Here is a 288,358-nt window from a genome sequence, read left to right as displayed (position 1 = left end):
CTGGATGGTTTGACTTCAAGATACTATAGATCTTTGAAAGAATGGTTAGTACAGCCTTTAAAGGAAATTTGCAATGAAATTTTGAAAGGGAAAAAGGCACCAGAGTCGTGGAAGGATGCTTATATTATACTTATACCGAAAACAGAGTCTGAGAAAACACAGCTTAAGAACTACCGCCCCATATCTTTGCTCAATGTGGATTATAAAATTTTTGCTGATATTATGGCTAAAAGACTAAAAAAGGTACTAGTAGAAGAAATCCATAAAGATCAAGCGGGCTTTCTCCCGGGGAGACACTTGTCTGACAATACGAGAAATATAATTAACATTTTAGAAAAATTACAAGTGAAGATTAACACCAAAGGAGTTTTGATATTTGTGGACGCGGTGAAAGCCTTTGATAATATTTCTTGGAGTTTCATGAAGAAAAATTTACAGGGAATGGGGGTAGGCCAAGGTTTTGAAAACGGTATAGGTGCAATTTATTCAGAACAAAAAGCTAAATTAATTGTGAATAATGTAGTCACAGAAGAGTTTAAGATTGAGAAAGGAACACAACAGGGGTGCCCAATCTCCCCATTGCTTTTTATTTCAGTCCTGGAGGTTTTGCTAAATATGATTAGAAAGGACCAATTGGTTAAAGATATACAAGTTGGAGCTAAACAGTACAAATTGAAAGCATTTGCTGATGATTTGGTATTACAGGATCCAGAATCTAGTACTAAAAGAGTATTGGAATTGATTCAAGAGTTTGGTCAGGTTGCGGGATTTAAGTTGAATAAGCTGAAAACTAAGGTTCTAGAGAAAAATCTAACAGTGATTGAAAGAGAGAGGTTTCAGAAGGAGACCGGATTAACATTGGTTAAGAAAGTGAAATACCTAGGGGTTAACATGACTGCTAAGAATGTGAACTTATTTAAAGATAATTACGAAAAATGTTGGACAGAAGTGAAAAAGGATTTAGAAATATGGTCAAATTTGAAGTTATCATTGCTAGGCCGAATTGCTGTGATAAAGATGAATGTATTGCCAAGGATGTTGTTTTTGTTTCAAACACTGCAAATTTTGGACAAAATGGATTGTTTCAAGAAGTGGCAGAGAGATATTTCTAGATTTGTCTGGCAGGGCAAGAAGCCTCGAATAAAATTTAAGATACTAACTGATGCTAAAGAAAGAGGTGGATTTGCCCTGCCAGACCTTAAGCTTTATTATGAATCAGCTGCATTTTGTTGGCTGAAAGAATGGCTGCTTCTTGAAAACACGGACATTTTGGACTTAGAAGGTTTTAATAATGTCTTTGGATGGCATGCATACTTGTGGTATGACAAGGTCAAAGCACATAAAGCGTTTAAAAATCATATTGTCAGGAAAGCACTGTTTAATGTCTGGATAAGATATAAGGATTTGCTTGAAAACAAAACTCCAAGGTGGTTGTCACCAATGGAAGCAAAGGCTCAGAAAAAGCTCAATATGGAGGCCAAATGGCCGAAATATTGGGAAATTTTGGAACAAGAAGGAGACAGATTAAAACTGCAGAGTTTTGAAAAACTAAAAAACAAAGTGCGAGATTGGCTTCATTATTACCAAATAATGGAGGCTTACAATTTGGATAAGAAAATTGGCTCTCAGGTGGAAAAATCAAAATTGGAAATAGAACTGTTAGACCCTAAAACTAAGAATTTGTCAAGCATGTATAACTTGCTGTTGAAATGGAACACTCAGGATAAAATGGTAAAATCAGCTATGATTAAATGGGCACAAGATGTTGGACATAACATTATGATGGCTGACTGGGAACAGTTATGGACCACAGGTATGAAGTTTACGGCATGTAATGCCTTAAGAGAGAATATAATGAAAATGATCTACAGGTGGTACATGACGCCAGTCAAGCTTGCAAAAATTTATCATTTGCCCGAAAATAAATGTTGGAAGTGTAAAGAGATTGAAGGTACATTCTTTCACCTTTGGTGGACATGCCCAAGGATTAAGACTTTCTGGGAGATGATTTATAATGAAATGAAAAAGGTATTTAAATATACCTTTCAGAAGAAACCAGAGGCCTTTCTCCTGGGCATGGTCGGCCAATTGGTGTTAAAGAAGGATAGAACTTTCTTTATGTATGCCACAACAGCAGCAAGAATACTTATTGCAAAGTACTGGAAGACACAAGATTTACCCACCCGGGAAGAATGGCAGATGAAGGTGATGGACTATATGGAACTGGCGGAAATGACTGGCAGAATCCGAGACCAAGGAGAAGAGTTGGTGGAAGAAGATTGGAAGAAATTTAAAGTTTATTTACAGAAACATTGTAAAATTAAGGAATGTTAGAAGGATGTTGGAATGAAGTTATGTGGTTTTAGCAGAAATGATATAAAGGATTAAGTAAAAATGGATAGTTAATTGGTCAAAGAAGAGTGTGTAAAATTACAGTATGCTAAGATAAATTATTAGGATAAAAACAAAGATGGAAAGGATTTGCTGAAATATCTAATTGAACTAGAATACAAAAAAGGGAGGTGTGAGGAGCTCAAGGAAATAAGCAAATGAAAAATAAGTTATGAGAAGGTTTGATTTGTTTTTTTCTTTTTCTTTTTTCTTTCTTTCTTAATTGTTTGTATTTTTCTGGGGTTTTTTATTTTTTGCTTGTTTGTATTCATAGTGATGTATTGTCTTGTTTTTTTCTTGCTTAATTTAGTGTTTTCTCTTTGTAATTCTTAAAACTGGAATAAATATTATTTTTAAAAAAATTAAGGTAGTGGTCCAGTGATTTTACCTGCATTTGTACTCTTATTTTGCCTTAGTAATTTTTGTGGGGCATCTGGAGGGTTCCTGGCTTTTGTTTTGCTTTAGTTAGAGTGAGGTCTCGTGTGGCTGTAGGTCGCTCCAGCACTGCCAACAGCACTGTTCTCCCAGCCTCCTCACCAATCCAGTGAGCCTCTTGGGCTCGGGTGGCGGTTAGGCATTGGAATGTATTATTGGTGTATGAAAGGGCAAGGTGTGGGTATTCCGTTAAAGGAATCCGGCAGTCGTGGATCCTGTCCGATGCCCTGTGTGGCGGGGGGCCATGGCATGACCCTCGGTGACATCAGGGGAGAGCTTATAGTTGTATTTGCATCAACAGGCTCCCCCTACTGGTGGTTAACCCCTCATCAGACTCACCCCTCTCCAAGTGGGTGGAGTCAAATTTGCTGTGGTCCAATGCCTAAGCCAATACCTTCTCACATGCTGTTATCAATAAAGTTGTGGCCTTTTCTTAACCTAATATACTGTGCCCACGTGTCTTCATTACCCAAGTGGGGATCGGGTCCTCAAATCACAACACAAATCTTTCTGCAGAAGCTCTTGCGTATGCTCATTGAGTCTCCGGACTTGGACAGCATAATGATGATACGAAAACACTCACTTGCTGAACAAGAACACTGAATACATGGAGTAGGCTTTGCTATCAAAAACGATCTTGTGAAGCTCTTGACAAAAGTCCCTACCGGCATTAATGAACAACTTTCAATAAAACTCACCAAAAACCAACAGGCTACTATTCTAAGTGCTTATGCGCCAACACGGGATGTTGATGAAGACATTAAAGATAAATTTTACTATCTGCTGGATATCATCCTATCAGAGACACCTAAGGAGGATAATGGGACGCGGGTGGCGCTGTGGGTTAAACCACAGAGCCTAGGACTTGCTGATCAGAAGGTCGGCGGTTCGAATCCCTGCAACGGGGTGAGCTCCCGTTGCTTGGTCCCTGCTCGTGCCAACCTAGCAGCTCAAAAGGACGTCAAAGTGCAAGTATCACTTTCGGCGGGAAGGTAAACAGCGTTTCCGTGCACTGCTCTGGTTCGCCAGAAGCGGCTTAGTCATGCTGGCCACCTGACCCAGAAGCTGTATGCCGGCTCCCTCAGCCAATAAAGCAAGATGAGTGCTGCAACCCCAGAGTCGGTCACGACTGGACCTAATGGTCAGGGGTCCTCTTTACCCTTTAAGGAGGATAATATTATCCTCCTGGGTGATTTTAATGCAAGGCTTGGGCAAGATTTCGATCTGTGGCCTGGGACTATTGTGAAAGAAGGAATTGGCAACAGCAACCAGAACAGAATCTTTCTTTTGACTATATGTGTAGTGCACAACCTTGTTATTACCAACACACACTTTCGACAAATATATATATATATACATATATGCAGGTTTTGGTGTCCTCGGGTGTCTTCCCGTGTAAAAGTTGGGGTGTCTAGGCGACGTTTCGACGAGGTCTCACTCGTCATCTTCAGGCTGGTGCTTTCGGCTTCTTGTTACTGGAACAGAGCAGGATCTCAGTGTTTGAGATCCTGCTCTGTTCCAGTAACAAGAAGCCGAAAGCACCAGCCTGAAGATGACGAGTGAGACCTCGTCGAAACGTCGCCTAGACACGTCGCCTAAACGTCGTCGAAACGTCGCCTAGACACCCCAACTTTTACACGGGAAGACACCCGAGGACACCAAAACCTGCATTCCTGTACCCGTGAAAATCTACGAAAGCATATACATATATATATATATATGCAGGTTTTGGTGTCCTCGGGTGTCTTCCCGTGTAAAAGACACCCGAGGACACCAAAACCTGCATTCCTGTACCCGTGAAAATCTACGAAAGCATATATATATATATATATATATATATATATATATATATATATATGCTTTCGTAGATTTTCACGGGTACAGGAATGCAGGTTTTGGTGTCCTCGGGTGTCTTCCCGTGTAAAAGTTGGGGTGTCTAGGCGACGTTTCGACGAGGTCTCATCTTGCCTGAAGATGACGAGTGAGACCTCGTCGAAACGTCGCCTAGACACCCCAACTTTTACACGGGAAGACACCCGAGGACACCAAAACCTGCATATATATATATATATATACACACACACACACACAGTCGTACCTTGGATTCCGAATGCCCTGGAACTCAGACATTTTGGCTCCAACAATGACGCAAACCCAAAAGTGATTGTTAAGGTTTGTGAACGTTCTTTTGGAACCCATACGTTTGATGGGGCTTCCATGGCTTCTGATTAGGCAGCAGTAGCTTCTTGCAGCCAATCAGAAGCCACAATTTGGTTTTCAAACATTTTGGGAAGTTGAACGGACATCCGGAACAGATTCCATTCAACTTCCAAGATATGACTGTAAATTTAAATCATGAAGGCACCCTCAGTCAAACCACTGGCACCTCTTAGACAATGCAATTGTCCAGGCTGAAGATTGCCATGATGTGCTCCTTACCAGAGCTATGATGAGTGCCGACGACTGCTGGACAGATCACTGATTAATACGGTCCGCAATGGCTATCAAGATTATGTTCAGTTTCTGTTAATTGATTCTCATGAAAACTTGCAGATTCTGGCTTCACACAATTAACTCAAGGCAGTGTCAATTTACTCTTGGCAGAAAGCCAAGGTCTGCTTGACCTAGAAACTACTCACTCCGATTGGTTAACGACCAGCACTCAACTCTGTTATCTAGGAATGCTAGTACGTTTGGGGTGTGGTGTGTTAGGAGTAGGAGTGCTGTGTAAGGTTGAGAGAGAGTGAAAGGATTTATTTTACTTTGTTTTGTATGCAGAAACTCTGCTGGTTTCTTTTTCCTTTTAATAAATCCTGTAAATAGTTATTCTGAGTCTAGCTGACTAGTCATTTCCACCTCAACTAGCTTCTTCGCTGTGCAGGAAAACTCTGCTACATTTGGGCTAAAGCCATTAGAGCTATGCCTGACACTTCAAAGTTCCAAGAGATTATACCTCAACGCAGGCTTCCAGGAAGGAAACCAAGGCGCAAAATAAACACTGAAGCCCTTCAAGATCCCATTAAGTGGGATTGCTTCCAAAGTACTCTTTTTTAAAAAAATCATTTAATCATTTTTTCTTTTTCTTTTTTTTAAAATAATTTTTATTGAATGAATTTATGTTTAAAAAAACAATACAGCCATACTACCACAAAATATAATTAAGAAATAAAAATTACATACATCGATATTTAGTTTGTTACTTTTTATTTACCGTCTTATTTCCTCCCAAACATTGCATACAACAACACACATATGTGCAGACACCCCCACCCCCACACCCGCAAAGAAAATGATAATAATGAAAGTAAATATTTTTCCCCTTTTATCTTCCAAAATCTTTTCTTCAACTTTGACTTCCTGTCAAGTCCCTTTGCATATGTTTTATCTTACATTTGAATGTACACAAAACAACAAACCTTTCTATATAATTTTTCTAATACATTCTGAAAACATAATAAATCCTTAATTGTAGTCCACTTCCTTTTATTTCCTTTATCACTCGAATGCTAGCACAGAGTCAATACTATTATTGTATTTTTGAACATATTTTTTATAAACATCCCATTTTTTTCGCTAATTTTTCCTCTGAGTTTACTAGTCAGTTGAGCCGTCTCCACCAATTCCTATAATTTGATTTGCCAATCTGTTATTTTTGGAGCCTCGTGGTCTTTCCATCCCTTGGCTACAAGTATACGAGCCGCTGCGGTTGCATACAAAAATACCTCTCTTAGATTTTTTGGGATCTCTTTATCTAAAATACTTAATAGAAATGCCTCCGGTTTTTGGGTAAAAGTTTTCTTTTTCTTTTTTAAAAATAATTTTTATTGAATGATTTTATGTTTAAAAAAACAATACAGCCATACTACCCCATCATCTTTTTTAATTCATCATATATTTTCCCCCCAAAAATCTTAATCTTTCCACACGTCCACCACATGTGGATCATGTCACCGTTATTTCCTCCACATCTCCAACAAGCATTCGCCAAATTATTATACATTCTTGATAATCTGCAAGGAGTGAGGTACCACCTATGAGCCATAGTCTCTCTTATATAGCTGGCTGTAAATTTCAAATTTACCTTCCATAAGTTTTCCCAATCTTTTAGCATAATTGGACGGCCCACATCTTGGGCCCACTTTATCATTGAAGCCTTAACCTCCTCATCCATTACTTCGTAGTCTAAAAGAAGTCTATACATTTTTGCAATTATTTTAGTTTTACTATTCACTAATTCTCTTTCAAATCTTGAAAGCTCCTTTTCAAAACCTATCTGCTTATCCTGTCTGAACATTTCATTCACCTGGAAGTAATCTAGCCAACTAGAAAAGTGATCTTTTATTTTCTCATAACTTATCAATATTAGTTGACCCTCCTCCTCCCTTAATATTGTGTTATACGTTATCCAGTTCTCTTTGATGTTGTTGGTTTTTTTAACAGCGATTGCTTCTAATGGAGAGTTCTATCTTGGGGTTTTCAGTTCCAAATATCTTTTGTATTTTTCCCACACCTTATATATAGCATTTCTTATTATATGATTTGAAAAACTCTGATGCGCCTTTATTTCCCCATAATTAAGATAGCCATGCCATCCAAAACGTGTGTCATGACCTTCTACATCTAAAGTATCCCAATTTTTTAATAAACACCAATCTTTCAACCAGAGAAGACATGAGGCTTCGTAATATAGCTTCAAATCTGGTAACCCGAAGCCACCTCTTTCTACAGTATCTATTAATATCTTATGCTTTATTCTTGGTCTTTTACCCTTCCACAAAAGTTTAGAGATTTCTTTTTGCCACTTGTCAATACTGCTGGTCTTTCCTATAATTCGAATCGTTTAGAATAAAAAGAGTAGCTTTGGTAAGACGATCATTTTAATTACCGAAATATGGCCCAGGAATGATAAGTTTAGGCTTGTCCATGTCTCCAACTGTCTTTTGATATCTTTCCAACAATTAATCTAATTATCTTCATACAAGTTAATATTCTTTGGTGTTATCCATAATCCTAAATACTTGATTTTGGGGTAGATTTTAATTTGTATTATTTTTTCTAATTCTGCTTTTTCATCCGGCGACAAATTTTTAACTAATAGTTTTGTCTTGTTTAAATTCAGTTTAAACCCCACAACTTTACCATAAGCATATATTATTTCCAATGCCTTTGTTAAACTCTGTTTTGGTTGCTCCGTAGTTATAATTAGATCGTCAGCAAATGGCCTCATTTTGTAACTTCTGTTTCCCAGCATAATCCCTTTTATTTCTTTTTCCTCCCTAATTCGTTTACATAAAACTTCCAATGTTAGTATGAAAATTAAGGGGGATAGTGGGCAACCTTGTCTGACCCCTTTACTGATTTCACACTCCTGTGATAAATTGCCATTTATTATAATTTTAGGTTTTTGTTTTGAATATATTGCTTCAATCCCTTTTATATACTGTATACCAAAGTATTCTAGAGTCAAATGTGAGGCAATTTGCTGACAGCTGTAGCTTGGCCAAAATTGGGTCATGCTGTTAACAGGACAAGGATCCCAAGCATACCAGAAAATCTATCACAGAATGGCTGGAAAAGAACAGAATCAATGACCTAGTCAAAGTCCAGACCTCAGCCCAATTGAAATGCTGCACAAGACCTTGAGATAGATGTGCATAAACAGATGCCAGCTGTTAAGTTGTGGGCGAACATATCAGACGACACAGCGATTCTTCCAAAGCAGCTCTTAATTTGTAAGCTGGAACAGAACTGAATTGAGGAGCTCAGTCAGCCTGCTTATATAGAGCTCCAGAACAACGTAACTGTTGCAACTTTGAGTCTGCGGACACCAAGACGTCATCAAAATACGGTACCACACTCGGAAGCCCTTGAAGGAGACGCTCCATAAGGCTTTGGAAGATGCCAGGAGCCACACTCACCCCAAACTGCAAACGGCGGCAACGGAATGCCCCTCGGTGGGTGATGATTGTCTGTGGCATCATCGATGGGCAGTTGTTAGTAGGCTTGGGCAAGGTCCAGCTTAGCACGACCTTACCCTCACCCAAGGAATGCAGCAGGTGTTGAACAACTTGAACCGGGTAAGCGTGCTGCTGAAGTGCCTTGTTGATCGTGCACTTGTAATCAGCGCAGATTCTCACCGATCCGTCTGTCTTGACAGGTGTGACGATGGGGGTTTCCCACTTGGCATGGTCAACTGGCTCCAAAACTCCTTGGGCGATCACCTTGTCCAGTTGTTCGTCCACCTTAGCCTTGAGAGCAAAGGGAACCCGGCGTGGCTTTAGCTTGATGGGGGCAACTTGTGGATCAAGGCTAAAGGAGATGGGCGTACCTGTATATTGCCCCAAAGTGCCATCAAAAACCTCGGCAAAGTCTTTGACCAGACCCTCAGTCTCTGAGTTAGAGATGCAGTTGATGCCAGTGACTTCCAGGCCGAGGGCATCAAACCAGTCTAGCCTTAGGAGGCTTGGCCACTGCCCTTCGACCACCACCAGTCGGAGCAGGCCCGAAAAATCCTTGAAGGCGATCCGGAACCGGCCAACACCTACCACGGGAATGTCGTTACCCTGGTAGTCTCTCAGGTGTACACAGTGAGAGTCGAGTTGCCTTTTGGACACTGGGTACCAGTCTTTTGATGGTGCTCCAAGACACGATGGACAGGGCAGACCCTGTGTCGATCTCCATGTCACATGGAGCTCCTTCAATGAGCACCGTGACGTTCAGCTTGCGTCGCGTAGGCAAGTCGGTTTGGCCAATCGTGGTTCCAGACGGGCAGCGGCAGTTGGTGAGAGCGAAGCAGCTTTCCTTGGCAGACTGGAGTAAAGGCTTGGACTTGCGAGTCGGTGAAGGGGCGTGTCAGACGGAGCTGATCGGCAGACCTTACTGATGTGGCCCCTTCTGGAACATGTCCGACAGATGGCGTCTCTGAATCGACACTTGGCACGGGAATGGTTGCCTCTGCAGCCAGCACATTCCGATTGGCCTTTGGACTTCTGTTGGAACTTCCTGCACTCCCGCTTTGTCTGGTGCACGTCATCGTCTTCACTGTAGGATGCCTCATCACTGCTGGCCTCTTCGTGATGCACTGGAACTGGCTTCCTAGCAAGACGCGGGCTGCTGGCCTTGTGGATCTCCTGGGCGGAGCGTTCAGCAGCTTCCGAGGCCACAGCCTCCTCAATGGCTTTCTGCAACGTGAGGTCTGGCTTGGTGAGGAGACGCCGTTGCAGATGGATGTCCCGGACCTCGCAGACGATTCGATCCATCAGGGCATCGTCTAAGTCTTGGAACTCGCAGTGCATTGCAGCCTGTTGGAGGGCGGTGGTGTAGTTGTTGATTGATTCCCCCTCTGCCTGGTTCCGGTGGTAAAACGCATGGCGAGCAGCAATCTTGGATAGCTTTGGTGCGTAGTGGTTGATGAGCTTCTCTTGGATCGTGTCCCATGGTGTTGCCTGGACTGCTTCAGGCGCAACCAATGCTCGGGCCAGCTCAAACACCTCAGGCGGTGGTAGAGGCACAAGTGAAGCCATGATTCTGATGCCGGCGTGAAGGGCGATGGATGGAACACAGTGCTCAAGCCAGAACAGTCAGCTCTGAATTGGTTCTGTTCAGTGATTTCGCTCAGTGATTTCGCTCAGTGATTCAGCTCAGTGATTCAGCTCAATTCAGAGGATGTGCTCGGATGTCCATCAATCCCACCTTTGTCGCCAGTGTTAAGTTGTGGGTGAACATATCAGACAACACAGCGATTCTTCCAAAGCAGCTCTTTATTTGTAAGCTGGAACAGAACTGAATTGAGGAGCTCAGTCAGCCTGCTTATATAGAGCTCCAGAACAACGTAACTGTTGCAACTTTCTAAAACTATCCAATCACTGAACGTCACTTTTGATCCTTCATTTGCATACAAACTATCCAATCACTGAACGTCACTTTCAATCCTTCATTTGCATAACTATCTACAGTATCTCCCTGCTCGCCCAGGGTGAGAACTTCAGTACATAACACCAGCAAACTTCAATGAACTGAAGTGATGTGAGACTGATAAAGTCCTAAGAAAATGATAGCTTCTTATTGTTGCTAAATGTGGTTCTTATTATTAAAAGCTATTTAATAATAAGATGTACTTAGTTTTTCACACATGGCTTTTCCATATTGTCTTTATTTCTGTTAGTAAATGGCACGGTGTAATGTGTCATGTGTTGCTGTTCATCTGAGGGTGTGGGTGTGTGTATAATCACATTTTTAAATGTGGAATTGTTCCCAATGTAGTAAACATTCATATACATTTGTTTTGGGGTGCCTCATAGGAATCATAGAATAATAGAGTTGGAGTGAACCACAAGGGTCATCTATGCCAACCCGCTTGAAGCCGAATCACTCCTTTTTGAGAGCAGATGCGCCTCATGCCTTCCTCCACAGACATCCTATTGGGAGAAAGCCTGCTAATGGCTGCTATACATTGCAGCGTTCTGGATGCTAGGTTGTCATCCACACAGATCAAGACTTTCTCTGTTGTGATTCCAGAACAAATGGTATTTCTCCTCTGCTGGAATATTCTTTCCTTGCTTTTGGGTGCAGGTGAAAACATTTTTGCCTAGTTTTTGAGTAAGCTAAAACTGTGACCCTCTTTCAATCTCCTTTAAGCATTTATATGAGTTATAATTCTCATATCTTCAGACCAGTCTCTGAATCACTTTATACAAAGTGAGAAAAGAGTTTCCCAGACAGATGCACCCTTGACCATGTCCTAAGTAGCCACAGGGTTTCATCCTTATGTCTCAAACTTGGTTTTAGTAATGTATTTCTGATTTATGCTTCAACATCTAAAGCAACATCACACTCTGGGAAGCAATGAGAACATAAGATGGATCCTGTTGATCAAGCCAAAGCTCTCTGTATTCCATCATCAAGTTTCTTGCAGTGTCCATCCAAATTAGCAGCCATCACCACATCCTGCGCAGGCAGATTCCATGGTTTGTGTCCAGAGTTTATGTTTCAGAGTTACCTAGTGGTTTACCATGCTCTGGAAAATGGCACCATCAAAGTCTCACTGCACGATGATATACTCATTACATTTGCTGCGTACTCACTACACGTTTAAACCCAACCCCCTTCTCTTGCCACAATCCATGAAACTACCGTATTTTTCGCTCTATAGGACACAGTTTTTCCCCTCCAAAAATGAAGGGGAAATTTGTGTGCATCCTATGGAGCGAATGCAGGGTCCAGTATGGTTTCACCAGGTGCCTGGTGAGACCAGAGGGATATTGCCTGACAACAAACCCTAACTATTGGATTATTTTGCCCCATCTTTTTGTGCCTGCCAAACAGCTGTGTCATGCTTATGATAATGTTTTATTCTCTTGTTAGTTATGCTGTTTTAAATGTGTATTTTATATTTGACTTCACTTAGCAGTGGTTTTTAAAGAAATGTTTAAGGTGGTTTTTTTGTTTGTTACCTTTGTTTGTGGAGTGTGTATTCTGTAATTGACCTCCTTTGTAATTTTTTCTTTTGAAATCTTTGGGATAATTTAGTTTTTTTTATTATCTTAGTTAATTATGTTGCTTTGACTGTATACTCTACATTTGACTTTCTTCAGATTGTTTTATTGATGTTTTAATGTGCTTTAAACCGCTTTGAGATTTTTCTTAAAATATAAAGAGGTATAGAAATTAAATAAATAAATAAATAAATAATTCCAAATAAGGAAAAGGAATCCAGTTTCCCAACATTTGAGAGACTTTCCACCTCTATGGAGACACGTCCCTTTCTTCTGTGGTTGAAAGAGACTCTGACAGGTGTGCCATCTGTATGAAGAAACCAAGCAATGTGAAAAAGAGAGAAGGCCTAGGGAGCCCGCTGCTCGAAGTTGTGGCCATCAGTAATCTAGCAGAAAGTATGGACACAGACCTACAAAAGCATTCATATTGCACAAAAGGTAAAGGACCTCTGGATGGTTAAGTCCAGTCAAAGGCTGGGGTTGCAGCGCTTTTCAGGCCAAGGGAGCTGGCGTTTGTCCACAAACAGCTTTCCCGGTCATGTGGCCAGCATGACTAAACCGCTGTAGGGGTGCAAATATCCAGAGTGTGGGGGTCAGGTGGGATTGCTATGAGGAATTATGAAATATGGAGCAAGCCATTGTGTCCGCGATGAAAGCATTGCATTGACTCGGTTTAATTCATTGACAATAATTTCTGATCGAATCCCACAAGTCTCTGCATCTCTGCTTTCTCTACACCTGACAGGCACGTATAAGCATTCTAAAACACAGGCCAGTTGCTGCACCAGGCAACCTCAGTACATAAAGAATAAGTTACTTTTTGTAGTTTAATCTTTAGATCTTAAGGGCCAGGAAGAGGGTTCACAAGATGGCAAATACTACCCATCCTTCCTCTCCTGTTTATTGCTGTTTATGACCTCCGGAGTTTCCTCAAAGCATTCCTCTAGTCCTGTTTTATTTACTCTCAGATATAGTAGTCCCGTTTTATAATACTCTCAGTAGTCTTTGTAGTTAACAGGATTTCTTCTGATCTGACTTTGTCCCATGTGGGTTTTTTTGAAATGCTCAGAGGAAATCTGATTGGTTCTTTCGAACACTGTGTAAAAAGTTCTTTTGTGAATAAGACGACCTGGGCCGAGGAGTGGACAGGAAATATTATACACACCCCTCCCAGAGTCTTTCTGGTCAAGTCTTATGTGTATTCTATTAATCAGAGTCCAATCTTTCCTTTGCTTTGGGAACGCTACAGCCGCATCTGGTGCAACGGGACACCGTGATGAGTGCCAGAGTGCATGGAAGCACTGCTTACCTTCCTGCCACAGTGGTACTATTTATCTACTTGCACTGGTGTGTTTTCGAACTGCTATGTTGGTAGAAGCTGGGACAGAGCAACGGCAGCTCAACCACTGACCTTCAGATCAGCAAGCCCAAGAGGTTCAGTAGTTTAGACTACACAACAATATATTGGCAAGACGTGTTTATCAGAGCTCTGCATATTCCCTTTCAATTACATGACGGAGGTTTGCTTTGCTGGCTTCTCCCCCCCCCCTTTTGTTCTTGTTAAAATTCCTGTTATCGAAGGCAAGGTTGTTTTATTTACGTGTTCCGGCAACCCCAGGAATTTGCACTATAGAAGTTAGTGTCGTAAATTAGTTTCAACTCCTTTTTCCCTGTCGGCTATATCTTCACATTTTTAAAGCTTATTTAACTTCAAAACCTTTTAATCTCCTAAAATTCTTTAAAATTCCTTTGACCCCCATATTTTAAACAAACTGAAAGAGAGGGGAAATTGCTGTTGCCAAAGAGACTATGTTATAAAAACGCCCCATTCTTTCCTACTGCAGTGTTTATCATTGCAGGGGATTTTAGCGCACCTACAGAAGTCAATGATGTTAATTTGTACACCCATTACAATCAGATTCTCAAACCAGATATATACAGTACTTAGCCGGAGGTACCTCCCATCTGTCTAAAGATCATAGATTTAATAATTCAGGGCTTTGTTTAGCTCAATTTGTAAAGCGGAGGGGCTTGCTAATATTAAATGAAATGATAGAGGGAGATTGGCCCAGGGAATATACCCACTTTACATATATGGAGGCAGTGTTTTGCATATTTTGCATATAAGCTTGTCATGGAGTTTGAGTTGGGCCATAATATGGAAAGCGGTCATTTACCTCTAACAATGGTACAAGTAGGCCCAGTATTTAACAATTCTACCCCCAAAACTCAAAGCGCCAAAATTCTAACAGGCTTTTTACATACAAAAGGTGGCAATCACATACCATCAGCACTGTTTAAAGCTAATACCCTAGCACAGTTATTGTATGGGCTCAGATTTGGACAGGCCCTCACCTTGGATCTACAGAAGCTGTTCAACCTAAGTTCCTAAGGCAATTTTTTTCTGTTCCATCCTGTGTTCCAAATGCTTCATTGCACTTAGAGGCTAGTCTCCCCTCAGTTGAATTACAGGTTTGGTGTAGGACATTTAATTATTGGCTTTGCCTAAATTTAAACCCCACTGGTCTACTACCCTTAGTATTGCAAGATTGTCATGAGAGTGCTTGGACTATAATTGTCAAACAAAAGCTTTATTTTTCTGGTTTATCATCACAACAGTTATTAACACTGGGCTTCAGTAAAGTTCGAATCCCCGCGGCGGGGTGCACTCCCGTCGTTCGGTCCCAGCGCCTGCCAACCTAGCAGTTCGAAAGCACCTCCGGGTGCAAGTAGATAAATAGGGACTGCTTACCAGCGGGAAGGTAAACGGCATTCCGTGTGCTGCGCTGGCTCGCCAGATGCGCTTGTCACGCTGGCCACATGACCCAGAAGTGTCTGCGGACAGCGCTGGCACCCGGCCTATAGAGTGAGATGAGCGCACAACCCTAGAGTCTGGCAAGACTGGCCCGAACGGGCAGGGGTACCTTTACCTTTACCTCAGTAAAGTAAATAATTAAATTAGACAGCACCTAATTGAGCGACAGAATAATTTGGCCACAATAAGGCAATTTTGTCCATGGTATGATTATTTTCTACCTAGTCATTTTGACACTTGGCCACCCTATTTGCAAAATTTAACAATTCCAAAATACAGACGTGCTTTCACTTTCGCAAGCTTGAATAAACTGCCTTCAGCTGTACTTGAGGGTCAATTTCAGAAAATTCCACTGGAAAAACAATGATGTTCATGTGGAGATGGCACTATTGAGTCAGTGGCTCATGAGCTTCTGGTTGCACTCTTTATAAAGATTTGAGGAGTGAGGGTATTAACCCCTCTTCTATTGTCCATGCTGGGTTGCTCAACCATTGCTACTGTGTCCTTTCTTCCAGCGGATCAAGATGACCAGGTGGCAGCAAAATCTGCAAGGTTTTTAGAGGGGGCAATTAGAATAAGATCTATTATTTGATTATTGATCTAAACCTCCAAAATGTATTTTGTATAGTTAAGTTTTTACCTCTATCTTCAGTACATTTTATTTTATTGTATTCCTATAGCTAATGGCTGATGCAAATAAAGATTCTTCTGATCTGAACTTCTCAGGTTTTATGAGGATTTATAAAGGGGCGCTGCATCATCACTCCAAATGTCACCAGGAAATGATCTATCTGACAATGGGCTCAGCACAAACCCCGCTATCAATGCATTTCTGTTTTGCCTTCCCACTCCCTTGCAGAAACCTGAACCAGGGTATGCCTTATTTACTGAGACAGTCTCATGGTTGCCACAGAAGCCATGATTCCTGAGCTGCCCCAGAACCTATAGGGTTTATGATCAAGAGCCATGAGTTACCATATTTTTCGCTCTATAGGGCGCACCTAGTTTTTAGGGCCAGAAATAAAGGGGGGGGGAATTCCCGCTGGCTGTCTTGGCTTCCTCTTTAGCCATGTGCAATCTCTCCAGGGAGAGGTTGTGAGCGGCTTCATTTTTAGCCGTGGGGCTAGGGCGGGGAAGGCCGAGCTTCCCCTGACCCCAGCCCCCAGAACAGGTCCAGGAGAGGCGGCAAGATTGCGCGCAACCTCTCCTCTACTCCCGGAGCTTGCGGGGCTGGGGACGGGGGCTTCCCCTGACCCCAGCCCCCAGAACAGGCTGCGTTCCGCAAGCCTTCGGAGCGCGGCGGGAACTCCCGCTGGGCTCCGAAGGCTTGCAGATAGCTGCCTGAAGCCTGGAGAGCGAGAGGGGTCGGTGCACACTGACCCCTCTCACTCTCCAGGCTTCAGTGAAAGCCTGCATTCGCTCCATAGGACGCACATAAATTTCCCCTTCATTTTTGGAGGGGAAAAGTGTGTCCTATAGAGTGAAAAATACGGTACTTCCCTCCCTTGGGACAGTGAATTCTCAAACTTATTGTGAAAGTGAACAGAGAGGGAGAGATTTCTTGGCAGCGATGGGAGACTGAGAATTGGAGGGATTGTTCTGTGGTATTCCGGCAGAGGATAAAGGTGTAGGGTAACTTCTGATTTTGTTTGAAATGTATTGTTATGAATAGATTGTAGACTTCCGGTTTTTGCCGCCATGGTGAACAATGGTTCTCACCATAGCGGACCAATTAAGGATAATTTGAGAGTAATTATTATTGCAAACCCCCCCCCCAGTTTGTGGGGGGAGCGCCCTCACTTGCCGATCACCCAGCAGCTGCCTCCTGCTCCTACGGAATGCACTGCGTGCATTGGAAACTCTCCGACGTGGTTCACCCATCACAGAGATTCTTCTGTTTTTTAAGATATATACAAATTCAGGATTAAGAAACAGGCAAGTTTTGGAAGAAGGAGACAAGTTAACCTGCTGCTGAATGAATCAGCCATCGAGTGCCAAGGTCTCAAACTGGAGAAGATTTTAATCGTAATTGGATTGGTATGTGGTGGAGAGAGGCCTTCGTTTTCTCTTTATATATTCACCATGCTGTTTTATAATGTGGCATCTCTTCACCAAAGCAAAAAAACTAGTTAATAATGTATTGCAATTATTAATGGACTGCAAGAGGGAATCAACAAGAACTTTATAATGCTTATGGATTAATGAAAAGAATGGAACTGTGTGGAACATATTGGGATGTTCTGTGGCAATACCCTCCCACGGAGGATTCTAACTTTGATTTATTATGGTGTTGATGAGATATCAGCTTGTTATCAGATGGAAAATTATTGAAAGAAAATGCTGGAGGTCTGCCCAGAGTAATGGCCAGACGCCAGACCACTTTCGGTTTTGAGAAAAGCAAGGTGGTGAAAGGTCACTACGCAGTAAAATTGAGTCCTTGGAGCAGGGGGGAAATGCTGGAAATGATTGATTGCAACAAGAAAGGAAGGTTGAACTTTTTTTTAAAAAAAAAAAAAAACATTCCACACAGAAAGTTACCAGATATAAACTCCTCTTGCAAATTAAAGGATATGGAACAGTTAAATACGAATGAAAGTCAGTACATCAGTGGCTGTTAAAAGGATCAACATAGGAGCTGTATTATTTGGGCTAAATTGGACTGGAGCAGCAAAAAGGAATCAACATCTCCTAAAAATCTCCTAAAATCAGAACATGGGAAGTCAAGCAAAATGTTTAATTTGAAATCTGCCAATTGGCTTTTTAAATTGGATTATGACTTGGTGTTGTATTAATGTGGTCTATATTGGATTGTTATTAATGAAAAATTAATAAAAAATTATTATATTAAAAAATGAAATGTATTGTTGTGGACTGCTGCAGGCTATGGTGGATGATGGGGATTGGTCGCCCTGAGTGACCCGATTGCTCCAAATAGGCAGGAAGGGAGCTTGGGCAAAGCACCTTCTCTAAAAAGGAAGACTGAAATTAGCGGAGCTCCAACCGGGGCTTTTGTTTAACCAATAAATCTTAAATAATTAACTGCTGGAGCCGTCTTAGGGGGGGACCCAAGCCTTACATTCTTGATCCTCCATTTCTACTAATATTTTATAAAGGTAAAGATAAAGGGACCCCTGACCATGAGGTCCAGTCGTGACCGACTCTGGGGTTGCGGCGTTCATCTCGCTTTATTGGCCTAGGGAGCCAGCGTACAGCTTCCGGGTCATGTGGCCAGCATGACTAAGCCACTTCTGGAGAACCAGAGCAGCGCACGGAAATGCCATTTACCTTCCCTCCGGAGCGGTACCTATTTATCTACTTGCACTTTGACGTGCTTTCGAACTGCTAGGTTGGCAGGAGCAGGGATCAAGCAACGGGAGCTCACCCGCGTTGCGGGGATTTGAACCGCCGACCTTCTGATCAGCAAGTCCTAGGCTCTGTGGTTTAACCCACAGCGCCACCCACATCCCTTAGTGAAATATTTTATAAATTTCACTGATTTCCCCTTTTATAACTGTATTTTCTTCTTTATCGCCTATTTTTATAGAGGAGTCTCTATCCTTCTCCATTATCTGTTCACAGACCAGAAATGCTGCAACACATGGCTCTTGACTATAAAACCTCTAGGTCCTGGTCTCCATGGCAACCATGAGACCATCTCAGTAAATTAAAGGCCCAACACATAAGACAGAACAAGGGAGTGGGAGGGCAGAAATCCATTAGTAGGGAAGTTTGCGCTGAGCCCATTGTCTGAGATGGATAATTCGATAGTGAAATTCGAAGTGATGATGCAGTGCCCCTCTATAAGGCGGGGGGATCCATTAAGGTGGTCTGTTCCCAGAGACTTATGGTATCTGGTGGATTCCTGAATATTCAGGAATTTTCAAGTTGGCATGCTCACCACTTCTGTCGAAGTCTTACTATAGAATCATGAAATAAGGTAGGCACTTGACAGGTTGGCTCTTAAGTGTCATCTTCAACACTGAAGCAAACAGGGCTCCCTCATATTCTCAGGAGTGTCAGGCGATGAAGCAGAACAGTGCCTGGAAGGGACTCAGCAGCTTGCAAGGCAACATCTCTCTCTGGAAGGCCTGTGGTTTTTATCTGCCTTTTAGAAGACAGGAGTGCCTGGCTTCCTGTGGTCCATGGGGTCACAAAGAGTCAGGCACGACTAAACAACAAAGTGATTTTAATGAGTTTTAATCAGCTTTAACTCTTCAAGAGATTCATGAATTGACTAGTGAAGATAAGATACATGCGCTTTTTATGTTTTCTGGTTCTGTTTGGCTTTTACAAGCCATGGATATTTGCTCTTAATGAGTCTATGACTGAATCGCAGACAGAGTGTTGCGAGTACAATTCCTATCTTTATTCCTTAGTCAAGAACTGGTTTCGTGTGACGCAATATGTTATTGTGCATTATGAATGTTCTTGTAGGTGTGACTCCATATTTTATGCTTGATTACAAATGGCCACAACTTCCCAGAAGCAGCCTCCCCAAGCCTTCTCTCTTTTTCACAATGCTTGGTTTGTTCATACAGATGGCACACCCACATCAGTCTCTTTAAACCTCCACATAAAGGGACGTGTCTACATAGTGGTGGAAATTAGCCTATGAAAAAGTAGAGCACCAGACAAAACTTTGCTACTCTCAGAGAGAGGTGACCAAAGTCAAGGCAATTTAGGCTTACCAGGAATGTAAGTAAAAGGTTTTGTTCATAGAATCATAAACTGTAGAGTTGGAAGGGGCCCAACGGGTCGTCTAGTCAACCCCCTGCAATCTCAACAAACGATCCTTGCTTAGTTTTGCAAATGTGCTAGTAGTTGTGTTATTTGTCAGTTCCTGTGCACGGATCAGCAGAGAGAGAGAGAGAAATGCTGTCTTGTCTGTATGTGTGTATAAAAACCAGTTGTATGAAAATCTTAGCCTGTTGCCACATTGTCAACTTAAAACACAGCTAGGATGTTCTCTATTTGCGGAGATGAAATTAAGCACTTACAGCTTTTCAGAAACAGTGGTATCTCGGGTTAAGTACTTAATTCGTTCCGAAGGTCCGTTCTTAACCTGAAGCACCACATTAGCTAATGGGGCCTCCTGCTGCTGCCGTGCCACCAGAGCCCGATTTCTGTTCTTATCCTGAAGCAAATTTCTTAACCTGAAGCACTATTTCTGGGTTAGCGGAGTGTGTAACCTGAAGCGTATGTACCGTATTTTTCGTCCCATAGGACGCTCCGTCCCATAGGATGCACCTAGTTTTTTATTTCCCCCCCAAAAGCAGGTCGGGGAAACCGAACCAGGTCGAGGAACAGCGGGATGGCGGCGCTGCGCCTCCCTGCTGTCCCCCGAGCTTGTGGGACTGGCCGATGTCTGCCCGGCACGAGGGGCACTCTGCTTCAGGGCGCCCCGCCCACCGGACAGACATCCGCAGCATGGGGAGCCCTGCGGGGAACTCCTGCAGGGCTCCCCACGCTGCGGATGTCTGTCCGGTGCGCGGGGCACTCTGCTTCAGGGTGCCCTGTGCGCCGGGCGGCAGGCTGCTATCCGCAGTGTGGGGAGCCCTGTGGGGAACTCCTGCAGGGCTCCCGATGCTGCGGATGTCTGCCCGGCGCAAGGGCACTCTGCTTCAGGGTGCCCTGCCCGCCGGGCGGCAGGCTGCTATCCGCAGTGTGGGGAGCCCTGCAGGGAACTCCGACAGTGCTGCCTAGGCTGCGGATGTGTTCCCGAAGCGCCGGGCACTCTGCTTTCAGGGCGCCCAATGCTCCGAGAAGCAGGCTGCTATCCGCAGCCTAGACATCCCTGTGGAAACTCCCGCAGGGCTGCCTAGGCTGCGGATGTCTTCCTGAAGCCTAGAGAGTGAGAGGGGTCGGTGCGCACCAACCCCTCTCGCTCTCCAAGCTTCAGCGAATGCCTGCATTCGCCCCATAGGATGCACCCAAATTTCCCCTTCATTTTTGGAGGGGGAAAAGTGCGTCCTATAGGGCAAAAAGTACGGTAACCTGAAGCATATGTAATCCGAGGTACCACTGTATTATAACACTGAGAAGCAGAAATTTAATTCCTCCCTATAACACAGCTATTATTGGAATCAAAACAGCTGTGTTTTAAAGCCCCCACCCCACCCTTATCAATTTTGTGTCTTTTCCCATACTTTTTTGTTGAAAGATGTAGTGAAGGTAGAGTAAAATAAAAAATATGCAATTCAACTATGTAAAGGTAATGGGTTTTCAGATGACTTAGTAATTTGTAGACAAAAATGCAATGGCCGTGTATTGTGGCATGGTCCTCAATAACCCAACCGGAAAGAAGTTCTAGAAGCAGTTAAAACAGGGTTTGGCCATCGGCATCTGTTCTTCTCTGGCAGCAGTGCCGCTATTCCATTTCACATCCCCAGAAAGAGGCACTTTGCAGTGAATTCCAAAATGCTGCCACCCATCAGCTCACTATTTCCCCCACCCTCCCTCTTGTTTGGTGTTGTGTTCGCTCCACATAATTTAAGTCGAGTGGATAGCCTCAGTACAAGAAACAACTGTGTAGCAGAGATCACTTTTACTTTGGGGGCACAAAGACACACACTGTCTCTGCTACAAGAAGTCTTCACTCTCTGAGCCCAGAGAGCGTTTCAACGTATAAAGTTTTTGCTGAGGAAAAGTGCACACAGAAAGTGCAAAGTCCACTTGCTCAAAAAAGTCCTGCAACTGCCAGAGTTCCCTCTGTGTAGACGTCTTGCAATGTGTCTAACTTCCTTCAGATAAGCTCTTCACAAATCCGACACATTTTCCCAAGATCATTCCAACAGTATCCATGTCTCCAATGCCCCACAACAGTGAATGCTGAAACTTGAGTTCTTTATCTATCCTGGGATATGTGTTAGTTTGCCCAGCAACACAAAGAAGACAGTCACAAGATGCATGCAGCTGCACTTTTAGGAGGTGGGGAACCATTTCTGCTGACTCAAAGAGAAGTGACCCTTTCTCACTTTCCTTAATACTTCAGCAGTGGACTGAAACCAGCTTGCTTTACAAGAAATAAATGGAGTCATACACTTGTCATTTTGTATCTACTTGGCAAGTTACAGTGGGGAAAACTAGGAAAATATTACATAGCAGGAGATTTCATGTAATCATGAATGCTTCTGGAATGGCACTTCAAACTGATATACTGCATTTTTTGTTCTCCAGGTAAACAGCCGTTGAAAATACCATCAAAACCAAAGAAGGTTTAACTGGATTTGTTTCCTTCATTGGCATACACGTGGGGCTTCATATCAGGAAACCATGAGCTTCTTTACTCAAATGCTGGGAAACTGGATTAGTTTTACTTACTTAGAAGAATACCTGAGCTCAGTGGCTCACTCTTGGTGGTTGCGTATGCATCTGATTTTGCTTTGTTCAATCATTATAATGACGTATTTGTTTATCTGTGCTCTCTCATTTTTGCTATATGTCTACAAGAAGAGGAATAACCAGCAAGAAACTGATTTTGATACCAAATGTTGGAAAAAGCCAAAGCAAGTTACGGCTCAAGTTTTAGATATATTTGGAAAGATATGGCATGGTGAGTAAATGTTTCATTCATACCAATTATTCAGCTACTATACTTTCATAGGACTGAGCATCAGAATTTCAGATTTGAGGCCCTGGAACAATAGTTACCACTACTGGCTTTAACTGTGAGGTGGGTACACAGCAAATTTAATGAGTATATCATCATGTATTGAGACTTTGCGGGTGCAATTTTGTACTATTGACTACAGTGGTGCCTCGCAAGATGAAATTAATCCGTTCCGCGAGTCTCTTCGTCTAGCGAGCCCATTGACGGCTTAGCGGATTAGCGCTATTAGCGCTTTTAGCGGCTTTTAGCGGCTTAGCGGCTTAGCGGATAAGTAGATAAGCAGATAAGCGGCTTAGCGGCTTAGAAAAAGGGGGGGAGGGAAAAAAACCCGCAGGAACTCGCAATACATTTTCCTCTTGCGAAGCAAGCCCATAGGAAATTCATTTTGCGAAGCACCTCCAAAACGGAAAACCCTTTCGTCTAGCGGGTTTTCCGTCTTGCGAGGCATTCGTCTTGTGGGGCACCACTGTATTTCTTCCTTATCGCTGGACTTTTCAAGGAGACAGTGAGAGAGTGCTTTACAATAATTGATCATGCCATATATCGGTTTCCAGGTAAGTTATTAAATTTAACTCATTCTTTTTTACATAAAATATGTGAAATATGATATAAAATAAAGCTATAAGATATAAAACAATGCTATAAAATATAAAACAGTGTATCAGAAGCAGGTGAAAAACAACGCATGAAATATCACCAAGTGTCCTCACAAAAAAGGAAGTTGGAAACCGCAGGCTTGCTTTTGGCTTCTTCTTCTTTTTTTACTCTAGTAATTGCAAGACAATTCCTGTGCTTCCATGCAGAAATTCCATGCTTTCTTGTACAACTTGTCTACATTCTTCCTCAGGGATCTAAGAACTGAAGGAATCTGGATAAGGTGACATCTGATTTCTATGTTGTAACTGCAGGCTCTCATATAATAATTGCTGCTGACTTTAATACTAGAATATTACTAGGTTTAGGAAAATACGTCTCAAAGTTGAAAATATCCTCAAGTACAAAGAGTTTTGCAAAATTCAGTCATTAGTAAAGATGGATATTCTTTACTGGAAAGAACAACGCAAAGTATGGGAATCTGCTTGGGAGCATCTGCATTAGCAAACCACCTGTGCAAAATCCTCTGTATTCAAACACCACTGGGTGGCAGCTGGGATGGGGTGGGAGCTACAGCTAAGGAAAAGGGCAGAAGCCCAAGTGAAGTCCCAAAGACATGTCGGTGGCTTTCATAGCATGTCCAACCAATCACCAAATCTGCACACAGATCCCAGAAAACATGGCCCCACCCAAACACATGGCCAATCAAGCACTCCCCCACACAGCTTATATGCCCCCATGTGACACTGCAATCAAACACATGTGGCACCCTTGTTGTAGTGTTCATGGCCCTCCACTGCCACTCCCCCCACATCATCTTCCTCTGATGACACCACAGAAAGGTCATGGAAGGAAGGAAAGAAGGACCAAGCCCAATGTGGCCCAGTTGCAGGGGTATTCCACTGGTTAATTAATGCAGCATATGCTGAACTATTTAAAATTTTAAAAGATGATGCTGTCAAGGTGCTACACTCAGTATGCCAGCAAGTTTGGAAAACTCAGCAGTGGCCAGAGGATTGGAGAAGATCAGTCTACATCCCAATCCCAAAGAAGGGCAGTGCCAAAGAATGCTCCAACTACCACACAATTGCACTCATTTCACACGCTAGCAAGGTTATGCTTAAAATTCTAGAAGGAAGGCTCAAGCAGTATGTGGACCGAGAACTCCCAGAAGTGCATGCTGGATTTAGAAGAGGCAGTGGAACCAGAGACCAAATTGCAAATATGTTCTGGATTATGGAGAAAGCTAGAGTAGAAAGATTTCTACTTCTGCTTCATTGACTATGCAAAAGCCTTTGACTGTGTCGACCACAGCAAACCATGGCAAGTTCTTAAAGAAATGGGAGTGCCTGATCACCTCATCTGTCTCCTGAGAAATCTCTATGTGGGACAAGAAGCTACAGTTAGAACTGGATATGGAACAACTGATTGGTTCAAAATTGGGAAAGGAGTATGGCAAGGCTGTATATTGTCTCCCTGCTTATTTAACTTGTATGCAGAATCCATCATGCGAAAGGCTGGGCTGGATGAATCCCAAGCCGGAATTAACATCGCCAGAAGAAATATCAACAACCTCAGATATGCAGATGACACAACCTTGATGGCAGAAAGTGAGGAGGAATTAAAAAATCTTTTAATGAGGGTGAAAGAGGAGAGCGCAAAATATGGTTTGAAGTGCAACATCAAAAAAATGAAGATCATGGCCACTGGTCCCATCACCTCCTGGCAAATAGAAGGGGAAGAAATGGAGGCAGTGAGAGATTTTACTTTCTTGGGCTCCATGATCACTGCAGATGGTGACAGCAGCAATGAAATTAAAAGAAAAAAAATTTTCTTCTTGGGAGAAAAGCAATGACAAACCTAGACAGCATCTTAAAAAGCAGAGACATCACCTTGCCAACAAAGGTCCGTATAGTTAAAGCTATGGTTTTTCCAGTAGTGATGTATGGAAGTGAGAGCTGGACCATAAGGAAGGCTGATTGCTGAAGAATTGATGCTTTTGAATTATGGTGCTAGAGGAGACTCTTGAGAGTCCCATGGACTGCAAGAAGATCAAACCTATCCATTCTTAAGGAAATCAGCCCTGAGTGCTCACTGGAAGGACAGATCCTGAAGCTGAGGCTCCAATACTTTGGCCACCTCATGAGAAGAGAAGACTCCCTGGGAAAGACCCTGGTGTTGGGAAAGATGGAGGGCACAAGGAGAAGGGGACAACAGAGGACGAGATGGTTGGATAGTGTTCTTGAAGCTACTAGCTACTATTTCTGGGTTAGCGGAGTCTGTAACCTGAAGCGTATGTAACCTGAAGCGTATGTAACCTGAGGTACCACTGTACTGTATCCAAAAGCTCTGCAGCCTAAAGGGATTGAAGTTTTGGGTGGTGCAGCAAACACTATGGACTGTATTTTTATCATAATGCAAACCTTAATGTACTACAAACTTCACTTGAGGAACCCATGTCTAAAAAGGTGGCCACCTCAGCACTCAACCCCACTCTCACCATACCGTCAGAACATCTGAGCAAAAGAGGAATTAGCATAAAGTCCCCCTCCATGAAATCCTAGTTGAAATGGATTGGCAGAGAGCTATGATTGTGATCCATAATAGTGCAATATGTTTGGAATAATGACACTTGTATTGTATCCACACTATTTCCTAAATAAGTTTCACAAAAAACGCATTCTTCTATTTGGGACTTATTTTGTCAGGGTGGAAAACGGCTTATGATGCGGCCAGGTTGAAAGATTTCAATAAAGCTGAATCTGTGGAAATTTTGAAGAAAGGCCATTCACTGGGCATTTCCCCTGGTGGAGCTAGAGAAGGAAACTTCAGTAATGACTACAACATCATGTGGGGTAACCGCACAGGTTTCGCTCAGATAGCTTTGGAGGCAAAAGTGGTGAATGATCTTTGTGCAATTTGCATTGACTTCACGATTATCCTAGGTAAGACGTAATGTGTTGACATCCTTGATCTAGCATCCTAAGTAGTTGAGGATGGCAAATCCCCTATTTGGGGGTCAGATGATATCTGGAGCTCCAAGTATTTCCCACCCCTGCTTTTTTTTTTTTTTAAAGCTATTATAATCACTTACATTTAAAAAGAAAAATAGCTTTTTTCTTTTTCAATTCTTGAAAATCTGGGGGACAGCATGTGCAATTTGAAGTCAATTACATCAGGCTTGTCATTGCAATACCAGATGCGGAGCATTATTCCTAGTCCTTAACCAAAATAAAGGTGGAGCAGGTGGGGTGAGTACCTTGGTTGATCAAGAAATCTGCTTTCAGGCAATAAACATATTAATAATATATAATTTTTAAAAAACAGAATACCTGCTAGTAGAGTTTATTCAGTGTACACGGATCTGCAAAAGCTGTGCTGCCTGTCTCAGGACTGAGTGAACATGTCCTTGCTAAGTTTTTTATTAGATTTTAAAGATAGCTATAATCTATAAAAGTGGTAGGAACCCCAACATGGAGGGGAACTGAGCAGGGGAAAAACCATATTCTGCAGTCTATTTTACAACTTTTGACCTTTTTGAAGAGCTGAAAGGATATGTTGCTCTTTTTTTTCCCAAAAGTCTCATTTAACTATTTAACTCTTCCTCTCTGGGATGGATTGGCTGGAATTGCTAAAAACTCAGAATGCCAACTAATTTCAAATTTGATATGGGGTGGCTTTCTTTCAGACTCTTTTCCCTTTCAAACATAGGGCTGACAAGATAGTTATATGAGAAAACACGACTTCTCTACCTTCCCATATATGGAGGATTTCCAGTGGAACTGAGGACATATTTTGGAGAACCCATCCCATATGATCCAAATATAACAGCTGCAGAGCTGGCTGAAAAAGTAAGTTAGCTCTACACCTGGAAGTATAAAAGCAGAATATTGTTTTCCTGTTGGTATCTCTCTTTCAGTTGTATAAATTGTATTCTGCCTATTGACTTGCTCATTCTATACAACCAGAGATACGGTTTATTATATTGACTTTTGTTCATTATGTTCATCAGTCAGCTTTCCCTCTCCGTAACTTGCTGAGACCACGAAAAACCTATGCATTTTATGTAGTGCTGCTCATGCAATAGGACTTCTTCTGTCAACCATGTGCCCCAGAATCTGCCCCAGAGGGTTCCTCCAAGCCCCCTCCCCAGTAGTGAACCCAGTAAGCACTGTATGCTCTTAAGCCTCAGTAAAACAGAAATATACTCAGAGATCTGTAGCGATTTCATGCTCTTTATTGCAGCTTGTAAAACAGTGATTTAATTGCCCCCCCCCCACCTCAGGATTTTATAAACATTATTTACACAATGAGTCCCATCTGATTGGCTGATTGTGCTTCCATCCTGGAGCCTGATTGGTCTTTTCCTGCAGGCCAATCCGTTGTTGCATTCTACAATGTTTGTGTGATTTACTGCAATTCTGCAAGTGAATGCAACTCCATTCTACTCTCCTATTTTTACCCATGCCCTCCTGTGCTCTTTTCAGGCAAGGAACCAGGGGGTGACTGTTTTTTCTCACTAGTCCTGTCAGCCATTGCCATTCTAAGAAAACGAGGGAGGTGTTCATAGTGAGTTCAGGCATCTCTTTTTCTGGAAAAATAGCACTGAGCATAGTGAAATATAACTCAATAGCATTTCTGCCGTTTTCCTCACATAGCTGGAGGTAAGAACCATGCAGGAAAACTGATATGTACAAAGCAGCCCAAGGCACTTATGTTTGGTTGTATCTCTGCCATTCTCATACAGTGCTCTTGGTAAAAAAAACATAAAGACAGTGGGCTGGATTCACAGAGTGATGAACAGTTTCCTAGTGGGGTTTCCTGGCCCTGGCTGCTCTTGCCCAACCCTCCATGCTGAAAAAGTCACTCTTGAGGATTGAGGGACAAGGACTGTCATATTGCGCATCTGTAACTGGAAAAAAAATGGATTCTTTATTCTACTGTTTCTGATTCCTTTAGCTTTTTCCTCACAGATATGAATAACGGTGAATATCCATTTTGCAAATATATTGATATAACACAATATTCCTTTGTTCTTCTTTCAACAGACAAAGACTGCAATTGAAAATCTTCGGGATAAACACCAAAAAAGGCCAGGAAATATATTAAGAGCTCTTTCAGAACGATTTGATAAACATTACAAAGCTGACTAGTCCATATAGTGTATGTCCAAACAGTGTAATGTTTATGATCATGCATCTGTAATAGAAAACTTTCATTATTATGTAATTAAAGCCAAGTTAAGATACACAGAATTGTGCTGGATTGTATATTAATTATTGTGAAGGGTCATTAGCTCATTAGCTCAGCCCTTGGTGTACATGCTGAAGAGCCTAAGTGCCTTCTTGTCCTATCCTGCAAAACTCCCAGAATCCCCCTTTTGGAGACTTACACTGGTAGCACCAGAATCAAAGAGTGTAACAGGAAGGCAAGTGTTTAATTGAACCTTGAAATAATGCTATATCTGAAAGAGTAATGTCTACAAATCTTCTGTATCAAAACAGTGACACTTCTTTTATGTTTATAAAAGGCTGTTCCAAGATCTGAGCCCTGTAACACAAAACTTTCTGCAGAAGCTCTTGTGTATGCTCATTGAGTCTCAGGACATGGACAGCATAATGATGATACTAAAACACTCACTTCCTGAACACGAACATTGAATACATGGAGTAGGCTTTGCTATCAAAAACAATATTGTGAAGCTCTTATCAAAAGTCCCTACCGGTATTAATGAACGACTTTCCACTCTTTGAATAAAACTCACCAAAAACAAAAATGCTACTATTCTAAGTGCTTATGCACCAACACGAGATGTTGATGAAGACATTAAAAATATATTTTACTATCTGCTGGATATCATCCTATCAGAGACCCCTAAGGAGGAAGTTGGGCAAGATTTCAATCTGTGGCCTGGGACTATTGGGAAAGAAGGAGTTGGCAACAGCAACCAGAACAAGAATCTTTCTTTTGACTCTATGTGTAGTGCACAACCTTGTTATTACCAACACACACTTTCAACAAATATATATATATATACACAGTTGTACCTTGGATTCTGAATGCCCTGGAACTTGGACATTTTGGCTCCAACAATGGCGCAAACCCGAAAGTGATTGTTCCGGTTTGTGAACATTATTTTGGAACCCAAACGTCTGACGGGGCTTCCATGGCTTCTTATTGGCAGCAGTAGCTTCTTGCAGCCAATCAGAAGCCACGATTTGGTTTTCAACCATTTTGGGAAGTTGAACGGACATCCGGAACCGATTCCGTTCAACTTCCAAGGTCCGACTGTAAATTTAAATCATGGAGGCACCCTCAGTCGAACCACTGGCACCTCTTAGACAATGCAATTGTCCAGGCTGAAGATTGCCATGATGTGCTCCTTACCAGAGCTATGATGAGTGCCAACGACTGCTGGACAGATCACTGCTTAATACAGTCCGCAATGGCTATCAAGATTATACCTCAACGCAGGCTTCAAGGAAGGAAACCAAGGCGCAAAATAAACACTGAAGCCCTTCAAGATCCCATTAAGTGGGATTGCTTCCAAACTACTCTTTAGGACCATCTACTTTCGGAGTTCCCTGATAACATTGAGGAACACTGGACCAAAATAAAAACATCCATTGTTGCAGCCCATGAACACCTGGTGGATAAAAAAATGCTCAAGAGATCCAGCACTTAGCCAACACTCAAGATGCACAGAGTTTCATTAAAGCCACAAAGACCATCTATGGGCCAATAAATCATGGCATGCCCCCTATGCTCAACAGGCAGTACCACACTTCTAAAAGATAAAAAAGCTATTGCACTGTGATGGAAAGAACATTACCAACATCTCCTTAACCACAACTCTCTGTAGCTTCTGAAGTCCTCTCACAAATTCCGCAAAAACAAATTAGAGATGAAAAACAACAAAGTCAGCGAACCTGATGGGATACCTGCCTGTATATGGCATTTATTGACCTGTCTAAGGCCTTCAACACTGTAAATCGTAATGCCCTGTGGACTGTCCTTCTGAAAATTAGTTGCCCAGATAACATCATTCGGTTCCTCCGTGATAATATGACAGCAACAATCGCAGATAACAATGGCTCTCAAAGTGAACCATTCACAGTGCGATCAGGTGTTAAACAGGGTTGTGTTATCGCCCCAACTCTATTCATTCTATTTAATGCCATGATCCAACACTTTGTCGAAGGGAAACTCCCCACCAGAGTAGAAATTATATATCTAACAGATGGAAAGCTCTTTAATTTGAGTAGGCTGAAAGCAAAGAGTAAGGTTACCGTAACTTCCATCAAAGAGCTTCAGTATGCTGATGACAACGTAGTGTGTGCACACTCAGAGGATGACCTCCAAACCATCCTAAATATCTTCACAGAAGCTTACGAAATGCTTGACATATTATGCAACTTCCCAAAAATCAAAGTGATGCATCAACAAGCACAAAACAAGCCCCCTAGAGTGCCACAAGTCCAACTCAATGGTGTAATATTGGAAAGTGTTGCTCACTTCTCCTACCTGGGCAGTTATCTTTCCACAAGGGCTGACATCCAGTGTCGCCTGAGCTCTGCAAGTGCAGCTTTCTCCCGTGCAGAGTGTTTGAGGACCTTCGCAGGGAAACCAAAATGCTTGTTTACAAAGCTATTGTACTACCAGCCTTACTGTATGCTTGTGAAACATGAAGCACTTATAAACACCATCTCCAGCTCCTCAAAAGATTCCATCAATGGTGTCTTCCGCCTCAGCCGGATGTTGGGCATTTAGTGTCACCACTCCCATACTGTGGAACACCTTTTCAGCAGAGATTTGGCAGGGGTCCTTGCTTTTCTCTTTCAGGAGTCTCTTGGAGACTTTTATGACAATAGCCTAATGCAGTTTAAAAACGTTTTTAAACGGCCACTGTGAGAACAGCATGCTGGACTAGATGGGTCACTGGCTGGATACAGCAAGTTCTTCTTTTGCTCTTAAGAGGCCTCTGCTCCTTGGTTTCATAATATAAGATGCTTTTTCATGAATACTGAAGACTAGACAATGCTTCCTGAAGCATTGGCCTGATCCAACAAGCTCTTCTTACACTCTTTAGAGGCCTTGAAAGAAAAGAAACTTTCAATCTCCCTCTGCTTCATAGTTTAATAATAGAAGATGCTTTTTCATGACTATTGAAGATTGCTTCCTGAAATGAGCAGAGAAAACTTTTGATGGCTAGTAGTTATCAACCTAATAACTAATGACTTCCCGGTCGACTGCAGATAATGGCGGACGATGGAGACCACTCGTCCTGAACAGCCCGCTTGCTGCGAGGAGATGGGAAGGGAGCACGGGTAAAGCACCTTCTCAAAAAAAGTCTGAAGGAAAAGTTTGGGTTCCGAAGGGTCCAGCAGTGTCAAAGGATGTTCTCTGGAAGCTCCCAAAGCTTTGCAGGGAGCCATGGGAGCTCCCAGATTGAGCACAGACACACAGCACCATCAAGACCCACAGCAAACTGCCTCAAGAGTGGAGTCAAGCAATGACTCCTTCAAAATAAAAGAAATTTGACAATGTAAAGACTTTTAAATTATCAAAAATAAAATAATTGGATCCACACTAGGGTGGTAAAGAGGAGATCCACCCACCCCCTCTCCAAACGCAGGTATTGAACTACATGGAAAAAATCTGCTGGGACTGATACAAGAACGGAAAAAAATACTGCTAATAGTTTTTTTAGAAGCATTCCAGTCTATGAACTGAGCTAAAACTGTGATTTGCTTAAGTACTGGATGCATAACTTTTATGCTTTATAAATATTTTCCAGCAAGCGAGCCAAACTGCAAAGAACTTGAAATATTGGGGAGGGAAAGAGAAGAAATTGCAACGTGGACTTTGTGGGTTGCTGTTTTTAATATCTTAAGGATTGTTTTTTGTTTCCTTTATTCCTTTTTATGAACTAAAGGAGACAGACACTGTGGACTTGGATTTAATTTGGTTTTAAAATGTTAAAATAATATCTGGAAAGGCTCTGGCATTTTAAAAAAAACATCAAAATGGATGGTTATTTTCTTTATTTTTATATTATTTGGGTCTGACGGACACTAAACATAGTCTGGAGGCAATGTAATTTTCTTTTCTTTTTTTATATGTGTAATGGTTCTAGGGGTTGCTCGTGCGTAAGTCGTCGCCACACCTGGCTGGGTTGCCTGAGTGAACCCTATTCTGTCCGGACAGCCACTCACCTTGCGATGGGGGTGGGTCTGACCTTTGCATCCTGAGCCCGTCTTTTGTCCAGCCGTGCCGTCAGGACAGATACATGCTGTTCCAAGTCTCGGTTCCTCTCTACCAGACTCTGCATTGTAGCTGGTTGCTCCGTCTCTCCGGCTGTCCCTGTTCGGCTCATCGTGCTGCCCCTCTGGGGCTGCGCACAAGCAACGTAAGGGACTGACGGATTGCTGTAATGGTTCTAGGGGTTGCTCGTGCGTAAGTCGTCGCCACACCTGGCTGAGTTACCTGGGTGAACCCTATTCTGTCCGGACAGCCACTCACCCGTGGCTGTCTCAGTCGCTGGCAGAATCCGTCAGTGGGCATTTCTCGAACTTCTTCCAGCCAAGAAGCTCTTTGACGCCTAGTCTCCACCTACTCTCCCTGCGCGGAAGCCTTCTGCGCAGGGAGGGTGTGGGCAACGGAGGACCCGTGCTCTCCCCGCTGGTCTCCGGCGAGGAGTCATGGAGCCACCTCGCCGATTCCTCCATCTGCCCCCCTTCTCCACTGGTGCTACGCTGATTTCCTTCCCCAAAAGATGGGCTGCTTCTCTCCCTCCTGGGATGCTCTCCGTAATCCCTCTGGAGCCCTCCCTCTCCCTCTGGCTCCGATGGCAGTTCCCTGACAATATGAATCATAGAATCATAGAGTTGGAAGAGACCACAAGGGCCATCGAGTCCAACCCCCTGCCAAGCAGGAAACACCATCAGAGCACTCCTGACATATGGTTGTCAAGCCTCTGCTTAAAGAGGTGCTATTTTTCCGGAAAAAGAGGTGCCTGAACTCACTATGAATACCTCCCTCGTTCTCTTAGAATGGCAAGGGCTGACAGGGCTAGTGCCAAAAAACAGCCGCCCCCTGGTTCCATGCCTGAAAACAGCACAGCAGGGCATGGGTAAAAATAGCAGAATAGCATGGAGTCGCATTTACGTGCAGAGTTGCAATAAATCACACAACATCAGAAGTTCTTCAGTAATAGTTTTACTGAGGCTTAAGAGCGTACAGTGCTTATTGGGTTTTCCACTGGGGGAGGGGGTTGGAGGAACCCTCCGAGGCAGATTCTGGGGCACCTGGTGGGGAGAAGAAGTCCTATTGCATGAGCAGAACTTTGTGCAGCACTACATAAAATGCATAGGTTTTTTGTGGTCTCAACAAGTTCCAGAGAGGGAAAGTTGAGTGGTGAACATAATGCACAAAAGACTATATAATGAACCCTATCTCTGGTCGTATAGAATGAGCAAGTCAGTAGGCAGAATACAATTTAGAACTGAAAGAGAGGGAAACCAAAAGGAAAACAATATTCTGCTTTTATACTTCCAGGTGTAGTTAACTACTTTGGACAGTAGTGTACACTTGACATTAGCTACCATACATATCTATCCCATTCCTTCTTATGAAATACTGTGTGTTGATTTGTTTCCCCATAAACCAGCTTCAAATCAACCCCGACTGAAAGAAACAAATATCCAACTGTGTTTTAAGTTGACAGTGTGGAAACAGGCTAAGACAGGGGTCCTCAAACTACATCTGTGGGCCGGATCCGGCCTGCCAGGGTCCTAAACCCGGCTCGCCCGGGGTCGGGAGGGGATTGCGGAGGAGAGAGGTGCCCCACACGCCCTGGACCCCATGCGCCCCATCTCCCGCTTGTAGCCTCCTTGCCCGCCTGTGAGCGTGCCGCCGGGGCATCCCGGGCCTCTCCCTGTCCATCCGCCCGTCTCCCCGCCCCGGAGGCCGGCAGTGCGTAGTCACCGGCTGCCCCTGCCTGCCAGCCTGCCTCGGCCTCCACCGCCCCCCCCCCACTGCACTGAGATGGCTGCAGCCACTGGCTGACGCGAGGGCCTTGCTCGTGCTGCAGCGTGATGCGCCACCTTCCGGGGTGCCCGCCTCACATCCCCAGGGCCTGGTGCCAGCTCTGATCCCCTGATCTGGTGTGCCTGCAGGGCTACAACATGGAGCTTGTGATGCACCAGGCGACGGTGGTGATCGGGCGCAACTCGTCACCGGGCACTATGAACGTCAACATGGGCCACTACAGCCCCGCAGTGAGTCGGGAGTCATGGGGACAGGCAACACTCGAGCAGGCCGCGCTGTGGGGATCGGGTGTAGGGAGACATGTGGGCAGGCTGGTGTGTGGGAATTTGGGGGTGGAGGACAGGAGTGCAAGCTGGGAGGGGTGGCGGTTAGGGAGACACGCAGGCAAGTTGGGTCGTGAGGATGGGGCTTAAGGAGACATGGGTGCAGGCTGGGTTGTGGGGATCTGGGTTAGGGAAGCACATGCATAGGCTGGGTCATGTGGAAGGGGGTTAGGGAGACGTGTATAAGCTGGGTTGTGGGGATGGGTGTGTGCAGGCAGACACATGTATAGGCTGGGTTGTGGGGATGGGGTCATGGAAGGCCTGCATGTAGGCTGGGCCATGGGGTGAGGGTGATCCATGTGTAGGCTGGGTTGTAGGGATGAGCATTAGCGATATTGACCACCTCATTAACCAAAAGCAGGCATGTACTTCCCATTGAAATACTTATAAGTTTATGTTGATTAAAATCATTCTTCATCTTAAATATTGTATTTCCCCCCTGTTTTTTGTGCACTACAAATAAAATATGTGCAGTGTGGATAGGAACATATTTTTTTCAAACTATAGTCCAGCCCCCAACAGTGTCTGAGGGACAGTGAACCAGCCTGAGGACCCCTGGGCTAAGATGTTCATACAACTAATTTTTACACATGCACACAGACAAGACAGCATTTCTCTCTCTCTCTCTGCTGACCCATGCACAGGAACTAAGCAAGGATTGTTTGTTGAGATTGCAGGGGGTTGACTAGACGACCCTTTGGGCCCCTTCCAACTCTACATTTTATGATTCTATGAACAAAACCTTTTACTTACATTCCTGGTAAGCCTAAATTGCCTTTATTTCAGTCACTTCTCTGTGGGAGCAGCAGAAGTCTTGTCTGGTGCACTTTTTTGTAGGCTAATTTCCACCAGTATGGAGACACGTCCCTTTATGTGGAGGTTTAAAGAGACTGTGATGGGTGTGCCATCTGTATGAAGAAACCAAGCATTGTGAAAAAGAGAGAAGGCTTGGGGAGGCTGCTTCTGGGAAGTTGTGGCCATTTGTAATCAAACATAAAATATGGAGTCACACCTACAAGAAGATTCATAATGCACAATAACATATTTGGTCACAGAAAACCAGTTCTTGAGTAAGGAGTAACGGTAGGAATAGTACTTGAAGTACTCTGTCTATGATTCAGTCATTAGAACAAAGATCCATGGCTTGTAAAAGCCAAACAGAACTGCAAAACATAAAAAGCACATGTAACTTATGTTCACTAGCCGCTTAATGAATCACTTGAAGAAGAGTTAAAGCCCATTAAAAGCCATTAAAACCACTTAAAAGCTACTAAAATGCAGATAAAAACCACAGGCAGATAAAAAAACCCTGGTATTGTGTATACCCCCTGGTGGCCAAGGTGAGAACTTCAAAACATGAGATCCCTGTGAAGAGGGATTTGTTCATTTTTCCACATTTATTTAATATTAAACATGGGGAGTAAAAGGCAAATAGAACCGAAAAACAAAAAACCAGAACTTCCGGAGGCGGTGCGAACGGTAATGGCTGCCCTCTTCTAACCAGGAGAGGGTAGCTCCGCTGAAAACGGGTCGTCCGCTACGGCGAAGCGGAGACCCACATCGGAAAACCGCAGGCGGCAGAAGCCTGCGGTCTTGGGACCCGGCAGGCGCCAGGAGCTGCCCCAAAAACGTTGAAGGAACCCCGTAAGGGGCTCCGGATCGCGGAGGGGGTAGCGGCGCTGAGGGTCGTTCCGCAATCAACGGAGCGAAGCCGCGTAGCTGTTGCCGGTGAGCGCTGACCTTTCTTCTTGGAATTTTTGTTTCGGAAAGCAACAACCCGTGAGTAATAATAGACTTTGTACAATTTGGAACTTTAAAGCACTGAATTCGGCTGAAAGCGGAGTGACGAAAAACAGGAAGTCCGTCTTCCGCTCTCATTGAACATCAAAGCAAAGAGCTGGAGGAGTGGAGGTAAAGAGAGATCTTTTAACCTAACTGATCTGAGCACCCATTGAACTTTATTTTAAGTGGAATAAGGACTCTAAGTGTTGGACTTCATGCTTTTTAGCTGTATGGTGATACCTTTCTTCTATTGGAGCTACATTTTAAGTAAAAAACCCAGGTGCTGGAGCTGCCTGAGTAACTGAGCTGTCAGTTTGCAGTTGGCAGACTTGGATACTTTGAATCTGAACTTTGAAACAATCTGAGAGAGTCTGAACTTGTTACTTTGAAGCATTTGGATTACCAGCATGCACTATTTGAAACACTGTTGCTGCTAAATATTAAACTCTAACTCTGCTGGAATTTTTTACTGAAGGTCCCTGGATTCTGAAATTTGACTTTATTAATTTTACTGGAACTGATCTCTTCCCTAGAAACATTTTAAACTCCCCCTAGAGGGTTTGGGACTTACAGCAGTGACTTTTATTTCACTTTCCTTTTCCCGGCCCTCTGTTTGACTGTTACCATCTGGGCCGTTGCTTTCTCATGGGAACAACTCAGCTTGACCTTGACTTTTAGATAACTTTGGAATGAGTGGCGCAAGAAGGAGAGGAAGAGCTAGACAAACAACTTTGACATCTTTAACCACAGCCTCACAGACACGTAGATCATCTGTGCCTACTTTGCCTTCTGAGGAAGAAGCTGCTTCTCTGCCATGGGCAGGGGAGGGAGAAACTGAGGAATTACAGGTGGAAGATATGGCCTCAGGGGCAAGCACCTCTATTTTAGAGAGAATCTTTGAAAAATTGGAATCTCTGGACAATAAAGTGGAATCTTTGGATAAAAAGGCTGATGAGCAAACATATAAAATTGACCAGAACACAGAATGTCTAAATAGATTAACTGGACAAGTAGCACAGAATACACAAGCAATTGGAGAATTGAAGGAGGCTGCAGGAGAAAATCGGAAATTGGCTGAGGAGACCAGCCAAAAACTTGAAAATTTAGAACAAGAGGTAAGACCACTCTGCAAACAAGTAGGTGAACACCAGATTTATCTTTCTATGATAGAACTGCGGAACAGGGAGACCAACTTAAGGATAAGGGCGATACCAGAAGTGGAAGAAGGCAACTTAGCTGAGTTTCTGACTAAAGAATTTTCCAAATTTTGGAACTTAGAGGAAAAGGACTTTAAAATTGTATCAGCTTTTAGACTTGGATGACTTATAAAGAAAGAGAAGCCCAGAGACTGTTTGATAATACTGAGGTCAAAGGAGGAAAGGGACAAGATTCTGGGCCTACACTACGGAAAGTCACTGGACATTTCGGACAAAAGAATTGAGATTTACAGGGACATTCCTAAACAACTGTTGGATCTTAGATCTAACTATTTGGAGCTGACAAGATTGTTAAGGAACAATTCAATCATCTTTAGGTGGGAATTCCCCCAAGGATTATCTTTTGCCTTTAGAGGGAAGAAGATTAAAATCAGAACATTGGAAGACAGAGATAAATTTTTGAACGCATACGGAGGGGACCTTCACAAAGGAATTGATCTACTTCCAGGGCCTGAAACACCAGAGGCACCTGCACCCTTGGATCCAGAAGATCCAGCGAATAAGGTACCACCCCTTGAAAAGTAACCAGATTTATTCAGGATGTCTCTGCAACTCTTGAGTTGGAACATTAATGGTTGTAACATCCTGGAAAAAAGGAGGAAAATTTTTCACATATTAAAAAAAGAACAATTGGACATTATTTGCTTACAAGAAACACATGTGACTAGGCTCCATAGAAAAGTGTTAATAAATAAAAGACTTGGTCAAGAATTTATATCTTCGGACAGAGTAAAGAAACAAGGGGTGGTGATATATGCAAAAGAGAGCCTGTCACCTAAATTTTTATTTAAAGATGAACATGGAAGAATTCTAGCAATTGAGATACAACATCAAGGAGAAAAGATTTTAATATTAGGAATTTATGCACAAAATGACGGAAAATCGGAATTTTACAAGAAGTTGCATGAGATTATGCTGGACTATCTGGACTATAACAACATCATTATGATGGGAGATATGAATGGGGTCGTATCGACTAACATGGATAAGTCACAAAACCAAAATGTTACAAAAGACGGCAGACTACCAAAGATCTTTTTTGAAATGACAGACAATATGGACTGGATTGACATTTGGAGGACCAAGAACCCCCTGGGAAGAGAGGGAACATTCTTCTCTGAAGCCCAGCTGACTTGGACAAGAATCGACCAAATATGGATAACTAGAGGTCTGGCACCCAAGGTTAGAAAAGTGGAAATCTGCCCAAAGACCTGCTCCGACCATAATGCATTGAAGATGGACATGACACTACTGCCAACCGGTTCCTTTAGATGGAAGATGAATGACAATTTGTTTAGAGATCAGGAGATTATTAAGAAGGCCCAAAAAGCTTTGAAGGATTATTTTGAGATAAATATGAACACTACGGTGGAAAAAAGAACTATCTGGGACGCAAGCAAAGCTGTGATGAGGGGGTTCTTGATACAACAGAACGCTGTAAAGAAAAGGACACAAAATGGAAGAAAAGACAAGATCCTGCAGAAAATCAAAGAACTGGAGAAGAAGTTAAGATCGAACCCGAAGTCACAGCCGATTCTGAGAGAAATTAAACTTCACCAAGCACAATATTCTAAATTGATAAACCAGGAGATAGAGTGGAAGATCAAACTAATGAAACAAAAAACTTTTGAATCGGCAAATAAATGTGGGAAACTGCTAGCTTGGCAGTTGAAGAAGAGACAAAAACTAAACACAGTCACAAATCTAGAAATTGAAGGAAGAAACATTCAGAACCCCGCGGAGATTAGAAAGTGCTTCCAGTGATATTTCAAAAAATTATATACTCAAGGGCCGCAAGACGAGGTTGAGATTAAACAATTTTTGGAAAGAAATGGATTAACAAAGTTGTCACAAAAAAACAGAACAATCCTGAATAATAAAATAACACGACAAGAGATTGAACAAGCCATTCAGAACATGCAATTGGGCAAATCTCCAGGGCCAGACGGTTTGACCTCCAAGTATTACAAGACATTAAAAGACTACTTGATCCAACCAATGATGGAGGTCTGCAACGAAATTATGGAGGGGAAGAGGGCGCCGGAATCGTGGAAGGAAGCTTTTATCACATTGATACCAAAACTGGAAACTGAAAAGACACAACTTAAGAACTACCGTCCCATTTCCCTTTTAAATGTGGATTACAAAATATTTGCAGATGTTTTGGCAAGCAGATTTAAAAGAGTTTTAAATGAGGTAATCCATAAAGACCAAGCAGGCTTTCTTCCAGGTAGACATATGTTTGCTAATACAAGGAACATTATTGACATTTTGGAACTTTTGCAAACAGACATAAATACAAAAGCAGTGCTAATTTTTATAGATGCGGAGAAGGCCTTTGATAATATTTCTTGGAAATTTATGAAGGGAAACTTAAAAGAAATGGGAGTGGGACGGGGGTTTGAGAACGGGATTGACGCAATATATTCAGAACAAAAGGCCAAATTGATAGTTAACAATGTGGTTACAGAAGAGTTCAAAATTGAAAAAGGAACACGACAAGGCTGCCCGATTTCCCCTCTGTTACTTATTTCGGTTCTGGAGGTGCTCTTGAACATGATCAGAGGGGACCGGTTGGTGGAAGGGATTCAGGTCGGAGCGAAACAATACAAACTTAAAGCTTTTGCAGATGACCTAGTTTTGACCCTGCAGGAGCCAGAATCTAGTACGAAAAGAGTATTACAACTGATTCAGGACTTTGGTCGGGTGGCGGGATTTAAATTAAATAAACAGAAAACTAAGGTGTTGGGGAAAAATTTGACAGATACAGAGTCAGAACGGTTTCAGAGAGAAACAGAACTAACTGTGGTTTAAAAAGTAAAGTACCTAGGGGTAAATATAACAGCAAAAAATCTGAGTCTATTTAAGGATAACTATGAAAAATGTTGGTCTGAAATTAAGAGAGACTTGGACAGTTGGACAAAACTGAAGCTTTTTTTGTTAGGCCGAATTGCTGCTATTAAGATGAATGTATTGCCAAAAATGTTGTTTTTGTTTCAAACACTACAGATTGTGGACAAGACGGAGTGCTTCTGGAAGTGGCAGAAAGATATTTCTAAATTTGTCTGGCAGGGCAAAAAGCCCAGAATTAAGTTTAAGATATTAACAGACGCGAAAGAAAGAGGGGGCTTTGCCCTGCCAGACTTAAAGTTGTACTATGAAGCCGCAGCTTTCTGCTGGCTAAAAGACTGGCTACTTCTCGAGGACACTGACGTACTGGATTTGGAAGGTTTCAACAATGCTTTTGGTTGGCATGCATACTTATGGCACGACAAAGTTAAGATCAATAAGGCCTTTAAGAACCATATTGTTAGGAAAGCAGTATTTAATGTCTGGACAAAATACAAAGACTTACTGGAAAACAAGACTCCGAGGTGGCTTTCGCCTCTGGAAGCTAAGGCCCGAAAAAGACCCAATATGGAGGCCAAAATGGCCAAAATATTGGGAAATATTAGAAAAAGATGGAGACGATTGGAAATTGCAGAGTTTGGAGAAAATGAAGGATAAAGTGCGAGACTGGTTACATTACGCTCAGATTAAAGAAGTTTTTAAAAATGACAAAAAGTTAGGGTTCCAGGTGGAGAAATCAAAATTAGAAACAGAATTGTTAGAACCAACGACTAAGGTACTATCTAGAATGTATAACTTGCTGTTAAAATGGAATACACAAGACGAAATGGTTAAATCGGCTATGATAAAGTGGGCACAGGACATTGGGCATAACATCATGTTTGAGGACTGGGAAAGGTTATGGACCACTGGGTTGAACTTTACCGCATGTAATGCTCTGAAGGAAAATGTAATGAAAATGATATATAGATGGTACATGACGCCAGTTAAACTTGCCAAAATATACCATTCGTCTGATAATAAATGTTGGAAATGTAAAGAAAATGAAGGAACATTCTTTCACCTCTGGTGGACATGCCCTAAGGTGAAGGCCTTCTGGGAAATGATATATAATGAACTGAAAAAGGTATTTAAGTATACCTTCACTAAGAAACCAGAGGCCTTCCTCCTGGGTATTGTCGGCCAGAAGGTGTTAAAGAAGGATCGAACATTTTTTATGTATGCAACAACGGCAGCAAGGATACTCATTGCTAAAAACTGGAAAACTCAAGATCTACCCACACTGGAAGAGTGGCAGATGCAGCTGATGGACTATATGCAACTGGCCGAGATGACTGGCAGAATCCGAGACCTGGGAGAAGAGAGGATTGAAGAAGATTGGAAGAAATTTAAGATGTATTTACAAAAACATTGTAACTTGGTTGAATGTTAAGAAGGATGCTAGATTATAAAAAATTGGCCACCACTAAACTAGATTTGAATTCGATGATAAGTGAGTGTCAGGGAACTGCCATCGGAGAGACAGGTGGTGGACAGGCTCCAGGAGAATAGGAGAGAATCTGCAGCAGAAGAGGGAACCAGCAGGGGGAGTGCAGGAGTCACAGCGGAGGGGAGGCTCTGGGATGCTTCCAGTGAGAGTAGTGGAGAGGTAACGGGACCCCCGTTGGGAACTCCCACCCTTCGCCGGAAACTGTCACGCAGAGAGTCACGAAAGCGCATGTCTGTCAAACAGCTTTTATGTTGGCGTAAATTCCGTAGACGCCCACTGTCAGATTCTACCAGCGACTGACGGAGTCATGCTTTGGGGGCTCCGTTAGTGCATCGGTTTGGATGACCAAACCGATGCACTGACAGTCTTTGAAAGCAGTATCTGACAGTCTTTGAAAGCAGCTTGTGCAAGCAGAAGGCATCATGAGCGAACCAGCCGGAACCGGAGGAGCAGGAGCTGGAGCTGGAGCAGGTCCAAGCCTGGAACAAAGGTACAGGGAGTTGGAGGTCCAGCTAGCACTGCAAACGGCGAGGCTCGAGGAGAGGAGGGCTCAAGATGCAGATAAGGGGAAGACCACCCCACTTGCCAGACGGGTGCCTGGACTGGTGCAGAAATTTGGGGGGGATCCCCGGAACTATCAAGCCTTTAGGACAGAGATGCAATATGCTCTCAATCTACTGTTTGATGACTTCCCCAACGAGAACTCTAGAGTGGCGTACGTGATTGGCCATCTAGAGGGAGGGGCGAGGGACTGGGTTCGGCCCCTGATGGCAGCCAATAATGAAATTTTAAAGGACACAATGAAGTTTTTCCGCGCCATGGACTTGATGTTTTCCAGCGAGATCGAGCAGGGAGTGGTGCGCAGGCAGTTAATGGCGTGTAAACAGGGGAGCCGATCTGTACGTGAGTACTGGACTGAGTTCACCATGCTGATTCATAGACTTGGGTGGGACCTTGCTAGTGAACCTATTCAAATGCTGTTTGAAGAAGGTCTCTCTCCGGCAGTGAAAGATGAACTTTCCCGGGCGCCTAGGGCGGAGTCTATGGATCAGCTGACTAAATCAGCGCTGTCCATTGGGGCACGCCAGGAAGCTAGAGCTATGGAAAAGCGGGAAGGAAAGGGGGAACGTTGGAAGGACTTCCGCATTCCAGAGATTCCGGAGCAGCCTTTCCCGCCAGCAGAGCCGATGGAACTTGGAACAGCGCGCGCGCGCGCAGTTTCAAACACCAGTGAAGGGCGGAAGAAGGAGGGAAAGAGCGGCAAGAGATGCTATCTCTGCCAACAGCCAGGTCACTTTGCCAGAGTCTGTCCGCAAAGGAAGGAATGGCAAGGGATGGCGGGAACTGTTGGGGGGAAGGAGGAAGAAGAAATCACAGAGCAAGTAAAAGCCAACGCCTGGTTGCCAACATCAGGGCACAGCAGCCAGGCCAGGGAGTAATGAATGTGCCCACGCCGGAACCTCCAAGACCAGCGCTTGTGATAGAGGTGTTGCTGGAACTGGCAAACGGACACCCACTGAAGATAAAAGCGCTATTGGATTCAGGTAGCTCATGTAATTTCATGAGCAAAGAGTTTGCAGCTGCACACCAGATACAGACTATCCCATTGAGTAAGCCTTTGCAGGTTACCACAATTGATGGGAGGGAGCTGTTGGGAGGAGAAGTGAGCCAACAGACTGTACCAATGATAATGAGGGTGGCACGACACACTGAACTGATAGCGTTTAACGTAGCCACCTTGGGAGGAGCTCCTATTATCTTGGGTATGAGCTGGCTGGCGCTACACGATCCGCTAGTAGGCTGGCATCAGAGAGTGGTTTCCTTTGGATCAGCACATTGCCTAGAACACTGCAAGGAGGGAGAGGCTCAGGCAGGCGCCAGGGCCACTCTAGCAGGGATGGAAGTGATGGACAAGGGGAGGGTGCCACCACAATACGCTGACTTGCTTGACGTATTCAGCGAAAAAGAAGCAGATAAACTGCCCCCGCACAGACCCTTTGATTGTCAAATTACCTTACTCCCAGGAGCACAATTGCCAGTGGGCAAGCTGTATGCAATGTCAGACAGTGAGATGCAGGAGTTAAGGGAGTTCATTGACAAGAATCTCAAGCAAGGTTTCATCAGAGAGTCACGAGCGGTGGGGGGCAGCCCAGTGTTCTTTGTGGACAAAAAAAACACGGGCAAGCCCAGGCTTGTATGTGATTTCGGGGCCCTAAATGCAGTGTCAGAACCAGTGACTTTCCCTATGCCTAGAATTGATGACATCCTAACACAGGTGAGAAAAGGGAAAATTTTTACCAAGCTGGACCTTAGGGGGGCATATAACTTGATACGTGTGAGAAAGGGGGATGAGTGGAAGACCACTATGTTCACCCCCTTGGGGGCCTTTGAGTACCTCGTTATGCCTTTCGGATTACAAGCGGGCTCCGCCTGCTTTCAATCATTCATGAATCACTTCCTGGGGCCACTGCTCTACAAGAACTGCGTAGCGTTCTTAGATGACGTCCTGGTGTACTCAGACAATGAGGAGCAGCATGTGCGAGATGTAAGAGAGGTACTGAGCAAGCTGCGAGAAAACCGGCTGTGGGTGAAACTGGAGAAGTGTCAGTTTCATACCAAGGAGGTGGAATTCCTGGGGTACCGGTTGTCTGACAAGGGATTGGCCATGGATCCCAGCAAGGTTCAAGCGGTACTGGAATGGAAAACACCAAAGACCAAGAAGGACGTGCAAAGGTTCCTGGGCTTCGGAAACTTCTATAGGAAGTTCATCAAAAACTTTGCCCATTTAACAGCGCCCATCACGGATTGTCTTAGTAGCAAAAAGAAATTTGTTTGGACCGGAGAAGCGCAGCAAGCGTTCGAACGCTTAAAGCAGGCGTTTGCGTCGGAAGAGCAACTTTTGCACGTGGATCTACAACAACCAATGAGAGTGGAGACTGACGTGTCAGACCGAGCAGTGGGGGCCGTTCTTCTCCAGCCGGGAAAAGATACGTCTGAATGGAGACCGTGTGCATTCTTCTCACGGAAGTTGAACCAATCAGAGAGGAACTACACAGTGTACGACCGAGAACTGCTCGCCATTCATGAAGCATTCCGGAAATGGCGGCACTTGCTGATTGGGGCGCAGCACAAGGTTCAAGTCCGAACTGACCACAAAAATCTGGAATACTGGAGAACAGCCCGAGTGCTGAACCAGAGACAAGTGAGATGGGCCCAGGAGTTCTCCAAATTCCACTTTGAGATTCGTTACGTGCCCGGCTCCGAGAACGTGAGGGCGGACGCTCTTTCCAGGAAACCTGAGTACTTAGAGGGGGAGGGAGCGCCTGAGGCAAGGCATGTAATCCCTGAAGACCGCTGGGTGTGTGGGGCGGCATTGGTGGGGCAGAGGGAACTGATAGAGGGTACGGAGAACGATGAATACGCCCAAGAGAAACTCAGAGAGCTCCGGAGGACAGAGGAGAACACAGGGGGGTTCGAAGAAAAGAACGGGGCGTTGTATTACAAAGGGGCACTGTACATACCCGACGGGGAACTGAGGGGCAGAGTACTCAAGCAGTTGCATGACAGCCCCACAGCGGGACATTTTGGACAGCACAAAACCATGTGGTTGGTTACCAGGGAGTTTTGGTGGCCCAAGGTGAGGGAGGACGTACGGGAATATGTCAGGGGTTGCGACAGGTGCCAGCGAGCGAAAGGAGAGAGGGTGGCGCCAACGGGGCTATTACAACCCTTACCCACGCCCGAAAGGCCATGGGAGGCAGTATCCATAGATTTTATGATGGACCTGCCAAAATCCAAAGGCAAAACAGCTGTCATGGTGGTGGTAGATCAATTAACCAAGATGTGTCATTTTATAGCTTGTTCACATGCAGTCACAGCGGAGGAAACCGCCAAGTTGTTTGTAGAACATATTTTCAAGTTGCATGGCGCCCCCTTGAGGGTTTTGAGCGACAGAGGGAAACAATTTACTTCCAGGTTCTGGAGGAAACTTATGAGCTTACTGCACGTAGAACTCAATTTCTCAACTGCCCGGCACCCAGAAACCAATGGGCAAGCGGAAAGGGCAAATGGGGTTTTACAACAATACCTGAGGTGTTATGTAAAAGACAGAGAAAATGATTGGGTGGATAAGTTACCTCTAGCAGAATTTGCCTACAACAACGCGGAGAACGTGTCCACAGGGATGAGTCCCTTCCTGGCAAATTATGGGTGTCACCCCCGGGCATTCCCAGGAGAGGGAGGGGAGAGGTGGAGCGTGCCGGCGGCGGAATATTTTTTTGAAGAGATGGAGGCGATCCACCGTCAGCTTCAACTTAACTTAGAGAAAGCCAAGGAAGAATATAAGAAGCAAGCAGACAGAAATAGGAGGGAAGGTGAAACTATAAGGGTGGGGGACCGGGTGTGGTTGTCCACCCAAGGGCTACCGTTCAAGGGCGGGAGTAAGAAATTGAGGCCCAAAAGATTGGGACCCTTTGAGGTCATACAGCAGGTCAACCCAGTGGCATTCAAACTCAGGCTGCCCAGTCACATGAAATTACACCCAGTATTTCACAGGTCATTACTGTCGCCGTACCGAGAGGGACGTGAGTGGGGGGAGCGTGAGAGAGAGGCCACCCAAACGCCCGTGATAGAAGAGAGAGAGCGCGACATGAACGTGGCAGGAATCATTGATTCCAGGTGGAAGGGGAATCAGGTGGAATATCTGGTAGAATGGGAGGGGGAAGCAGAGTCGGAAAACACTTGGGTACCAGCAGAGGTAGTCAATGACGAGGTTTTAATAGAAACATTTCATCAGCGTTTCCCAAGAAAACCGCAACCCGTGGCTCGATTTAGAAGGGAACACTTTGGGACCACCGATGAGGAAGGAGAGTTTGAAGGGTTCCCAGAGTCAGGGGTGGGTGAAGAAGCCGACTCCGACGAAGAAGAGGAAGACGGGGAGAGAGACGGTACGCCGTGGCTAGAAGTGTTAGAATCCTCGGACGACGAGGAGAGTTCCTTCAGGGGCTTTCCGCCCTCACCGCCAGTGGGAGAGGAGGTGGGAGGGGGTGAAGGGGGCCCTGGGGGGGAGGTGGATGTCAGGGAACTGCCATCGGAGAGACAGGTGGTGGACAGGCTCCAGGAGAATAGGAGAGAATCTGCAGCAGAAGAGGGAACCAGCAGGGGGAGTGCAGGAGTCACAGCGGAGGGGAGGCTCTGGGATGCTTCCAGTGAGAGTAGTGGAGAGGTAACGGGACCCCCGTTGGGAACGCCCACCCTTCGCCGGAAACTGTCACGCAGAGAGTCTCGAAAGCGCATGTCTGTCAAAGAGCTTTTATGTTGGCGTAAATTCCGTAGACGCCCACTGTCAGATTCTACCAGCGACTGACGGAGTCATGCTTTGGGGGCTCCGTTAGTGCATCGGTTTGGATGACCAGCCAAACCCCAGAGGGATCAAGCTTTTACGCACAAGCAGCTCATTATCCCATCACAGTGAGATTAAAGAAAACATAATTTTTTTGGAGAATTGCTAGATTATATTTAAATGAGTGGATATAAGACCGTAAATAAGTCGATAATTTGCTTGGAAAAACCTTTTACGATGAAAATGGGAGCGGGAGACGTGAGGGAGTCCAAAGAATTGATGAAACTACGTTGCGTTGGAAGTAAGATTGTTTATTATTTGTGTATTTGTATTCAAAAACTTTAATAAATATTTATTTTAAAAAAAGAAAAACAAAAAACCATAGGTTTCTGATGTTCCCTACATTTTTGCACATTTATTTAATATTAAAACAAGTAATAATGATACATTACAAACAAAATCAAAAGTTGCACTACAACATTGTCCACTGCCATAATACCGCAGAACAATTACTCCAATTCTCAATCTCCCATCACTGGCAAGGAATCTCTCTCTCTCTCTCTCTGCTCAATTTAACAATAAATTTGAGAATTCACTTTCCCAAAGGGAGAGAAGCAACACATGGCTCTTAAAAATAAAAAATAAAAATATTTATGATTTCCAGGTTTATACACTTCAATAATTTTACAGTCATTCTGGATTCTGGTAGGTAGCTGTCTTGGTCTGATGCAGTAGACCCCCTTCTCTGCTTCCAGGTGTCCTGCCATGGCCCCCACTGAGTGAGGGAACGCCCTGCTGCCACAGCAACCACCCCCTCCTCCAGTACCGGGTGTCAACTGCGGCCACCGCTTTGGGCCCCAGAGCTACGCCAAGTGGCTCGGCCCCAGAAATGACTGCCACGGCATCCCCTCACAGGGCGCTGGACGGTGCGGGGAGGATGCTGGAGCCGCTGATAAAGTAAGAGTTCTTCAGTGAGGAGAATGCACCCAATTGGCAGGGGCTGCTTGTGCCAGTCCTGAAGAAGGTGACGTAGGGGCGCTGGGTGTATGGGGGGGGAGGGATCCAGAAATGCTGGCCTGGGGGTGGGAGGAGAGAAGCTGCTGGCTCCTCAGAGAGAGAACTTTTGCCTTCCTTTCCTCCTCCCCCCCCCCACTTGAACTCTCTCTTCACGCACCCCTCGTGCTGCTCCCTCCAATGCCAATGGGTAGATCACTGCCAGTTTTTTATTGTTGGTAGTAGATTGCAGCCTGGTCTATTGCTTTCATTTCATGGATCAGTGGCCTCGTTAGCTAGTAAGATTCGTGTTAAATTGCTATTTTAGGGGTTGTTTTTAATTGTCTGGAACGGATTAATCCATTTTGCATTACCTTTTCTGGGAAACCACGCCTTGGTTTTGGAACGCTTTGGTTTTGGAACAGACTTCCGAAATGGATTAAGTTTGAGAACCAAGGTACCACTGTATATCTATTTGGTTTTAATTACATAATGATTAAATTTTCCTATTACAGAACTATGGTTTGTTTTATATGGACTAGTTAGCTTTGTCATCCTTATGAAATCATTCTGAAAGAGCTCTTAATATATTTCCTGGCATTTTTTGGTGTCTATCCCAAAGATTTTCAAGTGCAGTCTTGGTCTGTTGAAAGAACAAAAACAAAGGAATACATTATGTTATAGCTAAAGGAATAGCAAAAAAGCTAAAGGAGTCAGAGCCAGTAGCATTAAAAATCCCAGACAGGTGCACCAATGACCATGCCATAAGTAGCAACAGGGTTTCATCCTTGGGAACTAAACTTGGCTTTAGTAGTATATTTTTGATTTATGCTTCAACTCTTAAAGCAACATCAACATACCCTCCAAAGTTTCTCAGATGAAAATAAGCATGTCAAAAATAATAACAATAATAATTTTATACTTTATACCCCACCCATCAGACTCAGTTGCCCCAGCCACTCTGGGTGGCTTACAACATATATGAAAACATTAAACGTTTAAAAAAAACCTCTGTATACAGGGCTGCTTTGAGATGTGTTCTAAAGGTTGTATAGTTGCTTAACTCCTTTGCTCAGGAGTCACATACCTCAATACCCTCCAACATTTCTCAAATGAAAATAGGAACATCTTAAGGAAAAGTGTGACAGCTGTCAAACTCTTCCGTACCTCAACAGGCTCTCTCGCGGAACACTCCCAGGTCCGGGGGGGGGGGGGGTGGCACTTCAGCTCCCAAAATTAATTCTTTGTCTGCAGGCTCCCCTGCTTCCAGTAAAGTTTCATATAATGCCAAACCATGAAATTTAAGTCTTTTACAGAAAGAAGAAAGATTCTCTCGACCTTAGTTAGCAGGTCCTTTGCTTTAGATTGTTTACAGAGAGGGAAGGCTGACTTCCTGTTTGGACCTTCCCCGATCGTGCCTAATTCATAAAAAGGAATTTTTCTTTAAAGTTCTAATTTCCGTACTACTCACGGGTTGTTACTTTAGAGTCCAATTGCTCACAAGAAGAAGTCAGCGCTCTCCGACCACAGCTGTGCGACTTCACTCCGCGGGAGAAGCAGTCGACTCTCAGCACTGCGCCGCTCACCCCGTACCGTTCCGGAGCCTTTAAAAAGGCTCCTTTGCAGCTTGGGGGGGCGCAAAAGGTGCCCGCCAAGTCCCCACGCTCACAGGCTTCCACGCCTGTGATTTTTAAGGGTCCCCGCTTTGCCGCAGCGGCAAGACCCGATCCCGCGGAGCCGATCCCTCCGGAGCTCGGAGGGAGTCTGCCATTAGTCGGTGGCGCCAACCCGGAAGTCCATAACAAAATTCAAAATTCAAGCCTGTTCCTAAACAATACATTTGGCACCCTATCTCTCTCATATTCCCTTTCAGTCTTCTTCCACTTATTTTGCTTTCTTGTTTCTTTAAAGATGTAAGGAAATATTTATGTAAGGGGAAACAATGCTCCTCTCAGCAAGGGTCAAATTACCCCATGGTGTCACATAATCTTGGTCAGATGCCTCCATCAGCAATCTAAGCCACCCTATTCTATGCCCCCTGGAGCTTCCTGATAAGGCCCGAGGGCAGCTCCACATAAAACACATTACAGTAGTGCAGACTATATTTCTGGGAACCTGGCCCTACAGTTGGTCTATTTTATGATCCATCAAGGGGACCAAAGCTGATTCAGTTCTAAATTTAGGTCTGAACATAGATTTTAATGGATCTAGATTACCAGTTTCACCCAGAAACACCTGCAGCTGCTCCACAACCACCCTCTCCACCTACTATAGTTGTTGCTCTCTCTTAGGTCTAGAGAGGGCTTCTTGAGGAGTCAACACACTGCTGCCTCTTTAAGGGCAGCATCCAGCACTACACAATGCAAAGACCCATTTACCTTACCTCTGGGGCACTCATTCATACCATCCCAGCTAGCTTTCATAAGCCAGGATGCCTTATTAAATTTAGCCCATATTTCTCCAACAATACAATATTACTTTAAGCTGCCATTGCTTCTTCCAGAGAATTCTGGGAGCTGTCGTATAAGGGTGCTGAGAGTTGGTAGGAGACCCCCTATTTTCCCCACAGAGCTACACTTCCCAGAGATCCCTGTGAAGAGGGATTTGTTCATTTTTTGCACATTTATTTAATATTAAAACAAATCACAACGATACATTTCAAACACAATCAAAAATTACACTACAACATTATACACTGCCATAATATCACAGAACAATCACTCCAATCCTCAATCTCCCATCACTGGCAAGGAATCTCTTCCTTTCAGCTCACTTTCACAATAAGTTTGAGAATTCACTGTCTAAAGGGAGGGAGGTAATCTGTAGGTGCTGGGTCAGCTCAGACTTCATGGCCTCCGTGGCAACCATGAGACTCTCTCAGTAAATTAAAGGCCCAACAGAAGTGACAGAACATACCCTAGTTCAGGTCTTTCCAGGGGAGGGGGGAGACAGAAATTCATTAGTAGGGAGGTTTGTGCTGAGCCCATTTTCTGAGATGGATAATTCAATGGTGAAATTTGAAGTGATGATGCAGTTCCCCTCTATAAGGCGGGGGGATCCATTAAGGCGGTCAGTTCCCAGAGACTTATGGCATCTGGTGGATTCCTGAATACTCTCAGGAATTTTCAAGTTGGCATGCTCACCACCTCTGTCAAAATCTTGCTATAGAATCGTGAAATAAGGTAGGCACTTGACAGCTTGGCTCTTAAGTGTCATCCTCAACACTCTCAAGTCCCTTCCTCAACACTGAAGCAAACAGGGCTCCCTCATATTCTCAGGAGTGTCAGGTGATGAAGTAGAACAGTGCCTGGAAGGGACTTAGCAGCTTGCAAGGCAACATTTCTCTCTGGAAGGCCTGTGGTTTTTAATCTGCTTTTTAGTAGGTTTTAAGCAGGGTTTTTTATATATAAATTATTATTATTATTTTTCCAACACAAATATACAATTTTATCAAAATTTCCACAAATTTGGTTCTTTTTGGACTTCCTTCAGCTTCTCTGGCAATCATCCATATTTACCTCTCAATTACACATTTCTCTGTTTATATTGCCATTAAACTTCCCTCCCACTCCTGTTCCTTTTTAACAATATATCTCAACTTTCACAGTGCTTCTTGAAACCCCGCCAGTGTTGTTTGCACATCACATATTCTTTTCAGATATTCAACAAATTTCCCCCAGTCCTCGATGAACTTTTGGTCTCGAAGATATCTAATTTTTCCGGTTAGTCTGTCCAGTTCTGAATAGTCAGTCAGCTTCAGTCTCCATTCTTCTATTGTCGGTATTTCCTCTTGTTTCCATTTATGGGCCAGTAGAGTTCTTGCTGCTGTGACTGCATATTGAAAACATTTACAGTCTTTTCTTCTTATTTCATTCCCTGTAATTCCTAAAAGAAAGGTCTCTGGTTTCTTTACAAATGTATATTTTAACATCTTTTTCATTTCATTATAGATCATCTCCCAGAAGCCCTTCGCTTCCTTACACTCCCACCGCATGTGATAAAACGTACCTTTTTTTCTTTACATTTCCAACACTTATTACACGTCTTATACATTTTTGCTAACTTTACCGGTGTAATATACCATCTGTAAAACATTTTCATAACATTTTCTTTAAGTGCCGTACAAGCAGTAAATCTTAAATTCTCTTTCCACAGTCTTTCCCAATCCTCAAACTGAATAGTATAACCGAAATCTCTGGCCCATTGTATCATTACCGATTTAACTTCTTCATCTTTGGTATTCCATTCCAACAATATTTTATACATTTTTGACAAAATTTTACAATTATTATTTATCACGTCTGTCTGGAACTTTGAATCTTTTTCTGCATAACCACTTTCTTTAATGTCTTTTTTAAACATTTCATTAACCTGAAAATAGTGCAACCAATCATATACATATTCTTTGACTTGTTCATATGGCTTTAATTTCCATTTTCCTCCTTCTTTGGTTATCAATTCACCATAAGTAATCCAATTACCTCTCATATTTATTTTCTTTACACTCATAACCTCTAATGGAGACAACCAGTATGGAACTTTTGGTTCTAATAGATTTTTATACCTATCCCATATTTCAATTAATGAACTCCAGAATATGTGGTTCCCAAAGCCTTTATGGATTTTCTTCTTTTCACACCATAGATACGCATGCCATCCAAATCTGTTATCAAATCCTTCTAAGTCTAATAACTCTTTATTCTCTAATTTTATCCATTCTCTCAACCAGCAAAGACATGCTGCTTCGTAGTACAGTTTCAAGTCTGGCAGGGTGAAGCCTCCTCTTTCCTTTACATCTGTTAATAACTTAAATTTAATTCTCGGCTTCTTGCCCTGCCAGATATACCTTGAAAGCACTCTTTGCCACTCACTGAAAATTGCTACCCCCTTTAATATGGGGATAGTTTGTTTGTTTTTTTAAAAAAAATAATTTTTATTAATTTTACTACATAAACAAAAAAAACAGACAAACATAACACGACTTCCCCAAACCTCCCCTTCACTGCATCCTTGTTTTAAAATTTTTTAGCAATCCTTCATCCCTTTTTATATTTAATTCTCTTTAAAGTTTTTTAAATTTCAATTTTTACAGCTGTCCAATCCCTTGACATCTTAACATTCCGAAATTTTACAACAATTTTTAAGATAGATTTTGAATTTTTTCCAGTCTTCTTCCACTGTCTCTCTCCTCTGGTCACGGATTCTGCCGGTCATCTCTGCCAGTCCCATAAATTCAGTCACCTTGGTCTGCCATTCTTCCAGAGTAGGTAATTCTTTAGTCTTCCAATACTTCGCCAAAAGAATTCTTGCTGCTGTTGTTGCGTACATAAAAAATGTTCTATCTTTCTTTGGAACCATTTGGCCTACCATGCCCAAGAGAAAAGCCTCCGGTTTCTTTACAAATGTCCACTTAAGGATTTTCTTAATTTCATTATAGATCATTTCCCAGTAGGCCTTAATCTTCGGGCAGGTCCACCAAAGATGATAAAAAGTTCCTTCGCATTCATTACACTTCCAACAATTGTTATTGGGCAAATGATATATCTTTGCAAGCTTGACTGGGGTCATGTACCAATATATGGGGATAGTTTGAAATAAAAATAACATCTTTGGAAGGACACTCATTTTTATCGTAGATATTCTACCCCAAAAAGATAATTTCATTCTTCCCCACACCTCTAGATCTTTCTTTATTCCATTCCAGACCGGTATATAGTTGTTCTGAAACAAGTCAATATTTTTGGGAGTTAACCAGATTCCTAAATATTTGACCTTTTTCACCACCTCTCTCTCTGTTCTTTGTTGCATTATTTCTATTATACTTTGATCCATATTTTTTGTAATTATTTTGGTTTTCTTCTTGTTTAATCTGAACCCTGCCACACTTCCAAATTTCTCAATCTCATCCAAGACTTCTTTTACACTTTCTAATGGTTCTTCAATCGTAATTACCAGATCATCTGCAAAGGCTTTTACTTTATATTCATTCTGACCAACTGTTACCCCTTTTATTAGTTCATTTTGTCTCATTGACCTCAGGAAAACCTCTAGGACCATTATAAATAGTAATGGCGAGAGTGGACATCCCTGTCTAGTTCCTTTTGTTATTTTTATGTCTTCTGTAGTCACTAGACATCCCTGTCTAGTTCCTTTTGTTATTTTTATGTCTTCTGTAGTCACATTATTTACAATTAGCTTTGCCTTCTGCTCTGTATAAATTGCCTTTATCCCATTAAATAACTCAGTCCCCACATCCTTAAACTCTAAATTCTTCAACATAGGGTCCCAAGCAATATTATCAAAGGCCTTTTCTGCATCAACAAACATTAATATGGCTTGTTTCTCATTCTTAGCAGTCAGATATTCCAAAATATTAATTACATTTCTTATATTATCTTTCATCTGCCTGCCTGGAAGGAAACCTGCTTGATCTTCATGAATAATTTCTTTCAATATTTTTTTTCAGCCTATTCGCTAAAATCCCTGCAAATATTTTATAGTCTGTATTGAGCAGTGAAATAGGCCTATAATTTTTCCCTTGTGTTAAATCTGAGTCTTGTTTAGGGATCAATGTAATGAATGCTTCTTTCCATGTTTCTGGGATGTCTCTTTCCTTTAAAATATTGTTCATAACTTCTTTCAATGGTTGCATTAAAACCTCTCTCATTTCTTTATAGTAGCCTGCTATAAATCCATCTGGTCCTGGGGCTTTCCCTCTTTTCAGTTCCTTTATAGCTTCTTTTATCTCCTCATTTCCTATTGGGGCATTCAGTTGGTCTTTCTTTTCTGTCGGGATCTTTTGCACCTTTTTTTCTTTCAAAAATCATTCTATTTTCCTCATGTTGTTTCTTTCTTTGTTTCTATATAAATGTCTGTAAAAATCCAAGAACCATTTTCTGATTCTCTTCGGGTTATCAATCTCTTCTCCGTTTACAGTGATTTTATTGATCGTATTTTGCTCCTTTCTCTTTTCAATTTGCCACGCAAGCCATTTGCCAGATTTATTCGCAAATTCAAAAATTTTTTGTCTTAGTCTTTTGATATTCAGTTCTATTTCTTTATTTATAATCATTGCAAATTGTGTTTGCAAAGTCTTGATCTCCTGTTTTATTTTTGAGTTATTTGGTTTTTTGATAAGTTTTTGTTCATTATCCATTATCTGCTTTAAAATTTCTTTTTTCCCTTTTTCTCTATGCTTATTCTTCAGTGAATTCTGTTGAATAAAAAAAACCTCTCAACACTGCCTTGCTTGTGTCCCATACTACACTCATCTTCGTACCTTTGTTACTGTTCTCCACAAAGTTAGTTTCTTTTGTGCTTTTTCTATAATTTTTTGATCATCTAAGAGGCAATCATTAATTCTCCATCTGAAAGTTCTTTCCTCAAATCCTTTCAGTTCCATTTTTATTGGATTGTGGTCTGAGATTATTCTTGGTTGAATCTCAATTTGTAGAATTCTTGGGGTCAATTCGTTCAAAACCCATATTTGATCTATTCTTGATATTGACTGATTAGGTTCAGAGAAATAAGTGAACTGTTTGTCCAATGGGTGTCTGAGTCTCCAAATATATATCAAGTTATGGTTTTTGACCATTGAAAAGTCTTAGGAAATTTTCCTTCTTTGCTTGTTCCGTCTCTTAGTCTATCCATCTCCAATGAAACCACCGCATTCATATCTCTCATTACTATAATTTTCTGATCCATATATTCAAATAGTTTTTCTTCTAGCATTTTGTAAAAATCAGTCTTATTTCCATTAGGTGCATAGATCCTGACAATTATCAAACTTTTGCCCTGCCATTTGATCTGTACTGCTATAATTCTTCCTTCTTCATCTTTGAAGATTTGTTGTGCTTCAATTTTACTTTGGATGTATAAAACTACCCCTCTTTTTTTCTCTTTATCTGATGATATAAATTTGTTTCCTAATCTTTTGTTAATCAAAATTTTCCTGTGTTTCTTTGTGACATGTGTCTCTTGTAAACATATAATGTCCAGTTTTTTTCTTTTTTAAGAATTGTTCGACTTTATTCCATTTTTTGCCCTCATTCATCCCATTAATGTTCCAATTCCATAGTTTTAGTGCCATATTGATTTCCAATTAAATAAATTTTATTTATTTTTTAACTCTTTTATAATTTATCCGTTTCTTCTTCTTCCTTTTCTTCTTCATCTTCAAAATTATATCCAATTGTCAACTCTTTCCACAATTTATCTAGGTGTCCAATATCCGGAGGTAAAGTTCGTAAATGCAGAAAAAAGTTACTGATTTCTATAACTGAAGAGGCACTTGTCACTTTCAGATGTCATGTCTCTCCCCCCCCCCCCAAAAAAGGAAAACTTGAAAAACAAAATGTAATGTCTCATTCCCACCACTAGGGTTGTATGTAATTTACCACTTTAAAAGTTCCAATTGAATTGAATAGGTTTTAAGCTGTTTTAATGAGTTTTAATTGGTTTTAACTCTTCTTCAAGTGATTCATGAAGTGACTAGGGAAGATCAGAAACCTGTGGGTTTTTTTGTTTTTCGGTTCTATTTGCCTTTTACTTCCCATGGATATTTGTTGAGTGGGATCAATTCCAATCTGTTACCTCCGAGGATGTGGACAGGCTGCTTGGACGAGTGAAACCAACCACCTGTCTCCTGGATCCTTGCCCATCCTGGCTTATAAAAGCTAGCCAGGAAGGTCTGAGCGATGGGCTTCGTGGGGTGGTGAATGCTTCCCTCCGTGAGGGAGCCTTCCCAGACCCGCTGAAAGAGGCGGTTATTAAACCGCTTCTTAAAAAACCATCTTTAAATGCGGCCACGATGGCCAACTATTGCCCAGTCTCAAATCTTCCATTCTTGGGCAAGTTGATTGAGCGAGCAGTTGCTGAACAACTCCAGGCACGCCTGGAAGAAGTGGACCATTTGGATCCCTTCCAGTCGGGATTCAGGCCTCATCATGGGACTGAAACTGCCTTGGTCACACTGGTTGATGATCTCCGGCAGGCTAGGGACAAAGGTGAGAGCTGTTTCCTAGTTTTGCTGGATCTCTCAGCGGCGTTCGATACCATCGATCCTAACATCCTTCTGGACCGTCTTGAGGGGCTGGGAGCTGGGGGCACTGTCATACAGTGGTTCCGCTCCTTCCTCCTGGGCCGTGTTCAGAAAGTGGTGGTGGGGGATGAGTGTTCAGACCCCTGGGCTCTCATTTGTGGGGTGCCTCAGGGTTCTGTCCTCTCCCCCATGCTTTTCAACATTTACATGCAGCCGCTGGGAGAGATCATCAGGAGGTTTGGGCTGGGCGTTCATCAGTATGCGGATGATACCCAGCTCTACCTCTCTTTTAAATCAGAACCAGTGAAGGTGGTGAAGATCCTGTGTGAGTGTCTAGAGGCGGTTGGAGGATGGATGGCGGCTAACAGATTGAGGTTGAATCCAGACAAGACAGAAGTACTGTTTTTGGGGGACAGGAGGCGGGCAGGTGTGGAGGATTCCCTGGTCCTGAATGGGGTAACTGTGCCCCTGAAGGACCAGGTGCGCAGCCTGGGAGTCATTTTGAACTCACAGCTGTTCATGGAGGCACAGGTCAAACCTGTGTCCAGGGCAGCTGTTTACCAGCTCCATCTGGTACGTAGGCTGAGACCCTATCTGCCTGCGGACTGTCTCGCCAGAGTGGTGCATGCTCTGGTTATCTCCCGTTTCCGAGCACAATTCAAAGTGTTGGTGCTGACCTTTAAAGCCCTAAACGGCCTCGGTCCAGTATACCTGAAGGAGCGTCTCCTCCCCCATCGTTCTGCCCAGACGCTGAGGTCCAGTGCCGTGGGCCTTCTGGCTGTTACCTCATTGCGAGAAGCAAAGCTACAGGGAACCAGGCAGAGGGCCTTCTCGGTAGTGGCGTCCGCCCTGTGGAACGCCCTTCCAGCAGATGTCAAAGCGATAAACAACTACCTGACATTCAGAAGACATCTTAAGGCATTTTTGGTTTCTATGGAAGCCACCCAGAGTGGCTGGGGAGGCCCAGCCAGATGGGCGGGGTATAAATAATATGTTGTTGTTGTTGTTGTTGTTGTTGTTGTTGTTGTTGTTGTTGTTGTTTTTAATGTCTCTGTGATCCTTTGATATCAAAGCATGTCAACCTGGAACTTTTTTGCTCCTGATCAAACAATGCATACTGCAGGGGCAACTCGTGAAGAAGCTTTTTGACAAGCTGCCTGCAGTAAAATCGGCATGGCAGGATTTAATTTCAGTGATCAAACAGATGGTATTGGAGATCTCAGAAAATGCCTGGAGCACAAGTGACTGGCCCAGTTTATTGGAGTAGAACTGATTACTGAGGATGATTACTTGAGATTCAGTATTCAAACCCAGTAGCATTAATGAAATCCTCATTTGCTGTAGAATTAAAGAGTCACATGCCAATGAAAGAGCTTTCACTTATGCACTAGGATTCAATATTGCAACAGAACATGTTGTTAAGGTTATGTATTACACAACCTACATATTGTACCTGACTGGGCTTACCAGGAATGTAAGTAAAATGTAGGCTTACCAGGAATGTAAGTAAAAACTTTTGTTCATAGAATCCTAAAGTGAAGAGTTCGGAGAGGACCCAGGGGTCGTCTAGTTAACCCCTTGCAATGCAGGAATCTCCACAAACAATCCCTGCTTACATTTGCAAATGTGCTAGTACTTGTGTTATTTGTCAGTTTCTGTGATAGCATCTCTCCATTTGTGCGTGCTTGTGCATACATGTATGATCTTTTTTAAAAATAATAATAATTGCATTTTCAAAAACAGGAACAGAGAGCATGTTTAAGAGACATATTGTAATGGCAACCACATGTTTAAGGTCCCATTTGGCCTTTTTATATCTGGGTTTCTAACCTTGCCCTAGTGTGTGTGGGGGGGTGTCAGTTCGTTCTCTCTCTCTCTCTCTCTCTCTCCAGTAAAAAACTGAAGGAGAAAACAGTCTAAAATTGAGAGTATATGGCTATGGGGAAACTTGGGGGATGATGGGAATCCAGACTCCATTGCTGAATTCACTCACTCATGGAATTAACAACCTGGCAAAAAGTCCTTTTTGAAAATAAAAATGGATAACTAGCAGAAAATGCCTTTTACAAATATAAAAGAATTGTCACTCTTTCAAGTGTAACATTATTTCATGTTTCAATTAAACACCCACCCTCCCATTACACACTTTGATTCTGACTCTAGCAGTGTAAGTCCTCAAAAAGGGGCATTCTGGGAGTCTTGCAGGATAGGGCAAGAAAGGACTTGCACCTCTTCGAAAACTTCTGCATAGACAGGAGGTGCTGAGCTACTGAGCTAGCAATCCTTCCAAATAAGTCATACACAATCCAGTACAATTCTCTGTGTGTTTGTTTGGTTTTAATTACATAATTATTAAATTTTCCAATTACAGAACTATGGTTTGTTTTATATGGACTAGTTAGCTTTGTCATCCTTATCAAATCGTTCTGAAAGAGCTCTTAATATACTTCCTGGCATTTTTTGGTGTCTATCCCGAAGATTTTCAAGTGCAGTCTTGGTCTGTTGAAAAAACAAAAACAAAGGAATACATTATGTTATAGCTAAAGGAATAGGAAAAAGCTAAAGGAGTCAGACCCAGTAGCATTTAAAAAATCCCATTTTTTCCAGCTAAAGAAGCACAATATGTAATTTCTTTCTGGGATCAGGGCAGATAAGGATTTTTAGCTAATTGTGGGAGGAAACCATCTCTCCAGATCCTAAGGCATATGCAACTGGCTCCCCAGCAAAGGATAGGGAGGAAATTACTGTCTCCTTGCATATTGAACCTTGAGCATGAACCCATAATGCTCACCCAGACCCTGCTTTGCAGTGTTCAGCCAAAATGCATGTACCAGGCCTAAGAGGAACTATGCGAGTCCTACTAGGCATACTGCCTTGGCAGGTCCCTAAAGGGCACCCTTAACACAATAATGCCTCAGTAAAGCTGATCTTTCTCTCCACAACTTTCTCATCTGTACAGATTTAACACGGTAGGAGCAAACAAACCACACCACTGTCAAATGACGATGACTGCATCCCAACAATGTGAAATAAAAGGAAGGAACCACAGGACAACCAAGGATTCAACCCACACACACCCGCAAAAATAAATTACTTCTCCGCCCCTTCAAACAAGCAACCAAAAGCCGGAACTAGATGTGGGGAGGGAGAGGGTGAAGCAAGAATGAAAGCAGAAAGTTCTTGGGGGAGACGAGAGCAACCATGAATATTAAGGGTCTGGAAAGGAAACCTTATGAGCAACAGTGAAAGAAGCTGGGTATTTTCAGCCTGAAAAAGAGGGGACTGAGAAGAGTTATGACAGCCATTTCAAATATCTTAAGGGTTGTCACATGGAAGATGGAGTAAGCTTATTTTCACCTGCTCTGCTGGGTAGGACTCAAACCAATGCCTTATAATCATCATCATCATCATCATTTTTTTAATTTATACTCCACCCATATGACAGGGTTCCATAGCCACTCTTCAAGTTGCAAGTAAGGAAATTCCAACTCAACATCAGGAAGAGCTTTCTGACAGTGAGAGCTGTTTTGACAGTTCAACAGTCTCCCCTGAGAGGTTGTGAAGGTGTTTAATAATAATAACAATAATAATAATTTATTTGTATCCTGCCATCCATGGCCAAAGCTGGGCTCAGAGCGGCTCACATCATATAAGACAATATGCATAAAACCAAGCGATCAATAAATTAAGATACATCCCACATTTAATTCAAACAAATTAAAATTAAAACTGGACAAGTGGAAATCTTCAGGGTAGATTTGAAAGCGGTTACCAACTGCTTCCACTGATATTATAAGCACCTTTGAGTGGGCTGGTAACCTCCTTCATGCTTTTTCCCCCAAAGATCTTTATTGAAACTTAACATATACACATAATAACCAAAATTCCCAATGATTCCCTCACATAAAATATAATATCTAAATTACAACAGCTGCATAACCCACCCTCTACTTCCCTCCACAGCAATTCCACTTCTTTATATTTCTTTCTACTTTTTTCCCCTTGCATTGTATAATAAATTATTTTTGTTAAATTCTGATTTTTCCTTCTGTCTTTATTGGTTTTGTTATTGCTTACATTTTTTATTCTAAGCCTATTAGCATGTCATTTTTAGAACAATATTTTGACATACAATCTTCAAAATACTTCCACTCCATTCTTAACTTTTGATTTTAATGACATCTTATAACTGAAGTTAATTTTGCCAATTCTATATACTCACTTAATTTACAAATACACTCTTCCTTTGTTGGTGTGTCCTGAGATTTCCTTCTAGTGGCAATCACTACCCTGGCAGCTGTTGTTGCATATATTTTTTTTCATATGTGGTATGTCTTTGCCCACCAACCCTAACAGATAAGCTTCAGGATTTTTTTATCAAGGGTTTTTTAAGCATTTCCTTAAGTTCCTCATGTATTATTCCCCAAAACTTCTTTATTTTCTTGCAACCCCACCACACATGAATTATCGTTCCAGGTTCTTTGTTACATTTCCAACAAAGGTTGGATTTTAATTATAAATTTTGGCGAGTTTAACTTGTGTTAAATACCACCTGTAAAACATTTAAACAAAATTTTCCTTTATCGTATAGCAAGTGGTAAAGCGGATATTCTCGCGCCAGAGTTTCTCCCATTGTTCTAAATATACAGTGTGGCCGATATCTTTTACCCATTTGCCCATTGTTTCTTTTACCTCTTCATCCATCAAATCATAGTCCAATAATAGAGTGTAAATTTTTGATAATAATTTCCTATTGTTTTGTAATATAATGGTGCTAAATAGCAATTGTTCTTTGGCGAAACCTTTTCTTTGATCTGCCTTAAACACACTTTTTAATTGTATATATCGCCAATTATCCATCCCATATTGTTTTAATTCTACATAGGTTTTTAATTTTAACTTTCCTTGGTCTTCCTCCAGTATTTGTCTATATGTTGCCCAGTTCGGATTCATATTGAGTTTTTTAACTGCATGGGCTTCTAATGGAGAGATCCATATAGGAACTTGTGGCTCTAATAGCGGTTTATATTCATTCCAAACTTTCAACAATGAATTTCTGAGTATATGATTTTTGAAGCCATTATGTACCTTAACCTTCTTGTACGCTAGGTAGGCATGCCATCCATACCTATTGTCAAAACCTTCTAGATTTAAAATACTAGTGTTTTCCAATATAATCCATTCTTTTAGCCACGCCAGACATTCTGCTTCATAGTATAATTTTAAATTCGGTAATGCCAGTCCTCCTCCCTCCCTTTTATCTGTTAATAGTTTATACTTTATGCATGGTTTTTTGGTTTGCCATATGAATTTTGTTAGATATTTTCTCCATTCATCAAAACAATTTTCTTTAATTATTATTGGTATTGTTCGGAACAAATATATCATTTTGGGTAAAACATTCATCTTAATTATAGATATTCTCCCCATTAATGTCAGCTTTAATCTACTCCAGGTTTCTAGATCTCTTCTAATTTCCTTCCAGGCTTTTTCATAATTGTTTCCAAATAGATTAATATTTTTCATTGTCAATTCTATACCTAAATGTTTTGCTTTTGTTTTGTAACAATTTCCAAACCTAATTTCTCCTGTAATTCGTTCTTTTCTAATTCCTGTATGTTTTTTACCATAAGTTTTGTTTTTGACATATTTATCTTGAAGCCTGCTACTTTCCCGAACTCACTAATTATTCTCAATGCTTTCATTAAACTGCTTTCTGACTCCTCGGTTGTTGTTGTTGTTTTTAATAATTTTTATTAACAGGCCAATCACATCACATTATTCAAATCACATTGGTTCCAAATTGTACAGCCAAATTTTAAATTTTTAGAGGTACCCATATATCAAGCTCCGCACGAGTCCAAAATTCCGAATAAGTCCAGACATCACTTATTTTACTGCATTAGTTAATCAGTTCTATCCTGTTCAATCCGGATAGTCCTTTGTTACTTTTTTTCCCCATCTTGTTGTAGTCGTACATTCCTTTCTTTGCGATCTCTGATGATTCTCACAAGCAGGCTGAAAGCTGGCATCTCTGTGTGGGTTCTCTTCGGAAGCTGTATCAGCCCAGGACAACCTCTGTTCGATACTTCCGTAAATAAAATTATTCTTCGGTTTGTCCTTTATTTTTCCAGGCTAGCGAAATAAATCAAGTAGATCAGGGGGCTCTGTCAGGTCAAACTTTCAATTCTGTCACTCCTCCTCTTCCAGCATTCCTGATTCTCCTCCCCCGTCTTTCTCCGGCAGTCTTTCTCCGGCAGCCTGTGTTGGCGAGACGCCATTTTTTAACTGCGTCATAAAAATTCCTCACCGTTCACCAATCTTCTCTCCTTTTGTATTCCACATTCCCACACAGTTTTTTTTTAAAATCCTGCTTATGATTCTTAAAAAAAGCGACGATCTTGTTTCTTTCTGGGGTGGAGGGTTATTTTGTCACATCATATAAAGAAGAAAAAAGGTTTTTTCCTCCACCCCCCCCCCCTCGTTCCAACACACAGTCTCTTGGTGGTGACACATCAAAAGATTTACTTATCCGTCCGTCGCTCCCGATCACAGAGATCCATTACTCAGCAGCCTTATTGTCGAGCTTTGCTTGATATATGTGCTTCAGCCTCATTTCCAATCATCTGTTTCCAATTATAATTCCGAGCTGAAGCAATTCCGAGCTGTTCCAATTATAATTCCGAGCTGAAGCACGCGCTAATTGGAATCGGCATCAGGAAGAGCTGACTTCACCGAGGGCTCGTGCCAAGTGTTCAGCACCCCCATCTCTCGGATCAGGGGGTGCCTTGTGAACACCACTGGCAAGACAGGATCCCACCACATCCTGGGGGAAAGGGAAGGCTGCCTACTTCCCATAGCAGCCCCTAAATTACCTCGTGTGGGTCAGAGAGATGTTATTGTCGGCCATCTTCCAATGCGCCACCTGGTGGCCCTCCTGACTCCTCGGTTGTTAATATAATATCATCCGCAAAAGCTTTAATTTTGAAAACATCCTTGCCTAATGTAATTCCCTTTATCTCTTTTTCTTATTTTTCATGCTTGTTCTTATACAAGGAGAAAATGAGTCAGACAGAACCCTGACCAAAGGCCTGGCGGAACAGCTCCGTCTTGCAGACCCTGCAGAAAGTTGTCAAATCCCACAGGGCCCTAGTCTCTAGTGAGAGAGCGTTCCACCAGGCCAGAGCCACGGCCAAAAAGACCCTGGCTCTGGTCAAGGCCAGTCTGATCTCCCTGGGGCCCGGAATCTTTAGGATGTTGTTATTTGCAGACCGCAAGGTCCTCCGTGGGGCATACCAAGAGAAGCGGTCCCATAGGTACAAGGTTAAGCAGAGGCTGGATGGCCATCTGTCATGGATGCTTTAGTTGATATTCCTTCATTGCAGAGGAGTAGATTAGATGACCCTTGGGTCCCTTTCAACTCTAAGATTCTATGATTCTATATCTAAAAATTTGTTGGGGGTTCAAAGTTCAAAGTTGGTAGCTCAGAGGGCATTTAATTAGTCTCAACAAGTTAAGCAGAGGAAAAGCTGAGTGATCAATATAATGCACAAAAATATATATAATGAAGCCTAGCTCTGGGTCATACAGAATGAGAAGCCAGTATGCAGAACACAATTTAGAACTGAGAAAGTGAAAAAACAATAGGAAAGATTATTCTGTTTTATATTTCCTGGTACTTACTTTTTCAGCCAGCTCTGTGGCAGTTATATTTGGATCATATGGGATGGGTTCTCCAATATATGTCCTCAATTTCACTGGAAACCCTCCATATACAGGAAGGAGTAAACATCGAGTTTTCTCATATACCCATCTTGCCAACCCTGTGTATGAAAGGGAAAAGATTCTGAAAGAATGTGACCCCATATCAAATGGATGAGACAAAGAAGCTTTGAATTGGCCAACAAACTCGGCAGGATGTTAACCTGGTTAATAAAGAAAAGGCAAAAAGATAAAATTATAGGTAAAATAATAGATCAAGGGGAAGAGATAGTAGACCCAGAAAAAATAAAACAGTGCTTTGTAAATTATTATAAAAAACTGTACAAATCAGAAGATAAAGATGAGAATAAAATAAATGATTATCTACAACAAAACAAATTACTGGTAATATTAGAATAGGAACATAGATATTTAAATTCAACTATCAAAATAGAAGAAATACTACAAGTAATGAAAAACAAACAAAAGTTGGGGAATCTCCGGGCCCAGATTGAATTTCAATTAGTTACTGTGATGGTTATGGGTGGGTTACTCGTGTGTAAACTGCCTCCACTTCAGTTAGATCGTTCGCTCAACCATGTTAAGGGTTAGAGCTCGCCCTCCGTGACCTGTTAGTCACTTGCAGAATCCGTCAGTGGGCGTTTCTTAAATCTCTTCCAGCATAAAAGCTGTTTGAACCCAAGTCTCCACCTATGTTCCCTGCGCGGAACGCATCTGCGCAGGTAAGGGGACGGCAAGGGCGTGCCAGCGCTCTCTCCGCTGGTCTCAGTTGAAGGGTCTCGGAGCCCTGACACCGATTCCTCCATCTCCCTCTCCTCTCTATTGGTGTCACGCTGAATTCCTTCCCCCCGACCGGTTCCCTCTCCGGCATCGCTCTGGAGCCCTGCCTCCACTTTTCTCTCTGATGTCAGTTCCCTGACAGTTACTATTAAAAAAACTAGAAGAGGCCATACTTCCAACCCTGAAAAAGATTATGAGAAATATATTAGAGAATGGGAAGACACTGGAGTCATGGAAAAAAGCCTTAAAAACCTTGATCCCGAAACAAGGAGCAGATCTGATGAATACCAAAAACTATAGACCAATTTCATTACTAAATTTAGATTACAAAATTTTTACAGGGATACTTGCAAACAGATTAAAAAAAATATTAAATAGACGAATTAACGAAGACCGGGCTGGCTTCCTCCCGGGAAGACAAATATATAACGTAACAATACAAGAACAATTATCAGTTTATTAGAATATTTGGGGGTAGGTGGGAATCAAAGATCAGCAATGATGTTAGTGGACGCTGAAAATGCATTTGATCATGTATCATTGGATTTCTTGTTGAACACCATTGATGCAATGAAATTAGGAAATAAAATATATTGCGGAATCAAGGCAATATATGATAACCAGAAAGCAAAATTAATCATAAATAATGAACTAACGAAAACATTTAACATTGAATAAGGGAATAGACAAGGCTGTCCATTCTCACCACTTTTATTTATCACCATATTAGAAACATTAGTAACAGCTATAAGGAAAAAAACAAAAATAAAAGGTATTTATTTGGGCAACAGATTTTATAAACTCAAAGCCTCTGCAGATTACATCATCATAACCATTGAGAACCCAATAGAGAGCATATTAGAAACACTGACAAAAATGGATGAATTCAGGAAAGTCTCGGCTTTAAACTAAACAAAGACAAAACAAAATTATTCGTGAAAAACATGTGTGAAGAAGAAAAAAGAGGATTGTAAACTAAAACAGGATTAAAAATAACAAATAAGGTGAAATACCTAGGCTCTGGATCACAACAAAAAATATAAACCTCTACAATTACAATTATGTAAAAAAAATGGAAAGAAATAAAAAAAGATTTGGAGATTTGGGGGAGGTTAAATCTGTCACTGTGGGGCAGGATGTCAATAATTAAAATGACAGTGCTACCAAAGATGTTATTCCAATTCCAAACATTACCAACAATCAGTGGAGTTAAATGTTTTAAGGAGTGTCAAAAAGATCTGGCAAAATTCATTTGGCAGGGTAAAAAACCTGGAATAAAATTACTAAGAGATTAGAGACAGAGGTGGATTTGCAGTTCCAAAAGTAAAAGGAGTGATACTAAAGTGGGTGCAAGATCTGGGTTATCCTATAGAATTACAAAAATGAGAAGAGCTGTGGAGAAAGAATCTAAGATTCACAGCATGTTACGTAATTAAAGAAAAGTTTATGAAAATGCAATTTAGATGGTATTTAACCCCTTCAAAATTAGCCAAAATGACTAAAAATTATGATAATAAATGTTGGAGATGCAAATTATATGAGGGAACCTTTTTCCATATGTGCCCAGGAATCAAAAAATATGGGACACGACCTATGAGGAATTAACAAAAATATTAAAATTTACATTACAAAAAACCTCGGAAGCATTCTTACTAGGGATCTTAACTAATAACATTCCAAAAGAAAGCAAGAGAATATTCCTCTACACAGTGACTGCATCTAGACTGCTAGTAGCTAAGTATTGGAAGAGTGAATTTATCCCATCAAGAGAGGAATGGCAGTACTTGGAACTCACGAAAATGACGGCATCAATAAGAAACAAATCAGCAGACATAGTCAAAAAAGAATGGGAATGTTTCAACAATTATTTAATGAAACAAGGTTATACTACTAAGACTTGGTTGTATCTTGAATAACTCCGCAAATAGTGACATACTGTTTCCTCTTACCAAGATGAGGATAAAATATTAAATACAAGGGGGAAAGTAAGCTATTGCAAATTGACATCATAATGAGGCAGAAGGAAGCCAACATCAGTAACAAATAAGTAAAGAGATTCAACCCATACTGAAGGTCACTATATATAAGAAATACTATTATAGGGTTGAATTATAGCAAATAGAATTTTTTTAAGAAAGAGGTCTTAAGGTAGTCTAAGTTATTATTTCGATAGAGTTAAACTTTGCTTAATTTTTGTTCATTTATTTTTCTTTTCTTTTTTATATCCTTTTCTATTCTATGTACGTTCATATGTATGCTTTCCCCTTTTCTTTTTTCTTTTTTCCCCCAGGCAGGTTATTAAAGTATTTATTTGTTAACTATAGTTACAGGTAGGTAGCCGTGTTGATCTGCTGTAGTCGAAACAGCTGTCTGAAGAAGTGTGCATGCACACGAAAGCTCATACCAATAATTAACTTAGTTGGTCTCTAAGGTGCTACTGGAAGGAATTTTTTATTTTTTTGTATTTGTTAACAATGTATTTATAAATGTTTTTTTGGGGGGGATTTCTATAAAAATATTCTGAAAGAATGCGACGCCATATCAAATTTGAAATTAGTTGGCATTTTGAGAGTTGGTAGGAAATAGATATTCATTTTTTAAAAAACACCATTGTATATTATTAAAATGTATTTTGCCTGAAATTAGATATCTTGATCAACCAAGGAACATAATAAATTTAACTCACTTATCTTTCCAAAGGTCCTGAATGCTTCAGAATCATTTTGTGCAAATATAGGGATGATGGGCTAAAAGAATAAAATAGGAAATAAACAATAACAGAAAGGTGAGAACTAGTTAATTACTTCCCCCCAACCATTCCACCTTAATTTTTGTTAAAGACTAGAAGGAATGATTCACACCTGGCATTATAATGACAAGCCAGACATGATTGGCTTCAGAATTCCTGACAGATCTATTCAAATATCTCAAATGAAGAAAATTCACAAGCTGTCCCCCAGATTTTGAGGAATTGAAGAGAGTAGGAAGAAAAAAGTTGTTTTTCTTATTAAACATTTATTTCAGTAGCTTTTTTAAAAAGCAGGAGTGGGGAATCCATGGCTCTCCAGATATCATTTCACTCCATCCTCGGCCATGGAGGATGCTAAATCAAGGATGTCAACACAGTATGTCATATACAGGATAATTGTGAGGACAATGCAAATTGCCCAAAGATCACTCACCACTTTTGCCTCCAAAGCTAGCCGAGCGAAACCTGTGTGGTTACCCCACATTAAGCTGTAGTCAGTACTAAAATTTGCTTCTCTACCTCCACCAGGGGCAATGCCCAGTAAATGGCCTTTCTTCAGAATTTCCACACATTCAGCTTTCTTGAAATCTCTCAATAAGAGCACATCACAAAACATCTTTGGCCCTAGAAGAAAGCCCCAAATAGAAAAATGCATTTTATATAGCTCTCATTTAGGAAATAGTGTGGATACTATACAAGTGTCTTCATTCCAAAGATTACTGATCAACTAGGATTTCATGGAAGGGGGACTTTATGCTAGTTCCCCTTTTGCTCACATGTTCTGGCTCATAGAGTGACGCTGAGTGCTAAGGTGACCACCTTTTGGAGAAGTGTTCCTCAAGTCAAGTCTCTAGTACAATAGGTTGATATTCAAGTTTGCATCGTGATAAAAATACAGCCCAGGAATCACCAAACTCGGCCCTCCAGCAGTTTTGGGACTACAACTCCCAGTGGTCAGTTTCAATGGGCGTTGTAGTCCCAAAACAGCTGGAAGGCTGAGTTTGGGGGTGCCTGATACAGCCCATAGTGCCTTGCCGGACAATCTTCAATCTCTATATGCTGCTTGGGTTTTGGATACAGTGGGCATTCACACATAGACAGATACAGAGAGAGAGAGAACAGAGAGGAACCCATGCTGGTGGAAACCTGTCGGCACCAGCAGAAGCCCATCTTTTCAGCCAGACAGGAGGTTAGATGCTGCATTAATTTACCCAATGGAATGCACCTCTCTGTGCTAGTGGGCCTGTTTGGGCTCTGACCTCACTTCTTTTGCTTTATTTTTAAAATTGACCTATGTGTGGTGTCATAGTTTCCTGGTGTGGCTGCTGTGTGCATGCAGAGGAAGATGATGTGGGGGGAGTTGCAGTCAAGGTTCCATGAACACTGTGTAGAAAGGATGCCACAAGTGTTTGCTTGCAGTGTCACATGGGGGCATAAAAGCTGTGCGTGAGAGTGCTTGATTGTCCATGTGTTTGGGGGAGGCATACTTCCTGGGATCACTGCACATTGCTTAATAGATTGGAGTTGCCGTGAAAGCCATGGGCATGTACATGTGTTTCTGCCCTTTTCCTTAGCTGTAGCTCCCATCCCATCCCAGTTGCCATGAAGTGTGTATGAATACAGTGAATTTTTCACAGGAAGCTTGCTAGTGAACATACTCTAACGTAGTTTCCCCTACTTTGAATTGTTCTTCAGGATAAGACACATCCATCTTTATTAATGACTGATTTTTGCAATACTCATTGTACCTGAGGAAATCAGTTGCCATTGTTTTTGCATTGTTCTTCCCAGTAAGACACATCCATCTTTATTAATGACTGATTTTTGAGCCCAACAGGACCAAACTGGGTCTGCCCTAACAGCCCATGACCTAGCTGACCTACTGTTGGAGCTCTGGGCACTGATCAGTGTAAATTTCTTGTTGTTTCCTGTAGCTGTCTTTTCGTCTCCTGGTTACCCTGAAGTTACTTAGGCCTAGAAAAGACAGAGGGTCCTCAACTGAGCCTTCCAGAACAAAGTTGGATCCAGAAGCCCTTCAAACGGCAAACCCGTTCCTTCAAGGGGAGTGCAAACCTATCCAGAACAAGCAACTGACCAATTTGTTGGACATTGCAAGATCCAAGCTCAACTTCTTTTTCCTCATCCATTTCACCACTGCGTCCAGGCAATGGCCCACGGAATGCACAGATTCTCCTGATTCAGATGCGATGGAGAAAGAGGGCTGAGTGTCATCAGCATACTGATGGTACATCTCCCCAAAACTTCTATTGCCTACTCCCTGCAGCATCACATAGCATAGTGCTACTCCCTGGAATCGGTCCTAAAGATAGGATTGGAACCATGGTAATACAGTGCCCCCAATTCCCATTCCTTAGAGACAGTCCAGGACAATGCCATAATCAATGGCATCAAATGCCTACAAGAGATCACGAAAAAAGAACAAGGTCACATGCCCCTTGTCCCACTTTCTTCGAATTCTGGCGTCAGGAGTTGCTGTTGGAACCGAAGTCCAGTTGAATATGATGCTGAGGGTGCCAGTGGTTTGGGAGTGATATCCAGGATCAAATTGTATGCAAAGCATTGTACAGCTGATGTTATGTCCCATGTATTTTCTCCCATGTTGGTAGCTGTAGCCCTGTGGGCTGAGGTGTTTAGGAACAAAACGGTGAGATTCTGTTGTGACAACCTGGCAGTGCTTTGCATTATCAACTTACAGCCCTCCCATTCGCCTTGGTGCATACATTGTTTTGCACTGCTTGGACTTCAGCATCCTATTCACAGAATAACTGGATAGCTGATGCTGTCTGTCGGTTCCAGAAGAGGTGGTTCCGCAAGCTGGCACTGGGTGTTGTGCACAACCTGATGAGGATGCCAAGCAAACCTTGGCAATTGATACCTCAACTGGACATTTCTTCTACTCTGGCCCCCTGTACCAGGCAGCCATATTTGCCTAATCACCAGGAGTTCAGAGACATCAGGACCACCTCTATGGCCCATCCACTTTAGGACCAAGAGCAGAACAGACCAGATAAATGTAAGCCCATAATACCAGATGCTCTATTGTTGCTGCTGTCCCTGTGTTCTTTCGCTTTGGAAACTCAGCTGTTTCCTGCTGTTTCATTGGTTGCCTTTCGTGGGGCTTTGGGCCTACGAGTTACTTTCTATGTCTAGGGCAGGCCTTGTTGTTCGAGGATGTCCAGTTCGCAGATGGGTTGGTACGCATTCTCCTAAGGCAGTCCAAGATGGGCCAGAAGGCTTTGGCTCCAAGGTCATGAACGAGAGTTGCCATGATGTACCTTTATGCCCTGTGATAGCACTTGCAGCCTATCTGGCCACGCGGCCTGTGTGTGGGTCACCTTTTCTTCTCCCAGGATCAATTTGAAGTTTGGACAGTTCTCTGCCCAATTAGCCATAGCTTGTGATCCAGTTCAGTTTGGTTTGCATTCCTTTCGCATAGGTACAGCCACAGCTGCAGCTCTCATGGGCATCCCACCAGATCTGGGACATTGGAAGATGGCAATCTGATGCATTCAAACTTTATATTCACTTTTAAGCAAAGTGCTATATCTAACGTACTCCTCCCCCCTTTTTGATGGATCTGGCCAGTTGCCAGGAGCTGTCAGAGTCATACTGAGTGGCCAGTCCATTTCATTCTGGGCTCATCCGTGTGCTATTTCATCCATTGTTTGAACCCAGCTGAGAATCTGCCAGGGCAAATTGTCACTGGGAAATGAAGAGAGGCTTGCTTTCAGAGGATTCCCCCAACTGGATAGAAATAGGTGCCGAAAGATCACCACTGGGTTGCTTACATTCCCCATGGTCATATCCATCAAGATCTTCTTCTATCAGTACAATGGAGTCCACCCTTCAGAGGAAGCCTGAAATCTTTTCTTTGCTGGCCTGCAATGAGCTCTATTTGAGCTCTTTTTTTGTGTGTTCTTAGGAGGAGGTGAACTACCTGGCATTGATCTCTTCCAGTGGCTGTTAGTTCAGGCAGGAAACATAATACAAGAGAGAGTGGAGTAAATAATTATGGTGGTATTTAGTGAGGGGCACTCTTTGATCACCTTACATTGTCTTGTGTTGGGTCATTGGGGATGGCATTTGGGCTTTGCATGCACATTGGGCTGAACACTGACCTGGTTGACATTCACATTGGTTTGTGCTCATCAAGTCATGTGCCCACAATTCTAGGAACAAGGAGGACATATTTCTTCCAGTCCTTTACTCTGAGGGAATGTTGCCTGTAAACATGGCCAAGAAAGTGGAGTAACCTGTTTCCTCCTGCCTAACTGTATATTGATTTGGCTAGTTTAATTTAATTTACAGATCCTTTAGGCTGTTATATAACCTTTTGTCCACAATATTTCATTTCATTTTCACTTCAATACTATGCCCTGAGTCTTCCTTAAGGCGTAGTTTGTGTTGGGAAACACCCTGGGATCCTCGGATGAAGGACAGTATACAAATTTAAGAAAGACAGAAATGAATTGGAAATAATTATTCATCCTACATTCTGTCTTACTTGCAGGGACTTGGTGAGAAAGAACCTATCCACTAATTTCCTGTTTCACCTGTTGCTGCTATTTTATTTACCTGTGGTTTTTTGCCAGATACACTGTTTTGTATTCTACAGCATTGTTTTATATTTAATAGCATTGTTTCATGTCATATTTGGCACATGTTTTATGCAAAAAAGCACAATTTTAATTTAAATAATTTACCTGGAAGATTATACAATAAGTGATGAACTACTGAATGGCACAGTCTCCCTTTCTCTTCATAAGCTTTGCACACAAAGAAGCAATAGCCGCGAAGCCAAATTGAGTGATGAAAAATAACAATCCCTGGTCCTTTAGGGAGATGTTCCAAGCCAATAACTTCATAACCTGAATATAATACAAATGGCAACAAATAAATATTATGTTGTTGAAAGGTAAATAAAATATCACAATATTTTATTGGAAGAAAACAGTGTGTTTCAGAAGGGGGGAAATGAAATTAAGATCAGTTACAAAGCTCTGCTATGTGTTCCAGCATTCTGGATGCCAGGAGAGCATCCATGAGGGAGGAACAGGACTTTCTCTGTGGTGGTCGCAAAACTAGAGGGGCAGGAGGGGACTTCTCCTCTCCTGGAATATTCATTCCTTGCTTCCTTTTGGATACAGATGGAAACATTTTTGCCCAGTCTTTGAGTTATTTTGCTCTTTTAATCTACTTTATGTGTGTTTGACCCTTTGAGATGATTTAACATGATATCAAACTAAATGTTTTGGAGACTTTTATTTATTTATTTGAAGGGCAGTATTACCCTTCTGTACAGAGCGCTACTTTGGGGAAGAGCTATCTTAGACCAGGAGCACATTTCTTCCCCATCCCTAAGAGCTCCAACCAGACATCTTCAGACCATCTTCTGAATCACTATATACCAAGTAAGAAAGCTGTTTTCCAGACAGATGCACCATTGACCATGTTATAAGTAGCTACAGGGTTTCATCATTGAGGCCCAGGCTTAGTTTTAGTAGTGTATTTCTGATTTATGCTTCAACTCCTAAAGCAACATCAACATACCCTCCTACATTTCACAAATGAAAATAAGCATATCAAATAATACTAATACTAATACTAATACTAATAATAATAATGATAATAATAATATAACAATAATAATTGTATTCTTTATACCCCACCCATCAGACTGGGTTGCCTCAGCCACTCTGGGTGGCTTACAACATATATAAAAACATTAAATATTAAAAAACTTTTGTATACTTGGCTGCCTTTGCTCATGTGTCGCCTAAGTCCCTATCCTCTGACATTTCTCTGATGAAAATAGAAACATCCTGAGGAAAAGCAGGGCATTCCAGGATCAAATCAGAAACTCTGCCAGGATGGCGTCTGTAAATCCGGGACTCTCCCTGGAGAACAGGAATACTTGGGGTGATTTTAGCAGTCATCTGGGAGGATATAAGAATAATCCTGTTGATGGGGCCAAAGGCCTCTATAGCCCACTGTCCTGTTTCCCACAGTGTCCATCTAAAGTAGTAGCCATCAACACAACTTGTGCTGGCAAATACCATAGTTTATGTTTCAGAGCTGCCTTGTGGTTTATCATGCTCAGGAAAATTGCACGCTCAAGGTCTCACTATACAATGTTATATTAATTACATTGGCTGTGTACCCACAACACATTTAAAGACAATCCCTTTCTCTTGCGACAATCCATGAAGCTATTTTTAAAGGGCTTTGCTCTTTGCAGCTCTGTGAAGTGTAAGCAACATTCTCCAGGTTTCGGGGGGGGGGGGGTTAAATATGATTAATATGTATGGTGTTTATGCAGCCACCAACTCACCCTTTCTTCTGTAATACGTCTTGATTTTGTACGTACCTCATAAAATATTTTGTTTTTCCTTAGGATGGCTTATTACATATATAAATATCCATGCCTTTGTTTTGATCCTTACAAAGCCAACCAAAACTTGTAGCTCTTATGACACTGAGGTGGGTTCAGAGCTACACTCCTGATGCACTGTGGCAACCATTGTTCCAGTGTTTCAAGTCTGAAATTCTGGTGCTCAGTCCTATGAAAGTATAGAAGCTGATAAGACTGAATTATTGGTATGAAAGAAACCTTTACTCACCATGCCATATCTTTCCATATATATTGAAACAGCGATACATAATGTGCCTTGTCTTGTCCCAAAATTTGCTATAAATATCATTTTCTTGCTGGTTATTCATCTTCTTGTAGATATATAACAGAAATGAGACAGCACAGCAAAATATATATAAAAATAACCAGTAAGAATAAAGCAAAATGGGAATGATAAATAACCACAGAGGGTGAACCACAGAGTTCAGGCATTCTTCCAAATAAGTAACACTAATCCAGTTTTCCAGCATTTGAGTAAACCAGCTCATTGTTTCCTGATCTGAAGCAAGTGTATGCCAAGAGATGAGAAGAGCTGAAGTGTATGCCAATGAAATAAATATATCAAGTGAAATTCGCCTCAGTTGTGATGGTATCTTTCCCCCCACTGTTTACCTGTAAAACAGAAAATGCAGTACATCAGTTTGAACTGTCAACCCAGAGCATTCATGATTACATGAAATCTAGTTTTCCTCACTGTAACTAGCCAAGCAGTCATCCCCCCCCCCCGAGCATTCATCGCTGAGATCTACAAAATTAGTAATGTACGACCATCATGTTCTTTGTTGTAAAGCAAGCTGGTTTCATTTCATGGCTGAAGTGTTAAGGAAAGTGGAAAAGGAGTTACTTTTCCATGAGTCAGCAGAAATGGCAGTTGCAGGACTTCGTTAGCCCCTAGACTTTGCACTTGCTATGTGGAGTTTGTCTCAGCAATTACTTTATAATCTGAAATGGCCTCTTGTCTTCAGAGAGTGAAGACTTCTTCTAACAACTGCAAAGAACGTGTATATATAGTGTGTGTCTTTTTGCCCCTGAAGTAAAAGCTCTCTCTGCTACACGGTTGTTTCCTACATTGAACCTAACCGCTTGACTGAACTTCTTTGGCGCAAACACAACACCCAGCAAGGAGGGTGGGGAGAATGGGGAGCTGAAGTTTGGAAGCATTTTGGGATACACTGCAAAGTGGGATTGCAGCTCTGCTGCCAGATAGTAGCAGATGCTGAAGGCCAAACTCTGTTATCACTGCCTCTAGACATTCTTTCCACTTCGGTTATTGGGAACCATGCCACAACACCCAGCCATAGCTGTCAACCTTTTCCTTTTTTTAAGGGAAATTCTCGTATTCCAAATAGGATTCCTTGCAAGAAAAGGGAAAAGTTGACAGCTATGCACCCAGCCATCACATTTTTGTCTTCAAATTACTAAGTCATCTGAAGACCCATTGGCTTTACATAGCTGAATTGCATATTTCTGATTCTACTCTATTTTCACTACATCTTGCAATTAAATAGTATATAGAATAGACCCCAAAAATTGGGTGGTTTTTTTGGGAGAGGGAGACCTGAAATCACAGCTGTTTTGATTCCAATAAGACTTTTGTGCCTATAATAGCCACACGATACGGAATAATTAAATTTCTGTTTCTCAGAGTTGTAATATCTGAAAAAGCTGTAAGTGATTAATTTCCTCTTCCCACATAGCTATGCAAAGGTAAGTGTCACTGTTGGGGTTTATCTTAGATATCTCACTGCTTCCACCAAGATTTTGGTGAGTCTTACGTCAGACTGGATCCTTTCCACACGCCCTTGTCAGGAATTAGGAAGACCTCATCCCTGGTATTAGAAGAATGATAAATTGCAGATGGGGTACTGTTGTGACTAAAACAAACGGTTTTTATCTTGTGTGTATTTGAGGCTACATCCAATGCTCTCCCACTGCTTTTTTGGAGAGTAGTGTACATATGGCATTAGCCACCATCCATCTCTATCCTGTTCTGTCTTCTGAAATACTGTGTTGATTAGTTTTCTCCTAAACCAGTCTCAACCCTGGTTGAAATTTTCATACTACTCCTAAAATGTGACTTCCTAAAATCCTGTGGTGAGGCCAGGAAAGCTTGTTGAATCTCCAGCGGTGCCTTATACAAGCTCCACTTTGGGGCAGTGTGAGCTCTGAAGAGTTTGGGCTGTCACAATTTGGATAATGGGCCATGGCACTAGAGGGAGAGATCAGCTCATTGCCACACAGCCTCTAAGACTCTCACCAGAGTGACAAAACTTCCCAAATTAAATCCAAATAAGAAGACAGAATTCAAAGAATTAGTGGGGTATCTTTGGAAAAGAGTCTGGGAGTGAAAAAAGGGAGTCCACTCTGGATCTGGTAAAATCTGGGGAGCAAAGAAATGGGTACAATTAAATGGGTACAGTTTAAACAACTCAAATTACAATTGTGGAATGTAAACAATGATACTCCCCTTTTAGTACAGTGCTACCTCGGGTTACATACGCTTCAGGTTACATACTCTGCTAACCCAGAAATAGCAACCTCGTACTATCAAATAGCGGGGGCTTTCAAAAATTTGGGTGCCAAAGGAAATAAGATTTTAATCACAAACCAGACTTGTGAGTGTGGCCAGGAGGACTGGATAATTGGTTTCCTGTGTCCTGTTCTGTTTCTCCATATGGGAAGATATTTTGCGTGTGGTTGTGTTTTCCAAAGTCATCCTTGGGCAATGCTGTGCTGATAAGGCGGTTTAGGGATTAACTCGGGAGCTTTGTTGCCCAATAATTGAACTAACAAGACTTAATGGATTCAGATGGTTTCCAGAGAGTGGTAGGGAATGCTTTATCCCATGTTGATGGCCTTTCAGCTGATTCCCTGGTGGCCCGCTGGAATGTGGAGTTAACCAGGGCTATTGACTGTTTGGCTCTGAAGTGCCCTCTCCGATTGCATGGAGCCCAGACAGGCCCGTGGTTTTCCACGGATCTGAGTGCAATGAAACAATCATTGAGATGGCTAGAGCACCAGTGGCAGATAACTCATAATGATGCTGACCGGACACGGGCTAGAGCTCAATGTCGAGCCTACCAAGTGGTGGTAGGGATGGCGAAGAAGACTTTCTTCACTGCCTCTATTGCATCTGCAGAAAACAGCAGCAGGAGACTTTTTCAGGTGGTTCGCAATTTAGTGGAACCACCTGCTACATCGGGGCCCAGAATGGGCCACATGATCTCCTGCAATGATTTTGCAAAGTTTTTTTGCAGATAAAGTCAGTCAGATTCGGGAAGAGGTAGACTCCAATGTGGGAGCAGGGCTGGGGCGGGAGAGTGCTAGAGTCCTGTCTAGTCAAGTTACGTGGGATCAATTCCAATCTGTTACCTCCGAGGATGTGGACAGTCTGCTTGGAAGAGTGAAACCAACCACCTGTCTCCTTGATCCTTGCCCATCCTGGTTTATAAAAGCTAGTTGGGAAGGGCTGGGCGATGGGCTTTGCGGGGTGGTGAATGCTTCTCTCTGTGAGGGAGCCTTCCCAGACCCGCTGAAAGAGGCGGTTATTAAACCGCTTCTTAAAAAACCATCTTTAGATGGTGCCAATATGGCCAACTATCGCCCAGTCTCAAATCTTCCATTCTTGGGCAAGGTTATTGAGTGAGTGGTTGCTGAACAACTCCAGGCACGCCTGGAAGAAGTGGACCATTTGGATCCCTTCCAGTCGGGATTCAGGCCTCATCATGGGACTGAAACTGCCTTGGTTGCACTGGTCGATGATTTCTGGCTGGCTAGGGACAAAGGTGACAGCTGGTTCCTAGTTCTACTGGATCTCTCAGCGGCTTTTGACACCATAACTTCCTTCTGGATCGTCTAGTGGGGCTGGGAGCTGGGGGGCACTGTTATACAGTGGTTTCGCTCCTTCCTCCTGGGCCGTGTTCAGAAAGTGGTGTTGGGGGATGAGTGTTCAGACCCCTGGGCTCTCACTTGTGGGGTGCCTCAGGGTTCTGTCCTCTCCTCCATGCATTTCAACAACTACATGCAGCCACTGGGAGAGATCATCAGGGGGTTTGGGCTGGGTATTCATCAGTATGCAGTTTATACCCAGCTCTACCTCTGGAGGCAGTTGGAGAATGGATGGCGGCTAACAGATTGAGGTTGAATCCTGACAAGACAGTACTGTTTTGGGGGGACAGGAGGCCGGCAGGTGTGGAAGACTCCCTGGTCCTGCATGGGGTAACGGTGCCCCTGAAGGACCAGGTGCGCACACTTGGGAGTCATTCTGGACTCACAGCTGTCCATGGAGGCACAGGTCAATTTGGTGTCCAGGGCAGGCTGAGACGCTACCTGCCCGTAGACTGTCTCGCCAGAGTGGTGCATACTCTGGTTATCTCTCGCTTAGACTACTGCAATGTGCTCTATATGGGGCTACCTTTGAAGGTAACCTGGAAACTACAATTAATCCAGAATGTGGCAACTAGACTGGTGACTGGGAGCGGCTGCCGAGACCGTATAACACCGGTCTTGAAAGACCTGCACTGGCTCCCAGTACGTTTCCGAGCACAATACAAAGTAAAAAAATTCCTTCCAGTAGCACCTTAAAGACCAACTGAGTTAGTTCTAGGTATGAGCTTTCGTGTGCATGCACACTTCTAAGCTCATACCTAGAACTAACTCAGTTGGTCTTTAAGGTGCTACTGGAAGGAATTTTTTTATTTTGTTTTGACCATGACAGACCAACACGGCTACCTATCTGTAACAATACAAAGTGTTGGTGCTGACCTTTAAAGCCCTAAACGGCCTCGGTCCAGTATACCTGAAGGAGCGTCTCCACCTCCATCGTTCTGCCCAGACACTGAGGTCCAGCGCCGAGGGCCTTCTGGCGGTTCCCTCACTGCGAGAAGCCAAGTTACAGGGAACCAGGCAGAGGGCCTTCTCGGTAGTGGCGTCCACCCTGTGGAAAACCCTCCCTTCAGATGTGAAGGAAATAAGCATCTACCTTATCTTTAAAAGACATCTGAAGGCAGCCCTGTTCAGGGAAGTTTTTAATATTTAACGCTGTACTGTTTTAACACTTGATTGGGAGCCGCCCAGAATGGCTGGGGAAACTCAGCCAGATGGGCGGGGTATAAATAATAAATTATTATTATTATTATTATTCTAGATATGAGGAGGGGGAAATGGTAAACCTTATTCCCAAATATTTACAAAAGTGAGTGTCTAAGGATTTTAGCAGGTCCCGAGTAAATCCAGCAGAGTTGAAGTAGAGTATTTAATTGATAACAAATTGCATGCTTAAAAAGATGTGGGTTACATGGAGTAGTAGAAAAGCAAACGAACCAGGAAAAGTGTGGAGGGAAGTCATATGGTATATGTATACAGGCTGTATTTGGTACGTAGTTGTAACAGGGGGGGAGGGGGTTAAACATGCTCTCTGTTCCTGTTTTTGAAAATGCATTTTTTTTAAAAAAAAAAGATCATACTTGGTTTTTATGCATGAATGCACAAACACGCGCAAATGGAGAGATGCTATCACAGAAACTGACAAATAACACAAGTACTAGCACATTTGCAAAAGTAAGCAGGGATTGTTTGTTGAGATTCCTGCATTGCAAGGGGTTAACTAGACGACCCCTGGGTCCCCTCCGACCTCTACACTTTAGGATTCTAAAGTGTTTCAGAAAGAGACAGGGTTAACATTGGTTAAGAAAGTGAAATATCTAGGGGTTAATATGACTGCTAAGAATGTGAACTTATTTAAAGATAACTATGAAAAATGCTGGATGGAAGTGAAAAGGGACTTAGAAATATGGTCAAATTTGAAGTTATCATTGCTAGGCCGAATTGCTGTGATAAAAATGAATGGATTGTTTCAAGAAGTGGCAGAAAGATATTTCTAGATTTGTCTGGCAGGGCAAGAAGCCCTGAATAAAATTTAAGATATTAACTGATGTTAAAGAAAGAGGTGGATTTGCCCTGCCAGACTTTAAGCTTTATTATGAATCAGCCACATTTTGTTGGCTGAAGGAATGGCTGCTTCTTGAAAACACTGACGTACTGGATTTGGAAGGGTTCAATAATCATTTGGTTGGCATGCATATTTGTGGTATGATAAGGTCAAAGCACATAAAGCGTTTAAAAACCATATTGTCAGGAAAGCACTGTTTAATGTCTGGATAAGATATAAGGACTTGCTTGAAAATAAAACTCCAAGGTGGTTGTCACCAATGGAAGCAAAGGCTCAGGAAAAGCTCAATATGGAGGCCAAATGGCCGAAATATTGGGAAATATTGGAACAAGAAGGAGACAGATTAAAGCTGCAGAGTTTTGAAAAACTAAAAAACAAAGTACGGGATTGGCTTCATTATTATCAAATAATGGAGGCTTATAATTTGGATAAGAAAATTGGTTTTCAGGTGGAGAAATCAAAATTGGAAACAGAACTGTTAGATCCTAAAACTAAGAACTTGTCAAGAATGTATAACTTGCTGTTGAAATGGAACACTCAGGATGAAACGGTAAAATCAGCTATGATTAAATGGGCACAAGATGTTGGACATAATATTATGATGGCTGACTGGGAACAGTTATGGACCACAGGTATGAAATTTATGGCATGTAATGCCTTAAGAGAGAATATAATGAAAATGATATACAGGTGGTACATGACACCAGTCAAGTTTGTAAAAATTTATCATTTGCCCGATAACAAATGTTGGAAATGTAAAGAGACTGAAGGTACATTCTTTCACCTTTGGTGGACATGCCCAAGGATTAAGACTTTCTGGGAGATGATTTATAATGAAATGAAAAAGGTATTTAAATATACTTTTCTGAAGAAACCAGAGGCCTTTCTCCTGGGCATGGTCAGCCAATTGGTGCCAAAGAAGGATAGAACTTTCTTTATGTATGCTACAACAGCAGCAAGAATACTCATCGCGAAGTATTGGAAGACACAAGATTTACCCACCCGGGAAGAATGGCAGATGAAGTTGATGGACTATATGGAACTGGCGGAAATGATTGGCAGAATCCGAGACCAAGGTGAAGAGTTGGTGGAAGAAGATTGGAAAAAAATTAAAGTTTATCTACAGAAACATTGCAAAATTAAGAAATGTTAGAAGGATGTTGGAATGAAGTAATGTGGTTTTAGCAGAAATGATATAAAGGATTAGGTAAAAATGGATTTGTTAATTGGTGAAAGACGAGAATGTAAAATTACAGTATATTAAGATAAGTTAATAGGATAAAAACAAAGCTGGAAAGGATTTGCTGAAATATCTAATTGAACTAGAATACAAAAAAGGGAGGTGTGAGGAGGTCAAGGAAATAAGCAAAGGAAAGAAAGTTATGTAAAGGTTTGATTTGTTTTTTTTTTTCTTAATTGTTTGTATTTTTCTGTGGGTTTTTTTGGCTGTTTGTATCTATTGTGATGTATTGTTTTGTTTTTTCTTGCTTAATTTAGTGTTTTCTTTTTGTAACCTTTAAAACTGGAATAAATATTATATAAAAAATAAAAAATAAAAACAAAAGTTTTTACTTACATTCCTGGTAAGCCTAAATTGCCTTTAATTCAGTCACCTCTATGGAGAAGCACCTGAAATCCTGTCTGCTGCACTTTTTCGATGTCTGATTTCCAGCCGTACTGAAACACGTCTCTTTATGTAGTGGTGTCAAGAAACTGTGAAAGGTGTGCCATCTGTATGAAGAAACTAAGCATTGTGAAAAAGGCTTAGGGCACCGGCTGCTTGGAAGTTGTGGCCATTTGTAATCAAACATGAAATATGGAGTCACACTTACAATAACATTGGCACGTGACTCTTTAATTCAACAGCAAATGAGGATTTCATTAACGCTACTGGGTTAGAATACTGAACCTCAAGTAATCATCCTCAGTAATCAGTTCTACTCCAATAAACTGGGCCAGTCACTTGTGCTCCAGGCATTTTCTGAGATCTCCAATACCATCTGTTTGATCACTGTAATTAAATCCTGCCATACTGATTTTACTGCAGGCAGCTTGTCAAAAAGCTTCTTCAGGAGTTGCCCCTGCAGTATGCATTGCTTGATCAGGAGCAAAAAAGTTCCAGGTTGACATGCTTTGACATCAAAGGGTCTCTGGTATTCGGTACATGTTCAGTATTGTCAGGTGGAGGCGAAAGAAGTTCAGCATGCATTTGTCAGTTGTCAGAGCAATGTTTGCATACACATATGATGGTCTGTTTTACTCTCTTTTCGAGAAGAGAGGTATTCCTTGTAACAGAGTAGTAGTATTTTCCTACATTAAGCAGGATTTGTCAACGGGGGAGAAATAATGTGATGCAGTCATGGACACATTAAAAACAAATATCCATGCGAAAAGGCAAACAGAACCAAAAAACAAGAAACCCCACACGTTTCTGATTTTCCCTAATGGATTTCTGCCTTCCCACTCCCTTGCAGAGACCTGAACAAGCCATGTTCTGTCTCTTGTGTTGGGCCTGTCTGGTGTACTTTTTCGTAGGCTAAATTTGAGCTGTATTGAGAAACATCTCTTTACATGGTGGTTTCAAGAAACTGTGATAGGTGTGCCATCTGTATGAAGAGACCAAGCACTGTGAAAAAGAGAGAAGGTTTAGGGAGCCAGCTGCTTGGAAGTTGTGGTCATTTGTAATCAAACATGAAATATGGAGTCACACCTACAATAGCATTCATATGGCACAATAATATATTGGGACACAGAGTAAAGATAGAAATTGTGACAAGTGCGTTTGCTCCCTTTGATGGTAGCTTCTCTCCAAGCCAGGTACAATATGTATGTTGTGTAATACATACGGGGGAGAAATAATGTGATGTAGTCACGGACACATTAAAAACAAATATCCATGAGAAAAGGTAAACAGAACCAAAAAACACAGCTTCTGCCAACCTAGCACTTTGAAAGCATACCAGCGCAAGTAGATAAATAGGTACCACTGTGGTGGGAAGGTAAATGGCATTTCCATATGCTCTGGTTTCTGTCACGGTGTTCCATTGCGCCAAAACTGGTTTAATCTTGCTGGCCGCATGACCTGGAAAGCTCTGTGGACAAATGCCAGCTCCCTCGGCCTGAAAAGTGAGATGAGAGCCACAACCCCAGAGTCGCCTTTGACTGGACTTAACTGCCCAGGGATCATTACCTTCTTTTCTTTTTTACAACCCTCAAAATACCACAAATTGCAAAAGGAGCCAAATAAATTCCCTACGCTAAGTTGTTCACACATTTATAAAGATACAGGTATTGACAAACTACCCCCTCTAAGTAAAAGAGTTTTAGTTTTCACTTTTGCTAGAATGAAACTGCAGTCACATCTCTTCCAGACTGCTTTTCCATTTGATTGCTTCTGTGCTTTAAAATAATTTGTCGTTTGTAGACAGCATTCATTCCATCTTCAGCTAGATCTCCCATCTTGGCTTCATTTGCTTTACAATCTTAGGGTTTTTTAAAATGTGCCAAACATATCATTGTGGTGACCATAACATAGGTTTAAGGTGCCATTTGACTCTTATCTGAGCTTTTATATCTACATTTCTGATCTTGTCCACTGAATTGCTGTGGTGGCAGCCACCATTTGAGCATGTATGATGTCCTTTAATCTCTCTTCTCCAATGAAAAACTGAAGGAGAAGACAGCCTACAGTATACAATAGATTTAAAAACAAACCCAAAAGCACGTCTTAGTGGGACACTTGGATTGTTGGAAATATCCAGACAGATCAGGCTGAATTATGTTTTACCACTCAAGAGCAGCAGTGGTAGAGGTGAATCCTATATATTTTAATCTGATTTTCCTGTACATTTCCACCAAGATTCTTTCACTTACCAGTTTCTAACTGATTTGACAATTCTTCTCAGTTACATAGAGAATGAAATATATGGTTGTAACAGAGGATGTCTTTCACTTAACTATATAGCCCCCCCCCCCCGCAATTCTGTATCTACTAAAAGGGACGCGGGTGGCACTGTGGTCTAAACCACTGAGCCTAGGGATTGCCGATCAGAAGGTCGGTGGTTCGAATCCCTGCAATAGGGTGAGCTCCTCTTGCTCGGTCCCAGCTCCTGCCAACCTAGCAGATCGAAAGCACGTCAAAGTGCAAGTAGATAAATAGGTACCGCTCTGGCAGGAAGGTAAATGGTGTTTCCGTGTGCTGCTCTGGTTACACCAGAAGCGGCTTAATCATGCTGGCCACAAGACCCGGAAAAACTGTTTGTGGACAAACGTCAGCTCCCTCGGCCAGTAAAGTAAGATGAACACTGCAACCCCAGAGTCGTTCACGACTGGACTGTTAGGGGTCCTTTACCTTTACCTTTTTTTAACTACTAAAAAGAAAGCAGTTGGGACTTATTTGTGGAGGTGGAAGGGCTTGAGGATGAAGACTAGAAGACATCAGGCCCAGTCACTTTAGACACTAGAAAGGTAGTAAACAATGTGGTCCAAACAAACATTAATGGTAATCAAAACTGGAAGTTCAAACATTAAATTCCTCTTTTGAGAAGTGCCTCTCCCATGGAGAAACAGGAGAACTGCACCCAGCCACAGGGAAATTAGAGGGTGACCGAAATCCAGACTCCATTGCTGGATTCACTCCCCCGTGGGACTAAATAACCTAGGATAAGTCCTGTTTGGAAATAAGAACAGATAAGAAGCAGAACATGCCTTTTGCAAACACAAAATAAATGTCACTGTTTTAATACAGCAGATTTTTAGGCATTACTCTTTCAGGTGTAACATTATTTTGGGTTTCAATTAAACACCCATCCTCCCATTATACTCTTTGATTCTGGCTCTACCAGTGTAATTCCCAAAAGGGGGCATTCTGGGAGTCTTGCAGGATAGGTCAAGACAGCACTTGTATGTCTTTCAAACCTAGGACCTTCTGCATACAAAGCAGGTGCTGAACTAGCCACCCTTCCGAATAATTCATACACAATCTAGCACAATTGTATGTACATTACCTTAGCTTTAATTGCATAATTATTAGTTTTCTATTGTGGACACATAGTCAAAATGCTACAACTGTTTTATATGAACTAGTTACAGATTACAAAGGAATTTCAGAAATAGACTGGAAAGAGAAGCTGCTGAATTGCAACTTATCACCAAACTTAAAACTATGGAGAGACCTGGTTTGAACAAAGACATTGGATTCTTATCTCATTATACATGACAAAGCCATTTTTCACCTTCTCACCCCTTGCTTTTTCCTGTTAGACCTATTGCAGTCGTTAAGAGTCGTCAACAGGCTCATCGCAGCTATCTGCCAACCACCCATTCCCACCACCCTTCTGAGTAATACCCCTCCCCACCTTCTCACTATATAGAAAGGTCCGGTGACTTCTGTTTCAGTGTATCTGAAGAAGTGTGCATGCACACGAAAGCTCATACCTAGAACTAACTCAGTTGGTCTTTAAGGTGCTACTGGAAGGAATTTTTTTATTTTGTTTTTATATGAACTAGTTAGCTTTGTCATGCTTATCAAATCGTTCTGAAAGAGCTCTTAACATATTTCCTGGAATTTTTTTGTGTCTATCCCGAAGATTTTCAAGTGCAGTCTTGGTCTGTTGAAAAAATAAAAACAAAGGAATACATTATGTCACAGCTAAAGGAACAAGAAAAAGCTAAAGAAGTCAGAACCAGTAGCATTTTTTAAAAAATCCATTTTTTTCCAGCTAAAGAAGCACAATATGTAATTTCTTTCTGGGATCAGAAGTAAGGGCAGATAAGGATTTTTAGCTAATTGTGGGAGGAAACCATCTCTCCAGATCCTAAGGCATATGCAACTGGCTCCCCAGCAAAGGATAGGGAGGAAATTACTGTCTCCTTGCATATTGAACCTTGAGTATGAAACCCAGAATGCTCACTCAGACCCTGCTCTGCAGTGTTCAGCCAAAATGCATGTACCAGGCCTAAGAGGACCTATGTTAGTCCTACCAGGCATACCACCATGGCAGGTCCTCCAAGGGCATCCTTAACACAATAATGCCTCAGTAAAGCTAATCTTTCTCTCCACAACTTTCTCACCTGTGGTAGGAGCAAACAAACCACACCACTGTCCAATGACAATGTAATGCATCTTAACAATGTGAAATAAAGAAGGGAACCACAGGATAACCAAAGGATCAACCCCTGCACACCCACCAAAGTAAACTACTGCTCCTTCAAACAGGCAACCAAAAGCTGAAACTAGATGTGGGGAGGGAGGGGGTTCAGCAAGAATGAAAGCATAAAGTGCTTGGGGAGAACCAGCCATAAAAAACCATGTTCCAAAACTCCTTCCCTTTAGCCATCAGACCCCCACAGGCTCCTTCCCTTAACCCCCTTCCTTTGGAAGTCCACTTCCCAAGACTTCCTTGAGAAAGGGGGGAAGTTCGACACCCCCTGCAGGAACACCTAAGATATTGTCACACAATATAATACCCTAGAGTACCCTAGAAATGGCCTCTGTGTTTGAAATGTCTTCTGTAAAACAGCATCTCATTTAAGAGGTTGATGGTGCACAAGCCATAACTATATAGATGCACAGGAGGTAGAGCTCCAGAAACCCACTAAAGGGCAAGAAACTACAAGAAGGAAGCACCAGGAAGGAATGATTCATGGCTTCAATTGTCTCTACACAAATGCACAGAGTATGGGAAACAAGCAAGATGAATTGGAGCTTTTACTACAGGATGGCAAATATGACCTGGTAGGCATTGATGAAGCCTTGTTTGATGAGTCTCATGACTGGAATGTAGGAATTTAGGGGTATAACCTATTCAAAAGGAATGAACTAAACAGGAAGGGCTTTATATTGAATGGATGTGTAAACTTGTACAAAAATTCATGATCTGTAGCATGGAAAGCAGATTGAGAGTATATAGGTAAAAATTGTAGGAGACAGAACTACAGTAACCCTTACTGTGGGTGTCTGCTATAGCCACCAAGACAGACTGAAGACTTGGATATTGCCTTCTTAGAGCAGATTAACAAACATTTAAAAAGGAGAGATATAGTGCAGGCTACTCCCCATTTGCATGGGGGTTACATTCTGAAGAACCACACATTTAAGTGAAATCATGTACAGTGGTACCTCCGTTTGCAGATGGGATCCATTCCGGAGCTCTGGTTGGGTTTCCACAACCGGAGGTGCCTGTTCTGCGCACACGTGATAGAGCGCTTCAGCGCATGTGCACAGTGCGACAGAGCGCTACTGCGCATGCACACGGGGCGAAAACCAGGAAATATCCTTCCGTGTTTGCCATGTGCATATCCCGAAGGATACGTAATAAGAGGGGCACATAGGTAGAGGTACCACTGTATAATCGAAACACCATTAAAAGAGCCTGCAAACTCCCTGTGGCATTTGCCCATTCCTTGTGATTAGGGATGGAACAGGAGGGATGGAAATGGCTAATGTAGACTGACTAATGAGAAAGCTCAGAGGCAGAGCCTACCGGGTTTTGAGGCTCAGGCCAGGGGTTTACCATGGGGAGATGGAGGAGTGAGGGTCAGACATAGGCATAGTGGTTGTGACAGAGTGAAAGACACGGATAGAAGTGAGAGAGAAGAGTGTGACAGTGTGAGATGGTGCCACATCTAGTTCAGGGCACGCATTTGAGAAACCGTTCTGACTATATTTAAAACTTGTTTGTTCTTCAATAAACTTTAATCTTCGTTGTTGACTTTACAACCTGACTGAGACTCAGTATTTCACCAGAAGATACCTGGTTGGTGGCAGTGGAAGAATAAAGCAGTGGTGTACAGGTCAATAGTCCGTGAAACGACCAGAGGCTCTGTACGATTGCCACACTCCCCCTTCCGCACCCACTGAGTGGTGAACATAATGCACAAAAGTATATATAATGAAGCCTAGCACTGGCTGTATAGATTGAGGAAGTCAGTGTGCAGAATACGATTTAGAACTGAAAAAGGAGATAAACATTAGGGAAAAATTCTTATGTTTTTGTATTTCCAAGTATAGAGTTCACTTACTTTTTCAGCCAGCTCTGTGGCAGTTATATTTGGATCATATGGGATGGGTTCTCCAACATATGTCCTCAGTTTCACTGGAAGTCCTCCATAAGTGGGAAGGAGTACACGTCGAGTTTTCTCATACAGCCATTTTGTCAGCCCTGTAAAAGAAAGTGACTGCATATCAAATTGGACCTTAGTTAGCATTCTGTTAAGCAATTGCAATCCATCCATCCCAAGGAGGAAGAGTTAAATAATATGAGTACTTGGGGAAAGACATGCAACATATTCAATCAGCTCTTCTCATCTCTTGGCAATTGGGATCATAAGTTGTACAACAGACTGCAAAATATGGTTTGTTTCCTGATCTGTTCCTGTCTATGCTGGGCTTCCTACCCCTCTTATAGATTACTGCTTTGTTTTAAATCTAATAGAAAACTAAACAAAGGCATATTTACTCAGTACTGAGGCAGGCAGCACAGATAAACTCTGTTAGTAGGTAGGAAATAGATAATTGGTTTTTTTTTTAAAAAAAAATAGTCTATTATTAAAATGTATATTGCCTGAAATTGGATCTCTTGCTCAACCAAGAATGACCGCTCCCCACTTAAAACGGGGGGCGCCCTTTGCGTGGACGCGTGCAGCCCCTGGATCTGGAGTGGCCCCAACAGCATAGGCTTGGCTTTGCCTTCCCCCAGGTGGGATACCTGGAGGTCTCCGCCTACCTCAGTCAGTTGTCCAATCCCACCTGGGGGAAGTGTTGCCAAGGAGACCAGGCCAGGTACGGGAGGGATTACCTGCCCACACAATAGAGGGAGGATCTTACCTGGGAATCCTCACTTGGCTCCAGAGCTTCTCCCACCCTACCCACCCTCAGTTAATGTCTTATTTTGCAGGTTAACTTTTCTTCACAGGTTTTGCAGGTTAATTTTTCTTCACAGGTATGCGGGCGCTGCTACGTTAAGGTCGCTGTTAAAGGGCCAGAAAGGAATTTCCCTGCATTGGCAGGTTTCACCTTTCCCATAGCAAAACGTCACAACTTTGGCAGTATCAGGCCTTGGGCGGAATCCTTAAGTCCATCTTCCTCTTTGCGGCGGCGATACCAGGGTTCCCCGTTAAAGGGGTTTCTGAAGGGAGGCTTTGACCGTACGCCGAAAGGTCATCATTGCTCTCCCCTGCGGCAGCGGCGTAGCAGGGGTGGCTATCTCTGCTTGAACATATGTTCTCCAGAGCCGGCCCATCCCCCCCACACACACACTGGATAACCCTGATGCTCCCTAGGTCCCCGGCTGGGGACTAGGGAGGGAGAACGCCCAATGCCTGAGCCAAGGTCTACCCACATTTGAAATTTAATAAAGTTGTGGCCAATTTAATCCCATAGCACGTTGTCTTGAGTCGTTATTCCACATGACGGGGGGACCGCGCGGGATCTGGGGACTCCGCCTGTCCACGCAAACATAAGATATTTAACTCACTTGTCTTTCCCAAGCTCCTGTATGCTTCACAACTGTTTTGTGTAAAAATTGGGATGATGGGCTAGAAGAATGAAAGATGAAACAAAAATGAAAGAAAGGCGAGAACTGGATACAGTGGTGCCCCGCAAGACGAATGCCTCGCAAGACGGAAAACCCGCTAGACGAAAGGGTTTTCCGTTTTGGAGGCGCTTCGCAAAACGAATTTCCCTATGGGCTTGCTTCGCAAGAAGAAAGCCCATAGGGAAATCTCCGGGGACCTCTTTTAAATGCTAGCGGTGGGGAGCAAAGCCTTTTCCCCCCCTCCGGCCTTCAGAAGAGGTCCAGGAAGGCCGGCGGGGGCCGAAAGGCTTTGCTCCCCACCGCCAGCATTTTAAAAGCAGTCCGGGATAGCAGGGAAGCGCTTCCCGCTATCCCGGATGGCTTTTGAAGGCAGGCAGGGGGGAGCAAAGACTTTTGCCCCCCGCCCGCCTTCAGAAGAGGTCCTGGACCTCTTCTGAAGGCGGGCGGGGGGCAAAAGTCTTTGCTCTCCCCCCCCCCCGCCGCCTGCCTTCCCGGGAGAGCGGAGAAACGCAGCGCTGCGTTTCTCCGCTCTCCCGGGAAGGCAGGCAGGGGGGACAAAGACTTTCGCCCCCCACCGGCCTTCAGAAGAGGTCCAGGACCTCTTCTGAAGGCCGGTGGGGGGCGAAAGTCTTTGTCCCCCCTGCCTGCCTTCCGGGGGCTTTTAAATCGCCCCGGGACAGCGGAAAATTCCTCCGCTGTCTGGGGTGATCTTAAAATGCTGGCGGGCGGCAGCGCTGCCGCCCGCCAGCATTTTAAAATCACCCCGGGGCAGCGGAGGAATTTTCCGCTGTCCCGGGGCGATTTAAAAGCCCCCGGGAAGGCAGGCAGGGGGGACAAAGACTTTCGCCCCCCACCGGCCTTCAGAAGAGGTCGGGGGACAGACTGTCCCCGGACCTGGTCTGAAGGCGGTTTCCATAGGAACGCATTAATTGATTTTTAATGCATTCCTATGGGAAACCGTGCTTCGCAAGACGAAAAACTCGCAAGACGAAAAGACTTGCGGAACGAATTAATTTCGTCTTGCGAGGCACCACTGTAATTACTTCGTCCTGACCACCCCACCTTTATTTTTGTTAAGGACAAAGAAGAATGCTTCACATCTGGGATTATTAGGAGAAGCAAGTCATAGATTATGCAATTGGCTTCAAAATATCTTTTCAAATATCTCAGATGAAGAAACTTCACCAGTTGTTGCCCAGATTTTCAGGAACTGAAGAGAGAGAAAAGGGGGCAAAGGCCATTTTTCTTTTTATACGTTATTGATTTCAGTACCTTTTTTAAAAAGCAGGGGTGGGGAAACCATGGCTCTCCAGATAACATTTGACCCTGAAACAGGATATTTGCCATCCTTAGCTATGGAGGATGCTAAATCAAGGATGTCAACACATTACGTCATATCCAGGATAATTGTGAGGACAATGCAAATTGCCCAAAGATCACTCACCACTTTTGCCTCCAAAGCTAGCCGAGCGAAACCTGTACGGTTACCCCACATTAAGCTGTAGTCATTACTAAAGTTTGCTTCTGTAGCTCCACCAGGTGCTATGCCCAATAAATGGGCTTTCTTCAGAATTTCCACACATTCAGCTTTCTTGAAATCTTTCAAGTATATCAAATCAAAACATACTTTCTTCCCTGAAAAAGAAAGCCCCAAATAGAAAAATGCATTTTATATGGCTCTTATTGAGGAAATAGCGTGGATACTATACATGTGTCGTTATTCCAAAGATATTGCTCTATTGCGGATCAACTAGGATTTCATGGAATGGGAACTTTATGCTAGTTCCTCTTTTGTTCACAGCCTTTTTTGGGAAAGCACACAGAATGAGGTTGAGTGCTGAGGTGACCACCTTTTGGACAAGTGATCCTCAAGTCAAGTCTCTAGTACAATAGATGGATATTCAAGTTTGCATCATGATAAAAATACAGCCCATGGTGTCTTGCTGGACAATCTTCAATCTTCAATCCCTATAGGCTGCATGGGTTTTGGATACAGTGGACATTCACACATAGACAGATAGATGATAGATAGATAGATGATAGATAGATAGATAGATAGATAGATAGATAGATAGATAGATGATAGATAGATAGATGATAGATAGATAGATAGATAGATAGATAGATAGATAGATCATAGATAGATAGATAGATAGATAGATAGATAGATAGATAGATAGATGATAGATAGATGATAGAACACAGAGAGGAACCCATGCTGGTGGAAACCTGCCTCCACCAGCAGAAGCCCATCTTTTCACCCAGACAGGAGGTCAGATGCTCCATTAATTTACCCAGTGAAATGCCCCTCAACAGAACTCTCTGTGCTACTGGGCGTGTTTGGGCTCTCACCTCACTTCTTTTGCTTTATTTTTAAAATTGACCTATGTGTGGTGTCATAGTTTCCTAGTGTGGCTGCTGTTTGCATGCAGGGGAAGATGATGTGGGGGGTTTGGCAGTGGAGCTTCCATGAACACTGTGTAGAAAGGATGCCACAAGTGTTTGCTTGCAGTGTCACATGGGGGCATAAAAGCTGTGCGTGAGAGTGCTTGATTGTCCATGTGTTTGGGGGAGGCATACTTCCTGGGATCACTGCACATTGCTTAATAGGTTGGAGTTGCTGTGAAAGCCATGGGCATGTACGTGTGTTTCTGCCCTTTTCCTTAGCTGTAGCTCCCATCCTATCCCAGTTACCACGAAGTGTGTATGAATACAGTGAATTTTTCACAGGAAGCTTGCTAGTGAACATACTCTAAAGTAGTTTCCCCTACTTTGAATTGTTCTTCAGGATAAGACACATCCATCTTTATTAATGACTGATTTTTGCAATACTCATTGTACCTGGGGAAATCATCAAGTTGGACACCTAATCCTTGTCCTATTCTGGCATTAAAGTCAGCAGGAATTATTATATGGGAGCTTGTAGTCACAGCATAGATATCAGATAGCAAATTATCCAGATTACCCCAATTGTTCGATTCCCTGAAGAGGAATGTAGACAATACGAGAAAGCACAATATTTCTGCATGGAAACACAGGAATTACCTTGCGATTACTAGGGTATAAATGTCATTCTCATTTATGTTTTGAGGTCAGATAACATTTACCTGCAATCTGTGATCAAGGGCCAAAACATCCAAACCTACATGCTTTATTGGAAACAGCCTGATTCAAATAAGATGCCTGAAACATTATTGGGAGAAGAGATTGAGGCTGTAAATGGCCCAAAGCAACACTGCGCTTTTCACTTCCTTTTAAAATTCTAGATTGACACAGCCCATTTGGATTCTATATTTCCAAGATCTTAATGCACGAATTTGAATGGACTTCAGAACTGATCCACTCCAACGTTATAGAATGCACTTCATCAGAACTTCAAAGCAACCAACAATATGGATTAGTAGTGTAGAATTTTTGCGTGGACAGGCGGAGTCCCCAGATCCCGCGCGGTCCCTCCCGTCATGTGGAATAACGACTCAAGACAACGTGCTATGGGATTAAATTGGCCACAACTTTATTAAATTTCAAATGTGGGTAGACCTTGGCTCAGGCATTGGGCGTTCTCCCTCCCCAGTCCCCAGCCGAGGACCTAGGGAGCATCAGGGTTATCCAGTGTGGGGGGGGGATGGGCCGGCTCTGGAGAACATATGTTCAAGCAGAGATAGCCACCCCTGCTACGCCGCTGCCGCAGGGGAGAGCAATGACGACCTTTCGGCGTACGGTCAAAGCCTCCCTTCAGAAACCCCTTTAACGGGGAACCCTGGTATCGCCGCCGCAAAGAGGAAGATGGACTTAAGGATTCCGCCCAAGGCCTGATACTGCCAAAGTTGTGACGTTTTGCTATGGGAAAGGTGAAACCTGCCAATGCAGGGAAATTCCTTTCCGGCCCTTTAACAGCGACCTTAACGTAGCAGTGCCCGCATACCTGTGAAGAAAAATTAACCTGCAAAACCTGTGAAGAAAAGTTAACCTGCAAAATAAGACATTAACTGAGGGTGGGTAGGGTGGGAGAAGCTCTGGAGCCAAGTGAGGATTCCCAGGTAAGATCCTCCCTCTATTGTGTGGGCAGGTAATCTCTCCCCTACCTGGCCTGGTCTCCTTGGCAACGCTTCCCCCAGGTGGGATTGGACAACTGACTGAGGTAGGCGGAGACCTCCAGGTATCCCACCTGGGGGAAGGCAAAGCCAAGCCTATGCTGTTGGAGCCGCTCCAGATCTAGGGGCTGCGCGCGTCCACGCAAAGGGCGCCCCCTGTTTTAGGCGGGGAGCGGTCATTGTGGGTGATGATACCAAACCGCAGGAATAACTTAGTACTGGGGGCTGAACAATGCAGAGCTTCTGGACATAAAGTTTATAGGTCAAAATAATATTGGCAGAGCCATGCTGATGAGTTGTTCAGTCTCTTTTTGGGGTTTTGGAGTGTTTATCTCCTTTTCGCGGTGGACCCAACAGGTCCAGACTCGGTCTGCCCTAACAGCCCATGACCTAGCTGACCTATTGTTGGAGCTCTGGGCACTGATCAGTGTAGATGTCTTGTCTCCTGTAGCTGTCTTTTCATCTCCTGATTACGGCACTGTTTTATGTCAAAATTTGCACACGTTTTTATGTAAAAAAGCACAATTTTAATTTAAATAATTTACCTGGAACCCCATAAAGGGCATGATCAATTACTGTATGGCACGGTCTCCCTTTCTCTAGATAAACTTTTTCCACAAAGTAGGAATAGCCAAGGAGAAAAACTGAGTGATGAAAAATAACAATCCCTGGTCCTTTAGGGAGATGTTCCAAGCCAATAATTTCATAACCTGAAAATAATACAAATGGCAACAAATAAATATTACGTTGTTGAAAGGTAAATAAAATATCACAATATTTTATTGGAAGAAAACAGTGTGTTTCGGAAGGGGGGAAATGAAATTAAGATCAAGTACAAAGCTCTGTGTTCCAGCATTCTGGATGCCAGGAGAGCATCCAAGAGGAACAGGACTTTCTCTGTGGTGGTCACAGAACTAATGGGGGCAGGAGGGAACTTCTCCTCTCCTGGAATATTCATTCCTTGCTTCCTTTTGGACGCAGATGGAAACATTTTTGCCCAGTCTTTGATTGAACTATTTTGCTCTTCTAATCTACTTTAAGCTTTATGTGTGTTTGAGCCTTTAACATGATATCATACTAAATGTTTTAGAGACTTTTTATTTATGTGAAGGACAGTATTACCCTTCTATACAGAGCACTTCTTTGGGGAAGAGCTATCCAGGACCAGGAGCACATTTCTTCCACATCCCTAGGAGCGCCAACATCAGGCATCTTTAGACCATCTTCTGAATTACTATATACAAAGTGAGAAAGCTGTTTCCCAGACAGATGCACCATTGACCATGTCATAAGTAGCTACAGGGTTTCATCCTTGGGACCCAAACTTTCTCAAATTGAAATTCTCATTTCTCAAATGAAAATAGGAACACCCTAAGGAAAAGCGGGGCATTCCAGGATCCAATCAGAAACCCTACCAGGATGGTGTGTGTAAATCCGGGACTGTCCCTGGAGAACAGGAATACTTGGAGGGTTTTTAGCAGTCTTCTGGGAGGATATAAGAAGAATCCTGTTGATGAGGCCAAAGGCCTCTATAGCCCACCGTCCTGTTTCTCGCAATGTCCATCTAAAGGAGTACTTAAATCATACCAACTTCTATGAAAAAATGGAAAGGTTTTGCTCAAGTGGCTATAAATACCAAAGTGTTAAGTACCGTGCATACACAATTGTACATTTGGACACTTCCAAAAGCATATATTTTATTGAACAAAATATGACACTTAACAGATAGAAGACATGGGTTGATTTCCACTAAAATATTTTAATCAATAATCTAAAATTATAATTTTCATGTACGTGGGTTTCATTTAATATAACTAAGATCCCCATTGTAATATGAAGTATTAGCATATGATATTCAGTGGAAAAACAAAATTCAAAATTCAAGCCTGTTCCTAAATAATACAATTGGCACCCTATCTCTCTCATATTCCCTTTCAGTCTTCTTCCACTTATTTTGCTTTCTTGTTTCTTTAAAGATGTAAGGAAATATTTATGTAAGGGGAAACAATGCTCCTCTCAGTGAGGGTCAAATTACCCCATGGTGTCACATAATCTTGGTCAGATGCCTCCATCAGCAATCTAAGCCACCCTATTCTATGGCCCCTGGAGCTTCCTGATAAGGCCCGAGGGCAGCTCCACATAAAACACATTACAGGAGCGCAGACTATATTTCAAACCTGGCCCTACAGTTGGTCTATTTTATGATCCATCAAGGGGACCAAAGCTGATTCAGTTCTAAATTTAGGTCTGAACATAGATTTTAATGGATCTAGATTACCAGTTTCACCCAGAAACACCTGCAGCTGCTCCACAACCACCCTCTCCACCTACTATAGTTGTTGCTCTCTCTTAGGTCTAGAGAGGGCTTCTTGAGGAGTCAACACACTGCTGCCTCTTTAAGAGCAGCATCCAGCACTACACAATGCAAAGTCCCATTTACCTTACCTCTGGAGCATTCATTCATCCCATCCCAGCTAGCTAGCCCATATTTTCAACAATACAATATTACTTTAAGCTGCCATTGCTTCTTCCAGAGAATTCTGGGAGCTGTGGTATAAGGGTGCTGAGAGTTGTTAGGAGACTCCCTATTTTCCCCACAGAGCTACACTTCTCAGAGATCCCTGTGATGAGGTATTTGTTCATTTTTTGCACATTTATTTAATATTAAAACAAATTACAATGATACATTTCAAACACAATTAAAAATTACACTACAACATTGTACACTGCCATAATATCACAGAACAATCACTCCAATCCTCAATCTCCCATCACTGGCAAGGAATCTCTTCCTTTCAGCTCACTTTCACAATAAGTTTGAGAATTCACTGTCTAAAGGGAGGGAGATAATCTGTAGGTGCTGGGTCAGCTCAGACTTCATGGCCTCTGCGGCAACCATGAGACTATCTCAGTAAATTAACGGCCCAACAGAAGTGACAGAACATACCCTAGTTCAGGTCTTTCCAGGGGAGGGGGAAGACAGAAATTCATTAGTAGGGAGGTTTGTGCTGAGCCCATTGTCTGAGATGGATAATTCGATGGTGAAATTTGAAGTGATGATGCAGTGCCCCTCTATAAGGCGGGGGGATCCATTAAGGCGGTCAGTTCCCAGAGACTTATGGTATCTGATGGATTCCTGAATACTCTCAGGAATTTTCAAGTTGGCATGCTCACCACTTCTGTCAAAGTCTTGATATGGAATTGGGAATTAAGGTAGGCACTTGACAGGTTGGCTCTTAAGTGTCATCCTCAACACTGAAGCAAACAGGGCACCCTCATATTCTCAGGAGTGTCAGGCGATGAAGTAGGACAGTGCCTGGAAAGGACTCAGCAGCTTGCAAGGCAACATCTCTCTCAAAGGCCTGTGGTTTTTATCTGCCTTTTAGTAGGTTTTAAGCTGTTTTAATGAGTTTTAATTGATTTTAACTCTTCTTCAAGTGATTCATGAAGTGACTAGGGAAGATCAGAAACCTATGTTTTTTTGTTCTATTTTCCTTTTACTTCCCATGGATATTTGTTTTTAATGTCTCTGTGATCCTTTGATGTCAAAGCATGTCAACCTGGAAATTTTTGCTCCTGATCAAGCAACCAGCTGCCTGCAGTAAAATCGGCATGGCAGAATTTAATTTCAGTGATCAAAAAGATGGTATTGGAGATCTCAGAAAATGCCTGGAGCACAAGTGACTGGTCAGGTTTATTGGAGTAGACTTGGTTTCTGAGGATGATTACTTGAGGTTCAGTATTCTAACCCAGTAGCGTTAATGAAATCCTCATTTGCTGTTGAATTAAAGAGTCACATGCCAATGTAAGAGCTTTCACTTATGCACTAGGATTCAATATTGCAACAGAACATGTTGTTAAGGTTGTGTAATACACAACATACATATTTTACCTGGCTTGGAGAGAAGCTACCATCAAAGGGAGCAAACGCACTTGTCACAATTTCTATCTTTACTCTGTGTACCCAATATATTATTGTGCCATATGAATGCTATTGTAGGTGTGACTCCATATTTCATGTTTGATTACAAATGACCACAACTTCCAAGCAGCTGGCTCCCTAAACCTTCTCTCTTTTTCACAGTGCTTGGTCTCTTCATACAGATGGCACACCTATCACAGTTTCTTGAAACCACCATGTAAAGAGATGTTTCTCAATACAGCTCAAATTTAGCCTACGAAAAAGTACACCAGACAGGCCCAACACAAGAGACAGAACATGGCTTGTTCAGGTCTCTGCAAGGGAGTGGGAAGGCAGAAATCCATTAGGGAAAATCAGAAACGTGTGGGGTTTCTTGTTTTTTGGTTCTGTTTGCCTTTTCGCATGGATATTTGTTTTTATGTGTCCATGACTGCATCACATTATTTCTCCCCCGTTGACAAATCCTGCTTAATGTAGGAAAATACTACTTCTCTGTTACAAGGAATACCTCTCCTCTCGAAAAGAGAGTAAAACAGACCATCATATGTGTATGCAAACATTGCTCTGACAACTGACAAATGCATGCTGAACTTCTTTCGCCTCCACCTGACAATACTGAACATGTACCGAATACCAGAGACCCTTTGATGTCAAAGCATGTCAACCTGGAACTTTTTTGCTCCTGATCAAGCAATGCATACTGCAGGGGCAACTCCTGAAGAAGCTTTTCAACCAGCTGCCTGCAGTAAAATCAGCATGGCAGGATGGGAGATAGCTACCTTTACTCTGTGACCCAATATGTTATTGTGCCATATGAATGCTATTGTAGGTGTGACTCCATATTTCATGTTTGATTACAAATGACTACAACTTCCAAGCAGCCGGGGCCCTAAGCCTTTTTCACAATGCTTAGTTTCTTCATACAGATGGCACACCTTTCACAGTTTCTTGACATCACCACATAAAGAGACGTGTTTCAATACGGTTGGAAATCAGACATCGAAAAAGTGCAGCAGACAGGATTTCAGGTGCTTCTCCATAGAGGTGACTGAATTAAAGGCAATTTAGGCTTACCAGGAATGTAAGTAAAAACTTTTGTTCATAGAATCCTAAAGTTTAGAGTTCAGAGGGGACCCAGGGGTCGTCTTGTTAACCCCGTGCAATGCAGGAATCTCAACAAACATCCCTGGTTAGTTTTGTAAAAGTTCTAATGTTCTTAATGTTCTAATGTTCTTAAGTATGCTTAAATGTTCTAATGTTCTTAAGTATTCTTAAGTATGTAGGCGCAAACAGCTTGAGGCAGCCTTACCTGAGACCGCAGATTCATCCGAAAGACTGAGAAGCTCCTTTTAACACCAGTGCAACTCCTCCCTAGCAGTGCTTTTCCTATTGTGAAGAGCCTCCACTTCAGGCCTCCCCCAGAATGCCCCATTGGGGGGACTTCTGCTGGGTGGTGCTGAGAAACCAGAGGCACTTAGCCCACCCATAGAAAAGTAAGCTCTTTGCTGCTTGGGTGCTGCTGGCCTCATTGGCATGAATGTAACCAAGCAGTCAAGATAGGACACTCCTGGCCTTGTCAACCATCTGTATAATGGTGCTAATACTCTGAGGATCTTGAAGGAAGATAAGGTGGATATCTGCAACTAAGAAATGTCCCCTCCAGCAGATACACCAGCCCCAAGAACGGGCAGGGCGGGTTCATTTGTGATCCAAATCTCTCCCTCAGTAAGTACCATTTATTTATTTATTTATTACCGTTTATTTACATTTGTTTGTTTGTTTGTTTGTTAGATTTGTTAGTTGCTTTATCTTTTTTTAAAAAAAAATTATTACTTTTAAAGCTTACAAAAAAGAAAAGGAAAAAAGAAGACAAAAGAAAAAAAAGAACAAAAAAGAGAAAAAACAATACAATACATAAATAATACAAAACACAACCTTAACACATTAAACTAACACAATAAACTAAACCAAACCAAACAAAAACAATTTAAAAACATACATCACACCTTTTCCATATTCTATCTTTCATTCCCTTGTATCATTGACCTCCTCTCACCTCCCTCTTTGTATTCCACTTCCATTAATTGTTTCAGCAGTTCCTTTCCATCTTTCTCTATTTTCTATCATATAAAATGTCTTAACATATTTTTAATCTTATTTCCATTAAAATTAGTATACTTATTTAAGCTTAACTCCTTATAGCATTTCAGCTAAAGCCATAAAATTTCCTTCCAACATTTTTCTATCACTCATTAATTTTACAATATTTCTATATATAGACTTTAAATTTCCAATCTTCTTCCACCTTCTCCTTTCCTCAGTCTCGGACTCTACCAGCCACTTCCGTCAACTCCATGCAGTCCATCAACCTGGAGATCTTATGTCCGAGCCTCTTAACTCTTTTCCACGTCCCTTCTGCCAGTCTTCTTCATATTCTTTGATGTTAAAGAGCAGATCTCGGGGAAACTCCAATCCAACGATACTTTTATTCCTTCTCGACAGGTCAGCCAGATTTCCATAATTAAAACTAGGATCCATAAAGTATTTCCGGGCATGTTTCAAAATTCCTCCAAATCCAAAGGCCCCCAGAACTCCAATCTCCTCCTGACCCAAGTCTATATTCCAAAAGTCAGTTAATCCCTGCATAGAGTTTCCTGCTTGGCAGGGGGTTGGACTCGATGGCCCTTGTGGTCTCTTCCAACTCTATGATTCTATGATTCTATGATTCTAGAGGGATCTTTCCAACTTTCCTTTTCTAGTCCAGGCCAGGCTCCGATCTTCACAATCTGACTTTTTCTAGTCTCAATCATAAAGGGCCTCAACTTGTAGTCCTCAATTTGCCTCTGTAAGGCTAAGGCTCCCCCTTGTATTACTTTAGGTTTGACAACAGCAACTTTCTCCTTTTCCTTTTCCACAATTTGTCCTGTTGAAATAGATTCCTTTGCCAAATCCTGAATAATTTTTGTATTAGTGCTCACTTTTGGTTCCAAAATGTCAATTTTAGTAGTCATAGCATCCATCTTTTTATGAAGCTGTTCCAACAAGTGGCTTATCTTAGAAAATGCAGTCCATAAGGCTTCTCCTGTCGACATTCTTGAATATCCAAGGTCAATCTCTAGTTCTCACAGTTCTTATCAAGCAGCTGGAGATTTCCCAGCTCCACTCTTGTAACAGTTTCAAAAGCTCCCTCTAGAGGGGAACAGTCTCCACTTGTATCAATCTTTTCCAACACAGATGAAAAAGTAAAGATAGTTTCAATTTTCAGATACTTTTCCTCCCTTTTAAACGCAGAAGCGGACAATGGAAACAATATATTTCTCTTATTTAACTAACTGTCAACATCCGTTCTCTTCACTGTCAATGAACTCTCCCGAAACGTCAATCACTGGGAGCCCGTTCCCAGGTTCAGAGCAGTGGTAATTTAATTTTAATCACTCTCTCCTGCAGGATACACAGTCCAAAATTTCCCCCCTCTTCTGCTTCCAAGGGGGGTCTAATAATTTCAACTGATGGAATTTAATCCTTTGCATAAGGCTTTCCGAGACCTTAACTTGTAAGCTCTTTGCTTCAGTCTATTTACAAAAGGGGAAGGCGGACTTCCTGTTTTGAACCTTCCCCGTTCGATGCCAAATTAAGATATTTAAAGATCCAATTTTCCATTTTACTCACGGGGTTGTTGTTTAAAATCCAATTGTCCACAAGAAAAAGTCAGCGCTCTCCGGCAACAGCAATGCGGCTTCACTCCATGAAAGAACCGGTCTATTCAAACCACCGTGCCGCTCACCCCACGTCGCTCTGGATCCACAAAACAGGGTTTCCCCGTGAGTAGGGGAGGCGCAAAAGGTGCCAGCCGAATCCCAGGTTCACAAGCTTCTTCCGCCTGTGATTTCAATGGGTCTCCGCCTTCGCCGTGGCGGTTCAGACCCAACTTTCCACGGAGCAAGTTCCTCCCGATCGGAAGAGCTCAGCCATTGCTGGGGGCACCAACCCGGAAGCCTGTTAGTTGCTTTATCTTGCCCAAGGCAACCCTAAGCGACTTACATTGGCCCAATGTGCATAAACATTCATGCCAAACTATTGGCATGAAAGAAACCACTAGCCCAGGTTCAGATAACATGACAAATTGGACTTTCAATACCTGCTGCATGCTATTGCCCTATAATTTGTTTTTATGGTTTAATGCGATATATAAACCAAGCTATTAATTTCTGTGCCCTCAAGAAAAAATGAGGCTTTTAAACCTCCTACACATTTACCTGGGAGTAAGCTTCCTTTTGCACAGGAGGACTTGCTCCTGAGTAGGGCTGGGTGGTGTTGGGTTTTGAACATCGAGGTTTGGTGTTAAACCCACTTTGACACCTTCTCATCTGGGAAGGTGGAGCACCTTAATGGAGCCCCCACCCCACTGCTGGCTCAGCTCCTGCAATCAGTGGTGGGTTGGGGGCTGTGTAAAACTGCTTGGGTGAGGTGAGGGCAACAGTCTCAGCCAAGCAGTTTAAAGAGGCAGAGGAAGGAGCAACTGTTTCACCTATGCAGCTTGTTTTTCCCTTGGCCAGTATGAGAGCAGACAATGAGGTTTCACTCATCCTTCTGAGTCCCTCTGCCTCCAGCACCCGGCTGCAGCTTGTTTCTCCCTTGGCGCTGGTAGCAGAAGGACTCAGAATGTGGCGGTTTCACCAGCAATATACTGCTGAGTGAAACTGTCATCATAGTCTGCCCCTCATACCAGACCCGGGCGGTGTATTGGTACATTGCCTAGGCCTACATGTGAGTAAATAGCAGAAGTCAGCACTGTGAATGTGTAAGGCCATGGCACCCTGGTGTGACTTGAAGATGCCCCAGAAAAACTAAGAGACATATTGTAGTGGCAACTGTTGCAGGAAACCCCCCCCCCCCAATCATTCAGTTTGTACAAACTCCACACACACTCACACTCACACACTACATACGCTATGCTTCTGTTATAAATTCATAGAAAAGCAACCATACATCGGATTTGCACTCTTCCACTTTTATTTTACTCCATGAAGGAAGGACTACAAAATGGGGAAGGTTTGATACAGGCCACCATAATCCCTTGAGCATACCAGCACATACACAGGAGCCCAGCCCAGTTGCTATGCCAACCCTGATGGTCCTAGACAGAAGACCATCAAGATCACAAAGAACTTGCATATGGGAGTGGATTCAGCACGGACTGGAACAAAGAACAATAATCAGCTCTTCCCTCTGGGGGCAGGAAACTGCAAACTCCCCTCTGTCACCTGGAAAGTACTCATGGGGAGGGGGAAAGGGGGAACCAGCCAGGTGACAGGACACTCAGGACAACCACTCCCTCAACCCCTCCTTTCTGTGATGTATGTATGATGTTTCTGGGGGTGGTCTTGATCTACAGGGTGGCAATTTCAAAAATCTTTATAAGACCTTGCACACCATTTTTATGGGTCCTTCCTCTCTCCTGCAAGTGAGGGGAGCACCCTGTTGCAACAGTTCAATAAAGGCCAAGCCTACAGGCTGCTGTTTTGCTCCAAGTTATCCTGGCTGGTGTCTTTGTTTTTGTCCAAGGGAGCCCTCGGATTTTCCCGTTAACACAACCACATGTTTAAGGTCCCATTTGGCCTTTTTATATCTGGGTTTCTAACCTTGCCCTAGTGAGGGGGCGTGTCAGTTCGTTCTCTCTCTCTCTCTCTCTCTCTCTCTCTCTCTCCAGTAAAAAACTGAAGGAGAAAACAGTCTAAAATTGAGAGTATATGGCCATGGGGAAACTTGGGGGATGGTGGGAATCCAGACTCCATTGCTGAATTCACTCACTTGTGGAATTAACAACCTGGCATAAAGTTTATGAAATACAGAAAAAAGAGATGAAGACAGAAATAGAAAAATACAGTATTTCATAAACTTAATAAAAATATTATAAAAAAAAACAAAACAAAAAAAACAACCTGGCATAAAGTCCTTTTTGGAAATAAAAATGGATAACTAGCAGAAAATGCCTTTTACAAATACAAAAGAATTGTCACTGTTTTAATGCAGCTGATTTATAGGGATTACTCTTTCAAGTGTAACATTATTTCATGTTTCCCATTACACACTTTGATTCTGACTCTAGCAGTGTAAGTCCTCAAAAAGGGGCATTCTGGGAGTCTTGCAGGATAGGGCAAGAAAGGACTTGCACCTCTTCGAAAACTTCTGCATAGACAGGAGGTGCTGAGCTACTGAGCTAGCAATCCTTCCAAATAAGTCATACACAATCCAGTACAATTCTCTGTATGTTTATTTGGTTTTAATTACATAATTATTAAATTTTCCAATTACAGAACTATGGTTTGTTTTATATGGACTAGTTAGTTTTGTCATCCTTATCAAATCGTTCTGAAAGAGCTCTTAATATACTTCCTGGCATTTTTTGGTGTCTATCCCGAAGATTTTCAAGTGCAGTCTTGGTCTGTTGAAAAAACAAAAACAAAGGAATACATTATGTTATAGCTAAAGGAATAGGAAAAAGCTAAAGGAGTCAGACCCAGTAGCATTTAAAAAATCCCATTTTTTCCAGCTAAAGAAGCACAATATGTAATTTCTTTCTGGGATCAGAAGTAAGGGCAGATAAGGATTTTTAGCTAATTGTGGGAGGAAACCATCTCTCCAGATCCTAAGGAATATGCAACTGGCTCCCCAGCAAAGGATAGGGAGGAAATTACTGTCTCCTTGCATATTGAACCTTGAGCATGAACCCATAATGCTCACCCAGACCCTGCTCTGCAGTGTTCAGCCAAAATGCATGTACCAGGCCTAAGAGGAACTATGCGAGTCCTACTAGGCATACTGCCTTGGCAGGTCCCTAAAGGGCACCCTTAACACAATAATGCCTCAGTAAAGCTGATCTTTCTCTCCACAACTTTCTCATCTGTACAGATTTAACGCGGTAGGAGCAAACAAACCACACCACTGTCAAATGACAATGACTGCATCCTAACAATGTGAAATAAAAGGAAGGAACCACAGGACAACCAAGGATTCAACCCCCACACACCCGCAAAAATAAATTACTTCTCCGCCCCTTCAAACAAGCAACCAAAAGCCGGAACTAGATGTGGGGAGGGAGAGGGTGAAGCAAGAATGAAAGCAGAAAGTTCTTGGGGGAGACGAGAGCAACCATGAATATTAAGGGTCTGGAAAGGAAACCTTATGAGCAAGAGTGAAAGAAGCTGGGTATTTTCAGCCTGAAAAAGAGGGGACTGAGAAGAGTTATGACAGCCATTTCAAATATCTTAAGGGTTGTCACATGGAAGATGGAGTAAGCTTATTTTCACCTGCTCTGCTGGGTAGGACTCAAACCAATGCCTTATAATCATCATCATCATCATCATCATCATTTTTTTAATTTATACTCCACCCATATGACAGGGTTCCATAGCCACTCTTCAAGTTGCAAGTAAGGAAATTCCAACTCAACATCAGGAAGAGCTTTCTGACAGTGAGAGCTGTTTTGACAGTTCAACAGTCTCCCCTGAGAGGTTGTGAAGGTGTTTAATAATAATAACAATAATAATAATTTATTTGTATCCTGCCATCCATGGCCAAAGCTGGGCTCAGAGCGGCTCACATTATATAAGACAATATGCATAAAACCAAGCGATCAATAAATTAAGATACATCCCACAATTAATTCAAACAAATTAAAATTAAAACTGGACAAGTGGAAATCTTCAGGGTAAAATTGAAAGCGGTTACCAACTGTAACCACTGATTTCCACTGATATTATAAGCACCTTTGAGTGGGCTGGGAACCTCCTTCATGCTCCCCCCCCCCAAAGATCTTTATTGAAACTTAACATATACACATAATAACCAAAATTCCCAATGATTCCCTCACATAAAATATAATATCTAAATTACAACAGATGCATAATTATACACTTAATTATAAAACCCACCACCCACCCTCTACTTCACTCCACAGCAATTCCACTTCTTTATATTTCTTTCTACCTTTTTTTCCTTGCATTGTAGAATAAATTATTTTTGTTAAATTCTGATTTTTCCTTCTTTCTTTATTGGTTTTGTTATTGCTTACATTTTTATTCTAGCCTATTAGCATGTCATTTTTAGAACAATATTTTGACATACAATCTTCAAAATACTTCCACTCCATTCTTAACTTTTGATTTGAATGATATCTTATAATTGAAGTTAATTTTGCCAATTCTATATACTCACTTAATCCACTCTTCCTTTGTTGGTGTGTCCTGAGATTTCCATTTAGTGGCAATCACTACCCTGGCAGCTGTTGTTGCATAGAATTTTTTATTTTTTCATATGTGGTATGTCTTTGCCTACCACTCCTAACAGATAAGCTTCAGGATTTTTTATCAAGGGTTTTTTAAGCATTTCCTTAAGTTCCGCATGTATTAGTCCCCAAAACTTCTTTATTTCCTTGCAACCCCACCACATATGAATTATCGTCCCAGGTTCTTTGTTACATTTCCAACAAAGGTTGGATTTTAATTATAAATTAAATACCACCTGTAAAACATTTAAACAAAATTTTTCCTTTATCGTATAGCAGGTGGTAAAGCGGACATTCTCACACAAGAGTTTCTCCCATTGTTCTAAATATATAGTGTGGCTGATATCTTTTACCCATTTGGCCATTGTTCCTTTTACCTCTTCATCCATCAAATCATAGTCCAATAATAGAGTGTAAATTTTCAATAATTATTTCCTATTGTTTTGTAATATAATGGTGCTAAATAGCAATTTAATTGTTCTTTGGCGAAACCTTTTCTTTGATCTGCATTAAACACACTTTTTAATTGTATATATTGTCAATTATCCATCCCATATTGTTTTAATTCTTCATATGTTTTTAATTTTAACTTTCCTTGGTCTTCTTCCAGTATTTGTATATATGTTGCCCAGTTCGGATTCATACTGAGTTTTTTAACTGCATGGGCTTCTAATGGAGAGATCCATAAAGGGACTTGTGGCTCTAATACCTGTTTATATTTATTCCAAACTTTCAACAACAAATTTCTGCGTATATGATTTTTGAAGCCATTATGTGCCATTATGTATAATTTTAAATTCGCTAATGCGAGTCCTCCTCTCTCCCTTTTATCTGTTAATAGTTTATACTTTATGCGTGGTTTTTCGGTTTGCCATATGAATTTTGTTAGATATTTTCTCCATTCATCAAAACAATTTTCTTTAATTATTATTGGTATTGTTTGGAACATATATATCATTTTGGGTAAATCATTCATTTTAATTATAGATATTCTCCCCATTAATGTCAGCTTTAATCTACTCCAGGTTTCTAGATCTCTTCTAATTTCCTTCCAGGCTTTTTCATAATTGTTTCCAAATAGATTAATATTTTTCATCGTCATTTCTATACCTAAATATTTTGCTTTTGTTTTGTAACAATTTCCAAACCTAATTTCCTCTGTAATTTGTTCTTTTCTAATTCCTGTATGTTTTTTACCATAAGTTTTGTTTTTGACATATTTATCTTGAAGCCTGCTACTTTCCCGAACTCATTCATTATCCTCAATGCTTTCATTAAACTGCTTTCTGACTCCTCGGTTGTTAATATAATATCGTCCGCAAAAGCTTTAATTTTGAAAACATCCTTGCCTAATGTAATTCCCTTTATCTCTTTTTCTTTATTTTTCATGCTTGTTCTTATACAAGGAGAAAATGAGTCAGACGGAACCCTGACCAAAGGCCTGACAGAACAGCTCCGTCTTGCAGGCCCTGCAGAAAGATGTCAAATCCCGCAGGGCTCTAGTCACTTGTGAGAGAGCGTTCCACCAGGCCGGGGCCACGGCCAAAAAGGCCCTGGCTCTGGTCGAGGCCAGTCTGATCTCCCTGGGGCCCAAAATCTTTAGGATGTTGCTATTTGCAGACCGCAAGGTCCTCCGTGGGGCATACCAAGAGAGGCGGTCCCATAGGTACAAGGTTAAGCAGAGGCTGGATGGCCATCTGTCATGGATGCTTTAGTTAATATTCCTTCATTGCAGAGGAGTAGACTAGATGACCCTTGGGTCCCTTTCAACTCTAAGATTCTATGATTCTATATCTAAAAATGTGTTGGGGATTCAAAGTTGGTAGCTCAGAGGGCATTTAATTAGTCTCAACAAGTTAAGCAGAGGAAAAGCTGATATCAATATAATGCACAAAATCAATATAATGCACAAAAATATATATTCTAAAGCCTAGCTCTGGGTCATACAGAATGAGAAGCCATTTTTCACCTTCTCACCCCTTGCTTTTTCCTGTTAGACCTATTGCAGTCGTTAAGAGTCGTCAACAGGCTCATCGCAGCTATCTGCCAATCACCCATTCCCACCACCCTTCTGAGTAATACCCCTCCCCACCTTCTCACTATATAGAAAGGTCCGGTGACTTCTGTTTCAGTGTATCTGAAGAAGTGTGCATGCACACGAAAGCTCATACCTAGAACTAACTCAGTTGGTCTTTAAGGTGCTACTGGAAGGAATTTTTTTATTTTGTTTTGACCATGACAGACCAACACGGCTACCTATCTGTAAGCATAAAAGCTGTTTGAACCCAAGTCTCCGCCAATGTTCCCTGCGCGGAACGCATCTGCGCAGGTAAGGGGACGGCAAGGGCGTGCCAGCGCTCTCTCCGCTGGTCTCGGTTGAAGGGTCTCGGAGCCCTGACACCGATTCCTCCATCTCCCTCTCCTCTCTATTGGTGTCACGCTGAATTCCTTCCCCCCGACTGGTTCCCTCTCCGGCATCGCTCTGGAGCCCTGCCTCCGCTTTTCTCTCTGATGTCAGTTCCCTGACAGTTACTATTAAAAAAACTAGAAGAGGCCATACTTCCAACCCTGGCCAACAAACTCGGCAGGATGTTAACCTGGTTAATAAAGAAAAGGCAAAAAGATAAAATTATAGGTAAAATAATAGATCAAGGGGAAGAGATAGTAGACCCAGAAAAAATAAAACAGTGCTTTGTAAATTATTATAAAAAACTGTACAAATCAGAAGATAAAGATGAGAATAAAATAAATGATTATCTACAACAAAACAAATTACTGGTAATATTAGAAGAGGAACATAGATATTTAAATTCAACTATCAAAATAGAAGAAATACTACAAGTAATAAAAAAAAAAAAAAGTTGGGGAATCTCTGGGCCAAGATTGAATTTCAATTAGTTACAATTAAAAAAACTTTAGAAGAGGCCATACTTCCAACCCTGAAAAAGATTATGAGCAATATATTAGAGAATGGGAAGATACCAGAGTCATGGAAAGAAGCCTTAAAAACCTTGATCCCGAAACAAGGAGCAGATCTGATGAATACCAAAAACTATAGACCAATTTCATTACTAAATTTGGATTACAAATTTTTTACAGGAATACTTGCAAACAGATTAAAAAATATATTAAATAGACTAATTAACGAAGACCGGGCTGGCTTCCTCCCGGGAAGACAAATATATACCGTAACAATACAAGAACAATTATCAGTTTATTAGAATATTTGGGGGTAAGTGGGAATAAAAGATCAGCAATGATGTTAGTGGACACTGAAAATGCATTTGATCATGTATCATTGGATTTCTTGTTGAACACCATTGATGCAATGAAATTAGGAAATAAAATATATTGCGGAATCAAGGCAATATATGATAACCAGAAAGCAAAATTAATCATAAATAATGAACTAACGAAAACATTTAACATTGAATAAGGGAATAGACAAGGCTGTCCATTCTCACCACTTTTATTTATCACCATATTAGAAACATTAGTAACAGCTATAAGGAAAGAACCAAAAATAAAAGGTATTTATTTGGGCAACAGATTTTATAAACTCAAAGCCTTTGCAGATTACATCATCATAACCACCGAGAACCCAATAGAGAGCATATTAGAAACACTGATAAAAATGGATGAATTCAGGAGTCTCAGCTTTAAACTAAACAAAGAAAAAACAAAATTATTAGTGAAAAACATGTGTGAAGAAGAAAAAAGAGGATTGTAAACTAGAACAGCATTAAAAATAACAAATAAGGTGAAATACCTAGGCATCTGGATCACAACAAAAAATATAAACCTCTACAATTACAATTATGTAAAAAAATGGAAAGAAATAAAAAAAGATTTGGAGATTTGGGGGAGGTTAAATCTGTCACTGTGGGGCAAGATGTCCATAATTAAAATGACAGTGCTACCAAAGATGTTATTCCAATTCCAAACATTACCAATAATCAGTGGAGTTAAATGTTTTAAAGAGTGGCAAAATTCATTTGGCAGGGTAAAAAACCTGGAATAAAATTACTAAGAGATTAGAGACAGACGTGGATTTGCAGTTCCAAAAGTAAAAGGAGTGATACTAAAGTAGGTGCAAGATCTGGGTTATCCTATAGAATCACAAAAATGGGAAGACCTGTGGAGAAAGAATCTAAGATTCACAGCATGTTACGTAATTAAAGAAAAGTTTATGAAAATGCAATTTAGACTGTATTTAACCCCTTCAAAATTAGCCAAAATGACTAAAAATTATGATAATAAATTTTGGAGATGCAAATTATATGAGGGAACCTTTTTCCATATGTGTCCAGGAATCAAAAAATATGGGACACGACCTACGAGGAATTAACAAAAATATCAAAATTTACATTACAAAAAACCTCAGAAGCATTCTTACTAGGGATCTTAACAAATAACATTCCAAAAGAAAGCAAGAGAATATTCCTCTACACAGTGACTGCATCTAGACTGCTAGTAGCTAAGTATTGGAAGAGTGAATTTATCCCATCAAGAGAGGAATGGCAGTTAAAACTCTGCGAGTACTTGGAACTCACGAAAATGACGGAATCAATAAGAAACAAATCAGCAGACAAAGTCAAAAAAGAATGGGAATGTTTCCACAATTATTTAATGAAACAAGGTTATACTACTAAGACTTGGTTGTGTCTTGAATAACTCTGCAAATAGTGACATACTGTTTCCTCATACCAAGATTTGGATAAAATATTAAATACAAGGGGGAAAGTAAGCTACTGCAAATTGAAATCATAATGAGGCAGAAGGAAGGCAACATCAGTAACAAATAAGTAAAGAGATTCAACCCATACTGAAGGTCACTATATATAAGAAATACTATTATAGGGTTGAATTATAGCAAATAGAATTTTTTTAGGAAAGAGGTCTTAAGGCAGTCTAAGTTATTATTTCGATAGAGTTAAACTTTGCTTAATTTTTGTTCGTTTATTTTTCTTTCTTTTTTTATATCCTTTTCTATTCTATGTACGTTCATATGTATGCTTTCCCCTTTTTCCCTTTTCTTTTTTCTTTTTTTTCCAGGCAGGTTATTAAAGTATTTATTTGTTAACTATAGTTACAGGTAGGTAGCCGTGTTGATCTGCTGTATTTGTTAACTATGTATTTAAATGTTTTTTGGGGGGGGGATTTCTATAAAAATATTCTGAAAGAATGAGACCCCATATTAAATTTGAAATTAGTTGGCATTTTGAGAGTAGGTAGGAAATAGATATTCATTTTTTAAAAAACACCATTGTATATTATTAAAATATATTTTGCCTGAAATTAGATATCTTGATCAACCAAGGAACATAATAAATTTAACTCACTTGTATTTCCAAAGGTCCTGAATGCTTCAGAATCATTTTGTGCAAATATAGGGATGATGGGCTAAAAGAATAAAATAGGAAATAAACAATAACAGAAAGGTTAATTACTAGTTAATTACTTCCCCCCAACCGTTAATTTTTGTTAAAGACCAGAAGGAATGATTCACATTTGGCATTATAATGACAAGCCAGACGTGATTGGCTTCAGAATTCCTGACAGATCTATTCAAATATCTCAGATGAAGAAAATTCACAAGCTGTCCCCCAGATTTTGAGGAATTGAAGAGAGTAAGAAGAAAAAAGTTGTTTTTCTTATTAAACGTTATTGATTTCAGTAGCTTTTTTTAAAAGCAGGGGTGGGAAATACTTGGAACTCCAGATATCATTTGACCCTGAAACAGGATATTTTCCATCCTCGGCCATGGAGGATGCTAAATCAAGGATGTCAACACAGTATGTCATATCCAGGACATACACAATTAGTGAGGACAATGCAAATTGCCCAAAGATCACTCACCACTTTTGCCTCCAAAGCTAGCCGAGCAAAACCTGTGTGGTTACCCCACATTAAACTGTAGTCTTTACTAAAATATGCTTCTCTAGCTCCACCAGGGGCAATGCCCAGTAAATGGCCTTTCTTCAGAATTTCCACACATTCAGCTTTCTTGAAATCTCTCAATAAGAGCACATCACAAAGGATCTTTGTCCCTAAAAGAAAGCCCCAAATAGAAAAATGCATTTTATATAGCTCTCATTTAGGAAATAGTGTGAATACTATACAAGTGTCTTTATTCCAAAGATTACTGATCAACTAGGATTTCATGGAATGGGGACTTTATGCTAGTTCCCCTTTTGCTCACATGTTCTGGCTCATAGAGTGAGGCTGAGTGCTGAGGTGACCACCTTTTGGAGAAATGTTCCTCAAGTCAAGTCTCTAGTACAATAGGTTGATATTCAAGTTTGCATCATGATAAAAATATAGTCCAGGAATCACCAAACTCGGCCCTCCAGCGGTGTTGGGACTACAACTCCCAGTGGTCAGGGATGATGGGCATTGTAGTCCCAAAACAGCTGGAGGGCCGAGTTTGGGGGTGCCTGATACACCCCATATTGCCTTGACGGACAATCTTCAATCTTCAATCCCTATTTGATGCTTGGGTTTTGGATACAGTGGACATTCACACATAGACAGACAGACAGACAGACAGACAGAGAGAGAGAGAGAGAGAGAGAACAGAGAGGAACCTAGGCTGGTGGAAACCTGCCTCCACCAACAGAAGCCCATCTTTTCACCCAGACGGGGGTTAGATGCTCCATTAATTTACCCAGTGGAATGCCCCCCAACATAACTCTCTGTGCTACTGGGCCTGTTTGGGCTCTCACCTCACTTCTTTTGCTATATTTTTAAAATTGACCTATGTGTGGTGTCATAGTTTCCTAGTGTGGCTGCTGTTTGCATGCAGGGGAAGATGATGTGGGGGGGTTGGCAGTGGAGGTTCCATGAACACTGTGTGGAAAGGATGCCACAAGTGTTTGCTTGCAGTGTCACGTGGGGGCATAAAAGCTGTGCGTGAGAGTGCTTGATTGTCCATGTGTTTGGGGGAGGCATACTTCCTGGGATCACTGCACATTGCTTAATAGGTTGGAGTTGCTGTGAAAGCCATGGGCATGTACGTGTGCTTCTGCCCTTTTCCTTAGCTGTAGCCCCACCGCATCCCAGTTGCCACGAAGTGTGTTTGAATACAGTGAATTTTTCACAGGAAGCTTGCTAGTGAACATACTCCCGTGTAGTTTCCCATATTTTGCATTGTTCTTCCCCAGTAAGACACTTCCATCTTTATTAATGACTGATTTTTGGGCCCAACAGGACCAGACTGGGTCTGCCCTAACAGCCCATGACCTAGCTGACCTACTGTTGGAGCTCTGGGGACTGATCAGTGTAAATGTCTTGTTGTTTCCTGTAGCTGTCTTTTCGTCTCCTGATTACCCTGAAATTACGGTGTAGCACCCTGCTTGTGGTTAACGCTTAGCTGGAATGAAATATTCAACGCAGCAATAGAGAAATTAAAATAATAATTTATTTGTCAGACAAATAAATGATAGGCACAGTGGTATATGGTTACCAAAGCTCTGCCCACCCCAGCCCTGATGGCCAGCACTTATATTTCCTCAGCCCAGCCCCCTTGCTCCTCCTTTGGCTGCCTCTGTCCAATCAGCCTGGTTGAAATTCCTATTGGCTGTTTGCTAGAACCAATCATAAAAGATACACCCATTTCCTATTACCTTTTATGGGAGACAAAGAGCTATATTTCCTTCTATCCATAAATGGCAGACAAGTAGCCATATATCTTACATTTGCCTCGACAAGGCACCTTAATTACCAAATCACCTTTTGCCCCTGTTGCCCCTGCATTCCAAAACAAATGGCTAAAACAGATGGCTCATGGTATTAAATTCTATCTAAACAGAGATCTTGGGTTCACATTCTCACACACCATCAATGAAATAAGAATCTAACGTAAGAATCTAACATTTCTTACTTTCTAAATCCTTTGCATAATTATATTAAGCCAACAAATCTCATACATAACATAGATAGTTTTTTAGAAGAAAAGGCCTTTGCAAAGTAAAGAGGAACTCAGTAAAAAACAGCTTCAAAAGAAGCCTCTTCAGTTTACACCCCCCCTTTCCCAGCCAGCTGCTTTTCCCATTAGCTCTTCCCAAAATTTATTGCCCTTAGGAAAATATGACTAGAGTCTGATGAGAGGCACATGGTATTATTTTCTGTTAAACAATAAATCTTACTATTTACCAACTCTTAATTAGTGTTTTTGCAGCTTGATTGTATTCTGTAATTTGTAGGGTCAGTGTAACATTTGCTCCCAGCCTGTATTTCCCTTTTACAACTTTGAGAAACTTGTCTCCTGTTACTGCTATAAATCAGGGGGGCCCTTGAGCAGGAAGATAAACAACTGCCAGAGTACTTAGCCAGCTGGTTTCTGCCTGGCATGAAACATACAAACATTTGCAAATATATCTTTAAGCTCATTTTAAAATACAGGCCTTGATCAGATGCCTCAATGGTACTTAGGCCTAGAAAAGACAGAGGGTCCTCAACTGAGCCTTCCAGAACAAAGTTGGATCCAGAAGCCCTTCAAACGGCAAACCCGCTCCTTCAAGGGGAGTGCAAACCTATCCAGAACAAGCAACTGACCAATTTGTCGGACATTGCAAGATCCAAGCTCAACTTCTTTTTCCTCATCCATTTCACCACTGCGTCCAGGCAATGGCTCACAGAATGCACAGGTTCTCCTGATTCAGATGTGATGGAGAAAGAGAGCTGAGTGTCATCAGCATACTGATGGTACCTCTCCCCAAAACTTCTTCTTTTTTAAAAAATAATTTTTATTAATTTTCATAAACAAAAACACACAAAAAAAACATACACAAACAACACATGACTTCCCCATACCTCCCCTTCACTGCACCCTTGTTTCCAATTTTTTAGCAATCCTTCATTCCATTTTTATATTTAACTTCCCTCAGGTTTTCTTAACTTAAACATTTACAGCTGTAATTCTCTATTTCTTACCCCTTGACATTTTATCAGTCTGAAATTTTACAGCAGTTCTTAAGATATATTTTGAATTTTTCCCAGTCCTCTTCCACTGTCTCTCTCCTCTGATCACGGATTCTGCCGGTCATCTCTGCCAGTCCCATAAATTCAGTCACCTTCGTCTGCCATTCTTCCAGAGTAGGTAATTCTTGCATCTTCCAATACTTTGCCAAAAGGATTCTTGCTGCTGTAGTTGCATACATAAAAAATGTCCTATCTTTCTTTGGTACCAATTGGCCGACCATGCCCAAGAGAAAAGCCTCCGGTTTCTTTGCAAATGTCCACTTAAGGATTTTCTTAATTTCATTATAGATCATTTCCCAGTAGGCCTTAATCTTTGGGCAGATCCACCAAAGGTGGTAGAAAGTTCCTTCACATTCGTTACATTTCCAGCATTTATTATTGGGCAAATGGTATATCTTTGCAAGCTTGACTGGGGTCATGTACCACCTATAGATCATTTTCATTATGTTTTCTTTCAAGGCACTACATGCCGTAAATTTAAGGCCTGTGGTCCATAACTGTTCCCAGTCAGCAAACATAATATCATGACCTAAGTCTTGTGCCCATTTGATCATAGCTGATTTAACCGTTTCATCCTGTGTATTCCATTTCAGCAACAAGTTGTACATTTTAGACAGATTCTTAGTATTGGTCTCTAACAATTCTGTTTCCAATTTTGACCTCTCCTTCTGAAATCCTAGTTTCCTGTCCTGCTTAAAAGTCTCATTTATCTGATAATAATGTAACCAGTCTCGAACCTTGGATTTTAGTTTCTCAAAGCTCTGTAATTTAACCTTTTCACCATCATATTCTATAATTTCACAATATTTTGGCCAATTAGAATCCATGTTAAGTTTTTTCACCGCTCTAGCTTCCATTGGTGACAACCATCTGGGTGTTTTACTTTCCAACAAATCCTTATATCGATTCCAAACATTATACAAAGCTTTCCTGACAATATGATTTTTAAAGCCTTTATAAACCTTTGCCTTGTCATACCATAAATATGCATGCCAGCCAAAATTATTATCATACCCTTCCAGGTCTAAAATGTCTGTATCCTCAAGAAGTAGCCATTGCTTCAACCAGCAGAAAGCTGCTGCTTCATAGTAAAGTCTTAAGTCCGGCAGAGCAAAACCCCCCCTATCTTTTGCATCAGTCAAAATCTTAAATTTTATTCTGGGCTTTTTGCCCTGCCAGACAAATTTGGATATATCTTTCTGCCACTTCTTGAAACAGTCCATCCTATCCAGAATTTGTAATGTCTGAAATAAAAACAACAATCTCGGCAATACATTCATCTTGATAACAGCAATTCGGCCTAACAAGGAGAGTCTCAACCGTCCTAGACCATATGTCAAGATCTTTCTTAACTTCCGACCAACATTTCTCATAATTATCTTTAAATAAATTCACATTCTTAGATGTTAAATTCACCCCCAGATATTTCACTTTTTTTGTTATTTCCAAACCAGTTTCCCTTTGGAAACTATCTTTTTCCCCCGTCATTAAGTTTTTTTCCAGCACCTTTGTCTTCTGTTTATTTAATTTAAAACCTGCCACTTGACCAAATATTTCAATTATTTCTAAAACTCTTTTTGTACTGGCTTCTGGCCTTTGCAGAGTCAAAACCAGGTCATCTGCAAATGCTCTTAACTTATAATGTTTAGCTCCGAGCTGTATTCCTTCAACCAGCTGGTCCCTTCTAATCATATTCAATAACACCTCCAGGACCAATATAAACAATAGAGGGGATAATGGGCATCCCTGTCGTGTCCCTTTTTCTATTGGGATCTCATCCATAACTACACCATTCACGATTAATTTAGCTTTTTGCTCAGAGTATATTGCACCTATACCGTTTTCAAAGTTTTGGCCTACCCCCATCCCTTGGAGATTCCTCTTCATAAAGCTCCAAGAAATATTGTCGAAGGCTTTCTCCGCATCCACAAAAATCAAAACTGCTTTTCTATTTATGTCAGTCTCCAATAGTTCCAAAATGTCTATAATGTTCCTCACATTGTCTGACATATGTCTCCCTGGGAGAAAGCCTGTTTGGTCCTTATGAATCTCCTCTAGCAACACTTTTTTAAATCTTTTTGCTAAAATGTCTGCAAAAAATTTATAATCCACATTTAAGAGTGATATAGGGCGGTAGTTCTTAACTTGATGTTTCTCAGTTTCTGTCTTCGGTATAAGTGAGATGAATGCTTCTTTCCACAATTCGGGAGCCTTTTTCCCCTCCAAGATTTGGTTACAAACTTCTTTCAATGGTTGTATTAGCCATTCCTTCATTGCTTTATAGTATCTCGCAGTCAGCCCGTCTGGTCCTGGTGATTTTCCCAATTGCATATCCTGAATGGCACCCTCTATTTCCTGGTTCGTGATTTTCTCATTTAAAATCCTTTTGTTTTTTTCCGAAATCTTTGACAGTCCATATTTTTTAATAAATTCTTCTATCTCTTGTTCATTTTTTGGCCCTTGTGCATACAGTTTCTTAAAAAAACTTTGAAAGCAATTACTAATTTCATTTGGTTTATTGATAGATTTTCCATCTACCTCGAGAGATGTCACAGTATTCAACTTTTGTCTCTTTTTCAATTGCCATGACAGCAGTTTCCCACATTTATCTGCTGATTCAAAAGTCTTTTGCCTCATTTGTTTTATTTTCCATTCTATTTCTTGGTTCATCAGTTCCATATATTGGGTCTGGTAATACTTTATTTCTCTTAAAATCTCCTGAGATTTAGGTTTTGATCTCAGTTTCTTCTCTCCTTCTTTCATTTGTTTCCAAATTTTTTCCTTCTTCTCATTCTGTTGTTTCCTCTTTATAGAATTCTGCTGGATTAGAAAACCACGCATCACAGCCTTGCTTGCATCCCATATTATTCTTCTTTCCACATCTGTTCTTAGGTTTATCTCGAAGTAGTCTTTCAGTGTCTTTTGGGCCTTTTTATAAATTGCTTCATCTCTAAATAGGGTGTCATTCATTCTCCATCTGAAGGTTCCAGCTGTTGTCAATTTCATTTCCATCTTTACTGCATTGTGGTCAGAGCAAGTTTTTGGGCAGATTTCTGTTTTTTTAACCCTTGGTGCCAGATTACTAGAAATCCATATTTGGTCAATCCTGGTCCATGTCATTTTTGCTTCAGAGAAAAAGGTCCCAGCTCTTTCCAGAGGGTTCCTTGTTCTCCAAATGTCAATCAAGTCCATAGTGTCAGTCAGTTCGAAAAAAGTCTTTGGTAGTCTCCCATCCTTGGAAATTACTTGTCTTTGCGCTTTATCCATGTTTGTGGAGACAACTCCGTTCATATCACCCATCATTATGATTTTAAAGTCCATAAAGTCCATTAAGGTCTCATGCAACTTCTTGAAGAACTCAGCCTTCCCCTCATTAGGTGCATAAATTCCTACAATCAAAATTTTTTCTCCTTGGGTTTGAATTTCCACTGCCAGAAATCTTCCTTGTTCATCCTTAAAAATCATTTTTGGTTCCAATTTTTCCTTAACATAAATCACCACCCCTCTTTTCTTAACTTTATCTGAAGAAATAAATTCCAGTCCTAATCTCTTATTTGTCAGAAGTTTTCTGTGTATCCTGGCAATATGAGTTTCTTGCAAACATATTATGTCTAAATATTCTTTCTTTAATATATGAAACACTTGAGCCCTTTTTCGGGGATGGTTAAGACCATTGCAGTTCCAACTCAGAAGTTGCAGAGACATTTTTGTTACTGGGTATCTTTTCCACCGACTGCTCCAAGTTCTTGTTCCTGATCGGTCGGTGCTGGATTCAATCCAAATGATAAGTTTGCAATATCCGGTATTTCCCTCTCACTCACAGTTCCTTTCTGAAAGTCCTCAAAGTTTCTTTCCAAAAAGTGTTCTTTATCTTGAATTGTTTTTATTTTGATTTTCTTCCCTTTAAAGTTAAAGGACAACCCTTGTGGGAACTCCCACCTGAATGGAATGTTGTTTTGTTTCAATATATCCACTAAATCTTTGAATTGGGTCCTCACCTCCAAAAAATATTTAGGAATATCTTTAAAAATCTGTATTTGGGAGTTCTTAATAATCAAAGCCTTTTGGAAATGTAGGTTCAATATTTTGTCTCTTTCTTCCTTGGATCTCAACGTGATTAAACAATCCCTCGGTTTCTTGCCTTGCTTCCTGCCAATCCGGAAAGCTGTAGTTATTACAAATTCATCTTCTTCTCCTTCTAGCTCATCAGTCCAAAATTCTTGAAACTTGTCTGTGAGAAATTCCCCAAGATTGTCCTCTTCCTCCTCTGGTACCAATCTCAGTTTCAGATTCTTACCTTTCCTCTCCAATTCCATAAGGGCCAAAGTTGCATCATGTTCGTGTACCTTCTTTGCAATAGGCGCAAATTTTCCCTTAGTTTCCTCGGCAGTGCTCTTGGCGATCTCAGCTATTTTCCTTGTTTCCGTACTTTCTTGAATTAAACGATTTATAGAGTCTGTATTAGATGATATTGTCGTTGTGTTCAAGTCCAGTCTTGTTGTCAATTCTGTCAGTTTCTTAGAGTTCTCTGTAGATTGCTTAGTAAGTGCTTCTAAAGATTTATTTATTCTGAGCAGTGCCTGTGTCATAGAATCCATTGATGCTGTTGTTACTTTTTCCTGTGCAGCTGCTGCTCCTGATATGGAGCTTCTTTTTTGAGCCTGCTTTTGAGCCTGTTTTGTTTTGCTTCTTGTTGATATTTCATCCAGTGGAGTGCTCATAACTCAAGGTCGTTCACACAGGAAAATTGCAAGTGGAAAATCCCACTTTCTTTACCTCAATGCAACTGTCTCTCTTTTAGTCCTCTAGAGGGAGAGATTGTATCCAGGCAGGAGTAACAAAACTTCTATTGCCTACTCCCTGCAGCATCCCATAACATAGTGCTACTCCCTGGAATCGGTCCTAAAGATAGGATTGGAACCATGGCAATACAGTGCCCCCAATTCCCATTCCTTAGAGACAGTCCAGGACAATGCCATAATCAATGGCATCAAATGCCTACAAGAGATCACGAAAAAAGAACAAGGTCACATGCCCCTTGTCCCACTTTCTTCAAATTCTGGCATCAGGAGTTGCTGTTGGAATCAAACTGCAGTTGAATATGATGCTGAGGGTGGCAGTGGTTTAGGAGTGATATCCAGGGTCAAATTGTATGCAAAGCATTGTACTTGGTAGGGGTATTATTATGCTGATGAGTTGGGGGGGAGCGTCATCACCTCCCCCAAATGATGAGGGGTAGTTTGTTAAAGGATTCCGGGGGGTGTTGCCTCGTCCAAAACCTATGGAGGCTAGGGCCTAAAGCACGCTCCCGAGCGGTGACCCCTCGGGGAGCGCCTAGGGATGTGCATCTCGGGGGCTCTCCGTTGGTGTTCAATCCCTTCCGGTTTTATCCCGGATAGTCTGATAGGTCCAATGGCTAAAGCCAATACTGCTCTTACCTGTAACCAATAAAGTTGTGGCCATTTGTTGCCCATAAACCTTAAATTCTGGTGTCCTGTGTCTTTATTTTATTCCAACTGGTGGGGGGCGGGAATCGCCACGCAAGCTGGCACTGGGTGTTGTGCACAACCTGATGAGGATGCCAAGCAAACCTTGGCAATTGATACCTCAACTGGACATTTCTTCTACTCTGGCCCCCTGTACCAGGCAGCCATATTTGCCTAATCACCAGGAGTTCAGAGACATCAGGACCACCTCTATGGCCCATCCACTTTAGGACCAAGAGCAGAACAGACCAGATAAATGTAAGCCCATAATACCAGGTGCTCTATTGTTGCTGCTGTCCCTGTGTTCTTTCACTTTGGAAACTCAGCTGTTTCCTGCTGTTTCATTGGTTGCCTTTCGTGGGGCTTTGGGCCTACGAGTTACTTTCTATGTCTAGGGCAGGCCTTGTTGTTCGAGGATGTCCAGTTCGCAGATGGGTTGGTACGCATTCTCCTAAGGCAGTCCAAGATGGGCCAGAAGGCTTTGGCTCCAAGGTCATGATCGAGAGTTGCCATGATGTACCTTTATGCCCTGTGATAGCACTTGCAGCCTATCCGGCCACACGGCCTGTGTGTGGGTCACCTTTTCCTCTCCCAGGATCAATTTGAAGTTTGGACAGTTCTCTGCCCAATTAGCCATAGCTTGTGATCCAGTTCAGTTTGGTTTGCATTCCTTTCGCATAGGTACAGCCACAGCTGCAGCTCTCATGGGCATCCCACCAGATCTGGGACATTGGAAGATGGCAATCTGATGCATTCAAACTTTATATTCACTTTTAAGCAAAGTGCTATATCTAACGTACTGGTTTGTGCTAGTCAAGTCATGTGCCCACGATTCTAGGAACAAGGAGGAAATATTTCTTCCAGTCCTTTACTCTGAGGGAATATTGTCTGTAAACATGGCCATAAAAGTGGAGTGACCTGTTTCCTCCTGCCTAACTGTATATTGATTTGGCTAGTTTAATTTAATTTACAGATCCTTTAGGCTGTTATATAACCTTTTGTCCACAATATTTCATTTCATTTTCACTTCAATACTATGCCCTGAGTCTTCCTTAAGGTGTAGTTTGTGTTGGAAAAACACCCTGGGATCCTCGGATGAAGGACAGTATACAAATTTAAGAAAGACAGAAATGAATTGGAAACAATTATTCATCCTACATTCTGTCTTACTTGCAGGGACTTGGTGAGAAAGAACCTATCCACTAATTTCCTGTTTCACCTGTTGCTGCTATTTTATTTACCTGTGGTTTTTTGCCAGATACACTGTTTTGTATTCTACAGCATTGTTTTATATTTAATAGCATTGTTTCATGTCATATTTGGCACATGTTTTAAGCAAAAAAGCACAATTTTAATTTAAATAATTTACCTGGAAGATTATACAAGAAGTGATGAACTACTGTATGGCACAGTCTTCCTTTCTCTTTATAAGCTTTGCCCACAAAGAAGCAATAGCCGCGAAGCCAAATTGAGTGATGAAAAATAACAATCCCTGGTCCTTTAGGGAGATGTTCCAAGCCAATAACTTCATAACCTGAATATAATACAAATGGCAACAAATAAATATTATGTTGTTGAAAGGTAAATAAAATATCACAATATTTTATTGGAAGAAAACAGTGTGTTTCAGAAGGGGGGAAATGAAATTAAGATCAGTTACAAAGCTCTGCTATGTGTTCCAGCATTCTGGATGCCAGGAGAGCATCCATGAGGGAGGAACAGGACTTTCTCTGTGGTGGTCGCAAAACTAGAGGGGCAGGAGGGGACTTCTCCTCTCCTGGAATATTCATTCCTTGCTTCCTTTTGGATACAGATGGAAACATTTTTGCCCAGTCTTTGAGTTATTTTGCTCTTTTAATCTACTTTATGTGTGTTTGACCCTTTGAGATGATTTAACATGATATCAAACTAAATGTTTTGGAGACTTTTATTTATTTATTTGAAGGGCAGTATTACCCTTCTGTACAGAGCGCTACTTTGGGGAAGAGCTATCTTAGACCAGGAGCACATTTCTTCCCCATCCCTAAGAGCTCCAACCAGACATCTTCAGACCATCTTCTGAATCACTATATACCAAGTAAGAAAGCTGTTTTCCAGACAGATGCACCATTGACCATGTTATAAGTAGCTACAGGGTTTCATCATTGAGGCCCAGGCTTAGTTTTAGTAGTGTATTTCTGATTTATGCTTCAACTCCTAAAGCAACATCAACATACCCTCCTACATTTCACAAATGAAAATAAGCATATCAAATACTACTACTACTAATAATAATAATAATAATAATAATAATAATATAACAATAATAATTGTATTCTTTATACCCCACCCATCAGACTGGGTTGCCTCAGCCACTCTGGGTGGCTTACAACATATATAAAAACATTAAATGTTAAAAAATCTTTTGTATACTTGGCTGCCTTCGCTCATGTGTCGCCTAACTCCCTATCCTCTGACATTTCTCTGATGAAAATAGAAACATCCTGAGGAAAAGCAGGGCATTCCAGGATCAAATCAGAAACCCTGCCAGGATGGCGTCTGTAAATCCGGGACTCTCCCTGGAGAACAGGAATACTTGGAGAGTTTTTAGCAGTCTTCTGGGAGGATATAAGAAGAATCCTGTTGATGAGGCCAAAGGCCTCTATAGCCCACTGTCCTGTTTCCCACAGTGTCCATCTAAAGTAGTAGCCATCAACACAACTTGTGCTGGCAAATACCATAGTTTATGTTTCAGAGCTGCCTTGTGGTTTATCATGCTCAGGAAAATTGCACGCTCAAGGTCTCACTATACAATGTTATATTAATTACATTGGCTGTGTACCCACAACACATTTAAAGACAATCCCTTTCTCTTGCGACAATCCATGAAGCTATTTTTAAAGGGCTTTGCTAATTGCAGCTCTGTGAAGTGCAAGCAACATTCTCCAGGTTTCGGGGGGGGTTAAATATGATTAATATGTATGGTGTTTATGCAGCCACCAACTTACCCTTTCTTCTGTAATACGTCTTGATTTTGTATGTACCTCATAAAATATTTTGTTTTTCCTTACGATGGCTTATTACATATATAAATATCCATGCCTTTGTTTTGATCCTTACAAAGCCAACCAAAACTTGTAGCTCTTATGACACTGAGGTGGGTTCAGAGCTACACTCCTGATGCACTGTGGCAACCATTGTTCCAGTGTTTCAAGTCTGAAATTCTGGTGCTCAGTCCTATGAAAGTATAGGAGCTGATAAGACTGAATTATTGGTATGAAAGAAACCTTTACTCACCATGCCATATCTTTCCATATATATTGAAACAGCGATACATAATGTGCCTTGTCTTGTCCCAAAATTTGCTATAAATATCATTTTCTTGCTGGTTATTCATCTTCTTGTAGATATATAACAGAAATGAGACAGCACAGCAATATATATATATAAATAACCAGTAAGAATAAAGCAAAATGGGAATGATAAATAACCACAGAGGGTGAACCACAGAGTTCAGGCATTCTTCCAAATAAGTAACACAAATCCAGTTTTCCAGCATTTGAGTAAACCAGCTCATTGTTTCCTGATCTGAAGCAAGTGTATGCCAAGAGATGAGAAGAGCTGAAGTGTATGCCAATGAAACAAATATATCAAGTGAAATTTGCCTCAGTTGTGATGGTATCTTTCCCCCCACTGTCTACCTGTAAAACAGAAAATGCAGTACATCAGTTTGAACTGTTAACCCAGAGCATTCATGATTACATGAAATCTAGTTTTCCTCACTGTAACTAGCCAAGCAGTCATATCCCCCCACCCCCCCAGCATTCATCGCTGACATCTACAAAATAAGTAATGTACGACCATCATGTTCTTTGTTGTAAAGCAAGCTGGTTTCATTTCATGGCTGAAGTGTTAAGGAAAGTGGAAAAGGAGTTACTTCTCCATGAGTCAGCAGAAATGGCAGTTGCAGGACTTCGTTAGCCACTAGACTTTGCACTTGCTGTGTGGAGTTTGTGTCAGCACTTACCGTATTTTTAGCCCTATGGGATGCACCGGCCCATAGGACGCACCTAGATTTGGGGAGGGGGAATAAAGGGGGGAATTATTTCCCCCCCCAGGCGTGGGGCTGGGGTGGGGGAAGCCCAAGCTTCCCCCGACCCCAGCTCCCAGAACAGGAAGCTCTCCGCAAGCCCGAGCTTCCCCCGACCCCAGCCCCCAGAACGGGACCCAGAGGCATGCCGAAGCTGCGTGCAGCTTTGGCATCGCTCTGGGAGCTTGTGGGGCTGGGGGAGGGGGAAGCCCTCTGCCAGCCTCCAAACAGGTCGGGAGACAGCGGGATGGCACGCTGTGCCTCCCCGCTGTCCCCCGAGTTTGCAAGGCTAGCGACGGGGAGGAGCTACACGGTTGTTTCCTACATTGAACCTAACCGCTTGACTGAACTTCTTTGGCGCAAACACAACACCCAACAAGGAGGGTGGGGAGAATGGGGAGCGGAAGTTTGGAAGCATTTTGGGATACACTGCAAAGTGGGATTGCAGCTCTGCTGCCAGGTAATAGCAGATGCTGAAGGCCAAACTCTGTTATCACTGCCTCTAGACAATCTTTCCACTTCGATTATTGGGAACCATGCCACAACACCCAGCCATAGCTGTCAAGGTTTCCCTTTTTTTAAGGGAAATTCCCGTATTCCAAATAGGATTCCTCGCAAGAAAAGGGAAAAATTGACAGCTATGCACCCAGCCATCACATTTTTGTCTTCAAATTACTAAGTCATCTGAAGACCCATTGGCTTTACATAGCTGAATTGCATATTTCTGATTCTACTCTATTTTCACTACATCTTGCAATTAAATAGTATATAGAATAGACCCAAAAAATGTGGGTGGTTTTTTTGGGAGTGGGATGCCTGAAATCACAGCTGTTTTGATTCCAATAAGACTTTTGTGCCTATAATAGCCACACGATACGGAATAATTAAATTTCTGTTTCTCAGAGTTGTAATATCTGAAAAAGCTGTAAGTGATTAATTTCCTCTTCCCACATAGCTATGCAAAGGTAAGTGTCACTGTTGGGGTTTATCTTAGATATCTCACTGCTTCCACCAAGATTTTGGTGAGTCTTACGTCAGACTGGATCCTTTCCACACGCCCTTGTCAGGAATTAGGAAGACCTCATCTCTGGTATTAGAAGAATGATAAATTGCAGATGGGGTACTGTTGTGACTAAAACAAACGGTTTTTATCTTGTGTGTATTTGAGGCTACATCCAATGCTCTCCCACTGCTTTTTTGGAGAGCAGTGTACATATGGCATTAGCCACCATCCATCTCTATCCTGTTCTGTCTTCTGAAATACTGTGTTGATTAGTTTTCTCCTAAACCAGTCTCAACCCTGGTTGAAATTTTCATACTACTCCTAAAATGTGACTTCCTAAAATCCTGTGGTGAGGCCAGGAAAGCTTGTTGAATCTCCAGCGGTGCCTTATACAAGCTCCACTTTGGGGCAGTGTGAGCTCTGAAGAGTTTCGGCTGTCACAATTTGGATAATGGGCCATGGCACTAGAGGGAGAGATCAGCTCATTGCCACACAGCCTCTAAGACTCTCACCAGAGTGACAAAACTTCCCAAATTAAATCCAAATAAGAAGACAGAATTCAAAGAATTAGTGGGGTATCTTTGGAAAAGAGTCTGGGAGTGAAAAAAGGGAGTCCACTCCGGATCTGGTAAAATCTGGGGAGAAAAATTGGACTGCAAAGAAATGGGTACAATTAAATGGGTACAGTTTAAACAAATTACAATTGTGGAATGTAAACAATGATACTCCCCTTTTAGTACAGTGCTACCTCGGGTTACATACGCTTCGGGTTACATACTCCGCTAACCCAGAAATTGTACCTCGGGTTAAGAACTTTGCTTCAGGATGAGAACAGAAATCGTGTGGCAGCGGCGCAGCAGCCCCATTAGCTAAAGTGGTGCTTCAGGTTAAGAACAGTTTCATGTTAAGAACGGACCTCTGGAATGAATTAAGTACTTAAGCTGAGGTACCACTGTATTTGAAACCCAACCTCCAAATGAAAGATAACAGTGGATCTAAATGTACTACCAAAGTATACAAATTAAAACCGATTAAACAAGACGGAAAGAAAGAAATAGCAACCTCGTACTATCAAATAGTGGGGGCTTTCAAAAATTTGGGTGCCAAAGGAAATAAGATTTTAATCACAAACCAGACTTGTGAGTGTGGCCAGGAGGACTGGATAATCGGTTTCCTGTGTCCTGTTCTGTTTCTCCATATGGGAAGATATTTTGCGTGCGGTTGTGTTTTCCAAAATCGTCCTTGGGCACTGCTGTGCTGATACAGCGGTTTAGGGATTAACTCGGGAGCTTTGTTGCCCAATAACTGAACTAACAAGACTTAATGGATTCAGATGGTTTCCAGAGAGTGGTAGGGAATGCTTTATCCCATGTTGATGGCCTTTCAGCTGATTCCCTGGTGGCCCGCTGGAATGCGGAGTTAACCAGGTGTGATGGGATGATGAGCTGCTTGTGCGTAAAAGCTTAGTCCCTCAGAGTTTGGGCATGGTTCTCAAACTCTGTCCTTTGCGGAGCCCTTAAACATGACTCTCTTAATCGCTGGCAGACTCCCTGAGCCATCCCTTCGACTCACTTTCTCTCTGATCTCCCTCTCTCCCCCTGCTGGTACCTTCCTCCGCTGCTGAGTCTCTCCTAGCTTCCGAGAGCCCCTCCACCACCTGCCTTTCCAATGGCAGTTCCCAGACACCAGGGCTATTGACTATTTGGCTCTGAAGTGCCCTCTCCAATTGCATGGAGCCCAGACAGGCCCATGGTTTTCCACAGATCTGAGGGCAATGAAACAATCATTGAGACGGCTAGAGCACCGGTGGCGGATAACTCATTCTGATGCTGACTGAACACGGGTTAGAGCTCAATGTCGAGCCTACCAAGTGGTGGTAGTGACGGCGAAGACTTTCTTCACTGCCTCTATTGCATCTGCAGAAAACAGCAGCAGGAGACTTTTTCAGGTGGTTCGCAATTTAGCAGAACCACCTGCTACATCGGGGCCCAGTACAGGCCACATGATCTCCTGCAATGATTTTTTGCAGATAAAGTCACTCAGATTTGGGAAGAGGTAGACTCTACCATGGGAGCAGGGCCGGGGCGGGGCAGGAGAGTGCTAGAGTCCTGTCTAGTCAAGTTATGTGGGATCAATTCCAATCTGTTACCTCCGAGGATGTGGACAGGCTGCTTGGACGAGTGAAATCAACCACTTGTCTCCTTGATCCTTATAAAAGCTAGTTGGGAAGCGCTGAGCGATGGGCTTTGCGGGGTGGTGAATGCTTCTCTATGTGAGGAAGCCTTCCCAGACCTGCTGAAAGAGGCGGTTATCAAACCACTTCTTAAAAAAACATATTTAGATGGCCAACTATCGCCCAGTCTCAAATCTTCCATTCTTGGGCAAGGTGATTGAGTGGGTGGTTGCTGAACAGCTCCAGGCACGCCTGGAAGAAGCAGACCATTTGGATCCCTACCAGTCGGGATTCAGGCCTCATCATGGGACTGAAACTGCCTTGGTTGCACTGGTCGATTATCTCTGGCGGGCTAGGGACAAAGGTGAGAGCTGTTTCCTAGTTCTACTGGATCTCTCAGTGGCTTTTGACACCATCAACGATAACATCCTTCTGGAGCGTCTAGAGGGGCTGGGAGCTGGGGGAACTGTTATACAGTGGTTTCGCTCCTTCCTCCTGGACCGTGTTCAGAAAGTGGTGGGGGGGGATGAGTGTTCAGACCCCTGGGCTTTCACTTATGGGGTGCCTCAGGGTTCTGTCCTCTCCCCCATGCTTTTCAACATCTACATGCAGCCGCTGGGAGTGATCATCAGGGGGTTTGGGCTGGGTGTTCATCAGTATGCGGATGATACCCAGCTCTAACTCTCTTTCAAACTGGAACCAGTGAAGGCAGGGTAGGTCCTGTGTGAGTGTCTGGAGGCGGTTGGAGGATGGATGGCGGCTAACAGATTGAGGTTGAATCCTGACAAGACAGAAGTACTGTTTTGGGGGGACAGGAGGCCGGCAGGTGTGGAAGACTCCCTGGTCCTGCATGGGGTAACTGTGCCACTGAAGGACCAGGTGCGCACACTTGGGAGTCATTCTGGACTCACAGCTGTCCATGGAGGCACAGGTCAATTTGCTGTCCAGGGCAGGCTGAGACCCTACCTGCCCGTAGACTGTCTCGCCAGAGTGGTGCATGCTCTGGTTATCTCTCGCTTGGACTACTGCAATGCACTCTATGTGGGTCTACCTTTGAAGGTGACCTGGGAGCCTACAATTAATCCAGAATGTGGCACCTAGACTGGTGAATGGGAGCGGCCGCCGAGACCATATAACACTTGAAAGACCTACACTAGCTCCCAGTACGTTTCCGAGCACAATTCAAAGTGTTGATGCTGACCTTTAAAGCCCTAAACGGCCTCGGTCCAGTATATCTGAAGGAGCGTCTCCAGCCCCATCATTCTGCCTGGACACTGAGGTCCAGCGCCGAAGGCCTTCTAGCAGCTCCCTCACTGTGAGAAGCCAAGTTACAGGGAACCAGGCAGAGGGCCTTCTCGGTAGTGGCGCCCGCCCTGTGGAACGCCCTCCCACCAGATGTCAAAGAGAAAAATAACTACCAAACTTTTAGAAGACATCTAAAGACAGCCCTGCTTAGGGAAGCTTTTAATGTTTAATAGGTTATTGTATTTTAGTGTTTTGTTGGAAGCCGCCCAGGGTGGCTGGGGGGACCCAGCCAGATGGGCGGGGTATAAATAATAAATTATTATTATTATTATTATTATTATTATTATTATTATTATTATTATTATAGATATGAGGAAGGGGAGACGGTAAACCTTATTCCCAGATATTTACAAAAGTGAGTGTCTAAGGATTTTAGCAGGTCCCGAGTAAATCCAGCAGAGCTGAAATAGAGTATTTAATTGATAACAAATTGCATGCTTAAAAAGATGTGGGTTACATGGAGTAGTAGAAAAGCAAACGAACCAGGAAAAGTGTGGAAGGGAAGTCATATGGTATATGTATACAGGCTGTATTTGGTACGAAGTTGTAACAGGGGGAGGGGAGGGGGTTAAACATGCTCTCTGTTTCCGTTTTTGAAAATGCATTTATTATTATTTTTTAAAAAAGATCATACATGGTTTTTATGCATGAATGCACAAACACGCGCAAAGGGAGAGATGCTATCACAGAAACTGACAAATAACACAAGTACTAGCACATTTGCAAAAGTACGCAGGGATCGTTTGTTGAGATTCCTGCATTGCACGGGGTTAACTAGATGACCCCTGGGTCCCCTCCAAACTCTACACTTTAGGATTCTATGAACAAAAGTTTTTACTTACATTCCTGGTAAGCCTAAATTGCCTTTAATTCAGTCACCTCTATGGAGAAGCACCTGAAATCCTGTCTGCTGCACTTTTTCGATGTCTGATTTCCAACCGTATTGAAACACGTCTCTTTATGTGGTGATGTCAAGAAACTGTGAAAGGTGTGCCATCTGTATGAAGAAACTAAGCATTGTGAAAAAGGCTTAGGGCCCCGGCTGCTTGGAAGTTGTAGTCATTTGTAATCAAACATGAAATATGGAGTCACACTTACAATAACATTCATATGGCACAATAACATATTGGGTCACAGAGTAAAGGAAGGAATTGTGACAAGTGGTACAATATGTATGTTGTGTAATACATAACCTTAACAACATGTTCTGTTGCAATATTGAATCCTAGTGCATAAGTGAAAGCTCTTTCATTGGCACATGACTCTTTAATTCTACAGCAAATGAGGATTTCATTAATGCTACTGGGTTAGAATACTGAACCTCAAGTAATCATCCTCAGTAATCAGTTCTACTCCAATAAATTGGGCCAGTCACTTGTGCTCCAGGCATTTTCTGAGATCTCCAATACCATCTGTTTGATCACTGAAATTAAATCCTGCCATGCTGATTTTACTGCATGCAGCTGGTTGAAAAGCTTCTTCACGAGTTGCCCCTGCAGTATGCATTGCTTGATCAGGAGCAAAAACGTTCCAGGTTGACATGCTTTGACATCAAAGGGTCTCTGGTATTCGGTACATGTTCAGTATTGTCAGGTGGAGGCGAAAGAAGTTCAGCATGCATTTGTCAATTGTCAGCAATGTTTGCATACACATATGATGGTCTGTTTTACTCTCTTTGCAGAGGAGAGGTATTCCTTGAAACAGAGAAGTAGTATTTTCCTGCATTAAGCGGGATTTGTCAACAGGGGAGAAATAATGTGATGTGGTCATGGACACATTAAAAACAAATATCCATGGGAAAAAGCATACAGAACCAAAAAACCCCACATGTTTCTGATCTTCCCTAATGGATTTAGGCCTTCCCACTCCCTTGCAGAGACCTGAACAAGGTATGTTCTGGCTCTTGTGTTGGGCCTTTAATTTACTGAGACAGTCTCATGGTTACCACAGAGGGCATGAAGTCTGAGCTGACCCAGGACATACAGGTTTTATGGTTTGTTCATCTGTATGAAGAAACCAAGCATTGTGAGGAAGACAGAGGGCTCAGTGACATAATGTATGGAGTCACACCTGTATTAGGATTCATATTTCAGAATAGCATATTGCCGAAAATCACTCACCCCCAGTGGCGTAGCGTGGGGGGTGCAGGGGGGGCCGGCCGCACCGGGCGCAACATCTGGGGGTTAGGGAAATCCACGGGTTAGGGGGCGCAAATCCACGGGTTAGGGGGCGCAAATCCATGGGTTAGGGGGCGCAAATTACTTGCCTTGCCCCGGGTGCTGATAACCCACGCTACGCCACTGCTCACCCCCCAGAACGCAGCGCGAGCCCGAGATTGGAAGCGGCAACTGTAAGCGACGCAAGTGGTTGTGTGCTGCGTTCTGGTGGGTGAGCGTGGCACACAACCTTTCGCATCGCAGCCGCCCGATTGCCATCATTAGCTTTCCTGATTCTGCTGCGGCAGCCAAAAGACAGCTGCCCTTGTCACAGCAAGAGGGAGCCTGATTGGTGGCCACTTGCAGCGATCGGGCAGCAATGTACAACTAAAGGAATAAGATTATTAAGTGATGGTGTCCTACATGGACTCACAGCAGTGATAGGAGGTGGTGGCAGTAGTGGCAGCAGCCTGTGAAGCCTTTTGGTGACATCAGGAGGTGGCAGCAGTAGTAGTGGCAGCCTGCAAGGCGTCATGGCGGCCATAGAAAGTGGTGGCAGTAATGGCAGGCTGCTGCTACTGCCACGCCAATTTTGCTACTGCCACAAAGCCTTGCAGGCCACCACTACTGCCACCAAAGGCAGCCTCACAGGCTGCCCCCTCTTCTGCTGCTGTTGCCCACTGCCATGGCAAGGCTTAACGTGCTGCTCATTATTTTGCCACTGCTTCCAGGCTGCTGTTGCTTCTGTCCACTCCCCCCACCCCCCGCTGTTGGTGATTCTGCCACCTAGAAGGCCTGCAGACAGTCTGGCAGTCCCAGATTATTTGTATTCACAATGACTCATCATTGTATAATAATAGTAATAATAATAATAATAATAATAATAATAATAATAATAATAATAGTTATTTATTTATTTATTTATACCCCGCCCATCTGGCTGAGTTTCCCCAGCCACTCTGGGCAGCTCCCAATCAAATGTTAAAAACAGTACAGCATTAAATATTAAAAACTTCCCTAAACAGGGCTGCCTTCAGATGTCTTTTAAAGGGAAGATAGCTGCTTATTTCCTTCACATCTGAAGGGAGGGTGTCCCACATGGTGGGCGCCACTACCGAGAAGGCCCTCTGTCTGGTTCCCTGTAACCCCACTTCTCGCAATGAGGGAACCGCCAGAAGGCCCTTGGCGCTGGATCTCAGTGTCCGGGCTGAACAATGGGGGTGGAGACGCTCCTTCAGGTATACAGGACCGAGGCCGTTTAGGGCTTTAAAGGTCAGCACCAACACTTTGAATTGTGCTCGGAAACATACTGGGAGCCAATGCAGATCTCTCAGGACCGGTATTATGTGGTTCCAGAGGCCACTCCCAGTCACCAGTCTAGGTGCCACATTCTGGATTAATTGCAGTTTCCAGGTCACCTTCAAAGGTAGTCCCACGTAGAGTGCATTGCAGTAGTCCAAGCGGGAGATAACGAGAGCATGCACCACTCTGGTGAGACAGTCTGGGGGCAGGTAGGGTCTTAGTCTGTGTACAAGGTGGAGCTGGTAGACAGCCGCCCTGGGCACAGAATTAACCTGCGCCTCCATGGACAGCTGTGAGTCCAAAATTACTCCCAGGCTGCACACCTGGTCCTTCAGGGGCACAGTTACCCCATGCAGGACCAGGGAATCCCCCACACCCGCCCGTCCCCTGTCCCCCAAAAACAGTATTTCTGTCTTGTTATGGATGATGGTGTCAAAGGCTGCAGAACTAGGAAATAGCTCTCACCTTTGTCCCTAGCCCGCCGGAGATCATCAACCAGCGCAACCAAGGCAGTTTCAGTCCCATGATGAGGCCTGAATCCTGATTGGAAGGGATCCAAATGGTCCGCATTCTCCAGGCGTGCTTGGAGTTGTTCAGCAACCACCCACTCAATCACCTTGCCTAAGAATGGTAGATTTGAGACTGGGCGATAGTTGGCCATGTTGGCCGGGTCTAAAGATGTTTTTTAAGAAGCGGTTTAATGACCGCCTCTTTCAGCGGGTCTGGAAAGGCTCCCTCACAGAGCGAAGCATTCACCACCCCGCAGAGCCCATCGCCCAGTCCCTCCTGGCTCGCTTTTATTAGCCAGGATGGGCAAGGATCAAGGAGACAGGTGGTCAGTTTCACTTGTCCAAGCAGCCTGTCCACATCCTTGGAGGTAACAGATTGGAATTGATCCCATGTAACAAGACTAGACCGAACTCTAGCACAATCATTGCAGGAGATCTTGGGGTCCCTACCAGGCCCCAGTGGTGCAGGTGGTTCCGATAGATTGCGAACCACCTGAAAAAGTCTCCTGCTGCTGTTTTCTGCAGATGCAATAGAGGCGGCGAAGAAGGCCCTCTTTGCCGTTGTCATTGCCACTTGGTAAGCTCAACGTTGAGCTCTAGCCCATGTCCAGTCTGATTCAAAATGAGTTATCCGCCACCGGCGCTCTAGCCATCTCAACTATTGTTTCATCGCCCTCAGCTCCGGGGGAAACCACGGGGCTGTCCGGGCTCCATGCAATCGGAGAGAACACTTCGGAGCCAGACAGTCAACAGCCCTGGTTAACTCCGCATTCCAGCGGGCCACCAGGGAATCAGCTGAAAGGCCATCAACTTGGGATAAAACATCCCCTACCACTCTCTGGAAGCCAATTGGATCCATTAAGTAGCGGGGACGGACCATCCAAATCGGTCCCACCTCCCTGCAGAGGGGAAGGGTCACTGAGAAGTCCAGTTGCACCAGGAAGTGATCTGACCATGGCACTTCTTTTGTTTCGCTTTTAGTTAGTGTCAGATCACCAACATCCGTAGAGGTAAACACCAAGTCTAAGGCGTGTCCGCGGCTATGAGTTGGGCCAAACTTATTCAGGGACAGCCCCATAGAGGCCATGCTTTCCACGAAGTCTCAAGCAGCCCTTTGTAAGGTCGTGTCCACATGGATGTTAAAATCCCCCAGGACAACCAAACTAAGTGTCTCCAGGAGCATATCCACCACGACCTGAAGCAGCTCAGGCAGGGAATCCTTGGGGAAGTCAATACATCAACAGGAATCCTGTACTGCCCCTATTGCCCAACTTCCAGAACATGCACTCAGAAAACTGGGTCTTCCCAATAGGATGCCTGGTGCAAACTAATGACTTCCTAAAAATAACTGCAACCCCCCTCCCTGCCCACATGACCTGTGTTGCTGTGTGTAAGAGAAACCTGGTGGGCAAGCAGTGGCAAGGACAGGCCCATCTGCTTCATCCAACCAGGTCTCAGTCACACATACCAGGTCAAATCCTCCATCCACAATCAGATCGTGGATGGCAGTGGTTTTATTCATCATTGACCTGGCATTGCACAGCAACACTGGCATTGCAACAACAACAGGTCATGTGGGTTTCCCTTGCTGATTCCAGTATCCTTCCGGTCAGGACCAGACCTGGAGGCAGGGATAGTCCTCAAACAACAACTAAGCCTGCCTCCTCGGTAATGATATGGTCTGGTCTTAGCATAACTCCTCCTCCTGCCAATGATCACTGAGATCAGGTATTCCAATACATTTCCCCCCCCCTGTGGAACTTTGGACTGTCCTGAATACCACCATTTGATAGCCACGCCCCAAACCAAAAGTCTCATTTGGATGCATTTTGGCTTGCCTACTGCTGAAAGTGACCTTGAGGTGATTGATGATATCATCATTTATCAGTTTTAGACCCTTAAGAAGTAGCCCTCTGCGTAGTTCCTTCCTTATTTCAGATATCGTGATATATCAATATATTGCCATGTTTAGCTGGTGATATATTGCGATATTGAAAACCAGTTATCTCCCAGCACTAGTGGGAGACCAAGGTTCAAACCCCCACTCAGCCATGAAGTTACCTGGGTGTTACTGTCCTATGCATGCCTAAACATAAGTCCCACTGTGCTCCCTGTATGACCTGCTTTGCTATGCCTGCCATTGTAGGGATGCGGGTGTCGCTGTGGTCTAAACCACTTAGCCACTTGGGCTTCCTGATTGGAAGGACAGCAGTTCGATTCTGCGCAACGGAGTGAACTCCAGATGTTCTGTCCCAGCTTCTGCCAACCTAGCACTTTGAAAGCATACCAGCGCAAGTAGATACCACTGTGGTGGGAAGGTAAATGGCATTTCCATGCACTCTGGTTTCTGTCACGGTGTTCCATTACGCCAAAACTGGTTTAATCTTGCTGGCCACATGACCTGGAAAGCTCTGTGGACAAATGCCAGCTCCCTCGGCCTGAAAAGCGAGATGAGAGCCACAACCCCATAGTCGCCTTTGACTGGACTTAACTGCCCAGGGATCATTACCTTCTTTTCTTTTTTACAACCCTCAAAATACCACAAATTGCAAAAGGAGCCAAATAAATTTTCTACGCTAAGTTGTTCACACATTTATAAAGATACAGGTATTGACAAACTACCCCCTCTAAGTAAAAGAGTTTTAGTTTTTACTTTTGCTAGAATAAAACTGCAGTCACATCTCTTCCAGACTGCTTTTCCACATTTCTGATCTTGTCCACTGAATTGCTGTGGTGGCAGCCACCATTTGAGCATTTGACAATTCTTCTCAGTTACATAGAGAATGAAATATATGGTTGTAACAGAGGATGGCTTTCACTTAACAATACAGCCTCCCCCTGCAATTCTGTAACTACTAAAAGGGACACGGGCGGCACTGTGGTCTAAACCACTGAGCCTAGAGCTTGCCAATCAGAAGGTCGTGGTTCAAATCCCCATGATGGGGTGAGCTCCTGTTGCTCGGTCCCAGCTCCTGCCAACCTAGCAGATCAAAAGTATGTCAAAGTGCAAGTAGATAAATAGGTACCACTCTGGCAGGAAGGTAAATGGTGTTTCCGTGTGCTGCTCTGGTTACACCAGAAGCAGCTTAGTTATGCTGGCCACATGACCCAGAAAAACTGTCTGTGGACAAACGTCAGCTCCCTCGGCCAGTAAAGTAAGATGAACACCGCAACCCCAGAGTCGTTCACGACTGGACTGTTAGGGGTCCTTTACCTTTACCTTTTTTTAACTACTAAAAAGAAAGCAGTTGGGACTTATTTGTGGAGGTGGAAGGGCTTGAGGATGAAGACTGGAAGACATCAGGCCCAGTCACTTCAGACACTAGAAAGGTAGTAAACAATGTGGTCCAAACAAACATTAATGGTGATCAAAACTGGAAGTTCAAACATTAAATTCCTCTTTTGGGAAGTGCCTCTCCCATGGAGAAACAGGAGAACTGCACCCAGCCACAGGGAAATTAGAGGGTGACAGAAATCCAGACTCCATTGCTGGATTCACTCCCCCGTGGGACTAAATAACCTAGGACAAAGTCCTGTTTGGAAATAAGAACAGATAAGAAGCAGAACATGCCTTTTGCAAACACAAAATAAATGTCACTGTTTTAATACAGCAGATTTTTAGGCATTACTCTTTCAGGTGTAACATTATTTTGGGTTTCAATTAAACACCCATCCTCCCATTATACTCTTTGATTCTGGCTCTACCAGTGTAATTCCCAAAAGGGGGCATTCTGGGAGTCTTGCAGGATAGGTCAAGACAGCACTTGTATGTCTTTCAAACCTAGGACCTTCTGCATGCAAAGCAGGTGCTGAACTAGCCACCCTTCCGAATAATTCATACACAATCTAGCACAATTGTATGTACATTACCTTAGCTTTAATTGCATAATTATTAGTTTTCTATTGTGGACACATAGTCAAAATACTACAACTGTTTTATATGGACTAGTTAGCTTTGTCATGCTTATCAAATCGTTCTGAAAGAGCTCTTAACATATTTCCTGGAATTTTTTGGTGTCTATCCCGAAGATTTTCAAATGCAGTCTTCGTCTGTTGAAAAAACAAAAACAAAGGAATACATTATTTCACAGCTAAAGGAACAAGAAAAAGCTAAAGAAGTCAGAACCAGTAGCATTTTTTAAAAAATCCATTTTTTTCCAGCTAAAGAAGCACAATATGTAATTTCTTTCTGGGATCAGAAGTAAGGGCAGATAAGGATTTTTAGCTAATTGTGGTAGGAAACCATCTCTCCAGATCCTAAGGCATATGCAACTGTCTCCCCAGCAAAGGAGAGGGAGGAAATTACTGTCTCCTTGCATATTGAACCTTGAGTATTAAACCCAGAATGCTCACCCAGACCCTGCTCTGCAGTGTTCAGCCAAAATGCATGTACCAGGCCTAAGAGGACCTATGTTAGTCCTACCAGGCATACCACCATGGCAGGTCCTCCAAGGGCATCCTTAACACAATAATGCCTCAGTAAAGCTAATCTTTCTCTCCACAACTTTCTCACCTGTGGTAGGAGCAAACAAACCACACCACTGTCCAATGACAATGTAATGCATCTTAACAATGTGAAATAAAGAAGGGAGCCACAGGATAACCAAAGGATCAACCCCTGCACACCCACCAAAGTAAACTACTGCTCCTTCAAACAGGCAACCAAAAGCTGAAACTAGATGTGGGGAGGGAGGGAGGGGGTTCAGCAAGAATGAAAGCATAATGCGCTTGGGGAGAACCAGCCATAAAAAACCATGTTCCAAAACTCCTTCCCTTTAGCCATCAGACCCCCACATGCTCCTTCCCTTAACCCCCTTCCTTTGGAAGTCCACTTCCCAAGACTTCCTTGGGAAAGGGGGGGAGTGCGACACCCCCTGCAGGAACACCTAAGATATTGTCACACAATATAATACCCTAGAGTACCCTAGAAATGGCATCTGTGTTTGAAATGTCTTCTGTAAAACAGCATCTCATTTAAGAGGTTGATGGTGCACAAGCCATAACTATATACATGCACAGGAGGTAGAGCTCCAGAAACCCACTAAAGGGCAAGAAACTACAAGAAGGAAGCACCAGGAAGGAATGATTCATGGCTTCAATTGTCTCTACACAAATGCACAGAGTATGGGAAACAAGCAAGATGAATTGGAGCTTTTACTACAGGATGGCAAATATGACCTGGTAAGCATTAATGAAGCCTTGTGTGATGAGTCTCATGACTGGAATGTAGGAATTTAGGGGTATAACCTATTCAAAAGGAATGAACTAAACAGGAAGGGCTTTATACTGAATGGATGTGCAAACTTGTGCAAAAATCTATGATCTGTAGCATGGAAAGCAGATTGAGAGTATATGGGTAAAAATTGTAGGAGACAAAACTACAGTAACCCTTACTGTGGGTGTCTGCTATAGCCACCAAGACAGCCTGAAGACTTGGATGATGCCTTCTTAGAGCAGATTAACAAACATTTAAAAAGGAGAGATATAGTGCAGGCTACTCCCCATTTGCATGGGGGTTACATTCTGAAGAACCACACATTTAAGTGAAATCATGTACAGTGGTACCTCCATTTGCAGATGGGATCCATTCCGGAGCTCTGGTTGGGTTTCCACAACCGGAGGTGCCTGTTCTGCGCACACGTGATAGAGCGCTTCAGCGCATGTGCACAGTGCGACAGAGCGCTACTGCGCATGCACACGGGGCGAAAACCAGGAAATATCCTTCCGGGTTTGCCATGTGTGTATCCCGAAGGATACGTAATAAGAGGGGCACATAGGTAGAGGTACCACTGTATAATCGAAACACCATTAAAAGAACCTGCAAACTCCCTGTGGCATTTGCCCATTCCTTGTGATTAGGGATGGAACAGGAGGGATGGAAATGGCTAATGTAGACTGACTAATGAGAAAGCTCAGAGGCGGAGCCTACCGGGTTTTGAGGCTCAGGCCAGGGGTTTACCATGGGGAGATGGAGGAGTGAGGGTCAGACATAGGCATAGTGGTTGTGACAGAGTGAAAGACACGGATAGAAGTGAGAGAGAAGAGTGTGACAGTGTGAGATGGTGCCACATCTAGTTAAGGGCGCGCATTTGAGAAACCGTTCTGAATATATTTAAAACTTGTTTGTTCTTCAATAAACTTTAATCTTCGTTGTTGACTTTACAACCTGACTGAGACTCAGTATTTCACCAGAAGATACCTGGGTGGCAGCAGAAGAATAAAGCAGTGGTGTACAGGTCAATAGTCCGTGAAACGACCAGAGGCTCTGTATGATTGCCACACTCCCCCTTCCGCACCCACTCCAAAAATGTGACATTTTGGGGTCATTTCTGGGTTTGGTGCAATGCATGGTTGCACACATATTGAAACTCAGCCTCAACAAGTTTAAGAATCAATAAGTTAAGGAAAGGGAATGCTGAGTGGTGAACATAATGCACAAAAGTATATATAATGAAGCCTAGCTCTGGCTGTATAGATTGAGGAACTCAGTATTTCACCAGAAGATACCTGGGTGGCAGCGGAAGAATAAAGCAGTGGTGTACAGGTCAATAGTCCGTGAAACGACCAGAGGCTCTGTACGATTGCCACATTCCCCCTTCCGCACCCACTGAGTGGTGAACATAATGCACAAAAGTATATATAATGAAGCCTAGCACTGGCTGTATAGATTGAGGAAGTCAGTGTGCAGAATACGATTTAGAACTGAAAAAGGAGATAAACATTAGGGAAAAATTCTTATGTTTTTGTATTTCCAAGTATAGAGTTCACTTACTTTTTCAGCCAGCTCTGTGGCAGTTATATTTGGATCATATGGGATGGGTTCTCCAACATATGTCCTCAGTTTCACTGGAAGTCCTCCATAAGTGGGAAGGAGTACACGTCGAGTTTTCTCATACAGCCATTTTGTGAGCCCTGTAAAAGAAAGTGACTGCATATCAAATTGGACCTTAGTTAGCATTCTGTTAAGCAGTTGCAATCAATCCATCCCAAGGAGGAAGAGTTAAATAATATGAGTACTTGGGGAAAGACATGCAACATATTCAATCAGCTCTTCTCATCTCTTGGCAATTGGGATCATAAGTTGTACAACAGACTGCAAAATATGGTTTGTTTCCTGATCTGTTCCTGTCTATGTTGGGCTTCCTACCCCTCTTATAGATTACAGCTTTGTTTTAAATCTAATAGAAAACTAAACAAAGGCATATTTACTCAATACTGAGGCAGGCAGCACAGATAAGTGTCCATGGAATAAACTCTGCTAGTAAGTAGGAAAAAGATAATTGGTTTTTTAATAAAGCATAGTCTATTATTAAAATGTATATTGCCTGAAACTGGATCTCTTGCTCAACCAAGAAATGTAAGATATTTAACTCACTTGTCTTTCCGAAGCTCCTGTATGTTTCACAACTGTTTTGTGTAAATATTGGGATGATGGGCTAGAAGAATGAAAGATGAAACAAAAATGAAAGAAAGACAAGAACTGGATAATTACTTCGTCCTGACCACCCCACCTTTATTTTTGTTAAGGACAAAGAAGAATGCTTCACATCTGGGATTATTAGGAGAAGCAAGTCATAAATTATGCAATAGGCTTCAAAATATCTATTCAAATATCTCAGATGAAGAAACTTCACCAGTTGTTGCCCAGATTTTCAGGAACTGAAGAGAGAAAAAAGGGGGCAAAGGCCATTTTTCTTATTATACGTTATTGATTTCAGTAGCTTTTTTAAAAAGCAGGGGTGGGGAATCCATGGCTCTCCAGATATCATTTGACCCCCAAACAGGATATTTGCCATCCTCAACTACTTAGGATGCTAGATCAAGGATGTCAACACATTACGTCATATCCAGGATAATTGTGAGGACAATGCAAATTGCCCAAACATCACTCACCACTTTCGCCTCCAAAGCTATCCGAGCGAAACCTGTGCGGTTACCCCACATTAAGCTGTAGTCAGTACTAAAGCTTGCTTCTCTAGCTCCACCAGGTGCAATGCCCAGTAAATGGCCTTTCTTCAGAATTTCCACACATTCAGCATTTGTGAAATCTCTCAATAAGATAACATCATAAAACATCTTCAGCCCTAAAAAAGTAAGCCCCAAACAGAAAAACGCATTTTACATAACTCTTATTGAGGAAATAGTGTGGATACTATACAAGTGTCATTATTCCAAAGATATCGCTCTATTATGGATCAGCTAGGATTTCATGGAAGGGGGACTTTATGCTAGTTCTCCTTTTGCTCACATGTTCTGGCAATAGCCTTTTTTTTTGGAAAGCACACAGAGTGAGATTGCGTGCTGAGGTGAACACATTTTGGGCAAGTGTTCCTCAAGTTAAATCTGTAGTACAACAGATTGATATTCTAGTTTGCATCATGATAAAAATACAGCCCATAGTGCCTTGCTGGATAATACAAGTCTTCAATCCCTATAGGCTGCATGGGTTTTGGATACAGTGGACATTCACACATAGACAGACAGACAGACAGACAGACGGAACAGAGAGGAACCTGCTGGTGGAAACCTGCCTCCACCAGCAGCAGCCCATCTTTTCACCCAGACAGGGGGTTAGATGCTCCATTCATTTACCCAGTGGAATGCCCCCCAGCAGAGCTCTCTGTGCTACTGGGCCTGTTTGGGCTCTGACCTCACTTCTTTTGCTTTATTTTTAAAATTGACCTATGTTTCCTGGGGTGGCTGCTGTTTGATAATGGCGGGGGCAGTGGAGGACCATGAACACTGTGCAGCAAGGATGCCACATGTGTTTGCTTGCAGTGTCACATGGGGGCATAAAAGCTGTGCGTGGGAGAGCTTGATTGACCATTTTTTAATGGGTTGGAGTTGCTATGAAAGCCATGGACATGTATGTGGGCTTCTGCTCTTTTCCTTAGCTGTAGCTCCCACCCCATCCCAAGTGGTGTATGAATACAGTGAACTTTTTCACAGGTGGTTTACTAGTGAACAGGCTCCGAAACAGGATTTCATTCTTTGTATTGTTTTTCACAGTAAGACATATCCATCTTTATTAGTGATTGATTGAGGGGATCATCAACTTGGGGACCCAGGTTTTTTTACACCTTGTTCTATTCTGACATTAAAGGCAGCAGCAATTATTATATGAGAACCTGTAGACGTAGTGGAGAAATCCAATGACACATATCCAGATTCCCCCCATTTTTTGATCCCTGAGGAAGAATGTAGACAATTGTATAAGAAAGCATGAAATTTCTTTATGGAAGCCTTGAGATTACTGGGGTAAAAAATGGCATTCTTGTAGACGTTTTGAGGTCAGTTAATGTTCACCTGCAATCACAGTTTAGGCCAATATCTCTATTAAACTGTGATTACAAACTCTTTGCCAATATATTGACACGCAGGCTTAAAGAAGCCATCAGAGAAATCATTCATCCACACCAGACAGTTTCTCCCAGGAAGACAAATTTCGGGAAATACCAGAAACATTGTCGATATTTTGGAATATCTAGAAACTAAAAGTGATAAAAAGGCAGCCTTGTTATTACTTGATGCGGAGAAGGCCTTTGACAATGTTTCCTGGTATTTTATGAAAAAACAGATAGAAATAAAGGGACTAGGAGTAAAATTTAGAAATGGAATTGAAGCAATATACCACCAACAAAGAGCTAGGCTTCTAATAACATAATAACATAATATAAATCTAGGCAAGAAAATATAGACAATATAAGCAATATAATGAGAATGATTGGTAGTTTTACATTTTAATTTGTTATTTAATTGTAATATATTGTATTTTTCGTTTCTTTCTTTTTTCCTTTTTTTTTACCTTTTTCTTTACTTGTATTGCTTTTGCTTTGTATGATTGTTATCTATGTATATATGTATGTGTGGGATATTAATAAAGATTTATTTTTTTAAATTTTAAAAGTTCACCTGCAATCTGTGATCAAGGGCTAAAAGACCTGGATCTACATGCCTTACTGCAGGGATTGCCAGATGCGGCCCCCAGGCTCGTAAATCCGGCCCACAGACCCTGCCACCTGCTTGGTCAGTCCCCGCACACTACAAATGCCTCGCCGCATGGGGGCTGGCTTCCATGGTTCTGGCATGGCTTCTCGGCGGGCGGCGATGCTGGTACGGCTTTGGATTGGCTGCTGGAAGTTCCTGCAGCCAATTCGAAGCCTTGCCACTCGCAGCTGAGGTAAACCCGGTGCAGCCGTGGACAGAGAGGCCGGCGGGCGGGCGGGAGGTCTTGGCCGTGCCATGGGCATCGTGATGGGTGCGTTGCGGGGCATCAGTTGGAGCTTGGCACACCAAGGTACAGTGGTACCTCAGGTTAAGAACTTAATTCGTTCTGGAGGTCTATTCTTAACCTAAAACTGTTCTTAATCTGAAGCACCACTTTAGCTAATGGGGCCTCCTGCTGCCCCTGTGCCGCCGCTGCATGATTTCTGTTCTCATCCTGAAGCAAAGTTCTTAACCTGAGGTACTACTTCCAGGTTAGCAGAGTCTGTAACCTGAAGCGTATGTAACCTGAAGCGTATGTAACCTGAAGCGTATGTAACCCAAGGTACCACTGTATAACCTGATAAGATTTATTCAAAAACCTCAGAAAATTATAGATTGCATTTCCTCATAACATCAAAGCAACTCCTTAAAGTACTGACGAAGATAATATGGAATAATAATGTAGAATTGTGGTGGGTGATGATACTAGCCCCAAGGAATGATTTTGTACTGGGAATGTGCTGCTACTGAAATGTACTGCAAATGTGTTGCAACTGAAATTATTCAACCCCCATTGCAAATTCATTTGGAGGATGTAGACCAAGCATAGGCAAACTCGGCCCTCCCAAAGTTTTCAGACTACAGTTCCCATCATCCCTGACCACTGGTCCTGTTAGCTAGGGATGATGGGAGTTGTAGTCCTAAAACATCTGGAGGGCCAAGCTTGCCTATGCCTGATGTAGACCTTTGCAGTATGAAGTTTAGAGGCCAATATAATATTCACAGAGCCATGGTCGGCCTTGCATTGGGTCATCTGGCTTGACATTCACATCGGTTTGTGCTCGTCAAGTCACGTGCCCAAGATTCTAGGAACAAGGAGGACATATTCCTTCCAGTCCTTTCCTCTGAGGCAATGTTGCCTGTAAACATGGCCAGGAAAGTGGAGTAACCTGTTTTCTCCTGCCTAACGGTAGTTTGATTTGGCTAGTTTAATTTGATTTAAAGATCCTTTAGACCGTTATACTTAATAAATACTGTATGACATTTTCTTCATAATACTGTGCCCTGAGTCTTCCTTATGGTGTGTTTTCTGTTAAAAAATGCTCTGAAGAAAGAAATGAATTGGAAATAATTATTCATCCTTCGCTCAATCTGTTTAATTTCAGGGACTTGGTGAGAAATAACCTTCCCCTCCACTAACTTACTTTTTCACCTGCTGCTGCTATTTTATTTATCTGTGTTTTTTTTCCTGCTTGCCTGATACACTGTTTTATATATTAGAGCATTGTTTTATGTCATATTTAACACATGTTTAATGTAAGAATACATAATTTAAATATAAATAAATTACCTGGGATCCCATACAGGGCATGATCAATTACTGAATGGCACAGTCTCCCTTTCTCTGTAAAAACGTTTGTCAGAAATAAGGTATAGCCGACAAGAACAATTGAGTGATGATAAATAACAATTCCTGGTCCTTTAGGGAGATGTTCCATGCCATAAATTTCATAACCTGAAAATAAAATGAAACAAATAATATTACTTTGTTGAAAGGTAAATATCAAAAAATTTTACTGGAGAAAATCAATGTGGTTCAAAAAACTGAAATTTAGGTAAAAAGCTCTCCTATATCCTTCAGCTTTCTAGATACTGGCTGTCATCCACACGTAACAGGACTTTCTCTGTGGTCCTCCCAGAATTAATGGCGGGAAGGGGAATTTCTCCTCTCATGGAATGTTCCTTCCATGCTTTCTTCCAGGCGCAGTCTTTGATTGAGCTATTTTCTGTTTTAATCTACTTTTAGCTTTATGCATTATTATGATAAATGTTTTGGAGATTTTTAAATTTTATTTTAAGGGTAGTATTACCCTTCCGCACAGGACTGCTTTGGGAAAGAGCTATCCAAGGCCTGGAGTACATTTAAGAGCTCCAACTTCAGGCATCTTGAGACCATTTTCGGAATCACTTACCAAGCTGCTTCCGTGACAGATGCACCCCTAATCATGTCATAAGTCGTTACAGGGTCTCATGCTTATGGCCCAGACTTGGTTTTAGTAGTGTATTTTGGATTTGTACATCAACTCCTAAAGAAATCAAAGTCCTCTAGGAAGCATTCAGAATATAGGAAGAGCCCTGCTGATCAGGCCAAAGGCCTCTATAGTCCACCATCCTGTTTCCCGCAGTGTCCCTCTAAAGAGTAGCCATCACCACATCCTGTGCTGGCAAATTCCAACGTTTATGTTTCAGAGCTACCTTGTGGTTTATCATGCTCAATAAAATCACTCCCACAAAGTCCCACTATACAATGTTATATTAATCACATTGGCTGTGTACCCAGTGCACACTTAAAGCCAATCCCTCTCCCTTTCCACAATCCATGAAACTATTTTCAAAGGGTTTGCTAATTGTATCTCTGTGAGGTGTAAACAACATTCTCCAGGTTTCTTTTGGAGAGGAGGCATGCTTTAAATGTGATTAAATGTATGGTGTTTATGCAGCCACCAACTGACCCTTCTGTAATATGTCTTGATTTCATACCTCATAAAAAGTTTTTTTCCTTTATCATTGTTTATTACATATATAAATACCCATGCCTGTGTTTTGATCCTTATGGCAACTATTGTTCCAGTGCTTCAAACCTGAAATTCTGATGCTCAGTCATATGAAACTATACTGGCTCATAAATTGGAATTATTGGTATGAAAGGAACATATACTCACCATGCCATATCTTTCCAACTAGCTCTACAAATCGAGCCAAAGCATGCCTTGGCTTGTCCCAAAATTTGCTATAAAAATCATTTCCTTGGTGGTTATTCATCTTCTTGTAAGCATTGAACAAAAATGAGATAACACAGCCAACAAAATAAAAATATAACCAATATGAATAAATCAAAATTGGAAGCAGGAATAACCACAGAGGGTGAACCACAAAGCTCAGGTATTCTTCCAAATAAGTAAAACTAATCCAGCTCATGGTTTCCTGATCTGAAGCACAAAGCGTATGCCAATGAAACAAATGAATCAAGTGAGTTTTTCCTCAGTTTTGATGCTTCCCCCCCCACTGTTTACCTGGAAAACAGAAAATGCAGTACATCAGTGTGAACTGTCACCCCAGAGCATTCATAGTTACATGAAATCACATGCTATTTAATATTTTCTTAGTTTTTCCCACAGTAACTAGCCAAGTAGACATATTGTTTTTCCAACATTCATTGTGGGGGTGTACAAAATTAGTAATGCATGATCATCATTTATTTGTTTGTAAAGCAGGCTGGTTTCATTTCACAGCTGAAGTGTTAAGGTCTTCTGGACTGAGAGCTCTGGCACTTGCAGAACTTTGTTAGCCACTGGAATTTGCACTTGCTGTGTAGAGTTTGCCTCAGCAAGTACAGTGGTACTTCGGGTTACAGACGCTTCAGGTTACACTCTGCTAACCCAGAAATAGTACCTCGGGTTAAGAACTTTACTTCAGGATGAGAACAGAAATAGCACCACGGCGCCACAGCGACAGCAGGAGGCCCCATTAGCTAAAGTTAAGAACAGTTTCAGGTTAAGAACGGACCTCCAGAACAAATTAAGTTCTTAACCTGAGGTACCACTGTACTTAATAAGCCGAAACGCTCTCTTGTCTTCAGAGAGTGAAGACTTCTTGTAACAACTGCAAAGAATGTGTGTATATATAGTGTGTGTCTTTTTGCCCCCGAAGTAAGAGCTCTCTCTGCTACACAGTTGTTTCCTACATTGAACCTAACTGCTTGACTGAACTTCTGCAGCGCTCAACACTCAACAAGGAGGGTGGGGAGAATGGGGAGCTGAAGTTTGGAATCATTTTGGGATACACTACAAAGTGCCTCTTTCTGGGGATGTCATGGGGGATTGCCAGGTGAGAGCCAATGCTGTTGGATTCCACCTCTGGAAACCAAACCCTACCTAATATCACTGCCTCTAGAACTTCTTTCCACATGGGTAATGGGGGACCATGCCATAATACTCATTCACCGTGTATTTATCTACAAATTACTAAATCACCTAAAAACCTGTTAGCGTCCCATACAGTCATAACTTGTGTTAAAGTCGCTTCAAGCTGAGCATTTTCAGGTTGTGTTCCGCGGTGACCTGGAAGTAACGGAACGGGTTACTTCCGGGTTTCGCCGCTCGCGCATGCGCAGACGCTCAAGATGACGTCACACGCACGCGCAGAAGCAGCAAATCACAGCCTGCGGAGACGTGGGTTGCGTTCTGCTCAGGATGCGAACGGGGCTCCAGAACGGATCCCGTTCGCATCCAGAGGTACCACTGTAGCTGAATTGCATATTTCTGATTCCCCTCTATTTTCACTACATCTTACAACTAAATAGTATGATAAAATTGGCAAAGGGGGAAGGCTGTGTCATGTGACAAAGGTATTTGAGAGCAGAAGCCGTAAAGGAAGAAGATAAGGAGTCTAGAAATGTTGTGAAATGCTGAAAAGCTGCAGAATCATTTAGCATGCTGAATCACTGTGACTTATCTTGAGGATGACTCATTCTATGTATAAATATTGTATCTGCTTGCAGGCAGACTCAGTGTCTGTGTGTGTGTGTGTGTGTGTGTGTGTGAGAGAGAGAGAGAGAGAGAGAGAGAGAGAGTGTGTGTGTCTCAGTGTGTGTGGTGGATCCTGTGCTCTGCCAAGCCTGTGCTCAATGGAAACTCTGTGTATGCTCTGAAGCTAGTTTAATCTTCTGTTCATTATGCTGTTATTTGCAAATAAGTTTATTTTAACTCAGTAAAGCTTTTATTCTTTTACTGAAGAAGACTCTGCATTATTACGTAAATTTCTGCTTCTCAGTGTTATAAAATTCAAAAACCATAAGAGCTCAAGCTCCTCTCTTTGCGCAGCTATGAAAAACCAAATTTCACCTTACAGGAACTGAGAATTAACACAACTAATAGCACATTTGCAATCTATGAACTTTTTTTTTTTTACTTACATTCCTGGTAAGTTTAAATTGCCTTGGCTTCAGTCACCATTCTGTAGAAGCACCAGAAGTCCTGTCAGGTGCACTTTTTCATAAGCTAATTTCCAGGTGTAATGAGGCACGTCCGTTTCTGTAGTGGCTTGAAGAGACTGTGATGGGTGGTGCCATTTGTATGAAGAAATGAAGCATTGTGAAAATGAGGGAAGGCTTAGGGAGCTGGCTGCTTGGAGGTTGTGGCCATTTGTAATCAAACATGAAATAGGGAGTCACACCTACAATAGCATTCCTATGGCACAATAACATATTGGGTCACAGAGTAAAGGAAGGAATTGTGACAAGTGTGTTCTCTCCCTTTCATGGTAGTCTCTCCCTTCCAGTCTGTGAAAGCACCTGAATCCTGTCTGCTGCACTTTTTCGATGTCTGATTTCCAACCGTATTGAAACACGTCTCTTTATGTGGTGATGTCAAGAAACTGTGAAAGGTGTGCCATCTGTATGAAGAAACTAAGCATTGTGAAAAAGGCTTAGTGCGCCAGCTGCTTGGAAGTTGTGGACATTTGTAATAAAACATTAAATATGGAGTCACACTTACAATAACATTCATATGGCACAATAACATATTGGGTCACAGAGTAAAGGAAGGAATTGTGAAAAGTGGTACAATATGTATGTTGTGTAATACACAACCTGAACAACATGTTCTGTTGCAATATTGAATCCTAGTGCATAAGTGAAAGCTCTTTCATTGGCATGTGACTCTTTAATTCTACAGCAAATGAGGATTTTGTTAACACTACTGGGTTTGAATACCAAATCTCAAGTAATCATCCTCAGAAATCAAGTCTACTCCAATAAATTGGGCCAGTCACTTGTGCTCCAGGCATTTTCTGAGATCTCCAATACCATCTGTTTGATCACTGATATTAAATCCTGCCATGCTGATTTTACTGCAGGCAGCTGGTTGAAAAGCTTCTTCAGGGGTTGCCCCTGCAGTATGCATTGCTTGATCAGGAGCAAAAAAGTTCCAGGTTGACATGCTTTGACATCAAAGGGTCTCTGGTATTCGGTACATGTTCAGTATTGTCAGGTGGAGGCGAAGGAAGTCCAGCATGCATTTGTCAATTGTCAGAGCAATGTTTGCATACACATATGATGGTCTGTTTTACTCTCTTTTCAAGAGGAGTGGTATTCCTTGTAACAGAGTAGTAGTATTTTCCTGTATTAAGTGTGATTTGTCAACAGGGGAGAAATAATGTGATAGCTTGCCTTGTTTAATTTGTTTGACATGACTAGTTTATTCTAATTTTCTCTTTTGCAATCTTCTAATGATTATTATTATTCACTCCCCCCCTTACAATCCTTTATCACCAGCTTTTCAAGATTTCTGAGCATTAATAAAGCATCTCACCTTCCTTATCCGCAAAAATGCTGTGTCATGCAGTACTTTGTCTGTGATTCAGTCACAAACACATTAAAAACAAATATCCATGGGATATAAAAGGCAAATAGAACTGGAACAATCTTCCCTAGTCACTTCATGAATCACTTGAAGAAGAGTTAAAACCAATTAAAACTCATTAAAATCACTTAAAACCTACTAAAAGGCAGATAAAAACCACAGGCTTTCCAGAGAAAAATTGTTAATTTGTGGGTTGACATAGCAGACGACACAGCTATTTCTCCAAAGCAGCTGTTTATTTTGTACGCTGGAACAGAACTAAGCTAAGGAGCTCAGTCAGCCTGCTTATATAGAACTCCAGAACAATGTAACTGTCGCCATTTTCTAAAACTATCCAATCACTGAACGTCACTTTTCGATCCTTCATTTGCATACAAAACTATCCAATCACTGAACGTCACTTTTCGATCCTTCATTTGCATAACTATCTACAGTATCCCCCTGCTGGCCCAGGGTGAGAACTTCAGTAATTAACACCCCTCCCCACTGAGATAAGGCGTTAGTTACAATCGTAATGGTTTCCTTATATACAGCACTACACGTAATGGTTCAATTAGGCACAAAAGCATATCAGTTACATTTCCCATACTTAGACCAACAGTGATACATGTCCAACAACATAGTCCTTTAAATAAGTTGGGCGCTTGGAAACTCTGCCAGACCGCCGGGGACTGGTAGCCAAGTCCGGGGGGCCACACAATTCTTGCTGAGGCTGTGGTGCGACCCTAGGTGGCGTTGAAACCAAATCCCCTGGATCCGCTGCTGTGGGTGGAGCCTCCGCAAGTGGAGTGGTTTGAGTCTGTGGTAAGTCTGGCAGACCCTCTGAAGCGGCTTGGTTCGGCTCCACGCTAGCAGTTTGCGATGGAGGTGTAGGTGGAGCCTCGCCATCTGTAAGTGTCTGTTCTGGAGCCACGAGCGCAGTTGAGGGCACCACGGTAGTGTCCAAGTCCCCAACCCTGCGCCTAAGCTGGTCTATGTGCCGGCGCCACAAGGGTCTGTCTTCGAGTGCCACCTGATACGAGCGAGGTCCAGTGACTCCCACTACTGTGGCTGGCACCCAAGGAATGTCCCCCACATAGTTCCGGGCAAAGCCCTGGTTTCCTGGAACAAATGACCGTAGCACGTTGGGACAGCCTGGGGGTTTGGCCACGGCAAAGTCCGGGTGCAGCCGGTCGAGCGGTGACCTGAGGCGGCGGCCCATAAGCAGTTCAGCAGGACTCCGCCCTGTGGTCGCATGAGGGGTGATGTGTTGCACGAACAAGTATTTGGCGACCCGCTCGTGCCAGTCTCCCCTCCCGTCCAGGTGCGCCTGTGCCTCTTTTGCCGAGCGCACCATTCTCTCCACTTGCCCGTTGCTGGATGGATGAAAGGGTGCCGTTAGGGCATGGTGGATGCCCAGTCCCAAAAGATACCGCTCAAAAGTGCCTGACGTGAACTGTGGTCCGTTGTTGGAGACAAGGACATCAGGACACCCATGCATCGCAAACAGGCCTCACAGCACCCGGATGATGGCCTCAGTAGTGGTGGAGGGCATCAGGGCCACCTCCAGCCATTTGGAATAGGCGTCCACCACTACCATAAAGGTCCGGCCGTGAAAGGGGCAGGCCAGATCGATGTGCACCCTCGACCAGGGTGTCTTTGGCATCTCCCAGGTGTGTCCCTTAGCTGCCGGTGGTGCAGGCCTCGATTCTTGGCATGCTTGACAGGCAGACACCCAGGCACTGATGGCATCGTCCATGTTAGGCCACCAGACGTAACACTGAGCCAACGCCTTCATTTTGACAATTCCCAGGTGGCCAATGTGCAGAGCCTCCAAGATGCGTTGACGGAGACTTTGGGGAATCACGACGCGGTCTCCCCACAGCAGACAGCCGCCATGAGCCAAGAGTTCATGTTGTCTGGTTGCGAAGGGCTGGAACTCTGATGCAAAAGGCCCTTGTGGCCATCCCCCTCCACACCCAGTTAAGCACACGGCTGATGGTGCGATCATGGGCAGATGTGGATGCCACAGTGGCAGCTGATACAGGCGCTGCCGGAAGATCCTTAATCAGGAGGAGCGATGAAGTAGGAGCCAGGTCTTCCACAAACGCTGGAAGAAGGCAATGGCTGAGGGCGTCGGCATGGCCCATCGATTTCCCCGGGCGATGGACGAGCGGGTAGTGGTAGGCAGCCAGGAAAACAGTCCATCGCAGCATGCGCGGCGAGAGGACCGGTGGAGTTGGACGATCACCGGCAAGGAGGCCCAGGAGCGGCTTGTGATCAGTGATGAGGTCAAAAGTCCTGCCATAGAGGTATTTATGGAACCTCTTCACACCAGCCTCAAGTGCCAGTGCCTCCTTGTCGAGCTGGCTGTAATTCTGTTCCGTCAGAGATAGCGTCCTGGAAAAGTAGGCGAGCGGTACTTCTCTTCCGTCTGGAAAACGGTGACTAAGGACAGCGCCAATGCCAAAAGGTGAGGCGTCGCAGGCAAGGACCAGTGGCCTGGATTCACTGGCCAGCACACTGTCCGATGAAAGGAGAGCCTTGTCCACGTTGAAGGCCGCCGTCTCCCAATGACCCCAGGACGAAGGCGTCTTTGTGCTGAGGAGTTGGTGGAGAGGCTCAGCCACCGTGGCTTTGTGGAGCAGGAACATGTTATAAAAGTTCAGCAGCCCCAGGAACGCCTGCAACTCCGTCTTGTTCTTTGGGATGGGGGCCTGCTGGATAGTGCAGATCTTGGATGTGATCGGGTGAAGGCCGGAGGCGTCGATAAGATAGCCCAGGAACTCTACCTGTGGAACAGCAATCTGGCACTTCTCCCTCTTTACCTTGAGCCCGGCCTCCTGGAACCTGGTCAGCACGGTGCGGAGGCGCTCGAACAGCTGCTGGTGTGAGTCTGTGGACACCAAGACGTCATCAAAATATGGTACCACGCCCGGAAGCCCTTGCAGGAGATGCTCCATAAGGCTTTGGAAGATGCCAGGAGCCACACTCACCCTGAACTGCAACCGGCGGCAATGGAATGCCCCTCGGTGGGTGACGATCGTCTGGGCTTCAGCAGTGGCATCATCGACGGGCAGTTGTTGATAGGCTTGGGCAAGGTCCAGCTTAGCGAAGACCTTACCCTCACCCAGGGAATGCAACAGGACAACAGGAACCGGATAAGCATGCTGCTGAAGTGCCTTGTTGATCGTGCACTTGTAGTCAGCGCAGATTCTCACCGACCCGTCTGGCTTGACAGGCGTGACGATGGGGGTTTCCCACTTGGCGTGGTCAACCGGCTCCAAAACTCCTTGGGCGATCAGCTTGTCCAGTTGTTTGTCCACCTTAGCCTTGAGAGCAAAAGGAACCCGGCGTGGCTTTAGCTTGATGGGGGCGACTTGTGGATCAAGACTAAAGGAGATGGGCGTACCTGTATATTGCCTCAAAGTGCCGTCAAAAACCTCGGCAAAGTCTTTGACCAGACCCTCAGTCTCTGCGTTAGAGATGAAGTTGATGCCGGTGACTTTCAGGCCGAGGGCATCAAACCAGTCTAGCCCTAGGAGGCTTGGCCGCTGACCTTCAACCACCACCAGCCGGAGCAGGCCCGAAAAATCCTTGAAGGCGATCCGGAACCGGCCAACGCCTACCACGGGAATGTCGTTTCCCTGGTAGTCTCTCAGGTGTACGTGGTGAGAGTCGAGTTGCCTTTTGGACACTCTGGGTACCAGTCTTTTGATGGTGCTCCAAGACACGATGGACAGGGCAGACCCGGTGTTGATCTCCATGTCACATGGAGCTCCTTCAATGAGCACCGTGACGTTCAGCTTGTGTCGCGTAGGTGAGTCGGTTTGGCCAATCGTGGTTCCAGACGGGCAGCAGCAGTTGGTGAGAGCGAAACAGCTTTCCTTGGCAGACTGGAGTGAAGACTTGGACTTGCGAGTCGGTGAAGGGGGGGTGTCAGACGGAGCCAATCGGCAGACCTTAGCGATATGGCCCCTTCTGGAACACTTCCGACAGATGGCGTCTCTGAATCGACACTTGGCATGGGAATGGTTGCCTCCGCAGCCGGCACATTCCGGTTGGCCCTTGGCCTTCTGTTGGAACTTCCTGCGCTCCCGCTTTGTCTGGTGCACGTCATCGTCTTCACTGGAGGATGCCTCATCACTGCTGGCCTCTTCGTGATGCACTGGAACTGGCTTCCTAGCAAGACGTGGGCTGCTGGACTTGGGATCTCCTGGGCTTCTGAGGCCACAGCCTCCTCAATGGCTTTCTGTAGCGTGAGGTCTGGCTTGGCGAGGAGACGCCGTTGCAGATGGATGTCCCGGACCCTGCAGACGATTCAATCCATCAGGGCATCGTCTAAGTCTTGGAACTCGCAGTGCATTGCAGCCTGTCTGAGGGCAGTGGTGTAGTTGTTGATTGACTCACCCTCTGCCTGGTTCCGGTGGTAAAACACATGGCGGGCAGTAATCTTGGACGGCTTTGGCGTGTAGTGGTTTCAGAGCTTCTCTTGGATCGTGTCCCATGGTGTTGCCTGGACTGCTTCAGACCCAACCAATGCTCGGGCCGCCTCAAACACCTCAGGCCCACAGAGGCTGAGGAATAGGCCCCGCTTCCGTTCCTTTGATACTGCTGTCAGCTCGTTGGCTTGGAGGTAGCAGTCGAACCGAGCGAGGTAGGAATCCCATGATTCAGAGGCTGGCGCAAATGGCGGTAGAGGCACAAGTGAAGCCATGATTCCGATGCCGGCGTGAAGGGCGATGGATGGAACACAGTGCTCTAGCCAGAACAGTCAGCTCTGAATTGGTTCTGTCCAGTGATTTCGCTCAGTGATTTCGCTCTGTGATTCAGCTCAGTGATTCAGCTCAGTTCAGAGGATGGCCGCATCTGGCTGTGCTCTGATGTCCATCGATCCCATCCTCGTCGCCAGTGTTAAGTTGTGGGTTGACATAGCAGACGACACAGCGATTTCTCCAAAGCAGCTCTTTATTTTGTAAGCTGGAACAGAACTAAGCTGAGGAGCTCAGTCAGCCTGCTTATATAGAGCTCCAGAACAATGTAACTGTTGCCATTTTCTAAAACTATCCAATCACTGAACGTCACTTTTCGATCCTTCATTTGCATAACTATCTACAGTATCCCCCTGCTGGCCCAGGGTGAGAACTTCAGTACATAACAGAAATGTTGCCTTGCAAGCTGTTGAGTCCCGTCCAGGCACTGTTCTACTTCATCGCCAGACACTCCTGAGAATATGAGAGAGCCCTGTTTGCTTCAGTGTTGAGGAAGGCACTTGAGAGTGTTGAGGATAACACTTAAGAGCCAAGCTGCCAAGTGCCTACCTTATTTCACGATTCTATAGCAAGATTTCAACAGAGGTGGTGAGCATGCCAACTTGAAAATTCCTGAGAGTATTCAGGAATCCACCAGATGCCATAAGTCTCTGGGAACAGACCACCTTAATGGATCCCCCCGCCTTATAGAGGGGCACTGCATCATCACTTCAAATGTCACCATCAAATTATCCATCTCAGACAATGGGCTCAGCACAAACCTCCCTACCAATGAATCTCTATCTTCCTACAAGAACCCCTCTTCATTAGAATCGTTGGTTGAACTGACCCAAGCAGGATGATTAAGGTCTGTGTGGAGATAAACTTTAACCAAAAGTATGCTTTATGGAGATCGAGAAGCAATAAGAGCTTTTGGAATGGTGCAGCAATTAATTCGGAGTCGCCATCTTGCCAAAGGATTTATAGCCGGGAGGAGGAACGGACTTATTTTCAGACTGCATTCCTGGTGAATCTTCTCAGAGGTTTTGAGAAAGGAGGCAGATTGGTGAAGATTAATGACACTAAGACTGTTTTGATGTATGGAAGTGATGTTATATGGAAAACGTCTGGATATGGCTACTGGATAAAAAAAATATATATCCACGCAGGATTACAAACTGTTCTAACCAGCTTGCGGAGACTATCAGAGGTCACAAAGAGAAAGGAAAAATATATGAAAATAACAACAAGAGATGTGGAAAAACAATAAGAAAGGACTGGATAGTACTGTGAACATCATAAGGTTAGATTTGTGGACATTAAAACAGCAGTAAGAAGCAAGAAGTTGATTGGATCTCCTTCGGAACTTGAAATATGGGTACCCCCAACAAAAAATTAAAATTCGGCCGTGTAATTTGGAATTTATGTAATTTGGTTTGATTTGATGTGATTGGTCGGTTAATAAAAAATTATTCTTAAAAAAAAAGAATCTCTATCTTCCCACTGCCTTGGAGAGACCTGAACTAGGGTATGTTCCATCTCATATTGGGCCTTTAATTTACTGAGATGGTCTCATGGTTGCCACAGAGGCCATGAAGTCTGAGCTGACCCAGGACATACAGGTTTTATGGTTTCTTCATCTGTATGAAGAAACCAAGCATTGTGAGGAAGACAGAGGGCTCAGTGACATAATGTATGGAGTCACACCTGTATTAGGATTCATATTTCAGAATAACATATTGTGTAACATAACTCCAGTTATTGTCTAAGAATTAAAGGTAGAAGCAATTACAATTAAAAAGAAAGATAAGGAATTAGAATGGGCCACATATAAAAATCTGATTATGAAAAAGACAATAAATTGGTAATTAAAGATTATGAGGAAATTAACCAATACCTTACGGGTTGGATCCAATACCATCAATTGCATGAAGTGTTCAGGACAGATAAGAAAAATGGTTTCTCAAACGAACCTTCATTATTAGAAAAAGTGTTATTATAAAACAAAACCAAGATAATATCAAAAATGTATGATACATTATTGAAGTTGGAGGTCAAAGACGAACAGGTCAAGGAAGTAATGATCAAGTGTGCTTTAGATATTGGGAAAACCATTAACTTAACAGCATGGGAAAAACTATGGAGAAAGAACTGGAAATTTACAGCCTGTGAAGTATTGAGGGGAAACCTAATCAAGATGTTTTATAGATGGTACTTTAACACCTACCAAAATAGCTAAAATGTATAAGACAAAAACAAATCTGTGCTGGAGGTGTGGTAAAACAGAGGGGACACATACATAATTAGTAAAACAGAGGGGACACATATATGTTTAGTGGACCTGTGAAAAAATCAAAAGCTTCTGGAACACAATATATGACGAGCTTAAAAAAATGTTTAAGTATAACTTTATGAAAAATACAGAAGCTTTCTACTAGGAATAATGGACACAGGTATAGCAAGAAAAGATCAGAAACTATTCCTCTATGCCACAGGAGCAGCAAGGATCCTAATTGCTAAAAACTGGAAAAAAGACACAAAAAAGAATGGCAAGACAAACTGTTAGAGTATATTGAACTGGCTAGATTAACAGAGGCAATTAAAGATCACACTAGAAAAGAGTTTCAAAAAGCATGGGGAAAATGCAGAGAATACTTCACAAAACAGTGCCCTAATATACATACCTGGACTTGTTTCGATTAATGTCTGCAGAAGACTTTGTGGATATTTAAGTTATAATTAGAAAAATCTTAATAATTATTCATAAACAGTTTATAAGAAGTAAATAAGGAGGCCAGATACAGGATAAAGGAAGTCTTTTGTCTCGTTCTTTATATTGTTGTATGTTATGCTTACTGTATGTTATGTTCACATTTAGTGTGGGTGGATTGTGTATTGGGGGGTGGGGGGTTTATGTTATGTTGTAAATAAAATTCCAATAATAATTATTTTTTAAGGTAGGATTTGTGACAAGTGTGTCACCTCCCTTTCCTGGTAGCTTCTCTCCCTTCAAGTAAGGTACAAGCAGTGCCGGATTTACAATATTGAATCCTAGTGCCTACGTAAAAGCTCTTCCATTGGCACTTGTCTCTTTAATTCTACAGCAGGCTGCATATGTGGATTTCATCAACACCTTCTGTGTTTGAATACTGAATCTCAAGTAATCATCCTCAGTAATCTATCCTACTCCAATAAACTGAAAGCTTAGAACTATAACACATTCTTTTGAAAAGCAGGTTTCTCCTTTTCCTACTTATCCTGCTCCAATAAACTTGACCAAGGCCAGTCAGCCCAGTCCCAGGTTGTGGGAGCAACGACGTTGGAAACCTGTTTCTGCCAGCACCCAGACCTGTTTTTCCAGAGTTCCTGACCACGCCCAGCTTCTTGCTTTGGACCCCGCTTCGCCCATGGTGGACAGTCTCCAGACCCTCGGCCCAGGACCGGACTCTGACCACGCCTCACGGTAACCCCCCCCCCCCAGGACCAGCACATCCGCATGCATTTGTCAGTTGTCAGAGCAATGTTTGCATACACATATGTCTGGCCAAAATGGCGTCCGGCACTCTTCTTGGCTGCGTCACTCCTGCTGTCCGTGCCGGTAAAAACCTCTTCCAGCTTCCTTAGCTCTCTTAGCAGAGTTTACACAGCGGGGAAAGCTATTGCTTTGTGTGGGAATAAATCAGACTGCAATGCAGGCTTTTCTCTTATCTCCAAAGTCTTTATTGCATAGAAAAACATCGTAAATCAGCCCGGTGAATTTGCCGGCATCCTCTCCGCTTCTGGGCAAAAGCGAAAGAAGAAAGACACACAGAGAAACACTCCCCTATGTGAATATAGCCACGCCTCAGAATGTGAGACGTCACTCAGAACTGCTTAACCCTGTAAGTTCTGATTCTCCTCACAATATGATGGTCTGTTTTACTCTCTTTTCAAGAGGAGAGATATTCCTTGTAACAGAGAAGTAGTATTTTCCTGCATTAAGTGTGATTTGTCAACAGGGGAGAAATAATGTGATAGCTTCCCAGATCCCATTAATGGGATACACCAGTCTTTGGAGGGGCAGGCGAAGACAATGGATTGCCCCAATGCCCAAGCGAGCAGACAGCTTGCCGAAAAACACTTACATCTACATCCACGCCCTAATACCTTCAATTATATCTGGCAACCAAATATTGTTTCCTGATAAGGAAAGATGTGCGCCATCCGGCCTAAACAGGGTCTCATCTGAGAATGTGATCTTGGGGTGGTACAGGTTGTGCAATGTCTGCAAGTCCTCGATTATAACCCATGTTAGATCAATACCCTTGTGTTGGCCCAAATCATATCCCCCCAAATGAATGAGCAAAGCATCCAGGGGCCCTTGGGACTCAATTCTTGCCAAGAATAAAAGCATAAATTCTTGCAGGTGTGGGCTGCTTAAATGGCCAGGGGGTGGACCTGAAGGAAGCCTTCCTGCTCCATTGGCACTGCCCCCTGGCACAGCCCAAGTCCCAGCCTGCATCCACATTCACCAAAGCAGGGTGCATGCCAGGATCCGGCTCCTGATAAGCCCCCACCACCTATCAGAAAGGGCACCAAATGCATGGTTCCCTCTTTGGGGCCCCAGTGGATCCTCTACCGTCCTGCAATGCTGCCACACCAAAAGGGGTGAATGGACGTGTGCTCCAGGCATTATCTGAGATCTCCAATACCATCCGTTTGATAGTTGGAATTAAATTATGCTGTGCTGATTTTACTACAGACAGCTCGTCAAGAAATTTGAAGCATTGCCCCTATTAAATCTCCAGCAGCTAGATGCCATAGACAGCCCTTTCCTAAACAAACGTAGTCGAGTACAGTAAATTCTAAATAATATTTTTTGTTGTATGACTCTTAGTCTAAGGTCCAGATACCCTCATGTTGTAGAACTTAGCACAGGTTCTCATTGCTTGGCCAAGATTGACATCCCTAATTCATTATTCCGCTCCTCTCTTAATATTTCCCTATCAAACTGGTATGCTTATAATAAACACTTGTATAACGTTATAGTGGTTTGTTTGTTTTTTGTTACATGTGAGTTGATCAGCTGTTTTAATAATTCTGGAACCTCTGAGGCTGTAAAAGCTGCTGGTCCATAGATGGTAGCTATGGAGTTTTATGCCAGTGTCAGTTGAGTAGGTTCTCTTTCTGTATATTTACTGGTTTACATTGACAATGAGAGAAGATTGGGGGCAGGCTGTGTTTATTTGCCTTTTATTGCCTCTGATGAACTACAGTGAGATTTGTTTGAAGTTGCAGAAGGGTGTGTGTGAAATATTAGGTCAAGTTAGCCATATTGATCTGAATGCTGTTGGTATATCCCTGCTATCACTGATGTCAATTTGAACTGTGCGTGTAACAAAAGGGAGCCATACCAGAGTGAAGGTGTCCTCTTTTTTTTTGTCTTCATGTCAGTTTTAGTAGCCTAAACCCACCCAGAGTAGGTGGGTTATAGCCTCTTTGTGGTGTAAGTGAACATTATTGTTTTGGAAAATAGGGCCAATTCTGGAGTGGGTTCCAAGACCTCCTTAGTTATGTTACATATTTTTTGTACGACTGCTGTCCAAAAGGGTTGGATTCGGGAACATTCCCACCACATGTGAAGGTATGTGCCTGTAGAGGTACAGCCTCTTCAGCATTTTGATAAGGTTCCTGGATGTATTAACACCAATTTCCTCAGGGTCAGATGCCATCTATTGATAAGTTTCAAAGTGAGTTCTCTTCTTTTGGCTGAGATGGATTTAAAGGGAGGTTTGGACCAAATTGTAGTCCATTGGGTAGAGTTTATTTCATAACCTATGTCATGTTCCGATTGTTTTTTAATTGTGTCAAGTGAGATTGCGGGGTTGTGAAGTAGTATTTTGTATATTGCAGATACCACCCCCCTACCATGTCCCTCTGCTGACAAAAGAAGGCTTTGTTGTTGTTTAGGGATGTGTGCAGTTGATGGTGCATTAGCCAGGATACTTAAATGCCTCCTAATTTATCCTGCAATTCCTGTGTTGATATGGGTTTATTGTTTTTGTAGAAGTCTGCAAGACAGTATAGGCCTTTGGTTTGCCACGTTTCTATGTCAAAGTTACAGATAGGTAGCCGTGTTGGTCTGCCATAGTTAAAACAAAACAAATTCCTTCCAGTAGCACCTTAAAGACCAACTAAGTCAGTTCTTGATAGGTAGCCGTGTTGGTCTGCCATAGTCAAAACAAAACAAATTCCTTCCAGTAGCACCTTAAAGACCAACTAAGTCAGTTCTTGGTATGAGCTTTCGTGTGCATGCACACTTCTTCAGATACACTGAAACAGAAGTTTCCAGACCCTTCTATATAGTGAGAAGGTGGGGAGGGGTATTACTCAGAAGGGTGGTGGGAATGGGTGATTGGCAGATAGCTTTGATGAGCCTGTTGACGACTCTAAACGACTGCAATAGGTTTAGACAGTCAACAGGCTTTAGACTTTAGAGTCGTCAACAGGCTCATCACAGCTATCTGCCAATCACCCATTCCCACCACCCTTCTGAGTAATACCCCTCCCCACCTTCTCACTATATAGAAGGGTCTGGAAACTTCTGTTTCAGTGTATCTGAAGAAGTGTGCATGCACACGAAAGCTCATACCAAGAACTGACTTAGTTGGTCTTAAAGGTGCTACTGGAAGGAATTTGTTTTGTTTTATCTATGTCAAAGGTTTGGGCCGCATGACTGATAATGGATAATGAGACAAGGGGATTAGTGGGGATGGGCTTGGTGGCAATGTGCCTACTTTTTCTTTCCAGGCCTTTAGCATGGATAGTGTGAATCCCCCTTCAATGAAGAAACCTCAACTCAAGCAGCTCTGATAGGTGGCCATCCAGCCTCTCCCATAAGGCAGCCAGTTTGAATCTTCCCCCCTCAGTTTACCCCATTTCTCCCTTTTGTGGCACAAAAGCGAGAAACTCATGTCTGGGAGAGGGAAGGCAATCCTGCTTTCTGCCTGCCATAGCGCTCACTCTCTCTCACTCAGTCTCTCTCACACACACACAAAAGTGGGGACGGAGCAGGACAATATTTTATTTCCTACTTTTAAGTAAATAACTGTTGATTCTTTTTATGGCTGTGGCTGCAGGAGGCAGGGGAGACTTAAGAAGGGCTGTGTAGAGGAGCGAGCAGCATGCGCTTTAAAATCACAGGCAGCAGGTCCTCCCCAGCAATTGCCTCTAGCCCCTTGCAGTGGCTGGACTGCGGAGGGGAGGGTGTGGGCATGAGGAGTGATCAGGAGGAAGGGAGGAGGGAGCCCATTTGTGAAGGAAGGAAGCTGCAGGCAGGCAGGCGAGTACCTTCTCAGGCTCCTTCTGGTGATATGTCACAAGCTCAAAATGGTCATCGGGATATGCTCTTCAAACTGGTTTCTAAAGATTTATTGATATATTGCGCAACCCTACCTACCCCACATACAAACTGTTCAGCTATGTCTGCCCCCTGCTCTTTCTCTAGCACCCCACTCCATCTCAGATTCTGATCCCAATTTCAGTAATCCTCAGGTTTAAGATGTAAGTCTGGGACAGTTTTCTTTAGCTGTTTAACTGCACGTGGATTGCCGAGACTCAGATTCAAAGCTGAGTTGGCTGTTTTTGTTAGATCAGTCACTTTTTTCACCAAGCCTGGCTATATTTTTATGTTCTCTACTTTTCTTGCTATTTATGAAGACTTGCTTTATAGGGCTCAGATCATGGAGCACCCTTTTATAAACATGAAAGAAGTGCCACTGTTTTAATACAGGTGATTTATAGACATTACTCTTTCACATGTAATATTATTTCATGTTTCAGTTAAATACTCGCCTTCCCGTTATACTCTTTGATTCTGCTTCTACTAATGCAAGTTGCCCCAAAAAGGGGAATTCTAGGAGTATTGCAGGATAGGGCAGAAATGCACTTGTACGTCTTCCAAACACAGGACCTTCTGCACACACAGCAGGTGCTGAGCTACTGAGCTAGGGACCCTTCCAAATAATTCATATACAATCCAGCACAATTCTATGCATGTTAACTTAGCTTTGATTACATTATTATTAATTTTTCCTGTTACAAACATATGGTTGGTTTATATGGACTAGTTGGCTTTGTCATGCTTATCAAATCGTTCTAAAAGAGCTCTTAATATATTTCCTGGCCTTTTTTGGTGCCTATCCCGAAGATTTTCAAGTGCAGTCTTTGCCTGTTGAAAGAAAAACAAAATAGATATTCACAGTTATTAATATCAGTGAGGAAAAAGCAAAAGGCATCAGAATCTGTGGCATCCAGAATCTCCTTCTTTCCAGCAAAAATGTAAATGTAAGTAACTGAATTTATTTTGAGGGACGATGCTGCAAATGTAAATCCAGTCATTTGTATTCAGAGATGTGTTGCGTGAGAGGCCTTGTGTATCAACACTCAAGAGCGGCTTTTTAGGCATGGAGGGTTGAGCAAGAGGAGCCAGGGCCAGCAAACTCTACAATACAACCACTCATCTCTCTATGAATCCAGCCCATTTTATTCATGCTTACCCTGGTTTTCTCATTTAGGAAGGCCCCAAAATTGTTGACAGCCCTAACGAAAAATGTGTTGGAGATTCAGGGTTGGTAGCTCATTGGATTGGAATCATGGCTGTTAAAGAGAGCGGTATCCAACAGTGCAGTTTGGCTCATGCAACACACATCCATGTGTACAATGAATTGTCTTCCCCTTCAGCCCTCTCACCACCCTCAAAAATTGGCACTGGGGTGACTTAGAGGGACCCTCTATAGTGGGGGAGAAAAAGTTCCATTGTGTGAGCAGATCTCTCTTTGTGCTGCACTAGATAAAATGCAGTTTCTCCTATTTAATTAGTCTGAACAAGTTAAGAAGAGGGAAAACTGAGCGAGGAAAATAATGCACAAAAGTGTGTATAATGAACCCTATCTCTGGTCATATAGAATGAGGAAGTGAATACAGTGGAACCTTGGGTTGCAAATGTGATCTGTGCGGGAGGCACTTTTGCAACCCGCAACATTTGCAACATGCAGCACCGCATCTGTGCACGCACGGGTCGCGATTCGGCATTTCTGCGCATGTGCAAAGCGCGAGCGCCGAAACCCAAAGAAGTAACCCATTCCAGTACTTCCGGGTTCGGTGTGGTACACAACCCGAAAATGTGTAACCTGAAGCATCTGTAACCTGAGGTACCACTGTACGCAGAATACAATTTAGAACTGAAAGAGAGAGAAACAAACATGGAAAAAATATTCTGCTTCTTTACTTCCAAGTGTAGGGTTCACTTACTTTTTCAGCCAGCTCTGTGGCAGTTATATTTGGATCATATGGGATGGGTTCTCCAACATATGTCCTCAGTTTCACTGGAAGTCCTCCATAAGTGGGAAGGAGTACACGTCGAGTTTTCTCATACAGCCATTTTGTCAGCCCTGTAAAAGAAAGTGACTGCATATCAAATTGGACCTTAGTTAGCATTCTGTTAAGCAATTGCAATCAATCCATCCCAAGGAGGAAGAGTTAAATAATATGAGTACTTGGGGAAAGATATGCCACATATTCAATCAGCTCTTCTCATCTCTTGGCAATTGGGATCATAAGTCGTACAACAGACTGCAAAATATGGTTTGTTTCCTGATCTGTTCCTGTCTATGTTGGGCTTCCTACCCCTCTTATAGATTACAGCTTTGTTTTAAATCTAATAGAAAACTAAACAAAGGCATATTTACTCAATACTGAGGCAGGCAGCACAGATAAGTGTCCATGGAATAAACTCTGCTAGTAGGTAGGAAAAAGATAATTGGTTTTTTTTAAAAAAAAAATAGTCTATTGCCTGAAAAATGTATATTGCCTGAAATTGGATCTCTTGCTCAACCAAGAAACATAAGATATTTAACTCACTTGTCTTTCCGAAGCTCCTGTACGCTTCACAACTGTTTAGTGTAAATATTGGGATGATGGGCTAGAAGAATGAAAGATGAAACAAAAATGAAAGAAAGACAAGAACTGGATAATTACTTCGCCCTGACCACCCCACCTTTATTTTGTTAAGGACAAAGAAGAATGCTTCACATCTGGGATTATTAGGAGAAGCAAGTCATAAATTATGCAACAGGCTTCAAAATATCTATTCAAATATCTCAGATGAAGAAACTTCACAAGTTGTTGCTCAGATTTTCAGGAATTGAAGAGAGAAAAAGGGGGTAAAGGCCATTGTCAGGGATGACTGGTGAGTGCTAGAAGAGATAAGAGTCCGGGAAACCAGCCATATTTACAAGATTTATTGGTTTCTTTCTGCTATTTACACGGAGCTCTGAGAGTCAGCCTGCATCGTGGAGAGTCAGTTGCAGAGACTGGAGAAGCTTTAGCTTTCTTCCAGCATAACCACTTCCTGAACCTACCCCCTTTCATTCCTCTGTTACGAGAGTGGCTGGGCCCCTGAAGCTGCTCCCCCCTCTCTGATTCATTGCTTTCTGTCAGCCCTTCGTCACCCTCCTCGTCCGAGGAAGTACAGCTGCTAAGTAACGGAGACTTTTCTCTGTAAGTCCCCATTCTCTTCCCCCTTCTCTGCCTCCAATTCCCTGACAGCCATTTTTCTTATTAAATGTTATTGATTTCAGTAGCTTTTTTAAAAAGCAGTGGTGGGGAATCCATAGCTCTCCAGTTATCATTTGACTCCAAAACAGGATATTTGCCATCCTTAGCTATGGAGGATGCTAGATCAAGGCTGTCAACACATTACTTCATATCCAGGATAATTGTGAGGGCAATGCAAATTGCCCAATGATCACTCACCACTTTCGCCTCCAAAGCTAGCCGAGCGAAACCTGTGCGGTTACCCCACATTAAGCTGTAATCATTACTAAAGTTTGCTTCTCTAGATCCACCAGGGGCAATGCCCAGTAAATGGCCTTTCTTCAGAATTTCCACACATTCAGCATTTGTGAAATCTCTCAATAAGATAACTTCATAAAACGTCTTCAGCCCTAAAAAAGTAAGCCCCAAAAAGAAAAATGCATTTTACAAAACTCTTAATGAGGAAATAGTGTGGATACTATACAAGTGTCATACAAGTGTCATTATTCCAAAGATATTGCTCTATTACGGATCAACTAGGATTTCATGGAAGGGGGACTTTATGCTAGTTTCCCTTTTCTTCACATGTTCTGGCAATAGCCTTTTTTGGGGGGGGGGAAGCACACAGAGTGAGATTGCGTGCTGAGGTGAGCACATTTTGGACAAGTGTTCCTCAAGTCTGTAGTACAACAGATTGATATTCTAGTTTGCATCATGATAAAAATACAGCCCATAGTGCCTTGCTGGATAATACAAGTCTTCAATCCCTATAGGCTGCATGGGTTTTGGATACAGTGGACATTCACACATAGACAGATACAGAGAGAGAGAAAGAAAGAGAGAGAAGAGAGAGGAACCTGCCTCCACCAGCAGAAGCCCATCTTTTCACCCAGACAGGGGGTTAGATGCTCCATTCATTTACCCAGTGGAATGCCCCCCAACAGAGCTCTCTGTGCTACTGGGCCTGTTTGGGCTCTGACCTCACTTCTTTTGCTTTATTTTTAAAATTGACCTATGTTTCCTGGGGTGGCTGCTGTTTGATAATGGGGGGGGCAGTGGAGGACCATGTACACTGTGCAGCAAGGATGCCACATGTATCTGCTTGCAGTGTCACTTGGGGGCATAAAAACTGTGCGTGGGAGAGCTTGATTGACCATTTTTTAATCGGTTGGGGTTGCTATGAGAGCCGTGGGCATGTATATGGGCTTCTGCTCTTTTCCTTAGCTGTAGCTCCCACCCCATCCCAAGTGGTGTATGAATACAGCGAACTTTTTCACAGGTGGTTTACTAGTGAACAGGCTCCCAAACAGGATTCCATTCTTTGCATTGTTCTTCACAGTAAGACATATCCATCTTTATTAGTGATTGATTGAGGGGATCATCAACTTGGGGACCCAGGTTTTTTTATACCTTGTTCTATTCTGGCATTAAAGGCAGCAGCAATTATTATATGAGAACCTGTAGACGTAGTGGAGAAATCTAATGACACATTATCCAGATTCCCCCCCATTTTTTCATCCCTGAGGAAGAATGTGGACAATTGTACAAGAAAGCATGAAATTTCTTTATGGTAGCCTTGAGATTACTGGAGTAAAAAATGGCATTCTTGTAGACGTTTTGAGGTCAGTTAATGTTCACCTGCAATCACAGTTTAGGCCAATATCTCTATTAAACTGTGATTACAAACTCTTTGCCAATATATTGACACGCAGGCTTAAAGAAGCCATCAAAGAAATCATTCATCCAAACCAGACAGGGTTTCTCCCAGGAAGACAAATTTCGGGAAATACCAGAAACATTGTCAATATTTTGGAATATCTAGAAACTAAAAGTGATAAAAAGGCAGCCTTGTTATTTCTTGATGCAGAGAAGGCCTTTGACAATGTTTCCTGGTATTTTATGAAAAAACAGACAGAAATAAAGGGACTAGGAGTAAAATTTAGAAATGGAATTGAAGCAATATACCACCAACAAAGAGCTAGGCTTCTAATAACATAATAACATAATATAAATCTAGGCAAGAAAATATAGACAATATAAGCAATATAATGAGAATGATTGGTAGTTTTACATTTTAATTTGTTATTTAATTGTAATATATTGTATTTTTCGTTTCTTTCTTTTTTCCTTTTTTTTACCCTTTTCTTTACTTGTATTGCTTTTGCTTTGTATGATTGTTATCTATGTATATATGTATGTGGGATATTAATAAAGATTTCTGTTCTAATCCTGAAGCAAAGTTCTTAACCCGAGGTACTATTTCCAGGTTAGTGGAGTCTGTAACCTGAAGCGTATGTAACCCAAGGTACCACTGTATAACCTGATAAGATTTATTCAAAAACCTCACAAAATTATAGATTGCATTTCCTCATAACATCAAAGCAACTCCTTAAAGTACTGACGAAGATAATATGGAATAATAATGTAGAATTGTGGAGGGTGGTGATACCAGCCCCAAGGAATGATTTTGTCCTGGGAATGTGCTGCTATATACTTGCAATTGAAATTTTTCAACCCCCATTGTAAATTCATTTGGATGATGTAGACCAGGCATAGGCAAACGCGGCACTCCAGAAGTTTTGAGACTACAGTTCCCATCATCCCTGACCACTGGTCCTGTTAGCTAGGGATGATGGGAGTTGTAGCCCTAAAACATCTGGAGGGCCGAGCTTGCCTATGCCTGATGTAGACCTTTGCAGTATGAAGTTTAGAGGCCAATATAATATTGACAGAGCCAGTGGCGTAGGGTGGGGGTGCAAGGGAGGCCAGCCGCACCGGGCGCAACATCTGGGGGGGGCACACTCGCCGTCTCTGGAGTCGCCGAAGAGCCTCGGCCGCAGGCTGTAGCAGAGCCCCATGGCAGCAGCCCAGGCAGCAGTAAGAAGAAGCTGGCAGCGGCGGCAGGTTAGGGGTTAGGGGCGCAAATTACTTGCCTTGCCCCTGGTTAGGGGGCGCAAATTACTTGCCTTGCCCCGGGTGCTGACAACCCACGCTACGCTGCTGGACGGAACCATGCTCGGCCTTGCATTGGGTTATTTGGCTTGACATTCACATCGGTTTGTGCTCGTCAAGTCACGTGCCCAAGATTCTAGGAACAAGCAGGACATATTCCTTCCAGTCCTTTCCTCTGAGGCAATGTTGCCTGTAAACATGGCCAGGAAAGGGGAGTAACCTGTTTTCTCCTGCCTAACAGTAGTTTGATTTGGCTAGTTTAATTTGATTTAAAGATCCTTTAGACCCTTATACTTAATAAATATGACATTTTCTTCATAATACTGTGCCCCGAGTCTTCCTTCTGGTGTGTTTTCTGTTAAAAAATGCCCTGAAGAAAGAAATTGGAAATAATTATTCATCCTTCGTTCAATCTGTTTAATTTCAGCAGCTTGGTAAGAAATAACCTTCCCCTCCACTAACTTACTCTTTCACCTACTGCTGCTATTTTATTTATCTGTGTTTTTTTCCTGCTTGCCTGATACAATGTTTTATATATTAGAGCATTGTTTTATGTCATATTTAACACATGTTTAATGTAAAAATACATAACTTAAATATAAATAAGTTACCTGGGATCCCATACAGGGCATGATCAATTACTGAATGGCACAGTTTCCCTTTCTCTCTAAAAATTTTTATCAAAAATAAGGTATAGCCAACAAGAACATTTGAGTGATGATAAATAACAATTCCTGGTCCTTTAGGGAGATGTTCCATGCCATAAATTTCATAACCTGAAAATAAAATGAAACAAATAATATTACTTTGTTGCAAGGTAAATAAAATATCAAAAAAAATTACTGGAGAAAATCAATATGGTTCAAAAAACTGAAATTTAGGTAAAAAGCTCTCCTATATCCTTCAGCTTTCTAGATACTGGCTGTCATCCACAGGTAACAGGACTTTCTCTGTGGTCCTCCCAGAATTAATGGCGGGAAGGGGAATTTCTCCTCTCATGGAATGTTCCTTCCATGCTTTCTTCCAGGCGCAGTCTTTGATTGAGCTATTTTCTGTTTTAATCTACTTTTAGCTTTATGCATTATTATGATAAATGTTTTGGAGATTTTTAAATTTTATTTTAAGGGTAGTATTACCCTTCCGCACAGGACTGCTTTGGGAAAGAGCTATCCAAGGCCTGGAGTACATTTATCCCCTCTCCCTAAGAGCTCCAACTTCAGGCATCTTCAGACCATTTTCGGAATCACTTACCAAGCTGCTTCCATGACAGATGCACCCCTAATCATGTCATAAGTCATTACAGGGTCTCATGCTTATGGCCCAGACTTGGTTTTAGTAGTGTATTTTGGATTTGTACATCAACTCCTAAAGAAATCAAAGTCCTCTAGGAAGCATTCAGAATATAGGAAGAGTCCTGCTGATCAGGCCAAAGGCCTCTATAGTCCACCATCCTGTTTCCCGCAGTGTCCCTCTAAAGAGTAGCCATCACCACATCCTGTGCTGGCAAATTCCAACGTTTATGTTTCAGAGCTACCTTGTGGTTTATCATGCTCAGGAAAATCGCACCCACAAAGTCCCACTATACAATGTTATGTTAATCACATTGGCTGTGTACCCAGTGCACACTTAAAGCCAATCCCTCTCCCTTTCCACAATCCATGAAACTATTTTCAAAGGGTTTGCTAATTGTATCTCTGTGAGGTGTAAACAACATTCTCCAGGTTTCTTTTGGAGAGGAGGCATGCTTTAAATGTGATTAAATGTATGGTGTTTATGCAGCCACCAATTGACCCTTCTGTAATATGTCTTGATTTCATACCTCATAAAAAGTTTTTTTTCCTTTATCATTGTTTATTACATATATAAATACCCATGCCTGTGTTTTGATCCTTATGGCAACTATTGTTCCAGTGCTTCAAACCTGAAATTCTGATGCTCAGTCCTCAGAGCCAGAAATTATATTGGCTCATAAATTGGAATTATTGGTATGAAAGGAACATGTACTCACCATGCCATATCTTTCCAACTAGCTCCGCAAATCGACCCAAAGTATGCCTTGGCTCGTCCCAAAATTTGCTATAAAAATCATTTCCTTGGTGGTTATTCATCTTCTTGTAAGCATTGAAGTAAAATGAGATAACACAGCCAACAAAATAAAAATATAACCAATATGAATAAATCAAAATCGGAAGCAGGAATAACCACAGAGGGTGAACCACAAAGCTCAGGTATTCTTCCAAATAAGTAAAACTAATCCAGCTCATGGTTTCCTGATCTGAAGCACAAAGCGTATGCCAATGAAACAAATGAATCAAGTGAGTTTTTCCTCAGTTTTGATGCTTCCCCCCCACTGTTTACCTGGAAAACAGAAAATGCAGTACATCAGTGTGAACTGTCACCCCAGAGCATTCATAGTTACATGAAATCACATGCTATTTAATATTTTCTTAGTTTTTCCCACAGTAACTAGCCAAGTAGACATATTGTTTTTCCAACATTTATCGTGGGGGTGGACAAAATTAGTAATGCATGATCATCATTTATTTGTTTGTAAAGCAGGCTGGTTTCATTTCACAGCCGAAGTGTTAAAGTCTTCTGGACTGAGAGCTCTGGCACTTGCAGAACTTTGTTAGCCACTGGAATTTGCACTTGCTGTGTAGAGTTTGCCTCAGCAAGTACAGTGGTACTTCGGGTTACAGACACTTCAGGTTACACTCTGCTAACCCAGAAATAGTACCTCGGGTTAAGAACTTTACTTCAGGATGAGAACAGAAATAGCACCACGGCGCCACAGCAACAGCAGGAGGCCCCATTAACTAAAGTTAAGAACAGTTTCAGGTTAAGAACGGACCTCCAGAACAAATTAAGTTCTTAACCTGAGGTACCACTGTACTTAATAAGCCGAAACGTCTTCAGAGAGTGAAGACTTCTTGTAACAACTGCAAAGAATGTGTATATATATAGTGTGTGTCTTTTTGCCCCCGAAGTAAGAGCTCTCTCTGCTACACAGTTGTTTTCTACATTGAACCTAACCGCTTGACTGAACTTCTGCAGCGCTCAACACTCAACAAGGAGGGTGGGGAGAATGGGGAGCTGAAGTTTGGAATCATTTTGGGATACACTACAAAGTGCCTCTTTCTGGGGATGTCATGGGGATTGCCAGGTGAGAACCAATGCTGTTGGATTCCACCTCTGGAAACCAAACCCTACCTAATATCACTGCCTCTAGAACTTCTTTCCACATGGGTAATGGGGGACCATGCCATAATACTCATTCACCGTATATTTATCTACAAATTACTAAATCACCTGAAAACCTGTTAGCGTCCCATACAGTCATAACTTGTGTTAAAGTCGCTTCAAGTTGAGCGTTTTCAGGTTGTGTTCCGCGGTGACCTGGAAGTAACGGAACGTGTTACTTCCAGGTTTCGCCGCTCGCGCATGCGCAGACGCTCAAAATGACGTCACAGGCACGCACAGAGGCGGCAAATCACAGCCTGTGGAGACGCGGGTTGCGTTCTGCTCAGGATGCGGACGGGGCTCCGGAACAGATCCCGTTCGCATCCAGAGGTACCACTGTAGCTGAATTGCATATTTCTGATTCCCCTCTATTTTCACTACATCTTACAACTAAATAGTATGATAAAATTGGCAAAGGGGGAAGGCTGTGTCATGTGACAAAGGTATTTGAGAGCAGAAGCCGTAAAGGAAGAAGATAAGGAGTCTAGAAATGTTGTGAAATGCTGAAAAGCTGCAGAATCATTTAGCATGCTGAATCACTGTGACTTATCTTGAGGATGACTCATTCTATGTATAAATATTGTACAGTGGTGCCTCGCAAGACGAAATTAATCCGTTCCGTGAGTCTCTTCGTCTAGCGGTTTTTTCATCTTGTGAAGCAAGTCCATTGACGGCTTAGCGGATTAGCGCTATTAGCGGCTTAGCGGCTTTTAGCGGTTTAGCGGCTTTTAGCGGTTTAGCGGATCAGCTGATAAGCGGCTTAGCGGCTTAGAAAAGGGGGGAGGGGAAAAAACCCGCAGGAACTTGCAAGACATTTTCGTCTTGCGAAGCAAGCCCATTGACGGCTTAGCGGATTAGCGCTATTAGCGACTTAGCGGCTTTTAGCGGTTTAGCGGTTTTTAGCGGCTTAGCGGTTTAGCGGATCAGCTGATAAGCGGCTTAGCGGCTTAGAAAAGGGGGGGAGGGGAAAAAACCTGCAGGAACTTGCAAGATATTTTCGTCTTGCGAAGCAAGCCCATAGGGAAATTTGTTTTGCGAAGCGCCTCCAAAACGGAAAACCCTTTCGTCTAGCGGGTTTTCCGTCTTGCGAGTCATTCGTCTTGCGGGGCACCACTGTATCTGCTTGCAGGCAGACTCAGTGTCTGTTTGTGTGTGTATGTGTGTGTGAGAGAGAGAGAAAGAGAGAGAGAGAGAGAGAGAGAGTCTCAGTGTGTGTGGTGGATCCTGTGTTCTGCCAAGCCTGTGCTCAATGGAAACTCTGTGTATGCTCTGAAGCTAGTTTAATCTTCTGTTCATTATGCTGTTATTTGCAAATAAGTTTATTTTAACTCAGTAAAGCTTTTATTCTTTTACTGATGAAGACTCTGCATTCTTACGTAAATTTCTGCTTCTCAGTGTTATAAAATTCAAAAACCATAAGAGCTCAAGCTCCTCTTTTTGCGCAGCTCTGAAAAACCAAATTTCACCTTACAGGAACTGAGAATTAACACAACTAATAGCACATTTGCTAAGGTAAGAAGAGACTGGTTGGTTGAGATTTCTGCATTGCAGGGCATTGACTAGATTATTCTTGGAGCCCCTTCCAACTCTACATTTCTATGAATCTATGGACTTTTTTTTTTTTTACTTACATTCCTGGTAAGTCTAAATTGCCTTGGCTTCAGTCACCATTCTGTAGAAGCACCAGAAGTCCTGTCAGGTGCACTTTTTCATAAGCTAATTTCCAGGCGTAATGAGGCCCATCTGTTTCTGTAGTAGCTTGAAGAGACTGTGATGGGTGGTGCCATTTGTATGAAGAGATGAAGCATTGTGAAAATGAGGGAAGGCTTAGGGAGCTGGCTGCTTGGAGGTTGTGGCCATTTGTAATCAAACATGAAAAAGGGAGTCACACCTACAATAGCATTCCTATGGCACAATAGCGAAACTAATTAGGTACTTAACCCGAGGTACCACTTTACAGATGAAAGAGTTCTGGCTTGGGCATGGGGCAATCAAAATATTTCCAGCCCAAGGAAACTAGGATTCCAGAAGGAGAGGTCAAAGTTAGAAACAGAATTGTTAGAACCCAATACTAAGAATTTGTCTAGAATGTATAATTTGCTGCTAAAATGGAACACACAGGATGAAACGGTTAAATCAGCCATGATTAAGTGGGCACAAGATATTGGTCATGATATTATGTTTGCTGACTGGGAGCAGTTATGGACCACAGGTATTAAATTTACGGCGTGTAGTGCCCTAAAAGAGAATATAATGAAAATGATCTATAGGTGGTACATGACCCCAGTCAAGCTTGCAAAGATATATCATTTGCCCAATAACAACTGTTGGAAGTGTAATGAATGCGAAGGAACTTTTTATCATCTTTGGTGGACCTGCCCGAAGATTAAGGCCTACTGGGAAATGATCTATAATGAAATTAAGAAAATCCTTAAGTGGACATTTGCAAAGAAACCGGAGGCTTTTCTCTTGGGCATGGTAGGCCAAATGGTTCCAAAGAAAGATAGAACATTTTTTATGTACGCAACAACAGCAGCAAGAATTCTTTTGGCAAAGTATTGGAAGACTAAAGAATTACCTACTCTGGAAGAATGGCAGACCAAGGTGACTGAATTTATGGGACTGGCAGAGATGACCGGCAGAATTCGTGACCAGAGGAGAGAGACAGTGGAAGAAGACTGGAAAAAATTCAAAATCTATCTTAAAAATTGTTGTAAAATTTCGGAATGTTAAGATGTCAAGGGATTGGATATAAAGAATTACAGCTGTAAAAACTTAAGCTTAAGAAAATTTTAAAGAGAATTAAATATAAAAATGGATGAAGGATTGCTAAAAATTTTTAAAACAAGAATGCAGTGAAGGGGAGGTATGGGGAAGTCGTGTTATGTTTGTTTGTTTTTTTGTTTATGTTGTAAAATTAATAAAAATTATTTAAAAAATATATATATATTTCCAGCCCACCCGCCAGAAGTGACGCATAGTTCAATCCAGATGGCGGTTCCTAAGAGTTACATCAAATAGGGACTGCCGTCTGGGGGAGTGCCTTCAGTCCTGGCCCCGCCTGAGCACGCAGATATAACCACTCCCCCCAGATCCCTTAATGGGATACACCAGTGTTTGGAGGGGCAGACGAAGACAACAGATTGCCCCAATGCCCAACTGAGCAGACAGCTTGCCGAAAACACTTACATCTACATCCACGCCCTAATACCTTCAATCATATCTGTTAAGTTGTGGGTGAACAGATCAGACCACACAGCGATTCTTCAAACAGCTCTTGTTTGAGAGGCCAGAACAGAACTGAACTGAAGGATTCAGTCAGCCTGCTTATATACAGCTCCAGAACAACGTTACTGTAACAACTTTCTAAAACTATCCAATCACTGAACGTCACTTTCGATCCTTCATTTGCATAACTATCTACAGTATCCCCCTGCTGGCCCAGGGTGAGAACTTCAGTAATTAACACCCCTCCCCACCGAGATAAGGTGTTAGTTACAATCATAATGGTTTCCTTATATACAGCACTACACGTAATGGTTCAATTAGGCACAAAAGCATATCAGTTACATTTCATATACTTCCACATACTTAGACCAACAGTGTTACATGTCCAACAAGGGCACTTGGAAACTCTGCCAGACCGCTGGGGACCGGTACCCAAGTCTGGGGGACCGCCCAATTCTTGCTGAGGCTGTGGCGCGACCCTAGGGGACGTTGAAACCAAGTCCCCTGGATCCGCTGCTTTGGGTGGAACCTCCACAAGTGGAGTTGACGGAATGTCAGGTACGGCAGTGGTCTGAGTCTGTGGGAACTCCAGCAGACCCTCTGAAGTGGCTTGGTTCGGCTCCACGCCCGCAGTTTGCGAGAGATATGTAGGTGGAACATCACCATCTGTAAGTGTCTGTTCTGGAGCCATGAGTGCAGTTGAGGGCACCACGGTAGTGTCCAAGTCCCCAACCCTGTGCCTAAGCTGGTCTATGTGCCGGCGCCACAAGGGTCCGTCTTCGAGTGCCACCTGGTACGAGCGAGGTTCAGTGACTCCCACTACTGTGGCTGGCACCCAAGGAATGTCCCCCACAAAGTTCCAGGCAAAGACCTGGTTTCCTGGAACAAATGACCATGGCGCATTGGCACAGCCTGGGGGTTCAGCCACAGCAAAGTCTGGGCGCAGCCGGTCAAGCAGGGACCTGAGGCGGCGGGCCATAAGCAGTTCGGCAGGACTCCACCCTGTGGCCGCATGAGGGGTGATGTGTTGTACGAACAAGTATTCGGCGAACCGCTCGTGCCAGTCTCCCCGGTCCAGGTGCGCCAGTGCCTCTTTTGCCGAGCACACCATTCTCTCTGCTTGCCCGTTGCTGGTTGGATGAAATGGTGCCGTTAGGGCATGGCGGATGCCCAGTCCTAAAAGGTACTGCACAAAAGTGCCTGACGTGAACTGTGACAAGGACATCAGGACACCCATGCGTTGCAAAGAGACCTCGCAGCACCCGGATGATGGCCTCGGTAGTGGTGGAGGGCATCAGGGCCACGTCTAGCCATTTGGAATAGGCCTCCACCACTACCATAAAGGTCCGGCCGCGAAAGGGGCCTGCCAGATCGATGTGCACCCTCGACCAGGATGTCTTTGGCATCTCCCAGGTGTGTCCCTTAGCTGCTGGTGGCGCAGGTCTTGATTCTTGGCATGCTTGACAGGTGGAAACCGAGGCAGTGATGGCATCATCCATGTTAGGCCACCAGACGTAACACCGAGCCAACGCCTTCATTTTGACAATTCCCGGGTGGCCAACGTGCAGAGCCTCAAGGACACGTTGACGGAGTCTTTGGGGAATCACAACACGGTCTCCTCACGGCAGACAGCCGCGATGAGCCGAGAGTTCATGTTGTCTGGTTGCGAAGGGCTGGAACTCTGATGCAAAAGGCCCTTGTGGCCACCCCCTCCACACCCAATTAAGCACACGGCTGATGGTGCGATCATGAGCAGATGCGGATGCCACAGTGGCAGCCGATACAGGCTCTGCCTGAAGATCCTCAATCAGGAGGAGCGATGAAGCTGGAGCCGGGTCTTCCACAAACGCTGGAAGAGAGCAATGGCTGAGAGTGTCGCCATGGCTTATCGATTTCCCCAGGCGATGGACGAGCTGGTAGTGGTAGGCAGCCAGGAAAACAGTCCATTGCAGCATGTGCGGCGAGAGGACCGGTGGAGTTGGTCAATCACCAGTGAGGACGCCCAGGAGCAGCTTGTGGTCGGTGATGAGGTCAAAAATCCTGCCGTATTCATGGAACCTCTTCACTCCAGCCACAAGTGCCAGTGCCTCCTTGTCGAGCTGGCTGTAATTCCGTTCAGTCAGAGATAGCAGTCCTGGAAAAGTAGGCGAGCGGTGCTTCTCTTCTGTCTGGAAAACGGTGACTAAGGACAGCGCCAATGCCAAAAGGTGAGGCGTCGCAGGCAAGGACCAGCGGCCTGGCTTCACTGTACTGTACCAGCACACTGTCCAATGAAAGGGGAGCCTTGACCGCTTTGAAGGCTGCTGTCTCCCGATGACCCCAGGACCAAGGTGTCTTTGTGCTGAGGAGTCGGTGAAGAGGCTCAGCCACCGTGGCTTTGTGGAGCAGGAACATGTTATAAAAGTTCAGCAGTCCCAGGAACGCCTGCAACTCCGTCTTGTTCTTTGGCATGGGGGCCTGCTGGGTAGCGCGGATCTTGGATGTGGTCGGGTGAAGGCTGGAGGTGTTGATAAGATAGCCCAGGAACTCTACCTGTGGAACAGCAATCTGGCACTTCTCCCTCTTTACCTTGAGCCCGGCCTCCTGGAACCTGGTCTGCACGGTGCGGAGGCGCTCGAACAGCTGCTGGTGTGAGTCTGCGGACACCAAGACGTCATCAAAATATGGTACCACACCCGCAAGCCCTTGCAGGAGACGCTCCATAAGGCTTTGGAAGATGCTAGGAGCCACACTCACCCCGAACTGCCAACGGCGGCAACGGAATGCCCCCGGTGGGTGACGATCGTCTGGGCTTCAGCAGTGGCATCATCGATGGGCAGTTGTTGATAGGCTTGGACAAGGTCCAGCTTTGCGAAGACCTTACCCTCACCCAGGGAATGCAGCAGGTGTTGGACAACAGGAACCGGGTAAGTGTGCTGCTGAAGTGCCTTGTTGAAAAATCCTTGAAGGCGATCCGGAACCGGCCAACGCCTACCATGGGAATTTCGTTTCCCTGGTAGTCTCTCAGGTGTACGCGGTGAGAGTCGAGTTGCCTTTTGGACACTCTGGGTACCAATCTTTTGATGGTGTTCCAAGACACAATGGACAGCGCAGACCCGGTGTCGATCTCCATGTCACATGGAGCTCCTTCAATGAGCACCGTGACATTCAGCTTGCGTCACGTAGGTGAGTCGGTTTGGCCAATCGTGGTTCCAGATGGGCAGTGGCAGTTGGTGAGAGCGAAACAGCTTTCCTTGGCAGACTGGAGTGAAGACTTGGACTTGCGAGTCGGTGAAGGGGGGTGCCGGACGGAGTGATCGGCAGACCTTAGCAATGTGGCCCCTTCTAGAACACTTGCGACAGATGGCGTCTCTGAATCGACACTTGGCATGGGAACGGTTGCCTCCGCAGCCGGCACATTCCGATTGGCCCTTGGACTTCTGTTGGAACTTTCTGCACTCCCACTTTGTCTGGTGCACATCATCGTCTTCACTGTAGGATGCCTCATCACTGCTGGCCTCTTTGTGATGCACTGGAACTGGCTTCCTAGCAAGACGCGGGCTGCTGGCCTTGCGGATGTCCTGGGCCTCCTCAATGGCTTTCTGCAGTGTGAGGTCTGGCTTGGCGAGGAGACACCGTTGCAGACGGATGTCCCGGACCCCACAGACGATTCGATCCATCAGGACATCGTCTAAGTCTTGGAACTCGCAGTGCATTGCAGCCTGTCGGAGGGCAGCGGTGTAGTTGTTAATTGACACCCCCTCTGCCTGATTCTGGTGGTAGAACGCATGGCGGGCAGCAATCTTGGACTGCTTTGGTGTGTAGTGGTTGCGGAGCTTCTCTTGGATCGTGTCCCACGGTGCTGCCTGGACTGCTTCAGGTGCAAGCAATGCTCGGGCCGTCTCAAACACCTCAGGCCCACAGAGGCTGAGGAATAGGCCCCGCTTCCGCTCCTGTGATACTTCTGTCAGTTTGTTGGCTTGGAGGTAGCAGTCGAACCGAGCGAGGTAGGAGTCCCATGATTCAGAGACTGGCGCAAACGGCCAGAGGCACAAGTGAAGCCATGATTCTGATGCCGGCATGGAGGGCGATGGATGGAACACAGTGCTCTAGCCAGAACAGTCAGCTCTGAATTGGTTCTGTTCAGTGATTTCGCTCAATGATTCAGCTCAGTGATACGGCTCAGTTCCGAGGGTGGCCGCATCTGACTGTGCTCTGATGTCCATCGATCCCATCCTCGCCAGTGTTAAGTTGTGGGTGAACATATCAGACAACACAGCAATTCTTCAAACAGCTCTTGTTTATTCAGAGGCCAGAACAGAACTGAACCTAAGGGTTCAGTCAGCATACTTAGATAGAGCTCCAGAACAACGTTACTGTAACAACTTTCTAAAACTATCCAATCACTGAACGTCACTTTCGATCCTTCATTTGCATAACTATCTACAGTATCCCCCTGCTGGCCCAGGGTGAGAACTTCAGTACATAACAATATCTGGCAACCAAATATTGTTTCCTGATAAGCCTAAACAGGGTCTCATCTGAGAATGTGATCTTGGGGTGGTAAATCACTCAATGACCCCAGTGTAGTATGCAGTGCCTCACTGCGCAATTAACCTTTTGCCAAGCCCGGTTGAGTCTGGGTTCTGCCATTGTCTCTCCAGCATCTCGGACTAGCCTAGGCTTATGGAGGGGTACAGGTTGTGCAATGTCTGCAAGTCCTCGATTATAACCCATGTTAGATCAATACCCTTGTTTGGCCCACATCGTTTCCCCCCAAATGAATGAGCAAAGCATCCAGGGACCCTTGGGACTCAATTCTTGCCAAGAATAAAAGCATAAATTCTTGCAGGTGTGGGCTGCTTAAATGGTCAGGGGGTGGACCTGAAGGAAGCCTTCCTGCTCCATTGGCACTGCCCCCTGGCACAGCCCAAGTCCCAGCCTGCATCCACATTCACCAAAGCAGGGTGCATGCCAGGATCCGGCTCCTGATAAGCCCCCCCCCCACCTATCAGGAAGGGCACCAAATGCATGGTTCCCTCTTTGGGGCCCCAGTGGATCCTCTACCGTCCTGCAATGCCGCCACACCAAAAGGGGTGAATGGACTTGTGCTCCAGGCATTATCTGAGATCTCCAATACCATCCGTTTGATAGTTGGAATTAAATTATGCTGTGATGTGCTGATTTTACTACAGATAGCTTGCCAAGAAATTTGAAGCATTGCCCCTATTAAATCTCCAGCAGCTAGATGCCATAGACAGCCCTTTCCTAAACAAATGTAGTCGAGTACAGTAAATTCTAAATAATATTTTTTGTTGTATGACTCTTAGTCTAAGGTCCAGATACCCTCATGTTGTAGAACTTAGCACAGGTTCTCATTGCTTGGCCAAGATTGACATCCCTAATTCATTATTCCGCTCCTCTCTTAATATTTCCCTATCAAACTGGTATGCTTATAATAAACACTTGTATAACGTTATAGTGGTTTGTTTGTTTTTTTGCCTTTTATTGCCTCTGATGAACTACAGTGAGATTTGTTTGAAGTTGCAGAAGGGTGTGTGTGAAATATTAGGTCAAGTTAGCCATATTGATCTGAATGCTGTTGGTATATCCCTGCTATCACTGATGTCAATTTGAACTGTGCGTGTAACAAAAGGGAGCCATACCAGAGTGAAGGTGTCCTCTTTTTTTTGTCTTCATGTCAGTTTTAGTTTGTTGGTTAATTTTTCTAATAAGGTCTTGTCAATTTGGTACCAGTGATCCATGCTTACTGTAGAGAAGTCTCTCCAGTGTCTAACTATGACATTTCTGGCTGCTGAGAGTAGGTGGGTTATAAGCTCTTTGTGGTGTAAGTGAACATTATTGTTTTGAAAAATAGGGCCAATTCTGGAGTGGGTTCCAAGACCTCCTTAGTTATGTTACATATTTTTTGTACGACTGCTGTCCAAAAGGGTTGGATTCGGGAACATTCCCACCACATGTGAAGGTATGTGCCTGTAGAGGTACAGCCTCTTCAGCATTTTGATAAGGTTCCTGAATGTATTAACACCGATTTCCTCAGGGTCAGATGCCATCTATTGATAAGTTTCAAAGTGAGTTCTCTTCTTTTGGCTGAGGTGGATTCAAAGGGAGGTTTAAAGGAGGCCCCATTAGCTAAAGTGGTGCTTCAGGTTAAGAACAGTTTCAGGTTAAGAACGGACCTCTGGAATGAATTAAGTACTTAACCTGAGGTACCACTGTAGTATTTTGTTTATTGCAGATACTACCCCCCTACCATGTCCCTCTGCTGACAAAAGAAGGCTTTGTTGTTGTTTAGGGATGTGTGCAGTTGATGGTGCGTTAGCCAGGATAATTGAATGCCTCCTACTTTATCCTGTAATTCCTGTGTTGATATGGGTTTATTGTTTTTGTAGAAGTCTGCAAGACAGTATAGGCCTTTGGTTTGCTACGTTTCTATGTCAAAGGTTTGGGCCGCATAACTGATAATGGATAATGAGACAAGGGGATTAGTGGGGATGGGGTTGGTGGCAATGTGCCTACTTCTTGTTTCCAGGCCTTAAGGATGGATAGTGCGAATCCCCCTTCAACTCAAGCAGCTCTGATAGGTGGCCATCCAACCTCTCCCGTAAGGCAGCCAGTTTGAATCTTCCCCCCTCAGTTTACCCCATTTCTCCCTTTTGTAGCACAAAAGCGAGAGACTCATATCTGGGAGAGGGAAGGCAAGGCAGCATCCTGCTTTCTGCCTGCCATAGCATGCTCTCGCGCGCGCTCTCTCTCTCTCTCTCTCTCTCACACACACACACACACACACACACACACACACACACAAAAGTGGGGACGGAGCAGGACAATATTTTATTTCCTACTTTTAAGTAAATAACTGTTGATTATGTTTTTTATGGCTGTGGCTGCAGGAGGCAGGGGAGACTTAAGCAGGGCTGTGTAGAGGAGCGAGCAGCATGCGCTTTAAAATCACAGGCAGCAGGTCCTCCCCAGCAATTGCCTCTAGCCCCTTGCAGTGGCTGGACTGCGGAGGGGAGGGTGTGGGCAGGAGGAGTGATCAGGAGGAAGGGAGGAGGGAGCCCATTTGTGAAGGAAGGAAGCTGCAGGCAGGCAGGCGAGTACCTTCTCAGGCTCCTTCTGGTGATATGTCACAAGCTCAAAATGGTCATCGGGATATGCTCTTCAAACTGGTTTCTAAAGATTTATTGATATATTGCGCAACCCTACCTACCCCACATACAAACTGTTCAGCTATGTCTGCCCCCTGCTCTTTCTCTAGCACCCCACTCCATCTCAGATTCTGATCCCAATTTCAGTAATCCTCAGGTTTAAGATGTACGGTAAGTCTGGGACAGTTTTCTTTAGCTGTTTAACTGCACGTGGATTGCCGAGACTCAGATTCAAAGCTGAGTTGGCTGTTTTTGTTAGATCAGTCACTTTTTTCACCAAGCCTGGCTATATTTTTATGTTCTCTACTTTTCTTGCTATTTGTTTATGAAGACTTGCTTTATAGGGCTCAGATCATGGAGCACCCTTTTATAAACATGAAAGAAGTGCCACTGTTTTAATACAGGTGATTTATAGACATTACTCTTTCACATGTAATATTATTTCATGTTTCAGTTAAACTCTTGCCTTCCCGTTATACTCTTTGATTCTGCCTCTACTAATGCAAGTTCCCCCAAAAAGGGGATTCTGGGAGTATTGCATGTTAGGGAACTGACATCAGAGCGAGAGGTGGAGGCAAGGCTCTTGAGCGATGCAGGAGAGGGGCCCTGCAGAGGGGAAGGAAATCAGCGCAACACCAGTAGAGAAGGGAGGGAGATGGAGGATCCGGAGAGGGGTCTCCAAGACTCTTCGCCCGAAACTAGTGGGGAGAGCACGGGCACACCTCTGCCAACTCCTTCCCTTCGCAGAAGATTTCCGCGCAGGGAGAGTAGGAGGAGACTTGGCGTCAAACAGCTTCTTTGCTGGAAGAGGCTCAAGAAACACCCACTGACGGATTCTGCGAGCGACTGAACGGCCACGGAGTGAAGGGCTGTCAGCCGAGACAAGGTTAACCAGGCAATCTAGCCAGCAGCGATGGTAACTTACACACAAGCAACCCCTTATAACCATTACAATTGCAGGATAGGGCAGAAAAGCACTTGTACGTCTTCCAAACACAGGACCTTCTGCACACACAGCAGGTGCTGAGCTACTGAGCTAGGGACCCTTCCAAATAATTCATATACAATCCAGCACAATTCTATGCATGTTAACTTAGCTTTAATTACATAATTATTAATTTTTCCTATTACAAACATATGGTTTGTTTTATATGGACTAGTTGGCTTTGTCATGCTTATCAAATCGTTCTAAAAGAGCTCTTAATATATTTCCTGGCCTTTTTTGGTGCCTATCCCGAAGATTTTCAAGTGCAGCCTTTGCCTGTTGAAAGAAAAACAAAATAGATATTCACAGTTATTAATATCAGTGAGGAAAAAGCAAAAGGCATCAGAATCTGTGGCATCCAGAATCTCCTTCTTTCCAGCAAAAATGTAAATGTAAGCAACTGAATTTATTTTGAGGGACGATGCTGCAAATGTAAATCCAGTCATTTGTATTCAGAGATGTGTTGCATGAGAGGCCTTGTGTATCAACACTCAAGAGCGGCTTTTTAGGCATGGAGGGTTGAGCAAGAGGAGCCAGGGCCAGCAAACTTTAAAATACAACCGCTCATCTCTCTGTGAATCCAGCTCATTTTATTCATGTTTACCCTGGTTTTCTCATTTAGGAGGGCCCCAAAATTGTTGAGCTTCTTTTAGACAGTCCTAACCAACATCACTCTTTAAGAATGATTTATTGTCACACTATAATGTAATACCAGAGTTTACCATAAAGATGGCACCTGTGTTTAAAATTGTCTTCTGTGAAACAGCATCCCATTTAGGAGATTGATGATGCACAAGCAATAGCTAACGAAAAATGTGTTGGAGATTCAGGGTTGGTAGCTCATTGGATTGGAATCATGGCTGTTAAAGAGAGCGGTATCCAACAGTGCAGTTTGGCTCATGCAACACACATCCATGTGTACAATGAACTGTCTTCCCCTTCAGCCCTCTCACCACCCTCAAAAATTGGCACTGGGGTGACTTAGAGGGACCCTCTATAGTGGGGGAGAAAAAGTTCCATTGTGTGAGCAGATCTCTCTTTGTGCTGCACTAGATAAAATGCAGTTTCTCCTATTTAATTAGTCTGAACAAGTTAAGAAGAGGGAAAACTGAGCGAGGAAAATAATGCACAAAAGTGTGTATAATGAACCCTATCTCTGGTCATATAGAATGAGGAAGTGAATACAGTGGAACCTTGGGTTGCAAATGTGATCTGTGCGGGAGGCACTTTTGCAACCCGCAACATTTGCAACATGCAGCGCCGCATCTGTGCACGCACGGGTCGCGATTCGGCATTTCTGCGCATGTGCAAAGCGCGAGCGCCGAAACCCAGAAGTAACCCATTCCAGTACTTCCGGGTTCGGTGTGGTACACAACCCGAAAATATGTAACCTGAAGCATCTGTAACCTGAGGTACCACTGTACGCAGAATACAATTTAGAACTGAAAGAGAGAGAAACAAACATGGAAAAAATATTCTGCTTCTTTACTTCCAAGTGTAGGGTTCACTTACTTTTTCAGCCAGCTCTGTGGCAGTTATATTTGGATCATATGGGATGGGTTCTCCAACATATGTCCTCAATTTCACTGGGAACCCTCCATAAGTGGGAAGGAATATACATCGAGTTTTCTCATACAGCCATTTTGTCAGACCTGTGTATGAAATGGAAGAAGATTAGAAAAGAATTTCAAATTAGTTGCCATTCTGAGTGTTTAGCAGTTACAATCCGTACATCACAGCGTGGATGAGTTAAATAATATAAGTGCTTGGGGAAAGAGATGCAAGATATTCAGTCAGCTCTTCTCATACTTTGCAATCAGGGTCATAGGTTGTGCAATAGACTGCAGAATATGGTTTGTTTCCTGCTCAGTTCCCCTCCATGTTAGGGTTGCTACCACATTTATCTGTTGTAGCTTTGTTTTAAATTTAATGGGAAACTAAGCAAGGACATGTTCACTCAGTTCTGAGGCAGGCAGCACAGCTTTTTGCAGATAAGTGTACATGGAATAAACTCTACTAGTAGGTAATAAATAGATATTCTTTTTAAAAAAAAATACTAAAATGTTTATTCCCTGATATCAGAGCTCTTGGTCAACCAAGGAACATAGGATATTTAGCTCACTTGTCTTTCCAATGGTCCTGTATGCTTCACACATGTTTTGGGTAAATATAGGGATGATGGGCTAAAAGATAAAAGATGGAATAACAATGAAAAGAAAGGTGAGAACTGGAAAACTACTTCCCCCCAACCGTCCTGCCTTGATTTTTCTTAAAGACTGGGAAGAATGCTTCACATTTGGTATTATAATGACAGGCAACTCATAAATTATTTAATTGGCTTCAATTCAAATATCTCAGATGAAGAAACTTCACAAGCTGTCCCCCAGATTTTCAGGAATTGAAGAGAAAAAAGAAAGAAAAGCTGTTTTTCTTTCTAAATGCCATTGATTTGTGGCTCTCCAGATAATCATTTGACACCAAAACAGGATGTCTGCCATTCTTGGCTATTTAGGATGCTAGATCAAGGATTTTAACACATTACGTCATACGTCATTTCCAGGATAATCTTGAGGTCAATGCAAATTGCCCAAACATCACTCACCACTTTCGCCTCCAAAGCTATCCGAGCGAAACCTCTGCGGTTACCCCACATTAAGCTGTAATCATTACTAAAGTTTGCTTCTCTAGCTCCACCAGGTATAATGCCCAATAAATAACCTTTCTTCAGAATTTCCACACATTCAGCATTCGTGAAATCTCTCAAGAAGACAACATCACACATCATCTTAATCCCTAAAAAAAATAAACCCCAAAAAGAAAAATGCACTTTATATAACTCTTATTTAGGAAATAGTGTGAATACTATACAAGTGTCATTATTCAAATGATATTGCACTATTATGGATCACAAGTACAGCTCTCTGCAAATCTTCTTCAACCATGATTTCATGAAAGGTGACCTTTATGCTAGTTCCTCTTTTGCTCACATGTTCTTGGAGTAATCTTTTTCTGGTAAGCAATAGAGTGAGACTGAGTGCAACTTCACCTATTGGTGGTATTTTATTTTCTGTCGCTTTTTACCTGCTTGCCTGATGCACTGTTTTATATTTAATCACTTTGTTTTATGTCATATTTTATACATTTTTATCTAAAAAGGCATGATTTGAATTTAAATCATTTACCTGGCGTCCAATACAACATGTGATCAATTACTGAATGGCAGTGTAACCCTGTCTTTTTATAAAGTTTAGTCAGAAATAATATATAGTTGATAGGAAAAGGTGGATGGTAGAGAATAATAATCCCTGGACCTTTAGGGAGACGTTCCATGTCCATAACTTCATAACCTGAAAATAATACAAAGTTTAACAAATAAATATTGCTTTAATGAAACTAAATACGATATCACCACCTTTTAGTGGAGGAAAACAATGTGGTTCAGAAAAACTAAAGGTCAGGTAAAAAGCTCTGCTATATGCTCAAGCATTGTGGGTGCTAGGTTGTCATCCACAGAAAACAGAGCTTACTCTGGTGTTCGCAGAATTAAAGAAGGGGGACACCTACTCTCCTGAAATGTTCTTTCCTTGCTTACGTTTGGGCATAGGTGGAATCATTTTTTGCCCAGCCTTTGAGACAGCTACAGTGGTACCTCAGGTTAAGAACTTAATTTGTTCCGGAGGTCTGTTCTTAACCTGAAACCGTTCTTAACCTGAGGTACCACTTTAGCTAATGGGGCCTCCCGCTGCCGCTGCCGCCGCTGCCGCCACCGCCACCGCGCGATTTCTGTTCTCATCCTGAAACAAAGTTCTTAACCCGAGGTACTATTTTGCTGCTTCTTCCTCCCCCTCCATCACTGCTGCTTCCCGTGGTTGCAGGGGAATCCTCCTGGAGGTGCTTTGGCATGGCTCTTACAATGGCCAAAGTGCCTCGGCTCTGGCATGACTGCAGCCGAGGGAAGCAGCAGAGATTTTGGAGTCGAAAGCGGCAAAGGTGCAGGGGAAGTGAGTGGGGGATGGGCAAGTGGCAGCAAGATGGTGGCAGGGGGAAAATAGGTGGCAGTACAACATACCGATGATGCATACTGACAGGAAAAAAGCACTGGGTGTAAGCAACATTCTCCCAAGTTTCTTTTGGAGATGAGGCATGCTTTAAATGTGATTAAATGTATGGTGTTTATGCAGTCACCAATTGACCCTTTCTTCTGTCATATGTCTTAATTTCATACCTCATAAAAAGTTTTGTATTTCTTTATGATTGCTTATTACATAAATAAATATTGATGGCTTTGTTTTGATCCTTATGAAGTCAAACCAAACTTGTAGCTGTTGTGACCCCAAGGTGGGTTCAGAGCTACACTCCTGATGCACTGTGGTGACTATTGTTCCAGTGCTTGAAGCCTGAAATTTGATGCTCAGTACTATGAAAGTATAGTGGCTCATAAGATGGAATAATTGGAATGAAAGAAACCTTTACTCACCATGCCATATCTTTCCATATGTATCTACAACTTTAGCCATAACTTGCCTTGGCTTGTCCCAAAATTTGCTATAAAAATCATTTTCTTGGAGGTTATTCATCTTCTTGTAAATATATAACAATAGTGAGGCACAAGAGGAAAAAAACCAGAAAACCAATATTTCTGAATAAAACAACATCGGCAGCACAAAAAACCACAGAGGGTGAACCACCGAGGTCAGGTAGTCTTCTAAATAAGGAAAACTAATCCAGTTTCCCAGCATTTGAGTAAACCAGCTCATTGTTTCCTGATCTGAAGCATCAAGTGTATGCCAATGAAAGAAAGAAATCAAGTGGAATTTTCCACAGTCGTAATGGTTTCCCCTCCACACCATTTACCTGGAAAACAGAAAATGCAGTACAGTACATTAGTTTGAATTGCCACCCCAGAGACATTCATGAAATCTCATGCTATTTACTATTTTTCTAGTTTTCCCATTATAACTTGCCAAGTAGACATATTGTTTTTTCAACATTCATTGCTGGGATGTACAATACAGTGGTACCTCTACTTACGTGCCCCTCTTGTTACGTATCCTTCGGGATATGCACCCAGCAAGCACAGAAGTATATTTCCGGGTCTCGCCACACACGCATGCACAGAAGCGCATGCATAGAACAGGCATCTCCAGTTGCAGAAACCTTGGGATCCAACCGGAGCCCCGGAACGTACCCCATCCGCAACTGGAGGTACCACTGTATTAGTAATGTATGATTCATCATATTTCAATCAGAATGTAGTTCTGGCACCTCTCAGGTGGGCGCCATTGTGGGCAGATGCTCCTTCCACCTGTGTAGGGATATCGCGGAGTGGGGAGTGGGGTCCGGAGGGAGCACACTTCCCCACCAGCAGGCAGCCACAGTCTGCCTGCACGTGTGACCCTGGGGTGCGGGGTACAACACCCCCCCCCGACAAGCCACAGCTGTCTGGTACATCGTTCCCTCTGTCTGACCTTTTGCGGTCTCAGTAGTCGGCAGTGTCCTGTCTGTAACCTTTGTCCCTGAGACCTTTTGTCTCCTTCGTCATACACTGTGCAAGGGGAAAATGACGCGGTGGAAACAGGTGCCAAAATAACTTTGTACCACCCCACGATCTCGGGACGGAAGATGTGTAAAGGTCACAGCCCAAAATGTATCTGCCTAGCTTGCATATTTGTCTCAATAAAAGGAGGCTCCACAGGCTGGTCAGCAGCTCGCTTCAGCCCACCTGTGCGCAGCTCACATGATGATCAACACCTGTCTTGTGCCTTCACTTCACACCTGCTTCTTGTCTATATGTACTTCTGAGAAGCCCCAAATGAACATTTCAAGTCAAAACAGAAGCTGGCCAGTGTATTCAAGTCTACCCCTTTTTTAGATCTATGACTCCACCCCTGGCCATTCCTAGCCACAATTTGTCAAGCTACATGGAGGAGCCAATTCGTATATCCTTTTCACGTGTACTGGTGGTGGGCTTTAAGCATTCCAGTGAAGGCTCTATCATTGCACTCATGTGCAAGGCCCTTCTGAGCTGCTCTCGTCATCCGCCTGAATCTAAGAAAACGAGGGAAGGTGGGGGCGCAGCAGAACCATGGAGAACTGGCATCTGTTCAGAGTTGCCCTGAGTCGCCCAGTGTTACTGTAACAACTTCATGGTTCAGTTCTTTTTTGGGAAAGAATACTAGTCACAAAGCAAGCTGGTTTCATTCAACTGCTGTTCCATTTCTCCCGGGTAAATTGCTCTCTCTCCTGCTATTTTCTATGGAGGCTTTATACATATGTATTGTCCTCTTTTTGTCATCATTATAAGATTTAAAACCAATTGCCTTCTATGTGTGATCACAGATGTCTGGAGGTAGCCCTGTTAGATTTTGGCAGCAAAAATTAAAAAATGAGTGTTGTGACACCTTAGAGATAAAGTTAATGGCTGCAAAACAAACCCCGTCTACTCAGAAGTGAGCACCACTGAATTTATGAGGATTTCCATCTCTGTGTTGGAAACCCTGCACATTAGTAAAGCAGCTCCCTTCACACTAGAGTTTTGCTGTTCAAATGGAATGCCCAATTAAGGTTCAAATATATTTATGACCAGATTACCCTATGTCTAAATAGCCAGTTGAGTAAAAATATGTGGCATTATATTACTTCAGAGTTGTGTATTTCTTCTTCTTTTTTAAAAAATAATTTTCATTAACCGGCCAATCAAATCAAATCAAATCACATCACATCACATAAATTCCGAATTACAAAGCCGAATTTTAAATTTTGTTGAGGGGACCCATATTTCAAGATCCGAAAGGGGATTCTGATCATCTTCTTGCTACTGTGTTAATGTCCAAATCAGTCCAAACAAAGTTCATAATTCTATCCAGTCTTATCTTGCTGTTTCCACATCACCTCTTGTTCATATATTTTCTCTTTTTTCTTTATGATCTCTTCTGATAGTCTCCTTAAGCCGATAAACACCAATAATAATCCTGTGTGAATTTTTCCATTCTTCCAATCCTTGAATCGAGATGGTTTCCATATATCATCGCCTTCATAGATAACAGCGCTCTTTCCATCATTAATTACAGAACTGTCGTTCTTAAGTCCCACTGAGGAGTTTCACCCACAATATAAAAACAGCTCTATTTCTCTATTTCTCCTCTCAGACTTAAGTCCTCCGACAGAACTTCCCAATATGGCGACGGCACTTTTAACTGTGTCATTCCAAAGCCCTTATACATTCCACGCTCTTTTCAAAACATGCTTTGGTTCCAAAGTTTATCTCCACACAGCCTTAAATCCACAGCTTAAGTCCTTAAAACGACATTTCTGACTTGTGGAGGGGGGTTTCTTGTTTAATCACATATAAGAAAGAAAGTAAGGTTTTTTCCCCCTCCCCCATCAGTCCCTTTGCCATACCGAGTCTTGGCGTATCTTCTCGTGATTTATACTTGCTCCTTCAACTCTTCTTGTTTTATCAGAGATCTCTTCTGTTAGCAGTCTTTACTCCCCCTTCTTCCTTGAAATATGTGCATTCGCTTCATCCAAATTGTTTCTTTTGAAGTTCTTGCAGCTAGTGGCGCGGATCAGAGACGGCGTCCAGGAGCGCCGAAATCCCACAGGAGGGCATTGTGCCTAGTGCTCCCATCCCCACAAATTCAGGGGTGGTATAGGGCACAGCATGCAAGGGCAGTCCCACCCCACAATCCGGGGGGGGGTAGGGAGGCTATTTACTCCCATCACAGCCTCCAAATTACCTTGTGTGGGTTGGAGAGATGTTATTGTCAGCCATCTTCTGATGCGCCCCCTAGTGGTCCCCGATTTGTGTATTTCTTCTGCAGATCTGTGTACAAACAGCTTCCCCTATGTAGCGCCCCCTCCCCATTTGTGGACCTTAAGGAAAGAAGCTTGCAGGGGGTTATACCAGATGGTCCTCAGGGTTCCTTCCAACTCTGATTCTAAGAGACATGGGTGGTGCTGTGGTCTAAACCACTGAGCCTCTTAGGTTTGCTGATCGGAAGGTCAGCAATTTGAATCCGCGCAACGGGGTGAGCGCCTGTTGCTCCATCCCAGCTTCTGCCAACCTACAGTAGCAGTTTGAAAGCATACCAGTGCAAGTAGATAAATAGTTACCACTGTGGCAGGAAGGTAAACAGCGTTTCCATGTTCTCTGACTTTCGTCACGGTATTCCATCGCGCCAGAAGCAGTTTAGTCATGCTTGGCCATATGATCCAGAAAGCTGTCTATGAACAAACGCCGGCTCCCTTGGCCTGAAGCAAGATGAGTGCCGCACCCCATAGCCACCTTTGACTGGACTTAACCATCCAGGGGCCATTTACCTTCTATGATTCTACTGGTATTAGAAGAATGATAAATTCCAGTTGTGACTAAAACAAAGTGTTTTATATTGCATATATTTAAGTCTGGGTTTGCTCTGCATCCAGTGCTCTCCTATTGCTGGTTTGGAGAGCTGTTTACTCATGACATTAGCCACCATCTATATGTGGCTAATGTCATGTTATTTCTTATGAAATACTGTATATTGGTTAGTTTTCCCCTAAACCAATTTCAGATAAACCCTGATTGAAAAAAGAACACCCTAGCTGTGTTTTAATTTGACAGTTTGTAAACAGGCTAAAGTTTTCATACAAGTGGTTTTTACACACACACACACACATTCTGCTGACCCCTGTTCATGGACAGACAAATAACACAACTGCTAGCACATTTGCAAAGCTTAGCAGGGTCTGGTATGGTTTCCAGTTTGATGGGGGGGAGTCCATTGGGGTTCCTTCCAATGCTACAAATCTATGAAACACAAACTTTTAACTTACATTCCTGATGAACCTAAATTTCCTTTACATCAGTTACCTCTCCATGGGACCAGCAGAAGTTCTCTCGTGGTTTTTTTCATAGGCTTTCACTCCTATTGTGATGCATCCCTTTGTGATTTTTATAGAGACTCTGATGGGTGTGACACCCTATGAAGAAAACAAGCTTTTTGGAAATGATACAACTTGGTTTTATTCCCATATGCAGTTAAACATGCTGCGCGAGGTAATAGAAAGCATTGCATACTAGCATGGTGAATCACATAAAGCCTGTTCTTGGCAAAGGATAAAAGGTAGGAATTCTGACAACTATGTTGTCTCCCTTTGCTTATAGTTCCCTTCTGCCTTGAACAGAATGAACAAATCAAGGAACAAGCTACTTACACCATCCACCATCAAGAAAAATACAAGACTGATACAAAAGTTGGGTGCCTGCCCCTCTCTCTGCTGAGGACTGGCAAGAGCCCATGGATCCCCAGGCACGCACACAGGGTCTGTGTCCCTTTGGAGAATAGACAGCGGAGATTGTTGTACTTTAATAAATTTGGCTTATTCACCTATTTACAAATTCAGCCTGCATGGAGGAAGTCTAGATCTTACAGCATGGCTCACAGCAGTCCAGGGAACCTAATATGTGGGGTCAGAAACTGAGAGAAACCAAAAATTGACAGATTCAGCCATCCCTACTCTGTTTGCAGCATATACCTTTTCCAGTTGACCCAGCCTCAAGGTAAACAGGCAATGCTTCTTGCTTTGCACACTGAAAATGAGCTATCCCAGAATCCTCAAATGAAACGTGTAGGAAAAAGAGACGTTTTAGCAATGTTATCCTTGTATCATTGTCTTCCAATCTCCCTTGCTGGGCATTCAACCATAGTGTATTTCAGTCAGGATATTTGGAAAGGGAGGGGAAGATAAGTTGAATATGACCCAACCAATTATTTCTTCATCCGCCTCAATTTGTGTAATTTAAAAAACTAAAAAACACAAACAATTTTTGTTGGTTTTTAAACAAATACGAATACATTAACAATTACCATTAAACCCTTATCCAGCAGTACATCTAATAATGTTTGTTCTTTCCATTGACTTTAGACATAAGCTCACACATTCAGTGTTCAAACCTCTCCTCTGAGAAGATTGAGCAGCTGGTATAATCAGGCCTTTATTTTTGTCATTAACAGAGTTAAAGAGCTCCACATTTCTTGGAAAGTGTCTCTATTTGTTATGCCTTTAATTGCCCTCCTGTCTGGTGAGATGTTAAGACATCACTGTATCTCAGATATTATTTCCCCATATGTTCAGGGGAATTTCTTCCATTGCTTGTCACGGCTAAAAATTGGCTGCTGTTTCTTTAAAGCTAAAAGAACTAAGTCAGCATGAGTCAGCGGCCTACAATGACTCATGCAACCTTTCACCAAATTGTACCTGTATATATAGAGTGGTCAATGTTAGTGTTGGGTGTGGGTTGGTTGAAAGCTGGTTGCATTTGGTGTGTGTAAAAGCTGTCAGTCGTGGTTGGAGAAGAAGACTTTTTAAAAATAAAAGCAGCAGTACTCTGAAAGAATACTCTTTCTCAAAGACTCTTTTGTGCCAACTAAGGTCTGAGGACTAGGCAAAGGAGTAAAAAGGAGGTCAGAACCTTTTCTTTTTCAAACACTGACAGGTTATGGGCCCAGTGTTTCTGAGCGTGTGCAGAGTGCAAAGCAACTGACAGCATCTGAGCAGGGAGCTGGTGAGTCCTGGTGGTGTATGGAGCCAATGGCTGTGTGTTGGAGGAGTTGGTGGCAAGCTGTAACTGTCTGCAGCGATGCTGGAGGGGCTAGGATCTGAGGATCAGGAAAGCACTCAGTGGCGGCTACTGGAACAGTTTGAACTGCCAGAGGACCACAGTAGGCAACTCACAGAGCGGCTATACAAGTTGCAGAGGCAGGCGGGACCTGAGGGTCAACAGAGGCAGCAGCTAGAAGCTGGTGAGTGCCACCCAGGACCGTCCAGTTGAACTTTAAAGAGAGAGTCAGAAGAGATTGCTGGAGGCTCCACAGAAGTGGCTCAGCAAGCACCAGAGATGGCAGATTCCCAGTCTTCCCAAGTCATAAATCTTGGGGGAGGCATTCCTTTTGAAAGCAACTGGCTGAGTTGGTTGATAAAAATGCAGCAGTTGCGCAGAAATGACTGGCAGAATCCGAGACCAGGGAGAAGAGTCGGTGGAAGAAGATTGGAAGAAATTTAAAGTTTATTTACAGAAACATTGTAAAATTAAGGAATGTTAGAAGGAGGCTAGAATGAAGTTATGTGGCTTTAGCAGAAATATTATAAAGGACTAAGTAAAAATAGATTGTTAATAGATGAAAGGAGGAAAGGTAAAGCAACATTATATTAAGATAAATTATAGGATAAAACTGGGAAAGATGGAAAGGATTTGCTGAAATAGTAAACCGAACTAGAATACAAAAAAGGGAGGTGCAAGGAGGTCAAGGAAACAAGCAAATGAAAGATAAGTTATGGGAAGGTTCGTTGTGTTTGTTTTTAATTGTTTCTATTTTTTGGTTTTTCTTTTTAAAAAAAATAATTCTTTTTTCTATTCTTTTTTCTATATTGTGATGTGTTGTTTAGTTTTTGTTTAACTTGGTGTTCTCTCTTTTTCTTTTTGTAACCTTTAAAACCTTAATAAATATTATTTTTTAAAAAAAGATAAAAATGCAGCAGTTGCTAAGAGATGGTTTGTGGGACTGTGTTGAAACTGAGGTTTCGAGCCGGGACTCTGCTGAGAAAAGACGGCTGAATGAAAGGGCTCATGCCCAAATTATGCTGTGTTTGAGCAACTCTGTTATTGCATGTAGCAAATGCCAGCACAGTGTTTGAGTGCTAGAATTAATTAAGGACAATGCATGTCAGAGAAACTGCTGGAACTATAATTTCTCTGACCAGAAGGCCGTTCAGGACTGTTATGAAAGAAGGTGAGAGGTTGGCAACACATCTTCAAACGCTGAAATCTCTGTTTCTTCAACTACAGCAGAGAGGTAAGCGTTATGAGACTGACCAAACATACATTATCCTTTCAAGTTTGCCTGAAACTGGTTGCCCGTGATTAACAGCATGGAGAGTATGCGTCCCCGAGGTCTGACCCTTGAGTATGTTGTCAGAAGATTGATTGAAGAAGCTGAAAGAAGGTCAGATAGACGAGCTGAACTCCAAGGGCGGAGAAGTTGCACCTGAGGGGCCAGCGCCAAAATCTGCCAATGGAGCAATGCCAAGGTTTGGACTTGGCCATGGCAGCCATGGTTGCTATAGATGCAACCAACCCGGGCATCTCCAATGTCAACGCAGGGCAAAACTTCCAGGAGATGACATGGAGCAGAGATAGCAATTGACGCAGAAACGTAAGCAGAAGGGTTTCTCTTCAGGGAAGAAGAACACGCATTCTGCTCAATTTGTGTCTGCATTTTCTCGAGAGGAGGGAAAGATACCTCGAGGAACATGGTTGCTGGACTCTGGCAGCAGCAGGGTTATCTGCAACAGTTGGGAGGACTTTAAGACCCTGGGGAAGCCAGCCAATGGAAAAGACTCAATTTATCTTGCTGATGGTCGTAGAAGCAAGATTGATGGCCAGAGAATATATTTCCTGCAGTGTTTGAACACTACTCTACCAGAGACTCTGTTTGTCAGCAGTTTGGACTATTGTTTACTGTCTGTAAGCTGTTTGATTAATGCAAGGTATAGTGTTAAGTTCATGCAGGGTGGTTGTCTGATAAAGAATGGAACTCAGGTATGTGGCCATGAAAAGATGGAAATGGGCTGTATGTAATGCAGGACAAGTCTCTTAAAGCAGCCCAGATGGTTCAGGAGAATTTGTCAGTTCATAAGGGGTGTGTACATGAACTGCATAGAAAACTGGGTCATGCAAATTTTTATGTCCTTTCTGAGATGCAAAAGGTGTGCAATAATCTAAAGGCAAGAATCCCGACACAAACACATTGAGTTTCTTTTGCCATCTCTTTAGCTGAAGAGGATAGATGGGAATAGGCAAAACTTGAAGGGGGGGGAAAGGAATTTAGGTAACACTGAAATTTTAACCATGGGTATTTGCCCAAGCCAGCTAAGGCTGAGATGTATCCATTTCCTAAGTTTTTGTTGAATTTATTGAGTCCCCTATATTTCTACATCCCAGTTGTCTTGTATCTGCAGTAAGGCTAATATCTAAGTACTTAAATTCTCCATGCATTATGACAAATGGAGAGTTAACTAGTAACTAGTCTCTCATAGTGTCGTCTAAATGGATAGGAAGGAGGGCGAATTTAGAATAGTCAATTTGCAATCCTGCTACCCTGTGACACCTTTCTAACTGTTGCTTAAGTGGCTCAAGGGCTGTTATTGGATTTTGCAAAAATAAGAGGGTGTCATCTGCAAACATATTCACTTTGTGTACCTCATCCCACAGGGTGACCCCCTCTATAGAAGTGTCTTTCTGTAGTTGGATGGCTAGTACCTCTATGACCAATGCAAACAACAATGGTGACAGAGAGCAGCCGTGTCAGTGCCGCTTGAGAGATCTATAGCCTGAGCATCAAAGCCATTGATTGAAATGATTGCCTTTGATTTGTAGTTTAGTTACTTAATGAGGTGCAAGAACTTAGATCCAAATTTCAATTTGTTTAGCAGGCATGTCAAAAACAATGAATCAATTCTATCCAAAGCCTTATAGGCATCAAGAGAGAGTAATATGCCAGCACTTCTCTTTCTATTCAGCTCACGTATAACTTTTAATGCTCTTCTGAGAACACCTGAGATGCTTCTCACTGGCAGGAACCCCATTTGATCTGGATTTATGTATTGAGTTATAAACATGCTTGCCGCTTGACCATTATTGCTGTGAACAACTTTGCATCTGCATTGATGAGAGTGATTAGCCTACTGTATATGACTCTACTCTCCCTGGTTTCAAAAGTTATATCAGTTTTTAAGAACTCCACATTTGTGGTATATCCCCCAGTTCTAGGATTGAATTGTGCACTTCAATTAGACATGGGGCAAGCTCATTGCAAAAGCTTAATGAAATTATCCTGTAAAGCCATCCAATCCCAGAGACTTTCCAGATTTAAAATTCTTAATTGCCTCTAGGACTTCTTCCTGAGAGATGGATTGGTTTAGGTGCTGTCTGTGCTCATCTGTCAGTAGCTGAAAATCTACCTCTGAAAGATAATCATCTATTAATTTTTGGGGTGGGTTGTCAGATCAGTACAGAGAAGCATAGTATCCTCTGAATATATTGCTGATCTCCATTGTGTCATTACATACCACCCCTTCAGGGTTGCAAATCCCAGTAAATAGATTTCTATTTCTACAGTTTTTGACAGTAGTTGAGATGATTTGTTGCCAAATTTTTGTTTTTATTACTTTTCTTTCTATTTGTTTATAAAGACCTGCTTTATGGGGTTCAGATATTGGAGCAGTCTATTTTAAACATAAAGGAAATGTCATTGTTTTAATACACCTGATTTTTAGGCATTACTCTTTCAGATGTAACATTATTTCATGTTTCAATTAAACACCCACCTTCCAGTCTGTCATTCTGGCTCTACTAGTGTAAGTTCCCCAAAAGGGGCATTCTGGGAGTCCTGCAGGATAGGGCAAGACAGCACTTGTACCTCTTCCAAACCTAGGACCTTCTGCATGCACAGCAGGTGTTGAGCTACTGAGCTAGGGACCCTTCCAAATAATTCAGATGCAATCCAGCACAATTCTGTGCATGTTAACTTAGCTTTAATTACGTAATTATTAAAGTTTTCTATTACAGACACATGATCATAAACATGACAATTGTTTTATACGGACTAGTTAGCTTTGTAACGCTTATCAAATCGTTCTAAAAGAGCTCCTGATATATTTCCAGGCTGTTTCTGGTGTCTATCCCGAAGATTTTCAATTGCAGTCTTGGTCTGTTGAAAGAAAAACAAAAAACTACATTATGGGTATTGCAATCCAAGCCAGCTGCTCTCTCTTCCCCAGTGTGCACCCTGGTGCCATGTGCCTTGGCCATGCTCCACACTCCACAGCAACGGGGGGCCATGGCTGGCTGGCAATGGCAGGGCACACGAGGGCAGCCCTGAGCTCTGCCAGCATGGGTGCCCGTCAGCATGCCCCACACCCCCAGACATTGCCACTGCCACCTGTGCACTGCCTGGCTGAGAGGGAGGGAGGGCAAGGAAGGAAGGTGCCTGGGGGGAGGGGCCACTGCTCCCCAAGCCCCAAACTTGCTGCATCTGTGCAAGGTGGTGCTAGCAGTCCTCTCCAGCCTCCACTGCAAGGAGCAGCTGAAGACGACTGAGGCAGTGAGAGGCCGAGAGGCAGCTGAGACACCGAGCCAAAAGAGTGCTTGGTCACTGCCACCAGCAGAACCAAGCCATGTGCCTCCAGGGCTCCGTTCACCCTCTGCACAGTCTCTCTCTCTCTCTCTCTCTCTCTCTCTCTCTCTCTCCCCCCCCCCCAACTATATAAAGCTAATTGGGTTTTCTGCAGGGCTTTTTTCCAGGGGGAAATCACTGGAACTCAGTTCCAGCACCTCTCAGGTGGATGCCATTGTTATTCTAAGAGAAAGAAGGAGGTGTACATGGTGAGTTCTGGCCATAGCTGTCAAGTGTCCCTTATTTGAAGGGACAGTCCCTTATTCCTGCGCCATGTCCCGCTGCTGTCCCTTATTGATGGATGTCCCTTAAATGATGTCCCTTAGTTTTCAAAGGAAGCAGCTCCTCTCCCTCCCTCCCTGCCAGCCAGGGAGGAGGGAGGCTCCAACTGTGTTGCTTGGCTGTGTTGCTCACCCAATAAGAAGTCTAAGAAAGACTGGGCGGTGGAGCTTGCATGCCTTGTGTTTGGCTAAATGCAAGCTGAGGGGGTTTTTGAATGCTGGACGCCATTTTGTTGCACGTGCTGCTGCAAACTTTGCAGTGCAAAGCCAGGCCGGGAAGCCATCTTAAGTTGATGCTGCATAGGCCTTGTGGTGCATGTGATTCAGATTCTATTCAGTTGAACCTCTGGTTACAAAGTTGGTTGGACAGTGTTCTCAAAGCTACCCAGCATGAGTTTGACCAGACTGCAGGAGGACAGGAAGACTGGAGTGCCTGGAACAGGTGAGGCTGCAGGTCCCTTATTTTGGCTGCTGGTCCCTTATTTTCAAATCTGTAAGTTGACAGCTATGGTTCCGGCACCTCTTTTCCTAGAAAAATAACACTAGTTCCAAAGACTTTTCAGGAGATAAAAATGCAGTAGTCTTGTGGCATGGTCACTGGTTACCAAAATGGAAAGGATTTCTAGGGCCAGTGCTATCTGGTTTTGGTTCCTGGAGGTGGAGGCAAACAGCATTTCCTCATACCTGGCAGCAGACTTGTTATTCCACATCACATCCCCAGAAAGAGGCCCTTTGTAGTGCACCCCAGGATACTTCCAGCCTTCTGCTCACCATTCCCCCCACCATCCCTCTCACCCTATTCATACGCATGTGCCTTGGAGGCCCTGGCCAAAACATCATGCACTGTAAAGGCTTCTTTCCTTAAGGTCTACAAAGGGGTGACTACACAGGGCAAGCTGATTGTACACAAGTCAGCAGAAGCAATATTAAGCAAGAAGATCCTATCTCAAGAACATATTGTACCTTACTTGAAGGTGGATGGTGTAAGTAGCTTGTTCCCTGACTTGTGCACATTAAACATAATAGAAAGACCGCCACCCGACCCCACCCCCATCCATCCTCCCTCTCCCCACCCCCCACCCTTTCTTTTTTCTTTCTGTTTTCTTCTCCCCCTAATGCCTCAACAAATGAAACGGATTTGTAAAAATGTTACATGGAAGAAGAAGGAAAAAAAAAATACGAGGCACTACACTTCTGTAAAACAAGAAAATCCTTAATAAAAAATAAAAAAAATAAAAATAATAAAAATAGAAGGGAGCTATCAGCAAAGGGATATAACATACTTCTCACAATTACTTCCTTTGATACTTCAGCAAACACTGACTTTATCTGATCCATTATCCAAAAACTGACTTTATCTGATCCATTATCCATACAAGTATGCTTGTTATACATGTCACCCCACACTGCATGTTTTATTGCAAATGACAGGCTGTAACTATCTAGTTAAAGGCTGTATATATCTCTTCCAGAATCTTCATAGAGATTATACACCCATCAGAATCTCTTTAAATATTACATAAAGGGATGCATCACAAGAGGGGTGAAAATTAGCTGATGAAAAAGCACACCAGACAAGACTTCTGCTGGTCCCACAGAGAAGTAACTGATGTAAAGGCAATTTAGGCTTATCAGGAACGTAAGTAAAAAGTTTGTGTTTCATAGATTTGTAGAGTTGGAAGGAACCCCAAGGAAACTGAGTACACAGACCCCCATCAAACTGGAAACCATACCAGACCCTGCTAAGCTTTGCAAATGTGCTAGCAGTTGTGTTATTTGTCCGTCCGTGAACAGGGGTCAGGTGTGTGTGTGTGTGTGTGTGTGAAAACCAGTTGTATGAAAACTTTAGCCTGTTTACAATCTGTCATCTTAAAACCCAGGGGAACACAACACCACTCTGAACTGGTTTGGGAGTCTTCTCTTTCTAGAAGACCTCTCCCCTCCTGACTGAGATGAAACTCAAGTAGATTGTGACCTCCTGGCACTGCCTCAGCCTCCTGGACCTTTGGCTTAATACTCTCACAGGACGCTATACACTATCCTTCTCATTAAGCTCAGAAACTCCTTTCTCTAGCTTTAGATATTTTCCTCAAAGTGGATGTTTCTACCCAGAACCAACTGTCTCTCTTTCCAACTCTCTCCCTTAAGCCATCACCCGCTCTGCCTCTCAAACTAAACCCTATCTCTATGTGAACTCTCTGTCAGAAACTGCTCCTTTTATTCTCTCTCCCAAAGTGCTGCTCCACTTTTGGCTTGCTGTCTTGGTAGCCAATCAGAGAGAGGCTCCACCCCACTGGTGGAATTCTGAGGCATTGCACAACCAGATTCTGGTATGGCTAAGTATTCTTTGAATTTCTTCCAATCTTCTTGATACTCCTGCTCTTTCTGGTCGCTGATTCTTCCAGTCAGGTTGGCCCACTTCTTCTTTTTTTATAATAATTTTCATTAAGTTTTCCATTTAACAATCCAATCATATCACATTAATTATTCCAAATTATACCAATACATACTGTGTAGTCCGAATATTTTGCCAAATTTTAAATTTTGTTGGGGGTTCCCATATTTCGAGCTCAGTAAGGGTCCAGTCATCTCATATTTCTGCTGCTTTTGATGTTCACAAATCCCATCTTCCAGTCTTCTTGTTGTTATCATTTTTCTTCTTAATAACCTCTGAGTTGTTTCCGCAGGCGAGCTAAACCAAACATTGTTATTTTTCTGTGTGAACTTTGTAAGGCTCTCCTTAAATCACAACACGCTGATCCAACAGTCCTGCTCGAGCAGCAGGCACCATTTTAGTCTGTTCCAATGTAATAAAGTCTAAGCGTCTGCTCATTAATTTTCCCAGAGCAGTTGCACCATAAATCAGTCTTTCCAGTGGAGGGTTTGCCAATTCAAACACACGATCCAAACATAATAACAAAGCAATGGCTCACCTCCCCCTCTGACTATCAATCTCACAACTTAGTCTGTCTCATAATGGCGGATCCCGATTAAGGACTGCGTCACCGGATAGCCTTTCATTTTCTTTCCATATCTTCCAAAAAGCAAAGCCTTTAATTAATATTTTTATTTCCACACAGTTTATTCCACACAGTTATTTTCCATTCTCACTTGCTGTCAGTCGTGTGACGGTTCTTCTAGGGGAGGGGTTGTTAGGCAGTATCATAAATAAAAGAAGAAGCTTTCCCCCCCCCTTTCCGTTCCGTTTCAACATACCGACATAGCTGTGATTCTTAGAGGTAAACTTCTGTTCAGTCCATTCCCGTCCCTCTTGACTTCTCAGTGGCTGGATTAATTAGCAGCTAAAATACCCTTTCCTTGGCTCGAAACATGTGCATTTACTTTTTAAATCCAATTGTTAATCTTAAGTAATGCAACTAGCATCAGGGAGATCCAAAGCTCACTCGAGGGCTTTCCGTCCAGTGCCCCCACCCCCTCCTTCTTTCGAACTCGGGGGTGATATATGGGCAACCGCGGACGAGGCTGCATCTTCCCATCCCCTGGAAAGAATCCGGGAGGCTGATGTACTCCCATAATCAGCCCCTATATTATCTCGTGTGAGCCGGAGAGATGGTATTGTCAGCCATCTTCCAAGGCGCCCCTAGCGGCCCCGAGGTTGGCCCACTTCTTTCCCCTTTGAAGTCGTGGTGTCCTAAGGTGCGCAGTGATGCTTTGATGGATGTTGGTCCCACCAAATAGTGGCCTTGTGCCTTCAGACCATTCTTTGGAATTTTAGTAGCATAGTTGTTACATTGGGGTGGGGGTGTTATTGTAAAATTGCACTGAGTCTACATTTTTAAAAAGCTCTCATCTGCTTTATTGAATGTAATACACACACACCAATTAAGGATCATGGTGAGGAGAGATGTTGAAACAACTTTAGGAAGCAATCTATTGAAGCAGCTGCTTCAGCAGTGACTGGGGGGAGGGACAAACAACAATCTGTGGGTGGGGTGGGGAACCATTCAGACCCGGACCCAGAAAGCACAGACCTATGCTTGTAAAGTGCAGTGCAAAAGGAAGTCTGGATATGAGCCGTGTTTCAGGGATGAATGAGAAACACTGCTGTAACCCATCATTGCACAATGCAGTGACGTGTAAGAAAATGTGTCCTGCAGTTGCTGTGCTAGCTTAAAGAATAGGTACATCCACACCTCCAACTAAGCTGGTGTGGTTTTGAACTGGGGTGACACACCCTACTAAGGTGATTTCCGCCCTTGCATGCAGGAAGTTTCATTATGTGGGCAGCAGTTAGGTGAGAAGTTCAGAAGGAATTGGTGCTTCTTTCCGAGTGAGACGTAGGCAAGTGACAGTCAGATTTTCAAGTAAGTATGAGGGCATTTACAGATGACCTGTTCATTGGGCCTTCATCCTGATTTGTTTGCAGGGAGGTTATATTATGTTGTGTCAAGCAATTGCTTTCCCACACGTCCAGTGCACTTCCCTGTCACTTTCTGTATTGCAAAAAAAAAATCTGATTTGGGGAGGAAGAGGATTTGTTGTTTAAGAGGGTCAAATCAGTTTTTTGTGATTTTCAATTTTATATATTTCAATAATTTTACAATCATTTTAACATTTTAAAACTGGACTTCCTTCCCCCTCATTCTGTGGCTCCTTAAATTTATTTTGTATATTCTCTGCATATTCCAAAGTAACTTAACTTACTCATATCTTCAAATCTTCAAAGTGATAAACTGTCTTCTGTTTTTTTCTACGAGAAAAGTGAAGAAGCAACATCACTTTGGAGTAAAAATAATCATTTGTTTTTATTTATTTCATTACAGTGGATGAAATCGTTGCTATCACACCAGATGTTTCAGGGCAAGAAAATGTGGCTTGGTTTACTCATGTGCTGAAAAACTGGATTGGTTTCGGATACCTGGGAGAAAATGCAAGCTACATGGGTTACATTTTCGGACTGCTATTAATGCTTTTAATGCTGTCACAGGCAATATATATCTCCATGTTTTGCATGATGTACATTCTTAGCTTTCTTCTCTATATTTACAAGAAAATGAATAACATAGTTCAAGACACTTCTACTGAAGCATGGGTCACACCAAGAAGGTGGCTTTCAAGTGCTTTGGATATAATTGGAAAGATATGGCATGGTAAGCAAGTATTTCCTTAAATAACAATAGTGACAATGTTATCAGTCAAATGAGGCTCTGTCCCAGCAGCCTTAGTATGCCATCAGCCAGCCCACATTTTCCTACCTTCTTACTTATATCTAGTCCAGAGGGTGGCACAAGCTGCCAGCTTCTTCTTTCTTAGCCCCAGCGTTACCATGGAGCATAGGGGCACTCTTGACCTCTCTGCCTTCCGCTTTAGCAGTTCAAACAGGCACCAGTAACCACTGAATGCTATAAACCACTTCACTTCAGAAAACTGAGCTTCAGGATTAACTCTGAAGCAAGAGCATGAATATTTTCACTGTGCAACCAGGAACTCTGGGGTCAATATCATCAGCAGAAAAAAGAAACCTCGGCTTGAAAAGGTTTTTATAAGCCTGACAAAATGAATAAGTCCATACCTGTGATTAAATTACAATAAACGGGGGGCCAGATGAACCTTCCTGATAAGGGTATTCCACAAGTAAATGTACTCTCTGAAGTTTCCATTTGCTTCAGCTTCTTCTGGTGGAAGGAGGCTTCCTTGACAAATACCTCAGCACACAGGCAGACTGCTGCAAGGCCGCTCAGCCCTGAACATTTCAGGGAATATCATGAAAGAAGGGAATCTGATTTTCAGTAAAGGTGTTGTAGGTAACAAACCTGGGGCCATCACATAGAAAGAGCTGCAGGACAACATAGCATATGAAAAGATGAGCCATATAATCTGATCCTAAAACTCAGTTCTTCTTAAAGCTGCACCAAAACCCCCCACTTCACTCCATTTTGCAATATCATTCACATGTGGCAAAATTGGTGGACATTTTGGAGATGTGGCAGGGATCGTAGCAAAAGGCAGTGTATAAGTGTGATGGCAGAAACATTTTTCTAGGTGGCTAGTGGCCTCTATTTTTCCTCCACAAATCCCCTGGGACAAGTTGCTAACATGTAAGATAGCAATAGTAATCTGTTGCATTTTGTGCTGTTTTCAGGTTATGAAGTTATTGGCATAGAGCATATACCAGAAGGACCAGGGGTAATTGTTTATTATCATGGAGCTTTTGTTGTGGATTATATCTTCTTTGTAGCGAGATTATATACACTGACTGGAAGACACATCTACAGTGTAGCTGATAATGGGTTGTATCTACTACCAGGTAAAATACTTTTACTTTATATTTAGAATTAGAATATTGAAAATGACTCTAATACTGTGATGCGTCATAAAGAATATCTATCTGCTGACTCTGTAATATCATTTCCGCCCTAGAAGACTTCCAAATCCAAAGTATGAGCTTCCACTGAAAGGATACAATAAAGTGTTGTTAGGGCAGACAATGGTCAACTCTAATTCGCAAATACAGTGGTACCTCGGTTGTTGAATGTAACACATTCCGGAAGACCATTCAACTTCTGAAACGTTTGACAACCAAGGTGCAATGGGCGGTTCCGGGTTGGCGCCTCCGGCAATGGCGGAATTCCTCTGATCGGGAGGAATTCGCTCCGTGGAAATTAGGGTCTGGCCGCCACAGCAAAGGTGGAGACCCACTAAAATCACAGGTGGGAGAAGCCTCTGAACGTGGGATTCGGCTGGCACCTTTTGCACCTCCCCTACTCGCAGGGAGACCCGGTTTCGGGGATCCGGAGCGACGTGGGGTGAGCGGCGCGGTGCTTCGAATTGATTGCTTTTTTCACGGAGTGAAGCCGCATTGCTGTTGCCGGAGAGCGCTGACTTTTTCCTGTGGACAATTTGATTCTAAACAACTACCCGTGAGTAGAACGGAAAATTGGATTCTTAAACGTCTTAATTTGGCACCGAAACGGGGAGGCTCTAAACAGGAAATCTGCCTTCCACTTTTGTAAATAGATTGAAGCAAAGAGCTTGTAAGCTAAAGTCTTGGAAAGTCCTCTGTAAAGGATTAAACTTCCATCGGCTAAAATCATTAAACCCCCCTTGGAAGCAGGAGAAGAGGGGGGAAATTTTGGATCGTGTAAGCCTGCAGGAGAGAGGGAAGAAAGTCAAATTACCACCGCTCTGAACCTGGAAACGGGCTGCTAGCAAGACCGACGTTTTGGGAAAGTTCATTGTTGTTGACAGCTAGTTAAATAAGAGAAATACATTGTTTCCATTGTCTCCTTCTGCGTTTAAAAAGGAGTAAAAGTAACTGAAAATTGAAACAAATTTTATTGCTTGAACTGTGCCTAAAAGGATTGATACAAATAGAAATTGTTTCCCTCTAGAGGGAGCCTTTGAAGCTGTTATAGGAGTTGATCTGGGGGGATTTCCAGCTGCAAGATAAAAAATTGTGAGAACCAGGGATTGACCTTGGATTGTTTAAGAATGTCAACAGAAGAAGCCTTAGTGACTGCATTTTGTAAGATAAGTGATTCATTGGAACAGCTCCTCAAGAAGATGGACGTGATGACTATTAAAATTGACAATTGGGGTCAAAAAGTGACTAATTTTGGACAAAAAGTGAATATTTATACAGAAACTATTCAGGAATCGACACAGGAATCTATTTTGATATGGCAAACTGTGGAGAATGTGAGGGAGAAAGTTGTTATTGCTGAACCTAAAGTAATACAAGTGGAGAGGGAGAGAGCCCCAATTTTACAGAGGCAATTTGATGATTATAAGTTGTTGCCTTCTATGAGTGAATTCAGAGAAAGTCAGATTTTGAGGATTGGAGCCCTGCTTGGACTGGAGAAGGAAAGTTGGATAGATCCCCTCATGCAGGGATTTACTGACCTTTGGGACCTGGACCTGGGTCAGGAGGAGATTGGAGTTGTGGGGACCTTCAGATTTGGAGAAATTTTGAAACACGTCCTGAAATATCTTTTGGATTTTAGTTTTAACTATGGAGATTTGGCTGACCTGTCGAGAAGGAATAAAAACATTGCTAGGTCGGAGCTTCCCCGAGATCTACTCTTCAGCATCAAAGGAAGGAAATTAAGAACAAGATCAGCAGAAGACAAAGTAAAGTGCATGTATAAATATGAAGAAGACATGCAGAAGGGACTTGGAAAAGAGTTAAGAGCCTCGGACAGAAGATCACCAGGTTGATGGACTATATGGAATTGACGGAAATGACTGGCAGAATCTGAGACCAGGGAGAAGAGACGGTGGAAGAAGATTGGAAAAAGTTTAAAGTTTATTTATAGAAATATTGTAAAATTAATGAGTGTTAGAAAAATGTTGGAATGAAATTATATGGCTTTAGTAGAAATGTTATAAAGAGTTAAGCATAAATAAGTATTATAGTATTAATGGAAAATAAGGTTAAAATAAGTCAAGATAATTATAAGACAGAAAATAGAGAAAGATGGAAAGGAATTGCTGAAACAATTAATAGAATTGGAATACAAAAAGGGAGGTGAGAGGAGGTCGAGGAAACAAGGGAATGAAGGATAAGACATTGAAATGGTATGATGTATGTTTTTAAACTGTTTTTGTTCTGTTTTGTTTAGTTTAATGTGTTAATGTTGCATTGTGTATATTGCAATGTATTGTTTTTTCTTTCTTTTTCTTTTTCTTTTTTTTCTTTTCTTTTTCTTCTTTCTTTTGTAAGGTTTAAAAGTAATAAATATTATTACTTTTTATAATATTTTTACTATATTATTTTTTCTTTTCTTTTTCTTCTTTCTTTTGTAAGGTTTAAAAGTAATAAATATTATTTTTTTAAAAAAAGAGAAAATGGAGAAACTTACCTCGGAAGCCGTTTGACTTCCGAGGTACGTTCAAAAATGGAAGCATTCACTTCCGGGGTTTTGGCGTTCAGGTTCCAAATCATTCGGCTTCCAAGATGCTCGAAAATCAAGGTTCCACTGTAGTATGTTAGACCCGGTGGTGGCTGGTAGCATTTTGACTTGGTAGGGCAGCAATTTATAACCTTGCTGTTCTGGACACATACAACGCTTATTTAGATACATGTGCCATTACATGTGATGAGTATAGTTGTATAGGATTACACTATAAGAATTTGGTGGATACATTTGCATTGTAGCATGTACCAGAGTGTTACTCTCTCATACTTATATTTCAGTTAAACAATATACGTCAGAAAGATTGCCTACCATAGGGCTATACCTTCCCTGTTTTGACTTTTCAGAAAACTTGAGAGAATGGAATAAATGTCTGCAAAGTCTACACATCCTAATTATCATACTTTGAAAGACTGCCAAGCAGACTTAATTGGGGCCACATCACTGGAAACTGTATAATATCTATCTATACTATAAATAATACTGATAAAAATGTGATTTGTTCTGGGTGTATTTTTCAGGTGTCAGACCAGTTCTTGATTTATGTGTTTGCCTAGAAGGCAATAAAGATGAATGTGTGAAAATTCTGAAGAAGGGCCATTTATTGGGGATTGCACCTGGTGGACTTAGAGAAGGAAACTTTAGTGATGAGAACTACAACCTGGTGTGGGGTAAACGTACAGGTTTTGCACATGTGGCTTTACAGGCCAAAGTGGTAAGTAGCCTATTTGTAGTAATTATACATTGCCCACAGTATTGTTGATTGTGTGCAGTCAGTTGGTATTAAAACACACTTGTACTGAAGAAATATGGTACAAATTTTACAGACACGGAGACTGAAATACATGGTTGGCTTCCAGTGAGCAGTGAGTACACCATTCATTTCTAAATAGTAGCAAAAAGTGTTTTTACAGCTGGGCTTTAACACATTTTTGCCACTACAAAGATAAAGTGTTCAACTAAGTTGTACTAGGTTTTTAAAAAACTGAATATTTTGTTGACAGGTGTTTTTTTTAAAGATATACAATATGTGGTTCTTTTTGCCAACTGTTCAGTTTCTGAGCACTTATTTTCATGGATTTATCACTGCTTACTAAGCCAAAGTCTAAAACTGGGCTTCTTGCAGTCAAAAATATGTTGAGACTACTTTTTCTGGGCCAGCAGGGCTGGGGAGGGTCTTATAATTTTAAAATTTTAAAGTCTGGGAGCCAGTTAAAATGTTTAGTTTTTATCTTTCCTTTCCTTTTTTGAAAGCCCATCATTCCTATGTTTACACAAAATCTTCGAGAAGGATACAGAACATATGGGAAAATATGTGAGTTACACTTTTTATGTTCCTTTCTATATATCATTGTCACCCTTAATGTAACTTCTGCAATGTACTTTATCGTCCTCATGAATTGGCAACATATCCCATTCATGAAATCTATGTATATCTGATGTATGCTGCTTCTGAGTTTCATTAGGAAGTAGAGTTTGAATAGGTTCACTCTAAAGACCACCTAGGACAATGCTTACTGTCCATCATGAATCAGTGGTAAGCTGAAGTAGCTAGCAGCTGACACACAGCAACCGATGAAAAGCGTTCAGGAAAGCTTTTGGTCAGTGGAGATTGCCAGGGCTGACCCAAGGCACTTTGTTAGCTGAAGCGAGAGGCAAGATTATGATTCCATCCCTTTGGTCTTGCACAGAATCCTACTGGACTGTCAGTCAAATCTTACTTGGCGTGTCCTCCACTGCACCTGAGGACATCAGACTAGCTTATTATTATTTATTTAATTTGTTGGTAGTTTTATCTTGCTCAGGGCAACCCAAAGTGACTTAGTTTAGAGGTTCCTGGGCTGGCTGCAGGTGTACACAGCTGCATCCTTCACCCCTTGTCAACACTCATCTGCAGCTCTGCATGGTGCCTGAATTCTGCCCACTCACAGAGCTGCACTGTGACATCTGCAGGTGTTTCATGAGCAAGGCGATACATGCACAGTGTTTACTGGAGTGTATGGCCTGAGCTGGCTACATGTGTGCTTGCTTGCTTGCTTGCTTGCTTGCTTGCTTAGTCAGGAGCCGTTTACAATAGCACTGCCAGTGGCACATTGGAAGGAAGCAACTAGGCAAGATAGCCAGCCAGCCAGCTCAGCCCAACCACTAGCATTGCCATTGTTAGGGCACTGGTTCAGGAGGATGAGAATGATGGAAGTGCTCAAGCAGAATATCTGGGAGAGCAAATGCATCCCCACCATGTCTGCCACCTGAGGCAACTGCATTACTCGGCCTAATGGTAGAGCTGAGCTTAGAGGTTGTTTTTGCTTAGTTCTGTGTGATGTGGCCCTTAAGACACTGTGTGGCTTAGGGTGCCGGCTGAACCTAGGACTGTGCTTAAGCGATCTCCTTCTTAATCACAATCTGTAGCCAGTAACAAATATTGGCTACAGGTCATGGTTAAGGAGAAGGCATATCCTCAACCCCAGACTCAGACCACTCGCTAAGCCAAACCTTGGTTTAGCTGATGCCACACACTGAGCAAGATCAAAAAGATCAAAGCTGCGGTGAGAAGCCTGCATGTTTGAGCTAAGGCGTGGTTTGGCAAAGTAGCTTATATACATAAAGATTTCCACATCTGTGGGAATTCATTTTCTCTCTCAAAATGTTTTTCTCTTTCAAATGCAGCACTACTGAAGTGGCTGTATGAGAAGACTCGGATATTTATCCTTCCCATTTATGGAGGGTTTCCAGTCAAATTCCGCACATATATTGGAGAACCCATCCCATATGATCCGGATATCACTGCTAAGGAGCTGGCTGAAAAAGTAAGTTACCTCTACACTCAGAAAACTGTCCACATATATTGGTTTCTTGTGCAAACCACAATTCAGTTTTGAATCATTTTCTGCATATGAAGTTACTGCTTATATAAGACCAAAACTGGTATTCATTTTACATATTTTATGCATGTTTGTCATTCAGCCTCTCTTTTTTATTTAAGTTATTGACACTAAGCAAAAGCTAGCTAACCCAAAGAGTTCTATAACTGACTAAATGGACCCACAATCTGTAATTACATAACTTTTATCTACATTTCTGCTTAGACAGAGATTGTGCTCCTCAGGACTGCTTTACAAATAACAATTTCATATGCAAATCCATTTGCCGCTTCTAGGGAACCAGATCATTATCTTTCCCCACCCATTGGGACAACTTGCACAGGTGGGTAGGGTTACATGATGATGACAGCAGGTGACTGATAGGTGAAGAGTCTTGCCCACCTGCCAAAGTTGACCTGCAGGGTGAAAAGGAGGGGCCTGCTTCATCAGCTCATTCCCTACAGAAAGCATATTGGTGAGATGGCATCCAGCAGGATTGAACCCTTGCCAGTCAGTTGACATCACCCATAGGCAAACTGGACCCCCTCATGGCCAGGATTGGCCAGCAGGCTATAGGATCCCCACTCCTGTAGAAAAAAAATGACATTGCACTATAAAGTATGGCAAATGCACACACATATATACAGTGGTACCTTGGGTTACAGATGCTTCAGGTTACAGACTCCGCTAACCCAGAAATAGTACCTCGGGTTAAGAACTTAGCTTCAGGATGAGAACAGAAATCGTGCGGCGACGGCACAGCAGCAGTAAGGAGGCCCCATTAGCTAAAGTGGTACCTCAGATTAAGAACAGTTTCAGGTTAAGAACGGACCTCCAGAATGAATTAAGTTCTTAACCCCAGGTACCAATGCATTGGGTTGCATATACACTTGTGTGTTTGCACAGCATAGTGCCCACTGAACAAACATACTTCATTACTACAGAAGTCAACTGCATTTAAGTAATACTCAGAGTCCATCAATTTTTATTGGGTCTACTCCACCTTAACTGGATACCACTGATGCTTCTGCAGCCGAAGGTGATTTTATTTCTTGTTCTTATGCAGAAAAATTCTTCCTTTTCCATTACAGTCATACCTTGGTTGTCGAACAGAATGCGTTCCGGAAGTCCGTTCGACTTCTGAAAACGTTCAACAACCAAGGTACAGCTTCCGATTGGCTGCAGGAGCTTCCTGCACTCAAGAGGTAGCCGTGGAAGCCCCATCAGACATTCGGGTTCCAAAGAATATTCACAAACCAGAACACTCATTTCCAGATTGCAGCATTTGGGAGCCAAAACGTTCGAGTCGCAAGGCATTCGGGATCCAAAGTACGACTGTAATGATATTGCTACCTGTGAATACCGTTCTTCCAAATATTGAAAATAATTTCATGTCTTTTCTTTTTCTTTTCTTTTAACAGACAAAGATTGCCCTTGAAAATATTCGAAACAGATACCAAAAGAGACCAGGAAATATATTAAGAGCCCTCTTAGAACGATTTGACAAATATCACAAAGAGAACTAGTCTGTCTGCTTTGGATGTTCTGGTGGATGACTTATGCCAGGAATGAGACATGGTGTGTTTGTCCCTGTTGGTTCAGCTGGACCTCTTGGTGGGTTTCCTTGGTGGTATGCTTCTGGGCAGACTTGCTGATATGGGACTTGGAGGCACTGTTTTACAGTGACTGTTTCTTCCTGGAGGGACGAACCCAGAAGGTGGTGCTGGAGAACTCCTGTTTGATGCCCTAGCGGTTGTCCTGTGGGGTCCCTCAAAGTTCTATTCTGTCCCCCATCCTATTTAACATGTACATGAAACCTCTGGAGGAGTTGTCCAGAGTTTCAGGGTTAAGGTGATGACACCCACCCTCTGTCATGGATACTGTAGTTGAGATTCTTGCATTGCAGGGACTTGGACTATATGACCCTCGGGAGTCCCTTACAACTCTACAATTCTCTGATTCTGATTCTCCTTTCCACCTAAATCCAAGGAAGCTGTTTCAGTTCTAAACCAGTATCTGTCATCAATAATGGACTGGATGAGGGTGAACAGACTGAAATTTATTCCAGACAAGACACAGGTGCTCTTGGTCAGTCAGAAGGCAGAACAGGGAATGGTGATTCAGTTTTTGCTGGATGGGGTAACACTTCCCCTGAAGACACAGGTTTGCAGTTTGGGCATGCTCCTGGACTCAGCCCTGAACGTGGATGCCCAGGAGTGCATTTGCACTGATAAAGCTACTATACCAGCTGCACCCATTTCCTTGAGACATCTGATTTGGCCACAGTGACAACACGCCTTAGTTACATCCTTTTTTAATTACTGCAACATGCTCTACCTGGGGCTGCCTTTGAATAGTGTTCAGAAACTTCAGCTAGCTAAAGAAAACTGCAGCCAGATTGTTGACCAGGGCTTGTTATGGGGAACAGACAATTCCCTTGCTAGAACAGATCACTGGCTGCCGCTATGTTTCCAGGTGCAACTCAAAGTGCTGGATATGAACTTTAAAGCCCTATACAGTGGACACTCGGGTTGCGAACGTGATCCGTGCGGGATGCTCGTTTGCAACCCGCAGCGTTCGCAACCCGCAGCGGCGCATCTGTGCATGCGCTGGTTGCAATTTGGTGCTTCTGCGCTTGCGCAAAGCGTGATTTAGTGCTTCTGCACACGCGTGGCCGCCAAAACCCCGAAGTAACCCGTTCCAGTACTTCCGAATTTCGGCAGTCCGTAACCCAAAAAAACGCAACCTGAAGCGTCTGTAACCTGAGGTATGACTGTACAGCTTTAGGTCCAAGCTACCTGAAGACTGTATTCCCTCATATGAACCTGCCTGGATTTTGAGATTTTTCAGGAGATGCCCTTATCTTGGTCCCTGCACCGTTAGGGGGACGGTTGGCAGGGTGGTGGAGAGTGCCTTCTCAGTGGCAGCCGCCACACTTTGAACTCCCTTCCTAGAGCAGCCAGACTAATTCCCTCCATGTTGTCCTTCTGTCAGCAGGTGAAGACTTTCTCATTCCAATAGGCTTTGGGGAACTGGCAGCTTTTAATGAAAGTGCTGGCACCATGTTGTTTTTATTGCAATTATTGTTATGGATTTAATAGGTTTTTTATAATCAATGTTTACTTCTTGTTGTTTTAATTATGGGCCTTTTGTGTGTTTTAGTGATTCTTATTTTAATTTCTAAGCCACCTTGAGTCCTATCAGGGAAAAAAGTGGGGTATAGATAAAATATCATCATCATCATCATCGAATTGAATAGTTGGAAGGAACCCCAAGTGTCATCTAGTCCAACCCCTGCAATGCAGGAATCTCAGCTAAATCAGACATGTCAAATGGTCATCCAATTTCTGCTCTAAAATCTCCAAGGAGAGTCCACCACCTCTCATGGGAGTCAATGCATTGGGTTGTATCCCACTGAAATTAATAGAACGTTGTCATATCCATTAATTTCTACTCTTAGGAGGACTAGCATTAGATGCAACAACCTGCTTTATCTTATCAATTAATCTTCCATTCTTTTAAAACATATCATTATGCAACCACTGTATGTTTTGAAACTATTAAGATGTGTACTTCTCCCCAGCTTAAGGCTATTATAAATTATGCAACAGAGCACTCATGCCATGTGATTCCCTGAACTCTATCTAGTTTAGATATGAGGTGTGACATTTTCTTGGGTAGGCAGTCATTATAATCTGTTATCAGTATCAGGCTTTACTTTGCAAATAAGCAAACAAAGCAGCTATCCATACAATTACATCACCAAATTATATGATGCAGTTGGAATTAAGGTGTGCTTGGAAGTAACATCCACCAATTTTTAAAGGAGTGGTTGTGCAGTTGAGCCAATGTCTTAATGGGTGTGTGTAGGATTGCAGCCTTGGATTTGAGCTGCAATATAATCATACATGAACCTTATAGTCCGGCCCCCCACAAGGTCTGAGGGACAGTGGACCAGCCCCCTGCTGAAAAAGTTTGCTGACCCCTGGTTTACAGGGATTAAAACAAGCAAGATTGCAATAAAATAACACAAAAAACAATCAATACAACGCCATTATAAAATCACAAATTATTTTAAAACAAGAAACTCCATTTAAAAGGTGGGGAACTTGTAGCAATAATTCATTATAAAATTATAAAATAAAATAAAATAAAATCTACAGGGTAGTAGAACCAGTATAAAACCAGTGTAAAACATAGTTTAAAAGGTCTAAGAAAATAAAAAGCTATTTGTCTTGCTCAAGAAAGATATTACAGCAATTGCATGGTGTGCCTCTCTGACAATGGCATTGCACAGCCAAGGGACCAGTTCTGAACAGGCTTTCTTACATTGTTACGAGATCACAATTTACTATAATTTTGATGTAACCTATGCATGGAATAGAAGGCTGAAAATCGAGTCATTGAGAGACACAGGAGCACAGGCACAGCCAGGATTTTTGTTGGGGGGGGGCAAGCTTTTGTTAGGGGGGTGGAACCTTACATTTGTATTGACTTGTATTGACTTGTATTGATTTGAATTGATTTGGTTTGTATTGATACACCCATGTACAGGGATACACCCATGTACAGGGCAGCCTGCACCATCATGACCAAAATCCAGGTGAAGCAAATACTTAATAAAATTAATAGACTCTTATTTGGGGGGGGGCAACTTGCCTTTATGTGCTTCCTTGTACTGTTTCATTTCCTTAATAAAGAAACTAACTGCAAGTTAGCCTCGCGTCTACCTCTCTGACCTGCTCTCCCTGTCAGCCCCATGATACACCAGAAAATAATGACAATCTAGTCGTGATCATATAGTGGTTAGTACTCTGCATTGTGGAAATAATGACAATCAGGAAGTGCCCTGATTTTAAATCACAGAGCCTAGGGCTTGCCAATCAGAAGGTTGGCGGTTTGAATCCCCGTGAGGGGTGAGCTCCCATTGTTCGGTCCCTGCTCCTGCCAACCTAGCAGTTCGAAAGCATGTCAAAGTGCAAGTAGATAAATAGGTATCGCTCCGGTAGGAAGGTAAATGGTGTTTCCGTGCACTGCTCTGGTTCACCAGAAGCGGCTTAGTCATGCTGGCCACATGACCCGGAAGCTGTCTGCAGAGAAACGCTGGCTCCCTCGGCCCGTAAAGCGAGATGGGCGCCGCAACCCCAAAGTCGTCTGCGATTGGAGTTAACTGTCAGGGGTCCCTTTACCTTTACCTTTAAGTTTCCTATGTATTTCTATGCATGCATTTAAAAGTGAAAGCTTGATTTATTTGGTTTAACTAATCACAATTTAGTCTATTATCAACATGTTGCTTACAAAGGTCTGTGCCAATTGATTCTGTTGACCTTTTCAATAAAGATCCTATTTTTTAAAAACAAATGAACTGCTTGAATATTCAATTGTATTTATTCTTTGACTCAAGAAATCCTCAGAGTGCCAGTTTCACAACATGCCCCACTCTCAGCATATTTGTATTGGCTAATTTAAGCACAAATTCGACTCATAGCTGTGAGGCATTTGCAAGCTTTTTTGCGGAGAAAGTCCTGTTGCTCCGCCGTGACATCCCTGCCAATTTAGATACAGTAATAGAACTGAAGGCCCCCTCAACTGTCTTTCGGTCCAGTATTGGACCATTTCAATCGGATACTCCCTGCTGATGTGGATAGATTCCCCCAAGCTGGCAGGCTCACCACTTGCCTCCTTAATCCATGCTCGTCTTGGCTGATTAGGGCGTGCCCAGATGTCACACAGATCCCCCTGGTCAAAATTATAAATTTGTCCCTTGGCACGGGGACATTCCCAGGGGAGCTGAAGGAAGCAGTGGTGTGTCCGCTCTTAAAGAAAACTTCATTAGATTCTTTAGATCTATCAAATTACTGCCCAGTTTCGAATCTTCTGTATCTGGGTAAGGTAACTGAGAGAGCGGTTGCTGAACAGCTTGGTAGGTTTCTGGAGGAAACACTGGCTTTAGATCCATTTCAGTCCGGTTTCCGTCCTGGTTTCGGGATCGAAATGGCTCTAGTCGCCCTAACGGATGATCTCCGTAGACAACTGGATCGAGGCAGGTTGGGACTGCTGATTCTCTTAGATTTGTCATGAGCCTTTAATATGGTTGATCATGATCTTCTGGACCACCGCCTCGCCGACGTGGGGATACAGGGCACAGCCCGACAATGGCTGTGCTCTTGCAAAAAACACCATGGTGGCTGTCACCAACAAAGGCCATGACTGTAAAAAAGGTCAACATGAGGGACGAGTGGGTAATACATAAATAAATTCTCTGGGAGGAAGATAATCAATTACAGCTTTAAAATATTGACGAGATAAAAATAAAAGGTTACAGGCTGGCTAGAGTATCACCAAATACATGAATTATTCAAACAAGATAAAAAGAAGGGATTTGGTCAAGAACTTTCAAGATTCAAGAAGGACCTGATATATAATAACCAGAAAACTCTATCTAAAATGTATAAAATTTAGAATGGTTGGTAAAGGATGAGGAGGTAAAACCAACTATGGTGAAGTGGGCAGTGGACTTAGGTCATAATATACAGTTGTCAAGAGTGGGGGAAATTATGGAAGGAGGACATTAAGTTCACAGCATGCTACACTATTAGGGAGAACTATATGAAGGTGTTCTATAGGTGGCACTTAACACCAAGCAGAATTGCTTTAATGTATTAAATATAATCGGACAAGTGTTGGAAATGTAAAGAAGTGGCGGGCACAACATATCATGTTTGGTGGACATGGAAATAGATGAGGAAATTTTGGGAGGTAGTTTATAACAAATTTAAAAAGATGTTTAAAATCTCATTCCCCAAAAAGCCCGAAACATTCCTCTTGGGGATCATTGGGAATGAAATTCCAAGAGACTTTAAGAAGGTATTTATGTATGCCACCACGGCAGCAAGAGTCTTGATTGCCCAGAATTGGAAAATGGAGACCTTGCTGACCAAGAGAGACTGGTTGATGAAATTGATGGAGTATGCAGAATTGGACAAGCTGACAGGTCAGATAAGAGATCAAACAATACAATTTTTTAAAAATGATTGGAATATATTCAAACAATATGTGAAAGACTGATGCACATAAGCTCAGCTAACTAGCCAGGCTAGAGGCCTTGTGCCTTATCTTGTGCTAGGAGCAGCGTTACTCCCAAGGTTGTAAACAACATTACTAAGTGTCTACATTTGACAAGAGAGAGTCCTCTGTTTTCTTGCCTAATGAATAGGTAATGAAGGAAAGACCATGCATGGTATAATTAGTATTGTGTTGTAACTTTAGATTGAAGGAAGTTTAGGTATATGTATTGCTTTAAAGAGAAAACAGCTATGTATATAAAGCAGGCCCCACCCTTTCGGGCTTTGCTCAGCTTTTGGAGAGCAATCCCACAGAGCCTTTATTGCTAGCAATAAACACCCTTTTGTTATTCCTCAACGCTGCTGGAGTTTTTCCTTTAAGTCCAGACATTTATTTTGCTACAAGACCATTATGGAGAATTAAAAATTTTGACCGGTTTAGAATAACTCCTGTAAGGAAAAAAATAGTAAAATGCAATGAACTAGGTTACTGAATAAATTGCTATGTTAGGAGGGGCAGTTAACTAAGTAAAACTGAAGCCCCAAGTAAGAAGGGGAGGGAAGTCAAATGCTAATGGATTACAGATGAATCAAATAAATAAGTATGCATTTGTGTGTGTGTTTTCCCTTTTATTGTGTTTTAAATATATATTGTTTAATTACAGGAAAATGAAGTTGTTAGAATGTGGTATGATGAATGTATGTCTAAAGAAACCAAGAAAATGAACTGGCAGCGGGCGGGGGGGGGGGATACAAGTTGTCCCATACAGGGCTGATTCACTTCTTCTTAGAATCACTTCCCTCTCGTTTCCTTCTCTATTCTCAGTTGTTGTTTTATTGGCCCTGCCGCTCCTGTGGCAATACATTGCGTGGGCAGGACTTCAGGCTGCAGGTATGTTTCAATGCTACAGAGCAGCTACATGCCAATTAAGTGGGATGGGGACCAGGCTGGGCTGAATCCTTGCTGTGTTTACATTTGCTGTGTTTACATTGGCTTTAGTTTGCTTCTACATTTATATAGGTTTATCCAGATGTGCCCAAGGACTAGGGTTTCTCTATAACCTGGGGATGTCTAGGATGGCTCTTTCAGTGTCTAGTACCCCTCTGAAAATACAAAATAGGCCAAGATTAGCACTTTATGTAGTATCTCCTGGAAAGTTATTTGAAGGATTCAATTACTTGCCTCAACAAACCAAGAATAACTAACTGCATATACTGCCCAGAAGATGCCTTAGAAGATGTGCTAACCTGCTGATAAAACTACAAGAAAAGTCTAGAAAGATGCACATAGAAAAAGAACACAAAAGATGGACTCCTCCAAAGGGATACAGTGGTACTTTGGTTCTCAAACTGAATCTGTTCTGGGAGTCTGTTCGGCTCCCGAAACCATTCGAAAGCCAAGGCACAGCTTCCGATTGGCTGCAGGAGCTTCCTGCACTCAAGGGGAAGCCACGTCAGACATTTGCCTTCCAAAAATGTAAAGGCAATTTAGGCTTATCAGGAACGTAAGTAAAAAGTTTGTGTTTCATAGACTTGTAGAGTTGGAAGGAACCCCAAGGAAACTGAGTACACAGACCCCCATCAAACTGGAAACCATACCAGACCCTGCTAAGCATTGTAAATGTGCTAGCAGTTGTGTTTGTCCGTTTGTCCATCCGTGAAGAAGGGTCAGCAGGGTGGGTGTGTGAAAACCAGTTGTGTGAAAACTTTAGCCTGTTTACAAACTGTCATCTTAAAACCCAGGGGATCACCACACCACTCTGAACTGGTTTGGGAGTCTTCTCTTTCTAGAAGACCTCTCCCCTCCTGACTGAGATGAAACTCAAGTAGATTGTGACCTCCTGGCACTGCCTCAGCCTCCTGTTCCTTTGGCTTAATACTCTCACAGGACGCTACACACTGTCCTTCTCATTAAGCTCAGAGACTCCTTTCTCTAGCTTTAGATATTTTCCTCAAAGTGGATGTTTCTACCCAGAACCAACTGTCTCTCTTTCCAACTCTCTCCCTTAAGCCATCACCCGCTCTGCCTCTCAAACTAAACCCTATCTCTATGTGAACTCTCTCTTAGAAACTGCTCCTTTTATTCTCTCTCCCAAAGTGCTGCTCCACTTTTGGCTTGCTGTCTTGGTAGCCAGTCAGAGAGAGGCTCCACCCCACTGGTGGAATTCTGAGGCATTGCACAACCAAATTCTGGTCTGGCTCTGCTGTCTGTCACACAGGCCTTCATCCAAAGAACTCGGGGCAATAGTTCTCAAGGTTAAGATACAAAATTAAAGCACAAAATAAATAGTCAAAACAAAACAATTACCACCTCTCCCACAAACACATTTAAAAGGCCATATAATATTAATCAGCCAAAGGACTGGTTGAAGAGGAACATTTTTGTATGACACCTAAAGATGCATAATGAACATGCCAGATAAACCTCCCTAGAGTGAGCATTCCACAAACAGGGAGCTGCTGCTAAAAAGGCCCGTTCTCCTGTTGCTACCCTCTGGACCTCTCATGGAGGAGGCACACAAAGAAAGTCCTCAGATGATGATCGCAGAGAGCAGGATACTTCAATCTTTGCACATTTCGATGCCCTGCACACTTCTTTCCCTTTTGATTCTTTTTTTCCATTTTTTTTTAATTTTCCACATTTATAACAGAAATAACATACAAAACACAATAAAGAGAACACATTACAATACTAAAGAGAGAGAAAAAATAAAAACCCTTATTGCTTCTAAAACCTTAATTAACTTTCATTGTTAACTGGCTTCCTCAAATCCCCCTGTCAGGGAACTGCCATCGGAGTTCCAAGTGGTGGAGGGGCTCCAGGATGCTAGGAGACCCTCGGATGCGGAGGAGGGAACCAGCAGGGGGAGAGGGAGAGTTTCAGCGGAAACAGAGTCAGAGGAACGGCTCCGAGACGCTTCCAGTGAGAACAGCGGGGAGAGCTCAGGACCTCCTCTTGGGACACCCACTTTGCGCAGGAAGCTGTCACGTAGAGAATCTAGGCGTAGTTTCTGTCAAAGAACTCTTATGTTGGAAGAAATTCCGGAAACGCCCACTGACGGATTCTGCCAGCGATTAAGGCAGCCATGCACCGATGGCTGCGCGGAGAGGGACAGTCTTGAAACTGATTACAAGACTCTGAGAGTGTAAGCGCTCACACACAAGTAGCCCCATATCTCATCACAGCAATCTGTCAGTCCCTGACGCTACTTGTGCGAAGGAAGGCATCATGAGCAACCCAACCGGAGCCGGAGGAGCGGGAGGAGCTGGAGGAGGACCAACTCTGGAGGAGAGAAACAGAGATTTGGAATGCCAGCTGGCTCTGCTAACGGCGCGGCTTGATGAGAGGAGAGCTCAGGATGCACAGGGGAAACCCACCCCCATTGCAAGGAAGGTACCGGGGTTGGTGCAGAAATTTGGGGGTGACCCAAGGAACTACCAAGCCTTTAAGACAGAGATGCAGTATGCCCTGAACCTGCAGTATGATGCCTTTGCCGATGAGGAGGCGAGAGTGGCTTTTGTGATTGGACACCTTGAGGGAGGGGCTAAAGACTGGGTTCGACCCCTGATGGCATCAAATAATGACGCCTTGAAAGACTTGAGGAAATTCTTTATCGCTATGGACTTGATGTTTTCCAGCCAGATTGAACAGGGTGTGGTACGCAGGCAGTTGATGGCGTGCAAACAGGGAAATCAATCAGTCCGAGAGTATTGGGCGCAATTTACCATGCTCATACACAAACTGGGTTGGGACCTGGCTTCGGACCCGATACAAATGTTGTTTGAAGAAGGCCTAGCCCCAGCGGTGAAAGATGAACTTTCCCGCGTGCCCCGTCCGGAGTCCATGGATCAGCTGACCAAGGCGGCGCTTACGATTGGTGCGCGCCAAGAGGCGAGGGCTCTGGAGAAGCGGGAAGGGAGAGGAGAGCATTGGAATGATTTCCGCATTCCTGAGATGCCAGAGCAACTTTCTCAGCCAGTGGAACCGATGGAAATTGGAGGCGCGCGCGCGAGGGGAACTTCAAATTTCAACGAAGGGCGGAAGAAGGAGGGGAAGGGCGCCAAAAAGTGCTTCCTCTGCCAACAGCCAGGACATTTTGCCAGGGTCTGCCCTCAAAGGAAGGCATGGCAAGGAATGGTGGGGGCTGTTGGGAGTGAGGAGGAGGGGGGGAAGGAGCAGGTAAAAGCCAACGCCTGGCTGCCAGCGACAGGGCACAGCAGCCAGGCCAAGGAGCAGTGAATGTGCCCAAGCCTGAACCCCCCCGAGCATCCCTCGCCATAGAGGTGGCGCTAGAGCTACCCAACGGACATCCACTCACGATCAAAGCCTTGTTAGACTCAGGCAGCTCATGCAATTTCATGAGTAAGGAATTTGCATCAGAGCACCAGATACAGACGCTGCCCTTAAGTCGTCCTTTGCAGGTCACTGCGATTGATGGGAGGGAACTTCTGGGAGGAGAAGTAACCCAACAGACGGTGCCTATGACAATGAGGGTGGCAAGGCACGTGGAAGTCATTGCATTTCATGTAGCCACACTAGCAGGACCTCCCATCATATTGGGAATGAGCTGGCTGGCGCTACATGACCCGCTAGTGGGATGGCACCAGCGGACAGTCTCTTTCGGGTCAGCTCATTGCTTGGAGCACTGCAAGGGAAGAGGAAACCCTGGGTTGGACATGGCAAGTTTGGCAGGGATGGAGGTGGGGGAAAAGGGAGAAATACCACGGCAATACGCCGACCTGAGTGACGTCTTCAGTGAGAAGGAAGCAGATAGACTACCCCCTCATAGACCCTTTGACTGTCAAATCAACCTACTCCCGGGAGCCCAGCTACCAGTGGGCAAACTGTACGCCATGTCGGACAGAGAGCTGCAGGAGTTAAGGGAATTCATAGACAAAAACCTAAAGAGAGGTTTCATAAGGGAGTCGAGAGTGGTGGGGGGCAGTCCAGTGTTTTTTGTGGACAAAAAAGACACTAATAAGCCCAGGCTTGTAGTGGACTTTAGGGCCGTCAACTCAGTGTCGGAACCAGTAGCCTTTCCCATGCCCAGAATTGACGACATTTTGACCAGGGTTAGGAAGGGAAAGATTTTTACCAAGCTGGACCTACAGGGGGCGTACAACCTGATACGAATGAGGGAAGGGGACGAATGGAAAACCACCATGTTCACCCCACTGGGGGCCTTCGAGTATCTCGTTATGCCCTTTGGATTACAAGGGGGCTCAGCATGCTTTCAATCCTTCATGCACCACGTTCTAGGACCCTTGCTGTACAAGAACTGTGTAGCCTTCTTAGACGACGTGCTGGTCTACTCAGAGGATGAGGAGCAGCATGTCAGAGATGTCCGGGAAGTACTAAGCCGGTTACAAGCAAACCAGCTATGGGTCAAACTGGAGAAGTGCCAGTTCCATACAAGAGAGGTGGAATTCCTGGGGTACCGTTTGTCAGACCAGGGATTATCAATGGATCCGAGCAAAGTACAGGCGGTACTGGAATGGAAGACACCTCGAACCAGGAAGGATGTGCAGAGATTCCTGGGGTTTGGAAATTTCTATCGGAAGTTCATCAAAAACTTTGCCCATTTAACGGCACCCATCACCAATTGCCTCAGCAGTAAGAAGAAATTTGTGTGGACGGAAGAGGCGCAGCAAGCGTTTGACCGCCTAAAGAAGGCGTTCTCTTCGGAAGAACAGCTCTTGCACGTGGATCTGCAGAAACCAATGAGGGTGGAGACCGATGCATCAGACCGAGCGGTAGGGGCGGTGCTGCTCCAGCCGGGAAAGGATCCCTCAGACTGGAGGCCGTGTGCCTTCTTCTCGCGGAAGTTGAATAAGTCCGAAAGGAATTACATGGTATACGACAGGGAACTGCTGGCCATTTATGAAGCATTTCGACGCTGGAGGCATCTACTAATAGGAGCGCAACACAAGGTCCAGGTGTGCACTGACCACAAGAACCTGGAGTATTGGAGAACGGCCAGGGTATTGAATCAGAGACAAGTGCGATGGGCACAGGAGTTTTCCAAGTTCCATTTTGAGATTCACTACGTACCGGGGGAAGAAAATGTAGGAGGGAGCGCCGGAAGAAAGACATGTGATACCCGAGGACCACTGGGTGTGTGGGGCAGCACTGGTGGGACAACGAGAACTGGTAGAGGGGAGTGAGAGCGATGAATACGCCCAAAATAAGCTCAGAGAGCTCCGGAGAGCAGGGGAGAACCCCGGGGGGTTTGAGGAAAGAAACGGGGCACTGTACTACAAGGGGGCTTTGTACATACCAGAGGGGGAATTGAGGAGTAGGGTACTCAAACAACTGCACGACAGCCCCACCGCTGGGCACTTTGGGCAACACAAGACGATGTTGTTAGTCACCAGGCAGTTCTGGTGGCCAAAGGTGAGGGAAGATGTACGAGAATATATAAGGGGGTGCGACCGCTGCCAGAGAGCCAAAGGGGAGAGGGCGGCACCGGCGGGGTTGCTGGAACCATTACCCACACCAGAACGGCCATGGCAGGCAGTGTCCATCGATTTTATGACGGATTTGCCCAAATCCAAGGGGAAAACGGCGGTCATGGTAGTAGTGGACTTGTTAACCAAGATGTGCCACTTTATAGCTTGCTCACATGCGGTAACGGCGGAAGAAACCGCCAGGTTGTTTGTAAAACACATTTTTAGGTTGCATGGCGCCCCCTTGAGGGTAGTCTTTGACAGAGGAAAACAATTTACGTCCCGGTTCTGGAGGAAGCTCATGAGCCTACTGCACGTGGAGGTCAATTTCTCGACCGCCAGGCACCCAGAAACCAATGGGCAGGCGGAAAGGGCAAACAGTATTTTGCAACAATATCTGAGGTGTTATGTAAATGACCGAGAGAATGACTGGGTAGAGAAATTAGCCCTGGCCGAGTTCGCCTACAATAACGCAGAAAATGTGTCCACGGGCATGAGTCCATTCATGGCCAATTATGGGTGTCACCCTAGGGCCTTTCCAGGGGAAGGGGAGGACAGATGGAGCGTACCGGCGGCGGAACATTTTGTGGAAGAAATGGAAGCAATACATCAACAGCTGAAATTGAATTTAGATAGGGCTAAGGAAGAATACAAGAGGCAGGCAGATAGGAGCAGAAGGGAAGGAGAGACTATAAGGGTGGGGGACCGGGTGTGGTTGTCAACGCAAGGGTTACCATTCAAGGAAGGTTGCAAGAAATTAAGGCCAAAGCGACTGGGACCCCTCGAAGTTACACAACAGGTCAATCCGGTGGCCTTCAGGCTCAGGCTGCCAGACAACATGAAACTACATCCAGTATTTCATAGGTCATTACTGTCACCACACAGGGAAGGGCGGGAAATTTGGGGAAGAGAAGGTGAAGTTCCCGCGGCACCACAAGTAGAAGAGAGGGAGCGCAGCAGTCATGTAGCAGAAATACTCGACTCTCAGTGGAAGGGTAGACAGGTGGAGTACTTAGTGGCATGGGAAGGGGAACCGGAGTCCGAGAATGCTTGGGTACCCGCAGAAACCGTCCAGGATGAGGTTATTGTAGGAGAGTTTCACCGCAGGTTCCCAAGGAGGCCCCAGCCCGTAGCTAGGTTCTGGGAGGAGCAATTCGGCACCACCGATGAGGAAGAGGAGTTTGAGGGGTTCCCGGAATCAGGACAGGAAGAGGAAGAAGAATCAGATGGGGAAGATTACTCAGGAAGAAGGGATAGTAGTAGGTGGAGGGCAGTTTTCGAGTCATCCGAAGATGGGGGAGATTCTTTCCGGGGGTTCCCAGCTTCACCACCCAGAGAAGGGGGGAGAACGGGGGGTGAGGGGGGTCCTGGAGGGGAGGTGGATGTCAGGGAACTGCCATCGGAGTTCCAAGTGGTGGAGGGGCTCCAGGGTGCTAGGAGACCCTCGGATGCGGAGGAGGGAACCAGCAGGGGGAGAGGGAGAGTTTCAGCGGAAACAGAGTCGGAGGAACGGCTCCGAGACGCTTCCAGTGAGAACAGTGGGGAGAGCTCAGGACCTCCCCTTGGGACGCCTACTTTGCGCAGGAAGCTGTCACGTAGAGAATCAAGGCGTAGAGTTTCTGTCAAAGAACTCTTATGTTGGAAGAAATTCCGGAAACGCCCACTGACGGATTCTGCCAGCGATTAAGGCAGCCATGCACCGATGGCTGCGCGGAGAGGGACAGTCTTGAAACTGATTACAAGACTGAGAGTGTAAGCGCTCACACACAAGTAGCCCCATATCTCATCACACCCCCCTAACTAAATTTCATTGTATCACCTTGTAACAGTTCTCCAAAATCATATTTCTAATAAAATTAACTCCTTCAATTTACTATCCTCTTCTCTTTTCTTGGTATTCTAATCCTTAATGCTTTACAATTCATTCTTATTCTAATCCTAAACCTATCTGATACGTCAAAGTATCTTCTAATTATCTTATGTTACAATATTTGGCTAAGTATTCTTTGAATTTCTTCCAATCTTCTTGATACTCCTCCTCTTTCTGGTCGCTGATTCTTCCAGTCAGGTTGGCCCACTACTTCTTTTTTATAATAATTTTTATTAAGTTTTCCATTTAACAATCTAATCATATCACATTAATTATTCCAAATTATACTAATACATATTATGTAGTCCGAATATTTTGCCAAATTTTAAATTTTGTTGGGGGTTCCCATGTTTCGAGCTCAGTAAGGGTCCAGTCATCTCATATTTCTGCTGCTTTTGATGTTCACAAATCCCATCTTCCGGTCTTCTTGTTGTTATCATTTTTCTTCTTAATAACCTCTGAGTTGTTTCCGCAGGCGAACTAAACCAAACATTGTTATTTTTCTGTGTGAACTTTGTAAGGCTCTCCTTAAATCACAACACGCTGATCCAACAGTCCTGCTCGAGCAGCAGGCACCATTTTAGTCTGTTCCAATGTAATAAAGTCTAAGCGTCTGCTCATTAATTTTCCCAGAGCAGTTGCACCATAAATCAGTCTTTCCAGTGGAGGGTTTGCCAATTCAAACACACGATCCAAACATAATAACAAAGCAATGGCTCACCTCCCCCTCTGACTATCAATCTCACAACTTAGTCTGTCTCATAATGGCGGATCCCGATTAAGGACTGCGTCACCGGATAGCCTTTCATTTTCTTTCCATATCTTCCAAAAAGCAAAGCCTTTAATTAATATTTTTATTTCCACACAGTTTATTCCACACAGTTATTTTCCATTCTCACTTGCTGTCAGTCGTGTGATGGTTCTTCTAGGGGAGGGGTTGTTAGGCAGTATCATAAATAAAAGAAGAAGCTTCCCCCCCCTTTCCGTTCCGTTTCAGCATACCGACATAGCTGTGATTCTTAGAGGTAATCTTCTGTTCAGTCCATTCCCGTCACTCTTGACTTCTCAGTGGCTGGATTAATTAGCAGCTAAAATACCCTTTCCTTGGCTCAAAACATGTGCATTTACTTTTTAAATACAATTGTTAATCTTAAGTAATGCAACTAGCGTCGCTCTTAGAAGCAGCGTCAGAGAGATCCAAAGCTCACTCGAGGGCTTTCCATCCAGTGCCCCCACCCCCTCCTTCTTTCGAACTCGTGGGTGATATATGGGTGTCAGGGAACTGCAATCAGGGCCGGAGGGAGAGAGTGGGCTCCGGAGGGGTCCCAGAGAGCGTCCCGGGATGGGGAGAGGCAGCCCATCAACTGGGGAAGAGAATCAGCGTAGCACCAGTGAGAAGGGGGGCAGATGGGGGAATCGGTGAGGCGGTCCCATGACTCCTTGCCAGGGACCAGCGGGGAGAGTACGGGTCCTCCGCTGCCCACACCCTCCTTGCGCAGAAGGCTTCCGCGCAGGGAGAGTAGGAGGAGACTAGGTGTCAAAGAGCTTCTTTGCTGGAAGAAGTTCAAGAAACGCCCACTGATGGATTCTGCCAGCGATTGAGACAGCCATGGGTGAGTGGGTGTCCAGACAGAAAACTCAGGCAACCCAGCCAGGTGTTGCACCGGTTTACGCACGAGCAACCCCTAGAACCATTACAATGGGCAACCGCGGACGAGGCTGCATCTTCCCATCCCCTGGGAAGAATCGGGGAGGCTGATGTACTCCCATAATCAGCCCCTATATTACCTCGTGTGAGCCGGAGAGATGGTATTGTCGGCCATCTTCCAAGGCGCCCCTAGCGGCCCCGAGGTTGGCCCACTTCTTTCCCTTTTGAAGTGGTGGTGTCCTAAGGTGCGCAGTGATGCTTTGATGGATGTTGGTCCCACCAAATGGTGGCCTTGTGCCTTCAGACCATTCTTTGGAATTTTAGTAGCATAGTTGTGACATTGGGGTGGGGGTGTTATTGCAAAATTGCACTGAGTCTACATTTTTAAAAAGCTCTCATCTGCTTTATTTCACTAAAATAAAATTGTGCAAATTGAAAATAAAAATGTAACACACACACACCAATTAAGGATCATGGTGAGGAGAGATGTTGAAACAACTTTAGGAAGCAATCTATTGAAGCAGCTGCTTCAGCAGTGACTGGGGGGAGGGACAAACCACAATCTGTGGGTGGGGTGGGGAACCATTCAGACCCGGACCCAGAAAGCACAGACCTATGCTTGTAAAGCGCAGTGCAAAAGGAAGTCTGGATATGAGCCGTGTTTCAGGGATGAATGAGAAATTCATTTCAGTTTATATTTAAAGTGACCCTACCTAATGCTCAGTTTCTGACTGTAAGACCAGACTCTACTTGTGTAAAAGTCTCAGGGCTCCTTTGTTTTCCTTTCCCTCTCTGTTTCAGAGTCCTGGATGCAGTCCACTTGACCCAAACTGAAGGGAAACATCCAATGCTTCTTGCTTTTCACATTCAGAAGGAGCTATCCCAGAGTCCTTAAATGAAACTTGCAGGAAAAAGATAAATGTTTTAGAAAGGTTGCTGCTATATATCTATATAATCTCCCTATCCCCCCCCCCTTTGCTGGGTATTTATAGCCATAATGCTTTTTGGTGTGGATATTTTGAAAGGGAGGAGGAGATAAGGTGAGTATGACCCAATAAATTCTTTCTTCATCTGCCTCAGATTCTATTACTAAATTCTTAGAACAAGGCTTCCTTAATTTAAGATTCCATAATTTAAGTTGTCCCAACGCCTAGTGAAATTGCTAAACCTCTCTTGTGTAAATAACTAACCCAGATTCAATGTTAACTTTTCTGCACTAATGCACCTAGTTTTTTAAATAATTAAGATAGCAAAACAACAGATTCTAACAAATAAGGTAAATAAATACAAGTCTACAAATACAGTGGTGCCCCGCAAGACGAATGCCTCGCAAGACGAAAAACCCGATAGACGAAAGAGTTTTACATTTTTCAAGACGCTTCGTAAGACGAATTTCCCTATGGGCTTGCTTCGCAAGACGAAAACGTCTTGCGAGTCTTGCGACTTTTTTCGCTCCCCCCCCTTTTCTAAGCCGCTAAGCCGCTAATAGCCGCTAATAGCCGCTAATAGCCGCTAATAGCGCTAATTCGCTAAGCCGCTAATAGGGATGCTTCGCAAGACAAAAAAAACGCAAGACGAAGAGACTTGCAGAACGGATTATTTTCATCTTGCGAGGCACCACTGTACTGATAGCATTACAACAAATTGAAAGTGGCATAATGTTGAACATAATCATTACTTCTTGTTTCAATGCATTCTAAAGATTACCCATTTTTCCATGAATTTATTAGGTTGATTTATATGCATTCTTTTATAGTAGCCCTCCAGATCAGATCAGAAGGCATTTTGGGTGCTGCTTGCCCTTTAGAAGACATCTGAAGGCAGCCCGTTTAGGGAAGCTTTTAATGTTTGATGCATTACTGTATTTTAATAGTTTGTTGGAAGCTGCCCAGAGTGGCTGAAATGAATGGAGCTATTTAAAATCTACTTAATGTCTTCTCCTGTTCACTCATGGCAGTTTATAAAGGTGCACTTAGTGGATAAATGTTAAGACTTATTAATAAAGCAAAGATACAAATCAAGGGGCAGGGGGGTCTTACTTTCTGTAACCCAGTAACTGAGAGTTTTGTGGGGAGCACCACTCACCTGACCTCTGGTACATCACATCACTGCTACTTATCTGTAGAGTAGGGAAGATGTTGGCAAGGTGGGTATGTTTCAAAGACATTGATGGAGCCAATCCAATGCTCCTGCTTTGTATGTTTATACCATGCTGACCTCATTCCCAACTTGCCCTTCCCCCTGTACCTCCGGTTAAACAGCAGGAATGTGACCAGTCAGAGGTCAGGTGAGCAGTAGTGCCCCACCACACTGTCTGCTACTGCTGTAACCCATCATTTCACAATGCAGTGACATGTAAGAAAATGTGTCCCGAGGTTGCTGTGCTAGCTTAAAGAATAGGTACATTCACACCTCCAATTAAGCTGGTGTGGTTTTGAAATGGGGTGACACAACCCACCAAGGTTATTTCCACCCTTGCATGCAGGAAGTCTCACTATGTGGACAGCAGTTAGGTGAGAAAACCAATGTGACAAGTTCAGAAGGAATTGGTGCTGCTTTCCAAGTGAGACGTAGGCAAGTGACAGTCAGATTTTCAAGTAAGTATGAGGGCATTTACAGATGACCTGTTCATTGGGCCTTCATCCCGATTTGTTTGCAGGGAGGTTATATTATGTTGTGTCAAGCAATTGCTTTCCCACACGTCCAGTGCACTTCCCTGTCACTTTCTGTATCGCAAAAAAAATCTGATTTGGGGAGGAAGAGGGTTTGTTGTTTAAGAGGGTCAAATCAGTTTTTTATGATTTTCAATTTTATATATTTCAATAATTTTACAATCATTTTAACATTTCGAAACTCGACTTCCTTCCCCCTCGTTCTGTGGCTCCTTAAATTTATTTTGTATTTTCTCTGCATATTCCAAATTAACGTAACTTACTCATATATTCATCTATTTTAAATATATACTCTTATAAAACTGCAAGTTATCGCAATAATCCTTCCAGTATTCTAATCTGTTTACCGTTTATTTGTAAATATTCAATAAACCATTTCTATTCCTTTATAAAAAGTTTCTTACTTGATTTCTTATTTTTCTATTAAGTTTCGCCATTTCTGATTATTCCATAAATTTTTGTACCCATTTTTCTTTCATTGGAACTTCTTCTTTCCATTTTTAGGCAAGTAACATTCTTGCTGCTGTAGTCGCATGCATGAATAAATTTCTATACAGTTTGGGTAGTTTTGTCCCTATAATTCCCAAAATGAAAACTTCTGGTTTTCTTACAAATGTTATTTTAAACATCTTATTTAATTCATTATATATCATTTCCCAGTAAGCTTTTTTTAAAAAAAAATATCATTTTTATTCAATTTTCCACTTTAACCATCCAATCAAATCACATTAAATATTCCAAATTATACATATACATATCAAATAATCTGAATATTCTGCCAAATTATAAATTTTTAATAGGACTTCCCATGCTTCAAGTTCGGAGGGTTCTATCTCATACTTCTACTGCTTTTCATAGTCACTTCCAATGGTTCCTCTAATTCTTTCTGTTGTTAACCTTCCTTCTTTCACAGCCTCTGAGTTGTTCCCACAAGTGAGTTAAAACAAGCAATGATGTGTTTCTGTGTGGATTTTATGTCTAGGATTCCCCTCTAAAATTTTGCAGCATCTCCTCACACGCTGGTGTTTCTGCCAAATCAATCCAAAGGTCTTTTCGCTGCTGGCAGCCGCCATCTTCACTCACTTCCGATGAAATCAAGTCTAAGCGTCTGCTCAGTAATTTTCCCAGACCAGTTGCATCATATCCTATCTTTCTTAAATACTTCATTGAATTGATGATATTGTGTCCATTTATCAGGAAGCAATCATCAACTCCTGGCTTGTTGCCCAGGAACGTCCAAAGACAAGGGAATGTTTCTTATCACCCTCTTTTTATTCATTATTTACAGAGTGAGGCTATAGAACTGAGCATCTTGATAATGGCATTGTCCTGAATGAATCTCCACACACCCCTCCGTCTCTCCCACTTCCTCATTCATCATTTCTATGTGTGCTGCTTCGTGCCCTATGTCTTTGAGCTCTTTGCTCTCCTACTTTCAAGGCTCGCTGGGTTCTGAGACAGGGGGGTCTGGAATGTTTTCTAAAGACAGTGTGTCCGTCAGCTGTTGCCCCCCTACTGTTTCCTCCTCCACCACCTCTCCCTTTATTTCCCAACTTTCTCCCTCATCTGCCTCTGAGCTGTGACCTTCCTCAAACCCCTCTTGTAAATCTAAATTGTCTTCCTCTTCCTCCTCCCTGGAAAGGTCAGGCTGGGGAGGCAGTCTCCACCATTCCTCCTCTGCAAAGTCCCTGACACCATGTTGTTAATTTTCCTGATAAATCCTTAAATTCTTTTAATTGATACTCCCCTCCCTCCTGTTTTAAGAAATTTCTATAAGTTGTCCAACCTTCTATCATATTCTTTTTATTTACCACTATGGCTTCCAATGGTGAGAGCCAAAGTGGTGTTTTTGCCTCTAAGAGATTTTTGTATTTATTCCATACTCTATACAATTTTTTCCTAATTACAGTGATACCTCGGGTTACATATGCTTCAGGTTACAGACGCTTCAGGTTACAGATTCCACTAACCCAGAAAGAGTACCTCGGGTTAAGAACTTCAGGATGAGAACAGAAATTGTGCTTCGGCGGCAGCAGGAGGCCCCATTAGCGAAAGTGGTGCTTCAGGTTAAGAACAGTTTCAGGTTAAGAACGAACCTCTGGAACGAATTAAGTACTTAACCTGAGGTACCACTGTATATTTGTAAATCCTTTGCGTGGACAGGTGGAGTCCCCAGATCCTGAGTGCCCCCCCCCTGTCATGTGGAATAACGACTCTAGACAACGTGCTATGGGATTAAATTGGCCACAACTTTATTAAATTTTAAATGTGGGTAGACCTTGGCTCAGGCATTGGGCGTTCTCCCTCCCCAGTCCCCAGCCGGGGACCTAGGGAGCTACAGGGTTATCCAGTGTGTGGCTCTGGAGAACATATGTTCAAGCAGAGATAGCCGCCCCCGTTACGCCGCCGCCGCAGGGGAGAGCAATGACGACCTTTCGGCGTACGGTCAAAGCCTCCCTACAGAAACCCCTTTAACGGGGAACCCTGGTATCGCCGCCGCAAAGAGGAAGATGGACTAAAGGATTCCACCCAAGGCCTGATACCGCCAAAGTTGTGACGTTTTGCTACGGGAAAGGCGAAACCTGCCAATGAAGGAAAATCCTTTTTTAATCCTTTTTAATGATTTTCCAATAAAAACAGCCAATCAACATATCCACATCATAATTCAATTAAAAACAAGAAACTGAAATTTAAAAAGGACCAAATTGTAATCCAAATTGTAATTATTAATTTTTCCGGGCTCCCCATAGTCTGGACCTCTGAAGCATATCTCCAAATCTTTAGTCCTGCCTCTTCTTGTTGTTTTCATATTTTCTGCCTTCTGGTCTTAACGCTTTAAAGTTCTCCATTCCTGGCTATGCGATTCCCAATCATGTCAAAAAATCATATGTCCTTTCATCCACCGAATACAGCTTTATTTGTAAATATATATTTTTTCAACTGTCTATTTACCAGCGCAGCTTTTCCTGACTTCATTGCAATCTTCCAATCCGGGCTGTTGCCCAAGTTTATCCTTTGAAGTTTAACGACGCAGCAACTCACAAGTTGTTAAATCACTCCAGAACAAAGTGAAACTTAATACCCCAGTATGTCTGTTTAGGATTGCAGCTTAAGCCAATTAGATTGTTAAATTTCAGAAAGAGCCATTTCTCGTTTGACTCTTTGTATTCTGGTACAATCGGGGGGGGTGTCTCTCCCCCCCCCCCCCGCCGCCCCCAGCAAATACATTGCAGTTTTGACTGTAAAGATCAGCTATAATTGAGCAGGTTCTGGAGCAGCAGAAAGCATTTCAGGTACATTCTAGCCCACAATTAAAATCAGCTAACTTATATTATTGTCTATAAACAACTTTGTATGAAATTGTTTTAGAAAGGTGTTTTGGTTTTTTTTTTTTTTGCGAAAGGGGAACAGGGTTAAATAGCATAGAATTCTGTGTAAAAATTAATGCAGCCTGTGGGATGACAGTTCAGAGTGATAAACTGTCTTCTGTTTTTCTACGAGAAAAGTGAAGAAGCAACATCACTTTGGAGTAAAAATAATCATTTGTTTTTATTTATTTCATTACAGTGGATGAAATTATTGCTATCACATCAGATGTTTCAGGGCAAGAAAATGTGGCTTGGTTTACTCACGTGCTGAAAAACTGGATTGGTTTCGGATACCTGGGAGAAAATGCAAGCTACGTGGGTTACATTTTCGGACTGCTATTAATGCTTTTAATGCTGTCACAGGCAATATATATCTCCATGTTTTGTATGATGTACATTATTAGCTTTCTTCTCTATATTTACAAGAAAATGAATAACATAGTTCAAGACACTTCTACCGAAGCATGGGTCACACCAAGAAGGCGGCTTACAGGTGCTTTGGATATAATTGGAAAGATATGGCATGGTAAGCAAGTATTTCCGTAAATTACAATAGTGACAATGTTATCAGTGCAGGTTTGTCCTTTACACCAAATGAGGCTCTGTCCCAGCAGCCTTAGTATGCCATCAGCCAGCCCACATTTTCCTACCTTCTTACTTATATCTAGTCCAGAGGGTGGCACAAGCTGCCAGCTTCTTCTTTCTTAGCCCCAGCGTTACCATATAGCATAGGGGCACTCTTGACCTCTCTGCCTTCTGCCTTAGCAGTTCAAACAGGCACAAGTAACCACTGAATGCTATAAACCACTTCACTTCAGAAAACTAAGCTTCAGGATTAAGATCTGAAGCAAAAGCATGAATATTGTCACTGTGCAACCAGGAACTCTGGGGTCAATATCATCAGCAGAAAAAGAAACCTCAGTTGAAAAGGTTTTTATAAGCCTGACAAAATGAATAAGTCCATACCTGTGATTAAATTACAATAAACGGGGGGGGGGGGCAGATGAACCTTCCTGATAAGGGTATTCCACAAGTAAAGGTACTCTCTGAAGTTTCCATTTGCTTCAGCTTCTTCTGGTGGAAGGAGGCTTCCTTGACAAATATCTCAGCACACAGGCAGACTGCTGCAAGGCTGCTCAGCCCTAAACATTTCAGGGAATATCATGAAAGAAGGGAATCTGATTTTCAGTAAAGGTGTTGTAGGTAACAAACCTGGGGCCATCACATAGAAAGAGCTGCAGGACAACATAGCATATGAAAAGATGAGCCATATAATCTGATCCTAAAACTCAGTTCTTCTTAAAGCTGCACCAAAACCCCCACTTAACTTCATTTTGCAATATCATTCACATGTGGCAAAATTGGTGGACATTTTGGAGATGTGGCAGGGATTGTAGCAAAGGCAGTGAAGAAGTGTGATGGCAGAAACATTTTTCTAGGTGGCTAGTGGCCTCTATTTTTCCTCCACGAATCCCCTGGGACAAGTTGCTAATTGTTTTCCTCTAATCATTATGTAACATGTATGACAGCAATAGTAATCTGTTGCATTTTGTGCTCTTTTCAGGTTATGAAGTTATTGGCATAGAGCATATACCAGAAGGACCAGCGGTAATTGTTTATTATCATGGAGCTTTTGTTTTGGATTATATGCTCTTTGTAGCTAGATTATATACACTGACTGGAAGACACATCTACAGTTTAGCTGATAATGGGTTGTATCTACTACCAGGTAAAATACTTTTACTTTATATTTAGAATTAGAATATTGAAAATGACTCTAATACTGTGATGCGTCATAAAGAATATCTATCTGTTGACTCTGTAATATCATTTCCGCCCTAGAAAACTTCCAAATCCAAAGTATGAGCTTCCACTGAAAGGATACAATAAAGTGTTGTTAGGGCAGACAATGGTCAACTCTAATTCGCAAATACAGTGGTACCTTGGTTGTCGAATGTAATACATTCCGGAAGACCATTCAACTTCCGAAACGTTCGACAACCAAGGTGCAATGGGCGGTTGGCAAATTCCATTGAGAAAATGGAGAAACTTATCTCAGAATCCGTTCGACTTCCGAGGCACGTTCAAAAATGGAAGCATTCACTTCTGGGTTTTTGGCGTTCAGGTTCCAAATCATTCGGCTTCCAAGATGCTCAAGAACCAAGGTTCCACTGTTAGACCCGGTGGTGGCTGGTAGCATTTTGACTTTGTAGGGCAACAATGTATAACCTTGCTGTTCTGGACACATACAACGCTTATTTAGATACATGTGCCATTACATGTGCTGAGTATAGTTGTATAGGATTACAGTGTAAGAAATGGGTGGATACATTTGCATTGTAGCATGTACCAGAGTGTTACTCTCTCATACTTATATTTCAGTTAAACAATATACGTCAGAAAGATTGCCTACCATAGGGCTATACCTTCCCTGTTTTGACTTTTCAGAAAACTTGAGAGAATGGAATAAATGTCTACAAAGTCTATACATCCTAATTATCTTACTTTGAAAGACTGCCAAGCAGACTTAATTGGGGCCACATCACTGGAAACTGTATAATATCTATCTATACTATAAATAATACTGATAAAAATGTGATTTTTGGGTGTATTTCTCAGGTATCAGACCACTTCTTGATTTATTTTTTTGCCTAAAAGGCAATAAAGATGAATGTGTGAAAATTCTGAAGAAGGGCCATTTATTGGGGATTGCACCTGGTGGACTTAGAGAAGGAAACTTTAGTGATGAGAACTACAACCTGGTGTGGGGTAAACGTACAGGTTTTGCACAAGTGGCTTTACAAGCCAAAGTGGTAAGTAGACTATTTGTAGTACTAATTATACATTGCCTACAGTATTGTTGATTGCGTGCAGTCAGTTGGTATTAAAACACACTTGTACTGAAGAAATATGGCACAAATTTTACAGACATGGAGACTGAAATACATGGTTGGCTTCCAGTGAGCAGTGAGTTCACCATTCATTTCTAAATAGTAGCAAAAAGTGTTTTTACAGCTGGGCTTTAACACATTGTTGCCACTACAAAGATAAAGTGTTCAATTAAGTTGTACTGGGTTTTTTTAAAAACTTAATATTTTGTTGACAGGGTTTTTTTAAGATACACAATATGTGGTTCTTATTGCCAAAAAGTTTTTGCCAACTTTTTGCCAACTGTTCAGTTTCTGAGCACTTATTTTCATGGATTTATCACTGCCAAAGCCTAAAACTGGGCTTCTTGCAGTCAAAAATATGTTGAGAATACTTTTTCTGGGCCAGCAGGGCTGGGGATGGTCTTATAATTTTAAAATTTAAAAAGTCTAGGAGCCAGTTAAAATTTTTAATTTTTATCTTTCCTTTCCTTTTTTGAAAGCCCATCATTCCTATGTTTACACAAAATCTTCGAGAAGGATACAGAACATATGGGAAAATATGTGAGCTTCACTTTTTATGTTCCTTTCTATATATCATTGTCAATGTAACTTCTTACATTGTAACTTCTTACATTGACTTCTTAATGTAACTTCTGCAATGTACTTTATCGTCCTCATGAATTGGCAACATATCCCATTCATGAAATCTATGTATATCTGATGTATGCTGCTTCTGAGTTTCATTAGGAAGTAGAGTTTGAATAGGTTCACTCTAAAGACCACCTAGGACAATGCTTACTGTCCATCATGAATCGGTGGTAAGCTGAAGTAGCTAGCAGCTGACACACAGCAACCGATGACAAGCGTTCAGGATCGCTTTTGGTCAGTGGAGATTGCCAGGGCTGACCCAAGGCACTTTGCTAGCTGAAGCAAGAGGCAAGATTATGATTCCATCCCTTTGGTCTTGTTCAGAATCCTACTGGACTGTCAGTCAAATCTTACCTGGTGTGTCCTCCACTGCACCTGAGGACATCAGAGTAGCTTATTATTATTTATTTATTTTGTTGGTAGTTTTATCTTGCTCAGGGCAACCCAAAGTGACTTAGTTTAGAGGTTCCTGGGCTGGCTGCAGGTGTACACAGCTGCATCCTGAACCCCTTGTCAACACTCATCTGCAGCTCTGCATGGTGCCTGAATTCTGCCCACTCACAGAGCTGCACTGTGACATCTGCAGGTGTTTCATGAGCAAGGTGATACATGCACAGTGTTTACTGGAGTGTATGGCCTGAGCTGGCTACATGTGTGCTTGCTTGCTTGCTTGCTTAGTCAGGAGCCGTTTCCAATAGCACTGCCAGTGGCACATTGGAAGGAAGCAACTAGGCAAGATTGCCATTGTTAGGGCACTAGTTCATGAGGATGAGAATGGTGAAAGTGCAACTGCATTACTCGGCCTAATGGTAGAGCTGAGCTTAGAGGTTGTATTTGCTTAGTTCTGTGTGATGTGGCCCCTAAGACACTGTGTGGCTTAGGGTGCCGGCTGAACCTAGGACCGTGGTTAAGCGATCTCCTTCTTAATCACAATCTGTAGCCAATAACAAATATTGGCTACAGGTCATGGTTAAGGAGAAGGCATATCCTCAACCCCAGACTCAGACTGCTCGCTAAGCCAAACCTCGGTTTAGCTGATGCCACACACTAAGTTAAAAGATCAAAGCTGCAGTGAGAAGCCTGCATGTTTGGGCTAAGGCGTGGTTTGGCAAAGTGGCTTATATACCGTATTTTTCGCCCTATAGGACACACTGGCCCATAGGACGCACCTAGATTTGGGGGGGGGGAATAAAGGGGGGAATTATTCCCCCCCACAGGCGCGGGGCTGGGGTGGGGGAAGCCCGAGCTTCCCCCGACCCCAGCCCCAGAACGGGAGCCAGAGCGATGCCGGAGCTGCGCCGGGCTTTGGAGGGTTGCGCGGAGCTGCGCAGAGCCCAGGAGTGCAGGCAGCTCTGCGCAACCCTCGGGAGCCCGGCCTGGCTTCGTGCCAGGCTCTGGAAGGTTGTGCAGAGCTTCCTGAAGCCTGTATTCACCCCATAGGACGCACACACATTTCCCCTTCATTTTTGGAGGGGAAAAATTGCGTCCTATAGGGCGAAAAATACGGTACATAAAGATTTCCACATCTGTGGGAACTCATTTTCTCTCTCAAAATATTCTTCTCTTTCAAATGCAGCACTACTGAAGTGGCTGTATGAGAAGACTCGGATATTTATCCTTCCCATTTATGGAGGGTTTCCAGTCAAATTCCGCACATATATTGGAGAACCCATCCCATATGATCCGGATATCACTGCTAAGGAGCTGGCTGAAAAAGTAAGTTACCTCTACACTCAAAAAACTGTCCACATATATTGGTTTCTTGTGCAAACCACAATTCAGTTTTGAATCATTTTCTGCAAATGAAGTTACTGCTTATATAAGACCAAAACCTGATATTCATTTTACGTATTTTATGCATGTTTGTCATTCAGCCTCTCTTTTTTATTTAAGTTATTGACACTAAGCAAAAGCTAGCTAACCCAAAGAGTTCTATAACTGACTAAATGGACCCACAATCTGTAATTACAGAACTTTTAGCTACATTTCTGCTTAGACAGAGATCGTGCTCCTCAGGACTGCTTTACAAATAACAATTTCATATGCAAATCTATTTGCCGCTTCTGGGGAACCAGATCATTATTTTCCCCAACCATTGGGACAACTTGCACAGGTGGGTAGGGTTACATGATGATGACAGCAGGTGACTGATAGGTGAAGAGTCTTGCCCACCTGCCAAAGTTGACCTGCAGGGTGAAAAGGAGGGGCCTGCTTCATCAGCTCATTCCCTGCAGAAAGCATGTTGGTGAGATGGCATCCAGCAGGATTGAACCCTTGCCAGTCAGCTGACATCACCCATGGGCAAACTGGACCCCCTCATGGCCAAGATTGGCCTGCAGGCTAGAGGATCCCCACTCCTGTAGAAGAAAAATGACATTGCACTGTAAAGTATGGCACACATACATACAGTGGTACCTTGAGTTACAGATGCTTCAGGTTACAGACACTTCAGGTTACAGACTCCGCTAACCCAGAAATAGTACCTCGGGTTAAGAACTCAGCTTCAGGATGAGAACAGAAATCGTGCTCAGGCGACATGCCAGCAGCAGGAGGCCCCATTAGCTAAAAGTGATGCTTCAGGTTAAGAACAGTTTCAGGTTAAGAACGGATCTCCAGAATGAATTAAGTTCTTAACCCCAGGTACCACTGTATTGGGTTGCATATACACTTGTGTGTGTGCACAGCATAGTGCCCACTGAACAAACATACTTCATTACTACAGAAGTCAATTGCATTTAAGTAATACTCAGAGTCCATCAATTTTTATTGGGTCTACTCCAACTTAAGCGGATACTGCCGATGCTTCTGCAGATGAAGGTGATTTTATTTTTTGTTCTTATGCAGAAAAAATCTTACTTTTCCATTACAGTCGTACCTTGGTTGTCGAATGGAATCCATTCCAGAAGTCTGTTCAACTTCTGAAAACGTTCGACAACCAAGGTACAGCTTCCGATTGGCTGCAGGCGCTTCCTGCACTCAAGCGGAAGCCATGGGAGCCCCATTGGATGTTTGGGTTCCAAAGAATATTCGCAAACCAGAACACTCATTTCCAGGTTTGCGGCTTTTGGGAGCCACAACATTCGAGTCACAAGGCATCCGGGATCCAAAGTACAACTGTAATGATATTGCTACTTGTGAATACCATTCTTCCAAATACTGAATATAATTTCATGTCTTTTCTTTTGACAGACAAAGATTGCCCTTGAAAATATTCGAAACAGATACCAAAAGAGACCAGGAAATATATTAAGAGCCCTCTTAGAACGATTTGACAAATATCACAAAGAGAACTAGTCTGTCTGCTTTGGATGTTCTGGTGGATGACTTATGCCAGGAATGAGACATGGTGTGTTTGTCCCTGTTGGTTCTGCTGGACCTCTTGGTGGGTTTCCTTGGTGGTATGCTTCTGGGCAGACTTGCTGATATGGGACTTGGAGGCACTGTTTTACAGTGACTGTTTCTTCCTGGAGGGACGAACCCAGAAGGTGGTGCTGGAGAACTCCTGTTTGATGCCTTAGCTGTTGGCCTGTGGGGTCCCTCAAAGTTCTATTCTGTCCCCCATCCTATTTAACATGTACATGAAACCTCTGGAGGAGTTGTCCAGAGTTTCAGGGTTAAGGTGATGACACCCACCCTCTGTCATGGATGCTGTAGTTGAGATTCCTGCATTGCAGGGACTTGGACTATATGACCCTCGGGAGTCCCTTCCAACTCTACAATTCTGTTTCTCCTTTCCACCTAAGGAAGCTGTCTCAGTTCTAAACCAGTATCTGTCATCAATAATTGAGACGTCTGATTTGGCCACAGTGACAACATGCCTTAGTTACATCCCTTTTGAATTACTGCAATATGCTCTACCTGGGGCTGCCTTTGAATAGTGTTCAGAAACTTCAGCTAGCTAAAGAAAACTGCAGCCAGATTGTTGACCAGGGCTGGTTATGGGGAACAGACATTCCCTTGCTAGAACAGATCACTGGCTGCCGCTATGTTTCCAGGTGCAACTCAAAGTGCTGGATATGAACTTTAAAGCCCTATACAGTGGACGCTTGGGTTGCTAACGTGATCCGTGCGGGATGCTCGTTTGCAACCCACAGCGTTCGCAACCCGCAGCGGCGCATCTGTGCATGCGCTGGTTGCAATTTGGTGCTTCTGCGCTTGCGCAAAGCGTGATTTAGTGCTTCTGCACACGCATGGCCGCCGAAACCCTGAAGTAACCCATTCCAGTACTTCCGGGTTTCGGCGGTCCGTAACCCAAAAAAACGCAACCTGAAGCGTCTGTAACCTGAGGTATGACTGTACAGCTTTAGGTCCAAGCTATCTGAAAGACTGTATTCCCTCATATGAAACTGCCTGGATTTTGAGATTTTTCAGGAGATGCCCTTATGGGCCTTTTGTGTGTTTTAGTGGTTCTTATTTTAATTTCTAAGCCACCTTGAGTCCTATCAGGGAAAAAAGTGGGGTATAGATAAAATATCATCATCATCATCATCATCATCATCATCATCATAGAATTGTATAGTTGGAAGGAACCCCAAGTGTCATCTAGTCCAACCCCTGCAATGCAGGAATCTCAGCTAAATCAGCCATGTCAAATGGTCATCCAATTTCTGCTCTAAAATCTCCAAGGAGAGTCCACCACCTTTCATGGCAGTCAATGCATTGGGTTGTATCCCACTGAAATTAATAGAACGTTGTCATATCCATTAATTTCTACTCTTAGGAGGACTAGCATTAGATGCAACAACCTGCTTTATCTTATCAATTAATCTTTCATTCTTTTAAAACATATCATTATGCAACCACTGTATGTTTTGAAACTATTAAGATGTGTACTTCTTCCCAGCTTAAGGCTATTATAAATTATGCAACAGAGCACTCATGCCATGTGATTCCCTGAACTCTATCTAGTTTAGATATGAGGTGTGAAATTTTCTTGGGTAGGCAGTCATTATAATCTGTTATCAGTATCAGGCTTTACTTTGCAAATAAGCAAACAAAGCAGCTATCCATACAATTACATCACCAAATTATATGATGCAGTTGGAATTAAGGTGTGCTTGGAAGTAACATCCACCAATTTTTAAAGGAGTGGTTGTGCAGTTGAGCCAATGTCTTAATGGGTGTGTGTAGGATTGCAGCCTTGGATTTGAGCTGCAATATAATCATACATGAACCTTATAGTCCGGCCCCCCACAAGGCCTGAGGGACAGTGGACCAGCCCCCTGCTGAAAAAGTTTGCTGACCCCTGGTTTACAGGGATTAAAACAAGCAAGATTGCAATAAAATAACACAAAAAACAATCAATACAACACCATTATAAAATCACAAATTATTTTAAAACAAGAAACTCCATTTAAAAGGTGGGGAACTTGTAGCAATAATTCATAATAAAATAAAATAAAATAAAATAAAATAAAATAAAATCAAATCAAATCAAATCAAATCAAATCTACAGGGTAGTAGAACCAGTATAAAACCAGTGTAAAACATAGTTTTACACTGTGTATCTGAAGAAGTGTGCATGCACACGAACGCTCATACCTAGAACTAACTTAGTTGGTCTTTAAGGTGCTACTTATTTTGTTTTGACTATGGCAGACCAACACGGCTACCTATCTGTACATAGTTTAAAAGGTCTAAGAAAATAAAAAGCTATTTGTCTTGCTCAAGAAAGATATTACAGCAATTACATGGTGTGCTTCTCTGACAATGGCATTCCACAGCCAAGGGACCAGTTCTGAACAGGCTTTCTTACATTGTTACGAGATCACTTTACCATAATTTTGATGTAACCTACGCATGGAATAGAAGGCTGAAAATCGAGTCATTGAGAGACACAGGAGCACAAGCACAGCCAGGATTTTTGTGGGGGGGGCAAGCTTTTGTTAGGGGGGGTGGAACCTTACATTTGTATTGACTTGTATTGATTTGAATGGATTTGGGGGGACAGCTACCCCCCTGCCCCCTCCGGATACAACAATGTACAGGGCAGCCTACACACCATCATGACCAAAATCCAGGTGAAGCAAATACATAATAAAATTAATAGACTCTTATTTGGGGGGGACAACTTGCCTTTATGTGCTTCCTTGTACTGTTTCATTTCCTTAATAAAGAAACAAACTGCAAGTTAGCCTCGCGTCTACCTCTCTGACCTGCTCTCCCTGTCAGCCCCATGATACACCTGAAAATAATGACAATCTAGTCGTGATCATATAGTGGTTAGTACTCTGCATTGTGGAAATAATGACAATCAGGAAGTGCCCTGATTTTAAACCACAGAGCCTAGGGCTTGCCAATCATAAGTTTGGCGGTTTGAATCCCCGCGAGAGGTGAGCTCCTATTGTTCGGTCCCTGCTCCTGCCAACCTAGCAGTTCAAAAGCATGTCAAAGTGCAAGTAGATAAATAGGTATCGCTCCGGCAGGAAGGTAAATGGCATTTCTGTGCACTGCTCTGGTTTGCTAGAAGCGGCTTAGTCATGCTGGCCACATGAGCCGGAAGCTGTCTGCGGAGTTGTCTGTGACTGGATTTAACTGTCAGGGGTCCCTTTACCTTTAAGTTTCCTAAGTATTTCTATGCATGCATTTAAAAGTGAAAGCTTGATTTATTTGGTTTAACTAATCACAATTTAGTCTATCATCAACACGTTGCTTACAAAGGGCTGTGCCAATTGATTCTGTTGACCTTTTCAATAAAGATCCTATTTTTAAAAAACAAATGAACTGCTTGAATATTCAATTGTATTTATTCTTTGACTCAAGTAATCCTCAGAGTGCCAGTTTCACAACATGCCCCACTCTCAGCATATTTGTATTGGCTAATTTAAGCACAAATTCGACTCATAGCTGTGAGGCATTTGCAAGCTTTTTTGCGGAGAAAGTCCTGTTGCTCCGCCGTGACATCCCTGCCAATTTAGATACAGTAATAGAACTGAAGGCCCCCTCAACTGTCTTTCGGTCCAGTATTGGACCATTTCAATCGGATACTCCCTGCTGATGTGGATAGATTCCCCCAAGCTGGCAGGCTCACCACTTGCCTCCTTAATCCATGCTCGTCTTGGCTGATTAAGGCGTGCCCAGATGTCACACAGATCCCCCTGGTCAAAATTATAAATTTGTCCCTTGGCACAGGGACATTCCCAGGGGAGCTGAAGGAAGCAGTGGTGTGTCCGCTCTTAAAGAAAACTTCATTAGATTCTTTAGATCTATCAAATTACCGCCCAGTTTCGAATCTTCTGTATCTGGGTAAGGTAACTGAGAGAGCGGTTGCTGAACAGCTTGGTAGGTTTCTGGAGGAAACATTGGCTTTAGATCCATTTCAGTCCGGTTTCCGTCCTGGTTTCGGGATCGAAACGGCTCTAGTCGCCCTAACGGATGATCTCCGTAGACAACTGGATCGAGGCAGGTTGGGACTGCTGATTCTTTTAGATTTGTCAGCAGCCTTTAATATGGTTGATCATGATCTTCTGGACCACCGCCTCGCCGACGTGGGGATACAGGGCACAGCCCGACAATGGCTGTGCTCTTGCAAAAAACACCATGGTGGCTGTCACCAACAGAGGCCATGACTGTAAAAAAGGTCAACATGAGGGACGAGTGGGTAATACATAAATAAATTCTCTGGGAAGAAGATAATCAATTACAGCTTTAAAATATTGACGAGATAAAAATAAAAGGTTACAGGCTGGCTAGAGTATCACCAAATATATGAATTATTCAAACAAGATAAAAAGAAGGGATTTGGTCAAGAACTTTCAAGATTCAAGAAGGACCTGATATATAATAACCAGAAAACTCTATCTAAAATGTATAAAATTTAGAATGGTTGGTAAAGGATGAGGAGGTAAAACCAACTATGGTGAAGTGGGCAGTGGACTTAGGTCATAATATACAGTTGTCAAGCGTGGGAGGAATTATGGAAGGAGGACATTAAGTTCACAGCATAGTATTGTGCGTCCTATAGAGCAGACAATACGTTATATAAAGCAGGCCCCACCCTTTCGGGCTTTGCTCAACTTTTGGAGAGTGATCCCACTGGGCCTTTATTGCCAGCAATAAACACCCTTTTGTTATTCCTCAATGCTGCTGGAGTTTTTCCTTTCAGTCCAGACGTTTATTTTGCTACAAGACCATTATGGAGAATTTTATTTTTTGACTGGTTTAGAAAAACGCCTGTAAGGAAAAAAATAGTAAAATACAATGAACTAGGTTACTGAATAAATGGCTGTGTTAGGAGGGGCAGTTAACTAAGTAAAACTGAAGCCCCAAGTAAGATGGGGAGGGAAGTCAAATGTTAATGCATTACAAATGAATCAAATAAATAAGTATGCATTTATTTGTGTGTGTGTGCGTGTGTGTTTCCTTTTATTATGTTTTAAATATATATTGTTTAATTACAGGAAAATCAAGTTGTTAGAATGTGGTATGATGAATGTATGTCTAAAGAAACCAATAAAAATGAACTGGGGCGCGGGGGGGGGGGGAAATACAAGTTGTCCCATACAGGGCTGATTCACTTCTTCTTAGAATCACTTCCCTCTCGTTTCCTTCTCTATTCTCAGTTGTTGTTTTATTGGCCCTGCCGCTCCTGTGGCAATACATTGCGTGGGCAGGAATTCAGGCTGCAGGTATGTTTCAATGCTACAGAGCAGCTACATGCCAATTAAGTGGGATGGGGACCAGGCTGGGCTGAATCCTCCTATTATGTTATGATTTTGTTATGATTTTTTTTTCCCCTGCAAGGGGCACTGAAAGATGCCAACCTCCACCTGCCTTCTGAAGTGGTACAGCCCAGCGCGGGTGGGGTGGGGGGTTCACATTATGTTTCACACAAAGCCTTTCTCCGCCGTATCAGTGGCGCGTGACGCAACAGGAAAGCCGGGAAGCGGCCGAGAGGCGCAGCTGCCCCTGGTTGTGAGGAGAGGCTCCCTCAGAACGTCTCCTTCCCCTTCTGGCAACCGGACGACGGCGCGTAACGTCGCACTGCATTGCGGCTCCCCCCCACACACACACACACACAACCGGCCCGCCAATTCCCTACCTGCCCCCCCGCCCCGCCATAAAGAAACCTGCGCTGGGCCCAAGCGCGCGGCAACCACTTGGCGAGGCCCCTGCGCGCGCCTCGGCGTCTCCGCCGCGCGCCAGGAATGGTGGGGCTGAACCTTTGATGGCGCGCCGCGATCCGAAGCCGCGCGAAGGTGAGTCCGCGGCGAGGGCGCGACGCTCGCGCAGCCGAGGGGGAACTTGGCCGGCCTCTGGCGCGAGGGAGGCGGGGAGGAGCCCAGCTCGGAGGGAGAGGGATGCCGAGGCGGAACGAAAGAGACAGGGACTTGAGGGACGCGGCGCGGGCGGGAAGCCGTTTCCGCAAGGCGGCTGCTCAGGAACCAGGTTGAGACCAGCCTGGGCGTAATTCCCATGGAACTCAGTGGGAGTAACTTACGAGTAGGCACGTGTCATTCGTTCCCTGGCTGGGGCTGTTGAAATTGGACACCATCGAAAAGGGATAACAAACCACGTCAGACATGATGCTGCCAGGTTGGCCTGCCTGGCCTCTTGCAGGTGGCAGTTGTAAGGCCTGAATCTCCAGCTGGGTTTAATATTACTATTACAGGTACTAGTTTTATTGTTTTATGATTATCATGAAGCCTCCAAGTTGGCCTGCCTGGCCTCTTCCAGGTGGCAGGTGTAAGGTCTGAATCTCCAGCTGGGTTTGTTGTTGTTGTTATTAATAATAATTAACAATAATTAACAAGAGCAATAGCAAAACATTAAGAAAACTGTGTGTGCAGTTTACAAATTCCAGCTGGGTGCAAATAGAGGCGATCTGCCCTTCTCTACCCCCCCCCAAATTTGCCTCTATCTGAAGGGCTGCCCTGTGACATCACCAGGGGCTGGGCACTGAAGTGTCAGGGTCTGGGATGCTCCTGGCCTGGCAGTCCTGAAAATGGCCTTGATTTTCTGAGGAACATGACACTTGTTTAGGGAAGCTTTTAATGTTTGATGTATTGCAGTATTTTAATACTTTTTTGGAAGCCGCCCAGAGTGGCTGGGGAGGCCCAGCTAGATGGATGGGGTATAAATAAATTATTATTATTATTATTATTATTATTATTATTATTATCATTATCATTATTATAAATTATTACTTGCTGTGATAATTGCACTGCATTAACCATAAGTTTCTTTTCTATATCTAGGGCCAACATTAAGAAACTTCTTTTTCGGCCAAGTTGCTTTTTAAAAATTTTAGACAGAAGATGATCAGTTCATTTTCTTATTTTGAACAAGAAGAAGTGGCGTGGCTCATGGACCTCCTGAAAAATTGGATGTATCCAAATAATTATCTAGGGATTTTCACAGACTATACAGTGTACCTCTTGGTGATATTAACACCATTCATAATTCTGCTGTCACCTGTCTTAGTCATTCTTGGATGTATTTACCTTTCTAATTTTCTTCTGAATATTTACAAGATAAAGATTAAGGTAAAAGGAGATGATTATCTCAGTAAGTCATGGGACACTGGAAGGAGGGCAGTGCTTTATCTTTGGGACATGTATGGCACAGTGTGGCATGGTAAGCACCATTTTCTCCCCCTTTCAAATTGCACAGGGACAACTTGAGTAATAGGATTATTTATTAATCATGAATTTAAAAAGCATTATTTATTAAAGTTTTTGTTAGAAATACTGCAGAAATCGATTTTAATAATATTCACTTGTATCATGCAGTTCAAGTGTTTGCATACTTTTATCTCAGTAAGCTTGACAACAGCCCTGTAAGCTGAACTGGTAGCATTATCGACTTACCTAAAACTGCGTAGGCAGCAGTCTTTTATATGTTTACCTGGAAGAAGTCCTGCTGACCTCACTGGTTCTTACTAATGAGTATGGGATTGTATCACTAGGCTACAATTCTATTCATACTGACCTGAGAGTTAGCCATATTGAACTCAATGGGTATTAGGAGTAGACCTCTATCTAGCTACTATTTATTTATTTATACCCTGCACTTTAGCTGAAAATGTGAGTAGACATCCATTTATTTATGTTCCCAGAGTGGCTTACAAAAGTCACCAGCAAAGCAGTCCTTTTCCTCAGACACACAACTTCAAATGACAAAAACAGACAAGGAAAAAGGCATGAGGAGGGAATAGTTAAAAGGCAGGTCAAGTATCAGTTCTAACAGTTACATTTCTTGCAGTAACCGGCTGGGATGAAAGGTAGCTTGATAAGAGTGGCTGCCAATGAGTGACACTTGAGGAAGGGCCAAAGAGGTGACGGAATAGCCCTGTTTCTCTTCTGTCCCTCTGCTCTGCTTTATGGCACTTTGGTACTTGACTACATGAACAGGGACTTGGGTTATCATTATTGTATGAAGATTCCATGCATCATTAAAATCTTTTTCTTTCTTTTTTTACATGATGGTATGGTAATTTAGTAAAGTACTGACATCCCTGGAAGTGAAAGCATCATTATTCAAACCACCACAAGATGTGTACCAGATACATCTAGAGTCCCTGTGCTACATTAATATAGGGTCTCAGCAAATGCAGTGGGTTTCACTTCCCAGGGTGGAACAGTAGAGATACCCAACAGTAGGTCTGTGCACCACCTGTGACGGCGAGGCATCCCCATTCCCAGACTAGAAGCTCCAAATTCCAGTTTCTTTGGTTCTAGGCTGGCTCTCAGAGCACCCCTCACATGCAAACAGCCCAGTGCCATGGGAACAGGGGAGATGGCAAGCCAAGCAGGAGTTTCATACCTGTCATCAGATTGCCCAGTTGGCTGTACTTTTGGCTATTTGAGAGGTGTGTAAGCTTCTGCCTTGATCATGGCTGGGCTGAGAAGCAAGAATGGGTGAAGTGTCTGAGAGGAATTCACTGTTGGGCTTTTACAGTTGCTCTGTCAGCACAAGTATTTCTGCCTGCCAGATGGAATGATCCCTCCTCTCCTCCCCACACATGATGTTCCAGGGTTTCTCTTGACCCTCCAGAGTAGATTGGTGGAAGTAGAACAAGGAAAGCCCCACTGCACTAGAGAAGCCCTTTGGTGGCTTCCACTAGAGTGTCAGGTTAGTTGCATCCAGCCCTGTAGGTCCTTTATAAGCCTTGAGTGAAGTTTTTCATTTCTGAACCAACAGCTCCTTTAGAGCTCCAGGCTCAGCTGCAGAAATGGGTAAGTGTGCAACTGTGTCTGAATTTTAAAGAAATTAATCGCTGGCACAGGAACTGATGATAATTGGGACCAAAGCATGTGGGAAGGAGGTTAAATCGTTCCCTTAACAGCCACAATGCAATGAGCATTTGCCTCTCAATCAAAAAAATACCAGCAATGAGGTGGGGGTGGGGTGGGGGGGGAGGAGCTACTGGTGGAAGTTTCTGCCCTAAGCCTCATACCTGTCAAAATCATTGCTGGGAAAGGAAGGACCACAATGGAAATCTAACATTATTATTATTATTATTATTATTATTATTATTATTATTATTATTTTATTTTAAGCACAGATGTAGGTGCTCACTGTGCAATTAAAGTATCATCTGATTCGACTGTCATTGTAGTGAAATAGGGGAATACAGGCTACTCAACACAGTTAGACTAAAAAATTAATTTGGAGTCCATTTCTGACTGCAATAACTCTACTAACATTTGACATTCCTTGCAATTTCTTCTGTTGCTTTCTGCTAATCTTAGGGGCTTGATTGAAGCAATGCTAAAACTCTTGTATTCTGTGCTTTGAACAGGTTATGAGGTGCACGGGATGGATAAAGTACCAGAAGGACCAGGGCTTGTTGTATTTTACCATGGAGCCTTTCCTCTAGACTATTTCTACTTTGTATCTAGACTCTATTTGCAGACAGGCAGACTCTGCCAATCAGTGGTTGATTACCATTTTTCCAAAATACCAGGTAAAATGTAGTGGGTGTGCATGTGCATTGTGTTGCAAAACTTTAAAATGTACACCATAATTTTAAAATGCTAGTCCTGAAACACAGGTGTATCTGGGTACTGTTGCACTGCTGATAGGAAATAATATGCATCTTGCCTGGACCAGTGTTAGAAATGGCCAGTCTCGGGGGCAATTTTAGAAACCCCCAGTCAAGTCCCTAGGTATGTCATAATTGACATTTCCACTTGTTGTGTTTACATTGGCTTTAGTTTGCTTCTACATTTATATAGGTTTATACAGATGTGCCCAAGGACTAGTGTTTCTCTGTAACCTCGGAATGTCTAGGATGGCTCTTTCAGTGTCTAGTACCCCTCTGAAAATACAAAATAGGCCAAGATTAGCACTTTATGTAGTATCTCCTGGAAAGTTATTTGAAGGATTCAATTACTTGCCTCAACAAACCAAGAATAACTAACTGTGTATACTGCCCAGAAGATGCCTTAGAATATGTGCCAACCTGCTGATAAAACTACAAGAAAAGTCTAGAAAGATGCACATAGAAAAAGAACACAAATGATGGACTCCTCCAAAGGGATACAGTGGTACCTTGGTTCTCAAACTGAATCTGTTCTGGGAGTCTGTTCGGCTCCCGAAACCATTCAAAAGCCAAGGCACAGCTTCTGATTGGCTGCAGGAGCTTCCTGCACTCAAGGGGAAGCCATGTTGGACGTTTGGCTTCCAAAAATGTTCACAAACTGGAACACTTCTGGGTTTGCAGTGTTAAGGAGCCAATTTGTTTGACAACTAAGCCGTTCGAGAACCAAGGTACCACTGTATTTCACTTTCTATGCTCCCTGGAGCCATTGCTGTTTTGCCAGCTCTCAGCTCTCCTTATCCAATGCCTTTCCTTCTCCCCTCTTTTCTAAACAATCTGCTTCCTATGTTTTCTAAATTTCAAAGCCTAACTATAATGTCTTGTCTTGTACCGCTGTGTACTCTAACTACCTGAATGCCGCCTGCTGATTCAAGTCTTGTTTCCTTTGGGGTTTTTGTTGTTGTTGTTCTGTGTGTGAGTGTTTTAAGCCCACATCCATGAAGCCCAATTTGTTATTTTAAAGAGCAATATTTTTGTTTGCCTCTTTCAGAAAATAAGTTTTGACCTTGAAAGCTTTTAGATATGACTAGTTTATATAAGTGTTGAATGAACACATTTTATTTTTAGTGATTTGTTTCAGGTTCTCAGCACTCAGTTATTAAGTATCAATTATTAAAGAAAATCTCAGTTTAGTAAGAGATTTGTGTATTTGTGTCTATGCGTGGGATGGTGCCCTCCAGAACAACAAGGTAACTATTAGTACTTCAGGAGTCAGTGTGCTTGTGCTCCCCTCCCTTTCTGTCTCCCATCCAAGTACTAACCAAGCCTGATCCTGCTTAGCTTCCAAGATCAGACAAGATTGGTCTTGTTTAGGATAGTATGGCTGTAGACCCACTTTCTCTCTGTCAAGTAGCTAAGGAGCACTCTCAGAGTAGGTACAACTGATCATGTGTTAGAGAGGGGAGGCAGCTGTGCTCTGTTAAATTAACTGTGGGTTTCTATGTTTGATACATTTGCCTTGGATGAAAGAGGAAGAGAAACATTGGACTCTAATGCATTTATAAAAGCACATTTCAGAACACTGTTATACAGTATGCATAATTAAGCCCTGGTAATCCATTTGCAATATCTAAGGCTGAAAACCTTGGAAACTTAGGACAACATCCAATGGTGCGCAATGGATTTCGGGTTTCTTGTCTACCTCCCTAGCCCATGAAATGCCCATAAATTCTGTTTCAGAGGATCCTCTGATCCTCCAGAGCAAATTATGGGGGTATATGGGAGGCTTTACAGCTGAGGAAGGTGAAGCCTCTTCATGTTACTGAATGCTGCTCATGCTATGTTGGATCTTGCCCTTAATTTTGAGTAACTTTTATTGGACTCAGTAGGAGTTATTTACATAGGAGCAGGCTGCATGAATGGCATGTAGATTTGCTTTCAAATTAAATGTTAGATGTTGGGAGCAGAATAATATATCAAGCTTTGGTTTCTTAATGTGTATATAAAGATTTTGGTGTTCCAAAAAAGGATGTGCAACAAGCTGCATGTTTGCATGGATGAATTAATGTAATGCTCAGAAACACAAATGGATGCTTTCTGTTAGCCCTGCAGTCTCATGCCTTTTCTGTCCACAACTGATAAACATAATCTAATTTTATTACATACAAGACAGATGCCAACTTTTAGACTACAGTCCTACACTTACTTACCTGGCAGTGAGCCTCACTGAACTCTGGTTCTGGCTTCTGAGTGGAAGTGTATAAAATTGTGCTGTTGCATATGAACCTATCTTTCATAAAAGATGGCAAACCTTTCACTTTTTTATGTCTAAAATGTGCAGGATGTACTTGTTTTATATAGTGTGTTTTCCCTTTAACAAAGTATTTCTCCTGCAGGTATCAAACTGTTTTATAAAGTACATGGCCTTACACATGATGGAAGAGAGGAATGTGTTGAAATTCTGAGAAAGGGATACTTGCTTGGAGTCTTACCAGGTGGAGCCCGAGAAGCACTTTTTAGTGACGAAAACTACAGTCTCTTGTGGGGTAGCCGCAAAGGCTTTGCTCACGTGGCCAGAGATGCAAAAGTGGTGAGTGGCCAGGTGCTGTAGGTTTGAAGTGTGTGTTTCTGGTTTTTGTTGTGTCCCTGAATAGAAAACGCATTTGCAGCAAAGCCGTAAGAGAACCTTTCGAAAGATCAGTGATGCTACAACCGTTTTATCCATGTGTGGTGAGAAAATACTGGCAGGTTGTCTGGACGTGTCATGAGATGAGAAATCTCATCTGCTGGACAACTCCACCTGATACACTAGTAACAGGATAAAGGCTACAACCTTTCAATAGGACAATGACCAGCAGTGCCTGTGCACCAGATGCATTTAACTTTAGAGGGAAGTTAAACTTACTTGTGGAGGGTAAAATACATTAACATGATCCAAAGGGGAGGGGGTTGGATCCTTAAAGCAAAGATTTTTCCTTTTGTCTTATGCACTTGATATTTTCTAACTTCAAAAAACTTGTTAGGTGGGGCATAAGAGAGTTAAAGAAATGAGAATTAACTCTTTCCCACTGGAAATCAGGGAGATTTAAAAGTTTTTATCTTTGGGCTCATGTCCCACGACAGCTGAAGAAATATAATTTATTTATTTCCTTTCATTCGTATACCACCTTTCTTCCACCGCGTAACCCTGGGTGGTGCCCATGTGATTCCTGGGTGGTGGCCAGGCACACATCAGTTCAGCTTCAGCAAGGTGGTGGTCTCATGTGGCTCCAGACCGCACCCTGGATGATTAATGAAAGGGAATCCCCTCCTTTTTTCAAAACGGCAAACAGATGCATGAATATTCTCACCCACTCATTTTCTTAGTATTAAATTGCTGAGTAACTTGCTCTAATTTTCATTGGCAGTGACATTACAGATCACTTCCTGGTGCAACTGGACTTCTCCGCGACCCTTCCCCTCTGCAGGGAGGTGGGACCAATTCGGATGGTCCGCCCCCGCCACTTAATGGATCCAAATGGTTTCCAGAGAGTGGTAGGGGATGCCTTATCCCATGTTGATGGCCTTTCAGCTGATTCCCTGGTGGCCCGCTGGAATGCGGAGTTAACCAGGGCTATCGACTGTCTGGCTCCGAAGCGCCCTCTCCGATTGCATGGAGCCAGGACAGCTCCGTGGTTTTCTTCGGAGCTGAGGGCGATGAAACAATCGCTGAGACGGCTAGAGCGTCGGTGGCAAAAAACTCACTCCGAATCTGACCGGACACAGGTTAGAGCTCAACGTCGAGCCTACCAAGTGGCGATAGCGACGGCAAAGAAGACTTTCTTCACCGCCTCTATTGCATCTGCAGAAAATAGTAGCAGGAGACTTTTTCAGGTGGTTCGTAATTTAACGGAACCACCTTTACCACCGGGGCTTTGTAAAGACCCCAAGATCTCCTGCAACGATTTTGCAAAGTTTTTTGCAGATAAAATCACTCATATTCGGAAGGAGCTAGACACCACCGTGGGAGCAGGGCTGGGGCGGGAGAGTGCTAGAGCTCTGTCTGGTCAAGTTGCATGGAATCGATTTCAATCCATTACCCCCGAGGATGTGGACAGGCTGCTTGGACGCGTGAAACCAACCACCTGTCTCCTGGATCCTTGCCCATCCTGGCTAATAAAAGCAAGCCGGGAAGGGCTGGGCGATGGGCTCTGCGGGGTGGTGAATGCTTCCCTCTGTGAGGGAGCATTCCCAGATCCGCTGAAAGAGGCGGTCATCAAACCGCTTCTTAAAAAACCATCTTTAGACCCGGCCAGTATGGCCAACTATCGCCCAGTCTCAAATCTTCCATTCTTGGGCAAGGTGATTGAGCGCGTGGTTGCTGAACAACTCCAGGCACGCCTGGAGGATGCGGACCATTTGGATCCCTTCCAATCGGGATTCAGGCCTCATCATGGGACTGAAACTGCCTTGGTCGCGCTGGTTGATGATCTCCGGCGAGCTAGGGACAAAGGTGAGAGCTGTTTCCTAGTTCTGCTGGATCTCTCAGCGGCCTTTGATACAATCGACCATAACATCCTTCTGGACCGTCTAGAGGGGCTGGGAGCTGGGGGCACTGTTATACAGTGGTTTCGCTCCTTCCTCCTGGGCCGTGTTCAGAAAGTGGGGGGGGGATGAGTGTTCAGACCCCTGGGCCCTCACTTGTGGGGTGCCTCAGGGTTCCGTCCTCTCCCCCATGCTTTTTAACATCTATATGAAGCCGCTGGGAGAGATCATCAGGGGGTTTGGACTGGGTGTCCATCAATATGCAGATGATACCCAGCTCTACCTCTCTTTCAAATCAGAACCAGTGAAGGCGGTGAAGGTCCTGTGTGAGTGCCTGGAGGCGGTTGGAGGATGGATGGCGGCTAATGGATTGAGGTTGAATCCTGACAAGACAGAAGTACTGTTTTTGGGGGACAGGGGGCGGGCTGGTGTGGAGGATTCCCTGGTCCTGAATGGGGTAACTGTGCCCCTGAAGGACCAGGTGCGCAGCCTGGGAGTCATTTTGGACTCACAGCTGTCCATGGAGGCGCAGGTCAATTCTGTATCCAGGGCAGCTGTCTACCAACTCCACCTGGTACGCAGGCTGAGACCCTACCTGCCCGCGGACTGTCTCGCCAGAGTGGTGCATGCTCTAGTTATCTCCCGCTTGGACTACTGCAATGCGCTCTACGTGGGGCTACCTTTGAAGGTGACTCGGAAACTACAACTAATCCAGAATGCGGCAGCTAGACTGGTGACTGGGGGTAGCCGCCGAGACCACATAACACCGGTCTTGAAAGACCTACATTGGCTCCCAGTACGTTTCCGAGCACAATTCAAAGTGCTGGTGTTGACCTTTAAAGCCCTAAACGGCCTCAGCCCAGTATACCTGAAGGAGCGTCTCCACCCCCATCGTTCTGCCCGGACGCTGAGGTCCAGCGCCGAGGGCCTTCTGGCGGTTCCCTCATTACGAGAAGCAAAGCTACAGGGAACCAGGCAGAGGGCCTTCTCGGTAGTGGCACCCGCCTTGTGGAACGCCCTCCCATCAGATGTCAAAGCGATAAATAACTACCTGACATTCAGAAGACATCTTAAGGCAGCCCTGTTCAGGGAAGTTTTTAATCTGTGATATTTTAATGTATTTCTGGTTTTTATGGAAGCCGCCCAGAGTGGCTGGGGAAACCCAGCCAGATGGGCGGGGTACAAATAATAAATTATTATTATTATTATTATTATTATTATTATTATTATTATTATTATTATTATTATCACTACAGTATGTGAATGAGTCTCAAACTCTTGTCCTTCCCCTTCCCTCCCCTTCCCCAACTAGGAGGGGGAAACTAGAAGCTTTCGCTTTCATTTTTAACAAACTTCAATGTAGCATTATGCCTGAAATTGGTAAGCTGTTTAGTTAAACTTCAAACATTGTTTCGATAAAACATAGTTCAGAGTTTACTTGACAATGAAGTGAAAGTTTCTGATGATCTCACAGATGCACCAGAGTAGCTGGGTTTCCCCAGCCAGATGAGCAGGGTATAAATAATAAATTATTATTAAAATTATTATAACGCAAAAAACCAAAGCTTATTAATGTAAGGACTAAACCATAGTTTATCATTACATTGAGATGTGTCGATTTCAGTTTATGTAATGAGCTTAAAATACTGATGCTGAAATTTTGAGAGACATAGGTGAAGTGATAAGTTTCATTGGAAAACTGGTTTCAGAATTGTGGCATCTTACCATACAACACCTTTTTTATACATGGAGATAACATCCATGAGATGATTTCCTTTTTGTGCATGGAGAATAACTATGATATCAATACAAGATATTTAAGTAGTGGAGGCTGAACTACTGCCCTAATTGTGGCTACTTTTCTCCCACCTTTCTCAGCCTATCATCCCTATATTTACAAAAAATCTTCGGGAAGGATACAGAGCACTTGGAAAAATATGTAAGATTGATTCCCCTTGCATCTTCCCATATCAGCTTATGCCCTAGGGCTAAACACATTACACATAAGTAAATTCCACTGGCTTCAGTTGGACTTCTGTATAATTGTGTTTAGAATTTTTCTCCTGGAATATTTTTGTTGTCATCTTGAACTTTATGCTGTCATACATCCTTCACTCCGTTGCATCACACTGTCTTATCCTAGCTCTTTTTCCTTTACCTGCTCCATCTCTGTTTGTGTGGTTCTTCCTCTTCAGTTTCTTTGAATTTGTTTAGGTGTCCAGTTGTGCCTGGTCCATGGCCGGGCAATGCGGATTTACTTGTACTGTAGTCTAGTAGGTATTTGTGCACACATTAGCACATTGAAATCAATGAGGTTTAAAATATGTATAATTATACAATGGGTTGAGGCTGCTTATTGTGCATGACAATTTAGACATACTTTTTGCACAGTTAGCACCAACTGCATGGCCTTTGCTCATCTATTATTAAGGCTTCTTCTCATTCCTAAGACTATATCATATTACCATATATTAAAAATGAGAATTTTTGAAAAATTTACACACAGGGCCATTTAAGTGGCTGTATGAACGTACCCGATGGCCAATTGTTCCTGTATATGGAGGGTTTCCAGTCAAATTTTGCTCCTATGTAGGAGATCCCATTCCTTATGATCCGAATATAACAGTTGAAGAACTAGTTGAAAAGGTAAGTTTGGTGTACTAGGTTTTATTAATACCTATGTTCTAAAGTACAAGGCATATGTGTAATGTAGTACTTTGGGAGTGCAATCCTATGCACACTTTTCTGGGTGTACATCTTACTGAGTTCAGTGTTTCTTGCTTTTCAGTAGGCATGCATAAGGTTACATGGTTAGGATGCAATCTTACACCCATTTACCTGAGATCAATTCAGCTGGACTTACTTCTGAGTAGACATGTATAGGTGTTCACTTAAACTCCTCACTGGAGTATCAGGAAGTCCTGGGGAAGAAAACAGAAGAGTTGCATTGCTGAAATATTGGACTTAACGGAAGAGAAAATGACAGTGGCCAAAAAATGCTGAGGTAAAATACTGGGCTTATAGAAAATAATGGAAGGGACCCAGCGTACCCCAACTGCCTAATATGCCTAAATTTTGGTTTTCAAAAGAGCATTACAGATAAGAAACCAGTGTTGCAGGTTCACACAGTGAAAGTATCAACACTTGCCTGAAGACAGAGAAAGTGTAGCAGAATTAACCTACGGTAAAATTGTCTCCTGGGTTTCAGTGAGCCTCTCCTGTCATTTTCTGATGTGTTCTTTTGTGCACACCGGGAATTTGAGAAAAGGGGAAGATTACATAACTCGGGAGGGTGTCCTCCAGTGTGCTTTATAGTGGTATAAAGACATTAAAAATAGATTAGATTATACAGGGGAAAATATTTCCTCAAGTTTATTTTGAAAGGTTGTGGGTGTGGGATTAGTTTCACTTTCCCATTAATTTCAGTAGGAGTAATTAGGTCTCCTGGTGTGAATTCCTACGTGGAAAGGGGTGGAGAGAGGCATTCCACCTTTAAAGGCCTGCTGGCTTGGAGCAACCAGGCTGGAAAGTGGGGCGGTGCTGAACTTACCTCCTTCCACCCCACTTGTGTCTTCCTCCCTGCTTCCTTTGGTTTTAGTGAAAAGATAATTAGTTGTACCAGCTTGAGGTTCTTCCCTGGAACATTCTGTTTCCGGTCCTAATGACAGCTACCACTGGAAGATCACTGGTAGTACATCTATGCAAATAGAGTTTTCCATGGGTATAGCAGGAACATACAACTCCCTTGCTACAACAGCTTCACTGGCCTGTCGGTTTGTTTCTGGGCGGAATTCAAAGTGCTGGTTATGACCTATAAAGCCCTAAGTGGCTTAGTTCCAAGCTGACTGTATTCCCCTATACAAACCAACTTGGGTTTTGAGATCTTCAGGGGGAACCCTTCTTCTGGTCCTGCCACCCTGACAGGCCTGCTTGGTAGGGACTCGGGTGAGGGTCTTCTTGATGGCTGCTCCCGGACTCTGGAACTACCTCCCTAGGAAAGTTAAACTGGCTCCCTCCATGTTGTACTTCTGCTGGCAGATGAAGACTTTTTCATTGCAACAGGCCTCTTGAAATTGATTGCTTTTAATGAAAGAAAGGGCTAGTGCAATGCTGGATTTATTGTTTTAAATAGATTTGAGAGACAGAGAGTTTTAATTCTATCAATGTTTAATTGCTTCTTTCTGATATCTGTAAGTCATCTTGATTCCCTGTCAGGGGAAAAGGCAGGGTATAAATAAATGAATAACAATAACAAGAATAATTATATGGTGAACATGGGTTCTCCACTGGTAGATCATTAGATCTAAGGACAAGGGGCACTTCTATGCCATTCTCCACCCGGTAGATTTGGATTTAGGATTGCTCTGCTCATAAATTAAATGTAATTTGCGTTTTAAAAAAAAAAATTAAAGGGAGGGGAGAAAAGATGGAACACAACAGGACACATGACCTCTGAGAATTGCATGGAATATTAAGTGACAGAGCTCTACTTAAAAATTGGACCTACTAGGGTCCACAGCCACTCTGTTGTGTAGAAGGGTTAAATACTTTAAACCTACACTTGCATTATATATTCTGGGGTTATATAAAAATAAACATAATATTTTCTGGATATTTTTTTTCAGACAAAGAAAGCAATAGAAGATCTCAGAGATAAACACCAAAAAATGCCAGGTAGCATACAAAGAGCACTGTTGGAACGATTTTATAAGATTCCAAGTTAATAGGAAAATTCTTTTGAAAATGTATATATTTCCTTCCTAACAGTCTTGCAGTATTTTTTTATTTATACAAGCATCTCTTTTGTTGAAAAAACATGGCTAATGTTTTGTATCACAGAAACTGCATCTTTCACTCTAAGAAAAGTGCTTGAGTTGAGTTTTTGCCAGCTGTTTTTTTTTTGGAGGGGGGGGGGCTTTTTTATTTATCCAATTCAATTGGAGTTTAAGCCTGGTTTTGGAATTGAAACTGCCTGGGTCACCCTGATGGGGGTCTTTTGCTGGGAGAGAGTCAGGAAGAGTGCAACTGTTGATTCTCCTGGACCTCAGGGCACCTTTTCATACCATGAACCATTGTATCCCTCTTTCCAAGTTACTCCTGGGTAGCATTGCTCTTCTGCTCATACCATCTTGGCATACCAGGTAAAGTCCTACCTGGACAGAGAGTCTGGATTCAGTGTTCCATGTGCTGGTTACCTCCTGTTTGCATCGCTGTGATGCATTTTATATGAGGCAGCCTTTGAAAACTGGCCAGAAACTTCAGTCAATACAAAATACCAACTGGGACTAGTCATCTTCACTGGATCCCTTTATACCTTTAACACAAGAAAATAGCTCATCTAGTCTAGCATCTTTTTATTGTGGTGGCCAACCAGAGGCATATGGGAAATTGAAAGCAGGGCCTGGACACAGCCCCAAATTCCCCTACATGCCAATTTAAACCCTTTGTGCTCTGAAGCCTTGGTATCTGAAGGCTGGCCCGCATTCCACATATATCTGCCAGGACCAAAAATAATCATCAGCAGGATGTTTCAGAAGGAAACGTGCTGACTAGAAAGAGAAGGTGAGGTTCCCAGAGGAAGAAGAGAGCTTAGTGATTTTGTGGGACATTGGGGAAGCTTTTAGGGCAACAGTCAAAAGAAAGCAGGCCAGAGACTGGGGGTGATTCTAGAGGGTAGGCTAGGAGTGAAATAAAGTTCTGGTTTTGCCAGAGTAATAGTGTGAGGGGTGCTATGGAAAGCATAGGAAGGAGAGTATGAGATACTGGAGCAAGAAAGTCAAGAATGAAAGAAACAGCAAAGGAAAGAATGCAGGTCACCCGAAGAAGGAGGGGGAGGAAAGGTTCACAGGAATATTTGGTGCAAGGAAATGAGATATTGCTGTCATTCAAAAGGCTAGAGCAAAAAGAATTGTTTTGATGAGTGAGATGGAAGTGGGTGAATTAATGATTAAAATGAAAGCCCAAATCCCAATTTTCCTGTCTTATCAAAGTCATTGAGCTGGATTCAAGTAATGTTATGCACTAATGGAAACCGGCATAAGGAAGATCCTGTCCCGTCCTAGGCTAGCAATATGAAGATAAAAATCAGCAGGAACTGTGCCCATATCTGTTTACCACTTGTAAGTTGATTTTGGTTGTGGTGACGCAGGCTGGACTTTCAGCCTTCTAATCCATGCAAGGCTCCATCAAAGTGAGAGTGATCTCAAAACTGTGTGAGAAAGCCTGTTCAGAATTGATCCCTTGGCGATGGAACGCCATCATCAGAGATGCACACCGTACAATTGCTTTCATATCTTTCTGGAGCAAGACAGATACCTTTTTATTTTCTCTTGCCATTTAAATTATGTTCTACATTGGTTCTACTACTGGATTTTATTCCTCTGCCCTGAGTTTCATAATGAATTATTGCTACTAAGTCTCTCTGCCCCATTCTAAACCAACTTTCCTTTTTAATATATATATGTGTGTATATATAATGGTGTGTTGTTGATTTTTTGTTATTTTATTGGTTTTAATCCCTATTTGTCATCCTGATCGTTTTGATTATAAGATTATACATTGTATGTATTAAAAAAATAAATAAATTCAGCTGCCCAAATAAGGTTGGTGTATGATTATATTGCAGCTCAAATCCATCCAAAACTGCAATCCTACATACACCCATTAAGACATTGGACCTACTGGACTATCACTCCCTGATAGACACATGAAAACTTGTTGGATATATTGTTCTATGAGATTCCAAGTACATCTGTCTCTAATTCCAACCACCGTATATAATTTGGTGATGTAATTAGATAATTTATTTAGGCATTTATTAAAGTGTTTGGGCTGCTGCTGTCTAATGGCAGATTGGCCCATAATCAGACATCTGTCATCAGCTTCAACTGGCCGGCTAAACCAGGTGAGGGTAGCCAATGAGTATGAAATCTTTGGTGAGTTAGGGACTTCCACTGCATGCAAAGACGGGCTCCAGCAGACTTGAGTGGACAAAACAAATCCAGATTGGAGTCCCCAAGTTAGCTGGATAGCATCTTATATGCCTCCTTCTGGAGACACAGGGTGGATCTTCACAGAGGTCAGATGCAGGTGGAACACTACCAGGTTGGTCTGCATCCACCTCGAAGGCACTGATATGCTTTGGGTTCAACTTCTTACACAGGGCTTTCCAAGGCAGATCCTGTGTCGAGAGCCAGACACAACCCCCCACTTGGATCAGAGTTCCTGGTTGCCTGTGCACATCAGCTGTCCTCTGGTATGTCACTTTGGGGCGGTCAAGTTGCACTCATAGCAACTGTTGAACTGCTTCCAGCTCTTCCAGTGTGAGAGCCAGTATGGTGTAGTGTTTAAGAGTGGTAGATTCGTAATCTGGTGAACCGGGTTCGCGTCTCCGCTCCTCCACATGCAGCTGCTGGGTGACCTTGGGCTAGTCACACTTCTCTGAAGTCTATCAGCCCCACTCACCTCACAGAGTGTTTGTTGTGGGGGAGGAAGGGAAAGGAGAACGTTAGCTGCTTTGAGACTCCTTCAGGTAGTGATAATGCAGGATATCAAATCCAAACCCCTTCTTCTTCTTCTTCTTCTTCTTCTTCTTCTTCTTCTTCCACAACCTCTGCTGCAGCCAGCACTGACAAGAGAGGAGCCGGTGTCTGGCAAGTGTGAGGATGATATCCATTATTCACAAGGGAGTTTGCTTGGTGGAGGCATGCAATGAGTTATTGTATGTCAACTTTGCTAGCTAGAGGAATGCCATCCAGTTGTCCTGCTGGTAATTGACATAGCAGTAGAAATATTGCTGCATAGTTGATTTCCTTTCCTCTGCATTGCCATTTGTAGCTGGATGGTGGGCAGAAGAGATGCTCAGCTCCAGCTCCAGCCACTGCATTGAATGCCTTGCAGAACTGAGCAGTGAAGTGGGTTCCTGTGCCAGAGACAATCTGCTGCGGTAGCCTGTGCAGCTTAAAAATGTGGTCTACAAACAGCTGTGCAGTTTCTCTGGCAGTAGGGAGCCCCTTGCATGGGATGAAATGTGCTAGATAACCATTGTGATTCATTTACTTTCAACACTGTTCAAAGGAATTGGACATTATTTGCTGGCAGCCCAGGCTGGATAAATAGAAACCTATTTAGTTATACAGTAGATAAGTTGTGCAACTAATGGCTCTTGTTGTAAAATAAGCCTTGTGTAATTGAATTTTACATAATAAGTGAATGCCACATAAAAGTTAATTTCACATGACTTACTTATTGCACAAATTTTAATTATGAGTTTCAATCATGTGCCAAGTGATTTATTATGTATTTATTTATAATAATTGGGTTTTGTGCAATTAGATTTTGGACAGTTTAGTGTATAATGTGTACATGGCTTATATGCAATAGGTGGCTTCTTTTCAAGCTAAAATAATTGGGTCATGTACAAAGAAGCTCAAAAAGGAGAAAGTATGAATATTAGAAAATGATGAATTTTTTTTAAAAAACTAGAGAAATTACTCAAGTGGAGTTAAAGTTCTGCAGTTCAGATTTTGTATGTAAGGTGTATGCATTTTATATGCATGCCCATTTTTGTACGCTTTTCAGTGGGTTTTTTGTTTTTTGTGTGGTTTGTTTGTGTGGTTTGTTTGTTTGTTTGTTTGTTTGAAAATACGGTACATACAGTATATTCATTTTGATCCAAAACTTCACTGTAGAATTTGGAGAAGGATGCAATACAATTGATAGCTGTGTTCAGCTCTGCAATTCAGTCTGGGACTGGCAAGTTGTTTTAAAATGCTGACCATTTAAAATGCTGACCAGATAAGGAGAGTATGTTTAGCATAAAGAAGCTAGGGGTCTGAAGGGAAGGGAAGGATTTGGGGCTTGCAGTTCCAGTGGTGAGCTAGGAGAGGTGCAGAAGAGGAAAGAGGCCACTATATTGTTATGTGTTGGGGAAGTAGGCTGTATGTCTGAACCGCCTTCTAAGTCCTGGGATCAGCATAGGTTCAATTCCTGGAACAGCCTGGCTAGCTTCCTGATGAAATAATGGCTCTCTAAGTATGGGCCATTAAGGTAACAAAGGGAGTGTCTCTGTGCCATAAGACAAATAGGATGGTGACAAAGGCCAAAGTTGCGCAGTTATGTGAGTTTAAAGGTAGAAGCTGGCAGGCTGTAGGTTGGACAGCCGGGAGACTGAGCAATAAAAAGAGCCTGTTGAAATAGGAGAAGCAGAAGTGCTCTGGTCCATAGGGTCACGAAGAGTCAGACACGACTAAACGACTAAACAATAAGGAGAAGCAAAACCCTCTTCGGGTCTTAATGATGTGAACTCCTTCATCATAGGTTCAGGTTGCGTGTGCATGTGTGTGTGTGTGTGTGTGTGTGTGTGTGAGAGAGAGAGAGAGAGAGAGAGAGAGAGAGAGAGAGAAAATACACCATATATAATAAAGACTCCACAGTCTCGACTGTCCCTCATTCTAAAGGAAACACATACCCTGGATAAGCACTCATGGAATCACACACCTCTCAGATATTGGAGTTGTGTGCAACAGAATTATAAAAAGAGCCTATCAAACACAGTATTGAAAAGAGTACCCAACTTTTCAGAGTAATGGACTCTGCAGGAGGTAAGACACACTCTGATGGTCCAGGAGACCTTGGTCGGGTACAGGTTCTCATATGTCATGAGTGTCTTTACAATTCTGAGATTCTGCTTTCTATGTGTCTATCATAGAATCATAGAGTTGAAAGATATCCTGAAGGTCATCTAGCCCAACCCCCTGCAATGCCAGCAATCTCAACATTCAGTCCCCCATCCAGCTTGAAAGCATACCAGATCCTGTTAGCTTTGTACATGTGCTAGCAGTTTTATTGCTGTATCGCTAGGAGGTTGTTAACATCCATGTGTATGGGAGAGTGGAGCCCTATTCTCACATTCATTAAACAGAGGGTGAGGGATTGAACTGATTGGTCCCACTCAATTTCAGTGTGTTCAACAGAAGGTGTGAGCAGGGCATTAAATTCATACAGCTGTATACATCTTTCACTTGAACTTGTAGAGGTCAATGATGAGGTCACTTGGCACAACCCCATTCCTGTTTTCCATGCCTTCTGTGAATGCCATTCGAAGCTGAGAGCAGGGTTCAGCACATCTCTCGAAATATCCTCCTGAGCAGGCTCTCTATAGGTGCAAACTTAATTTTTTCAGATACATGTTCTAAGAATCGGAAATATTAACAGTGTTATTAGAGCAAGCGACAAACTGTGGTACTGTATAAGGATCACACAAGACATGATAGGAAACAAAGACCACTATCACTCTTTGCTTCTTTGTAACGGCCACATTCCCTTGGCGTAATCAGGTGGATGTACATGGGTGGGACTGAAGTCAGTGGTAGACAAAGCTACATTTTCTCTTTCTGCCACCCCAGTTCCCTCACTCAATTCCTCCCCCTCCCCACATTCTCTCTGGGCTGCTAGCGGATAGACAAGATTGGACAGATTGTTCTTCCAGAGATCTGGCCTGTTTAGGCTTCCTATTTCCTCCCCCAGTTCCCCCCTCCTGCCCACTTTGTTTCACTGGGCTCCTCCAATCTGTATGAATTTGAGCCATGGGCTCCATGAAATTTGGACCCTCATGTTCCCCATCCCTGGTCTAAAAAGAACAATGGGTAAGAACTGTGCATTGCACATTCTTCTTTCTTGACTGATCAATGTGACACAGTGTGGAGAAGAAGGGTAGTTATGTGTCTTTGCTCATGCATTCTTTTTATTAGACATGATGACAAGGATGCCCAAGTAGAGAGACAGGGGGCAACTGTGGTTCTGTCTTGGTTTTAAAGAGACCAATGAGAGCCAACGTGTGTCTGGTATGGTAAAGAGTTATGGGGTATTTGTAAGGGGAAAATAATTTCTGCTAATGCTCTTAAGCACAACAACAACAAAATCCAGAAGACACCACGACATGAAACATGTTTTACTGCACAGGGGTTAATTTGATCTTTTCTAGAGATTAGCTTTGGGACATGTGAAATAATAGCAGCGCTTTTGAGCACGAGTACAATCTCCACGAACGCCTATTTTGCATCATGGCGAAGCGCTTCCGTAACCGAGGATGTGGTTTCTAGGAAAACTAGTAGCCTGTGTGGCAGCTCACATTTTAAAAACAGAGCACTGTGGCTTTTGGAAATGGAGGGCGTGGATTTACACACACAGAGAGAGGGAGGGAGGGAGAGAGAGGGAAAGAGAGAGTTCCTTGTAACATGGACAACATTAGAAAATGGGAGACGGGCTGTCGTTAAGGATTGATGTTGCGCCATCCAGCGGGATAAAGTTGCATTTCTTATGACACAGCCCTTTTTTTTTGCCTCTGCCTTCCTGTGCCGGAGGCGGAGAGGGAGAGGTAAACCGGCCTCGAGAACACCTGGCAACAGCACAAAACAACTGCACGGCTGAAACAGGACAAAATCTTTTATTGTAATTGTAGTTCAAATGTCCGCAGAACAGGGAGGTGTTCCCCACCTCCTTCCAGCCTCGCCAAGCAAATTCTCTCTGCTCCTCAAAGCGGCCCCGCGCGCCATCGCCTTTCCCCCCCCCCGCCGGACTCTTATGGGGTGCAACACTCGCGGAGGCGCACTTCCGCCGGAAATACCCGTCCCTGTTTGGGTCCGCCACGCTCTTTCTCCCACGGGGTTCTGAGCCTTGCTTGCCTCGAGTCCTTTCGAGGGGCAGAAGCGGCGGCATGTTGCGCGAGGTGCCGCAGACCCTGGTGGTGGCCGAGCTGCTGCTCACGCTGCGGGGCGAAGGAGAGGCGGAGGCAGGAAGCGACATCCTCTGCCTGTGCACGCGAGCCTTCGTGGAGTGAGTCGGGGAGGGGGCGGGGGAGGGGAGCCGGTGTGAGCGGCCAGCCTGAAGGTCTCACTCGCTTTTTTTGCTTGCTCGTTTATTCCCCGCCTTGTTCCCTGACAGGGACGGCTTAATTGCGGGAGAAGTGGCGCCGAGGAGTGTCCTTTTGAATTCCCGCGGCTTCTGAGTAGTAGCAACCTGGTGGTGATGATGATGACAATGGGTTAGATCCACCAGTTCACTGTTTCCCACCAAACTTACAACAATAACATGCCGCTTTGGAGAGCGCAACCTTTACTGGTGTAAAGATCTTCACAAGCGGAGATATATAGGGGGGCAAGGGTTAATAATACTTTTCTATCTTTGAATTGTTTTCTGCAGCACCCCAAAAAATCACATTGAAGTGGGGAGGGGGAGTCATGAACCCATTGATACCCCCGGGGTATGCGTACCACACTTTGGGAAATCCTGTTCCTGTTTTAGCTGAACTTCAAGTACCACTGAAATAGATGGGACATATTAGTCACAACTAAGTCTCATGTACTTTAGTGGGGTTCCTAGTTCAGCTAATTTAGCCTGGATTTTAGTAATTATGAGGTTCTGCCACACTTCTGCTAGCTAACAGTGGGGTGAAATGCAAGGGTTGCCTCCCCCCCCCGAGTAAAGCTGCTATGTGTTAGACTTCTCATGTTGTTGGCATTTGTCTGTCTCAAGATACAATGGAAGTGTGTGTCTTTGGGGGTAAAGTCAAACTTTTGGAGAGTTGCAGCACCTGCTGTGGCTGTAGAGACTGATATGGAACAGGCATGTTTTGTGGCAGATTAGGCTGTCTGGTTTTGTTGCTCCAAGTGCACCGTGGTGTTTCTTCTGTCTGTGCTCCTCCCAGTGGTCATTCCTCCATTGGTCACTGGTGTGGATGCACCTGACTGTCCGTCTCCAGGCACCATGATTGTCTGGAAAGGATTCCCATACTACGGGGTTAATGTTGCCAGCCTTCATGTCACGTTTGCAGGCATCTTTGTAATTTAGAGTTGGTCTGTCAACAGGCCTGTTGCCTGAAGGCAGCTCTCCATAGAGCACATCCTTGGGGATTCTGCCATCTTCCATTCTGTGTACATGAGGAAGCCAGCATAGATGTCACAGAGACAGAAGTGCAAACATGTTGGGAATGTGAGCTTGGGAGAAAACATCTTTGTTTGAGACTCTGCCCTGCCATGTGGTGCCCAAAACCTTCCTGACACAGCACTTATGGAAGGCATTGAGGTGTCACTCCTGGCGGGTGCAAGCTACCCATGACTCACTTCCATAAAACAGGATGTTGGTCTTTGTCAGGCTGCTGGTGAAGCCAAACTCCATGTAGGCTTGGGGTTGATGAGTAGGCTGGGGGTTGATGAGTCTCTGCAGAATTTCCTTGCGCTGTCAAGATTGCATTATCTACAAACCACATCTTGTGGATAAGAACCCGTTGCATTTTTTGTCTTGGCATGGAGACGTGCCAGGTTGAACAGACCCCTGCCACTTCTTGAATGGAAATACACACCGTTTTCAGTCAAGCTGAAGGCATATGAGAGCAACAGAAAGAAGAATATGCCAAAGAGAGTTGGCCTATCTATACCTTGGGACAACATTTCATACATTTGATGAAATGGAATGTAGCCCAAGAAATAAATTCTTTAGTCTTTAAGGTGTCTCAAGACTCTTTGTTGTACATGATGACTAGTTTCAGGAAAACTAAAATTATAGCATGTTGTGTAAAGAAGGCCTTTTTTGCATGCTTTCTTTGTCATCTGCTATTTTACTTCCATATTTCATTGATGGCCTTAACAGTGACATGTATTTTTATTTTATTCCCTAGGGATCGAAAACTTTACAAACTAGGCTTGAAGGGATTTTATGTCAAAGATGAAGGTGACAGTATAGGTAAGATATGCTCAAAATGTTGAATTAACATTGTGTGCATTGCAAAATAAGTTGTTTGCACACCTGTAAGGTAGAGAAACTTGAATTAACAAATTATAGTTGTATCCCTGCTATTAATTTATCAACCCAATGCTCAGATACAGATTTTTCAAAGTCCATATAGGAAAATGTAGGTGAAGACTTTTGGAAAAGTGAAGAGAACGTACATATGGAAAGTGTTACAACAGTAGTTTTGCTTGAGTAAATATATTGTTCCAAACCACATATGAAATCTGCTTGAGAATCGGCAAGATCTTTAGGTATGTGAACCAATGTAGTATTACTTATGAACTACATACACATCAACCTGGGAGTGAGTCTGGATTAACTTACTTCTGAGTGAACGTGCACAAAATTCCACTCTTAGTGTTACACATGTATGTGAATAAACATGGATTCAAATCACTGCTAAGCACTTCTACCCAAGGCTATCCAATACAGTGGTACCTCAGGTTACATACGTTTCAGGTTACATATGCTTCAGGTTACATACGCTTCAGGTTACAGACTCCGCTAACCCAGAAATAGTGCTTCAGGTTAAGAACTTTGCTTCAGGATGAGAACAGAAATCGTGCTCCGGCGGCGCAACAGCAGCAGGAGGCCCCATTAGCTAAAGTGGTGCTTCAGGTTAAGAAATGCTTTGGGTTCTCATATAGAAATAGAGAAACCCAAATGTTTTGGGTTCTCATATAGACAGTTGTGTGCCTTTGGTATCTAGTCTTCATGACTGTGAGATCCTCTGGTTCTTTTCCCTCTTGTATTTGTGCCTGTAGGAAGAAATCGTGTCTGCAGTAGGAAATTGTGCTTTTAATATTTTATTTAAATTCAAGCATTTTGGGAACTTTAGCTTTGGACTAACAGAGTTAATCTAAGCATGGAATCAATCACTGAATATACATTTGAATCGATTATTCACTTACATTTGGTATTTTCAAGAGAGCATCTTCTCAAACTTCAATAAACATCTAATGCAATTTGCTTTAAGGGAAATTAATCATTTTTCCTAAGGAACTTGGTGTACTCTTTTGAAACGACTGCCACAGGATGCTTGTTGGGGAAAATAATTTGGTATTGTAATTCTTCTGCATTAGAAATCTATGACTGACAAAAGTAAGAATGAAAATACAACTTTGTAACTTAGTATTGTGGTTTACAGGGGAAGATCAAGTAACCACTGAGGATGAAGAAAAAGACAAGAAACATAATTCCTTTGGGACTGCTGATTTATCTAACAGTCATGCTTCTGGAGTGGAAGACATTGAACTTGATTCAGAGGCTGAACTCATGAAACGCATGGGCTTACCTGTTCAATTTGGCAATGTAACAGCCCATAAGACATTGGTAATAAAACCCAATGTATTTTTTATTCCTTTGTGCTATTTAAAGTTATTGGAATGTAAAGTAAATTTAGTACGTTGCATTAACAAACCCCACAAAAGAATTTTCAGGAATACATTTATTTTTCCTCCTGGCTCTAGAATTAAAAACCAAAGTTAAATGAGAGAGGGAATAGGAAAAATGGGCTTTTAAGAAGTGTGACAAAAGAAAAGTTGAGTTGGAAATAATAAATTGGAAGGCAAATGCATTCTTGGCTGTTAATCTAAGAGCACACCAGATAAGATAGCAGTTGAATATTATGGGGTAGAATCATAGAATTGTAGAGCTGGGTAGATGTGTCATTTGTGATTTTCTGGCTGGGTTACAACCAAACTATAACATGAAAATGTGTGAAATGAATTAACTAGGTAACCATATTGAATCAGAATCTGTTGAACAAAGTACATAAAAATTGCATTTATGCTTTTTCATGCTGAATTTCAGGCACTTGAGAATATTAGTAAGAAAAGTAAGAAAGTGAAGAAGAAGAAGAAGAAGAAAAAGAAAATGCTGCAACAAGATATTTTCACAGTAATGCAGGAATCATTGAAAGAAGATCTTGATGAAGATGACCTGTCTCTTTCCGATGATCACTCTTCAATTAAAAAGGGATCTGAGAATGACAAGAGCTGTGAAAATGGAGACCTTTTACTTGATGAGTTTCATATGAAAGAAAAATGGGGAAAGTATTGGAGTGAGTATGGAGAAGGACTTCTGTGGCAAAGTTGGCAAGAGAAAAATTTTGAACTTTTGTCTATTACTGAGCCTTGGAATAATCCTGAAGTAAAGGAAAAGTGGGAGCAGCACTATAATGAACTATACTGGTATTACTGGCAACAGTTTCACTACTGGGCAAGTCAAGGTTGGACTGTTGACACCACACATAATAGTGACCTGCAAAATAGTGCAGGGGAGCTGGAAACCAATCAGCCAGCAGAAATGCAGAACATTGGTGTAGACAGTGTTTGTGTAGAAGTGCTATGCTCCAGCTTACATTCTCAACTCGCGTCCAGTGCCAGCTGCAAGGAAAATCCGTCTCCAAATGGTAATCACTGTAATAGTGAGATTCTTCCTGAAATTAGTAAAATAAATCTAAACTCCGAAGAAACAGAACGGATCAAATTGGAAAATGCGGATGATTGTAATGGTCAGAGAGGACTGAGCATAACCAGCATTGAAAGGTGTTGTCCTTGTGATATTGCTCAGACTGTGAAATGTGATGAGGGAACAAGAGGAAGTAATGTGTCTTCTGAAAATGGATGTTCAGACAAGCCAGGTTGGTATACTAGGTTCCCTTTCCCAGAAGGCATAAGACCCTGTGTTTGCAAATGCTAGGAAAGAAATTCCCTTGCAGCCACCCCATATTCTGTACTGTGCATTTCTCCATTGAGTGGCACATATAAAAGCTGCATTATTTTGGATGTTTTATTCCCCATTCTTTGCAATCCTGTTTCCCTTTCGCTCCCCTTTGCCCCAATCCTGCAACTCACATTCTCAGCTGAAGAAGTGTAGATGACACATCAAAGACTTCGTGTCTAGAGCTGCTCACTTTGTCTTTCAAGCATCCTAGACTGCTTTGGAACACAGGTATAAAAAGACCCTCTCCCTATGCTCTCAGTTGACACCACACATAATAGTGACCTGCAAAATAGTGCAGGGGAGCTGGAAACCAAGCAGCCAGCAGAAATGCAGAACATTGGTGTAGACAGTGTTTGTGTAGAAGTGCTACGCTCCAGCTTACATTCTCAACTCGCTTCCAGTGCCAGCTCAGAGATATTGTCTGTCTACTACATTCCTGCACTGAATCCAGTAGAGAATAAATAAGTGTGCATAAGCAGCTACTTCTGCAGCCTGGAATTCTACCTATCATTTCCAGGGCAGGTAGGGATTAGGCATTTCTTCTCAAAAGGGATATGTTTTGGACTCAGAAGAGTCATTTGCAAAATGTGAATGGTCTTTAGAATATTGTTTACAAAGTGAGCCTCACATCCATATTGTGGTCTTGGGTTTCAAAGGTTATTTAGCACCCAGATGTCTCACTTTGAAAATATTAATCTAATAGAGTGATTGGTTCCATTCTGCAAGATGTACAGGTAATGAATGACCTTTAGTCTGTGAGGTGGTAAAGGGGCAAAGGGTGTGTGTGTTCCATCCACATCCACATGAAGGGAAACTATTGTTCAATCTTCACTTAAGACAAAGCCCAACCTTGCTTCTCTGAAACACCCCTAATATTCTACCCACAACTCTGATCTTTCCACAGAAATGTTTGGTTTTCTTGCAAGGCATTTCTACCAATTTGAGGTGCTATCAGAACATACTGCAGTGCCCAGGCACCTCCCAGCCCTGTCACTATTTCAGGAACAGAAATCCAAACATTCCTGAGATGCTGATGTTTTCAATTCAGAGCTGGCTACTTGGACTTTGTTATACTGTTGTTTGGAAAGAGGCTCTGAAAGAATGGCTTTCTGGTAGTTTTGAATTTTAAATGGCTAGATCAGATACTTAATGAAGCAGAGGCTTTCAGATTGATGGTAGATTGATTTGTTTTGCCAAATGCATAGTCAACAGTTTTGTCTTAACACCAGATAGATTGATGAGTGCAGTTGGGTTCCTAATGAAAAGCAACTGGAAAACAGTATTCCCACTGTGAATTTGGTGAAAATGTAATTTTTTTTATTGAAATTGCTTTCCTCATACAGGAAATGAATGACTGCGTGAAGATTGCTGTTTTATTGTATTTTATTATATTTTGCTGTGTTTTGTATTATTGTTGGCCATCTTGAGCACCGTTGGTGGGATACAAATTTAGCAAGCAAACAAATAAAATTCATTAACACAGGGATGAGGAACTTGTGGCCTTCCAGATGTTGGATTTCAACTCCCATCATCCCTGACTATTGACCATGAACGATGGAGCTGATGGAGTCTTAAAAACCTGGCGGAAAACAAATTTCCCAGCAGTGTATCAAAGCAATGCTTTCTCCCCACCCCCTTTTCCTTCTTAGTTTCACAGGGGTCATCTAGATCTTGTTCAGATGCCACAGGAGGCAGGGGATCGCACAGTGATGGTGATGACGGGGATGATGATGAGCCACCTGAACGCAAACAAATCAGATTAAGGAGGAGGCAGGTTATCTATCATATCTTTCGCTTCTCCCATTCACATTTGCGTGCCTATATATTTTAGTGTACAGTTGTACCTTGGAAGTTGAACGGAATCTGTTCCAGAAGTCCGTTCGACTTCCAAAACATTTAGAAACCAAAGTGCAACTTCTGATTGGCTGCAGGAAGCTCCTTCCGGGTCACTTCCAGGTTTGTGGCATTTGGGAACCAAAATGTTCGAGAACTAAGCTGTTCGAAAACCAAGGTATGACTGTACTTAATAACCCTTACTGGCTGCTGCTGTATTGCCTTTTTCAAAATGTTGCTGCTTTCATGTTATTACTAGTGATTTGAATATTCTGTGAAATATAAGGCTGTTCTCTTGGGTCTATTTCTATTGAAGAATGACTCACTATAGTTTAGATCAGGGGTCTGCAACCTTTTTCTGTTGGGGATCACGTATCGGTGTTGGAAGGTGCCAAAGCCAGCATGGCCAGGCATTTCCTTCTCTTCTCCCTTTCTGCTCTCACTTCTCTGTCTTTCCCCTGCCCTTCCTTGCTACTCAGCAGGCTGCTGATAGACAGACACGGTTGCTCTGGCCAGAGGGTTGAACAGATTACAGAACAGATTACTTGTACTTTTGAAAATGGGCCAAAGGCCACAGACAGTGGCCTTTGGAGCAGCAAAAAAAGCTAACACTATTCTAGGCTGCATCCACAGAAGTATAGTGTCCAGATCCAGGGAAGTAATAGTACCACTCTATTCTGCCTTGGTCAGACCACACCTGGAATACTGTGTCCAATTCTGGGCGCCACAATTTAAGAATGATGTTGACGAGCTGGAATATGTACAGAGGAGGGCAACCAAGATGATCAGGGATCTGGAAACGAAGCCTTATGAGGAGCGCTTGAAGGAGCTGGGCTTGTTTAGCCTGGAAAAGAGGAGACTGGGAGGAGATATGATAGCCATCTTCAGATATCTTAAGGGTTGTCACATGGAAGAGGGAACATGCTTGTTTTCTCCTGCACTGGCTTCAAGTTACAAGAAAGGAGATTCTGACTAAACATTCAGAAAAACTTTCTGACAGTAAGAGCTGTTCGGCAGTGGAACAGACTCCCACGAGAGGTGGTGGACTCTCCTTCCTTGGAGGTTTTAAAGCAGAGGTTGGATGGCCATCTTTTATGGATGCTTTAGCTGCAATTCCTGCATTGCAGGGGTTTGGACTGGATAACCGTTGGGTCCCTTCCAACTCTAAGATTCTATGAGTCCAAGGTTGTCTCCTCCCTTCCTGGTAGATATAGCTAGACTAATGGTTTTGTACGGTTACTTTTTACCTTTCACTGAAGACCCTAAGTCTCAATTTGAAACAATATTGGGCACAAAACTTCGGGTAATGCTGAGAAGGCATTTATTAGACATCATTGGGGAACCCGGCTGTGCAGATTTCTGACCTTGTAAACAAGTGATAAAAGTCCTTATTTGAATTCAGTGGACACTTTCTCTTGCTTAGCTGCTTTATAATCATTTAGAAATCGACTTACCCTTCATTTGAAGTCAAAATAGGCAGCTGTTTTGTCTCAACTTACTGTGAACTGTAGTGACAAATATTTTGTTTCTTTCTAGCCATGAATTGGATGCTGAAGAACATTCCCAGGCTGATCCAGAAAAGATTTGCTGTCTTTTGGGACTCAAACATGGCAGAGGACAAAAGTAATAAGTGTTCTAATGGTTTCCTAAATCAGGGGTGAGGAACCATTTCAGCCTGACCACCTTGCCTCTTAGGCAACCTGCCAGGGGCTGCATGCCAGTGGTTGGCAAAAGTGGGTGGAGCAACAGGTGTGGCTCTTGCCTTTTTACAGTAGGCTACATTCAACCCATGCAAAATCTAGAGGTTTCTACACACCCTTGCCATTCAAGCAAGTAAGATGCAAAAGCACTTCAGGAACAGGCAGAGCAGGGTCAGTGAGAAGTGTGACTTGGAAACTATCCTGCAGATCAGATAGAGAATCCTGGAGGTCCACATTTGGCCATCCCTTCCTAAAAGTGATGCTGCTTATGGTTGCTGGTTTTATGTGTAGAATATGTCCTTTTCCTAGGTTTTCCTGTTGAAATACTATGGGTGTTCACTTCCTCCATCTTCTTGATATACTAAAGTTGTCACAAATGACGGATACTTAACCTTGTTCATAATTACAAAAAGAAAAAAGAAAAACTATGACCATGTGGAAGAATGTTGCTTGTTTATAGTAAATAGTTTTCTTTTTCCACTAACAGTTCCTACGCGATCCATTTAGATCAAAGGTAGAGAACTGGATCTGGCCAGTGGGCCAGACCATGATCTCCCTTGCCCTGGGCAGGCAATGTTTGGTAGCTCACTTGTCAATCACTTGGCTTCACATTGATGTTGGCTGTCATTTCTGCCCTTGCATATGTCTTGCAAAGTGCTACTCGGTACCCTCTGGAGAAGCCCCTTTCAAAGTACTGCACAAGATAGCACTTTGTTCACTGTTGCCAACTCCCTTTCAATCATCTGATCAAGGTCTTCTGGAGTGATTTGAAAAGGACTTCTAAGCTCCTTTCAAAGCACTTATACTTGCAGTACTTTGCATAAACTGATTGGTTTTGCCTGCAAATCACCCTTCAGCTGAGCCGGATTTTAACCTGTCCCACCCCCAACATCATATATGACATCAGGTATAGGGCATGTGAGCATGGCTTGGCTGAAATGTCATTGCAGACCAAATGGGGAGACTTGATGGGCTTAATTAGCTAGGAGGCTTGAAGGTTCCCCAGGCCTTATGTAAATACTTGAGTGATTCAACCCAAGATATATTCGTACAAAATGCATTAAAGCCTTTTGGTAAGCTATAAATGTATCACAGTATGTATAAAAGCAAAGTTTACTGCTGTGACTCCATTAATTTTTTAGGCCTATTTATGTGGCAGTGTTGGCATGCTTATAAAGGGGGCCTTCAGTTGAAGAAGGCACAGCTAATAAGTATACTGTGAAGCTGAGCAAAACTTCTCCCCCCTCACTGAAAAGGTTGTTTTTAACTTTTATTCTGTTTTCTCCAGATACAGAGACATTCCTGACTTCAGTGAAAGAAAAGTGAGTCATCTCAATAAAAATATGAAGTTTAAATCAAAATTCTTGGACATGCACAGAACAGTCAAGACCAAAAGGAAGCATATATTTTTTACAGAAGAACCTGAGACAGGGGCAGTTAAAAAGAGCAGCATTTTGATTAAGGTCAGTATTGTATATGGTATATTAATAGTCTTGAACTTGGGATTCTGATGTTAAAACCTGTGTGTCTGTTGGCTCTTAAAAATAGTGCAAGGTTGTGTTCATAATTTAGAATGCTCTTAGTTGCTAGTGAGAGAAAGAAAGTCGGTACAATTTTATGTTTCTTACTGTGTACTAGATTATGTAAGTAATTAAATTCATATTAGTCTAGTAAGGACTGTATCTTGAGAAGATACTTCAATGTTTAGGAAGGATGCAGCCCCATTATACCATCTGGGATTGTTCCCTGGGCATATACAGGACCTGAGATTTTACCATGTCAAAAGCTTCCTACATATAGATACCCTGCAGCTGCCAAGGTCATCTGATGTGGTGGTGCGTCATGTGATGACTGTACTGCATGTCCATCCTAATGTTTTCGTTGGTTTGCATATGTACAGTGAAAGAAACTGCAACACAATGTACCCAAGGACCAATTTACGCAGATAAAACAGCTTGTTTCTCTCTGCAATGGCATTGTCCACTTACATCAAGGTTCATTGTAGACATAACATGAAACTATCAGGATTAAGGCCGAGCCATAATTTTTCAGCAACTTGGATATCACAGTAAGCAGTGGTGGAGTGGAGGAAGAGCCCTTCCTGGGGGTGGGGGGAGTCTACGAGCCTGTGAGGTGAATGCTCCTGAATGCCAAAACGTAGTGTTCCTTTGTAGGGTTCTGTTAACGACTTTCTCCTTTTACTTAGACTGCTGAAGTAGTGATAATCTCCCTTCAGTAGCAAGTCACATTTCTGCAATTGTTTGAAATGTGGTTCTGTAATACATGGTCATCCTAGGTAGAAAGCTTCTTGAAACAAGTGAATGAGCCTGCAGAAGAGATGTCTCAAGGCAGAGTTCACCCTCCTTCTTCCAGTAGTGATTCAGAGGAACAGGAAAACGTTGCCAGCTCACAAAATAATTTGGATTCTCCTAAAAGTGACCTGCCGTTCTCCAGTTCAGATTCTGTTAAGCATGGAGGAAACAGCACTGAGGAAAAAGGCAAAGAAAATCTGGTAGTAGCAACAAGTGACTGGAAGTTCCAGGAGCCTAAGGAAGAGGCAGGAAGAGAAGATGCACATTCTTCAGGAAGAGAGTTAGTTCCTCTGGATATTCCAAACTACCTGCAGGTGGAAGCAGAAGGTATGTGATAATTCTGAGTAAAAGCTTTAAAAGAGTGTGTGTGTGTCTGTGTGTATGAATGAGAAACTGTTAATAAGCCCCCAAAGCCTAAAAAAACCAAAATTAACCCCCTTTTTATTTGCAAGAGGAATTGTTTGGCATTGAACAGAGTGCTACTTCACCAGCTACTCCTTTGAATAAAAATCCAGCTAGCAACAACTTCTGCTGGAAATAGATGTAGCAGGCTGGTGGGGGAGCATGGAACTCTGCCTGCTTCTGTGAGTTTGCTTTACAAGAGAGCAGTTCCAACCTATAGTAGAGATCTTCTTGGCCCAATGAATAGTTTCTTTCTCAAGAAATGTTATAGGATAAGCAACATAGGTGTTAGGGGGAGTTTTGCGTAAAAGGTTTTGTTGGTTGGTTTAAGAGAATTTCTGTGTTCTCTTAAATTTCTGAAATCTCTGTGGGAGAAGAATGGTTTTCATTGTACTAATTTTTGTTGAAATGTCTGTGTATGTTTTCAGATGCTTCTTTTGCTACTTTATATTTTTTATTTCTTATTCCCAGTGAATAAATTTGTAGTGAATTTCACATTTGATTACTACAGTAGATGTAGCAATAAAGCTGTGGCTTTTTTGTTTCCCTGTTGCAATATCAGCAGCTGAAGTGAACAATTACACTAATATTTATTTCAGTTTAATGGTTTTTATTGTATGCTATATTTTGCATGCTGTTGTCCCTGTAATCACTTTGGGACTCCTCCTGGCTCTCTGAAGCAATGCATAAATTGAACTGAAATGAGTAATAAAAGTAGTTTAGATTTTTCTTCGTGTTCCTAAATCCATTTAAGAGAAAGGAGCTAATTGCATGGTCCATGGGGTCACGAAGAGTCGGACATGACTAAACGACTAAACAACAACAACAATGGTTTTCTTTGGTTTAGGTGAAGTAAAAACTACAAACAAGAGGAAAATCAAGATAATACCGAAGAAGACAAACAGGTGTGGGCAGCCTCTGCCTCCTGAAATAGTTGCTGATCCTGAGTTGGCTAAATACTGGGCACAGCGGTATAGACTGTTCTCTCGATTTGATGAAGGAATTCAGTTAGACAGAGGTAAATTCATAGTAATGATAGAGCTGAATATATTGATTGGAAGCTACTTTGTTTTGAAGTGATTGGCAAGTTCTGTAATAGACCATTCTACACATGTAGATCATCACTTGATACTTCAGTTGCTAAATGATGATTGTGCATGTGTGAGCTATATACTTGACTGATTTTTATGTTCAAGCTTGTCCTTTTTAAGTACAGAAATATAACTAGTGCTTTCTTCCATTAGAGGGATGGTTTTCTGTTACGCCTGAGAAGATTGCAGAGCATATTGCGGATCGTGTAAGCCAGTCCTTCAACTCTGACTTAATAGCAGATGCATTCTGTGGCGTAGGAGGAAACGCTATTCAGTTTGCCTTGGCAGGGAAAAAAGGTAAACATTTCTGTTTGCTTCTTTTCTCTTATCCACTGCGTGTGCATTAATAATGCTAGCGTTGTGGTAGATATATATATATATAGAGAGAGAGAGAGAGAGAGAAAGAGATTGTGTATGTGTGTGTTCTAGTTAAAGCTAAAGATTCTTACTAGGGGACAGATCTAGTCTTTGCAATTGGCTAAATTCCTCCCTCCAGTTCCCAGTGTCACTTTCCACATTGTCTTGGAAGTGTTGGATACTGCCTCCGCCCTCCACTGTGTGGATGTAAGAGGAGGGAGGAATCTGCAGAAGTGCCTTTCCTGCTTTCACTAGTGAGATCCTCCAAGAGATGGAGTCTTTTTTTCCCCATGACGATCTGAGTTCAGCCTTACGCTTTGCTTGCTTAGAAAAATTAAACCATTATCAGCTTAGTTTAGAGTTACACAATATACACCGGCCAAAAAAAATATACAATTGCAGAGAAAATATAGTGGTGTTATTCCAGCTTAGCCAATTGGTTGTTTATATGGCACAAATACTAATTCCCACTGCTTCCTTGCTTTTCAACATACATGACTGATTGAAATTTTTTGGGGGGGGGGAACCTGTGTTTTAAAAAATACCTTGTTCATTCTTTTTAGTAATCGCAATCGATATTGACCCTGTGAAGATCAGTCTTGCTCTCAACAATGCAGAAGTCTATGGAGTAGCAGATAAAATAGAGTTCATCTGTGGAGACTTCATGAAGCTAGCATCCAGTTTAAAAGCAGATGTTGTGTTTCTGAGCCCTCCGTGGGGTGGGCCTGAATATGCTGCTGCAGAAATCTTTGATGTTCAAACTATGATTTCTCCCGATGGATATCCTTTTTCAAGTCACTTGTTCCACAACAGTAAAACAAATGCTGTTTTTTTCTTACAGGGTGACCGCATATCACCTATTATGCTTTCTGCCATATATCATTTCATCTTATACATTAAATTAATACCCCACCCTTCCTTCCAAAGAATTATTTCCAGAGAACAGGGTCCTTCCCCCTTACTTTGTAGTTGCAAGGGGCTCAGATGATCTGAAAAGTGTAGCCTTAGTTTCAAGTTGCTTATATTAAGCTTAAGTTCTATTGCGGGGTGTTTTTTCATGACACACCTTAGAAAGGAATTCCAGTGTCATGAGTTAAGATTTTTGTTATGTTGAATGATTGGTGATGTCCTTCTTCAAAGCAGCTGATGACAGTGTTGCAAACTGATTCTTGTAAATCAAATGTTCATTGCTGTTTCTCTCAGGAGAGATTTGGGTACTCTGACTAACAAGAGATTTCATTTTAAAAAGTGACTTTCTTTTCAGAATTGGTCCGAATTAGGATGTTGCCTTTATAATGCTGACAACCAGATTTCTGTTGTTGAAGAGGTTTTGTCTGAGTTGGCATAAAGTCTTGTGTAATCTAGGAAATTTCTGTAGTTGCTTTAAAAAAAAAACACCACCACATTTTGACAGTTCCTTGTTCTTAGTTTTGACTGTCCGTTAGACAATTGGTTCATAGACTCCTAGGGCTGAAAAGAATCAGATACTTATCAAATCTCACTCTTGGTCCTGTGGCGAGATCACCTACTAAATCTAATAATTCCTTCCGGGTTAACATTTCTGAGTTCTTATAGGATGACTTTACATGTGTCCTAGATGATTCAGTAACTAATTCCCACATTGAGGACCTAGTGTAAAGGGCAGTTTCAGGTTCCCAAATTCATCGCGACCATCCTTTCAGATCTGTTGTCCATATGGTATGAGTGAGGGTTAGAAACAGTTCTGTCTCTGGAGAAATACCTTCTTTTTCCTTGGCAATCACTCGTAGCCGAGTAAGATTGTCTTCCATGAAAATGGTCTTAGCAGTTTGTCCGTAAGTGACTGTGGAGATTGATTCTGGATTTGCACATCCTTCCACAGTGAGGACATAGGTTTCCGGGTGAGAGTTAGATCACTGTGAGGATTTGCCAAACGTTTCTCCCTTTCAGCCTAAGTTCATGCTTCTTCAAAGTCCATGTTGCCTTTGGTAGAGGCTGTTCTCCAATTGGCGGGCTCGTTGTCGCCAGTTGTTGGTGTTTATACCAAATTTTTAAGGATTTACCTTGTGATAATCTGTAAACCTCTTTTACTGTCCACTAGCATTATGCTTATCATTCTTAAGTTGGGAATAGAGTAGTTGCTTTGAAAGACGATCATCAGGCATCCGAACAACATTTGACAAGTAGTTTGGGTATGGTCAGTACATGCAGCAGATAAGCTGGGAATTAGGTTGGAGAGACCTAAAGTGGTTGCATGGAATATACCACTTAAACTGCAAGGGGTAGGGGGAGACACGTTTTTGAAAGTGATTAACACCTCTAAATTGAAAATTAGCATAGCAAGAAGAAGGCTAATCTGAACAATACTTCTTGCTGATTTGTTAATGCTTTGTTTTCATTTTTATACTTGCAGATAGTTGTGTTTTGCTTTTTAAAAGAATATTTTAAAACTATACAGTGGTACCTCGGGTTACATACACTTCAGGTTACATACGCTTCAGGTTACAGACTCTGCTAACCCAGAAATAGTACCTCGGGTTAAGAACTTTGCTTCAGGATGAGAACAGAAATCGTGCTCCGGTGGCGCGGCAGCAGCGGGAGGCTCCTTTAGCTAAAGTGTTGCTTCAGGTTAAGAACAGTTTCAGGTTAAGAACGGACCTCCGGAACGAATTAAGTACTGTAGATTCCAGCGTATAAGATGACTTTTTAACCCTGGAAAAGAGGTTAAAAAGTCGGGTGTCGTCTTATACGCCGGATATAGGCGGAGTGAGTCCGCTCCGTGCCGGGTGACTTTCTCCCGGCGCAGAGCTGCCCAGCGTATTAGGTGACTGGGCTTATAAGACGAATCCCCAAATTGCAGCTGCCAATTTGGGGGGTCGTCTAATACGCCCAGTTGCCTAATACGCCAGAATCTACGGTACTTAACCCGAGGTACCACTGTACCTATCTTGCATTCTGAAGTGGTACAATCCACTCTGCTACCTCATCCTGCTGCTTGTGTAGACTAGGGCCCTGATCAGAATATCACTCATGGTATTCTGTATATACCTGTGGAAGAATGTGTGTTACCTTAGGGGACTGTCTTACTAAAAGAGCCATCCCCATTGAAAGAGTATTTGCTTTTTCTTCCTTAACACATCTGTACATTTGAAATTTTCAAGCTGTCGCAAAAGATTACCAGCAAGATTGTGTACTTTCTTCCTCGTAATGCTAACATAGATCAGGTAAGTTTTAATTTGCAGATTCAGGGGTAGTGCTGTACAGTTGCTAATCTAGAGACGTAGGGTGGATTTCGGTGTTGCGCATTTGCAGCTTGCCAAAAGGAATGATCCCCCCCCCACACACACACACACATACTCTGTTCTGGGGACTCTCCCCACACCCACTCAAGCCATTTTGGGGGGCAGAGGTGGGGAAAGCCCTGTTGCACAAGTGAAACTCCTTAAGCAAGGCTTCTGCTGACTGAATTCTGCCCCTGAGCTGCGAACAGACATTTCACCTCTGCCCAATGGGCTTAAGTCAAGTCTCTGTCTTTCACCTTCCATTTCTTCCCACCTCCATCTACAATATGGCGATAACACTGACCTACCTTACATGTTTGTTGTAAGGAGTACTGAGAGCCTATGTAGAATGTGTAAGATTGAATATTATTGTTATCGAGCTTTCTCCCTGTAGAACAAGGATGGGGAATCAGGTGGCCTCTACATCTCCAATCATTCCCGACCTTGCCCATTACAGAGTGGAGCTGACGGGAGTTGGAGTCCAACAGCTGGAGGGCTACGGATCCTAGAATGCTAAATATGTATTTTTGTTGTAAAAAAAAGTAGGCTCTTTGACATTCAATAACCTTAGAAGTTTGGGCAGAAAGGACCGAAGGGAAACATGATAGAGGTTGAACAGCATAGACATTATGGATAGTGTTTATCATTCTGTACTAGAAACTGAGGTCACTCTGTGAGATTGAGTGGCGGAGCAGACAGAAAGAAAAACATAATTTATATCAGTGAGTACACGAAAAGTTAGCAAGGACCGCTAGCTTAGATAGCATTTTTAAAGGGTTAGGCCAATCCATAGGGGCTAGATCTGTTAATGACTACTATATAAATGGATTCTCTTTGTTCTGAGGCAATGTAACCCTAGATACTAGTTGATGCAGAGCAAAGAACTCAAGAGAACTGGACCAGGTGTAATTTTTTGGCAAAGACCATCACTAAATGTTTTGCTGTACTGGGCTGGTGAAGCTGCAACTTTTCCAATGCTAATAATTATTTAAAAGTTGGAAATTGGATTATTAGCTTTCTCCCTTTGCACACAGATCTCTCCTCTTTTTACTTAAGGATTTTTGACTTAAGGATTTTTTACTTAAGGATTTGAGCATTCTAATGATGGTTAAGGGTGTTCCCAAGCCCTGGTCGTGTAGCATTAAAACCTTGTTTTAGGAATGTCTCCAAGCATGGCTAGCAATGAAAGGCTTGCAGGCTGCACATCAGAGATCCTGAACTATACCTGTTACACTACCTTGTACTGGGTCTGACACTACACTTCAAAAGTTTGGACACCGTTACTTTGCATTTTCAGTTTTCTTACAACATTTACATTGCTGTAGATGTAGCAATATACAAACCCCCACAAAGTTTAATATAAGCAGTTAATAACCAAATCCAGCCTTAAAATGTTGAAGATATATAAACACTGCCTGAAGGGGCAAAGGTGATCAAACTTGAATTACTGTCAGTTTCTTTCTACTTCCTCTAGAGGGAGCAGTCATACCAAAAAGATACAGATAGCATAAGTAAATTATGCATGCTGTGCTTTTAAACTAAGCAAAGAATGAACTGCTGGCTTTCTTTATACACTTTTCAGGACAGAGTTTTCAGGTTGTGGGATACTTGGCATGAAAGTATTTTTGTTTAAAAAGCTCAGAACCACAAAAGCAAAGTGAAGGTAAACTAGGTCAACAAATGTTGTTTTTGTGGTGTTTGTTATTAGACATAATTATGTTTGCTCATGATGGGGACTTAATAGCAACTTGCAGTAAAAAGTACTACTTCAAAGGCAATTTATATGGATGTACACACCTACCCTGGAATAGGACAGACTTTTATTAAAAGTTCATTGTATGTATGTTTGCACACACACATCCAGACCACTATTCCCAGTGTGCTGTCATTTCTGGGACTGATCTTTCTAGAAGCTGAACGTTTGGGCTTACAGTCTAAGCCATTGTCTGTTCTTCAGTTGCAGTTCTAGGTTTGTTGCAATAACAAAGTACGTAGAGAAAAGCAGATACTTATCCCCTCAGGATCACGAGCCTTTTCCCAAGTTTACATAGAAGTCTGCTGAGATATTGCAGATTCCAAAATTCCAAAAGTTTCCCAAAATGTCAGATTCTGCTAATGTTAACAGAGATAAAAAGTGGTAGCACATGAAAAAGCATAACTTAAAAATGTCAGTGATAGCTTGTACAATCAAATAGGAAAATGGTCCCAGATGGGCAGGTGTGTCAAGTTAGCGGGATGTAATCACAGGTAAATGTGCATAGGATGGCATCTTTGTGGTGAGGGACCTGTCAAGTTTGGGATGCTCAGATATGTTTTTCCTAAGTAATCTTTGCTGCACAGACTAGACAGATCTCATCACTGATAGCATTATTTGCACAAGCATAATGGATATCCCTTTCAAATATCAACACAGCTTCCACATCCAATTCTATCCTAGGAAGCAGGAAGATTTGTGTGTGTTTTTTTTCTTTTTTCAGATATGTTAACTCAAATTTAAACCATTGGAGATGATCATGAACAAGTTTGACTGGGTTCAGTGATCTATAGGCAGGCACTCTGGAACTGTACATCTCCATGTCCTGCAGATAGAGAACATGTACACTGAGAACAGAAAGAGTTGTGAAATTTATTCCATTAGGCACAGCCCAGGCCGTGCAGCAAATATGGGCATTTCACATCCAGATGCTCAAATTTGTGAGAAGGTCCCATTGAGCTTTACAGGACACACATTGTCCATCTGAGGCTTTGAGATGAGGGTGTCCTCCAGACCATTTTGAAATTTTCATGTAGCACCTTGCCATAAGGAGCTGGTAACTGGAAGTGACGTATATTTGAATGACGATCCCTCCTCCTTTCAATTGATGGGGTGAACAGAAATTCATTTTCTCTAAGAATGTTTATTTTTGAGAGATGCATCTCTTAAATATAATCCAATCTGTTTTTTCCCTAAAAGCCTGCTGTGCTGCCTACATGCACGTGTGTTTTAACAAAACAAGTGCGCATAGGACAGGAACTGAGTAAATGCAGTTTCCAGAAGCAGTTAGATTGTATTGAGGGTCTTGTGTAATCCAGTTTTTCCCCTTAACTCTCAGGGTTCAATGAACTTTAGAGAAATCCACTTACAGTAATATAACCAGTCCACACAAGTAGATCATGACTCCAGTCATTTGTACAAAAGCAAAAATGGAAACTGCTGAGATATTTTGGGGAGTCAAGATAAGTTAGTAATTCCTTAATGAATCACTGCACCACAGACAAGATTTTCCCTTATCTAGCAAGGAGGTCAGGAAGTAGCATTGGGAAATGGGAGGGTTTTAGTAAATGTAGGTTTGTCACTGGGAGGGTTTATATTCAATCAGATATGCTTCCTTCCAGTTTACTCTTTTACTACTTAAGTGCTTATGCTGGCATGTCATGAATTGATATTCTATCCAAATACAGCCATGGGAGGAGGCATTAGCCACATTCACATGTCACATGGTTTGCAATGCACAAATGAGTCACAGCTGCTTTCCTTCTCCCTCTGAGTGTTGGGAGAAAACAAACCATCATTCTGGTTTGTGTTTCATTTGAACCAGGGTTTGTAGGTTTGTTTCACTCCCAAATGATCTGGCTACAGATTGTGGTTTGTTAGGGCTGAGACAAACCACAGTCCCTGATTTGGATGTAGCACTAGGCGAAGAATGTGATTTGCTTTCACCTAACCATAGCAGGGAGCAGGGTAGTAGGCGTGATTTTTGTATGCATGGTAAGCTATGGTTTGTGCTTCACAGTGACATGTGAATGTGGCCAATTGGTGATGGAATTGGCATTAATACAGGTGCCACATAATACAGATAGTCAGTTTAAAGATGCCAGTTTAAAGGACTTATCACCCTCTTTTTGCTATTAAAGGGGGCCATAGGTCACTGGTAAAGCATCTGCTTTGCATTCAGAAGCTCCCAGGCCCCATCCACAGCATCTCCAGACAGGGCTGGGAGAGAACACTCTCTGAAACTCTGAAGAGCCGCTGCCAGTCAGTGTAGACAATGCTGAGCTAGATAGATCTATAGTCTGACACAGTATAAGACTGAGCTTCCTGTATTTCTAAGTGTCAACAGTCTGGTTCCATTCTAGTTCAAATGGAACATATCCTCTTTGTACGGGCCTTGCTTGCCCCCAAATGTCCCCCACTTTTGAACAAAAAGAAACCTGTTTCCCCACACACCATGGCCTTATCAATGAATAGAGCTCCTTAGCTATGCCTTCCTAGCTGTCCCTGTGTATGGAACAGGTAGCATTTATTTCAACTTCTTATGGACTTGATTATTTCCCCAGCAGAGGCTTATAGTCGCCTATCAAAGTTCTTGTGGTAGTGGGTTTTCTGAAACAGGTTGGGCTAGATGAGCCTTCCTGCTTATACTACTACTACTACTACTACTAATAATAATAATAATAATAACAATAATAATAATAATAACTTACTATTTATATGCCACCCATCTGACTGGGTTCCCCCAGCCACTCTGGACAGCTTCCAGCAAATTCAGACATCAAACACAGTAAGACATCAAGCATTAAAAATTTCCCTGAACAGGGATGTCTTCTAAAAGTCAGATGTTTATCTCCTTGACATCTGATGGGAGGGTGGGGACGACTACTGAGAAGGCCCTCTGACCAGTTCCCTGTAACCTCGCAGTAAGGGAACTGTCAGAAGACTCTCAGAGCTGGACCTCAGTGTCCAGGATAAATGATGGGGATAGAGACATCCCTTCAGGTATACAGGGCTGAGGATGTTTAGGGCTTTTAAGGTCCTGAATCTATTGCCATCTCGGTGTCACATTTTGAGTTATTTAACAGTTCTTGTTTTTGTTTCTTTTTACTTTTTAGGTAGCTTCCTTAGCTGGGCCAGGAGGAAAAGTTGAAATAGAACAAAACTTTCTGAACAACAAATTGAAAACCATAACTGCATACTTTGGTGATCTAATAAAAAAACATGCACCTTGACTTATTTATGTGAGTGAACCTGCTTGTCAAGGCAAAATGTATTATCCCAAAGCTTTGACGATTACTCCCTTTGCCTGTTATATATTTTACAATCAGTGGCTCCTCTAAAATATTGTCATTTTGTTAATTAATGAAAAATGGTTTAGAATGCCTGTTGCAGTTATCAATAAAATATTTTACAATAAGTCTGAAAGATTTTCAAAGTGATTATCAAAGTAAAGTGTGAAGTGGATTAATAATTAGACTTCCATTTACATACACAGAGCAGTGAGGCCATTTCCCAAACATATTAGCTAGATTAGCCTCCAAGGATAGATAGACCATCTGAACTTCCTGCCCTCTTGCAGATGGGAATAGTTGCTGCAAATACAAACTTCACCAGGAAGTAGTCAGACTATAACAGAGGGGCAATGTCTGCCCATATTTCTAGACCACCACACTTCCCTATTTGGAGAAAAGGCCAAATAAAGGGTGTATCCCACTCTTCCATGTGTCAGGCAGATAACCACTTGAGACAGCACATGATGAAATCCTAAACTGGGCCCAGAGCATGGATTTTGGTATGGATGCCAAAATCTTCCAGCACTATGCTAGAGACCACCTCAGTTTGGGAAGCTGTTGGGAAGCAGGGTCCCTAACCTGTCTGACCCAACACCAGATACAGGCCTTCTACTCCTGCTCCAAAGGGTTTCCTGGTGATCGAAAATGAACTCTGGTGGTCTACAGCAACTCCCCCTGCCAAATCTGAGTAGGTTAGCAGGCAGAGCTGCATCTGGCCCACCCAGGTCTTGATAAAAGGTCTGCTCATCCACAATTAAGGGGCCCACATGATCCTATGGCAAACAGACCCAGTCTTTTAACAGCACCACCCCCAGACTGTTGGTCACAGTGGTGGAGCATCCAGAAATACCAAGAATGGAGAGGAACTCAATAAGGGACCCACCATGCAAGCACCTGTAATCCCTCCTCTGGTGCACCCTACCCTGTGTCAGCATCGCCCTTGAGCCAGTGCCACCAACTGGACTCATGCACTTCAGCCCCGACTGGGCTAGGCGAGCTGGGTAGCACTTCCAGAGACCACCTTCTGCACAGGAACAGGTCAAAGTGCTGTGGACTCACAGCTTAGAGTTGTGAGCACCGGATTCACTCCAACAAGAAGACAGTCGTCGCACAGCAGAGTATAGCAGAGCATAAACAACTCGGA

At 42.8% G+C, this 288,358-nt stretch overlaps 9 protein-coding genes and 1 long non-coding RNA gene across 21 annotated transcripts; 5 read left to right on the top strand and 5 right to left on the bottom strand.

The window, feature by feature from the left end:
* Nucleotides 1-59,732: 59,732 nt before the first annotated feature.
* Nucleotides 59,733-149,302, bottom strand: LOC309348879 (DGAT1/2-independent enzyme synthesizing storage lipids-like). Of its 5 annotated transcripts, XM_081874672.1 has the most exons (8): nt 82,633-82,771; nt 75,951-76,094; nt 75,315-75,718; nt 73,398-73,562; nt 69,107-69,297; nt 68,611-68,671; nt 65,106-65,245; nt 59,733-59,921 (listed from the first exon to the last, which is right to left on the bottom strand). In XM_081874672.1, exons 3-8 carry the CDS (start codon nt 75,592-75,594, stop codon nt 59,817-59,819), a joined length of 942 nt encoding a protein of 313 aa, XP_081730798.1. In that variant the 5' UTR covers nt 75,595-75,718; nt 75,951-76,094; nt 82,633-82,771; the 3' UTR covers nt 59,733-59,816. The 5 variants fall into 5 exon arrangements, with proteins under 5 accessions (XP_081730798.1, XP_081730800.1, XP_081730799.1 ...); XM_081874674.1 differs by lacking the exons at nt 75,951-76,094; nt 82,633-82,771 and adding an exon at nt 149,062-149,302; XM_081874673.1 differs by lacking the exons at nt 75,951-76,094; nt 82,633-82,771 and adding an exon at nt 125,280-125,355.
* LOC309348882 (DGAT1/2-independent enzyme synthesizing storage lipids-like) lies at nt 84,305-193,580 on the bottom strand. 3 transcript variants are annotated; one of them, XR_014159579.1, is made up of 10 exons: nt 192,741-193,580; nt 192,170-192,333; nt 187,847-188,208; nt 186,552-186,716; nt 185,972-186,162; nt 185,492-185,552; nt 184,882-185,021; nt 104,929-105,053; nt 85,327-86,117; nt 84,305-85,221 (listed from the first exon to the last, which is right to left on the bottom strand). XR_014159579.1 is itself a non-coding variant. In XM_081874680.1 (9 exons), exons 3-8 carry the CDS (start codon nt 188,124-188,126, stop codon nt 104,949-104,951), a joined length of 942 nt encoding a protein of 313 aa, XP_081730806.1. In that variant the 5' UTR covers nt 188,127-188,208; nt 192,170-192,333; nt 192,741-193,580; the 3' UTR covers nt 84,305-86,117; nt 104,929-104,948. The 3 variants fall into 3 exon arrangements, 2 of the variants coding, with proteins under 2 accessions (XP_081730806.1, XP_081730805.1); XM_081874680.1 differs by having other exon boundaries at nt 84,305-86,117; XM_081874679.1 differs by lacking the exons at nt 84,305-85,221; nt 85,327-86,117; nt 104,929-105,053 and adding an exon at nt 183,462-183,645 and having other exon boundaries at nt 192,741-193,574.
* LOC309349249 (DGAT1/2-independent enzyme synthesizing storage lipids-like) lies at nt 86,543-97,150 on the bottom strand (the record flags this gene model as incomplete). The annotated part of the gene is made up of 6 exons (XM_081874993.1): nt 86,543-86,665; nt 89,079-89,218; nt 90,533-90,593; nt 92,037-92,227; nt 95,232-95,396; nt 97,132-97,150. 6 exons carry the CDS (start codon nt 97,148-97,150, stop codon nt 86,561-86,563), a joined length of 681 nt encoding a protein of 226 aa, XP_081731119.1. The 3' UTR covers nt 86,543-86,560.
* LOC309349080 lies at nt 102,612-197,926 on the top strand. Its single transcript, XR_014159675.1, has 3 exons — nt 102,612-104,445; nt 104,562-104,667; nt 197,704-197,926. It is a non-coding gene; the product is annotated as an uncharacterized lncRNA (long non-coding RNA).
* LOC309348897 (DGAT1/2-independent enzyme synthesizing storage lipids-like) lies at nt 137,736-147,131 on the bottom strand. Its single transcript, XM_081874696.1, has 6 exons — nt 146,810-147,131; nt 145,438-145,602; nt 141,774-141,964; nt 141,256-141,316; nt 140,653-140,792; nt 137,736-137,930 (listed from the first exon to the last, which is right to left on the bottom strand). Exons 1-6 carry the CDS (start codon nt 147,063-147,065, stop codon nt 137,826-137,828), a joined length of 918 nt encoding a protein of 305 aa, XP_081730822.1. The 5' UTR covers nt 147,066-147,131; the 3' UTR covers nt 137,736-137,825.
* LOC309348899 (DGAT1/2-independent enzyme synthesizing storage lipids-like) lies at nt 163,304-173,844 on the bottom strand. The gene is made up of 7 exons (XM_081874698.1): nt 173,637-173,844; nt 170,774-171,123; nt 169,377-169,541; nt 166,033-166,223; nt 165,139-165,199; nt 164,530-164,669; nt 163,304-163,447 (listed from the first exon to the last, which is right to left on the bottom strand). The coding sequence occupies exons 2-7, from the start codon at nt 171,027-171,029 to the stop codon at nt 163,343-163,345; spliced, it is 918 nt and encodes a 305-aa protein (XP_081730824.1). The 5' UTR covers nt 171,030-171,123; nt 173,637-173,844; the 3' UTR covers nt 163,304-163,342.
* Nucleotides 197,927-203,129: 5,203 nt separating the features above from the next.
* Nucleotides 203,130-212,580, top strand: LOC309348849 (DGAT1/2-independent enzyme synthesizing storage lipids-like). Its single transcript, XM_081874629.1, has 7 exons — nt 203,130-203,193; nt 203,653-203,979; nt 204,972-205,136; nt 208,266-208,459; nt 208,999-209,059; nt 210,412-210,551; nt 212,027-212,580. Coding segments are annotated over exons 1-7 (993 nt in total). The 5' UTR covers nt 203,130-203,192; the 3' UTR covers nt 212,132-212,580.
* A 5,957-nt stretch (nt 212,581-218,537) lies between these two features.
* LOC309348859 (DGAT1/2-independent enzyme synthesizing storage lipids-like) lies at nt 218,538-261,306 on the top strand. Of its 5 annotated transcripts, none has more exons than XM_081874644.1 (7): nt 218,538-218,561; nt 247,389-247,767; nt 249,935-250,099; nt 252,571-252,764; nt 256,577-256,637; nt 257,205-257,344; nt 259,324-261,306. In XM_081874644.1, the coding sequence occupies exons 2-7, from the start codon at nt 247,449-247,451 to the stop codon at nt 259,420-259,422; spliced, it is 978 nt and encodes a 325-aa protein (XP_081730770.1). In that variant the 5' UTR covers nt 218,538-218,561; nt 247,389-247,448; the 3' UTR covers nt 259,423-261,306. The 5 variants fall into 5 exon arrangements, with proteins under 5 accessions (XP_081730770.1, XP_081730767.1, XP_081730771.1 ...); XM_081874641.1 differs by lacking the exon at nt 218,538-218,561 and adding an exon at nt 245,184-246,389; XM_081874642.1 differs by lacking the exon at nt 218,538-218,561 and adding an exon at nt 246,416-246,579.
* Nucleotides 229,517-242,598, top strand: LOC309348804 (DGAT1/2-independent enzyme synthesizing storage lipids-like). Of its 2 annotated transcripts, none has more exons than XM_081874566.1 (7): nt 229,517-230,231; nt 233,874-234,200; nt 235,239-235,403; nt 236,294-236,487; nt 237,045-237,105; nt 238,769-238,908; nt 240,382-242,598. In XM_081874566.1, exons 1-7 carry the CDS (start codon nt 230,114-230,116, stop codon nt 240,484-240,486), a joined length of 1,110 nt encoding a protein of 369 aa, XP_081730692.1. In that variant the 5' UTR covers nt 229,517-230,113; the 3' UTR covers nt 240,487-242,598. The 2 variants fall into 2 exon arrangements, with proteins under 2 accessions (XP_081730692.1, XP_081730693.1); XM_081874567.1 differs by lacking the exon at nt 229,517-230,231 and adding an exon at nt 232,915-233,599 and having other exon boundaries at nt 240,382-242,597.
* Nucleotides 261,307-268,356: 7,050 nt separating the features above from the next.
* On the top strand, nt 268,357-287,339 carry TGS1 (trimethylguanosine synthase 1). The gene is made up of 12 exons (XM_081874917.1): nt 268,357-268,438; nt 269,634-269,818; nt 270,299-271,130; nt 272,863-272,983; nt 274,583-274,669; nt 276,035-276,209; nt 277,043-277,385; nt 278,308-278,478; nt 278,705-278,848; nt 279,472-279,690; nt 282,035-282,111; nt 287,038-287,339. Exons 2-12 carry the CDS (start codon nt 269,762-269,764, stop codon nt 287,152-287,154), a joined length of 2,343 nt encoding a protein of 780 aa, XP_081731043.1. The 5' UTR covers nt 268,357-268,438; nt 269,634-269,761; the 3' UTR covers nt 287,155-287,339.
* Nucleotides 287,340-288,358: the final 1,019 nt, after the last annotated feature.

This window comes from Podarcis erhardii (assembly GCF_964252035.2).
Source record: "Podarcis erhardii genome assembly, chromosome: 8".
Taxonomy (NCBI): domain Eukaryota; kingdom Metazoa; phylum Chordata; class Lepidosauria; order Squamata; family Lacertidae; genus Podarcis; species Podarcis erhardii.
Note: the sequence above shows the minus strand (reverse complement) of the source record. Positions and strands in the feature narration are given on the sequence as shown.

Bases quoted from the DNA above. Each gene is read 5' to 3' on its own strand.
- LOC309348882 (XM_081874680.1), bottom strand. From the start codon at position 188,126: ATGAGCTGGTTTACTCAAATGCTGGGAAACTGGATTAGTTTTCCTTAT. The intron at 185,553-185,971 runs GTGAGTGATGTT...TTTATCTTTTAG, and splicing joins TAGCTTTGGAGGCGAAAGTG to CCCATCATCCCTATATTTAC. The intron at 185,022-185,491 runs GTGAGCTAAATA...TTTCATACACAG, and splicing joins CAGGACCATTGGAAAGACAA to GTCTGACAAAATGGCTGTAT.
- LOC309348897 (XM_081874696.1), bottom strand. From the start codon at position 147,065: ATGAGCTGGATTAGTTTTACTTATTTGGAAGAATACCTGAGCTTTGTG. The intron at 141,965-145,437 runs GTAATTTATTTA...TTACTTTTTTAG, and splicing joins TGCCCTGTATGGGATCCCAG to GGCTGAAGATGTTTTATGAT. The intron at 141,317-141,773 runs GTGAGTGATGTT...TCATTCTTCTAG, and splicing joins TAGCTTTGGAGGCGAAAGTG to CCCATCATCCCAATATTTAC.
- LOC309348879 (XM_081874674.1), bottom strand. From the start codon at position 75,594: ATGAGCTGGTTTACTCAAATGCTGGAAAACTGGATTAGTGTTACTTAT. The intron at 65,246-68,610 runs GTGAGTTAAATT...TTTCATACACAG, and splicing joins CAGGACCTTTGGAAAGATAA to GGTTGGCAAGATGGGTATAT. The intron at 59,922-65,105 runs GTAAGTACCAGG...TTTTTTCAACAG, and splicing joins CCACAGAGCTGGCTGAAAAA to ACCAAGACTGCACTTGAAAA.
- LOC309348859 (XM_081874644.1), top strand. From the start codon at position 247,449: ATGATCAGTTCATTTTCTTATTTTGAACAAGAAGAAGTGGCGTGGCTC. The intron at 250,100-252,570 runs GTAAAATGTAGT...TTTCTCCTGCAG, and splicing joins CCATTTTTCCAAAATACCAG to GTATCAAACTGTTTTATAAA. The intron at 257,345-259,323 runs GTAAGTTTGGTG...ATTTTTTTTCAG, and splicing joins TTGAAGAACTAGTTGAAAAG to ACAAAGAAAGCAATAGAAGA.
- LOC309348849 (XM_081874629.1), top strand. The intron at 205,137-208,265 runs GTAAAATACTTT...TGTATTTTTCAG, and splicing joins TGGGTTGTATCTACTACCAG to GTGTCAGACCAGTTCTTGAT. The intron at 209,060-210,411 runs GTGAGTTACACT...TTTCAAATGCAG, and splicing joins CAGAACATATGGGAAAATAT to CACTACTGAAGTGGCTGTAT.
- TGS1 (XM_081874917.1), top strand. From the start codon at position 269,762: ATGAAACGCATGGGCTTACCTGTTCAATTTGGCAATGTAACAGCCCAT. The intron at 272,984-274,582 runs GCAGGTTATCTA...GTTTCTTTCTAG, and splicing joins CAAATCAGATTAAGGAGGAG to CCATGAATTGGATGCTGAAG. The intron at 278,479-278,704 runs GTAAATTCATAG...TTCTTCCATTAG, and splicing joins AGGAATTCAGTTAGACAGAG to AGGGATGGTTTTCTGTTACG.
- LOC309348804 (XM_081874566.1), top strand. From the start codon at position 230,114: ATGCAGGAAGTCTCACTATGTGGACAGCAGTTAGGTGAGAAAACCAAT. The intron at 230,232-233,873 runs GTAAGTATGAGG...ATTTCATTACAG, and splicing joins AGTGACAGTCAGATTTTCAA to TGGATGAAATTATTGCTATC. The intron at 238,909-240,381 runs GTAAGTTACCTC...TTCTTTTGACAG, and splicing joins CTAAGGAGCTGGCTGAAAAA to ACAAAGATTGCCCTTGAAAA.
- LOC309348899 (XM_081874698.1), bottom strand. From the start codon at position 171,029: ATGAGCTGGATTAGTTTTACTTATTTGGAAGAATACCTGAGCTTTGTG. The intron at 165,200-166,032 runs GTGAGTGATCAT...TCATTCTTCTAG, and splicing joins TAGCTTTGGAGGCGAAAGTG to CCCATCATCCCAATATTTAC. The intron at 163,448-164,529 runs GTAAGTGAACCC...TTCTTTCAACAG, and splicing joins CCACAGAGCTGGCTGAAAAA to GCAAAGACTGCACTTGAAAA.